This window comes from Lepus europaeus, chromosome 5 (assembly GCF_033115175.1).
Source record: "Lepus europaeus isolate LE1 chromosome 5, mLepTim1.pri, whole genome shotgun sequence".
Classification (NCBI taxonomy): domain Eukaryota; kingdom Metazoa; phylum Chordata; class Mammalia; order Lagomorpha; family Leporidae; genus Lepus; species Lepus europaeus.
Genome location: NC_084831.1, coordinates 47,862,577 through 48,150,934, shown reverse-complemented (window position 1 = coordinate 48,150,934; position 288,358 = coordinate 47,862,577). Strand labels below are relative to the sequence as shown.

The 288,358-nt window shown below is 40.6% G+C and overlaps 2 protein-coding genes and 1 long non-coding RNA gene across 7 annotated transcripts; 2 read left to right on the top strand and 1 right to left on the bottom strand.

Moving 5' to 3' along the window:
* The first annotated feature begins 46,643 nt into the window (after positions 1-46,643).
* On the top strand, positions 46,644-161,131 carry FYB2 (FYN binding protein 2). The gene is given in 20 exon segments (XM_062190088.1): positions 46,644-47,394; positions 51,509-51,670; positions 65,395-65,411; positions 75,591-75,610; positions 75,962-75,967; positions 78,890-78,990; positions 87,794-87,828; positions 95,558-95,589; positions 100,678-100,774; positions 103,838-103,997; positions 119,928-120,042; positions 120,136-120,176; positions 123,098-123,158; positions 124,211-124,309; positions 129,341-129,369; positions 131,086-131,146; positions 152,981-153,064; positions 156,506-156,599; positions 160,839-160,995; positions 161,094-161,131. Coding segments are annotated over 20 exon segments (2,160 nt in total).
* A 19,250-nt stretch (positions 161,132-180,381) lies between these two features.
* PRKAA2 (protein kinase AMP-activated catalytic subunit alpha 2) lies at positions 180,382-264,984 on the bottom strand. Of its 4 annotated transcripts, XM_062191404.1 has the most exons (10): positions 264,845-264,907; positions 262,336-262,433; positions 237,508-237,649; positions 200,507-200,600; positions 199,122-199,266; positions 197,023-197,110; positions 195,084-195,308; positions 190,451-190,955; positions 188,463-188,589; positions 180,382-187,990 (listed from the first exon to the last, which is right to left on the bottom strand). In XM_062191404.1, exons 2-10 carry the CDS (start codon positions 262,376-262,378, stop codon positions 187,752-187,754), a joined length of 1,608 nt encoding a protein of 535 aa, XP_062047388.1. In that variant the 5' UTR covers positions 262,379-262,433; positions 264,845-264,907; the 3' UTR covers positions 180,382-187,751. The 4 variants fall into 4 exon arrangements, with proteins under 4 accessions (XP_062047388.1, XP_062047387.1, XP_062047389.1 ...); XM_062191403.1 differs by lacking the exon at positions 262,336-262,433 and having other exon boundaries at positions 264,845-264,984; XM_062191405.1 differs by lacking the exons at positions 237,508-237,649; positions 262,336-262,433 and having other exon boundaries at positions 264,845-264,928.
* A 127-nt stretch (positions 264,985-265,111) lies between these two features.
* On the top strand, positions 265,112-271,357 carry LOC133759821 (uncharacterized). 2 transcript variants are annotated; one of them, XR_009865923.1, is made up of 5 exons: positions 265,112-265,249; positions 265,562-265,705; positions 267,727-267,890; positions 268,655-268,819; positions 270,597-271,357. It is a non-coding gene; the product is annotated as an uncharacterized LOC133759821 (long non-coding RNA). The 2 variants fall into 2 exon arrangements; XR_009865922.1 differs by lacking the exon at positions 270,597-271,357 and having other exon boundaries at positions 268,655-269,005.
* The last annotated feature ends 17,001 nt before the right edge of the window (positions 271,358-288,358 follow it).

Genomic DNA, 288,358 nt, shown 5'->3' with positions numbered 1-288,358 from the left:
GCAGACAGGCGGGTTTACTCGTCACAGATCGTCGGATGTTTCCGCTTTCCAAGACAAGTTGTGGCTCTTCCTTTCTCCCTTGGTGGCCCAAAATAGCCTTTCTCTAAATTCTACCCACTGTTCCTTGCTGGACTCCCCTTTTCAAGGTCACTCACATGCAGGTCCTTAGCGGTAGCTGTGCCACCTACAGATGGGGACTCTGCTGGGCTTAGAATGACATCATGAATGCAGAACAGCTGTGGGACCCCTAGGACGTGGGTGAAGGCTTTATTACCCTTCCTCGCTTCAAGTCTAACACGTGACTTTAGCCAGAGTGAGGCCAGTCCACAGTTACTCCAGGAGCTCAGTGCAGGAGAAGGTGCCCGTTCTCAGCTAAAGCGGATGATGTGAGGCTCTCGGCTGCCTGCTAAAATGCTCCCGGGGGCGTGAGGCCAGCATCCAGCTGGGTGGTCTCCTCCGTGCTGCCCAGGCCACGAGTGCGTTTTCAGGGTCTGGAGACCAAATGCATAGAAACCAGGCATGTGGGGAGGAATGGCTGGAAGCTGATGCTCCTGCTACAGCAGAGAGGATGGGGCGGAACCCTCACAGCGCCTTCCTGCCCCACATGACTCTCAGATCACTTCCATCGTCCTGGGCTTGCCTATAAATAAGGTTCCAGCTATGGAGAAGCTCAGCTCCAAAATAGGAAATGGGCATCTCACCTGCAAGGTATTACACTGATACACATTTCTTGTAGGCGTGGCCCTGAGCGGGGCACAGTGTATAAGAATGGGGAAGAACCAATTTATGTTCCTAAGGTCTCAGTGCCTACTCGGAGAGGCAGACACAGGGACAACGGGGTGAAGGCAGGTGGGTGGGCTGAGCTGGACCCAGATGTTCTGTGCATGGCTTGTGCACTATGGTCAAGGGTATATGCTAGGGCCGGCACTGTGTTGTAGTAGGCTAAGCCTCCACTTACAGTGCTGGCATCCCATATGGGCACTGGTTCGTGTCCCAGCTGCTCCTCTTCTAATCTAGCTCTCTGATTATGGCTTGAGAAAGCAGGAGAAGATGGCCCAAGTGCTCGGGCCCCTGCACCCATGTGGGAGACCTAGAAGAAGCTCCTGGCTCCTGGCTTCTAATCAACCCAGCTCTGGCCATTGCAGCCATTTGGGAAATGAACCAGCAGATGGAAGACCTCTCTCTCTGTCTCTCCCTCTCTCCGTCTGTAACTCTGCCCCTCAAATAAATAAATCTTTAAAAAAAAGGACTATGTGCTTTGGGTGAGGCCAACCAGAGGTAGTCTAGCTGTCTGTCCCATGTCCCAGCCTGGCAACCTGATCTGCGACTTCCACTATTGGAGTCTGCAACTTCCACTACTGGAGTCTCAGCTTTGTCCGCTTTCAAAGGGGAGTAGTGCCTGCCTCACAGTTGCTGTGAGCACACACTGTGCACTTGAAATTCTTCACAGCTTGCCTGATGCAGGGCAAGTTGCTGTCAAGCTGGGCGCCGTCAGCAGTGGGCAATACAAGTCAGACTCCTCGGCCAGGCCCCAGGCATTTCCAGGAGGAATTGGGGCCCGAGAAGGAAGGTTGGGATGAACACCATGTGGAAGCCCCTTAAAAGATCCCCATAAATGGTCAGAGAGGGTGGCGAATGTGAGGGGCTTGGAGAGACCAGCACATGAATATAAGCAGGGCCAGTTTTGCAGTCACGGTTGGGTTATGCGGTGAGTGATGGAGGGACCATGGGAACACAGGGTGAGTAAATCATCCGCCTGCCATGGTTGGGAAAGTCTCCATGCAGGGGCACACTTAGCACTAGCCCTCAAGGTTAAGGGGGCAGGCACAGGTGCATGGCAGGCATGCCAGGGACAGCATCCCAGGTGGAAAGAATGGGATGTGCAAACCACAGTCAAGATGCAACACCGTGAGCCCAGGAATAAAGCATCCCAGCGTGGTGGGTGCAGGAACCGGAGGACAGGAGCTGAGGCTGTTCAGAGCCCTCAGGGCCAATTCTGAGGGCCTCATATGCCCTGGGAAGGAGTTTGGCTTTGTTCCTGTGGAACTTAGAGAACCAGAGGAGTGAGGGGGTTGCAGTGGCAGAGAGCTGCCAGGCCCAGGCACAGATGTCGCCGGGTGAGGTACATCAGCTGCGTGTGGAAAGTAAAGGGATGGTGGGGTCTAAGAATGCCCAAGTTTCTGGCTGACAAAGGGGATCAGCTCAATGCCATGCAGAGCAGGTTTAGGGCTTCAGGTCATTGGTGAAGTTTTGCTTTTGTTGATTTGAGGGGTCTCTTGAACACCCATATGAGAAATCCCCTGCAGTCACTGAGTCCTTGGTGTGCACAGAAGAGCGTCTGACTCAGCATACTAATCAGGTGTTCAATAAGCATTTGTTGGATACCTAGATGACTGCGAGGGTCTGGAGTGTGGGAATGGCCCAGCCTCTTGACCATGTTCCCCAGAGTGAGCCCTGGTTATTTTATTCCTTGTTCTTTTCTTCAGAGTGTTTACAGGTGTGGGTTCTGAGATGCTGTGTCCCCTGCTTAGAGCCTGACTCCCTAGCTAGGCTCCAGACTTCTGGGGTGAGGACAGTGTGCATTTTGTTCCTACTGCATGACTTGGCCTAACCCAGCCTAGGTGGAAATTAGCTAAACATTTGTTGAGAGAATGAAGAGTTGGAGGCACAGATGTGAGCATGGGCAGGATATAGGTGGAAGCCAAGGCAGGGGGATGGACCTGGTGAGCTGGGGGACCACGTGGAGCATGAAGCTTCCAGGTTCAAAGGCACTAGTTTGTGACACTCTTTTGAACCTCCCAGCTCTCTCTGCCTCCCCTCACTGTTATCCCCTCCAACCCCAGCCCTGTTCAAACCTCAACTCCCAGCTGCTGTTCTCTCATCTGTAAAATGGGGATTTATGCAGCACCCTGGCTCCTTTACTAGGCAGCTGTGAGCATCCAATGAGATCATCCAATTCAACAAATGTTTATAGAAGCGATTCAATGCCACCGTGCTAAAGGGCTCTGGGTGAACACGCCGACGGCCACTCTCAGTTCCACCTGGCTAACATACATGCAGCCTGTGCCACGAGGGCTCAGGAACGCATCCTCCACCACTCTGGGAGACAGCCGTGATAAGCAAGGTCTCATTGACACACAGACCAGCTCCCTTCCCAGGGAGCCCTTCACTACCTTGACAAAAGACCCTCATTCTGCAATCTGAACAAGGACCAACTGGGCTGTCCCAGGCAACCTCCTTGCTCAGAGGAGACCTACCACTCAAGGCCACTCCCCACCTCCCTGCGAGCTGTGGCAGCAGTTCTTGGCAGCCTGTGGCCTGATTTGCTTGCTGGGTGCCCTGAAGACAAAGCAGGTGGGCTGTAAAGGCAGACATCAAAGCAGAAATGGAAGTACGACCCCTAGGACTGCTGTGTCAGGAACAGCAACTTCTGAAAGTTACACCTTTTTAAACTCCCATCCCCTTAAAGGGCCTATAAGGGAGACTTGATGGTTGAAGGCAGGGCTTTATACAAACTGCTCTCTGCCTCTGCTCTGCCCCTCCCTTGCCCATTTGAGGACTAGCATCAAGCCTCATTCCCGCTCTGAAGTTCCCTACCTGCTCTAGACAGATAGCAATAGCTGCCACCTCCTCTGTGGAGAGGAAGACATCCAGCTTCAACTGAGTGCCTGTTAGGTGCCAGCTCTATGCATGGTCCTTTATATAACTGCCTATCATTTTGCAGACATAACCACTTGTGTGTGTTGGGCCCATTTTACAAATCAGGCTGCTGAGATCAAAGACTCAGATCACTTAGTCAAAGATACAGCTATAAGTGGTTGAGCACTTTCCCTCACTAATTGTGTGTGGGTTTTTTCTTAGTTTTATTTATTTATTTATTATTTTTATTAAACTTTTATTTAATGAATATAAATTTCCAAAGTACAACTTATGGGTTACAATGGCTTCCCCCTCCCAAAACTTCCCTCCCACCCACAACCCTTCCCTTTCCCGCTCCCTCTCCCCTTCCAATCACATCATGATTCATTTTCAATTCTCTTTATATACAGAAGATCAGTTTAGTATATATTAGGTTACGATTTCAATAGTTTGCCCTCATATAGCAACACAAAGTGGAAAAAAATACTGTTGGAGTACTAGTTATAGCATTAAATAAGAGTGTATAGCACATTAAAGACAGAGATCCATTTACTTATTTATTTGAAATGCAGAGTAATAGAGGGAAATATGGATAGACAGAGGAGAGGGGAGAGAGAGAGGGAGGGAGAGAGAGAGATCTTCCAACCTCTGTTTCACTTCCCAAGCACCCATAACAGCCAGACCTGAGCCAGGCTGAAGTCAGGATCCAGGAACTCCATCTGGATCTCACACATGGGTTGTGGGTCCAAGTGCTTGGGTCACACCTGCTGCCACCCAGGGTGCACATTAGCGGGAAGTTGGAATCAGAAGTGGAGCTGGGACTTGAACCAGGCACTCCCATATGGGCTATGGATTTGCCAAGTGGCACCTTAACCCCTGTGCCAAATGCCTGATCCACAACTTTCTTCTTTGATGAGGTCTCTTGGTTCCCTAAAGATGACCACAAATACTTGGCCATGATCCTCTGCGCATTACAGGAAGTTGGATTGCTGGACTGGAAGCAGAGGCAGAACTCAATTCCAGGCACTCCAATATGGGATGGGAGCGCAAGCAACCACTTAACCTGCATCACCTCACCTGCCTCTGCTGTGTGGTCTTTATCTGTTCAGAAGTGAGCTCCTCCAAGCAAGATCTTCCCTAATCCATCTCATTCCCTATTCCTGCTGTACACTGGGCTTATCTAGAAAGCCCTGACCCCAAGGCTCTTCCTAACCAAGGTGGATCGTCTGTGCCACAAGGAAAGCCTCGTGTTACTCCACCTGTGCTGGCCCGGAATCTGTGGTACTTCTGTCACGAGTGGGTCATTGTGCCATACCTGTCCCCCAGCCATCATTCTCTGTTCCTTGTCCCACCAATTAAATACCTGCCTCTATTCTTGATGATCACCAGGCTTTCTTTGTGGCATAGAGCTTCCTCCCAGTCAGCTGGATCATTTCCCAAATGCTTGCTGGGCTAGGGCTGAAGCAGGAGCCAGGAACTCAATCCAAATATCCCACATGGGTAGCAGGAACCCAATTACTTGAGTTATCACTGCTGCCTCCCAGGCTCTGTATTGTCAAGAAGCTGGATTCAGGAGCCAGAGCTGTATACGGAACCAGGTACTGAGATCTGGATGTAGGTGCCCTAACCACCTGCTCCTGTTTGCTTATCTCTGGACCCATCCCTTCTTCTTCATCTGCTTTGCTTACCAACCTATGGCCAAAGTTTCACTGTGTCTCAATAATGTATTATAAGAAAGTCATGTAATTACAATCAACCAGGTTTGGCAGGAGTAACAAATAATCTATTTTTAAAATCTTAATACAGCAAAAAATTATGTACATAAAAATCTGGTGACTATTGGACAGATGTCATACTAGTTGTCTTAGAAGTTGGTACTTGGATAGGACCAGCACTGTGGCGAAGAGGGTAAAGCCACCACCAGCAGTGCCAACATCCCATATGGGCGCTGGTTTGAGCCCCAGCCTTTCCACTTCTGATCCAGTTCTCTGCTATGGCCTGAGAAGGCAGTAGAAGAAGGCCCAAGTCTTTGGGACACTGCACCCACGTGGGAGACCTGGAAGAAGCTCCTGGCTCCTGGCTTCGGATCAGCTCAGTTCCAGCCATTGGGGCCGTTTGAGGAGTGAACCAGCAGATGGCAGGAAGACTTCTTTATCTCTGCCTCTGCCTCTTTGTAACTCTGCCTTTCAAATAAATAAATAAATAAATAAACTTAAAAAATAAATTTTTAAAAAAATAAAAAGTTAAAAAATGAAGTAGGCACTTGGAGACCCAGGACCCTTTGATTGTGTGATCCTGTGTTCTTAAGTTACATGACTTCTGAAATTTCTACAAGAAGAGAAGAGAAAATGTGGACAAATGAGCAGTCCCACATGTGACATTCCTCTGTCTTACTATATGGCATTGGCCAGAACCTAGCTACATCCTTAACTCTAATCTCAAGAAGATAAATGTAATCCCCTTAGAGCAGCAAAGAAAATAATTCTTTTTTTTTCTTAGACAGGCAGAGTTAGACAGTGAGAGATAGAGACAGAGAGAAAGGTCTTCCTTCTGTTGGTTCACTCCCCAAATGGCCGCCATGGCCGGCACGCTGCGCCAATCCGAAGCCAGGAGACAGGTGCCTCTTCCTGGTCTCCCACTCGGGTGCAGGTGCCCAAGCACTTGGGCCATCCTCCACTGCACTCTCGGGCCACAGCAGAGAGCAGGACTGGAAGAGGAGCAGCTGGGACTAGAACCTGGCGCCCATATGGGATGCTGGTGCCGCAGGCGGAGGATTAGCCAAGTGAGCCATGGTGCCGGCCCCGGAAAAGAATTCAAAACAGGATTTGGTGAGCAAGTGAAACTGCAGAACCCAGCATGGGAGGAGAGGTGGCTGTTCCGCAGATGCCTGAGTCTGAAGCAAAGGGGCATTAGTCACTTGCCATCACTGAAACCAAATAGCTGAGGCTGAGTTGGGTGTATGGTCTGGTTCAAGGCCGAGGACCTGCAGCTGGTGGTGGCCTTGCTGCTGGCCAAATCCTGCTATAGGGACTCACCTAGCAAGAGACAGGGAGCCAGTGTGTGGCTGAGTGTGTCCCCTGCTCTCCCTCTTCTTACACAAGCCTGCGTGTGGCTGAGTGTGTCCCCTGTTCTCTCTCTCCTTACACAAGCCTGTGTGTGACTGAGTGTGTCCCCTGCTCTCTCTCTCCTTACACAAGCCAGTGTGTGGCTGAGTGTGTCCTCTGTTCTCTCTCTTTTCTCACAAACCCACCAGGAGCCCATCTTGGGGGCTTCACCCTGGTGACCCTTAACCTTGTCCCTCCCTAATCACCTCCCAGAGACTGTAAACACCACAGTCAGTCAGTGTTTCTGCTCTTATTTCTGCCCAGTGGGGATTCATGTCAACACACGCACCTTTGGGAATACACTCAAATCACAGCCAAACCTCAGCGAAAGGATAAAATCCCTCCCTCCCACCTTGCAGCCCTGTGCAATGGCTCATTAATCACGTGGCGGCCAGGCTGACCTCGGAGGACTTTGCTCTCCCTCCTTTTAGCATTCCGTTCCAAACGCGGACAAAAGGTGCTTCCTTTCTCACTATCGCAGAGTTGAAACGAAGATGAAATATCCAACCACAGCAGGCCTGACTGAAGACCGGGGAGGTGGGTGTGACAGAGGAGGAATAAGCAGAGAGTGGGCTACAGCTTGCTCCCATGTGTCGTTTTTTCAAAAATGAAGTTTAGGAATCTTGCCCATGGGTCTTCCACTCACCTGTCTTGCAGCCTCAGGTCACAGCCCATCTGACCCCCACTTCCCAGGAACAGCCACACACGTCTCAAGTCTGCACGACCCAAGCCCAGCACTGAAGGGGAGCAATTAGAGAGAGCGCTTGTGGCCAGGAGCGTGGGAGAGCAGCTGTACCTCCCCGACTCCTCGGTGGGGAAGCGGTTCTAACTCTTAGACTGAAACCAGCTACCTAGACTGAGTCCTGAGTCACATGCCAATCACTGGGGTTTAAATGTGTGTGTTCCCCAGTTTGTTTTGTTTTTTTCTTAATGGAGAATGGGACTGGGAATGGGAGAGGGAGGAGGAGGTGAAGTGGGAGTGGGGGTAGGAGGGTAGGTATGATGGGGAGAATCACTATATTCCTAAAGTTCTACTTATGGAATTTATATTCATTAAATAAATGGTTTCTTTGGGAAAAAAATAAAAATCAATGTGCTTACTCATTAAAAAATAATAATAAATGTTTGTGTTCCCTCCCATATTCACGCTGCAGTTCACTCCCTATGCCAGTCTGTCTCCTGTGGTTCCAACAGAATACTGGGTAATTTATCGAGAGAAGAGGTTGATTATGGCTCACAGCTCTTGCAGGCTGGAAAGTCCAAGATTGGGCAGTGGCTTCTGGTGAGGGTCTCAGGCTGCCTCCGGGCACGGCAGGGTGCTGTGTGACAGTGAAAGGGCAGGTGGGTGCTTGAGAAAGAGCGAGAAGGAGGCTGCATTCCTGCAAGTTAACTCACGCCTGGGAGAAAAGTCTTCATCCATTTATCAGGGCTCTGTCCCCAAGACCCAAACACCACCCACGCTGCCACCAAATTTCAACATGAGCTTAGGAGGGGATATACCAGAGCAATTTTTGTAATGCCACTGTATTAAGAGGTGGGGTCTTTAAGAGAGGATAGGGCCTGAGGGCTCCACTTGATAGATGGAGTCAGTGCCTTATGAAGAACTGGAGCAAGGGGGGTGGGGGAGCGGGCCAGAGCTGTGGCACAGCAGGTTAAGGCCCTGGCCTGCAGTGCCAGCATCCCATACGGATGCTGGTTCAAGTCCCGGCTGCTCCACTTGTGATCCAACTCCCTGCTAATATGCCTAATGTGCCTGGGAAAGCAGCAGAGGATAGCCCAAGTTCTTGGGTCCCTGGGCCCATGTGGGAGACCTGGAAGAAGCTCCTGGTTCCTGGCTCCTGGTTCCTGGCTCCTGGCTTTGGATCGGCTCAGCTCCTGCTGTTGCGGTCATTTGGAGAGTGAACAAGCGGATGGAAGACCTCTCCCTCTTTCTGTCTCTCCCTCTTTCTCTCTCTGTAACTCTTTCAAATAAATAAAATAAATTTAAAAAAAAGGAACTGGAGGGGACTAGTGAGGCCCTTTTTGGCCCTTCTGTGTTCAGTCACGTAGGGACATAGATTCATCTCCTCTGGAGGGTGCAGCACTCAAAGCATTACCGTGGAAGTAGATACTGGCGCCCACCAGACACTAAATCTGCCATGAGCTTGGCCTTCCCAGCCTCCATAACTGTGAGAAATAAATTCATCTGGTTATGGGGCTAGCACTGTGGTGTAGGGATAATGCCTTTGCTTGCAACAACAGCATCCCATGTGGATGCCGGTTTGAGTCTCAGCTGCTCCACTTCTAATCCAGCTCTCTGCTAATGTACCTAGGAAAAGCAGCAGAATATGGCTCAAATGTTTGAACCCCTGCCACCCACATGCAAGACCTGGATGAAGCTCCTGGCTCCTGACCTCAGCTTGGCCTGGCGCTGTCAGTTGCGGCCATCTGGGGAGTGAATTTGTAGATGAAAGACCTCTCTGTCTCTCTCACTCTGACTTTCAAAGTAAATAAATAAATCTTAAAAAAATTTATCCTGGTTATAAATTGCCCACACTAAGATATTTTGTTGTAGCAGCACAAACAGACCAAGATACCACTTGACTCAGCGGTAGCGGAGACACCCAGTGCTCCCACACCCTGGTCCTCCAGGCCTAAAAGCACTGCATTCACGTGCTGTGTATGCCATGGGTATGCCATGGAGGCCAGACCAAGAAAACGGGACCTGCAGAGAGAGCAGGGTTCCCCTCTCCTGAGTTTTCTGCCTAAGAATCCATGTTTCTGGATGGTGGAACATGGGAGTGACTGCTCTGGGAAATGATTTCCTACTTGTAGGCGAGCCCCATGCTTTCCCACAGGGGAATGCTCATTCTTTGATCTCAACAAGACAAGTCTATCAGAAAACATTTTAATAATTCATCTGAGTGATGCATACATAATGTGACTTGCATTAGTGGCAGAAGCCAGTTCTTACAAGACTCTAAAGTGTGCTCCAACCCCAGATCCAAGCAGAGCACCTGGCACATAGTAGGTCCTCAGAGTTTCCTTTCAAGATTATTCAAAGGAAAGCATCCTGCCTTAGTCATGTGTGCTTAGCAGCCTTCATAGTTCTGCCTGAATTATTACAAGTCCTTAGGATGTTTACTTAGAGAATAATAAAGTGGAGATATGAACTTCCTTCAAGGTCAAAGAGAAATGAGGTGGATTAGAGAATTTTCACCAGCTGGTAAAAAAGAATCAAGAGTTTTCTTGAGCTCACGTACCTCCAAGATAATTCTAGCATTTGGTCATTAACTATCTCTCTCTAAACAGTTGCACCCCTTGCACTAATCACCCCAGGTTTCTGCACTGGTTATCCATCCCTGCCTGCCTGCCCACTGCCCTGTCCTCCGCATGGCTATCCCCTTCACGTTTAACCATCTTATTTTACGTGGCTTGTTTTTGCTCACCCCCCCTTCCCATAAGGCCTTTTAGGTCTGGGGTAGAGTGGAGGGAAGGACAGTGGATTAGGAGAAGGAAGTGCATGAATGGAGAAACAAACCTATACTCTCGGCTTGGCTGTGGCATTGGCCTTGGCTGTCCTGAGCCTTGTTTCCGTCACTCATCTACAGGGATAACATTTCTTATTTTACAGCAGTGTTCAGAGGAATAGAAGAAAATATATGCTGCTCTATAGCTTGTTACACAACAGACTCAATAAATTTCACTTCCTTTCCTCTTTCTTTCTCTCCCTTTTGAAGTCATCAGGGTATAAATTATACATAAACAAATTGCACATTATGCTGGAAATCTTCCGAAATGATTAATGTAACCAATAATAACTTTAATATTAATAATAGGTTACTCCAGCAGCACCCTCCTCACTCTGACAATCAATCTGCCGACTCCAGCTTTGTCACCACGTAACACACAGGACTCAAAGTCTACCCTAAAAAGATGTGAACACATGTGACTTTCTGTTTTCAGACTTTTTTTAAAAAACATTCCTTTCTCATATCAGGGTACTCTGCTATAAACCGTAACTTATAGTGCAAAGTATAGCAAATATATTTGCCAAGAAATGAAAGATTGAAACATGATAGGAAACACTGGAAAGCTTCAAGCAGCCTCTGATACTCAAAGTCAGGTTTGAAGACATCCAGAATGTGCTGGAAGCATGCATTCCTGATGCTTAGTACGTGAAGGATGGGATGGGACCTCGTTGGAGAGTATGGCACATTGTCCCCCTTCTAGGCAGACAAACCGAAGCTGGGGGCTTAGCAGACCAGAAAGGTCTAGAAGATTTCAGGCCTAACTCCCAGCCTAAGTATTTGCCATGCATTCTCAGGTATCTTTCAAAATTAAAAAGGTAAAACAGTGCCCTCCTCAGGAAAGCCCTCCTTCTAGGTCTGAGTTTGTGAATTTACCATTCTACACAGTATTTCTCTCAGATTGAAGTAGTATCCAACAGCATGGTTGTGAGAGTCGGTTCTGGAACCAGAGAGCTTGGGCTAGGATTTCTGCTCGTCCCCTTGCTGCACCACCCTGCAGAGGTGCCTCAGTTTCCTGAACTGGGAAAGGAGGGTCACCTCAGCGTGGTGGTGACTGCAAGGCCTGGGGCACCACTCCTGGTGGCAGCAGGTGCTCAGACAGGCAGCTCCTTGTCCATGGTGAAGTGCAGCTCACAGAGAGAATTACCCTGACCTGACGCTAGCAGCAGGTCGCTAAAGCACCTTGCTTTAGGATCTCTGACTTCCTTATGGGATTAAATTTGTTATTCCAAAGGCATGGTGACATCTGGTTAAACTTGGGTCAAATCCTGAATTTCAAATGCAAAACTCTCCCACCTCTCCTGCTGCCTCTCTCCCAAGTAATCTTATGTGTGAATTCTCCCTCTGATCAAGCCAGATGAGACGACCTGCCGTGCATGGAATGGGGGCTCAGACTGGGATCATTGTAGGGAAATCAAACACTGCTACTGACCTTGCACTTCCAAGTGCAGCATGTGCATTTTGACGCTGACACAGCCAACAGTGATGGAGGAGGAGAAGGAAAGAAAGAGGAGAACTGACTGTGGTGGCGCCTGCATAAGGCTCAACACCCACCAAGAGATTTTCTCACGGCCACGAGTCTTTAAGCCAAGACTACCAGCCCTCTTAGCTGGTTGGCTTTCCCAAGGCCAACTACTATCAGGAAAACCAAATTTAGCGCTTAGAAAATCATAGGGTAACTGAGGGGCCCTGTGATGATCTGAGAGGCACAGCTCTTAAGCCTACTGCTAAAACAGTCCCCACTGCTAACAGCTACCATGATTAATGCCTTAGCCTTCTAAGGCCCTACCACTGTAACTTGCCAAGAACCAATCCAAAATGCACAAACCTCCCAGCCCTTCCTGGTTCAGGGAGGTGGGAATCCCAGCTGCCCTACTCCATGCTTTCTGCCATGGTAGGCCTGACTGGAGCCACTAGGGGGAGCCCCTGCATTAGGAGCAAAAGGACTTGACTGGCCCAATGCTCACCTGGGGTTGGGAGGAGAGCTCCAAGTTCTCCTATAGCATCGTAGGCTTCACAAATGCATGCAGAGGCAAGAATGGGAAATGGGGTGCCGCTGAGCCACTCTAGCTCTGAGGATTGGGCGCCCCAAGCTGAGTATGAGCAGTCTACACAGCAGGGTTGCTCAGACTGAGCTGTGAAGTCGGTGTAGGGGATATGGTGTAGGGGATTATTTGATTAAATGGCATATTGTGGCTCAGAACAGAATGGAAAACATCAGTGGGATCACACACAGTAGAGTGATTATGGCTTTGAGAAGTTTTTATGTTAGTATATGTGCCTGTTTATGAGGGCAATCACAATGTCAAAGGGTTATCTTACTGTGAGTCATTAACAAGGTTTAAATACACTGAGATAAAAAGTTCCCAGAAAGCCCAGACTCCCAGACCTTAGACCAGAAGCACGGCATTGACTGAGTGCCTTGCTGGGACCTTGAAGCCTGTATTGTTGATTGATTCTCAACCATCACCTGCTGGATGTTGTGGGCGGGCAGTGGGGCTTCCTCACCTGCTCCCACCTTTCTCCCCTGGTCCCAGCAAGGTAATCTGTTCACTTACAGAGCTTGGCCCAATGAAAGCAAGAAAAGGCACACAGGCTGCATAAGGCAGGGCTCAAGCCGCCTGCCCCGCCCGGCCCTGGACCCAGCACAGCTGGGAGCCCCCAAAACTGGGAACTCGTGCTCAGTTTCTGCACCAGCCCCGTCAGGGAAAATGAAGAAAAAATCTTCCAGAAAAACAAAACTGGGGGTATAATCCCTGATTATGTGACTGGGCAGGGTATTCCATCTCTCTAAACAGCATTTTCCTCCTTTTGAAATTTGGAGCAGAGCACTCTCCGGGCTATTGTAGGATTTAAGAGTCATAATGCATGCAACCCCCCCCCCCAGGTGCTCCACCCTATGAGCTCCCCCTCGCTTCTGCTAAACACCCCCAGGGGCTCAGGGCTTTGGTCTTTGGTCTCCCTGGCCTGAGAAAGCATTTTGTGAAGTAGCCATGGGGGCGGGGGGGCGGAGTTGGCTGGGGGTTGAGACTAATGGAGATTACATTGTCCAGCCTGAGCTTTCCCTGCTAACAGAGGAGGGAGCTGTCCCCACTCCCCAGCGACTCCCCCAGCCTCGGGCTGGCAGGACAGGAAATCCCTGGAGGGGCGTGACTGTAGATCAGCCCTGAATCCCGGGGCAGAGCTGCTTGCTGGGGCACACTGGGCTCTGTGGATCTGGGGGACAGAGGCCTCCCTCGGGACTCCCTGCAGGCGCTTGGTGCTGGCCAGGCTTGAAGGATGGAGGCCAGCTGGGGCCCAGCCCTGGGAGAGGGCGGAGCCACAGTGCAGGTGGGGCAGGTGGAGCCTCTGGGCTCAGGTGTATCCAGGGCTGCAGGAAGTGAAGGCTTCCTAGCTGGCAGAGGCAGAGGAGCCGCGCCGACTGTTGGCCCCAGAATCCGGCTCTGGGAAGCTGGGTTTGTCTCCCAGATTCTGCCTCACAGAAAAGCAATGGAAGAGGTAAGTCCTGCTGGTCTGGATGACAGCTGTCTCTGTATCCTTGCTCGCCAGTTCTTGCTGGGGGTGGGTCCTCCGGAGGGGAGAGCCACGAGGAAAAGCTGCGTGTGAGTCGTGCCTGCTAGACAGGAATGATCTGGGATCTGTCAGCACCCTTCAGCTTATACTGGCCTTGCCTAGGGAAGCTGGGAGTGAGGAGGGGTTTGCTGTCTGGTGGTCCCTCTGGAGTGAGGGGACAGCATGAGGGGAGCTGGCTGTAACGCGGAGCTGGGCTTCTCGCCTCCTCCCCCAGCCTCTGTGTGAGTGGCCCTGGCCCCCACGCATGCATGTGCCTGTGTGTGCTTGCCCTCCTGCGCTGTGGCTGGCTCTGGTGGCCAGCAGTGGGCAGAGCTTGGAGCAGGGCATCAGCAGCTTTGCACTACACACTTGCGGCTGGAGTTTGGACCCTGCTCATCATTATCGGTGTGGTCGGGGGCCAGAGTGCTTGTCTTCCTGTGCTCCGGGTTCCTGGCTGGCAAAATAGGATTACTACCAGTTTGAGATCACAGCAGGTGCCTGGGAGACTGGAGATGGCGCATGGGGAAGTACTGAGCACCAAGCCAGGTGGCGATTCCTTCCCAGCAGGGCTGGTGCATTGGCATTTCTGGATCTCTCTCCGCCCCACTGCCCACATTTCCTTGTTCCTCCTCCTGTTCTCTTCCCTCTGGTCCCCTGTTCAGGACATCTGTTCCCTGTGGGTGTGTGTGCACATGTGTGCATGGTTTGCTCCTATACCACTTTTACTCATCTAAGGTCAAATCATTTTCTCCTGTGAGGTGTGTGGCGTCCCACTCAGATGTTTAGTTTTAAATCAGGACAGAGGAGCTGTCCCAGCTGTTGCCTGTCCCAGGGCAGGAGGCACCTGTTTCTGTGGCCCATCCCTCCAGACCCCGGAGCTGAGTTTGGAAAGACTCCGGCAAGGGCACACTGGTCCTGCCTCCATCTCTCTCTCCTCTGCATCCTGCCCACCCCCACCCTCCAGACACACTGCATTGTTTAGCAACTTTTGAGGAGTTCCTCTGTAGAAATGTGCCAGGCTGAGCAGGTTTGGTGTGCTGGAAATAAAGGAAACACACCTGTCTTTTGCTGTCTCTGATTGGCCAGGATCTGCAGTGGCATCTGTCCATTCATCTAAGTGGGGAAACTGATGACCCAACGTTACCACTTTCTCAGTAGCACACAGCTGGTACAATAGCAGCACTGGGCGTGAGCTTGCTCTTGTCGATAACAGCTACTGAGTGCCAACGATAAGCCAGGCATCACTAGAAAGAACACAGCAGAACAGGCAGGTTGCTAGACAATACAGAGGAAATTTACATATTGGTTAGCTCATAATATCTGCCTGGAGTAACCTCACGTGAGCTTTTACTGACCAGAGAGAGGCAGCTAAACGTGGATGGCTTCTCATCTTAAAATGAGGATTTTGTATAATTAAGAAAAATCATGGCACTCATTAATCAACAAATGTAAGCATGTATTATTGAACACTTGCTTTGTGGGGTCAGATCCTGTTTTAGGTGTTGCAGATGCAGCAGTAAATCGGTCAAAATCTCCTGCTTTTGTATAATGTATATGCTAGTTGGGGAAGACAAATGAGCGTATATGTGAAATGGCCCTAAATGCAATGGTGACACACAAAACAGAAAAGGGTTTAAGGATGGAGAAGCAGCTGGAGAGGCTGCGTTCTTAAACGGGATTGTTTCCAGAAAGGTGACATGGTAAGGTGCGTTTGGATAGAACCTTGAAGGTTTTAAGGGAAGTGGCAACATCGCTGTTTCAGGGAAGAGTGTGCTACAGAGAGAAAATAGCAGATGCAAAGACCCTGAGGCAGAAGCTTGTCTGATGTGATCAAGGAATAGCAAAAATGGCCAGAAGGACTGGCACCATGGAAGCAAGGGCCAGGGACTGTGGGTTCAGATCATGTGGCACCCTGGAACCTACCACAGAAACTTCAGATCTTCTGAGTGTTGTGAGCAGCTCACCGATTCAGCTCACATTCTCCAAGGATTATATTTTGTTGGTTTGGAAATAGATGACGGGGAGAGCAAGGGAAGAAGCTGGCTGGCTGGGAAGGGATCCAAGCAAAAAAGGGGTTGAAGTTCAGACGAGTCTAAGCAGTGGAGGTGGCTAGAGGCCACCAGACTGTATACGTAGATAGTTCTCAACCTACAGTTGTTTAACTTAATGATTTTTTTTTATAATCATGAAAAAGCAATATGCATTCAGCAGAAACTATATTTCAGATTTTGAATTTGGATGTTTTTCCTGGGCTGGGGACATGCACTATGATCCTTTTAGGCACAGTGTGTTTGAGCGGCTGAGTAGATAGTTGGATATGAGTTTAGAGTTCCAATGAGATCTAACCAATAAAATGTGAGGATATTTCAAAAAGGTTGTGGGAAATGGAATTAGAAGCTTATTTTGGGCATGGGTGTTTGGTACAGTGGGTAAGATAGCACTTAGGATGCCCATACCCTTATCAGGGTGCCTGACTGAGTCCTGGCTCTGCCTCTTCCCATCCAATTTCCTGCTAATGCACTCCCTGGGATACTGCAAATGATGGCTTAGGTACTTGGGTGCTTGCTACTCCCACAGGAGACCCCCACTGAGTTTTTGGCTCACAGAGACCACAAAGCCTGGTACCTATATGCACAGCCTCTAGGACAGCCTGACGAGTTTCTGGTTGTACCATATACAAATACTAGCTGTTCAACTTGGAGCAACTTAATTTCTCTGTGCCCCAGTTACCTCATTTGTAAGGGAGAAGTACTACTGTCTACCTCTTGACATTCAGCTATGAAGTTTTCTTACACATAGAGCTTAAAATAGCTCCCTGAACTCATGGGGCAGTTGAATACAAACTAAAACAACTGCAACTTATAACAAATAACTGTTGCCGGTTGGATTCTGTCTTCCCCTTTCCCAAAGTTCCATGTTGAAATTCTGACTCCTAGGACCTCCTAATGTAACTTATTTGGAGATAGGGTCTTTTTTTTTAGATTTATTTTATTTATTTGAAAGAGTTATAGAGTGAGGTAGAGACAGAGAGGTCTTCCATCTACTCTTTCACTCCCCAGATGGCAGCAACAGCTGGAGCTGCAACTGATATGAAGCTAGGAGCCAGAAGCTTCTTTTGGGTCTTTGATGCGGGTGCAGGGGCCCAAGGATTTGGGCCATCTTCTACTGCTATCCCAGGCCACAGCAGAGAGCTGGAAGAGGAGCACCCGGGACTAGAACCGGTGCCCATATGAGATGCCAGCACCTCAGGCCAGGGCTTTAACCCGCTGTGCCACAGCGCTGGCAGATAGGGTCTTTTTAAAAAATTATTTATTTGAAAGAGGAGAAAGAGGGAGAGAGAGAGAGAAAGAAGGAGAGAGGAGGAGGGAAAGGAGAGGGAGAAGAAGGGAGAGAGGAGGAGAAGGGAGAGAGGAGGAGAAGGGAGAGAGGAGGAGAAGGGAGAGAGGAGGAGAAGGGAGAGGAGGAGAGGGAGAGAGGAGGAGAGGGAGAGGGAGAGAGGGGAGGAGGGGAGGAGGGGAGGAGGGGAGGAGAGGAGAAGTGGAGGGGAGGAGGGGAGGAGGAGAGGAGGGGAGGAGAGGAGGAGAGGTGATCGTGAGGACAGACCACTTCAAGTCATGGCAAGGGGCCTGCAGCAGGCTCTGCCCTCATAGTTCTCAGAAGGAACCAACACTGCTGATGCCCTCCCTGTGGACTTCTGGTCTCTAGCTCTGAGGCAATGCAGTGCTGCTTGTGCTGTCCAGTGGGTGGTGCTTTGCCAGGCAGCCCTAGCAAACTCATGCACAGGCCTTCCCAGCAGCTTACTTACCAGAGTGGGGCAGTGCCTCCCCCAGCGAGCTGGGAGGTGTTTTGTATCACTTTACTGTTTTGACCTCACCAAAAACATCAGCTGTGCTTAGCTCTTCAGAGCAGAAATCCGAGAAGTGTTTATTACTACTTGGCATGGGAACTGGACGGAAATGATCCTGGGACCACAGTTGGGGTTCCTCCCTGTTCACCAACTACTTGGTTTTGATTTTCATGTCTTTATAATCTAAAATAATAAACCCTGGGGGGAGATTTTTGAATATTAATCAAAATAAGCAACATTATTTGTACTAAGTAAGTTACAAATAATGATATCCAGGAATAAGAGTTAATTTTGTAACATTGGAAAGTTGATACTGTAACATTAGAAAGAGTTAAAGATTTTACTTACTGCTTTTCATTAGTCTTTACTGTTATCATCCTCCCCATTTTACAGATAGGACAGAATTCAGGTTCAAACTCAGATCTGTTGGGATCCAGAGTCTCCATTTCACAATCCAAAATCTGCAGCAGAACTGACATTATAATTCAAACCACTTTCTGACCCTCCACCTCCCCACCTTTGGAGAACTAACCAGTAGCTTATCTCAAAGTTGTATGATTTTTACAAGAAAAAGAATAAAATGTTGAGACAGGTTTTTAAAAAAAATTTTCATATTAATATGATACAAATACAAACAACCAATTCAGCATAGTTCATAGACACAATTCTAAGAATGTAATGATGCTTCCTTTCTCCTTCCCTCCCTTCTTCTGTGAGAGGTTTTAGACCAGTTGAAGGTCAGTATATAGACATAGAGCATTATCAATAAAACTTAACCTTTCTTTTAAATAGCGAGGTACCCTGTAATTAGGTACATATACATTTATAATAGTTACATCTTCCTGTTGAGTTGATCCTTTAATCATTATATAGTGCCCTTCTTTGTCTCTTTCAATAGTTTTTGTGTTGAAGTTTATTTTTTGTGATATTAGGATGGCTACACCAGCTCTTTTGGTTTCTGTTGGCATGGAATATCTTTTTCCATCCTTTCACTTTCAGTCTGCATGCATCTTTGTTGGTGTGATGTGTTTCTTGTAGGCAGCAAATAGATAGGTTTTATTTTTTTAATGCATTCTGCCAGTGTGTGTCTTTATTAATTAGAGTTGAGGCCATTTACATTCAAGGTGACTATAGATAAGTAATGATGTTGCCCTGCCATTTTTATAAAATATTCCCATTTTATACTTTGAATTTCCTTTGAACTTTTACTGAGAGATTTTCCTCCTTTCTTTCATAGTGATGACCATGTTTCTATGTGTAGCATATCCTTAAGCATTTTTTATAGGGCTGGATGGGTGGTAACAAATTTTTTAAATTTCTATTTGTTATGGAAGACCTCTATTTCATCTTCATTCATAAATCAAAGCTTTGCTGGGTATAGTATTCTGGGTTAAAAGTTTTTTCCTCTTATGACTTGGACTATATTTTACCATTCTCTCCTAGCCTATAGGGCTTCTTATGAGAAATTCACTGTGAGTCTAATTGGAGATCCTCTGAAAGTAATCTGGCATTTCTCTCGTGCACATTTTAGAATCTTTTTATGTTTTACTGTGGTGAGTTTGATTACAATGTGTCATGGTGTAGCTCTTTTCTGTTCATATTTATTAGGAGTTCTATGTGCTTCCTGTACTTGGATGTCCCTTTCTCCAAATTAAGGAAGTTTTCTGTTATTATTGTTATTATTATTCTTTCCACGCCTTCAGGAACTGTTAGAACTTGTATGTTGGGTCATTTTGTAGTATCCTGTAGATTCTCATCAGCATTCTTTAGTTTTCTAATTTCCTCTTTTTGGTTTTGGTCTGATTGTATAATTTCTTGTGCCTTGTCTTCTAAGTCTGATACTCTTCTGCTTCACTGATTCTGTTGTTAAGGCTTTCCACTGCAGTTTTTATTTGTTCTATTGAATTCTTCATTTCATTTTGATTTTTCTTTAAGATCTCAATTTTGTGGGAGAAATTTTCTTTCATGTCCTGTAGTTCGTGCATTTGCTTCTGATTACTTCTATGTCATCTTATGATCAACTTTTTGAATTCCATTTCTTGGATTTTTTTTTCAGTTTCATCATTTTCACAATCTAGTATTGAAGTGTTGTGTTCTTTTGGGGGCATCATGTTGTAGTCCTTATTCTTGTTTCTTGAATTAGTACATTTGTTTGGTATTTGTGGAGATACTCATTTTGTTTCTTTGTTTTTTTCACTGTGGAGGCTTTTTATCTTTGTACTATGCCTCTGTAGATAAGTGGAGTGTCTGTTTTTAGTGAAAATCTAGGGGTGTATGGTGGGTGTGGCCAGAGAACTCTTTTCAGTTCTCCAAAGTGAAGGGCATGTCTAAGGTGACACACCCAGGTTTGGTGTGGTAGTTCTTTTTTTTTTTTTTTTTTTTTTTTTTTTTAATCTAAAGAGGTTTATTTTGCTCAGCTGATTGCCTCTCCTCAAAGGCACCCAGTGTCTGATCGCTAGACCCAGTGGGTCTGCTCTGCCCCAAGGACCATGCAAAGGATCAGTGCAATCCTCAGTGTAAGCTCAGATTTCCCCAGCAGTGTCCCTCACCCGGTATCCAGGAAGCCCTAAACAATCACTGTTTTTTCTCAGTCTCAGCACCTAGGGCTTTCAGGGTCAAGGAGTGCAAGAGGAGCTACTCTGCCATGCTGGCCCATCCTGACCACAGAGGGACTGAGACACTCCTGCTGGATGGAGTCCTGTCCTCTAAACTGGATTCGATGCCAGTGGGGTATATGGGTTTTTACCTGTGGTAAGATCTCTGGATCACAGGCATGCACAATACCCACTAGCTGCATCCCTGCTCACTTCGCAATTGTGCTGGGCAGATAGAGTCTTGCAGGTGGCACTTCCCTTCTGTAGGGATGGCACCCCACCCCCTGTTGCCAGGTGGGTACAGCTGGCATGGTGGAGACCATCTCTGTCAGTTGCTCTTGAATTTCTGTGAGTGCCTCTGCTGACTGGGTGGAGAGCGACCCCAAAAATTGTTGGGTGCACGCACACAAGCTGAAGCAGCTGCTACATGCCTATGTCCAAAAGTGGTGCCAGCCCTCCCACCGCTGGCTGCAAGTAGTTGTTGTAGGAGGGAGGAGAGGAGAGAGAGATGGTGCTGCTGCTATTTTTTTTTTCCCACCTCCTCTGGGTAAGCAGTTGGCCTGCTGTCCTGAGGGATCCTGCCACATTCAAAGAGATGCAGTTCACTAAGCTCTCCCTCCCACTGTATCAAGAGTGGTGCAGGCCTATGGAGTCTGATCTCACCTGGTGTGCCAGGTCAGGCACCTTCTTTGCCAGATCCAAGCTGCTGGGGCTTCTGTTGTCTCCCTGTACCTTGCTGCACGTCTGTACCTTCCACATGAGTCCAGGCTGTTTCTCCTGCTTTCGCAGGATCTCCCACTGCAGTTTCCCCTGAGAGTGCACTTTCTCCACTTCTTTTCTATTAATTTCACCCCGCATAAATCAGACCGCCCTGTCGCTATTCCACCATCTTGGAACCCCTCTTTGTTATGTACTTATTTTAACATCAAACTCAGGTGCGTGGGTTGTATCCAGGTTGGAGCAGGGAGAAAGAGTATTGGATTGGGCATCTTGAGACCTCTGTCTGAATCTGGTCTCTACCACTCTTGCATGTGTGCCATTAGGCAAATTATTTCACCTCTGTGCTCCTTGTTTTTCTCATTACTAACAAGAGTTTAAAAAGTAATTAATCTGACACCTTAAAAAGTGTCTAGCGTCAAAAATGTCCATTGGAGCTGGATGGTGGATACCTTATGAAGAATTCTGTATGAGTTTTTCTGTCTCACTCTGATCTCCATATCATATACAAAGGACCCTAATACCTGGCTCTATAATTATCAAAAATGAGTGAATTTCCAGGACATGTGTTGTGAATTTCCCTTGAGTACTGGCCACAGTGCCTTGCTTAGTGACTATTTTGTTAACCTGATGTCCCAGGAAGGGAGAAAGACATTGTTCAGTATATGCTCTGTGGCAGTCTCTGCAACTAGATGAATTACTTCACTCAGACCTCACAAATTCTTTAACAATGTTACCCTTACTTTACATAAAAGGGGGCAAATTCTTCAGAGTTATGTGATTTTATCCAAGGTCTCATGGTTTCAAACCCATGGAAACAGGATTTGATCTACATGTTGGATAGAAAGCTATAAATGCTCAATATTGGCTATCACACCACTTATTGAATTCATTATCCACAGAAACATGAAGATATAAATTGTATGTTTATCTTAAATTTGATTTGGAATGAAATTGATTTGCTGCCCAAGAAATAAAATAACTACCACTAAATCAGTAATATTTCTAACCTCCAAGAGCAGGAAATTCTTCTGAGTCCAGGAGGAAAACCTTTGAGAGTCAACACTGAAAGTGGTGATTAAAGACTCTGATTCAACCTGCCATTTTCATTTTTCAAGTGAGGATTCAGAAGATTTGCTCAAAGTCACATAGACTATCGCTGCCAGAATCAAGAATGAGTCTTCAAGCATTTGTTACCTACCTGGATGGGAGAATTGGACCCCTAAAAGGACATTTCATATAAATGTTCGAGTAATTTTGGTCACATACAGCAGATATTATCATTCTACCTTTCACTGAGACTCTGAGAATTAAGGGATGTCCCAAGCTTGAACCTCCAGCAATCTCACCTGTGCCCGTAACCTGCACTGCAGTTTCCTCTGGGTGGGCATCACCCTTTGTCACCGATGTTGGTGATGTGGAATGGTGATACTTGGGATTCCTTCTCATGTACTCCAGCTCCTGCTCCCCAGTGCACCCCTGCGTTGGAGGACAAAGTTTATGGCAAGTGTCCCCACAGTGGGTCAAGAAGTTGAATGTTCTCTCTTACTTAGGGTCGAGAGAAGCTCCAAGGTCAATACAAACCTCTCTTCACACTGAGAGAGATGAGAAGGATTTATAACCCAGGAGGTCAGGATGAATGTGTAGACCATTGATACTTGAAGGCTTCTTTGAGAAGTATTCAGACAGCTGCAGCTGGATTTGAATCAACTTTTTTACTGGAGGGTGTGGCCAGGGTTCCAATGGGAGCCTTACATAAATAACCTGCCATGAAGAAATATCTTTTCTGAAACAGATTTGAGGAACAGCAAATAGATTTTAAAAATTAAGATTTATTATTTATTTGTTTGAAAGACAGAGTGACAAAGAATTTTTTCCATCCACTACTTCACTCCCAAAATGGCTGCAACAGCCAGGGATGGGCCAAGACAAAGAGCCTTGCATTCCATCTGGGTCTCACAGGAAGATGGCAGGACTCCAAGGACTTCCACTGCTTTCCCAGGTGCAAGAGCAGGAAGCTGACTTGGAAGCAGAGCAACAGACTGGGACCTGTGCTGCGACAAGGGTTGCTGGCGTCCTAGCAGAGGCTTAACCTCTGTGCCACAGTACTGGCCCCAGTAAAAGTGTTTGACAGTGCCATTTTCTGTGGGCCTTGTATATGGTTAAAACTACTTCTGTTTTTTCAAATGGAGATAGAGGCAAATCATGCCTTTGGGTTTCCTCTTCCTTTTTAGGTGGGTCTATCCCTTCAACAACCTGATACCAGAAGCTGTTAACTGAATATGTCCTTCCAGAGATGGGGAACCTTTCCCCCATGAAGGGACATTAGAGAGTTGTTAAATTTTGAGTTCTACCTGTAATGGCTGTGGCAGGCCCCGATCAAATGATTGTGTGAGCCTTATATGGCTCGTGGACTGGACATCGCTTACCCCCACTCAGCTTCTGGATTGAATCTCAGTGAACAACTTGCTGGCTGTGTGTTCTTCAGCAACTTATTCAACCTCTCTGGGTCTCTCAGTGGGAGCATCTACCTCCTTCAAGACAGTACCTACCCTAGAACAGATAGAGATTAATAAATATGGAACACTTTGACTCATGCTTGATGCATGTACGTGCTCAGAAAATATTAGCTGTTGCTATTGTTGAGGATGATAAAGTGCATGATCTACTGGGAAACAGAAAAAAGAGACTCATACTCTGATGAATTCAATGATAGAGAAACACACAGGATATTACAGATCATGGAAAATGAGAATATATCCCAAACAGGAAGGAGAGAGGAAATGGAGAGAGTCACATAAGACTTCAACCTGAAATCTACAGAAGGGCAAGGAACAGGAGTAGCTGGAGCCTACGGATGCCCTGGCTGGACTAGCAACAGGTGCACCATCTAGAGCAGTTGAGACAGCACACTCTGAAGTCCCCCAGCTGGGTGGGAATCTTGCCTTAGGCTGTGTGCCCTTGGAAACATTATTTCAATCTCTCCAGGCTTCAGCTTCTTCATCTGTAAAATGGCAGTAATAACAGAAGCTGTTTCATAGTTTTGCTTTTGTAAAGGTAAAGTGAGTTTTACACATAAAGATCTTAGTATATCACTGGCACATGACTAGGGGTCAATTTTTGGCTTGTTGCAATAAAAGGTTATCCATCCTAAAATGTCTAAGCCCAGTGAGTTTAAATAAAGCACCCAGGCCACAGGGATATGAAGTGGGAGATCCAAGAGTTGAATCCAAGCCTGTGTGACCTCAGAGGTCTTCTGTGTAGCAGTAGAGGAGCCAAGAGCCCAAGAAACCAAGTACCATGGTGGCCTTTCTCAAGTGGCTCAAAATTTACTAAGGAAGACACTCAAAGGTAATGTGATTATAATGCAGAATGACAGCTATCATGTGATATGAACAATAAAATTATGTTTGAGTGACTGAGGTAACAGAGAGGAAGAATATTTTAGCTGGACTTGGTTGAGTCAGAGCAGGCTTCCCCAGAGAAGATAATTCCTGATAAGGGTTTTAAAAGATAAAAAGCATTCACCAGGGCAGGCACTGTGGTATAGTGGGTAAAGTTGCCACCTGTGGTGCTGGCATCCCATATGGGCACTGGATGGAGTCCCAGCTGTTCCACTTCTGATCCTGCTCCCTGATAACACATCTGGGAAGGCAGCAGAGGATGGCCCAAGCCCTTGGATCCCCTGCACCTGTGTGGGAGACCCAGAGGAATTTCTGGATCCTGGCTTCAGATTGGCCCAGCTATGGCTGTTGTGGCTGTGTCAGGAGTGAACCAGCAGATGGATGATTTTCTCTCTCTCTCTCTCTTTAAAAAAAAAAGTAAAAGGAAAATATTTACCAGGCAATGGAAGATATGAGTGGGGAAGGCAGTGCAGGAATAAGGAATAGCAGGTACAAAGGCCTGAGGTAGGAAAGAGTGTAATTGTCTGGGGAGCCATTGGCAATTGTGTATGGCCCAGTTCTCAAACATGGGAAGTGACGGGACAGATGTGGTGAATTGTGCACCTCTGTGGAGGACTGGATCCTATATGCAGCAGTGGACAAAGTTTTAGGGTGAATAAAATGTGGGCTGCCCAAAGGGAGGGATACGATGGATGGCAGATTAACTCTTTCTCTTCCTCCTCAATTTGCTGTGAGCCAATAGGGATGTGACTAGAGAACGGCCTGCAAGTTTGAAAAGAGGGTCAGAGAATCGCTACAACCCTGCTTTCAGCCACCTCTCTCCTTGGTCTCATCCATTCATGGATTTGATGGTTCCTGTTGCCCACTCACCATGAGGCACATGTTGTACTAAACTCTGAAGTTCCACGCTCATTGTACTTTGTTTTCAAAAGGTTAATTCCAAGGGTCAACAGCTCTTTCCATCCAGAACATGCTTTTATGTCAGGCCTATTTCATTTGTTCTTAAAGATAGTGTCTTAAGTCTGAGTTGAGTTTTACTTTGCTCAAAGTGCCCCCATATTTCATTTTATTTGGTATATGTAAGCACCTCTGAGGACTATAGGTCACATAACAATTGTTTGCGTCTTGAATTTGTATACTAGAAAAAAGGGGGATTCTGTATCGTCAGCTGGTCTTTAGCTGACTTCCATGATAAGTCATTTTGATATGGTTGTACAAGATTGTGGTTAATGACTTCCCTGTGTGCATGTTCCTTGGCTCAACACGAGTTTATTAACTGTCAATTCTGTAACCAGTGCCAAGGTGAACTCTGACATTTCTAATCCTTGCCACAAACTTTCAAAGTCAGAAAGCATCCCATTAGACTGTTGAACAAATTGAGCCTTCGAGAAACTAAGCAACTCTCTGAGATCTTGGTCTGACATCACAGGTATGCCAATTCTAGGTTGTTTGATTCCAATGTGATGTCTCAACGAATAGAAAGCCTACAGCTTGTTCTTGAGGACTCCAAGACTTGCAAGACTTGGCAATCAGAAAGCTTGATCACTGTACTCTTGGTTCTTCTCTGTCTCCTCTCAAAGCTAGGCAATTATCTATGATCTTTCTTCTTCTTTGCCAGCATCATGTGATATTGAAATCTCATTACTTCCGGTTGTCAATGACCACAGAAATCTCAGCTACTGTTCTGGTAGATTACGTGCTTTAGGCAGCAGATCCTGCCCCTCAGTTAATTTGGCTGTTTGCCTTAAGCTGATCTAAGTCACAAAGTCTGACCTAGCACCCAGGAGACCAATTCACAGCAAGTTTTTTCCTTGCTAAGAATCCCCCTTGGTATTTTCCAGATTTGGCTCATAGAAAGGGAAGAGGCACCTCCAGGAGGGAGCAGGAATTGGACATGTGGATTGAGCCTAAGCAGACCAGACTAAGTGGTTACAGAGTGGGTCCTGGGTCACAGCATCACAGGCTAGCCTGTGGCAGAAGGAGGAGACAGAGGGGAGTGGGAGGAAAGGGGTAACAAGACAGGGTTGTTTTGCGAAGGAGGAGAACCAAGGGGATAGATTGGAGTGGAAGTGAAAGAAAACCCTTGGATAGTTCATGTCACTGAACATAGGAGAGGGAGGCCAAAAATGGAAGTTTCTGTGCTACTAGAAACTAAAATGTCACCTATCAGAACCGATCAATAGTTTTGGCTTTGGGAACAGGTAGAGTTATAGACAGTGAGAGAGAGACAGAGAGAAAAGTCTTCCTTCCATTGGTTCACCCCCCAAAATGGCCGTGTACATATTTAACTGTGTAAATATTTACTGAACATGAGCTCTTTGCCACAGATAATCATTTCATACTTGTCGAATCACCATGATGGTCATGCATGGTGAGGCTGGTCATCCTTTTCCTTCTCTGCTTCTCCCTCTGCCTCTCCTTCTTTGTCGTCATCATTCTCTTTATCCATAGCACAATGGTCTTCATCAAAGACCCCTTACTGTGGGTTTCCCTGTGCCAAGCCCTAGATCAGTGTTAACACCCGACCATTCTTTGATTTGAGTAATTGTATCCCTAATACAGTCATCAGTAAATAGGGAGACAGATCTAATATAGCTTTGTCAAGGTGGCAAAACCAGAATTTACCAAGGTAGGATTGTGATACAGGACATTTTAACCCCCCAACCCCATATTGTTAGCCCTATTTCTGCACTTCAAGTAGCTCTTAGTCTAGGGAGGAAGGGGAAACTCTAAAAAAGCACTAAGTGTACTAAACACTGCGGTTCAATGAGATACAGGAATTCTAGGAGCATGGAGGAGTCACCACCTCTCACTGCACACCTGATGGGGAGCTGTGCCTGAGTTGTCAAGCAAGATGAATATTTTGTCAGACAATAAATAGGGAGAAGAGCATTCTTGGAAGTAGGTGACACATGTGAAAAAGCTAGGGGGCATTCGTTCTTTCAATGAGTATTTATGAACTGTCTTCTATGGGCACTGTGGTAAGAATCTCAAGGGTAAGTAAAAAAGAGAGGTGAATCCAGTGCAGTAGAAGAGTAGGAAGAGGTTAAGTATGGAGGCTCTGAGAAAAGTAGGGGAGGAAAAGAGGAAAATAAGCAATTAATGGTATAAGAGTCTGTAAAACATTCATGGAAGTGCATGTTTTAAAAAACATGGATTTAAAAATACTTTTTGCACCAAAATGAATTTACCTTTCAATTCCATTTATCATGAAATTTTCTTTTTTAAAGATTTTTATTTATTTATTTGACAGGTAGAGTTACAGACAGTGAGAGAGAGAGACAGAAAGAAAGGTCTTCCTTCCGTTGGTTCACCCCCGAAATGGCCACAACGACCGGAACTATGCTGATCCGAAGCCAGGTGCCAGATGCTTCTTCCTGGCCTCCCATGTGGGTACAGGGGCCCAAGCACTTGGGCCATTCTCCACTGCCCTCCCAGGCCACAGCAGAGAGTTGGACTGGAAGAGGAGCAACCGGGACTAGAACCTGGTGCCCATATGGGATGCCGGCGCCACAGGCGGAGGATTAACCTAGTGTACCACTGTGCTGGCCCCTATTATGAAATTTTCAAATTCCCAAGTGTAGTTATATTGTGTTTTGTAATTTATAATGCATTTCATCTGTCTAGAATACTACCTAGCATATAGTAGACACTGAACTAGTAACTAAATGAATGGTCTGAACACAGCCCTTGGCCTGTAGGTTCCATGAGGACAGAGAGCAGCCCCTGCATTGTATAACCCCAATGGACTCCGCTGATCTAGCAGTCTATGTGGATGGCCTGTGTGACCGGGAGACCAGTGCGCCTGAAGATGTATGTCACAGTAGCCTGGGTTGAATTACCATTTGTTCATTGAATATGCTAATGAGCAAAGAAGTCAGGATGACTGTCATTCAACCTCTTATTCACGCAAAGAGCATTGGTTAAATCTCTGCTGTACACAAGCCTCTGCTTTTCACAGGCTGGGAGGATATGAAAAGTGACTACCTCTCTCAGCCCATGCTTTTCTACTATTGTACGCAGTTTCTCTCCCTGCTTCCCTCTTTGAAAGTAAGAGCAACATGAGGAGAGAGAGGTGAGAGCGAACTTCCTTCCACTGATTCACTCCCCAAATCACAACAGCCAAGGCTGGGCCAGGCCAAAGCCAGGAACTCCATCTAGATCATGCATGTGGTGGCAGGGGCCCAAGCACTTGGGCCATCACCCACTGCCTTCCCAGTAGGGAGCTGGATCAGGACCGGGACTCAAACTGGTGCTGGCACCATGGGATGTCAGTGTTGCAAGTGGTGGCTTAGCCTGCTTTGCCACAATGCTGACCACCCAGTTCCTCTTTAAAGGCAGCAGTGCATGGTTCTGTCCAAAGGGCCAAGGCTGCTTCTTTCCCAGGAAACAGCTGGGCTATGGAATGTGGTGTTGGCCCCACACAGCTGGCAACCTCTCCTAGGAGAAGGCAATCACGAGCCAGTGCCGGGAGTCCTCGTCAGCAATGTGTGTGTGCACTAACTGTTGCAGCAAGCCTCTCATCAGAGACGCCAGCAGAGCTAGTTCTCGGAGCAGAGCAGATCCTGAGGTTGAGGAGTGGATTAGCAAATGCATACTGAAAAAGCACGAAGGCTATCAAGCTCCAGTTCTCAATTGGCAAGACATTTTCTCGCCGTCAAGGGCCTCTCAAAGCAACTTCCCAAGCCTGCTTTAACTGTTTGCAGCCAAAAATGGAGGCTGTGTTAGTGTGCTAAGCAGAGCGAGGGCTTCGGGGTCACCGTTCTTGTCTGCGATTTAACAGCTCATCCAGCTCAGGCAAACACCGTCAACTGTAAAATGAACTTGATCACTTCTCTTTCGCAGCCGGGTGGAAGAATAAACCAAATGATCTATAAAAAGAGCCTAACTCAATGTGGCGTGGTGAAAAGGTCTGGAGTTTTGGAATTAGACATCGTTGTTCAACCCAAACATGCCTCTTATTAATACTATAAACCATGACAACACCAATAATAACAATTGTGAGTCTGTCCGGAAAATATACTACATACCAGGCAGTGTTGATAAGCACCAAGTGTGGATTGGCTACATTCATTGGAAATAGAGTAAATACTTATCATTCTTGCCATTTTCTGGGTGGGAACTGAAGAGATGAAAGTGAAGCTCTGAGTCCCCTCACTGAGAATGAAAAGACCACAGTCCAAAAGATAACCCGACTCTACCATCCACAGCATTGTTTTTAACCCCTAAGCTAAGGTGCTGTCTTATGAAGCCTCAGTTTCTTTATCTGTAAAGTGGGGATGACGTTTGCAAGGTTGCTAGGTGAACAAGAAGCACCTTTATTAGTGGTGCGAGATCACTTGTTGGTGTATTGCAGTGGCGGGGGTGGGTGGGGGGTGATGATGATGGTGGTGGTGGTGGTGGTGTTTGTGGTGACAATTATGACAAAAAGCTGATTGGCTCCCCAGGTCCTGAAAATGACTTTCACTGCTTTTCTTGGAGAAGGAGGGTATTAAATAGAAAATCAAACAGGAGCTGCTTTCTCTTCTGTAAAAAAAAATGAAAACATCTAACACCTGCAAAATCCACCCCGGTTGCATTTAGAATGGTGCCTTTGATTTCTTTTGCAGTTTCTTCATACAACTGGGACTCTAGTATAAGAAACAAATCTAAGAAATTAAAATGGTCACATTGGCTGAGGAGCTTACATCATATGCTATAAGGTGAAAGTAATAAAGTGTATCAAAGACGTTATTCAATCTTTCTCTCTCTCTCTCTTTTTTTTTGTGTGTGTGTCCAGTAAATTGCCTTTCCATAAAACCATCATAAACTCAAGGACACTGAGTGACTGTCCTGTCTGGGGCACGAGGGGGCAGCAAGGAGAGCAGGAAGCCCCTTTTCAATAAGGACGCCCTGTGGTCAGTTTTTCCAACTCCCTGGCCGGCAGTTAGGAGAGAAGTCTCCTGTTCTTGGCCCAGGTTGCAAAGCTAAATGAGTGAGGGGCAGGGAATGAGGAAGGGGACCTGGCCTATTTGCGGAGACCATAAATTCTGACTTCAGCTCCTAGTGCCTAGATTGCTAGTGAAGTTAAACTTGAGCCCCTTTGCTGGAATCTGCATTTTAAACTTGGCATGTGAGGTGTTTGGTCCCATTTTCCCTTGGAGGCTCTTACTGACCCCCAAATGCAGCTAGGCAACATTTTAGAATCTTGAATCTCAAGCCTGTTGCGTTTGGTTCCGACTGATTTCCTGAAAGCCATCATGTATTTTGTTTGCGATTCGTAGCTCCTGTTCAGTCGTTCGCTTTGCCCCGCAGTTTTTCTATCGGCCTGAGTGTTGACTGAGGGAATTTGGGGTTCCACTCGATCATGTTTGTACTCACCATTATCAGTGTCATCTGTGAAGTCCTTGTGGAGCCTAAGAATGCACATTTATGTTGACAAGTTTGATTTAAATGGCGGGATGCCATCCAGTGGTGTTTCTCACCCCGTCTCCTCTCACAATTGAACCATCCTCGCTGCTCTGCAAACCCACACCGGCCAGGCCATCTCCGGCCTCCGTTCATCTCCCTTACCTGGAAAGCCCTCACCCTTTTGTCAGTCAAGATCCTATTTGTTCTTCCCCTCTTACCTTCTCCAGGAAGGCCCCTTACTTCCCAAAAATGGATAGGATTTCCTCGTCTTGGCCCTGATACCGGACCCTCCCAGCAATGACTGAGGGGTACTCTCACTATCTGTTCCACAAGACTGAGAACACAGGGAGGGAAAGGCCTGAGTCTTGTTCATTGATGTTACCCAGGGCAGATGTGCAGCAAAGCATTGTTGGATGGACCTGGGGAAAGGGAGTGGCAGCTGTATCATGGAAGGAAAGGCCTGCTATGGCACGGTGCTCATCTTCAACCATCACAGGACTCCTTGGCTTGGCTCGCTTGGCTCAGCCACTCTTAGCTATGCGGCCTGAGTGGGCTCCAGAGATCCCTGTTCCTTGGTTTTGATCTTGAAATGCATGGCTCAGAAGCCCACTGTAAGGACTATAGTAATTGAATCAGGATATGCGTGTGCTATGGGAAATACCTGGGCATGCAGTCACATAATAAGATGTAACATGAGAATTTAAGACACCTTTCATTTTTTTTTTCCAGAATTACTTCTCATTTTTCCTCTATTCCCCTCTCCATAAACACAGGCACAATGTTTTCTAATCAACTTATGCTAATTCAGAAGAACGTGTATTATCCATCTACTTACCCTCTGTGTGCCTAGGCAGAGTGACGGAAGCATGAATAAAAGAATGCAAGCTGACCCATGTAGCTGACACCCTCAGGTGTGCCTCGGCTGTGGGTAAAGCAGATGCATGTATAGGTCTCTTTAAGAAAATCAGACAAATGGAAACACAGAGGCAAGCAGAGGCTAGTGTAAACGCTTGGAACAGGTTCTCCCAACCTGGGAGCTGGACAAGGCTTTGGGAAGGGATTGATACCTCCATCAAATCGCAAATGATGGACACATTTAGCCAGACAAATGAGTGTGGAAGGGCAGTCCAGGCAGAGGGAACATCATGAACACATGCACAGAGGCAAGTCAGGTTTTACTGGAAGGCTGTGTTAGAGGCAGGAGTGGTGGGGGATGAAGCAGGAGATGCCAGCAGAGAGTGAGCAGAGAGTGTCTTACGTACCTGGCTAAGGGACATACAGTTTATCATCAAAATCACTGGGCACCACTGAAAGGTTTTAAACAGGAGAGTGGCATGATTGCATTTTGGATGCATCCTTGAAATGAAATTTGTAGGTCTCTACAAAGGCTTTACCTTATTAAGCAGCATCCCCTTTGAGGTCAGCACTCCAGAAAAATATTGGTTCCTTCCATTCAGCATTAGTTTGACAAATATTTATTGTGTACTTTTATGCTTGAACCTGTGGTTTCTACAAAAGGCAAAAATGTTTTTCTACCTACCCTCATCCTGTTTGCAAAATATGGGGTGAGATGAGGCATCTACCTGAGTACTTCTAGTAGGGCTTGGAAAGTAGGGGCATGAGACCAAAAGAGATTTACAGATTACAAGCTGTCACACATATCCCCAAACCTGTTCCTTGAACCAGATGTTGGACTGGTTACAAAATAAGCCCTCAAGGTGATTCATGAAGCATGGAGTCCTGTGAGATTCTGTTTCAGTGGGGGCAGGTTCAGGAGTCCAGCTAGGACTGAGATCTGCTGCCAAAAGACACCCTAGGAGGGACAACTTAAGTTTTGAAGCAACTGATGACAGAGTAGGAAGTGTGTGTGCTGTGCGTAGACTGGTGAATAGCATGTGAGCAGTAAGTATCAGACAAGGACAAGGTGAAGGCTGCTCCTTAGCCTCTGTGGTGGGATGGAGAGAAACATGGCCCTTGTTAGGGGAAGCACAACTCTAAGTGCTACAACATAAGCAGATGTAATGGTTTGGGAATAGATCAACGAAGTGGAGGAATTAGCACCTTCATTATTGAAAACCATGAAATAGTGCTCATTTTTTCAGAATGGATTCACATGATCTGAACTGTATTTTACAGCCACTGGAGCCCTGAAGAACCTTTGGGTGAGGCCGGGTTGTAGTCAAGAAATGACTACCAAGTCTGGTAGAAGTTCACCTGCTGTGCCAGGGAATAACTATAGTTACAGCTGCATTTATGCCAGGAAATAGGACAATCTTCTCTCCCCTCCACTCCCCTTCCCTGCAAGCCTTAAAACATTCCTAGGAAATGGATAGGAACAAGATCAGGATCCTCTCCTACAACTGTCACATCTAGTGATCCCTGAAAAATCAGCCATTTTTCTTGATTTTTTTTTGTTTTGTTTTAAAAACCTACCTGAACATGAGACAGTTTATGATCTCCATTTATCCTATATCAGATGAACGTTAATATGTTCCATTGCAGAAATAGTAACATGCTTGATTATATTACGGCATGCTGCCCAGACCACACTAGGGTTTACAGACCCAGAATTTTGTGACACAGAACTTTACTAAATTCGGAAAATTTCCAAATTCCAAAATATATCTGGCCCAAAGGTTTTATATGAAGACTGTAAGCCTAAATTATTATTGTTTTAGAGATAACAAAATTAAATTTTAGAGAATCCTAGTGATTTTCCAAAAAAGAGGATGGAATGAAGTCTGAGCGCAAATGAACAGGAGGACATGGCGGGAGGGGCTAACACAGAAGCTTTCATATTGGACGCTGGTTATCTGTGTTGGTGCCGAAGCACTACGAGGATTCATGGATGAAAGTTCTGGTGGCCGTGTACTTGGTAATGGATGGACAGAAAGACCTTCAGAAAGAGAGGCGTGCAGGCAGATTTAGATTAGAAGGAGGCAAAATGATACAATGTTAATCTGCCAAAAACTCTCTGCATCAAAAGATCTTTTCTCTATAATCACCCTGCAGAGGAAACTGAGATTATTATTATACCTCTTTAAGTGATAAGAGGCCCTCCATACGAGTAGCTTTGGGGAAGAGAATAGCTTTGGGACCTGCTGTCTCCTACCCTGCTCACCCTACACTGGGGCTCATCTGTTCTGCTCATCTGTCCATATACCTCCATGCCTTTGCCTATTCCTTTGGCCTCCAATGTCTTCACAGCCCCCTTTCTCCAATGCAAACCCACTAATACTTCAATCATATTTCCTTTGTGTAGGATTCTCTGTAAGAACCAAGCCAAACAAATTCATTTCACTATATTTTTATAGACAGCATACATGGAATTTTGGGTAGGTAGTTGTTTACATACTATCTTCACTCAGTGATGATCCAGTGTCTTGACCGGCTCACTTCAGCTATCTGCTGAATGTCACAGTGATGGAAAGTTATATCCCCACATTGAAAAAGATGAAGATACAGACTATTGGACAATTCTGATAAATTAGTAAGTAATAAGTACCAAGACAGGAATTAACTATGACCCCTTCCTGAACAAGTCCAGTAGGTTGAGGTAAATGGTGCTCTGGATGAGACCAGAAGGAGTAGAGGTTACCCAGCATGCCATTCCCAGCTTGCATCTTTTGCAGGCTCTGCAATGGCCATTGAATAAAATCCCTGTTCCTGTTCCAGTAGATAATTCCAGTGCCTACACACAGCAAGGAAGGAAAGGGCCACCTGGGATTTCATCCTGCCTCAGGTACGGATTAAGAGTGGGAAGAGAGCTTAACCATGGATAGAGCCCCAGGTACTTTTTATGCCTTTTAGTGAGACACAAAGAAATATGAAATAGGAAAGGGGCAAGAGGGTTGATATAGTTCCCGGGGGTAATTTTAGTGATTGTCCATGAAATCAACAAAGGTACTTCAAAAATGTTTTGGAAAAATTGGATTAAAAGTAAAGCTTATTTGGCAAACATTTATTCTGAAACCCATTTATGGTTTTCTGAGTAATCTTCATTTTCCATGACGTTTTTGAGGACCTTCTCATAATCTGACCATTCAAAGGAATGAAGACACGAGGGGAGCATAGACAGAGCAAGAGTATTGGAGCCCATGAAGCCAGAGAATTCCTAGAGTTGGGGTATTCGAATGGGCAAGGTTAAGATAGGTGGCGTCCAAAGATTGTGAGAAATGAGGCCAGGTCATTGGATGGATTGTCTATACGGACTGGTGGAGGTCTTACTGGTATGGGAGTGGGAATGGGGGGAGAGGACTGAGCCCAGCGCTACAATCATCACTACATGGAAGACAGCGGCCAGGAATATTGCAGAAAACCTCAACCAGGAGCCATGGATCTTGTCTGGCACGTTCTACATAGGAGTTGGTGTTTCTACGGAGGGAGAAATTCCCTTGAAGCAGCAGTGAGGAGTTAAGAAAACACTATACCCACCTCCTGAACCAGAGCAAAAAGGTGGAGGGGCGTGTTCACAGAGGAGACTGCAGGTAGAAAACTTGTCCTGCCTATTGATTGAGCCCCAGGGAGCTCAGAGGAAGGAAGGGGCAGGTTGAGAAATGGAATTCCACCACGGAGGTTACCAATGTCTGGGGGGGGGGGGGGAGGGATAAGCCATTGCGTTAAGGAACTGGTGTTTCCGGATGATGACCAGGGTAAACAGGGATGGCCTGATATTTTAGGAGGTGAGTATTTGGCTCACTGTTTACTATTACTTAAAATTGAGGACCCAGGCCATCAAAGAAGGAGGTACATTTCTCTGAAGAGAGGAGAGAACTTCCACTTTGATTATGGCCCTGTCTAAATAATGTCAGTTTGTGGACTCAAGAGGTTTCCATAGCCTTGACAGCTCATGACAAGAGCCTCGAATGCTCACTGACATCATAAATAAGAGTGTCAATTGTTAAATCAACAATAGGAGTCATTGTGCACTTGCTCCCCATGTAGGACCCCTGTCCTTAATGTGATGCACTATGAGAATTCACGGTAAAACTAGTCTTCAGACAGTACTTTATACTTTGTGTGTCTGTGTGGGTGCAAACTGTTGAAATCTCTACTTAGTATAGAGTTAGTCTTCTGTATATAAAGATAATTAAAAAAAAGAAAAAAAGAATTGAGGACCCAGGCAGCAAGTGTGCTGTGACGACAGGGGCATGGTTGTCTGATTAGGACCATGTGGGATTCTATGGGCTGCCTGGTCCTGGCATGGGAAGGAGGTATTCTAATGGAGGCACTAGGATAGCTGCTCACCTCCTTCCTTCTTTAGCATGTGGCACATGGGGTTGTGACTTGGGGACTGCAGTGTTACCAAGAGCAAGGACCCGAGGTCAGACACTTCCAGGTTTGTAGCATTTGGCTCCGTGTAGTGAGTGAGCATCACAAATATTAGCCCCATTTTGCAGGTGCAGAGAGATTTAGCTTAATCAAGGTCAGATGTCTAGCATGGCTGGGACTCCTGTTCATACCTGATATGAAGATGAAAAGTACTGTTTGAACTTACAGATAATGAGAGTGTGGCAATGGTGTGCAATGATTCGTTTTTGTACCTTTATTTGATGAAAGTTTTTAACTTTTCCAGCCTATATCTATTCATAAGGTGAGAAAAAGGATTTCAAATAGCACTTTTATGCTGTTGTTCCTTACGCCTTCTAGGGGACCTGGCTCCTGGTGCTAGGAATACATTATGGTAGTAAAAGTTGGATCGCCCTTTTATTCATGAAGGGTGCTTCAGATGCTATTCTTCATAGACTTTTCTTTCTTTCCATCTTAGGTAGGATTTGACAGCTGTTGCTACTTCTCTTCTGGGCTCATAATGTCTTGGCTTCTGTAGTCTTTGTGCTTTGGCTATTGAGGTTGCCTATACCTCAAGACTCTTGCATTTGCTTATCAATAAATGAATATTGAGATTTGTGATAAACCATAGTCACTCATCTTGCCTTTGTTTCTTCCTGTGGAAAACAGTAGTCAGTAATATGCAGAATTCAAAAGTTAGTTAACTTTTTAACTTAAGCAATAGGAATTAAGGGACAGGTATTTGGTATAACAGTTAAGATACCTATTGAGATGCCACATCCCATATCAGAGTGTTCTGGGTCTGCTCTCAATTCCAGCATCTTACTAATGCACACCCTGGGAGGTGCAGGTGCTGCCACAGTAATTGCGTGCTTCCAGTCATGTAGGAGCCTTGGACTGAGTCTGTTTCTCCCAGCTTCAGCCTGGCCCATCCCCAGCTAGTGCAAGCATTGGCAGATTTAGTCTCTCTCTCCCGCTTTCTTTTACCTCCCCATGTCCCCCCTCCAATGTCTTTCTGCCTCTTAGATACATAAGCTAACAGAGAAAGGCATCAAAACAGGAACTTCTCCTTTTAGAAGTAATTCTCTGTGTGTTTCTATGAGGATGTTCACATCCTGAGCGGCTGTTCAGCCTGCAATTTGCTGTGATGGATGCCACAGTAGGTGTTAGCTCCGACAGCAAGGACGGAGACTCTGGGGGAGGGGGGGGAGGGGAGGGGGCAGAGCTGGAGCAGTGCTCCCCACATGCTTTAGAAACCAGTGATCAGATCATGTGAGGTGACACAAAATTTCTCTCAGTTGCAAATTTATTTTGAAAGTGTGTAGCATTGAATTGCATTTTTATATTTTGTTATTTGGCTCTGCATTTCATATTACGTTTTCAATTACATTAAATCAGAACTACCTTGCAAATCCAAGATATGTGGTCACAATAACCATGTAATTTATTTAAAAAAACTTTAATAACCACAATGTTTTTCTCATCTCAGTATAAATAACAGAACATATGATAGAGTGTTTTTGAAAGCACATGTAAATGGGTTTCCAGGGATTTTTATTTGTTTGTTTTGATGGAGTGATTAGAGCTCCATTTCTTATGGCAGCTCTCTTTTTTTTTATGCTCAGGATCACTAACCATCAGGCAAATGCAAACAAAAACCACAATGAGGTATCACCTTACCCCAGGTAGAATGGCTATCATCCAAAAATGAAAAAATCACAAATGCTGGAGAGGATGTGGAGAAAAAGTACCCTAAAACCCTGTTGGTGGGAATGTAAACTGGTACAACCATTATGGAGAAGAATATGGTGATTCATCAGAAAACTAAAAGTAGATCTTTCATATAAACCAGCTGTCCCACTCCTGGGAATATCCCAAAAGGAAATGAAATGGCACATGCAGGAGTTACCTGTACTCCCCTGCTTATCACAGCTCAATTCACAATAGCTAAGATCTAGAAGCAACCTAGATGTCTATCAACTGTTTACTGGATGAAGAATATGTGATATATGTATAAAATGGAACACTACTTGGCCATAAAAGAATGAAATTCCTGACTTTTGCAGTAAAATAGATGCAACTGGAGATCATTATGCTTAGTGAAATAAGCCAGATCCCAAAAGACAAAAAACACATATTTTCTCTGATTTGTGATGGTTAACACATACTGTGTAAGATATTTAATGTACATGAGTGAAATTGGCATCTTTGGATTTGTCTATATTCCTGTGGAACAGTGGTCTTTCTCCTTTCTACTTGTTGAGCTCTTTATTAGGTGGAGCATTAACCCTTTGACCATAAAGTAAATCCAAAATGTTATCACAAAAATTTAAAAAGGAAGGCCAAGTTTGGAAATAGGGGGTTAAGCCACCACCTGCAATGCTGACATTCCATGTGGATGCTGGTTTGGGTCCCAGCAGCTCCATTTCTGATCCAATTGCCTGCTAATGCACCTGGGTAAGCAGCAGAAGATGGCCAAAGTACTTGGGCTCCAGCCACCCACATGGGAGACCCAGATGAATCTCCTGGCTCTTGGCTTCAACCTGGCCCAGCACTGGCCATTGTGGCCATCTAGGGAGTGAACCATCAGATGGAAGATCCCTCTCTCTCTTTCTCTGTCTCTCTGTAACTCTGCCTTTCAAACAAATAAATCATTTTTAAAAATTTAAAAAAGGCGGAGGGAGGGAGAAAGGGAAGAAGGAAAGTATTATATTCTTGGAATTGAATCTATGAACCTCATTAAATCTGTTTTCTTTATGTCAAAAATATAAAGAAATTTTTAAAAAGAGAGTCTGTATAGAAGATTTGTTTGTTATTTGAAAGGCAGAGTGGCAGGGAGGGAATGAGAGCACATGTGAGAAAGTGAGAGTGAAAATAAGAGGGAGAGAGAGTCAGAGACGGGTCTTCCATCTGCTGGTTTACTCCCCCAAAAGCCACAACAGGCAGATCTGGGCCAGGCTGAAGCCAAGAGCCAAGAATGCCATCTTGGTCTCCCATGTGGGTGGCAGGGGTTCAAATACTTGGGCCATCACATTCTGCCTTTCCTTGTGCATTGGCAGGAAGTTGGATTAGAAAAGGAGCAGCTGGGGGGCTGACACTGTGATGCAGCAGGTAAAGCTGCCGCCTGCAGTCCCAGCATCCCAGATAGGTGATGGTTCGATACTCAGCTGCTCTACTTCCAATCCAGCTCTCTGCTGTGGCCTGGGAAAGCAGTAGAAGATGGCCCAAGTCCTTAGGCCCCTGAACCCACATGGGAAGACCTGGAGGAAGCTCCTGGCTCCTGGCTTCATATTGGCGCAGCTCTGGCCATTGAGGTCAATTTGGGAGTGAACCAGTGGATGGAAGACACATCTCTTTCTCTCTCTCTTTCTCTTTCTCCCCCCCCCCCCCACCCCGTCTGCCTCTCCTCTCTCTGTGTAACTCTGACTTTTAAATAAATAAATAAATCTTTAAAAAAAAGAAAAGGAGCAGCTGGGACCTGAACTGGCACTCTGATATGGAGGCCAATGTTGCAAGTGGTAGTCTAACCCGCTGACCCACAAAACTGGCTCCTCTTATAACATTTCTAAAGTAAATGTGACATATACAAAATTGGTTATGAAATAACAAATCATAAATTAGAGCTAAATTTAAAAGATTTATTAACAGAATAGTTAAAAGCATTCCTGAAGTTACAAAGGTTTGGATTCAAATTCCTGTACCAATTTCCAACCATGTAAACTGGGGAGAATTACTTAACCTTTCTTTATCTGTTAGTTTACCTATAAAATGGAGCAATAACAATGTCTTTCCTTGTAAGGTTATTGTGGAGATTAATTAAGATAACATAGATAAGGACTGGTGGAATGAATAGTGAAAATAGAAATAATGTGATTATCAATTCTCTGAAACTAACAATGAAAAAATATGCTTCCCGAATTAATACTAAAGCATCTGTGTTCATATGATCAGGCATTACTTTGCCACTTGAAAAACACAAATTTTAAAAGTCTCTAGACTCACCAAGCAAATGCCTGTGTTTGAGGAATCCAGGACAAATCTTGGGCTCTGACACCAGATTCATAGGTTTGATTCCCAGCTTTGACCTTTCTTTGCTGTGACCTTGGAGAAGTTGTTTAGGTTTTGGTGCCTCAATATCCCTGGGTGTCTCCTGGGAATAGAGTGGTTTTTAAATGTGTAGGATGTGCTGAAACTATCATGTACACATTTGCCTACTTTGTTACTCTTCACTAGAGTTCTATAAACCAAGTGGAGAGCAAGCCAATGAACTGTTTTTCTATTATTACCACAATCTATTCATCTAAACACAAGGCCAAACCTCAAGAACTGAGTGTCAGGCCTGTAACTGTTTCACACTGGCCTCCCCATTCTTCTGACAGAGCAGTGCCATTGTTTGTCTTGGTTAATTCCTGCTGGCTCCTTGGTTTTCCATATCAAAGAGACAAAACCCCTCTGTTTAGCCCACACCACTGTTTTTTATCTTGGGTTGTTCCCACAATATCTCTGGAACCATTTTGGCTTGTGCTTTCTAGACGAGGCATCTGAAACTTGCCTAGTCCACATCAGAAGTGGCCAGGCAACTTTCCAGGGCTATTTTTGGGACTGTCTTCCCAACATTTTAGTGATTAATTAGGTCGTTTATTTCTATGGGCTTTCTGAGCTGCCTTTACAATATCGTGCAGGAAAAAAGTTTAAAATTCTTCAGATACTGTCATGTGTTAAGAGGATCTGCTGGCTTCTGTAAACATTCATTTGCTATTCATTTATTCGCTATAAATTTTGCAAGTCACAGGGCTGGGACATCAAGATAAATAAGATACTACTCCTGTTTTGAAGTGATTCTGAAAATCTTACAAATCCAGGATCCATGCCTTCTCCAAATTTGTATGGGGTACCCACTATAGGCCAAGTACGCTTCCAGGCACTGGCACCAGTGAGTAAAGACTGCAGTATGCACAGAGCACCTGTCTTGAAAGAGTACCTGTTCCAATTGAGGGAGATAGACAATACGCTGGTGTTAATAGATACTATCAACAAAAGCTAGTCAGGATGAGCTGGTCAGTATTTTTTTACCAAATCTGTTGCCAGTTTGAATGCAAAGATTTATTGTAGGTTATGTTAGGGATTCCCAAGACTGGAGGGGAGCTTGTATGCTACCAGCTAAAGGAAAAGTCCAATATGCACATGGGATTATGCTGGTGGGAGCACTTTGGTGTTGCTGCCCATTGCATAGCATGGGAAACCCCACCCTTGCTTCTCCCCAAAAGAGATTCTCCCCTCAGTGGATACACTTCCGGATCTCCCAGGGACACCTCTGCTCGGCAGGATGCCACCTGAAAGAGCACCTGACAGGTGTAGTTGTGAGCTCTCCTGGCTCTGTGTTGAGGAGCTGTTCACTAGCAAGATTTGGGAGAGCCAGTCTGGACACCAGGCAGGGAAGGAAGAGGGTGAAGAGGAGCGGCTGCTTTATATAGCATGGTCACGAAAGTCATCTCAGTGAGAAGTTGTCTCCAGCTACACAGTGGTACACTCATCAGTAACTTGTGCCCGCTCTGAATGTTAAGCCTGTGGACCTTCTGAAGGCTTGGCCTCTGCTTTCTTCAGCCTTGCATACTAACACTGGGGCTGTAGTAACGAGAAATCGCTTAGTTCTTCCCGTATGTATGTTGCTGTTCCACATCGCCATGCTGCCTCTATTCATGCTGCCATCTCTGGACTGCCTTCCCCACCATTCCTTGCTTGGCTGCTTATTTTAGCTGAGATGTCTTCTGTAGACGCCTTGTTTGTGCCCCCACATTGTACCATGAGCCCTTTTTAAAGTTTCCATAACAGACTATGTATTCCATAGTTTTCCACTATGTATTCTATAATATAGCTATATATTTAAATGCTTTCCTCTATTACATTAAAATAATCAGTTTATGTTCTGTCTCCTTCATTCCATAAACTCCAAAAAATCAGACTGCCTTATCTTTGTAACCCTTGTGCACAGCACACAGTAGGCAACTGATAAATATTTGGAGGTGATACAAGTTTCATTTTGAACAAGCAGTTCAAGAAATTGGAAGAAAAATTGCAATCTCAAGTAGAAGAAACATCACATTCAAAGATGTAGAAAATCTTAAAAAGGGGGAGGGAGATGGTTGGCACTGTGGCATAGCAGATAAAGCCGCCACCTGCAGTGCTGGCATCCCATATGGGTGCTGGTTCAAGTCCCAGCTGCTCTGCTTCCTATCCAGCTCTCTGCTATGGCCTGGGAAAGCAGTAGAAGATGGCCCAAGTCCTTGGGCCCCTGCACCCACGTGGGAGACCCGCAAGAAGCTCCTGGCTCCTGACTTCAGTTCAGCGCAACTCCAGCTGTTGTGGCCAATTGGGGAGTGAACCAGTGGATGGAAGACCTCTCTCTCTTTCTCTTTCTCTCTCTCTCTGCCTCTCATTCTCTCTGTGTAACTCTGATTTTCAAATAAATAAGTAAATCTTAAAAACAAACAAACAACAAAGGTATAGGGCAGGCATTTGGCTCAACAGTTAAGACACTGGAATCCCACATCAGAGTACTAAGGTTTCATCCCTGACTCTGACTCCTCATGCTTCCTTTTAATGTTTGATCTGGAGGCAGGGGTGATGGCTCAAGTAGTTAGGTTCCTAACACCCATGTGGAAGACTAGCTCTTAGCTTTAGTCGAAGCCCAATCCCAGCAATAGTAGTCATTTAGGGAGTGAACCAGCAGATACAAATACTCTCTCTCTCTCTCTCTCTCTGTGTCTCTGTGTCTGTATGTCTCGCTGTCCCTCCCACTTTCAAATAAATAATTTAAAAATTATTTTAAAAAAGACATGAAAGAACAAAACGGGTTTGGAAAAATATATGCAATTCAGTGAGGTTATAAGGAAGAAAGCACATTGTAGAGGGGGCCAATGTAATGTCAGAATAACTAGAGTTGGGATAAGGGTGGGTCTTGTAAACCAAGCTGAACAGTTTGAGCTTATTTGACAGGTTTGAGGAAGCCAACTAGAAGGATTTTAAACATGTAAGGAACTTACAAATCAGATATGTGCTGTTAAACAGATTTGTCTAGTAGTTGAGTAAGTGGCGATTTACAGGGGCTCAGAGAGGAAGCAGAGACAGAGCCATTGCAAACAATAGCTAAGGCAGACTGGAAGGCAGCAGCAGTGGCATGAAGAAGGGATAGGCTCTTGGGCTGCTGAAGCTTGAAGATCAACGGATCTGAGGACAGTAAGCTGTGGCACCAAAGAGTGGAGCGTGATTTTATCCTGAAGGCCCCCTTGGCTACCTCCCAACACATCCTCATGCCACTTGCCTCACACCCTGCACCCTGAACTCCCTCCTATGCTGGTGGGTGCTAATTTAAAAATGCACCCTATTTATTTCCTATCAACAGCAAGAAAAATCAAAATCTACGTGTTAGTGTTGGAGACCATCCAGGCTGACCTCTAATTTGGTACTTGAATGAGCCCAGAGGAAGGAATGACATATTTGCTATACCTCTGGAAATCAGCCACAGGCACCCAGCCACCATTACAGGATCTATTTAAATATTCATGTAGCAGTTGTCTCTAGTGTGTCCTTGTATATGTGCTTGTCTTCTGTCTCCTTTAACATGAGAATGTGATGTGTAAGAGCAGAGCTTGACACCAGATAGTGGACTCTTAGCATGTGTTGAAAGAGAAATCATCCAGGTAGAATCAGATTCTTGATTTTGCAGGTTATAAAATCCATAATTCTATTTTTCATATAGCATGTGTTTAATCTTACACAGACTAAAATCTGCAGAGCAATAATGTTGGAGTTCATGTGGCTTCATATAATAATAGCCAGAAACAGTTATCATTATACTCCTTTAAATATATCAACCACAGACCAATTCACATCCATTAGGATGGCTACTATAAAAAAATAAATATGGGTGAGGATGTGGATAAATCGGGAACCATGTGCAGTGAGTAGTGAGAGTGTAAAATGATAGTTGCTATGGAAAATGGTGTGGAATTTCCTCAAAACACTAAAAATAGAATTGCCACATGATCCAGAAATCCTGTATCTGAGAACAAACTCAAAAGAATTGCAATAGCAGCATCATTCACAAACAACAGTTAAAATGTAGAAGTAACCCAAGAGTCCATCAACAGAGGAATGGATAAGCAGAATGTGTTATATACATGCAATGACTATTATTCAGCTTTAAAGAAGAAAGCAATACTAACACATGCTATATAACAGTGTAAACTTTAAAGCCCTTCTGAGTGAAACAAGCCAGTCACAAGACAAACACTGTATGATTCTACTTATATGGAGGACCTGGCATAGTCAAATTCATAGAGACACAGTTACAGAGTTTTAACTTTGCAAGATGAAAATAATTCTGGAGATTGATTGCACAACAATGTGAATCTATGCAACACTAATAAACTATACATTTTAAAAATGATTAAGATGACATATTTTGTTATGTGTATTTTACCATATTTACAATTAATATTTACCACTGAAGTGTACACATCTGATATTTCATGTGATCCTTGCAATAACCCTGAACTTCTGTTAGAAATATAAGTCCTATTTTATAGTGAGGAAATATGGTTCAGAAGTGAAGGAGATCACCCAAGGCAGCTAACTTGATAGTAGCTAAACTGGATTTCTGGATTTCACACTCATATTTCCATGTCCAGTGGTGGCTTCTGCCACATCAGAAGAAAGCAGGTTTAGCTGGATTAACATGTCTGCTGTTGAAGTATAAGCGGTTTGTGGAGTAAGCTGCAAATGTGTACTTGGGGTGTGTGTGTGTGTGTGTGTGTGTGTGTGAGAGAGAGAGAGAGAGAGAGAGAGAGAAAGAGAGAGAGAATATGAGAGTGAGAATGAGAATGAAAGAAAGGTTCCTGCCGGCGCCGCGGCTCACTAGGCTAATCTTCCGCCTTGTGGCGCCGGCACACCGGGTTCTAGTCCCGGTCGGGGCACCGATCCTGTCCCGGTTGCCCCTCTTCCAGGCCAGCTCTCTGCTGTGGCCCGGGAGTGCAGTGGAGGATGGCCCAAGTGCTTGGGTCCTGCACCCCATAGGAGACCAGGAGAAACACCTGGCTCCTGCCATTGGATCAGCGCGCTGTGCCGGCTGCAGCGCGCCTACCGCAGCGGCCATTAGAGGGTGAACCAACGGCAAAGGAAGACCTTTCTCTCTGTCTCTCTCTCACTGTCCACTCTGCCTGTCAAAATAAATAAATAAATAAATAAAAATTAAAAAAAAAAAAAGAAAGAAAGAAAGGTTCCTGACACCTGCTTCGTGCTTCCTGTTCAGCTTCCCTCCCTCCCTAAATCTTTGGCGTGCAGGTGTGAGTCAACTGTAAACAGTGAGAAAGGTCACCCAACATTCTCTCCGCTGACAAAGTCAGAAGTCAATGCCATGGAGATGGTCTGTGTACATGAAAGTAAAAATCTATCATGATTAGGAGAGGATAGAGGTTCTTACTTTTTGAAATGGGTCCATTAGATACTCCCTCCCAGCTCCTGGGAAGGCAGAAGATGACAAAATGTTTTTACACAAATAAGTGAGATCTAGTGAGGGAAAGGAGTAAAGAGTAGGAAGAGCATTGAGCAGGAGTGAAGCTCAAACCCACCTGCCTGGACCACCAACCAAGCCACTGTCTAGTGCTGGGCACACCCCTTCCTCTGCCTGAAGGGTTGACCTGCCATTCCTACCTTCACAGAACTTCCTCAGTCTAGAACGAGAGCATAACTTCCCTTAGGGACCTAAAAATATGAGAGTATCATTGAGGTCCTTGCAGCTTACGTTTGTCATGAGTCTGCTGTGTGTCACATCCTGTGTTGGATACATTATGTGTAGTAGCCCTCATCCTACCACTTGATAACTTATTTTTACGATGTAGCTGCACTTAGAGGCAAGATGAAATTTCCCAAAGTGTTTGCTTAGGTGATAGAGCAGTCATAATTTGAACATGGGTCTATCTAGTTTGTTCTTTTCTCCACTTCATGGTGTTAAGTTCAACTGCGAAGATAGACAGAGCTGGGAAACACCAAGGAGGCAGAAAGACATTAGCTCTTCCTGTCACCCCTAGTGGTAGTCTTGTTGGAGAAGAGGGCCTTGAAGTGCAAGAAAGCAGTTAACAAGTAGATGAGGGGTGCATTCTGTGGGGCAAGAACATACAACCAAAATCAGAGTGATGGAGGTCTCCAGGGAAATTATAAATACCTCTGTTTGGTTAAAATATAGCTATGTTGGGCTGTGTTGGAGATCTTAATTCTACCATTGTCTAACCTAGTTGTGTCACCTTACGAAGTTTACTGTATGAAGCAGAGAAGCCATAAAAAGTTTGTTTTTGGTCAATGGATTTCTTAGCTATTGTTAATACTATGTAAGTGTTCTGTATATACTATGAGAAAGTTCAGCATACTTGCAGTGTTTCAAATAGGAGGAAATTGCTTTCCTTCCATCTCACATAGACAATAGCATTACTGTTTAAGGCTGCCCAATGGGTAAGCACTTGCATTGCACTGACAGAGCCCCTTAACATGTATTGTGAAGTCAGCTTTTTTCCCTGGGATAATAAAATACTTCTTTATATTTCATGCTTTAGGAAAGGTTAAGAAACTTCAAAGAACTTCAGGCCAAATTCCAGAAGCTTGATGCCATACCTCTTCTAGGACCTACTAAATTCCCAGCAGGTGTTTCTCAGAAGAATAAAAAAAGTGCACAGTCAACCCAGATCTTGACCAATGGGAAACCCTTCTCATCCAACCACAAGCAGCCCTCGCCATCTTGTTCTGGTGGGGAGTCCTGGACTCTTAAACCCCAGCAAATGAAGTTACCCCAGAGGGGAGAAGTTCTGAATGGTTGGAATCCCCCAGGACCTCTGGGAAAGTCTGCAGTGTGTTCAGCAGAAAATTCTCAGAAGGTTTCTCTGCTGGTAGATGTGGACCAATTCAGTTCTGGGATGACTGATGAGAAGGAAGCAATGGGGGCCAGTAGCTTCAGAGACAAGCTTTGGAACTGGGAAAAGGTTTCATCTCAGAAAAGTGAGATGTCTTCATCTTTTTTTCTTGTCAGTTGTGGAAATAAGGCCTTCCATCTGGAAGGGCAAAAAGATACAGAATTTACTCCAAAGGAACCCAGGAGAAAGGTGAAAACAGATGGATCCAAGACCCTTCCCTCCCGGAGGCATTTGAGAGCACAAAGAAAATCACTTACTGCCTCTGAAGGTGACTCTTTTCTACTTCAGCCTGGCAGGAAGAGCCAGGAAGAGCCCAGTCTTGAAAGGAGCTTGGGCATCAGTCCCTGCCAGCCTGTCTTTGAGTGTGAGCTTGCCGGCCAGGCCCCAGGTAAGAAATGTAACTCCCATGAGACTGGAGGAGAGGTTGTTGCACTTTTCTGACTTAAAACCTGCTGACTAGGCCGGCGCCGTGGCTTAACAGGCTAATCCTCCGCCTTGTGGCGCCGGCACACCGGGTTCTAGTCCCGGTTGGGACGCCGGATTCTATCCCGGTTGCCCCTCTTCCAGTCCAGCTCTCTGCTATGGCCCAGGAAGGCAGTGGAGGATGGCCCAAGTGCTTGGGCCCTGCACCCGCATGGGAGACCAGGAGAAGCACCTGGCTCCTGGCTTCGGATCAGCGCGATGCGCCGGCTGCAGCGGCCATTGGAGGGTGAACCAGCGGCAAAAAGGAAGACCTTTCTCTCTGTCTCTCTCTCTCACTATCCACTCTGCCTGTCAAAAAACAAAACAAAACAAAACAAAACAAAACAAACAAACAAAAAAAAACCTGCTGACTAGGGCCAGCATTGTGGTGTAGTGGGTAATGTGTATGATGCCGTCATCCCACACAGGAAGTGGTTCCAGACTCTGCTACTTCTGGTCCAGTTCTCTGCTAATGTGCCTGGGAAGGCAGTAGAGGATGGCCCAAGTGCTTGGGCCCCTGCACTTGTGTGGGAGACTCAGTAGAAGCTGCCTGCTCCAGGTTTTAGACCAGCCAATCTTTGGTCATTGCGGCCATTTGGGAAGTGAGCCAGCAGAGGGAAGATCTCTCTCTCTCTCTCTGTATATGTGTGTGTGTGTGTGTGTGTCTTCTCTCTGTGTAACTCTGACTTTCAAATAAGTGAATAAATCTTAAAACAAACTATTGACTTGGGTGGTCATATAGGTGACCCTGATGATGTTTTCTCCAAAATCCACCATGGGAATTCTAGGCCTATCTGCTCTCAGCCTTGGAAAAGTGCTTAGTTTTCTGGAACTACATTGTAAGACATTTTGAGTAAACTTTGATTTGATTCCTATCTGTTCTTCCTACAAATTGCATATACTTGTGCTATCTACATGACTTCTTAGAGCTTCATCTACTCTCCTATAAATCCGATCCATTGCCAATTTTCCCTGTCTTGATGAACAGCAAAATTATTCTCCTAATTTTTCTTGCCAAAACCAAGGAATCATGCTATATTCTTCCCTTTAACTCAGTCTTTGCATGGAATCCCTCAGCAAGATCTTGGTTCTACCACCAATCCCTTAACATCTGCCCATCTCTGCCTCTGTCATTTTCTACGTCGTCATCATCATCTAACCTGGACCACTTCAATAGATCAGTTGGTCTCTCTGCTTTTACACTCTTGCTCAATTACACTCTATTCTCCTAGCAGAGTGATCCTCTAATGCATTAAGTCAGGTCCCATCACTGTCCTTCTCAAAGTCAACTCCAACAGTCTTACAAGGCTATGAAGTTTGATCCAATGCCTAGTTCTCTTGCCCTCCCCCTATCACAAGATGACCTTGCTGTTCCTTAGATATACCAAGTTGTTTTCACTCTAAGTCTTGCCATTTTTTGATCCTCAGTGAAACATTTTTCTGCCAGGTCTTTGGCAGCTTACTCCATTCATCAATGACTCTGCTGAGGTGTCACCTGATGTGTCAGTCTTGTTGACCACTCTCTTTATAAAATATCTACCTCTCTCACATTGCTTTCTATCTTTTTTTAAAAAAGATTTATTTATTTTACTTGAAAGTCAGAGTTACACACAGAGAGGAGGAGAGGCAGAGGCAGAGAGAGAGGTCATTCATCTGCTGGTTCACTCCCCAAGTGGCCACAATGGCTGGAGCTTTGCCGATCCCAAGTCAGGGGCTTCTTCCAGGTCTCCCACATGGGTTCAAGGACCTAAGGACTTGGGCCATCTTCTACTGCTTCCTCAGGCCATAGCAGAGAGCTGGATCAGAAGTGGAGCAGCTGGGTCTCAGATCAGTACCCATATGGGATGCCAGCACTGCAGGCAGTGGCTTTACCTGCTACGCTACAGCACCAGCCCCCTCTATCTTCTTAACATTGCTTTGACTTTCTTCATATCATACGTTCCTACTCTGTATATTGTTATGTATTTGTTTAGTTGCCTAAATAATATGTGACTTATAAGTGGATAAAATCTTTCTTTACCACCATATCCTCTGAACCTAAAAAAAACAGGTCTAGGTTGAGTGAGTCCTCAAGATATTTGTTGATTGAATAGATGAATGGATCTGCTGTATATAAAACTCATCTATAGTTTCTCTTTGAGCATAGAAAAGGATCTAAACTACATATGATGGTCTTCATAGCCCTGTATTTTGCTATGTCTCTTAATTTCCTATCTCTATTTCTTTAGCTTATCTGCTCATAGTCCAGCACACTTGATTTCTTTCTATTCAGATTTTGAAATGCCTCAGGACATTTACACTTGTTATTCCCTTCCTGGAAAATTATTTTCTTTGGACTTTGTATAGCTACATTAGGTCTAAGGTCAAATGACACTTTCTAAGATCAGCCTTCTCTAAACTGTCTAAAGAGTACTGCCTCACCATTGACAGTTCACACTGTTTCACAGAACTAACAAATTTAATTACCTCATGTATTTGTTTTCTTGTTTATCATCTATCTCCTCCTATTAGAAAGAAAATTCTTGAAAGGCAATAGGATATCTGGTCTTGTTTTCAACTCTGTCCCCAGTTCCTAGATCAGGTTACAGATGCAAGGTTGGGAAGGAAGGAAGATGGCTGTGAAGAAAGGACAGGAAAAAGCAAAGGAAGATGGATTGCCTACCAGATGGACTGTTGAGAGACTAAAATGAGATAACTCACATAAATCACTTCACACAATGACTTGTAAACTCGGAGCCCAGTTAATAGTGAGGATTCATTTTCACTATGCTACTCCATAATTTGATAAGGACTGAAGCTTATGACTTGTGACTTCTAGTTAAAGCCTAAAGGAGAAAGAGGAATTTTGACCCCATATTTTTGGGGATGCAGCTCCCAGCTGATGGGGTAAGAAAGAAGTTCCTCCCTTCCTTAACTCCAGTTTAGAAAGGAAAGCACAAGGAAGGCTCAGAGAGCACTTGTGAAACACTAGTCCACATTTCTAGTTGTAGCATGGATGACTTGGGTAGACAACCACTGTATTACATAAATTAAAAAATCAAGACACTTGGGCCATGTACAATTTTATGCTCTTTTCAGAGTGAGAAATATTTTCATATATAATACTAGAATTTCTACTGAAGTCAAATGTGCAAGCACAGAAGAAGAAAATTTACACAATTGAGACTGTCCTGGAAAACCTCAGGCACAAAGTTCACAGGTGCCCAGGTACCATTCAGTCAGCCTTGAGTTAGCTATGTGCCCTTGAACCAGCTTTGTTCCCTGGAATCAAACATCAATTGTCACTCCTCTAGGTAGTCCCCATGTTATTTGCAAATCATAAAAGCTTGAAGAATTTTTCAGCAAATAGTCATAGTCCATCTCTTCTGAAGTAGTCCCTGTTCTTGGGGCTAGGAGATCAGTTCAACATAATCCCTGGTCATAGGAGCCCACATTCAGTGGGAAGACAGATCAGCCTCTCTAATTTCCCATTATACTGATGTAGAGATATTAGCAATGTGCAATAGGGAAACCAAGAAGAGAATGATTAATTCTGGCCTTGATTTCTGGGAGAAATCAAGTTTCCTAAGGGAGGTATCAATGGAACAGAGCCTTGAAAGAATTAGCTAAGGGAGAGAACAGCATTCCATAGCGATGGATGGCACGAGCCAAGTCTGGAAGACATGACAGCTTTTTCAGGCTTTTAGAATTGAATGTGGAGAACTGAGAAGTAAGTGCTGTTAGTGAAACATGTTGGGGTTAAGTTCAGGGAAGTAGGGTGTTGGATATTACAGTGCAATGAGAGAAGAATCAGGAAATATAGATAGGGGCCAGAAGATACTGAAATAGTAGACAGTGGAATACGCAGGTGTCAAGCTAAGAAAGTCCCAAGCAGCAGGAAGGGGCACATGAGCAGCTCTGTGTTTGGATCAGGGCTTATGGCTGCTGGATGGAGAACGGTGTTAAGAGGAATGAGATTGAAGTAAGAAAACCAGTTTCTCCCAATGAGCTAAGAAATGGAGGCAGTAATCACTTACATTCTATTTTCTGTGTATGTTCAGAAAAACGGCCAAACACCAGACATCGCCAACTTCCCAAAACTAAGCCATTGCCTTCTGTGGAGTCTCTGGGTCCTCCTCCCCCGAAGCCTCCCAAGCCCCCTGCGGTGAACCTCCAGGTTTTCCGGAGACAGGCAGCTGCTGTTTCTGAGATCCGAAGTGAAGGTAAGGGAAATGCACAGGGCTTGTGTGCCTGTGTCCCTCGTGTCACCTTGCTCCCTGCCCGGACTCCCAGGTGGCTCTCCCAGGGCACTGGACATCCATCACGGCTTGTCTCACATGGAGGCCGTGGCAGCTTGCCCATGAAATTACAAATCTGTAGGGATTGGCCCCTTATCGCTCCTGGGCCAGCCAGCTTCCCCTGAGAGCACTGCACTTGATCACTGGGAACCTGTCCAAGAGGAAGAAAATGAAAAGTCAGTGACCAGGGAGCCAGTGAACCTTTGTGTTTCCTGCAAAACCTGTGCTGTCAACACAATTGAGGCTGGAAAAGGGAGTGTGGGCTGAAAAGAGAAAAAAGTCAGTGTCATCTTGACCGAAGACCCTGTGGGGCCGCCCTCATGCCCCCGGGATCTGCCTTCAGTAATTAACTGAAGTCCCCTACGCCTTCTGATCCTTTGTAAGAACTGAAACATTCTTGGAAGCCATTTTGCTGTTGTATTTTGTGTCTTCCTGGGCTGGTTAGAGGGACGCCTTCCTGTCTGTCACCAGTCCTGCTGCAGTCTGATCTTGGTGACATCTAAATGCTTTTGCTTATGTTCATGCTAATGAAACATGAGGTGAACATTCACTTTGGGGCACTGTGTTGCGCTGCACTAACATTTGTGCTACTGTGGCTATCAGCACCCACAGATGGTAAACCAAGAGAGTTAACGCAGTCTGTGATTGTTCATTCAACTGCTTTGGGCAGCCTCATGTTTGAATTTTGCCAACTCACTGGTTCTTAAACCTCAGCATGCCCCAGACCCACCTTGAAGAGTTGTTTAAATACAGACTGTTAAGCCCCATTCCCAGAGTTTCTGATTCAATTGCTCTGGGCTGGAGCCCAAGAATTTGCCTTTTCACTAGCTGCAGGAAATGCTTACACTGCTGGCACCCAGGCCACACTTTGGGGACCACAGCTACAAGTTGTCTTAAGTCCTATCCTGAAACTCTAGAGAGGTAGAGCTCTTTTTTTTAAGGATTTATTTATTTTACTTGAAAGTCAGAGTTACACAGAGAGAGGAGAGGCAGAGGGAGAAAGAGAGAGAGGTCTTCCATTCGATGGTTCACTCCTCAATTGGCTGCAACGGCCAGAGCTGTGCCAATCCGAAGCCAAGAGCCAGGAGCTTCCTCCAGGTCTCCCATGTGGGTGCAGGGGTCCAAGGACTTGGGCCATCTTCTACTGCTTTTTCAGGCCATAGCAGAGAGCTGGACAGGAAGTGGAGCAGCTGGGTCTCGAACCAGCACCCATATGGGCATTAACCCGCTGCGCCACAGCGCTGGCCCCAGAGGTAGAGCTCTTTTAAGTATAGTTTGGTAATGTAGCCACCTCCATATCAGGGAAGACTGTCTCATTTTTATAAGCATTAAATAATTCAAGCTTCAAACTACCTCTCTGAAAGGGAAGTTGGTTATCAGAGAGCACAGGACAAAGTCTTCTGTAATCAAATGGGCTTTGCAGATTCCCCACCTCACCAGTTATTTAAGTTTGGGCATGTTGTTCACTGAACCTCATTTTCCTGGTCAATAAATGTGGGATAACGAAGACACTGATCGCATAGCATAACTGAGATGATGATGAGATGATGCCTGAAAACAAAAACAAAAACAAAAACAAAAACAAAGGCTTACATAGCTGTGGCACACCAGTAAGTACTTGGTAAATATTCAAGGTTATTTCAAACACACACTGAGCAGCTATACTTTGAGATAGGCCTTGTGATGGAAACAAGGGATTAACAGATAAACCCAACCAAGGTTCCAGTCCTCAAGGTGGTCAAAGTCTAATGCAAGAGATTGTACCCATAAATAATCACTATAAAGCATGGGTAAGTGATGCAGTGCAGAAACTGGCAGTCCCCTGGGTCCCAGTGTGGGGTGGGGGATTCTTGGAGAACAGGGGAGCTGCCATTCCACACTTGTCTTGGGGTCTCAGTCATCCCATGCACATCGTTCACTTTGACCAACCTGCTGTCAATGCCCTTTTTTGACTCTGCCTCTTGTTCTTGCAGTGGCTGTGAAAGAGGACTCCCTGCCTCTAGAGAGGTGAGTTCATACACGTTCCTTAGTTGTGCAGGAAACTGGCCAGTCAGCCAGCCTGCTTAGCCTGCACAAGAGCAGGTTGTTGTATCTCAGAAGGCGTTCAGGAAGAGCTCATTAGTGAGCAACAAATTGCAACTTTTGTTTAAATGAAAGACAAATATATTGTATTTAACTACTGTTCTGATATTAATATATAAAGATGGTCCTCTAAGGTATGCTTTTATTATTATTATATAGTTAATTTTGGTAAATTGAAACATCAGCTTCCTTAGTCATAAATCGAATTAAAGGCAAACGAAGGCAGCTGTGATGTCAGGAATTAGTAATTGAATAAAGGGTGTTCTATTTTTGATGCATTGGTTCTTAGAATTTTCCATGGAAGGATCACTTCATTAATTCACTCAATCAGATAATGTATTTACTGAAACAGTGATGTGGTGGCCAGGTGGTTAAGGCAATGGACTGCTGATGTATTTACTGAGCCCTTTGATGCGATGTGTGTTGAGCTGCTTACTTTAAACAGATTTCCTCATTTGGTGGCCTCATGAAGACAGTAAAGTTGATGCTGCTGGCCTTGTTTCATAGCTCAAGACACTTGAGCTCACGAAGTTTGCCACTCACTGAGCCATGATCCTATCCTGGACATGCCTGAACTGTGTTTACTGTACACATGGCCCGTCTCCCAAAGATGTTCTTGTTCTTGAGAAGCTCAGTTTTACAAAGAGAGCCAAACTTAAAAACAAATAATTGTGTTACTTATTGACTCATCAAATGTTTATTGTAGTAAAGTGTGTTAAGTTTTTATAATAAAGGAAGTTTCAGAACTCCGAGGTTACATACATGAGGAAGTAGTCACTTCTCCTTGGAATGATCAGGAAAGTCTTTAATAGTGCATAACTTTTCTGCGGCTACATTAATGCTACCCAAGGAACAAGAGCAACAGTTCAAGAGCTCCCACCATGAGTCTGAGGGGTGCAGCTGTTCTGGGCTGGGGTCACCTGGAGTTCCTGCATGTTTATAGTCAACTATGAACTCTCTAAGCAGCTTTCCTGATGCAGGCTGGGGTTGCTCACACATCCAGAGTCCAGCTTGCAGTTGGCAGATCTAGGATTGACTTAGATCACCTAGACATACCACCATCCATCTCTCACCCTCCAGCAAGCTAACCCAGGAATATTTTTCTAGCAGTTACAGATGGCAAGAGAGTCAAGTCTGATTGTGTAAGCACTTTTCAGGCTTTTGGTGTCACATTTGCTAGCATCCTACTGGTTAAAGCATGTTGCATTGCCAAGCCCCACAAGAGAGTGAAGGGCAGTGAACTTTCCATGGTAAAGAGCAGGGATTCAGGAAGGGGTGAAGATCATGGGCACTGACAATCAACCCATCACTGAAGAGGAGACATTTGAAATGAGTACTGAGGACTGAGGCTTATGGATATCATGGAAAAGGACTCTATAAGCAGAGGCAGGGAGTGTGTCTTATTTGTGGAAGGAGCATGTCTTATTTGTGGGAAGTAGAGTTAGAGTGTAGAAACTACAGGGATGAGAACCACATCACAGAGAACCTTGCAAACCATGGAGCTGATAAGATGCTCTTGTTCAGCATCTGTGGTGCTAGATGCTGTTCATGTGCTCCTAGAGCTCCTAGCATAGCTGTCTGTTTGAAAGAACTAAATGACAGCACTGGGTAGGTCACTGGGACATATTCCGTGTGCATACGCATCAAAGACAAGAACATATAGATGACTCAGGCAAAGGTTTGCACTATTTACTCAAAGAGTATAGACTCCAGTGTGACAGTCGGAGGGGACAATGTGTCTCTGCTGAGCTCTGGCTCAGTCTTGGTTCTCTCCTGCTGTCCGATTTTGAACATCTTAGTCTGAGAATGAGTGTGCTGTGATTCTAGTTTTAACTAGATAGGCACTGTTCCTATAATTTGACTCTACACTAAGATGACTTCTCTGGCATTTTAACCAATAAATAGTCATTTCTTTCAACATGAGGGACAAACTTGCTGGGTTGGGCCTATCAGGAGAAAATTGTCAGTCTCCAGTGTGATACCATCTCTGTAAGGAATTTATGAAGGCAACTGTGACTACTCTGTGCTTTCACTCTGGATTTAAAACACAAGTCCCATATGAAGTGAGGTTTCATTGAATATCAATTATTGAATATTATTGAATGTTGAGTGGCAGTCAAAAGAGATGGAGACCATAATCCTTAGGGGTAATGCCATTGAAGGTGAAATAACTGAAGCTGGAGCCTATAGCATGGGTAGGAATTAGAAAGTAGTTTTCTTACTTGCTCCTTTGTGATGCTGTGTGGTGAGTGAGGGCAGGGCACTAGTCCCAGAAATAAGCACAGCCTTGATACATTGTTGGTTAGTGGATGGATGGAGAAATGCAGATATGGATGAACAGATAGATAAATGGACCAGTGGACATTCAGGATAGAGATAGCACATGATTGAAAGTATGGAGGGAGTAATAAAGATGAGCAAATAGCAGAAAGTATTCTAATGTGGGAAAATAAAAGATGAGGTTGAATCCTAAATCATGTTAAGTCCCATGGTAGAGTCTGGACTTTATCTTGTCAATAGATTCATTTGCACAAGTGAATGTCATGATACACAATAGCCTTAAGCACAACTTCCATGGAAACTGGCACTTGTTTGGGAAGAACATATTCCATATTCCCCTTTAATGCAAATGTCAGGTTAGAAGTCAAGCCTGTGGGATCTCATTCCTGGAAAGGGACCAGGTGATTATTTGAGGCTCCTAGGCCATACAACAGAATTACTGAAGGCCTGGGTTTTGAATTCAAGCATTACCACTTAACCTCTTGGACAGATGCCTGAACTTCTGAAAATTTCAGTATCTACTCTTACATAAGAAGTATTGTACTTGCTGCTATTCCCTAATTCATAACGTTGTGATGAGGATTAAATGAAGTCATGATTGTAAAGTGTTTAGTGCAGGGCCTGGCATCTAGAAAGTGCTCAGTAGAGCTTCCTTAGGGACTGTGCATCCTTCCACAGAGGACAAAGATCCATGCTCAGAATTGCAGGCTCCAAAAATACATTGATGAAATGCTTTACATGCATCTACATATAGACATAATTTTTATTATCGATTTCAAAGTCCGTCAAGTTGAACTGGGAACAAAATTGACTGCCACACTCCGAACTTCCTACACCTATCCTAGATCTGCTCCTCAGTAAAGCAGAGGTTACCTTTATCCCTCTTTTCCTGGCAGTTCTTAAAACATATAAGGGGTGCAACCATCTCTAAATGAGAACCTTCATTGTTTTCAGCCATGATTGATTAAATAGGAGTCTCTGTTTTAGCTGTACTTCTATGGCTACATAGAGTAATCAGTTTGTAAAGAACCTGGTGCACCTTTGAGAGCCATCTTTTGTTTCTAGGCTTCTCTACTTTATCTGTCAATCTGAGAGCCTGCATTGTGCAATGGAACAAGTGCAGGTCTTTCAGTCTGATTAATGTAAGTCCAAGTGCCTCCTCCACACCTTGATTGAATCATGTAACAGCCCAAAGCTCTGATATAGGTTATCTGTAAAATGGAAACATTAATAATGTGTACTTCATTGTGTTGTCCTGAAGTCCAAGTAAAATAAAACAAATAAAGCACAGAGTCCACAGAAGCTCACAAAATCTTGATTTCTTCAATCTTTGGCCTCTCTATCTCTTGTTATCTCGAAAATATTAATATCCCATTAGTTCTCAACAGTGAAATGGCTCTTTGGAGATTGTTCTTTATCATCACTCTTTCATGCATACCAAGCTGACTGTATTGCTAATGTACCTCTGAAGGTAGTGGAAAATGGTGTGAGTACTTGGGCCCCGCATCCAGGTAGAAGACCTGGATAGAGTTCCTGGCTCCTGGTTTTAACTTGATCCAGCTCCAGCCATTGAGACCATTTGGGGAATGAATCAGTAGATGGAGGTTTTCTCTCTCTTTCTCCATTTCTTTCTCTCTCTTTTGCTGTGCCTTTTGAACAAATAAGTAAACAAACATTTTTAAAAATAGTAGCAATTATTTGCTTTTTACTTGCTTGAAAGGCAAGGACACATAGAGCCTCCATGTGCTGGTTTACTTCCCAATTGCCCACAATAGCCAGAGCTGGGCCAGGATGAAGCTAGGAGCCCAGACTTCAATCTGGGTCTCCCACGTGGGTATCAGGACTTAACTATTTGAATCATCACCACTGCCTCCCAAAGTGCACCTGGAACCTGGAACTAGGAACAGAAATGGGACTCAAACCCAGATACAACTATATGAAACACTGGTGTCCCAATCAACATCTTAACCACTGTATCAAATATCCACCCCTGTTTTTCATTTTCATGAAAGTCTTTAAAAGTTAACCTAAGCCGCCTTTTAAATCTTCTGGGTGGCATCCTTCATGTAGTGGAGCATATGTTCGTATTTGTGGTTTTCATCTTCCTATGCCACGCAGTGCCCTCCAGGTTGGGCAAATCGAGTGTCTAGGACTGAGTCAGTGCCTTACCAAAGGCATTCAAGTGAAATAAATGATAATACCACCACTGCTATGGCCAAATAAATGCATCTGCAGTCTTGATTTGAACAGCAAGAAGTGCTGTGGAGGCAAATTTGGATTAAAGTAATAAGTGGAGGTTGGAAGTGAAAAAAATTTTGAGATGATCCAGAATTTTCTGAAGTGGTGATGTTTGGGTTGAGGACTGAATGATAAGGGCTCAGTTCAGTCAAAGGAAGGCCTAGGAGGAGAACATTCCCAGAGAGGAAATGACTGCTATGAAGTCTCAAGACAGCCCCCCTCACATGGCCAGTGAGCCAGGAAGGAGAGGACCAGTGCCAACGCTGGGTCAGGACAAGGATGGCAGAGAGTCCTGTGGACCCTAGAGAGAATTTGGATTTTGTGCTAAGTGCATTGGGAAACCATTGGAGTTTTAAACCAAGGACTGATATGAGCTAGAATTGATTTTGTAACAATCACTCTAGATGCTTTGTAATTTTGCAAGGAAATAGAAGAAATCAGGAAGAAAACACAAGAAGCCATAGTGACATCAACAACAATACAAATTGCAACCCATACTCACAGTATCTAGTCTAAATCCTCTACATAGTTGATTCCATCTATGAATGGAAGTGATATCACCCCACTATAAAGCTGTGGAAATGTAGCCACAGAGAGGTGAAGTAACTTGACATGGACCGGGTAGTAGAAACGAGATTAAAAAAATATTAATGCACCCAGAATTTATTTTGGAAGAAGACCAGAAACTGCTGGATCAGAGAAGAGATGTGAGGGTAAAAGAGGAAACTAGGAGAGCTCCTAGATTATTTGCTGTTTCCATTGTGTTGATATTAATCCATGTGAAGTATTTGCCGTACAACCAGTGCTTGGTGCAAGACACGAATAAGATTCTTCCTGAAGGTCTACAGTAATTTTTGTATAACAACAGCAACAAAAGCATGTCATTGCACCTGTGTGCGAGTAAGACAGAATCTCTTAGGCTAGTTTTAAAATTGCAACTGCAGGGCTCTTTTCCAAATGGTAACTTAGGCAGGTACAGGTCTAATCTGATAGATCCACAACAAAATAAGCTCATCAAAGCTATTTATTTTTTATTTTTGGAGGTACAAGTGGCCTCAGAAGTCAGAGTGTGTCAAATTGGATTGCTCTGAGGGAAGAATGAAAAGAGGGAAATTTTGGAAACTGTTGTCCCGTGGAGTTTTAGAACCAGAAAATTCAGGTGGCTTTATTGTATGTCCTGCCAATAACTTCTTACTATCCCTTTCTAAGTGAGCTTCAGGGGATACAACATGGTTACTGTTTGATAGAGGAATGGATTTACTAGGAATTTACTAAGAATTTCTCTTTCATGTTTTCAAATATTGTTGTTCTTAGTGCTAGACCAAACGCCCACCTTATTAAAAAAAAAAAAAGCCTAATTTTGTGCATGGAAATATTCCAGAAGGTGCAGTGGCAACTAATATGTGACTGTGGCCACACCCTGGGCATTGTTTAGTCTTTTTATATCTGTTAAGCTTATTATAGCCCATAACCATCTTAGGAGAGTAACATTAATGTTTCCATTTTGTAGATGAGAAACCAAGGACCAGAGACTCTTGTAACTTGTCCTAAAATATGTGATAACACAGGGCTTATTAATGATGAGAACTCAGGACCACTTTAAAGACTTTTCAGATGTACTTTATGTCTCAGTCAGAATTTTTCCACCAAAAAGAATTCCTGGAGCTAGCCATCAGCCTGCAAACTCTATGAGTAAAGGATCATCTATGTTTTCCACTTGGATTTTTCCAGATCCTACCATACATGCAAGCAGTACTTACTAAATGACTGAGTAAATGAGAGACCAATGGAATGACAGATAAAGAGAATGATGGGAAGAAGGTTGGATGGATAAAACACTAGCAACCTTTGTTAACTTTTATGTAACTACAGAAAGCATTTCAAGGCTGTTACTCTTATATTTCGCATAAATTTGTACATCCAATACCATGTCCAGACAGAAATGCTTTTCCTGTATGTGATGTTGTGGAGTGACTTTCTTCCAGATCTTTTTCATCATACAGGATTCGTGTTTCCTTTTGTTCAATAATCTGAGTTCTAATTATGCGGCAGCCATTGTTCTAGATACTGGCAATCAGTAAGAAGCAGAACAAACTCTCTACCCTCATGGAGTAATCATTTTAGTTGGGAAGAAAGACAAATACCTGAATAATGATGTACATAAAAAGGCAGTAATATTTGCTTACATGTTAGCTTCCTTGACAATAACTTGTGTTTTCATAGTCTTGCTCAAGATATGTCTAGCCCAAATATTATGCCACTTTATTTTCCTATTACAATTATTACTGCTTTAATAGATGATACTTACTCAGCTTATATAGTTTCCGTGTTATTCTAGACTGTGAGAATCCTAAGTCTAAAGGCCTTGTCTATTATTATTTTTGTTTTCTAGCACAGTGTGTGACAGAGAGGAGGCAGTCAATAAAAATGTAATCATCTACCTGTCCATCTAGGAGTCTCTAGTCCTTCTGTGAGCATCAGAGGAGGGTCTAAAAAAATAAAAGTGGTAGTTAGCTGGGAGCCCCTGATGTGCTAGACATCATATCAGGCCCTGGGGACACAGCAGTGAGTGATATACAAGATCCCAGAGCAGGAGATGGAAAGGGTTTTTATAAAGTGATACAACATGTTTTCAGACTATGGCAACACTAACAAGAGCATCAGGTAGCCTGTTATGCTATCTGAAAATAGGTAGGAAGGAAGGCTGTTGGCAAAGGTAGCTGGAAAAGGACTTAGTTAAAGGGGGCAGAGGTGAGACCTCCTGGCTGAGAGGGAGCTGGCCATACAGAGGGCATTCCAGGCAGCAGGCATGGCACTTGCTAAGTCCCCACAGTAGGAGAGAATATGGCATCCTTGCAAAACGAACCAGCTTCCATATGGGATGCTAGTGTTGCAGGCAGTGGCCTAACCTGCTGTACCACAATGCTGGTACCTTAATCAGTATTTTATTTTTTTTAAAGATTTATTTTATTTATTTGAAAGTTGGTTAGATTCAGTCTATTTTTGTTATTTTCCACTTCTCATAAGTGTGTATCTACCTCCCTGCCTAAATTATAAATGAACCAAAAGCATGAAGAGGGTCTACTATTTCTTTCTTACCAATGGCACGAATGGCTTTAGTACTTCAACATTGGAAGATTTGGGGAGTATGTTAAGAATATAGATTTTGGGGGCCAGATCACCTTTGCTTCATATTCTGAGATCTAGCTGTGTGATCTTGGACAAGTTATCTAGTATGTATGTCTATCTCGTCTTCCATTTCCTTTTTTATGGCAAATGGTAAAATCAAACCCTATGCCCTAGGTTTGTAGTGAGGTTTTAGAGAATTAGCTGTCATTCTGAAAACTGCAATCCCAATGTTTCAAACACCTGATGAGTGGCAGTGACCGTGGCTGCTTTGTGCCAGCAGGGTCTGACAGTCTGAAGGAGCAGTGCTAAGGCAGCAGACCGGCAGTCAGGATGCCGGGCTCCTGCTGCAAGCCTGCCACCAGCTCAGAGGCTGGCCTCACCCCCCTGTCTGGGGAAGACACGGAGACGGCTATTATGGCTGACACTCTGAAATCTGAAATGCAGGTATTTTAGAATTTGCTCTTGGAGCCATTTTGCTTTCATGCTTTTGAAGCTGCCTCCAATTCATTAAGAGTCTGACTCTAAGGTTGAGTTAGTAGAAGGCAAACTGCTTTTCACAAAATCATTCCCAAATTTACCACTAGTTTCATTGGTTCCTCCTTAGCCTCAAATTACAGGTTAAACATTAATATTATCTTGGAGATCATAATACCAGGCACAGAGAATAGTAACTTCCCCATCACATTCTCCCCATATCATTGTCTACTATGTAGAAAGACGGATCCATAAAACAGTTGGATTCACCTAAAAAGTTTTAAAAAACATCACCCACAACCCACTCGTAAGCTCCTTGAGCGTCACCATCATCTGGTACTTTATTATTTTCAGTTTTCTCTTAGTTCTAAAGTGACTTGTAGGGAAGGGAAAAAGACCATTGCATTAGGAATTAAAAACTCTGGTTTCCACCCAGGAGGAAAAGAAAGCTAGGCATCAGAAGCAATGGGTGGCAGGCCTATTAATGGCTGCTCTGTATAGTAATCTGCCCTCAAGGAGACCCAACAGGCCAGTCCACTGCAGTGGCTTGCAATGTGGTAAGCCTGGGCTTCAGCAGAAGTCAGCTTGTGGAGAGCCTTGGCAGCTCTGCCAGCCAAGAGTTGGATCACTGGAAATGGACCTGCCCTGGAGTCGAAGGATGCCCAGGTCAGAGCCACAGATCTTATTGGCTCTAAGCTGAAAAGCCCTTCACTCAGCCCAGCTTCCAAAGTGACCACCGCAGCTGAGGAAATGGCCAAGTTGGGTCAGTAACATTGCAGGCAGAACTGTAAATTTCCTGTTAGAGATGCCACCTGCCTTTACCTGGCCAGCTCTCCTCCCAGGACAGCTAGGTAATGGAAGTCAACAGGGTGCCTTCCCCAAGGAGGTTCACACCTCCCTTAGGATGTACCCTATGTGAAGAGATAGATAGGTCTGGGCCTCTTAACTTACAAGGCCTAAAGCCCAACAGATTATTATCAAGCCCCTTCTGTCAGGTTCTATTTGCCTCTCAATCAGAAAACTTATCTGTAGCTTAGACAGCACCTTTCTTAGCTCCTCTAATAATGACTCTGTCCTTTGTTCTAGACCCTATCTAGCCCACTTGGGCCTCATTCCTTTGTAATCATAGCCTCTACTCTACCACCAATGGGTCTACTCCCAACCTGTGTGTACTGATAGTCCTCTTCCCCTCTTAATGTTGTATGATTGTTCAGAATTTCTCTACAGACAAACCCCGCTACCTGTAAAAGTTAAGTGGCTTTCTCCCAGTCTTGGCTGGAATCAGCTTTAAGCCACATCCATCAAACTGTCCCCACAAGGGTCCAGAGACCCCCTCCATTTCCTCTCTATAAAATCCTCTTATTACCTGGTTAATGCTAGTCTTAGGATCATTGGTTACTATTCTCACCCTGTCTTTTATACTACAGTGTCTAAGTGTTTACAGCAGGTTATAATGGAACAAACGAAGGCCTTCAGCAACCAGGCGGTCAACCAAATGCTGCTATGGGAATGTACTTGGCTCCCCACCCAGGAGACAGTGGCCTGAGACATCGCTCCCATGCCAGCAAAGAGTACCTCGTCCCCCCATGTCAGCAGGAAGTAGCTCTAAAGACAGATCATCATCCCTCTACCCCTCCTGGACTTTTGGGACTAATGTAACCCCATACAAGCCCTGCTTTATAAAAAACAAAAGGGGAGAATGTTAGGAAACTGGGGCAGTTTTAGCCAGGTAGCCGCAAGGCCCAGCTACCTGAGCCAGGCTCCACCCCCATCCTAATGGGATTAGCTGCTCCTGCTTCCCTGCCCGCCCTCAGGCAAAGTTTTAAAAGGGCCTGTTCCTGAACACGGCTCTCTTGGCTCTTGGTTCTTCTCTCCTGTGCTCTCTCCTCTCTCTTGGCTCATCTTTCTACTCTATCTTCTCTCCTCTGTCTCTCTCTCTCTTATACTCTCTTTCTCTTTCCTTCGCCGCCCCTTCACTCTGGTCTGTAGGGTGTTCCCCAATAAACCCTTTCCCTTAAACAACAACAACAACAACAACAACACCTCTGGTTTCCACCACTATGCTTAGTGAAATAAGCCAGTCCCCAAAAGACAAATATGTGTTTTCTCTGATACGAGGTAGTTAATACAGAATATAAAAAATGTACAGGAACAAAATAGACATCTTGAGGTTTGACTGTTGTTTTTAGCCCATGTTTATATCCCTGTGGAACTGTGGTCTATATACTTTTTACTTGTTGAATAGTATGGTTAGTGATGCAGTAAGCCTATGATTGTGGAGTGGACTGAAATTATGTTTTTGCAAAATTTTTTTTAAAAAGGAAGGAGGAAGATTGGGGGGGGGATGAAAGTATGGTTGTCTTCTTGGAACTGTTATCTATGGGATGCATGAAGTCTGTTCTCTTTATATTGATAAAAAATTTAGAATCTGGCTCCAGACCCTCCCCTGCTAGTTAAGAACAGTACTATCATAGACTCAGTTCCGTCATCTGTGCAGTACCACTCAGTGCCACTAAGAGGATTAACTGGTAGGACACATGGACACATATAAAATGAACATGAGTATAGTCTGTTCAAAGTAAGCCCATGTGACTTAACTGATGAGAAATCTCAGCCCCTCTACTTTTGCATCCCCGACAGACATACTCTTCTTATGGCTTTCTATAATAGTTTGGTCAGTCCTCTGGAGGTCCCATTTGCTGCACACCCTCATATCCACCTTCCTAGATGGCTTCCCTTCTAGCATGAGCTACTCATGTTCTGTCTGACCTCCCCTGGAGGAGGTGATATATAGCATGGTGGTTAAGATCCAGAGTCTGAAGAAAAATACTGGACTTCTCTCTCTTATGCCACTTGCTATTCTCTGAGTTTGGATTATGTCTCAGTTTCCTCATCTGAACACAAAAAGAATAATAATATCAATTTCATAGCAATCAAATGAATTGAGATATGTTACAACTGTGCCCAGCACAGAAAATGGTCAGTAATTATTAGCAACTACTCTTGCTTACATGTTTTCCTTATGAATCAGATCAAAAGTTTGCTAACATTGCACTACTCCTGCAATAGGCCAGAGGAGATGGTGTATTTTATAAGGTTACCCAGCACTTTGGTAATATGTACATGGTTATCACAGTTTTGTGGTCTTTTGTGGAAAGAATTGACTTATGAATACATGAATAAAAGGAATATCTGGTACCCAGAGCAAACTGGTGTTGGGAATGTTGTGTATGTTGTAGCAGAAGTGATAATAGAATCAGTAATGTTAGAATACAAATGTATAAATAAGTGAGTATACATGACTACACATAAAATATATGTAAAGATAAATTCATATATATATATACATATATAAGCATATGTACATATGTATATTAAAATGGTGAAAGTAGAAAAACTGAAAGACACAGTGGTGGAAGTTGAAGTATAAGTGCTAGAAGGAGTAGTAAAAGTAGAAATGGGAGTAGTTATGGAAATTGTAGTGGGAGTGGAAATAGTGACCACTTAATACTACACACAGCATAGTTTGTATCATCTCATCCTCCTAAAAGAGTTTGAAAGGATAAAAAGGCTTGGTTCAAACTACCTGTTCAGAAGAAAGAATTGAGATTCAAATTCTCATCTGCTTTCATAAGCTCAAGTCCCCCTGTAACCATTCTTTTTACTATCCTTTGATTGTTCATCTTTAATCACCAACTAACATGTAGAAGATAAAAGTTCTAGTAGATTACATGAGAAAAAATCCTTAAGATTTATTATGTATTTAAGGAGTTACCAGTGGCATTTATAAGCTCCTTCAATATCTGAACCCACACCATGGGTCTGTTACCTGCTGCCTGTCACTAACACATATTGTCCTGGAAACAGACATTTTTCATAAATGTGGAAATAAAGAAATTGAAGCATAGATGTTGCAATCACACAGTCATTTGCTCTCTGCAATCCAACTTCTTTCTATTGATCCATACAGTATAAAATCAAGGTGGATCTCAGATCTAGCTTTAATGGACCGAGAAAAAAGATAAAAGACATTTTCAGGCACCAAAGAAAGAGGTTTAAATACAACTGCATTCTCCTTTTTCCCTTTTAACATTAATCCTCGGACTGCTTCTCTGTAAAGACAATTGATCTAAAAGACGCCTTTACAAAGGAAAAAAAAAAAAAACTTGGTTGAAATTCTTTCTTTAAAGTCATCTGAAGTCAAATACTTACTTATTTTTGACCAAAGTAGTCCAAGAAATTGATTAGGCATCTTCTTTCAGCTTTTCCACAAATTGTTTCTTATTAATAAAGTTAATTTACCATAGACAGGATGAGATTGTTAGGCCATTGGAGCATGGGATACATGCCATAGCCTATAATTTATGAAAGTTTCTTTGATTACTTCATGTAGAGGAAGCAGAAAAAAAATAGGAAGGGGGAAGCCACTGATGCATTAGAGTTTATAAATTCCCTTTTCAGCAAAATGAACTATTCATAAATCTTTTAAAATATTATGGAGAAGATGCAAAATGAAAACTAGAAAATATTTCAGATGATCAAAGGAGTAAAACAGTGCAGTGGAAAGTGCTTAGGATATAACAATAGATGAGAGAGAAAGAAAAGAGAGAGCTCCAAACTTTCCATTGTCCATGATCACTATATAAATGCTTACGTAAATGGGAAAATTCGGAAGAACACCAAAAGGCTAAGCTCTCCTTGTGTTAAGGTGGCAGGGTTGTGGGTAATTTTTCTCCATATTTGTTGCACTATAATTGTCCTTTCCCATTGTTTATGGATACCATTGAAGCCCCATTGTTTCGCTCTGTGGTCTCATTTCTCATTCCCCCATCTCTTAGGTAACAACTGTCATGAATTTAGGAGTGTATCTGTTCAGTGCATTCTCAAACTTGGACTGCAAACTCACATTCTGTTTAAGATGTCATATTTTACATTTCTGTATAAATGACATCTTCCATCTTCAACTTTCTTTTCTTTACAATGCTATTTTCATATTTATTTTGATATTTGTTCATTATAATTTTGTATTTCATCACAGGAATATATCATATACTTTTAATGTATGAGGGCACTTTAAGAAGTTTGTGGAAAACAAAATTAAAAGATGTTTGTTTTGATGTGAGCAATTTTTGAAACCCATGTATATGAGAAGTCTTCAGGATGATCACAAAACTGTTCAATATCACAAAACTATGCACAGATTTCAAAATTTTTTGCAGCAAGATAAAATTATCTTTTAACTCCATTTTCCATGAAACTTTGGAGATACTGTTAAATTCCTTTACTGAGGAACATATAGGATTTTTTAAAAAAGGTTTTTATTAATATAAAGAGAACAGATTTCATGTATTTCATAGATTCAATTCTAAGATAACCATATTTCTCTTACTCTCCCCTCCTTCCCTCAATCCCTCTCATTCCTTCCTTTATATTTTTGTTTTTTAAATTTTTATAAAAACATGATTTCGCCAGCACCATGGCTCACTAGGCTAATCCTCCGCCTAGCGGCGCCGGCACATAGGGTTCTAGTCCCGGTCGGGCACCAATCCTGTCCCGGTTGCCCCTCTTCCAGGCCAGCTCTCTGCTGTGGCCAGGGAGTGCAGTGGAGGATGGCCCAAGTGCTTGGGCCCTGCACCCCATGGGAGACCAGGATAAGCGCCTGTCTCCTGCCATCGGATCAGCGCAGTGCGCCGGCCGCAGCGCGCCTACCGCGGCAGCCATTGGAGGGTGAACCAACAGCAAAAGGAAGACCTTTCTCTCTGTCTCTCTCTCTCTCACTGTCCACTCTGCCTGTCAAAAAAAAAAAAATTAAAAAAAAAATTAAAACATGATTTCAATCTGCTCTATAATCTTTGGCTTAATATATCACTAACCATAATATTCAACAAGTAAAAAGTAGAAAGAGCACAGATCCATAGGAGTATATTTAAGAGTTAAAAATAACAATCAAGGGGCCTGCGCTGTGGCACAGTGAGTTAATGCCCTGGCCTGAAGCACTGGCATCCCATATGGGCACTGGTTCTAGTCCTGGTTGCTCCTCTTCTGATCCAGCTTTCTGCTGTGGCCTGGGATAGCAGAGGATGGCTCAATTCCTTGGCCCCTGTGCCCATGTGGGAGACCTGGAGGAGGCTCCTGGCTCCTGGCTTCGGATTGGCACAGCTCTAGCCATTGTGGTCATCTGGGGAGTGAACCAGCAGATGGAAGACCTCTGTTTCTGTCTCTACTTCTCTCTGTAACTCTGTCTTTCAAATAAATAAAATAAAAAAATAACAAATAACAATCAAATCATATATGTCCATTTCATTTCTATACATTTTTGGTGCCCTGTATTAGCTACTACATATCAGAGAAATCATGTGATATTTGTCTTTTTGGGACTGACTTATTTAATTATAATTGTTGCCAGTTGCATTCATTTTGTTGCAAAAGACAGGATTTCATTCTTTTATATGGCTGTGTAATATTCCATCATGTATATAAATACATTTTCTTAATCCAGTCATCAATTAATGGACATCTGAATTGATTCCATATCTTAGCTATTACAAATGAGCTGTTATAAACGTGGGAATACAGATAACTATTTTATATGCTGATTTAATTTACTTTGGACAAATTCCTAGGAGCAGGATTTCTGGGTCATATGGTATATCTATTTTCTGATTTCTAAGGAATCTCCATACTGTCATCCATAAGAATTGTACTAGTTTACATTCTCACCAACAGTGGTACACTGTTTTATTCCCCCACATCCTTATTTTTTGTTTTTGGGATGAAAGCCATTCTAACAGGGTGAGGTGATGGCTAATGATCCTGAGCATTTTTTCATGTGTCTGCTGGCCATTTGCATTTCATTCTTTGAAAAATACCTGTGTCTTTTGCCTATTTCTTAACTGGATTGCTTGTTTTATTGTTGTTGAGTTTTGTGAGGTCATTATAGGTTGTGGATATTAATTCTTTATCAGTAGCATAGCTTGCAAATATTTACTCCCATTCTGTTGATTGCCTCTTCACTTTGCTGAGTGTTTTCTTTGCAGTCTAGAGGCTTCTCAGCTTGGTAATCCCATTTGTCAATTTTGGCTTTGATTGACTATGCTTCTGAGGTTTTTCCAAGAAGTCTTTGCCTCTGCCAATGTCTTGTAGAGTTTCTCTGATGTTTTCCTTTAGTAATTTGATGGTGTCAGGTTGTATATTTAGGTTCTTGATCTGTTATGAGTTGATTTTTTTTTTGACAGGCAGAGTGGACAGTGAGAGAGAGAGACAGAGAGAAAGGTCTTCCTTTACCATTGGTTCACCCTCCAATGGTCGCTACAGCCGGCGCGCTGCGGCCGGCGTACCACGCTGATCCAAAGCCAGAAGCCAGGTGCTTCTCCTGGTCTCCCATGAGGGTGCAGGGCCCAAGGACTTGGGCCATCCTCCACTGCACTCCCAGGCCACAGCAGAGAACTGGACTGGAAGAGGAGCAACCGGGACAGAATCTGGCACCCTGACCGGGACTAGAACCTGGTGTGCCAGTGCCACAGGCAGAGGATTAGCCTATTGAGCCGCGGCACTGGCCATGAGTTGATTTTTGTATATAGAATAAGGTAGGGGTCTTGCTTCATATTTCTGTGTGCATAGATTCAATTTTCCCAATACCATTTGTTGAAGTGATTGTCCTTTCTCCAGGGATTGATTTTAGCTTGTTTGTCAAAGATTAGTCAGTTGTAGTTGTGTGAATTAATTTCTGAGGTTTCTATTCTGTTCTGTTGGCCTATATATCTATTTTTGTACCAGTACCAGGCTGTTTTGAATATAAATGCCCTGTGGTATCCCTAGAAGTCTGATACTGTGTTGCCTCCAGCTTTGTTTTTGTTGTTTAAGGTTGCTTTAGCTATTTGTGGTCTCTTGTATTTCCATATGAATGTTAGCATTGTTTTTTCTAAATCTGAGAATGTCATTGGTATTTTTATTTGGATCATGTTGAATCTGTAAATTGCCTTGGATAGAATTGGCATTTTGATGATATTAATTCTTCCAATCCATGAGCATGGAAGATTTTTCCTTTTTTGGTGTGTCTTCTATTTCTTTAATGTTTTATAATTTTCATTGTAAAAACCTTTCACATTCTTGTATTTAAATTTTTTGTAGCTATTGTGAAGAGTACTGATCTTATAAGTCTTTCTCAGCCACGATATTGTCTGTGTATATAAAGGCTATTGATTTTCTGTTTGTTGATTTTTCTAACCTGCAATTTTGCCAAATTCTCTTATGAGTTTCAATAGTCTCTTAGTGGAGTCTTTTGTATTCTCCTATGTATAGAATCATGTCATTTGCAAACAGGGATAATTTGACTTCCTCCTTTCTAGTTTGTATACCTTTGGTTTCTTTTTCTTGCCTATGGCTCTGGCTAAAACGTCCAGAACTATATTGAACAGCAATGGTGTCAGTGGGCATGACTGGTTCTGTATCTTAGCAGAAATGCTTCTAACTTTTCCCAATTCAATAAGATGCTGACTGTGGGTTTGTCATATATTGCCTTGATTGTGTTGAGGAATGTTCCATCTATACTCACTTTGCTAAAGATTTTTTTTATCATGGAGGTATGTTGTATTCTATTAAATGTTTTCGCTGCATCTGTTGAGATAATCATACGGATTTATCCTCCAACTTGTTAACATGATGTATCATTATCACAATTTTTGATTTGCATTCCTACATACCAGGGATAAATTCCACTTGATCCAGGTGAATGATGTTTATGATGTGTTGTTGGGTTCAATTAGCTAATCTTTTGTTGAGAATATTTGCATCTATGTTCATTGGGGACATCGATCTATAGTTGTCTTTCTTTGTTGTATCTTTTTCTGGTTTTGGAATTAAGGTGATGCTGGCCTCATAGAAGGAGTCTGGAAGGAGTCCCTTCCTTTCAATTGTTTTGAATAGTTTGAGAAGAATTGGGATCAATTCTATAAAAGTTTGATAGAATTCAGCAGTGAAACCAAGAAGACCTGGCCTTTTTGTTGTTGTTGGCAAGGTCTTTATTACTAATTCAATCTCCATATTGGCTGTTGGTCTATTTAAGTTTTCTATGTCTTCATTACTCAATTTTGGTAGATTGCATGTATCCAAAAATCAATCCATTTCCTGATTTTCCAATTTGTTGACATATAGCCTTTTTAGTAATTCCTGAAGATTCTTTTTGTTTCTATATTACTGGTTGTAAAATTCCCTTTGTCATCTCTGGTTTTATAAATTTGGGTGTTCTCCATTTTTTTCTTGGTTAGTTGGGCCAATGGTGAATCAGGTTTGTTTATTTTCTCAAAAAAAAAAAAAAAATCAGCTCTGGCCTGCGCCGTGGCTTAACAGGCTAATCCTCTGCCTTGCTGTGCCGGTACACCGGGTTCTAGGCCCGGTCGGGGCGCCGGATTCTATCTCGGTTGCCCCTCTTCCAGGCCAGCTCTCTGCTATGGCCCGGGAAGGTAGTGGAGGATGGCCCAAGTGCTTGGGCCCTGCACCCGCATGGGAGACCAGGAGAAGCACCTGGCTCCTGGCTTCGGATCAGCGAGATGTGCCGGCCACAGCGGCCATTGGAGGGTGAACCAATGGCAAAAAGGAAGACCTTTCTCTCTGTCTCTCTCCCTCACTATCCACTCTGCCTGTCAAAAAAAAAAAAAAAAATCAGCTCTTCATTTCACTGATTTTTTATTAGTTTCCTATTTCAGTTTTATTTATTCCTTCTCTAATTTTAATTACTTCTTTCCTCCTATTAACTTTGGTTTGTTCTTGCTTTTCTAAGTTTTAGAGATGCATTCTTAAATAATTTATTTGATGGTCTTCCCGTTTCTTGGTGTAAGCACTAATTGCTATAAGATTTCCACTTTTTAAAAAAGGTTTATTGATATATTTGAAAGGCAGAGTTACAGACAGAGAGAGTTAGAGATAGGGAGAGAGGTCTTCCATCTATTGGTTCACTCCCCAAATGGCAGCAATAGGCAGAGCTGGGCAGATCCAAAGCCAGGAGCCAGGAGCTTCTATCAGGTTTCCCACATTGGTGCAGGTACTCAAGCACTTGGACCCTCTTCTACCACTTTCCAAGGCCATTATCAGAGAGCTGGATTGGAAGAGGAGCAGCTGGGACATGAACCAGCACTCAAATGGGATGACAGCACTGCAGGCGCAGGCTTAACTTACTGTGACATAGTTTTGGCCCCAAACCTTCCTCATAACACTGCATTTGCTGTATCTCATAAGTTTTGATATGTTGTGTTGTCATCTTTATTAATTTCTAGGAAATTTTTTATTTCCCTTTTTCAATTCTTCTATGACCCACTCTTCATTCAGGAGCATGATGTTCAATCTCTATGAGTCTGTTTTCTAGAGTTTCCTATGTTGTCAATCTACAGCTTCATTCCATTGTGGTCAGAAAAGATACATGATATGATTTCAATTTTTTGAATTTGTTGAGACTTGTTTTATGGCCTAGTACATAGTCTATCACAGAAAAAATTCCATACATTGATGAAAATAATGTGTATTCTCCAGCTGTGGGATGAAATGTTCTATAGATATAAATTGGGTCCATTTGGTCCATAGTGTAGATTAGCTCTGATGTTTCTTTGTTGATTGTTTGTCTAGTTGGTCTGTCCATTGATGAAAGTTGGTATTGAAATCACCCACTGTTCTTATGTTAGAGCCTATATTTCCCTTTATATCCATCAATCCATTATTTATTTTAAATAACTGGGTGCTCTAGCATTAGTACATATATACTTACAGTAGTCACATCTCCCTGTTGAGTTTATCCTTGATCATTACATAATGACATTCTTTTTCTCTTTTGACAGTTTTTATATTAAATTCTATTTTGTCTGATGTTAAGAAAGTCATTCCTGCTCGTTTTTGATGTCTATCTGCAAAGAATATCTTTTTCCATCCTCTTACTTTCAGTCTGTGCGTATCTTTTTTGGTGAGGTGTTTCTTTGTAGGCAGCATAGGTCTTACTTTTTAATTCATTCAATCTGTATCTTTTTAAAAATATTTATTTATTTATTTATTTATTTGAAAGGCAGTGTAGCAGAAAGAAAAGGAGAGACAAAGAAAGTGAGAGACCTTCCATCTGCTGGCTCACTACTCCAGATGGATGCAACAACCCGGCCTGGGCCAGGCCAAGGCCTGGAGCTCCTTCTGGATCTCTCATGTAGGCAGCAGGGGTTCAAGCATTTGGGCCATCCTCTGATGTTTTCCCAGGCACATTACCAGGGATCTGGATCAGAAGTGGAGCAGCCAGGGCTTGAACAAGTGCCCATATGGGATGCTGGCATCATAAGCAGCAGTTTAACCTGCTACAAAACAATGTCAGCTCCAATCTATATCTTTTAATTGGAGAATTTAGTCAATTTGCATTCAAGGTTATTATTGATAAGTCATGACTTTGTATGGCCTTTTTCCTGGAAATATTCCTATTATTCGTTTTGGATCTCCTTTGTACTATTATTATGAGGTTTTCTGCCTTCACATTCTTTCATGATGTCGGTTATCTTTCTGTTTCTGTGTGTAGTATATTGTTAACACTTGTACTGCTAACCAGGTGGTGAAAAAAATCTTTTAGTTTTCTGTTGAAAGTCTTTATTTCACCTTCATTTATAAATGAGATCTTTTCTGGGTACAGTTTTCTGGGCTGTCAGTTTTTTCTTTAAGGACTTGGCCAGTGTCTCTCCATTCTCTCCTAGCCTGTAGGGTATCTGGTGAGAAATCTGCTGTCAATCTGATTGGAGATCCTTTAAAGGTGATCTGTCATTTCTCTCTTGCACACTTGAGGATCTTTGCTTTATGTTTTACCTTTGAAAGTTTGAATATAATGTATCATGGTGAAGATCTTCTCTTATCCTGTCTATTTGGAGTTCTATATGCTTCCTGTACTTGGATGTCCATGTCTTTATACAAATTTGAGGAATTTTCTGCTATTATTTCACTGAATAAATTTTCGAAGTCACTGTGCTTTTCCTCTCCTTCAGGGATGACTAAGACATGTGTATTTTGCCATTTGGTGGTATCCCATAGATCCTGAACACTCTTTCCTTTTGTTGGGGAAGGGGTGTTCTTCTATTTTGTCTGACTGTGATATTTCAAAAGCTTTGTCTTTCTGCTCAGATATTCTTTCTTCAGCCTCACTGAGTTTGTTGGTTAGGCTTTCCACCATATTTTTGATATATTGAATTCTTCAATTCTAATATTTCAATTGGATTATTATTTATTATTTCTACTTCCCAGCTGGATTTCTCATCCATGTCATTAACTCACATAATCACTTCTCAGTTTTTGAGTAATCTTACAATCAATCTTTTGAATTCCCTTTTGGCCATTTCACCAATATCTTTACAGTCTAATATTGAAGTATTAGACTGTCAAAAAGTGTTCCTTTTGGGGAGTCATATTGTCTTCCTTGTTCATATTTCTTATATATTTTATGCATCTGGAGAAACACTTGTAGATATCTCCTCTGAAGTCTGCTCTTTGGAACATGCCCTTGATGTGATGGAAGGCCTGTACCTTCAGGGGATATCCAGAGGTGTGTGTGCTGGTGGGGCCAGGGATCGCTGGCTAGTGTTTGTGGGTGGGGCTAAAGTCCAGGCTAATCCCCAAAATATGGGTAGCTCTCCTCTGTAGTCACTAGGGGAGAGGGGAGGATCACCCTGCCTCATCTGTGAGCCAAGGTGAGCCTCTCTGTGCCTGTACCTCCTACTCACTCACGTGTACAAATTGCACAAAGAATCTGTGCACGGCGTGGTGTGAGAGCATGGAGTCCTCCTGGCTTATAGCACAGAACCAGGATTCCCACAGTCACATGGGGCAGGATTCCCCCAGTCACAGGCTATAGGGGATCCACTCTACCCCAGAAGCCTCTCTGTCCAAATAGAGAGCACTCCATCCCTGAGCTGGGCCATTTTAGTGGGGTCTGGGGAGGAAGGCCCTACGTTCACCAAGTTAAGAGGTGCCCCATGCCCCTTAACAGTTCTGACTCAAAGTCAGTGGAGACCGCAGGCTTCTCTCTCTGACAAAATCTACCAGAGGCTAGCAAGCCACAGCAGCCTCCACTTGCCATATTCTGGGAAGAAACCACTTTCACTGCTGGTTGGGGGAGGGAGTGATGTGCCCTCCATTCACAGAGTTAAGTGGGCACTCTGCCCCCCACCAACTCATCTGCCTGGAATCAGTCAGTGGAGACCACATGTCTCTTCCCCAGACAAGATCAGCAGTGGAGCACAGGTTTCTGCAGAATCCACCAGCTGCCAGCCATGGGAGCTGCTGACCACGGGAGTGGCTGGTAGTGTCCCATGAGCTGCTGTGTGTCTGTGCAATCCTTGCTGCTCCACAGAATCTCTCTTCTTACTGTAGATGTTCACTGTAAAACCTCTCCAACTAGCTCCCATGCATACAGACTCACATTTTCCTACATTTTCCCTTGATCAGAATACATGCAGCTTTTCTCCATCCAGTTATCTTGGAATCCAGGTTGTTTTTATTTCTACCATTTCAAATAACACTGCCATAACCACCCTCCTGTGTTTCTAGGTGGATATAAGCATGTTTCCCAAAGCTATTTCCTTAGAAGTAGAATTATTGCCAATAGTAATAAACTTCAGTGTGACTAGATACTGAGAAATTATCCCCAGAATGGTTGTGCCAATTCATACACTCAAACAAGGGTATGGATTTCCTGTGTTTCCATTTTCCTGCCAAATGAGGTGTTATTTTCAAACTGGGATTGTTGCTTATCTGATGGGTGTGAAATAAATTCTCTTGCCTTGATTGCCATTTCCCTGTTTACTATGAGGTTAAGAACTTACTTTTGTAAGCTGTTCACTCTTCTATGCTGTCATGTACTTTTTTCCACTTTTCTATGGGTTTGTCTTTTTCCTTTTGTTGAAATTCCCGTTAGATATTAACTCTTGGTGTTATACTTCACCATTAAGTGTGATTTTTTTGAAGTTTCTCTGGTTAAGAAGGTTTATCTTCAACCCTCCACTACAGGTTCAAGTCCTGGCTGTGCTTCCTATTCCAAATTCCTAGTGATGCACACACTCTGGGATGCAACCAATAATGGCTCAAGTAGTTGGGTCCCTGCCACCACTGTGGGAGACCTTGAGTGAGTTTCTGACTCCTGGGTTTGGCCTGATCCAGTACAGGCTATTGCAGGCATTTGGAGATGTACAGATTGAGGATCCCTTTCTCTCTCTCTCTCTCTCTCTCTCTCTCTCTCTCTCTCTCTCCCCCCTCCTCTCCCTCTGTAACTCTTGACTGCCAAGTAAATAAATAAATCTTTTAAAAAATTTCTCTTAACACTGTCCATTCTTATCATTCTTATTTATTTATATATTTATTTCTCTGAGAAGCAGAGAGAGTGGGGGTGGAGGAGAATATGAATGGGAGATGGAGAGAGAAAATGGATGGATTCCCATCTGCTGGTCCACTCGCCAAATACCTGTAACAGCTGGGACTGGGCCAGTACAAAGTTAGGAGCTGGGAGCTCTTTACAAGTTTCCCACCTGGGTGACAGGGACCCAATTACTTGAGTCATTACTTTCTGCTTCCCAGAGTCTATGTTAGCTGGAACTGGGAGCAAAGCTGAGACTTGAACCCAGGCACTTTGAAAAGGGATGTAGATGTTGCAACCAGTGGCTTACCCAGTAGGTAAACTTCCTAACCTATGACTTCTTTCTTATCTCTTCCTGTGCGTGTGTGCATTCATGTGTGCCTTTTCTCCTTTTCTTGAGAAATGCTAATACATGATCTGCAGTTAATACATTTACCTCAGTCTTCCATTGGTAATATGTGGTTTACACTTCTTTTTACACCCGTTTGTCTGGAACCCTTAGCTTGCCTGCTGCTTTTTAGTAACATTAGCTGGATTTTAAAAATATCCACTCAGATATTTTCCATTTTATTAGAGTAGATGTGCATGTATTGTGATTCTTGATCTACTTGGACATTTTACTATGCAATATTTTTATTTGCATTTTTCTTTTAAACCTTCATTTTGTTTCTTTTTTAGTATTTCAGCTTTCTCATTGAATATTCCGCATCTACCAGTTGAAGAACTAATACTCTATTTCTATTATTTTTAGCGGTTACTGTTAATTTTTGACATCTACAAAGTGTGGTGTTAATTAGAATTTCTATCCTTGGGCAGGTGCTTAGCCTAGCAGTTAAGAAACCCATGTCTGGGTTGTGTGTGGGACTTGAGCCTTGCCTCCAGATTTTGTTCCAGCTTCCTATGGAGGCAAATGCTCAGAGACAGCCATGATACTTTCAATGATTGGGTTCCTGCCACATGGGTTTCCTACACCTAAATAATATAAAGTGCTAAGAATAATTCCTATTGTCCTTTTCCTCTGTCTTCTACGATGTTATTTAATATTTTAAACTTCTCTAAGGTGCCAATTTTCACAGTATTTATTTAGATTTACTTACAGCTTTAGTAATTTCTTCACGTACTATTGTTCCATGAATCCTACTTCGTTTGCCAGCTCAGTTTCATGAACTTCATCAGCAGGGATGCGTGAATGGTAAATGCAGGTTTTGCATTCTGAGAATGTCTCTCTCTCACCCTTGATTGCTACTTTAGCTGCAACAGAATTTTGTATTGACATCCTTCCTCTCTCAGTGTGTCAGGGTGCTATCCAGAGTCTCTACAACTTGATACACGGCCACTCTGGTTTCTGTTTCTTAGTAGAAAATCTGTATTTTTATTCACATAGCTTTTACATATTTCTTTGACTTATACGGATTTATTGCAAACTGTATAAGTGTGGATTTAATGTTATTTCTCCTTGTTGAAGCTGCTTCAACAGATAAATTGGCTTCTTTTCAATTTTAGAAAAGTATTAACTATGATCATTTAGAATACTGACTTTTTTTTAATCACTCTTCTCTCCTTTTAGAGTCCCTTATGCTTGTATGTATAGATCTCATCCTTTCCTCCTAGTCTCTTAATTTCTCTTTTAATATTTTCGATCTCTTAATCTCTATGCTTTCCTCCTAGTCTCTTAATTTCTCTTTTAATATTTTCAATCTCTTAATCTCTATGCTTTCCTCCTAGTCTCTTAATTTCTCTTTTAATATTTTCGATCTCTTAATCTCTATGCTACATTCTGGGTGATTTCTCAGATTAACAAATACATCAATTTCCTCTTCTGCATCTAGTCTGCTTTTTCCTTTTAAAGATTTATTTATTTATTTGAAAGGCAGAATTACATAGGGAGAAATGAGAGAGAGAGAGAATGATCATCCACCCACTGGTTCACTCCCCAGATGGCCACAACAGTTATGTCTGGATCAGGCCAAAGCCAGGAGCCTGGAACTCCAACAGGGTCTCCCAAGTGGGTGTCAGCGGCCCAAGCACTTGGGCCATCTTCCACTGCTTTCCCAAGTGCATTAGCAGGGAGCTGGACAGGAAGTGTAGCAGCTGGGACTCAAACTTGTGTTCATGTGGGATCCTGGCATTGTGTTATGACTCCAGCCCCCTATTCTGTTTTCCCACCTTTACACTCTACATAAAATATTGTATTTCAAGAATTATATTTATGGGGCTGGCGTGTGGTCTAGTGGGTAAAGCCACTGCCTGCAACATGAGTATTCGATATGGGCACCAGTTCATGTCCAGACTGCTCCAGTTTTGATTGATTACAATTCTCACTTGTGCCTTTAATGGTGAGTTTCTTCTCTATGTCTGGCACCTGGAGATTTTACCGTATTTTATTTTTACATGAGCCATGCAATCTTTGTCTGATGCTTTGCTGCATCATATGCAGAATTCCTCAGTAGCTTCTATAACTGCTTAGGTCACCAAATTGGCTAGACATGCTTATATGACTTCTCTAATGAGGGTAAAAACACAAAAAGCTTTAAACTGTGTTTAAATAAGTGTTTTAAGTAACCTTTTTTCTTCCTGCCTCTCAGTGCTGAATTTGAAGAACCACATAATTATGAGGCGACAATTTCATATCTGAGACACTCTGGCAACTCCATTAACCTGTGCACTGCAGAAGAAATCGCTGATGGTAAGTCTGCAAAGCCAATTAATAGTGCAACCCTGTGTGGAATGAAAATGTGTCAAAAGTGGGATTTTCCCTCTGGCTAGCTGCAAGTTTAAAAATTCACAGCCATTCTGCTCTGCCATCTCATTTCTTTTTTTCCATCTCTAATCTCTTAAAAACATAAATAGGTCCAGCTGGGCATCAATGCTATCTCATGACTCCTATTACTGCCTTTCCCTCTACCTGCTGTCCTCTCTCCTTCACCATTTGGCTCTGCTGCTTTGCCAGTTGTAGATACCTGGGAAGGAAAATCAAGATATGCTGATTCATTTATTTTCCTTCTCAGATGAAGATAGAAACTTCATCTCTCATCTTGTGGGGTATCTCGTGAAGTCCCCTAGTTGCTTGGTTGTACATAGAAGGTGATAACAGACCATGAGAATTAGGCCCCTGTGTTACCTCTGAATAGGATAAGGGAATTTATTTAATGGATACAACCGCTGGTTCAGAGCTAAGTCTTCCTGCCCCTGGTATTGCTGACAATGCTCAGACCTTTGTTGGGGGGTGGGGTGGGGGAACAGAGCCTCTCAAAAGAATAAAAAAACAAATGAAGAAGCAGGGACTAATGATATGTTTGCAAGTAATAAAGTCTTTGTTCCCCCTGTAGTGTCAGCCAGTTCTCCACAAAAGGCATAAACACTATTGTTGAAGTGAACGTTGGAATGAATTGAGCCTGTACTGTAGGCTGTGGGTCTGTGTTAGGTCCTCCACGTGTATCCCTGCTGATAGTGTGTTTTCATCACCCCACTGTTAACAATAGGAAACTAAAGATCAGAGACTGAACCGCACACACAAGGCCATACAAGTAACATTGTGTAGAGCTGTAATGTGAAATGGGTTCAGTTGGCCTCAAAGATTCATGCTCTTCCCACAAGTTATGCTGTTTCTCTTTTGAGGAAGTTGGCTTTCCTGGAAGGGAGACTTTACAAGAGCTCATTTTGTCAAACAACTTTGCTGTATAGGCAAGAGGCCCAAGGTTCTGGAAGGGAACGCCATTTTCCTAGGAATATAGACTTATCACCTACTGAAATTTCTCTCCCCTCTCCCAGGAAATAGAGCTTGGAGAACTACTAGAAAAACTCCCTTTCTCCTAGGTTGAGCAAAGTCTAGGTTCCCATCTAGCTGGTAAAATGTCAGCCATAAAGAAAACAACTACCACCCCCATGCACCCAGAAGACAATGGTGCCCTATAATCAGGATTTTGGGCCCTTGTAAAGCAAGGGCTTCTCAAAATCTAAACTTCACACAAATCACCTGGAAATCTCATTAAAATCTAGATTCTGGGGCAAGCATTTAGTGCGGCAGTTAAGATACCACTTGACATGCCTGCATCCCATATCCGAGTGCATAGGTTTAAGTTCTGGCTCTGTTTCTGAATTTGGCTCCCTGCCTCTGTGCATCTTGGGAGGTAGCAGGTGGTAGCGGAAGTACTTGGAACCCTGCCACCCACATGGGAGACCTGGATTGAGTTATGGGCCCCCCTGGCTTCTGTCTGGCCCAGCCCTGGCTATTGAGACTATCTGGGGGAACAAACCAGCAGATAGAAGTCCTCTCTGCCTTTCTCTCTCTCTCTAATGATGACTTTCAAATAAATACATAAATATTTTTAAAAAATTAAAAATAAATAAAAAAATTGTAAAAGCATTTAAAAAAATGTAGATGTCGGTTCAGTAACTCCCCCATAGAGCCCGAGACTATATTTCTAGCAAAGTAATGCAGATGCTGTGGTCTATAGACTACTTTTTGAATAGAATGACTGTGGGTCCCATTTGGGCCAGAATCCAGGAAATCAGTATGACTATGTAATCAGCCTGACTTTGTATACAGCTAAAGGTTCACAGGTCAATAAGATGCTCCAGTCAGAGCCTGGACATTTTCTCTATGGACCACATGAGACCCCCAGAACCCACACACTTAAATAGAGCTCCCCAAGATCCTTTTTGGGTCTCTTCCCTAAGACTTTCCTCTTTAGAACAGATGGGGCTACAGGGAGAACTGTTTGTAGGCTGTGATATGGTTCAGATTTGGACATTTACAAGGTCCTCCATAGTAAAGGGGGAAGCTGAGGATTTAAATAGGAAGCTGGACTGGAGGCCTGAGTTTGTCCTTCCCAGGCAATACCTTTTGTTTCAGTTTTTAAAAATGTATCTATTTATTTGAAAGACAGAGACAGACTTGTGGCCTGGGAGCAGGCATTATGTTGTAGTCAAGCTGCCACTGGGTTATTTGCACCTGATATCGGAGTGCCTGGTTTGAACCCCAGCTATTCTAGTGCAATGTCCTGATAATGTACACCCTGAAAGACAGCAGATGGTGGCCCAAGTACTTAGGTTCCTGGCATCACACTGGCCAACCCTTAGCTAATGGATGAAAATCTCACTCACTCACCTACTCTTTCTCTGTCTTTCAAGTAGGTGGAAATAAACAAACATTTAAACCAACGCCAAGTGTAACTGTGCTTCAGCAGAGATGGAACAGACAGATATATTTTCCCTGTTCCTCCTCCTATAAATAAAACCCCTGTGATATAGATAGATATGCAGACAGACTCTAAAGTAGAAGGTTGACTAGCTAAGGACAGTGGGCCCCAGTGTGTGTGTATTTAATGAACAGGAAATCAGTATGACTAAGAGATATCTATATTCCTATGTTAACCGTAGCATTATTTGCAATAGCCAATATTTAAGTCAACCTAAGTGTGCATCAATGGATGAGTAGATAAAGAAAATGGTATATAGTCATGAAGAAATACTGTTCATCCTTAGAAGAAAATCCTGTCACTTGTGAAAACATGGATGAACCTGGAGAACATTAATTAAGTCGTACATAGAAAGATAAGTGCTGCCTTAGTCTCAGTTAAATTGGAATCTAAAAAAGCCAGAATCAAGGCTGGTGCTGTGGCTCAGTAGGTTAATCCTCCACCTGCAGTGCCAGTTCTAGTTCTGGCTGCTCCACTTCTTATTCAGCTCTCTGCTGTGGCCCCAGAAAGCAGTAGAAGATGGCCCAAGTCCTTGGGCCCCTGCACCTGCATGGGAGACCCGGAAGAAGCTCCTGGCTTCAGATCAGCCCAACTCCAGCCTTTATGGCCATTTGGGGGAGAGAACCAGTGGATGGAAGACCTTTCTCTCTGTCTTTCCCTTTCACTGTCTGTAACTGTACCTCTCAAGTAAATTTTAAAAAATCTTCAAAAAAAAAAAAAAAAAAAGCCAAACTCATAGGAACAGAGAGCGAAATAGTAATTACCAGAGCTAGTTAGTGGCTGTGGGCATTGGGAAGATGTTGGTCAAAAGATGCAAAATTTAAGTTAGGAGAAATAAGTTCAAGAGACTGATTATAACATGGTAAGTATAACTAATAGAATATATTGTGTACTTGAAAATTGTTGAGAGTAGATTGAGTCTTCTCATCACAAAAAGGTGAGATAATGTATTTCTTAAATAGCTTAATTTAGCCATTCCACAATGTATATACATATCAAAAGCTGTGAAGTTTTACTTTCCAATTAAAAATAAATATTCAAAATTTTTCTTGTCAATTAAAAAAGTAACAGAGAAGTATCAAGAACATAGGAAATGAAAAGCAAATAAGCTAGATAGAAAGGAAAAAAAAGAACAAAAACAAATGAAATTAAAAACAGGAAAATGGTAGAGAAAAATCAATGAAACCAAAAGCTTGTTCTCAGAAAAGATCAATAAAGTTGGGTAAACTCTAGCAAGACTGACAAAGGAACAAAGATATTAACAATATAAGAATCAAAGAGGGATAACATTACAGACCTTGCCAACCTCAAATGGATAATAAGGGAATATTGTGAAGAATTCTATACATACCAAATGGACTACTTAGATAAAAGTGGATGATGTCTCAAAAAGCACCAACTGGGGCCAGTGTTGTAGCATAGCAGGCAAAACTGCTGCTTGCAATGCCAGCATCTCACATGGGTGCCAGTTCCTGTCCTGGCTGCTACACTTCTGATCCAGCTCCCTGCTGATGCACCTGGGAAAGCAGCGGAAGATGGCCCAGGTGCTTGGGCCCCTGCACCCGCATGGGAGACCTGGAAGAAGCTCTTGGCTTCTGGCTTTGGCTTGGCCCTGCCCTGGCCATTGTGGCCATTTGGGGAGGGAACCAACAGATCTCTCTCTCTCTCTCTCTCTCTGTAAACGCTGCCTTTCAAATAAATTAAGTAAATATTTTTTTAAAAAGTACTACTACTATTTACCCAAAATAAATAGTTTGAATAGCTGTGCGACTCAAAAATCAAATGCCTAATTTTTAATTTCCTCCCAAATAATCTTTAAGTCCAGGGGATTTCACTGGAAATTTGCACCAAATATTTAAAAAAGAATTAGCAGCAATTCTACAATCTCTTCCAGAAAATTAGAAGACAAGTGAACGCTTCTTAATTCATTTTATGAAGCTCATATTTTCCTGATACTGAAACTGAAGACAGTACAAGAGAAAAAAATTTCAGATCAATATCCTTTATAAGTGTAGTCATAAAAATTCTTGGCAAAGTATTGGCAAATAGATTTCAGCAAGATAAAAAAGGGATTATATGCCATGACAAGTATGGTTTATTCCAGAGATGGAAAACTGGTTCAATATTCAAAAATCAATGAAAATCACCACATTGACAGGCTAAAGAGAAACAATTGCACAATCAATCCTTGCAGAAAAAGCATTTGAAAAATTCAATCCCCAATAATGACATAAAAACTCTTGGACGAACTATCTCAATTTAATAAAGAATATTTTCACAAAGCCTATAGCTGAACAGGACATCTAGTGGGGAAGTTCTGACTGCTTCCCCCTGTGACTGGGAACAAGACAAGAATGTCTGCCTATTCACCACCGTGCTACCTGTTCTAGTCAGAACAATACAGTGAGCAAAGGAAATAAATGTCAATTGAAAAGAAAAAAACAAAACTTTTTATTTGCAGTAAATGGGATTATCTAGGTAGACATTCCTAAGGAATTTACCAAAATAATACACACAAAAAATCCTGCTAGAACACAAAACACATATATGCCTCCAAAACAAAACACAAAAAGTGTTTATATTTACTATCAATAAGCACATTGACACTGAAAACTAAAAAAAAAAAATTCCCTTTTAGAGTCCCTTAAAAAGAAAAAATACTTAGATTTAAGTGTAACAAGGCATATGTAAGACTTAAATGCTGAAAATGATTAAACAAGGAAACTGTAAATGAGTGGATATACTATGTTTATTTATCAGAAGACAACACAGTAAAAATGACAGTAAAAAATGTCAATTTTCCCCAAGTGTATAGGCTTAATAAAATTCCTATAAAAATCCCAGAAAAGTCTTTTTTAGATCATTATGGATACAGACATAATTATTCCAAAATACATTTGAAAAGGCTAAGAAACTATAATAGCTAAGAACAAATTTGAATAAAATGGAATCAATGTATCCAATTTAAAAACTTATACTACAGAAGAGACACATAGAGAGAGACACACATAGGCAGAGAGAGACACGTAGAACAGTGGAACATAATTGAGAACTCAGAAACAGACTTGTAGAACTATAGCCAATGGATTCTTTTTTATGTTATAAAGAAGCAAAAGCAATTCAATAAGGGAAATACAGCCTTTATCAATGGTGTTGGAACAGCTGGATATCCGTAGGTAAAATGATAACAATAATAAATCATGTATGTCTAACACCTTCAACAAAAGTTAATTTAATGGGGATCTTACTTGCTTGCTTTTCCCACCAACTGTGAGGCGTCTACATGACACCTTCCTGACAGGAAGGGTGGATGAGGTGGTTGGTTTTTGATGTCACCATCAGGTGTTTGTCATTAGACTTACAGCCACAGCAAATGCCAAGAGGACAGGGAAGACCTTCCCCTGAGGGGCAGAGCTCAGCATGGGAGCCTTTGTGGGGTTTTGCCCCCTCTACAGAACTTGGTGTTGGGTATGCAGGATTCCGATGAGCTCAGAGCTCTGCTGACTTGTGTTCAGAGTGGACCCATGCTTTTCAGACTGTGTCCCACAAGCCCCAGGGATGTCTTGAAGGTTTCAAAAAGACCCTTAGGACCCCTGCGAAGAGTACGGTTCTGTTTCTGCTCCTGGGTAATATTCTGTTAGAAAAGATGATTCATAGGAAGGAAGAAGTTGTGTTTTTTTTTGTTGTTGTTGTTTTGTTTTTTTAAGATTTATTTATTTGAAAGTCACAGTTACACAGAGAGAGGAGAGGCAGAGACAGAGAGAGGTCCTCTATCTGCTGGTTCACTCCCCAATTGGCTGCAATAGCCAGAGCTGCTCTGATCCGCAGCCAGGAGCTTCTTCCGGGTCTCCCACATGGGTGCAGGGGCCCAAGGACTTGGGCCATCTTCTGCTTTCCAAGGCCATAGCAGAGAGCTGGATGGGAAGTGGAGCAGCTGGTTCTTGAACCAGTGCCCGTATGGGATGCTGGTGCTTCAGGCCAGGGCATTAACTTGCTGTGCTGCCCCTGAAGGAAGAGATTTGAACACCATTTGGTACCTGAGTGACCTTGAGCAAGTTTTTCACTTCTCTGGGCTTCTGTTTTCTCATCAGTAAAACTGAAACACGAGTAGTGATCGCCATGAGAATTAAGTGAAGTAATGCATTTAAACCCTTAGTGTGCTGCTTGATACATATAACCTAGTTGCTTCTTATTGTTGTCTTTGATATTTGTAATAATCATCTCTCATCTCCCGGTGTAAGAGGTGCAGGGATTTTCCAAGGTCACACAGGATGTTTGTAGGTGCAGGTAAGAGGAGGGATCCAAGCCATAGCCACGTTGTGGCTCCAGCAGCTGGCGGGTTGCTAAGCAACCCCTCTGCTATGTGTCATTTCCGTGCCATGGTAAAGCTGTTCACTTGAAAGAAAGGTACATAACTATGCACAAAGTGAGCAGAGGCCCAGAGCTGTGGGTCACATCTTCTTGTTTTAATCCCTTACTTCCGGACCTCTTAAGATGCAGCCTTTTGGACTTTATGTTCCTACCTTGCAGTAAATTATTATTATTGTTTATTCACTTGATATACACAGAGAGAGAGAGAGCTCCTATCCACTCCCCAAATACCTGCAATGGCCATGACTGGACTTGACCAAAGCGAGGAGCTGGGAACTCAGTTCCAGTCTCCCATGTGGATGGCAGGGACCCGAGTACTTGAGCCATCACCTGCTGCTGCCCAGAGTGCACATTAGCAGGAAGCTGGAAATGGAAGTGGAGATGGGACTTGAACCCAGGCACTCCAGTATCAGATGAGAGCATCCCACCCCATGACTTACCCAGTAGGCCACACACCTGCCCCATTTGGAGTAAGTTTTGATGGCAAACTTGCCCTTGAAGAATGTCCAATTTGCTAAAGAGCACTATCAACATTATGAACGTTCATTAATTGGATGTGTATTATTTTCTTTTCTTACCAGTGGTAGGTAAGGCCTCTCAGAGCCATGCTGTCATCTTTTCTAAGACAGGCTAAATAAATATGTTATTTACTCTCAAGCTCGCTAGAAGCAAATGAGATGATTATTTGTTAGTTCTTTCAGGATAACTGACAGGTAAATAAATGGGGAGATGGAGGAGGAGAGTATCATTTTCAGAGTTGGAAAACAAACTCATCCTAGTAATGGATTTGGGGAAACTGTATCATAAACACATTTCTAAAGTGTGAATAGCTAAATAATTTTAAAGGAAGGCACAGCAGAATAAAATGATTTTATTCAAAAATTGGCGATAATAAAAGTGTGGAATTACCCAAGTTGATGTATTCTTGGCCACCCAGGCAGACATTTAGGTGTGTGTGCCCACGATCCCAGCTGAGAGTCCTTGACGGAGACTTAGGGTTGCATTTACTGTATCTATGGGCTGAGAAATACTACAGGTTGCTTGGTCAGTCTTCTAAACTGAAGCTTCAGGACTGTAACAGCAAGAAGATAAAAAGGAACAGAGAGAAAAATCCTAGTGATAGTGCACACTCTTTTGTGAGCAGTAAGGAGAAAGCCTTTATAGATAAAGCAAACGAAAAACAAATAAGCCACTTTATGAGAAAACTGCATCAGCATCTATGCAGCAGCTAGTGCTCTGCCATTACAGCATCCCCTTTACCCTTCCTATCAACTCCCTAAACTCACGGCCAAGTGGTCCAGTGTCATAGAGGAGCAAGCTGAAGTGCAAAGAAGTGAAGTAATTCCTCTGCAATGCTTTGGGTTTAAGTGGCCAGACTGGGACTTGAACCCAAATTCTTTCCCCTCTTCATATTTGCTAATCACTTAGGTTAGCCTCATGTCATTACAGAAAGTCCACAATCAGAAAGGCAAAAGATAGTTGAGCCTCTGTTGATGGACTCCTCTCAGCCGGCTGCATTTAAGGAAGCAAAATGCACATGGAGCAGAACACTCTGGGACAAGATAGAGTTCATTTATTTGAGCGGGGTTTGGGCTTGTGTTAGCCCTTTGCCTTGCCTTTCCAGTTTGAGTTCTGATTGCTACCAGGAACTCTCAGTGCTCTCTCTTAAACATGAACTGCAGATTTATTTACTAAAGCAAGAAACTGACAATGTTTTTGTGGATTTTCATTGGCTGTAAATACCAGCCTGGGAATCTCCATGGGAATTAAAACCATGAGTGACCCCAGAATCTTCCAAATCTATGCACAGAGCCTTGCCAAGGTTAAGAATAATAAACAATAATCTTTCATAATTGTTTTAATTCTAGGTGCTGTAAGATAAACCTCCTTGAAATAATTGTTTTCTATTTATTTTAGCAACTTACGAAGTCAGACTTGAAGAACTCCAACAGGTATCGTTTCCTGTCTGCTCACTAATGTTCCAACTCTGAGTCAATCAAGTGTACAGGGTTGATTCTGATGTAGCTCCTTTTAGGAGGGAGGAAAGGTGTGTGTTTTTGGCTTTCCCCCTATTTCTTTTTTTTTATTAAACTTTTATTTAATGAATATAAATTTCCAAAGTACAGCTTATGGATTACAATGGCTCCCCCCTCCCATAACTTCCCTCCCACCCGCAACCCTCCCCTTTCCCGCTCCCTCTCCCCTTCCATTCACATCAAGATTCATTTTCAATTCTCTTTATATACAGAAGATCAGTTTAGTATATATTAGGTAACAATTTCAACAGTTTGCCCCCATATAGCAACACGAAGTGAAAAAACTACTGTTGTAGTACTAGTTATAGCATTAAATAACAGTGTATAGCACATTAAAGACAGAGATCCTACATGATATTTTTTAAAAATTAATTTTCTATGCCATTTCCAATTTAACACCAGGTTTTTTTTTTCCATTTCTAATTATCTTTATATACAGAAGATAGATTCTGTATATAATTAGTAAGGAGTTCATCAGTTTGCACCCACACAGAAACACAAAGTGTAAAAATACTGTTTCAGGACTAGTTATAGCATCACTGCACATTAGACAACACATTAAGGATAGATCCCACATGAGATGTAAGTACACAGTGACTCCTGTTGCTGACTTAACAATTTGACACTCTTGTTTATGGTGTCAGTAATCTCCCTAGGCTCTTGTCATGAGTTGCCAAGGCTATGGAAGCCTTTAGAGTTTGCCGACTTTGATCTTATTCTGACAGGGTCATAGTCAAAGTGGAAGTTCTCTCCTCCCTTCAGAGAAAGGTACCTCCATCTTTGATGGCCCTGTTCTTTCCACTGGGATCTCACTCACAGAGATCTTTCATTTAGGTCTTCTTCTTTTTTTCTTTTCCATGGTGTCTTGGCTTTCCATGCCTACAATACTCTCATGGGCCCTTCAGCCAGATCCGAATGCCCTAAGGGCTGATTCTGAGGCCAGAGTGTTGTTTAGGACATCTGCCATTCTATGAGTCTGTTGTGTATCCCGCTTCCCATGTTGGATCCTTCTCTCCCTTTTTGATTCTATCAGTTAGTATTAGCAGACACTTGTCTTGTTTGTGTGATCCCTTTGACTCTTAGACCTATCAGAGCCATCAATTGTGAACTGAAATCGATCACTTGGACTAGTGAGATGGCATTGGTACATGCAACCTTGATGGGATTGTATTGGAATCCCCTGGCACATTTCTAACTCCACCATTTGGGGCAAGTCCGATTGAGCATGTCCCAAATTGTACATCTCCTCCCTCTCTTTTTCCCACTCTTATATTTAACAGGGCTCACTTTTCAGTTAAAATTTAAACACCTAAGAATAATTGTGTGTTAATTACAGAGTTCAACCACTAGTACTAGAACAACAACTACAACTACAACAACAAAAAATACTAAAAAGGATAAAGTATTACGTTGTACATCAAGAGTCAGGACAAGAGCTGATCAGGTCATTGTTTCTTATAGTGTCCATTTCACTTCAACAGGTTTCCCCTTTGGTGCTCAGTTGTCACCGATCAGGGGAAACAAATGATATTTGTCCCTTTGGGACTGGCTTAATTCACTCAGCATGATGTTTTCCAGATTCCTCCATCTTGTTGCAAATGACTGGGTTTCATTGTTTCTTACTGCTGTATAGTATTCTATGGAGTACATGTCCCATAATTTCTTTATCCAGTCTACTTTTGATGGGCATTTGGGTTGGTTCCAGGTCTTAGCTATTGTGAATTGAGCTGCAATAAACATTAATGTGCAGACGGCTTTTTTATTTGCCAAATTAATTTCCTTTGGGTAAATTCCAAGGAGTGGGATGGCTGGGTTGAATGGTAGGGTTATGTTCAGGTTTCTGAGGAATCTCCAGACTGACTTCCATAGTGGCTTAACCAGTTTGCATTCCCACCAACAGTTGGGTTAGTGTCCCTTTTCCCCACATCCTCTCCAGCATCTATTGTTGGTAGATTTCTGAATGTGAGCCATTCTCACCGGGCTTTCCCCCTATTTCTGAGGTTTTTCTAGACTCCAGCTCCAAAGATAGTGAAGTGTGAGTCCTGAGATGTAATGGGAGGAGATGGCCCTAATCTATTCCCAACTCCTGCTAGGGGTAGCCAGGGCCTTCTGGCCTTTAATAACTGACCCTTCCAAGGAAAAGAGGTATCTGGCACAAGCCAAATGTGTGCAGCTTGTTTGTTGAAGAAAACGGCCAGAGCCTCCAAGGCCTGCTGTCCGGTTCCTGCTGGATGGAGAGCCAGATGCAACCCTGTGGCATAGTGAATTGCTCCTGGCCTGAATCACAGCCCCAGGCTGTGTGATCTAGAATCTATTTCCTCACCTGGACGATGGGGATTATACAGCACCCACATCTTTTGAGAATGAACGTAAATCCACTCGAACAGTTTGTGAGGGAGGGCCTGGAACGGAGCCTGCCACTCTGAGCCTCTCCTCTGTCATCCTCAAGATGCTGTGTTCTCCATGAGGACAGGAAGCCCATTTCCTGTGGTTACTGCAGATGCACTAGTAGAGGCTCAGTCGGTAAGAGGACTGATTCTTGTCATGCTGACTGAATTGCTGGGAGAACTATGTCGGAGTCTGTAAGCACCCAGTTAGAGTGCCTGGCACACTGTAGAAACGCATCCCATGTTTTCACAGGGTCAGGTAAGGGTCTACTCTTTATCCCCAGGTACATTTAGTCTAGCATCTTTACCCTTCTCCACTTTGGTTTTCTTATGCATGCTACTAAGAGTTATTCATTTGTGGATACACTTTGTAGCTAGAAAAATATACCAATGTTTCTTATTCCTATGATGGGAGTAGAAAGAGTCTATTAAGATGCTTCACTTGACTGCCAACATCCGCTAATAATAAAGTGTTCTACAACGGATGGCCGGGCCTCCACCATCAGTTTTGGAAAACCTGCCTGGCTGCCCTCAGGCCACCCTCCCTTGGCGTGGCTGACTTGGCACAGCAGACTGAGGCCTGGGCTGTGCGGCAGGGATCAGGCCTTGTACCTGCAAGTTATGGTGCAGGCTATCTACAGTCCCTATAACCACCCACCCAGACCAAATGCGGCCTTCAACCAGGGACCAAGAGGGTATGGTTCCCTGCTCCAGAAAACTATCTCTATTATAGAAAGAGTTAACGATACAGAATCAAGGAAGAAAATTTGGAGTTGTTTCCACTGGAAACTTCTACCCTAGCCTAAATGTGTTCCAAAGACACACGTTGTGGCTGTCGTCATGGTGACTTTAAGGAAGCATGACTGGGCATTTTCCTTGTGACTTGCTGCTAGGCGTTTCCAGCCAGGGAACAAGCTGGAAGTATCTCATGTGAGAGGCTGCCACATGGCCTTTTGTTGCAGGAGCCTCTGCAAAGCTGGGCTTTGTGCAAGTGTGGGGCGGGGACTGAGGCCGCGGGAGTCTCAGCCCTGGCATCCTCACAGCCCCCTGCCATGGCTCCCTGCCACTTCTCTGTGCGTCTCTGGCCCCATCCCCAGTGTCTTTGCCATTGGCTGTATCAGAGGGCCTCATCACAGGCTCAGCTAAAGGAAAGGATGTCCTTCTGCCTTAGTGTTGCCTGGGACCGGACTGGGGGCATGTCCAGCTGGGATATCAAGTGACAGTTCAGAACTCTAAGCCCCGGGGGCCAAACATGTGAGCGGTTTTAATTTTTCTCAAGATGCACTGATTCCCACTGTGCATGTTGGTGATAAATCAGAGTGAAAACTGGCCGGGACCGTGTGTGGTCTAATGCTCGTCCTTGTCGCAGGCTGGGTCCCCAGAGAGTGAATTTCAGAGGCTGGACTTCTGGGAGGGCAGGGAGGTGGGCTAGGCCATCACTCAGATTTCCACCAGGTTCTTCCTTTTCCAGCTTGCCTGCCCAGCCCCTGCCTCCCCCAGCCTCCTGCTCCAGACCCCTCCACCAAGAGCCCTCTGTCCCCAGAGGGTATGTTTTTTTCTCCTGTCCCATATTCAGGCCCAGCCAATGAGCTCTTCCCAGCAGTCACCCTCAGACCCAGTGCTATTCTGAAAAGTTAGCCTGTGTGACTCGCCTGAGAGAATTTCAGTCACTCAGTTCCTTGAACAGCCTCTGCTCATGGCCGGCAGCAGCCGTGCCAATGCCTGTGCCCTAGTGTTTGGGGGAGATGGAAGGAGCAGGGAGCAGTCTTTCCAGAGAATTGCAGGAAGGCAAGCCCTACCACCTCCCCATCCCTCCCAGGCAGGCCTCCCTGTCACTGACTGTGGAGGCCCAGGCTCAGGCTAGGACCGCCTCCAGCCCCACCCTCCCCCTCCTCTGTGTCTCCCAGAACCTCAGGAGCATGCTTATTGTGATCAGCTAACTCTCCATGGACATGTACAGGCAAGTGGAGTGGAAACAGAGTCATGTGCTTGTGTCACAGAGTGGACACTCCCAGAGAGGTCCACTGGTTAAAAGGGGCAGAGAGAGAGGAGATATGAAACCATCACTCCCTCCCAGAAATAAAGCTTGTATATGACATTTGTTTCTGACCTCACAGCCAGACCAATAGCTGTGTCTAGTATGGAGGTGTTAGCTGGTTTTCTTTTCTTTTTTTTTTTTTAACTTTTATTTAATGAATATAAATTTCAAAAGTACAGCTTATGGATTACAATGGCTTTCTCCCCCCTCCCATAACTTCCCTCCCACCCACAACCCTCCCCTCTCCCACTCCCTCTCCCCTTCCATTCACATCAAGATTTGTTTTCAATTCTCTTTATATTCAGAAGATCAGTTTAGTATATATTAAGTAAAGATTTCAACAGTTTGCACCCACATAACAACACAAAGTGAAAAATACTGATGGAGTACTAGTTATAGCATTAAATCACAATGTACAGCACATTAAGGACAGAGATCCTACATGAGGAGTAAGTGCACAGTGACTCCTGTTGCTGACTTAACAAACTGACACTATTATTTATGGCATCAGTAATCACCCTAGCCTCTTGTCATGAGTTGCCAAAGCTATGGAAGCCTTTTGAGTTCACCGACTCTGATCATATTTAAACAAGGTCATAGTCAAAGTGGAAGTTCTCTCCTCCCTTCAGAGAAAGGTACCTCCTTCTTTGATGACCTGTTCTTTCCACTGGGATCTCACTCGTGGAGATCTTTCATTTAGGTCTTCTTTTTTTTGTTTTCCATGGTGTCTTGGCTTTCCATGCCTACAATACTCTCATGGGCTTTTCAGCCAGATCCGAATGCCTTAAGGGCTGATTCTGAGGCCAGAGTGCTGTTTAGGACATCCGCCATTCTATGAGTCTGCTGTGTATCCCGCTTCCCATGGTGAATCATTCTCTCCCTTTTTTGTTCTATCAGTTAGTATTTTCAGACACTAGTCTTGTTTATGTGATCTGTTTGATTCTTAGTCCTATCATTATGATCAATTGTGAACAGAAATTGATGAAATGGACTAGTGAGATGGCATTGGTACATGCCACCTTGATGGGATTGTATTGGAATCCCTTGGTATATTTCTAACTCTACCGTTTGGGGCAAGTCAGCTTGAGCATGTCCCAAATTGTACATCTCCTCCCTCTCTTATTCCCACTCTTATATTTAACAGGGATCACTTTTCAGTTAAAATTTAAACATCTAAGAATAATTGTGTATTAATTAGAGAATTAAACCAATAGTATTAAGTAGAATAGACAAAAAAAAATACTAAGAGGGATAACGTATCAAGTTGTTCATCAACAGGGCAAGGACTGATCAAGTCACCATTTCTCACAGTGTCCATTTCACTTTAACAGGTTTCCTTTTTGGTGCTCGGTTAGTTGTCGCCGATCAGGGAGAACATATGATATTTGTCCCTTTGGGACTGGCTTATTTCACTCAGCATAATGTTTTCCAGATTCCTCCATTTTGTTGCAAATGACCAGATTTCATTGTTTTTGACTGCTGTATAGTATTCTATAGAGTACATATCCCATAATTTCTTTATCCAGTCTACTGTTGACGGGCATTTGGGTTGGTTCCAGGTCTTAGCTATTGTGAATTGAGCAGCAATAAACATTAAGGTGCAGACCGCTTTTTTTGTTTGCCAATTTAATTTCCTTTGGGTAAATTCCAAGGAGTGGGAAGGCTGGGTTGAATGGTAGGGTTATGTTCAGGTTTCTGAGGAATCTCCAGACTGACTTCCATAGTGGCTTAACCAGTTTGCATTCCCACCAACAGTGGGTTAGTGTCCCGTTTTCCCCCACATCCTTGCCAGCATCTGTTGTTGGTGGATTTTTGAATATGAGCCATTCTAACTAGGGTGAGGTGAAACCTCATTGTGGTTTTGATTTGCATTTCCCTGATTGCTACTGATCTTGAACATTTTTTCATGTGCCTGCTGGCCATTTGGATTTCCTCTTTTGAAAAATGTCTATTGAGGTCCTTGGCGTGGTTTTCTTTGATGTTTTTCCTAATGCAATAAACTCATTTCTGCCTGCTTTTAAAAAAAAGTGTTCTACAAAAGGGAACATAAATGGCTGGATTTTATCCCATTCAAATAAAAAAAAGTGAAAGTATTTTTGATTTTACATATTTTAATCAGATGTGTTTTGTACTCATCTCTATTTTTAAGCCAAATGATTGGCATCTGACTTATCATTTCCTGATGACTTGGGAAGATTCTTGAATATAAAGGTAGAAGTGTACATAGTTCCTGTTCTGAGATATACTTGGCCCTTGGAAAAGGACACATTGTCTTCACAGCAAACCACACAAATCTGTTTTCTGTCATCAGTTTCTCTTTTCTGATAATTATTATTTCTTCCTACTTTCAACATCTTTGTGCCTGGCAATGAATCTTTCTTGCAGTCGAGCACATACCGAGAACCTACTGTGTGCCAGTACTTCTGAAGATGTGGTAGCTCTTGCTCCTCAGAGTAACTTGTGAGCTGCTGTCACTGCTTCCACTTTACAGGTGACAACATCAAGGCGCAGAGAGGTCATATAACTTGTAATTCTACTGATGCTGCATCTCGTTTGCTGGACTTAAATGTGAAATCAGAACCAATAGTCCCTGAATGAAGGCCTACAGGGACGAGTGTATGAGCTATCACACCTGTAGTTTATGGCAGAATTTTCGATGCTTACTTTGTTTTCTTCAGCATCTTTGGGTGGATTCCAAATAATTAATGGTTTCAGGTAGATGGTGACTAAATAAATAGAGGAGTATGTTATGATCACTGAGACATAATTTTAGGGAAGCCAAATCTAGGTCATAGAAGAGCTGAGTTTTGATCAGGGGGTATATTCACGAACAGTGGGCAAGGGAGAATTTCCAGCATTACCTGCACACTTGCCCACAGCTGTTGGGCCCTCTGAAACATTGCTCACATGCCACAATTCATACTTCTTCATATGATTTGGAAGTTCTTTATTCTACAAATGCATTTCTTGGAGGGTGTGTAGAGAACGATTAGTTTTGCTAAGTCACATGGAACATTTCCTTAGACATGTACCATCATTTCAGAAATGACCATCAGCTTCACGAGCTGTAGTTCATAGAACTTCTGGTTGTCAGTGTCGGCCTTTGTTCCATATTGAGATACCGCCCCCCTCAACTTTTAGTCTAGTATCTAATGATATGTAACCAAACAACAGAATCTGATTAAGGATTATGAAAATGATGATTTCTCTTTTCTTTCAGCCTTGGAAGAATGTGCCCCATGAGGAACACAGGTGAGTTTCATCTTCAGAAGAAAAACAGTTAGTTCAACCACTGACCGTCTGACAGCTGAACTGGTTTTGCTCGATGTGCAGTTAAGTTTCCAGTGACTGACTTGGTTCAGTTTCCCCAGCAGCTTGCAGAGTGCCTGGTGCAGAGAAAGAGCTTGGTGGCATTGCCCTGTCTTTCTGTCTGGCCTCACTGCAGTCCATACTTCATGCACTCAGGAAGCACTATGTACCTACCACATTCTAGGCATCCTCTGATGTCCAGGCTTCTGTCCACCTTTAGGGCTGCAGTGGCGATGGGGACCAAGCTATTGCCCCCAGGAGCCCCTGGATTGGTGGGAGAGTCATATGACCAATCAGGCAAACAATAATCATGTGAATCCAAAAGAATTCATAATTTCTAAAATGCACCATGTTGTTGCAAATGTCTTTGCACATTTAAATCATTAATTCTCCCCAACTTAAGGATCTAGCAAGCGCTGACCCACCAAGCACCCCCTCTTGTAAGAAGCCTTCCTTGGCCGGCACCGTGGCTTAACAGGCTAATCCTCCACCTTGCGGTGCCGGCACACCGGGTTCTAGTCCCGGTTGGGGCGCCGGATTCTATCCCGGTTGCCCCTCTTCCAGGCCAGCTCTCTGCTATGACCCGGGAAGGCAGTGAAGGATGGCCCAAGTGCTTGGGCCCTGCACCCGCATGGGAGACCAGGAGAAGCACCTGGCTCCTGGCTTCGGATCAGCGAGATGCACTGGCCGCAGCGGCCATTGGAGGGTGAACCAACGGCAAAAAGGAAGACCTTTCTCTCTGTCTCTCTCTCTCTCACTATCCACTCTACCTGTAAAAAAAAAAAAAAAAAAAAAAAAAAAAAAAAGCCTTCCTTGATTCCTCTCCCACCAGAAAAGTAACCAGTCCCTTGCCTGTGGTTTTACAGTAAGGTACACACACACGTGCACGAATGTCACAATATGTAGCATGTTTGCTAACATGCCAGTTCTTTTCCTACCTCCCTTGCCTGGAGCCCCTTATGGGAAGGGCCAGCATTTTGTTCTAGGTGTCCCAGGTAGCTCTTGTTCTTCCTGGGTCCAGAGAAGGGCCCTGGAACACAGCAGGCTCCTGCTTGCCTCTTTGGATTCTGCTTTATCTCTTGGCCCTGGAGTCATATTTAAAGAACCGAAGAAAGAAGTTTGGTGAGCCCTGGAGAAGCAAGTATTGGAATTTCCTGGTCAAGGTTAAAAACCATGAAATTCTGAATCATGGGAAATCTGCTGCAGCTGGGTGAATTACTGTTGTCTCCTTGGGTTCCTGCCTGATGCTAAATTCATGATCCTCGTAACTGGCTCTGTAGTGCCTGGTACAGTGCTAGGGACTTGTGAAAAGATTAATTATTTAGTTCAGTATTCATTGTGCTTTTACTCTATTGAGACACTGCTAGATTCTGGGGCACAAAAATGAGCAGTACCTTGCCGTTCACTGCAGGTGGGAGTGGAAGCTGGTTGCTGGGAGTAGGGAAGGTGACTTGCAGGGGAAATGGCCAAATAAATATGAAATGATAGTGTAATATAATCCCTGCTATGGACATTGTGCAAACACAGAGGTGAGGCACAAAAACAAGTCTCAGGCTCCCAGAGTGCTTCCTTGAAGAGTGATGCTTGAGCTAAATCTTCAAAGAAGCATGGGTTGGGCCAGGTGAGAATGGTGGAATGTATGTTCCTGGTATGTGGAAAAGGATGTGCAGAAAGAGAGGGTGTTAACTAGTAAAGTCCAGGAATCAACACACAGTTGGATATTGCTTGAGCTTAAAATGTAGTGTGGTAGCAGCAGGAACAAGCTAGGGATGTGTGTAGAGCTGGATCCATAAGGGCCTGAGCTCCTTAATCACTTAGACCAGCTCTATCCAATAGAAACAGAATGCAAACCATATTTATGATTTAAACATTTCTTATGGTTGTACTTTAGAAAGTTAAAAGAAACAGGTAAAATTAATTTTAATAATATATTTTGCTTACATCAATATAGTCACCCCTCAGTGTCCTCAGGGATACCAAGACCCCCAGAGATAACAAAATCCAAGGATATTCAAGTCCCTTGTGTAAAATGGTGTAGTATATGTGTTGTAATTTCTATGTCTTTGCTTTTACTTAACTCATTTGTAGATTACTTATACTACCTAATACAATGTAAATGCTATGTAAACATTCTTACATTGTACTGTCTGGAGAGTCATAAGAAAAGTCTACATGATCTGTACAGATGACATTGTATTTTTTAAGATTTATTTATTTATTTTGAAAGTCAGAGTTCCAGAGAGAGAGGGGTGAGAGAGAGAGAGAAAGGGAGATTGAGACTTCTATCTGCTGATTCACTTCCCAGGTAGCTGCAATGGCCAGAGATAGGTCAGGTTGAAGAAGCCAGGAGCTAGGAGCTTCATTCAGATCTCTCACACGAGTAGCAGGAGCCAAAAACACTTGGGCCATCTTCCCCTGCTTTTCCCAGGCCATTAACAGGAAGCTGGTTTGGAAATGGAGTAGCCAGGACTTAAACCAGCACCCATATGGGATGCTGGCATCACAGGCAATGACTACCTGTTATGCCACAATGCTGACCCCTATAGATGACATTTTAAAAAATAGTTTTGGATTTGTATCGGTTGAATCCATGTATACAAAGCCCAAAGAGCACAGGGGGCTGACTGTACCTCCAAAGTGTCACCATTTTACATGTAATCAGTCTAAATGACAGATTTTACATCCTTTTTCCCCAACAGATATCCAGCACCCTGGTATATCTTACACTTCCAACTCAATGGGTAGCAGACACATTTCAAGTGTTCAGTAGCTACATATGGCCAGTGGCCACTGCCTTAGCATGAATTTCTGTACCCTATAGATCAGAGAGAATGCAAAACAGCTTTAAAATTGGATAGTTTACCCCTCCCCCACCACCTTGACTGTCCTACAAGTCAGAAAACTAAACTTAATTCAATATTTAAAAATCCCCAAATCCAGACATGACACCACAAGGAGAAAATTCCATGACCTTGTGTGATGAGTCACAGTCCAAAGTCAGGCACACTGAAAATATTATGTAAAATACTCTTCAAATTTACTAGAGGAGGTATATATTAAACCTAAGTGAGTCTTGTTTAGACTTCTGCTGTCTCTGACAAGGTATCTCATTATGTAAATGCAAATATTTCAAAATCCCAAATCTGGAACACTGTGATCCTCTGCATTTCGGGTAAAGAAGACTCAACCTACAGCTGTTTATCTAGATACTGCTGTGTAGAATCTACTGGAAAGCAGAGGATAGAAGCATTTACAAAGGACATACATTGATATGGGCAGATGGATGCCTGAAGAAAACTAAGAGCAATATAATTATGGAAATGTAAGAACTGAACAATTCTGGTTTATCAGGTGCTTAAAGGACAACAAGGAGTGTGGACCTGTGACAGGCTGGGAACAATGCTAGGTGTTCCACCTTTACGTCATGTCTCATTTTCATGGCCACTATAGAGATAGGCATTGTAACGTACATATGAGGAAAGGTAATTTTTATAAAGGCTAATCTTTGGCTTTTAGAAAGAGGAAGGGGGCCGGCGCCGCGGCTCAATAGGCTAATCCTCCGCTTTGCGGCGCCGGCACACCAGGTTCTAGTCCTGGTCAGGGTGCCAGATTCTGTCCCAGTTGCCCTTCTTCCAGGCCAGCTCTCTGCTATGGCCCGGGAGTGCAGTGGAGGATGGCCCAAGCGCTTGGGCCCTGCACCTGCATGGGAGACCAGGAGAAGCTCCTGGCTCCTGCTTTCGAATCAGCGCGGTGCGCTGGCCACAGCACGCCGGCCACGGCGGCCATTGGAGGGTGAACCAACGGCAAAGAAGACCTTTCTCTCTCTCTCTCTCTCTCTCTCTCTCTCTCTCTCTCTCACTGTCCACTCTGCCTGTCAAAAAAAAAAAAAAAAAGAGGAAGGGAATGCAGAACTCACTACATAGCCCCTGTTCATCACAGAATTACTTTATGGCTCTATCAATGGACTAGAGTACTTGGACAAATGAGTGAATGAATCAAGCTTCTTAAAACTCTTTCTGGTTGTCTTTCAGAACAGCGCTCCCCCTGAGACACCCCCTTCCTTCATGACCACCTCTTCTGATTTCCTTGGAGGACTCCTCTTTCTCAGTCTTCCATATAAATGTGGTAGCTGAAAGACTGTAGGACCATCAAGCTTATTATAATGGCAGAAACAGAAATCCTCACATGCATGTCTGGGTTCCCCAGCATTTCGTTCTTGGTCCATGCTTCCGTCATTTTGCTCTGCACCTTAACTCTCTCACATACTCTTCCCCTGGAGCCGTCATCTCTGTACTGCTTGGTGCAGTCATTCCTTTGATTAGGGAACCCTGGGTACCATCCTGTGATGTACTAGTCCTACCCATGGATTACACTGCATTAATGCTGGTGGTACCCATGTGAACAAAATAGCTCTGTCTCTTTATAACTTGATTTTTAGGTGGCTGACAAGACAGAGGAGGAAGTAGAGTCAGATCTATGTAGACACAGTAGAATACAACATAGAAGGACAAAGTGTTAGGGGACCAGAGAAGAAATGACTGCTTGTGAGAATCTTTCCTGATTCTCAGGTAAGATGATTTAGACAAATTGAGAAAGGTGTTCTATGAGGGTACTTCAAAAGATCTGTAGAAAAAAGATGGAGTTAAATGATAAGTTTATTTTGGTGCAAAAGAATTTGGGGGGGGACTAGTGTTGTGGCGTAGCAGGTAAAGCTGTCTCCTGCGAGGCGGGCATCCATTCTGGCTGCCCCACTTCTGATCCAGCCAGGTCACAAGAGACTTAGATTTTATCCTAACAGGCAATGGGGACTTCAGAGATTTTAAGCAAGAATTAACATCTGGAATCAGCTGGAGCAGGCAGAACCTTGGGGAAGCTGTCTGTATGATTGATCTGATCCTAGTCCCTTTATCTTAAAAAAGATTGATTATCTGTGTAAATTCCTTTTCTCCATTCATTGCATTTAGAATTGAGCATTGCCTTGTCATATAAATAAGCTTCATTTTTCCCCCCTGGTATCTCTTTGCATTTCAGCTCTGAATATGAGGACAAAGACATGAAGGGAAAGGAGCCACGTGAATTGGAAGCTCAAAAAACCAAAAAAGATCAGCCTTCAAGCCATCCTTTCAAGGTAGCTGTATTCTAGGTTCCTGGGCAAGCAATCCAGTTCACACCTGGAGCAGGCTCAGTTCTAAAGGGTGGTTCCTAAAGGTTGAGACCAGCAGCTCTGAACGGAGACAGAGTCAGAAGGTAGACCAGGCATCAACAGATGTGACAAAAACCTTGGCACCAGCCCCTGGGTTTCCATTTACTATCCCAGAAGGACTGTGGCATGGAAGCGGGCCAGGGCCTAGTGCAGGTTCAAGAAGGCACCCAGGATGCAAAATCAACACACTGCCAGGTGCCATTTCTCTTAGTCCCTTTTCTGCCGCTCTTAAAAAAAAAATTCCTAAGACCACATAATTTATAAAGAATAGAAGTTTACTTAGGTTATAGTTCTGGGTGCTGGGAAGTCTGAGTGCATAGTGCTGGCATCTGTGAAAGGCCTTCTCGCTGAACCATAACAGGGCAGAAGGCATCACGTGGTGAGGCGGGGCAAGCGAGCCATAGAGGGTCTGCTTTTGTAACAAAGCCACTCTCTCTACACTCATTAATCCAAGATAAATCTGTTCCTGAGGGCAGGTTCCACGTGACCCAATCACCTTGCAGAGGTGCTACCTCCAACTCCTGTTAACATAAATTTGGGGATTAGCTGTTCAATATATGAAATTAGGGGGACCCAAGAAGACCAGAACTATGTCCCTGCACTCGCATGACCTTGGAGTGAGGGCTTCCTTAAATCCTGTGCCTTAAAACTCTGCTAGACAAGTGACTGTGAACTCCAGCATCCCATCTGTAAGATGAGAACAGCAGCCCCTATCAGACTCTATCCCAAGTGTATCTTGTTTGTGGTAAGAAGAAATAGGGTGAGTGAAAGCACTTTGGTTACCATCAGCTACCACAAGAACAAAAAGCATTGTTGCTGCTTTAATTAACATCAAACCTTGTGAACAGATGTGTATATATTCACGTCCAATGGGCATTGCCCCCTTCAAAGTAGTTTGTGTGGTGGGAGGCTTATGCAGTAGATACCTCCAGAGTTACCACCAATGCTCCACAGAGTCTGGATATTTGTTTGAAACGTGCATATTTTTTAATATCAGATTGTACCAGTGCCATCTGCTGGACTGGGTAAATCGAACAGCAGTGGTGGCAGCGTGGGCCTGAGTGGTGATGTAAGCCCAGAGACCGGCTGGGCCAGTGTGGAGGTTTATAGAGTATCAGGAAGTAGTGCAATTCAAAGTCTAGAGTAAGTCACTCTTTAAGAAAGACAGGGTCCAGAGCCGGGGAGCAGCACTGGTGTTAAGGCCAGGAGACTGGGGCAATGTCCTTACTGAGTGCTGATGGAGATCAGGAGGGGTTGATCAGGACATCCGAGAAAGGGAAGAGAGAAACATGACCAAGGATACTGACCATGAAGAAGCAGGTGTCGGTTCTGTTCCAGTGGTAACTCCATGTCAGGAGCAGGCTCAGGGTCAGGCCCCCACCAAAGAGTCTCCTCTCCTTTGAATGCTGTAGGTTTGTGATTGTGAAACTTGAAAGTTGCTTGGCACATGTTAGGTGAATGATGTGGGTGGTCTAGCCGGGCAGTACTCTTTGAGGTCAAACATAAATGATAAATCTGTAGATCCCTGATGCATTGTTATTTAAACTAACTTAGGGAATGTCCTCCTGAGCAGTTCTAAAATCAGGCACTGCTTCATTAGGGGCTGTGTTAAAGGATGGCAGTCACTGTATTTGTGGAAAACGTTGACTTCATTGCTCGCTCATCATCTTTCCCTGTTTCAAAAGCTACATTCTTGGCCATAGGATGTACACGAATGCCCCTCTTCTTTTTCTCCACAGTTTGTCCAAGAACTTACTGAAGACTCAGGTTGTTCCCTGCTCTGTATCTATTAGTTACACTGGCTTTTCCCAAGTACTTTCACATGTCTTACGGTCAGCCCTCATGTCCACTTAGCCATGATGGAAGCAACAGCAACCTATCTCCCTTTCATTTCACAATTAGGAAATATTTAGATGGCCCAAATGGTTCTAATTCTTCTCTTTCCACTATCGCTTCCTGTCAATATGTCTACATGTCTGAAATGTCAGTCTGATCGGGTTTCTCCTCTGCTCAGAGTCCCAGGATTAAGATGTAAAGCCCAAACTCTTTGCTTTGCATGCAGGACCCCTCATAATGCAGCTCCATTCTGTCTTGCCAGCTTCAGTCTCTAATCTTTCTTCCTCTTTTCCTTAAGTGCCTCACTCAGCAATATCCTCCATGCTACCTTAAAAGGATTTTAACACCCCATGCCTTTGCTCCGATGTTCCTTTATCACCCCTATCAATGTCCCTCTTCATTTTAGAAAACGTAGTTTCATGAAGCCTGCTCTCTGAAGTCTCCCCTAACCTTGAGTTGTAGCCAAGAGTACTGACTTACTCATCTTCTCTGTTTCTAAGACAATGTGAACACCACTGCTATAAATACCACTACTCACACTATTCCCCAATCAACTGTGTGCCTTGTTTTCACCATCATTCTGTACATTGCATGTCTACTTCCAGAACGCAGACTGTCTCACCTTCAGTGTTTCACAAGTGCTGGATGGAAAGGGAACAGGAGAGTGGTGGGTACAAAGATGAAATGTCAGGCTACAGGAAGGTGTGGAGAAAGGAATACCCAGCTTCCCTTAGTGATTAAGAGCACAGGGCCCAGGGATCAAGTCCTGCCTTGATAGAGAACTAAATATGCGACCAGAGACCAATGATTTAACCTCAGTAAATTCCTCATCAAGAAGACTGATGATATTTTCTTCATGGGGTGACATGTCGGTTAAAGTAGACACAATATATAAACGGCTCACCTCCGAGTTGGTACTGCATCGTAGCTTGTCTCCTGTGGACCTGTCTCTGTGCCGGGCACTCACTGCTGCTTCAGGGGTAAATGAAGGGCATGGTGTGTGCCCACAAAATACAGTCTAGTAAAGCAGCATTAAATAAAAAACAAATGTCACTTAGCCACAAGGAATGAAGGGAGGAAGAACACAGATAATCAAAGAGCTAAGTGGAGAGGTCGGAGCACAGCTGGACACTTCCTGTCATGTATGCTTAGGTAGATGCCTCTGAAGAGACACCTGGAAAAATCCAGATGATCGGAATCCATGGAGACAGAAGCGGCATGCTGGCTGGGCAGCAGGAAGCTGCGACTGATGTCAACCAGATGAAAGCCTGCTCTGGGGGCCCAAAGCTACCTGGTTACTCCCTAGGCTATGGTAAGTCACATTCTCCCTTATCCTCTTCACCTTTACCAACGATAAGTGTGGCTAAGGTCTTAATTGATTTTATAAATGCTTATATTTATTGAACATTTACTATGTACGAAGTAATTTGCCACAGTGAGGCAGTTATGCAAGGGTCGGAAGTTCTGGATTTTGAAGCAGAAGATTTGAGTTCAAATCGGGGCTCTGAAGGTAGCTTTGTGGTAACTTCATACTCCTGCAGCTCAGTTTCTTCCTTTATAAAAATGGAACATAATACAGACAGCACAGAGGCTTTATGAGGACCAGATCTGAAGTACGTCCTATGATAAGTGCTCAGTTAATGTTTATTCTCTCCTTTTTCTAACTCCTGGCTCCTGTTGCCATTGACACACTTATATAGTATGGTATGGTATCATTTGCTAATGTGATGTAGATTGCATTTTGCTTGGGTGTTAGTCGAGACTCTTAATTGCAAACAATACTATTTGAATTGTAAGTTGTTCAAAAAAACAAGAAAGGGTCACTGGTATAAGGTCTAGTCATGGAAGGATCCAGAGACACAAACAATATCCCAGAAACTCAGTATCACATTCATAATGCCTGGATTTGCTCCCGCCTGGGAGCAACTTTTACCCTTGCAGAGGTAGGATGGAACCCAACAGTGATAGGTCTACAACCTATCCTCTTATAAATCTCATAGGAGGATTAGCATTTTTTTAACCTTCCCCAAAAGTTAAAAGACCAAGATTTGAATCTTATTGGCCTTGGTTGGGTCACATGTCACCCTTGAACCAATCATTGAGGATAAGGGATATGATGCTCTCATTGGCCCAATCTACATCATAATCTCACCCCTGGAGCTGAGGCTAGAATCAGTTCTACCAAAACTATATGCCATAAGATGGAAGGATTCCCCAAGGAAAAGAAGAGAGCTGTTACCAGGAAAAAAATGTGGATATGGATAGAGAAAGCAGATGTCCATTCCTGCCCGCTAATGTGTTACAGAATTATGAAAAAATACTCAGTGATCATAAGATGGACTCAAGGCCCCTTAAAGTATCCATCTTTTTGTTTTGTTTTTTTTTAAGCTTTTATTTAATGAATGCAATTTTCATAGTACAACTTTAGGAATATAGTGGTTTTTCCCCCATACCTACCCTCCCACTCCCGTCCCACCTCCTATTCGCTCTCCCATCACATCCCATTCTTCATTAAGATTCATTTTTAATTATCTTTATATAAAGAAGACCAACTTCATCTTAGTTGGCCTTGCCTGTGCCACACACCTCTCTCCCTGTAAACTCTCTGTTCTGTCTTTAGTTACTGACAGTGTCATGTGCTTCCATACCCCTGTGGTGTTTCGTGGTCTTGTCCCTCTATCTGGAATGCTTTTATGCTTCCTCTCTACTTGTTGCTGTCCTATCCATCCTGCAAGATCTATCCCCAAAGATCTATCTCCAAAGAGGCCTCCCTTACCTTCTTCCTACCTAGATTTCTCTTTCTCACTTTGCAGGGGTCATAAATCCTCATGTCTTTGTTTCCATGACACTTAACCAGCAAGAGAATGAATGTGTTTCAAGATTATAATTTGGAATCAGAGATTTCAGGGACCCAGGACCACCACACACTATTCCTGCAACCTTGGGAAATTTACTTAATTTCGTGTGCAAATGAGAGTGATATTCCTTATCTCCTAGGGCTATTTGCCACAGCTTATAAAGCATCTGGTTCATTTGCTAAGTTATTGCTAGTTCTCTGCCTTTCTTTTCTTTTTGTTTGTAAGATTGTAGCATACCTTATATATAATCCGTGGTTCCTGTGCTGTGTCCTCTGTGTGCACTGGGGGCACCTTTAGATCAGAGAGCATTGGTGTTATTCTCTGTATCTGTATAAACTGGCCCAGAGTCTGACGTAATGGGTGTCCCCAACAGAACTTTGTTGAAAGATAAAAGAATTAATCATGTCTCAGTTTCTGATAATATGGTAGATGAGACAATCTGAATGATTCTCCTGACCTAATAATAATAATAATAATAAACTATAAACATCCATAAGAAGTATCACTGAACTGATGTGAAAAGCAAGCATCCATAGACCTATAGTAACCAGGCACCCATGGTGGTGAGTATAAAGCTAGCTTTTGCCCTGAGGTTTTTACTTGAGTTCCTATTTACTACACAGTATTTAAAAGACAAGAGCTATGTCCCAGGGCCTTCCCAATGTAAGTTTATTATAGGAGACCTCTGTATAAAGTTGAGACCCCTAAAAGATTACATCCATACTTTAGCAATGAACAAGACATGAATCCCATTGGAGAGAAGAAAACTTCCCCATTTTAACCCTCATACAAGGTGAAGGAAAAACAAAAAACCTGTTACATAAACTGATCCACTGCAAATTTACACTGTCTGTAAATTAAATTGGGTCCAAAAGACACCCAGTTTAGTCTTAAGTGGTGCCAGCTTGCTATACCTCCTAGACGACTGACAGAAGCAAAGATAAATTCTCTGTAAGTGTGAGTATTTAGCCTATTGATTAAGATACTTGTTAAGATGGACACAACTCACATCAGAGTGCCTGGGTTTAAATTACAACTCTGTGTCTAGATTCCAGCTTCCTACTAACGCACAACTTTGAAGGACATGGTGAAGATTCAACCTGTTGGGTTCCTGCCACCCTTGTCAGTGACCTGGATTGAATTCCCAACTTTCACCTTTGGGCTGGCCTAGTCCTAGGTGTTGCAAACATTTGGGGAATAGACTAGTAGATGGGAGATCTCTCTGGTGTGCTCTCATTCACTCTCTCTCTCTCTCTCGCCTCCCCCTGCCTTTGCCTCTCAGATAAATAAATATTGAAAATAGTTTCTTTCATGTCCTGTATGGATTTTAGTAGTTTGTGCAGTTGCTTCTGATTACATCTATGTAGTCCTATGATCAATTTTTTGAATTCCATTTCTTGTATTTCTTCCATCTCATCATCTTCACAATCTAGTATTGAAGTGCTGTTCTTCTGCGGGTGTCATGTTGTCTTCCTTCTTGTTTCTTGAATCTGTGTTTGTTCTTCAGCATTTGTGGAGATACTCAATGGTTTCTTTTTTTTTTCTTGCCGTGGTGGCTTTTATCTTTGTACTATCACTTTGTAGATAAGTGGAATGTCTGCTTTGGTACCTGTTATCTAGTTCCCTACCTATAACCCCTCCCCTGATGCTGCCCAAACACTAGGAATCACTAGTCTCAGTTCTGCTAACTTTTTTTAAGCTTCCACAAATAAGAAGGAACCTACAGTTTTGTCTTTCCGTGTCTGACGTGTTTCATGTCACAAGATTATCTGTAGTTCCAACTATTTTGCTGCACATGACAGAATTCTGTTTTTTTCTTCTTAACACTTCATTTAAGAATATTTTTAGATTTATACCACAAAAAATTGTAAGGTAGTAATATAAATAGTCCCCAAATACCCTTTACTTCCTCTATTACTATCTTATATTAATATATTTATCAGAATTACTAAACCACACCCAACTTCCCTTACTTTTTGCTATCCAAATTTCTTTTATTCCTCCCAGCTTCTGGTAATCAAATTTCTCTCTCATTTGGGAGCTAAAATTAAAAACTCAATCTAAACCCAAAATTGTTGGAAGATATAAATTTGCAAATCAAGGAATGCTATTATGTTTTCAGGGAGGATAAAGAAAGGAAATCCACACTTAGCAATGTCCCAGAGAAACCGAAGAACATCAAGGGATAAAAAAAATCTTTAAAAGCCTTAAAAGCAGACAATGGAAAAGATCAATAACTTACGAAGAAACAAGGAGGCAGACTGATGAGTTTCTAACAAGAGTGTGTAACCAGAATGTAGTTCTGCTGAAGATACTGGATGCCAACCCAAAATACATGCCTAGTGAAATGCCATTCAAGAATTTAAAAAAATGATATATTAGACAAATAAAAACCAGGATATCTTAATGGTAAAATGAAATTCACTGTAGGAAATTATAAAGCATTTACTTCAGACAGAAGAAAACTAATTCCAGGTAGAAAGTTTGGAATGCAAGAATGGAAGCTAAACAGGAATACAGTATCAGTTGAGTAAAACAGTAATAATATCAAAGTGAGAGGTATACTAAAATGTTATAATATACTGAACACTAATACCACACATATTTGGAAGGTAATCACACTTAATGCATATGAAGCTTTCTTATTGTTTAGGAAGAGAGTTCAAATATTAATAATTTGAAGTTACGAGAGCTGGGATAGATGCATCAAAAGATGCCATTGAAAGAGTGAGAAGGCAGTCACCGAGTTTGAGAAGTTATTTTTTTTTTTTGACAGGCAGAGTGGACAGTGAGAGAGAGACAGAGAGAAAGGTCTTCCTTTTGCCATTGGTTCACCCTCCAATGGCCGCCGCGGTAGGCGCGCTGCGGCCGGCACACCGCGCTGTTCCGATGGCAGGAGCCAGGTGCTTCTCCTGGTCTCCCATGGGGTACAGGGCTCAAGAACCTGGGCCATCCTCCACTGCACTCCCTGGCCACAGCAGAGAGCTGGCCTGGAAGAGGGGCAACCGGGACAGGATCAGTGCCCCGACCGGGACTAGAACCCGGTGTGCTGGCGCTGCAAGGCGGAGGATTAGCCTGTTAAGCCACGGCGCCGGCCAAGAAGTTATTTTTATTATGTACACATTTGACCAAGGACTCTTGAATGGAATATATAAATCTCCCTTGAATTCAGAAAATGTGCCCTAGAAATCAATTAGGAAAAAGAAGAAATATAATGAAATGATGAAAATATTTGAACAGGCAATTCAACAAGAGGATATCTAAAAGGCAAATACATTACAAAGGGTCGATTATTTTTAATTGTTAGAGAAGTACAAATGATGCCTATAAGCAGTATCTCTATCTGCCCAGGAAAAGGGCAAAAATAAAAAAGGCAAAAAATGTTAAGTACTTTTGAAGATATGGAGCAATTCATACTCTGTAGGGGTTGTAAATTAGAACAATCATTTTGGAAAACTGGCAGTGTTAAAATCAAATATATACATATCCTACAATCTAAAAATTCCATGCTTGTATATATAACTAATATAAATGCATTCTTTAATTCACCAGACACATATACAAGATGTTCATGGCAGAGCTTTTTATAACAGCCTCAAACTGGAAGCTATCCAAATGCCTATCAGAAGTAGAATGGATAAATAAATTGTGGCACAGTCCCACAAAGAAAGAGATAAAATCATGCCGGCGCCGTGGCTCAGCAGGCTAATCCTCCGCCTTGCGGCGCCGGCACACCGGGTTCTAGTCCCGGTCGGGGCACCGATCCTGTCCCGGTTGCCCCTCTTCCAGGCCAGCTCTCTGCTGTGGCCAGGGAGTGCAGTGGAGGATGGCCCAAGTGTTTGGGCTCTGCACCCCATGGGAGACCAGGAGAAGCACCTGGCTCCTGCCATCGGAACAGCGCGGTGCGCCGGCCGCAGCGCGCTACCGCAGCGGCCATTGGAGGGTGAACCAACGGCAAAGGAAGACCTTTCTCTCTGTTTCTCTCTCTCTCTCACTGTCCACTCTGCCTGTCAAAAATTAAAAAAAAAAAAGATAAAATCATGAGAATGAATAAAGTTTAACTGCATACAACAATATGGGTCAAAGTACACAGTGAATTATTTCATTCCTGTAAAGTTCAAAAATACCAGATTTTACCTCTGGAATGGAAGTTAGAATGGTGGTTACCCTGTGTGAGGGGGTGGGGCCAACTAGAGTGACTAGAGGAGAGCTCAAGTGGGATGTGCTGGGACACTGCCAATGCTGTGGTTCTTGATCCTGGTTCATGAATATGTTTCAGTTCATTTTCATTTGGGAACACTTGTTATCTGTACTTTCATAATTTGAAATCTTTTCTATATTGTATACTTTAGTTAAAATTTTTAAACAAAAAGGTAACTTTTGGGGGAGGGAGTGAACTAGTGGATGGAGGACTTCTGTAACTCTTAAAAGATAGAGCACATATACCTTGCAAACAAATAGAAAAGGCACAAAAACATAATAGAAAAAATAGAAAAGAAACCTTAAGACAGGAAGATGGGGCTGGTGTTTATGCCAGCCTCCCATGTGGCTGCTTGTTGGAGACCAAGCTGCTCCACTTCCAATCTGGTTTCATGCTAATGTGCCTGGGAAAGCAGTGGAAGATAGACCAAGTGCTTGATCCCCCTCTGCACCCACATGGGAGACCTGGAAGAAGCTCCGGGCTCCTGGCTTTGACCTGGACCAGCCCTGGCCTTCTGGGGAGTAAATAATTAGATGGAAGATAAATCTCTCTCTCTCTCTCTTTCAAATAAATAAAACTTTAAAAAAAACAGGAAATAGCCGGCGCCGTGGCTCAACAGGCTAATCCTCCGCCTAGCAGCGCTGGCACACGGGGTTCTAGTCCCGGTCGGGGCTCCGGATTCTGTCCCGGTTGCCCCTCTTCCAGGCCAGCTCTCTGCTATGGCCCGGGAGTGCAGTGGAGGATGGCCCAAGTGTTTGGGTCCTGCACCCCATGGGAGACCAGGAGAAGCACCTGGCTCCTGCCTTCGGATCAGCGCAGTGCACCGGCTGCAGCACGCCGGCCGTGGCAGCCATTGGAGAGTGAACCAACAGCAAAAGAAGACCTTTCTCTCTGTCTCTCTCTCACTGTCCACTCTGCCTGTCAAAAATTAAAAAAAAAAACAGGAAATAAAGAGAATAAATAAAATAATAGATAGCAGATATAAATTTTTAACATTGGTGAACACTAAACACGTTGGTTAGAAGACACACACATCCAAATCATGCAATATTCAAAAAAAGAAATATTTCAGTGCTTTTTATGTGCCCGAACTCTTCAAGGTAATGTGAATATAGCAATAAACAAAACACACAAAAATTCCCATCCCTGGGGAAGTTACATTCCAATCCTCAGAGACGGACAATAAATACATGTAAAATAAAATATTACTATGTGGGAACATAATATTAAAAAGTTGTGATAAGTATTATTTAAAAATAAATCAAGGAAACAGAATTAAAGTTAAGTAGCTGGGAGTGGTAGGAGTTGCAGTTCGAAGGCGTACATGGGTGACCTTGCAGAGCTAAAGCAGATGAGGAAGAGTTGTATGTGTATCTCGGTAAAGACTTTTAGGGAGAGGGGAAGTGAGGCAGGAACCTGCTGCTGTGTTGCTAGAACAGCAGGGAGGCTAGTGTGGCCAGAGCAGGATAACTGGGAAAGAGGTAGCAGGAGATGAGGTCAAGAGACTGCAAGGGGCTTCTGTAGACCACTTCAGGAACTTGTTTGTGGAGTCATTTGCTCTAAATGAGATTTTAAAAAACCATCGAAATCCTCTGCTTGTGGCACTGGCATCCCATATGGATGCCGGGTTCTAGTCCTGGTTGCTCCTCTTCCAGTCCAGCTCTTTGCTGTGGCCCGGGAGGGCAGTGGAAGATGGCCCAAGCCCTTGGGGCCCTGCACCCGCATGAGAGACCAGGAGGAACACCTGGCTCCTGGCTTCGTATTGGCGTAGCTCCAGCCATAGTGGCCATTTTGGGGGTGAACCAATGGAAGGAAGACCTTTCTCTCTGTCTCTCTATCTCACTGTCTAACTCTGTCAAATAAATAAATTAAAAAAAAAAAAAAACATTGAACGCTTCAGGCACAAAAACAGCATGGTCTGATTGTAGTTCAAAGAATGATCCAGTGGCTGTCTTGACAATGGAATGTAGGATAAATCAGGGAGGTCTGTTAGGAGGTTAGTGTAATCACTTGGGTGAGATGACAGTAGCTTGGAGGAAGGAACCATCATAGGGTAGCTGAGAGATGCATTCACATTCAAGATGAGGTTTCAGTAGAGCCAACAGATGGCTGTGGATTGGAGGTGAGATCTGAGAGAGAAGAGAAGCAGGGCTGTCTCCAAGGCTTTGAGGTTGAGCAACAAAAAGGATGGAATCTCGTTTTTACTGAGATGGAGCAAACTTTAGGAAGAGCAGACTTGCAGAGAGAAATCGTGAGTTTGTTATGGAACATAACATGTTTAGACAACCAAATGGAAGTGGTGTGAAGGGTGACAGGATATCTGTAATTCCTGAGTGATGTCTACAGTGGAGATGCAGATTTGAGAGTCATCTGTTCAAAATGAAGCTGTAACTTTTACATTTGCTTCAGCCAAAAAGAAGGATTAAGATGTTTTTTAAATGTCCCAAACTAAGAATTAAGCGACTGTGTGTTTAGCATGTTTATTTTGTATTGGAGAAATTTACTGTTAACTCCTTTAGAGAGTATAGGGCCCTGTGCCTCTGGGAGCTGACATTCAATGAGATGGTTTGAAATCTACAGGCTAACTCACTTCTTGTCAGAGAATACAATATTTTTTCTTATTCATTGAATAGGTGCATGTAATCTGCTTCTTGTTTACTTCTCTGATACACGACCTCTTAGTTCTGATCAATAGTCCATATTGGAAAATGGTTCTTAGTTATCTGTACCCTAAATATTAACTTATGTCAGCTGATACGAGGTGGCAATTTTATGGTTATGACAAGTTTAAAACTCTGAGAAACAAGCCATCACTTGCATTTAGGAGGCTAACTACTTGGAAAGACAAACCCTCTATGTTTTAAGCCCAACACATTCCAGCATTAACAAATAAAACATATCAACATGTGCTCAATTTACCTAAGAAGTTTTGCTTGAAGAAGAATAAGGCCACATAACTGGATAAGGGCATTGAGATGTAGAGAGAGAAGCCCTGAGACTAGACCCTGGATGACTTCAGTTGAGATCAGAGATTAAAGAAAGAACCTTCAAAGAGGGAGGAGTTACTGGCTTATCAGGGAAGCACAGTTTGTGTGTGTCTATTTAATCCTTGCCACAGTCATGTAGGAATAGATGTTAAGATTTTTTTATTTTAGAAATATATTTTAGGAATATATTTTAGTGATTGTCTTCATTTCAGTACTTAGTTACTCCTAATTACAAAGAATTGCCTTACAGACTCTCAAATAACAGAAAAAGGGAGTGCAACTGTGACTTTATTTAATCAGCACATATGATACTGATAGTTATTGAAGAATCATTGTACAATAGTACAGTGATTGTTGCAAGCACTCTACATGGAATTAGCCGAGTTAATTGTACCAAAAGCCTTGTGAGACAGACAAGATTATCTTCCTTTTATGTACAAAGATTTTGAAACACAAGTTAATAACTTGCCCACAGTTACATTACTGAGTGGCTCCTCTAGGTGTGGCTGCAGGCCATACTTTTTTTTTTAACTTTTATTTAATGAATATAAATTTCCAAAGTACAGCTTATGGATTACAATGGTTCCCCCCCCATAACTTCCCTCCCACCCGCAACCCTCCCCTTTCCCGCTCCCTCTCCCCTTCCATTCACATCAAGATTCATTTTCAATTCTCTTTATATACAGAGGATCAGTTTAGTATATGTTAAGTAAAGATTTCAACAGTTTGCACCCACATAGCAACACAAAGTGAAAAAATACTGTTGGAGTACTAGTTATAGCATTAAATAACAGTGTACAGCACGTTAAGGACAGAGATCCTACATGATATTTTTTAAAAATTAATTAATTTTCTATGCAATTTCCAATTTAACACCAGGTTTGTTTTTTTTTTCAATTATTTTTATATACAGAAGATCGATTCAGTATATACTAAGTAAAGATTTCATCAGTTTGCACCCACACAGAAACACAAAGTGTAAAAATACTGTTTTAGTACTAGTTATAGCATCACTTCACATTAGACAACACATTAAGGACAGATCCCACATGAGATGTAAGTACACAGTGACTCCTGTTGTTGACTTAACAATTTGACACTCTTGTTTATGGCATCAGTAATCTCCCTAGGCTCTTGTCATGAGTTGCCAAGGCTATGGAAGCCTTTAGGGTTCGCTGACTTTGATCTTATTCCGATAGGGTCATAGTCAAAGTGGAAGTTCTCTCCTCCCTTCAGAGAAAGGTACCTCCATCTTTGATGGCCCCGTTCTTTCCACTGGGATCTCACTCGCAGAGATCTTTCATTCAGGTCTTCTTTTTTTTTTTTCTTTTCCAGGGTGTCTTGGCTTTCCATGGCAGGCCATACTTTTAACCATTACTTTACAGTTTCTTCTCAGTCATGAAGTACCTAAGATGGTGCTCTATTCCTAGCTCAACCACAATGGTTAGTTCCTCCCAGTCACATAATTTCTTCCTTAAATATTTGTATTGCTTACTGCAAAGCCATTCAGAATTACACGCCTGAAGGTTCAGTGTCTTCTTTTTTTTCTTTTTTTAATAAATTTATGTTTTAAGGAATACAAATTTCATAAGTACAACTTTAGGAATGTAGTTATTCTTCCCACAACACTCCCACCCCTCCACCTCCTCCCTTTCCAGCCCCATCCTCCATTAAGATTCATTTTCAATTAACTTTGTATACAGCAGACCAACTCTATACTAAGTTTTCAGCAGTTTGCACAAATACACCTACACACAGAAAAAAACTGTTTGAGAACTGGACTTACAGTTAACTCTCAATACAACTCATTGAGGACAGAGGTCCTGCAAGGGGAATTAGTGCACAGTGACTCCTGTTGTTAATTTAACAATTAACACTCATATATATGACATCCATGACCACCAGAGGCTCTTGAAATGAGCTGTCTAGGCTATAGAAGCCTTTTGAGTCCACAAACTGCATCAGTATTTGTATGAGACATAAGCAAAGTGCAAGTTCTCTCTTCCCTTTAGAGAAAAGTACCTCCTTCTTTGATGGCTCCTTCTTTCCACTAGGGTCTCTCTCACAGAGATCCTTCATGTAGAACATTTTTTGCCAGTGTCTTGGCTTTCCATGCCTGGAATGCTCTCATGGGTTTTGCAGCCAGAGTAGGAAGACTTAAGGATGATTCTGAGGTCAGAGTATTACTTGAAGCGATTGTCATTCTATGAGTCTGCTGTGTAGATTGCTTCCCATGTTGGACACTCTTTCCTTTTTAATTCTATCTATTATTATTACCAGGCACTTGATCCTATTTATATGATCTCTTTAACACTTAATCCTATCTATATGTTCACGATCACTTTAACAATTAAGAAGGCATTTTCATCACCAAGTTTATTGGGATTTGGAGTCCCATGACAAGTTTTAAACTGTACCCTTACAAGTCAGTACATAGGAATGTACCCAGAACTATACAGCTTTATAGTTGCAGGTTCCATTGTGGTCTGAGAAGATGCATGGTATGATTCAGGGAGCAGCACCATTGATGTTAGAGTAGAAGCTATGATTAAAAAGAAATGAGGCCCCAAGTGGGCTAGACAGGGTCTAGAACAAAGCATAGAGTCATCATTGGAGGACCTAAGAAAGGTGCTGTCCAAGCCACTAATAAGTTTTCCCATTAAGAGGAAAATAGAAACTGACAGAGGAGCCTGATAATAATTTGGTGGGCTTTAAGGCCTTGTCAGTTATGAGGCCCAGACCTATCTATCTTTTCACATGGAGTACATTCTAAGGGAGGTGTGAACCTCCTTGGGAAGGCATCCTATTGATTTCCATTACCTAGCTGGCCTGGGAGGAGAGCTGGCCAGGTGAAGGCAGGTGGCATCTCTAACAGGAAGTTTACAGTTCTGCTGGCAGTGTTGCTGACCCTACTTGGCCCTCCCCTCAGCAGTGGTGATTACTTTGGAAGCTGGGATGAGTGAAGGGCTTTTCAGCTTAGAGGCAGCAAGGCCTGTGACTCTGACCTGAAGTCCTTCAATCCCAGGGCAGTTCTGTTTCCATTGACCCAACTCTTGGCTGGCATAGCTTCCAGGGCTCTTAATAGGCTGACTTCTGCTGAAGCCCTGGCTTGCCATATAAACCAATGCAGTGGACTGGCCTGTTGGGTCTCCTTGATGGCGGATCACTGTGCAAAACAGCCATTAATTGGCCTGCCATCTATCTTTACATTGCTTCTGATGTCTAGCTTTCTTTACCTCCTGGTTTTTGTTAAAGAGACCAGAGGGTTCAAGTCAAGGTGAGTGCTCCAGTCCCACCTCTAATCTTCGATGGCCTAAACTAGAAGTCTACAGTCACAAACATGTTCTGATAGTGTTTTGCTTTTTTTTTGTGAGGTAGACAATGCTCATTAGGAAAGATATGTCCTTACTTTAAAGGTTTCTCTCCCTTTGGTCTGAAAGGGAGGATTTGCCTGTTTACTGTGCCCATGTCGAAGTAAATCTAGCCATGAAATCATAATTTAAGCTGTCATTTTGGCTATGCTGTTATTACAGAAAATGTTAGCCATCCCTTTTATAACATTCAAAAATCAAACTGTACATCTTGGAGAGTCCTTCAGTATAGAATCAGTTTCCCATCTTGAAGAGAATAGAGAAATAAGGGAAAAAGGCTTCCTAGATCACTTACTGACAATAACAATACCAAATGAAAACTTAGTAAGAAATTTCAACCATTAAATAACAACTTAAGAAACATTTGCCAGAAGGTCAAATGCCTTCTATAAATTTTAAGAATACATGTATTTGGAAACATTCCTTAAATATCCAACATAGTGTAGCTTGTTTGATCAGCAAACTCAAGCACAAACATGTAAAAACATTTTCTAGTTTCTTTCTACCAACAAATTGCAATTTTTTTAATTTGCTGAGACTTGCTTTATGGCCTAGGATGTGGTCAATCCTATAGAAAGTTCCATGCACTGCTGAGAAGAATGTACATTCTGTAACTGTAGGATGAAAAGTTCTGTAGATATCTGTTAGGTCCATTTGGTCTATAGTGTCTATTAAATCTGCTATTTCCTTTCTGTCTGATCTGTCTACTGCTGAAAGTGGAGTATTGAAGTCCCCCATTACTATTGTGTTGGAGTCTAAGTTTCCCTTTGAATCCCTTAACATTCTTTTAAATAGCTAAGTGCCCTGTAATTAGGTGCATATACGTTTATAATAGTTACATTTTCCTGTTGAATTGATCCCTTAATCATTACATAGTGCTCTTCTTTATCTCTTTGAATAGATTTGTGTTGAAGTCTATTTTATCTGATCCTAGGAAGGCTATACCAGCTATTTTTTTGTTTCAGTTGGCATGGAATATCTTTTTCCATCCTTTTACTTTCAGTCTGTGTGCATCTTTGTTGGTGAGATATGTTCCTTATAAGCAGCAGAGAGATGGATGTTCTTTTTTAATCAATTCATGCAGTCCATGTCTTTTAACTAGAAACTTAAGGCCATTTACATTCAAGGTGACTATTGATAAGTAACAACTTGGCCCTGCCATTTTTCCAAAATACTTTTATTTTTCATTTTGAATTTCCTTTGAACTTTTACTGAGAGATTTTCTTCCTTTCTTTAATAGTGATGACCATGATTCTGTGTTTCTGTGGGCAACACATCCTTAAGCATCTTTTGTAGGGCTGGATGGGTAGTAACAAATTCTTTCAATTTCTGTTTGTTGTGGAAGTTTTTTATTTCACCTTAATTCATAAATGAGAGCTTTGCCTGATATAATATTCTGGGTTGACAGTTTTTTTTTCTCTCTTAGGAATTGGACTATATCTTGCCATTCCTTCCTAGCCTATAGGGTTTCTGATGAGAAGTCTGCTGTGAGTCTAATTAGAGATCCTTTGAAATACTTTGAGATACTTTGAAAGTAATCTTGCGTTTCTCTTGTGTACATTTTAGAACCTTCTCTTTATGTTTTACTGTGGTAAGTTTGATTACAATGTGTCATGGTGAAGATCTCTTCTGGTCATGTCTATTAGGAGTTCTGTGTGCTTCCAGTACTTGGATATTCCTTACTTTCTCCAAATTAGGGATGTTTTCTGTTATGACTTCACTAAAAAGGGCTTCTAATCCTTTCTCTCTTTCCACGCCTTCAGGAACTCTTAGAACCAGTATGTTGGGTTGTTTGATCGTATCCTGTAGATTCCCAACAGTATTTTCTGTTCTTCTAGTTTCTTCTTCTTGTCTTTGGTTTGATTGTATAATTTCCTGTTTTCTCTTCTAAGTCTGATATTCTTTCTTCTGCTTCACTGATTCTGTTTTTAAGGCTTTCTACTGCATTTTTTATTTATTCTATAGAATTCTTCATTTCATTTTGACTTCTCTTTAAGATCTCAATTTCATGGGAGAAATTTTCTTTCATGTCCTGTATGGATTTCAATATTTTGTGTATTTGCTTCTGATTACTTCTATGTCATCTTATGATCAATTTTTTGAATCCCATTTCTTGTATTTCTTCCATCACATCATGTTCACAATCTAGTATTGAAGTGTTTGTTCTTTTTTGGGGAAATCATGTTGTCTTCCTTGTTCTCATTTCTTGAATTGGTGCATTTATTGTTCTGCATTTGTGAAGGTACTTGTTGATGTCTTTTTCTTTCTTTCTCTCTTTTTTTTTTTTTTTTTTTTGCTGTGGCAGCTTTTATTTTTTTACTATGACTCTGTAGATAAGTGGAATGTCTGCTTTCAGTGAATATCTAGAGGCTTGTAGTGGTTATTGCGAGGGAGCTCTGTTCAGTTCTCCAGGGTTAAGGGCATCCCAAAGGTGACACACCTAGGACCCAGGTTTGGCATGGTAAATCTTTTTTTTTTTTTTTAATTCAGAAGGGAAATTTATTCTCATCTGAGCTCCTCTCCTCAATGGAGACCAGTGCCTGAGCTCTATACCCAGTGGGTATAATATTCATCCACTCTGTCCCAAGGACCACACAAAGAATCTGTGCAGTCCTCAGTGCAAGTTCAGATTCCCCAGCAGTGTCTCTCACCAGGTAACCAGGAAGCCCTGAGCATGTGGAGTCTCCCACTATGACTGCCCAAAGTCCCAGCCATACTGTGCGTCCTCCCACACACCCTCAGTTTTTTTTCACAGTCCTGACACCAAATCCTCCCACAGTCACAAGCTCCTGGCCCCCTATTAGTTCTCCCCACCAGAGTGGGAATCTCCACTTGGCTGCTTGCTGGGCACAGACACGAGCTGGTACAGCCGTTTCATATAACCAAAATGGTGCCTGCTCTATCAGCTTGTTACATGATGCTGTTGTAATGTGATCAGAGAGAGAGAAATGTGTTTGTCCTCCTTTTTTTTTTTTTTCCTCCTCTAGTTTGGCAGGTACACTATCCCCCATGGAGCTCCAAGCCAGGTTCCCTTTAGGCTCTTCCTGCAGCTTTATCACCAGTGATTGGGCTGTTGTAATCTGGTCTCACCTCACTTTCCAACGCTGGTGCATAGGCTCTTGACTGGTGGTGTCCCGAGTTTGGGCGCCCACACCCTACACTAGGTCCACCATGTACCTCTAATTTTGGTAGTTTCCTCTGCCATTTTCTCCCTAACTCTTCCCTGAGACTATAATCTCTCCACTTTTTAAAAATTATCTTCTGGACTAGAGCAGTAAGCTCTCTCCCTGCTCAGCCATCGTGAAACCCTAAAATTTTTATTTATATAATTTTATCTTTTTTATTTCATCTGCCTTGTTCACTCCTCAGGTGCCCTCAACAGCTGGGCCTAGGCCAGGTCAAAGCCAGGAGCCTGGAATTTAATCAAGGTCTTCTACAGGGCAGTAAGGACCCAAGTACTTGATTCATCATCTGCTGTCTCCCAGGGTGTGCATTAGCAGGGGGCTGGACTGAAAGCAGAGCTGGGTCTCAAACCAGGCATTCCAATAAGAGCTTTCCAGGCAGCATCTTAACTGCTGTGTCAAACATCTCCCCCAGAGTAGATCTTATTATCTTTGTCCCCAGCATTTAAGAGAATCATAACTGAGGCTCTGAAGGATGAAGTAGTTTGTGTGGGGATCACAAGTAGCAGGATGATGATCTGGCTGTTGCTCATTTTATCTGCCTTTTCCTGTTCGCACCTCCCTTGCCACAGATGTGTGTGAATGTACTCCCAAAGGAAGTAGACAAGATGACCTTTAGGGAGGTTCTGTATTTTCCTTCCAGGTGGCTACGTGGAGGCTGTGGAGGTGGCTAAGGAAACCCCAGAGCCAGGGGCCTTTCTGCCAAGTCCCATTTTGGAGGACATGTATGATGATGTCGAGTGTCCCAGCAGAGAACGGTAAGCGCAGTCGCATATCGCAGCAAGGTGAGTGTGGCAATGCTTTCAAGGTCCACAAGGTTAATAATGGTCTGTGCATCTTCTCCCCCACAGACCAAAGTCGGACTTCTCTAACTCCTTCAGCTCAGAGAGTGGTAAGCACATGAACACATATCTGAGAATGCTAGAAGGAAATGCCCAGGGCGTGTGTGGCTGAGGAGGGATGTCATTTACTTTGCCGTATGTTCAATGTGGAAATGTATGGGGGTAATGGTGAGCTAAGGGGAGTGCTCCCAAGATTTGTACAAGCAAAAACACTTAGGATCTGGAAGGTGAAGATGCTGGCAAAGGCATTCTTGTGGCAAGAAGCAACTTCCTGTGAGAGTGCTTCCTTGCTGATCTCTTCACAGTGCAGGGCTGTTTGCAGGAATATTCTTACTTAAGCTGTTTGATGTTGGGTGGGTGTTTGGCATAGCAGTTACGATGACACTTGGAAAGCCTGCATCGCATCTGAGAGTGCCTGGGTTCTAGTCCCAGCTCCACTTCATATCCAGCTTCTTACTAGTGCATAACCTGGGAAGCAGCAGGTAGTCCCTGCCACCCATGTGGGAGATCTGGATTGGGTTCTGGGTTCCTGACTTCAGCTAGGCCCAAGAATTTGAGGAGTGAACCACTGGATGGGAGATCTCTCTGTGCCTATCTCTCTGTGTGCCTCTTTGTCTCTTGGTGTATCTGCCTTTAAAATAACAAAAAAAAAATAATTAAACAAATGCTTATATTAAAATGCTTGACCTTACCACGCCTCTCTGGCCTTGTCTCACATTTACCTTCGGTCTTTATCTGAGAGCCAGTAGTGCTGACGTTCTTTTAGCTCCTGTGATGCACCAGGTCCCAGTGCAGGTGTTTCTATGTGCTACTCCTGACTCCTGGAATGCTCTTTCCTCCCCTGGGTCCCTTGCCTAAGTGCCTCTTAATCTTTTTCCTGACCTCAGCTCAATGATTATTCCACTGGGAAATATAACCTCATGGCACCATGGACTTCTATTGCATAGTGCTTGGCACAGTTGTGGTTTGATGTTTATGTGATTTTTCTCTGATGAACAACTGTATTCCATACTAGAATGGTAACTGCTGCATGCTTACATTTTTCTTCAGCCCCTAGCACAGTGTCAGGCTCATGTGAGGTATTAAAAATGTCTGACTCTCTCTCACTGTCCACTCTGCCTGTCCAAAAAAAAAAAAATCTATTGACTGCATGAATAGGAGTAATGAGGAGATGTTGGTCAAAAGATACAAAATTTTAGTTACACAAGAGGAGTAAATTCAGGGGATCTATCATACAACGTGGTTATTATAAATACGGGCAATGGATTGTACACATGAAAATTGCTGAGACAGTAGACTGTCTTATTTTATCAGCTTTTTAAAAATTTATTTGAAAGATACAGAAAGGGGGAGAGAGAGAGAGAGAGAGAGAAAGGCCCACACCAATCTTAAATGTTCTCACCACAAAAAAGAGTTCTGGGGGGACCAGCACTGTGGGGCCAGCATCACATACGGACACTGATTTGAATCCTGGCTGCTCCACTTCTGATCCAGCTCCCTGCTAATGTGCCTGGGAAAGCAGCAGAAGATGGCCCAAGTGCTTGGACCCCTGTACCCATGTAGGAGACCCAGAAGAATCTTATGGCTTCAGATCAGCCCAGCTCTGACCATTGTAGCCATGTAGGGGAATGAACCAGTGGATGGAAGATCTTTCTCTGCATCCCCTCCCTCCCTCCCTCCCTCCCTCCCTCCCTCTCTCCCTCCCTCCCTCCCTCTATCTCTCTCTCTCTCTCTCTCTTTCTCTCTCTCCCTCTCCCTGTGTAACTCTGCCTTTCAAACAAATAAATCTTTTTTTTAAAAAAAAGTATTAAAGAGTATTTAAAAAAGAGTATTTGGGGTCCAATGCTATGGTGTGGTAAGTGGGGCGACTGCCTGCGGTGCCAGCATCCCATGTGGGTGCTGGTTCATGTCCTGGCTGCTCCACTTCCGATCCAGTTCTCTGCTGTGGCCTGGGAAAGACGTGGAGGATGGCCCAAGCCCTTGGGCCCCTGTACCCATGTGGAAGACCTGGAGGAAGCTCCTGGCTCCTGGTTTTGGAGCCCAGCTCCAGAAGTTGTGGCCATTTGGGACAGTGAAGCAGAGGATGGAAGCTATCTCTCTCTCTCTCTCTCTGCCTCTGCCTTTCAAATGAATGGATAAATCTTTAAAAAAAAAAAAAGAATATTTGGGGTAATATATGCTAATTAGCTTGATTTACTCATCCCACATTGTACATAATTATCAAAACATGCTACACATAATAAACATATCATTTTTTATTAATAAGATAAATATATTTTAAAAGAAAAGATAACTGATAAAGAATATCAAATATTAATCAAATTGGTTTTAGCCTTCTTAGAATCCCAGAATTTTAGATAGAGAAAAATCTTGGAAATAATTAATCCAAAACTCAAATTCTGTGCCTCAGTTTTCTTTTAAAAATTAAAGTGCATCCTTTAATCTCATCATGGTTTGAGCCTCAAAGCCTGGCCTTTAATCCAATGTTCTTTCCATTAGACTCTGTCTCCAGGGTAGAATCGAAGTTTATGTATATTAAGCTCATGTGTTGGGCTAGACAAAGCCACACTGTGATGGGAGGGATTATCTGAGATGTATCTGGTTTTGTATTGTTTCTCCAGCATTAAGTATGAAGTCTGATGCCTCATAGACTCTGATTGTTATGTATTAAATATATGGAGGAGAGATGGTAGAAAGAAGGAATCTATTGATAAATCTCACATTAACTTTCTTTGACTAATGTAGCTCAGACTTGGAACTAGGCATTAGAAGTTAGTGTTAATTTTCAGTTGTACATATCTGTAGGAAAGTTTAATTATTCTTATGATATACTTGTAAAAATATGTACATAAATTTCAATAAAAATTAATAAAATAGAAATCAAGATACTAGCACCTAGCAGGTAGTTTTTGTTAAATATTAATCTGATCTGTTGCCATTTAATGATTAAAATGATCTTTTATTTCAGAAGAAAATCATGAAGAAATGTATGAAGATATCTACAAAACAAAGAATAGCTACTCAATGATGGAGTGAGTTTCTTTCTTGGTTTTATAGACTTTGGATATTTTTCGTTAGTCTATAAAACTATGGCTTAAGAAAGACCCCGTAACCCTCATTCAGCATCCTTTAGGGAGGATTTACACAAGAGTGGTGCTAGGCTACTGAAATTCCTTGTGATACATAGGATACTTGTGAATATGCACAATCATATGCTGTAAATTTTAAATTAAAATTGCTTTCTCACGTGAGAAAATAACCATTTCCCAGAAGAGAGGACTTTGATGTTGTTTTAGGACAAATGAGGAAAAAAAGAAGTAAGTATCAATACAACTTGCTTGAATTCTGTAGCTGCTTTTCCAGGAACAAATCAGTGGTTATGACTTAGCTGTGTCTTCACAAGTTAGTTAGGCTGTCTCTGAGAGTGGGGCTTTAATATCTAGTAATTCCCTCTTTAAAGGGTAATATTTGTTCTAATGGCTTTGTCAAGAATAGTTATTAAAATATGGCACAAAGAGGAAAGGAAAACAGCAAAAAGCAAAAGCAAAATATTTAAGGGTTGAAAAGGAAAGAGGGAGTCTGAGCTGGGCACACTGGGTAGGGTAACTGAGTATATCACTCCCTTGCCCTTTCTCTAAAAGAATTTGGAAGAATTTTAATCATCATCTGGGAAGTCAATGTAATGACCATGGTTGTATTATTCCATCAATTAAAATGCAGTGATGTGAATTTCATGATCCAGGAATTTCTATAATGTATTTCTAATAGTTTGTAAACTATACATCCCTAAATTATCTTCTCTTCTAAAAGACTTTGTTCCATCAACTGTGCAAAAGTAGAGACTAACCAGGGCAGATGGAAGTTTGTACTGGCAGATAATTACTGGCCTCGTAGTTGACGGCTGTGCACGACCTCATAGCAGAATCCAAATGAAAACATAGCCAGTAGCATTTTCTTACCCTTCTTTGAATGGAATGTGTTTCAGAAATGAGACCAAAGCCCCTGGTCCTTTTTAATACAGCAGCTTCTCAGCTATAACATACTCTCAAATGCCATGCGACTCATATTTTTTGATTCCTCTTAGTTTAGATGGAAAAGAAGCACTTAAAAGACTGCAGCGGTTCTTCCAGAAAGAAAAGGAGAGGTTTAAGATGAAGAAAGCCAAGCCAAAGGAAAACATAAGGTAAAATGTCTCTTTTGCTCTCCCTTTCGAAACAGGAAGGAACTCACTTTGCCAGCCTGGTAGATACACAGGTCAGAATTCTCTATCCAGCTCTCAGAAATAATGAGGAGGGTATCAGAAACCAAAACCCAACACTTTGGCTATTGCCTGCCTCTTTCTTGAGAATTTTTGAATGAATCACATCCAAAGATACTAATGAGAAAGTGGCACATCGCTTTTGAAAACAGGATGATGAAGAAAAGGATATAAATAAAGGTTTTAGAAGGAAAGTTTTGAGCCAAGTCCAGAACAGAGATGTTGTCTCCAGCCTTGCATCTTTGAATATCTGTTTTCATCACCAAGCATTGTTACTGATTATTTCCTCGAGTGCTTTCTTGGGCCTACTAGTTCCAGTGATTTTATTTGCCTTCACTTCTATGTTAATTCATCTCCCATGAAGGCAATGTGTGGAGAGAGGAGGTGAGCTGCTCAGCGTAATGATTCTTGTATCTGAAAGTCTTAGATTGGGAAAGGACCTTCCTCCCAGAGAACCTAGGCTAACTGCCAGTCTTTGGGCAGGCTCCAACTCTGCCAGCAGTGGAAAGACACAAGGGTCCTGGATTCTAGATTCTAGTTTCAGCTCTCACATTATTCGGTGTGCAACTGAGGGCAAATCACTTTGCACCCACAGGGTCCTAGTGTCTTCCTGCATGCAACAGAAGAGGACTGAAAAGTCTCTGGTGACACTTCTGTCTTTAATATATGGATATAGGTCAGTATTTTGTGAAAGCAGGAGGTGATAAAATAATTTTCTAAGATAATTACGTATATTGAGATAGAATTATGTTATTCTGCCCTGAAGTTCTCTTCAATCACAAAGCTTCAGAATTTTAGGATTTTCAGTCCGACTCTGTTACATCTAGATCTACCAGGAGACCCCGCAGAACTTGGGGTTTCTAGATTACAGTCCTGACTCTGGAAGAAGAGGTAGTCATTGTACTTTCTGTGGTCAGTGAGACCTTATGCACAAAGGCAGACCCTGGCCTTGGCAGGTTAAACGTTTTCTGACAGGAAACTATTAGCATGATTACTTGTATTCCCTGAGATATTCGATCCAGGTGAGAATACTGACATTTTAAAAATGCAAGTCTAATTTCCTTTTTCTTAAAACTATTCAGTGACTTCTTATACGTTTCAGAACAAATATGCAATCTCACTCCATGGCAAGTAAATACTTTTATGTCTACTTCATTTCTATTTCTCCAGCTCAATCTCAAAATGAAGTTTGCTCTCACCATCACTGTAGACCACCCATAGATCTTGGCCTCGGCCGTGGTGTCTCATGCCTCTTGGCTTTCACCATGACATTTCCTTGGTCTGCAAAACACCTGCCCTCTTTCAGCTTTCTTTGGTTACCAACATTATAGTTCTCCCTCAAAATTTGATGAAATATTAACCCTTCAAGGAGGCCTTTCCTGAACCTCTGTACCCAAACCCAGATTACCTGTTTCTCTTTTTTATTCCCATGCACTTGCTGTCACATCTGTGCACATCTTGTGATGTGTGTTAATATTACTGAGAAACCCTTCTTCTCAGAGACAGAGACTACCAGAGTAAAGGGAAATCCATGCAACCTAGTCTCCTCCACTACACAGCTGCTCTGCAGATTCCCCGTTGAGCCAAACCTTGGCTTGTCTATCTCCAGAGAAATTCAATACCTGCTCAGAAGGACCTTCCCTCTTTAGGAAACTAAATTAAGATTTATTTTCCTTAAACTTGCCCAAATCTATCTCTGTGCCTAATTTTTCAATTCACAGCATGTAAATAGACCAAGATAACAGACTTCTTTTCACTCATTAATTATGCTTCTGCCCTGGAGCTGCTTCTGTTGAACACCAATCCTTGTTTACTGTTTCGTCTTCAGAAACAGGTTGCTGCCGTGAAAATGTGACATTGAAGGAGAGTCAGGGCCTTGATCCGCTCTCACACACACACTCCAGGAACACTGCCTGCCTATTGGGATAATCACTATTAAAAAGCCCGATTTAGGCATAGATAAACTAACGATGAAACATGCTGGATTTAGCTATGCTATGAATTTTAGGTGGGAATTAGATGTGGTACCCCTCCCCACTCCCTCTATTCCAGGTATATTGACTTCCTTGTTCTTTTTTTTTTTTTTTTTTTTTGACAGGTAGAGTGGATAGTGTGAGAGAGAGACAGAAAGGTTTTCCTTTTTGCCATTGGTTCACCCTCCAATGGCCGCTGCGGCCGGCGCATCTCGCTGATCCAAAGCCAGGAGCCAGGTGCTTCTCCTGGTCTCCCATGCGGGTGCAGGGCCCAAGGACTTGGGCCATCCTCCACTGCCTTCCTGGGCCATAGCAGAGAGCTGGCCTGGAAGAGGGGCAACCGGGATAGAATCCGGCGCCCCGACCGGGACTAGAACCCGGTGTGCTGGCGCCGCAAGGCGGAGGATTAGCCTGTTAAGCCACAGCGCTGGCCTACTTCCTTGTTCTTTATACAGACCAAGCCAAATACAGCCTAAGAGTCTCTGCACTTGCTGTTTCTTCCCCAGGAACACTGTTACTAACTTGGATATTCATGTGACTCAGTCCCTAATGAGCTTGAGTTCTCTGCTCCAAAGTCACCTCATCCATAAACCCTCACCTCCATGACAGTTTGCATCATACATGAGGGTACTTCAAAAAGTTCATGAAAAATAGAATTTCATAGTAACTATTTTAATGCAGAATTTTTAAATCCATGCATGTAGTTTTTCTTTAATATGAATTTTCATAAAACTTGTATTGTTTATTTGTTGTCATCTACCGGAAAGGAAGAGTGACAGAGACAGAGAGCTTGATGTTTCATCCAGGTTTACTCCCTAAATGCCTGAAAAAGGCAGGTGGAACCCAGGAACCCAGAATACTTTCTGGGTCTCCCACATGGGTGGCAGGGCCCAGGCATTTGGGCCATCATTTACTGCCTCCCAGGGTTCATGAGCAGGAAGCTGGACTAGAAAGAAGTAGCCAGGACTCAAACCAGGCACTCCAGTATGGGATGAGGGTGTTGCAAGCAGTGGCTTAAATCACTGCCCATGATGCCCACAGCATAAAGAACTCTATAATGCATGGACTTAAATTTTTTTGCCAAAATCTTGTTTTTTAAATCCATTTTCCAGGAATTTTTTTTATTTGACAGGTAGAGTTGTAGACAGAGAGGGAGACAGAGAGAGAAAGGTCTTCCTTTTGTTGGTTCACTCCCCAAATGGCTGCTACGGCTGGTGCTATGCCGATCCAAAGCCAGGAGCCAGGTGTTTCTTCCACATGGAAGAAGGTCTCCCATGCAGGTGCACTTGAGCCACCATCCATTGCCCTCCCTGGCCACAGCAGAGAGCTGGACTGGAAGAGGAGCAACCAGAACTAGAACCCGGCACCCATATGGGATGCCATGCTGGCGCTGCAGGCGGAGGATTAACCAAGTGAGCTATGCCGCCAGCCCCCATTCCAGGAACTTTTTGAAATCCCTTTATATTTCTTTAATATATAACAGAAATCCCCTTGTTTTCTGTCTGCCTCACCCTACTGAAATCCATGAGAATAGAGATTTGGACTGTTTTGTGTGCTGTTTTAACAGTGCTTGGGACATAATTGATACTCATTCAAAATCTGTTGAATGAATAATTGATCTAGCACAAGCAAACATCATTTGAGAAATTGCTGTGGCTCCATTTCCATCCTTAAACTGGAGCTACCACCACCTTGTCCTAAAGAGAATGGAGAAATGGAACTGGGGTTTAGAAAGCTTTCCCTGAGCCAGAGCCCCTGGAGCAGCCAGGGTTAAAGGCTAAACAGGCCTTGAGAGCAAGGAGTTCCCAGTACTTACACCAGTACTTACATGCACTGACTAATCCTTTCAGTAACCCACTGACTTAGAAACTGTTTTCTCCATTTCACAGGGGAAACAAAGTTAGGCTTTGAAAATGTATTGACTTGCTCAAGGTCACATAGCAGGCAAGTGGCAGCACTGAGGGTCAGTGTCAGCTGAGTTGAACGCAGTGACCTTGTGTTTCCTCTATGCCACGCGCCTTATCGTGATGCTGGCAGCGTCCAGTCTGGTCCTACAGACAGCATCAACAGGGATCGTTAAGCAGAGTCTCTGTCCCTGGTCCTCTCACTGAGGCCTGCTCATCCAGTCCTCACAGTAAGATAGGCATTGATGTTCATTTTAGAAAGGAAACTGAGGCTCCGTAAACGTTCCCAGATTACCTCTCAAGAGCTGTACCTCTGCACCTCCCTTTATTGTGTTCTTTTCACAGGCATGCATTAATTTTGATCTCCCTCACTAAACCTCAGGCTGCTGCAGGGTAGAAACTGTAGGATCATTTTATAAACCCAGCACGCAGGCCTGTCCCATGGTGAGTGCTTCAGAACACTTGTAGGGCTGAATTTCAAGCAAATTCTTAAATCAACGTAAATGCTTAAAATACATGGGGAGTTTTCCAACACATCACACTTCTTTTGTGTGATCTCCATAGCTGTGAGATTTGAAAAGCATCAAACAATCTATCTAGGCCAAATGTCCCCTCCCTCTTAGCAATTTGCCACTTTACATTTCCACCTGGCCTGGAATTCACCCCGTAAGTCACCCTTTGGCTTAAACGATGTGAACACAGTGCCTGTGGAGGGTCTCCATTCATTCATCAGTAGGTTTTTCTATTTTGCTGAAGTGTACCCACAGTGAGTGGATGTCATTGACCTTTTGGAAGATTAGCAGGCAGGATTCTGTACGTGAACATCGGGACATGTGGGCAGCCTGAAGTTGTATGGTTAGGAAATAGGGTACAGGAAGCCAGTGAGGATAATTAAGCTCATTTGTAAAAGGTTTGGGATTTGTAATCAGAGCAAAGCTGCAGGTGGTTTGCTCCACCTCTTTGCCTAGAAGCACCTGTGTTAGAACACCCTTCATCACTATGTTATTTGAGATATATCAGCTAATCTTTCTTAACATGGTTGTTTTGCTTGACCTTGTGTGTCTTTTCTTAATCAACAGTGCAATTTCCATTTCGCTGCCTGATTTAGGTAAGTGATACTTATTGTTGACCAAAAGTGATCAGCAATGGTATGTTCAAGAGCAGGGAAAATGTGGTAATCCTTCCTTCATGATAACATTTAATGACAAGTGGATCCATCGAAAGCAAAGATGATAGTGTACACAGCAGGAGTTCTTATTTGGTGAAGATGATGAACAGTTCTGAAGTAACTGCAACATATTAAGCCAATGGGGCAGATGTCTTCCCCTTAAAACCCCAGACAAATGGATTTATCCCTTTATAGGGAGGGCCTAGGACCCATACTCATTCATGATATTGACTAGGAATTTGTATCCAAATCTCTCTGACCACAAAACTCATACATTTTTACGCTGTACCTCTTATCATTTTTAAATTTTGATGGCAAGATCACCTTTTTAAAACATAAGTTGAATATGATCATATTAGAGACTACACACTAATTAACTCAATGATAGGTCATCAGAATATTATTTGCTTTGTCATTAAGATAGTAATGCACAAGTTGGCACAGTGCTTGACACATGGTATGCTTCTAACACATGTTCAGAATGTTGAATTTGTCAGAAAATAGGGCCATGTGGTTTCTTGCTCATTGGTTTTTGCTTGGGTTCTGGCCATGTGACTGCTTTGGTTTCATTTTTCTAGACAATGCAAATGTATATTCACAATTGAATTTGTCGAACTAAATAACAAGTGCAGATTATATATACAGCTGGTAACATGACAGGTCTCCCAACATATCCTTGGTCTGTGTTTAAAAAGAAATGACTTAGAATAAGAACACATTTTTCAGGTTGAGGACTAAGCAAAAAAATCTGACATACTGCCACAAGTGGAAAAATCTATACTTCTGATTTCACATGATAGATGACAGTTAAAATGTAGGCACACTAAAAATAATTGTAAAAAATTACCTTCAGACTATGCATATGAAGTATATATAAAACCTTAATAAATTTTGAATTCAGACTTGGGTCCCATCCCTAAGATACCTCATTGTGCATAGACAAATATTTCAAACTCTAAAAGCATCTGGAATGTAAATACAGGCATTTCAGATAAATGAATACTGAACCTGTACCTTTTCCCAAATGTAAAGATGTTAAATAATGAATAATTATAATTGAATATTAATTAGGAATAATTATTTCAGAAGGTCCCAAATTTTCAAATGAAATGGAATATTCTATAGAGTTCTAAGGAGTATGTATATCCTGAAATGAAAATATCTAATTATGATTGTTAACGAAGATTAAAATAAAAGAGCGGGTGCCAAAAGTTTGAAATAAAAGCTATGGAAGAAAAATCAGCATTAATATTCTACTAAATTGAATTTTCCTCAGGGAATTACGAAAAGTCTTGTTTCTGTTGTGGCAGTATAACATCTTTTGCCAGTTCTAGAAAGGTGGGAGTCTATTCTAAAAATGATTCTTCCAGCATCATATTTTTCTGTCACTCTTCATGAAATTAAATTGATGCAAATAAAAATATGTCTCTGAAATACTAAAATACCTATTTTTAAATTTTTTTCTGTTGAATTTCTTCCCAAGGGTTGAATCTTTTGCTCTTTGATCTTTCTACCTTATCTATATTCTATGATCAGATTTTAATAAGCTTGAGGATGCACCTGGATAATTAAGTACTTATGTATAATTTTGAAAGCCAGATAGATATCATGTGAAACATACCTAATAAAGAATTATTTTGATCCTCTCAACCCTAGAACTTAGACCTCAGGAAGTTATTATCTATGATGACGTGGACGTGAGTGCAAAAGAGACAAAGTAAGTCAATACACCCTGCTGGTCACCCCTGCTGACCCATATCCTGGTGCTTTGTAGAATGTGGCCAGAGAACCATCTCTTCAGACCCCTGGGGAAGGAATGAAAGTGCACGTGAGCCATTTCCCCCACTCAGAAGAGAAAATACAGTAATACAGATGGCCCAGCAGTGGTAGGCAATTCCAAAGGCCCTGGCACCTGAGACTGTGTTTTTGTTTCCTGTCTTCGGATCTGGAGACTCGAAACTTACTTCAACACATTTATTCAATAAGGACTATTTGGCAGAACCTCTGTTTTCCAGGACTCAATAACTATAATCTATCAAAGAAACTATCCTTAAACTCAATGGCCCCTCTGTAGCTACTTGTTTTCTGTCCTTTTCCTCTCAACCAAACGACTGGAGATAGAGGTCCCCTCTGCTCATCTTTAATTCATCTTTTCTTGCTCACTGCAATTGGGCTTCTGTTCCTGACAGATAAGTGAACTTATTTTTGGTGAAGTCATTAAAACTCCTTTGTTAAATCCAAACAATACTTTTAAGTCCACATCTTACTTGGCTTCTCAATAAATCTTCAACTTTTGACTGTGCAGTCTTCTGAAAGAAACAATACTAACTTTAAGTTTCCATATTATTATTTCTCACTCTTCATCTTTGCTACTTTTCCTAAATGTTGTGTGTCTTGAACAATGTGTGTGTTTCAGTTTTCCAGTAATAGTTTTTATATTTTTCCTTTATTCTTGTTGAATAATTTCTTCCATACCCAGGGCTTCAACTATAATCATGATGATGATGATGCCAAAACTTTCTCTTGCAGGAAAACTCCATCTAAAACTCAGAGAATCTATGATAATGTACGACATCAACCCCTCCCCAGGTCTGATCCCTTTCTTCTCGTCTCTCTGTTGGTGATTATTTCCATGAACTTGGCTTCCTAAATCCAAACTCCAGGTCAGGCATTACCCTTGACTCCTTCTCCTGTGGCCTGTTCTCTTCTCCCCATAGCTCTGTTCCCTTAAGGCTCGAACCTTTCCCACTTCTCTGTCCCTACTGCACAACCACAATTCAGGCCCTCCTGAACGTTCTCCAATGTTCTCCAATGGGACTCGTGCAACAACTTTCTGACTGGCCATGCTCTCTATATTTCAGTCTGTTCTCCAAACTTTCTAAAGTATAAATGTGATCATGTCATAAAACCCACAACCTACTGGCTAATAATCACTATTTTCTGGTTACCCATGGCTCATGGCTCCTAGAATGAAGTCCAAACTGCTTAGGAAGACGTAGCCTTCATTCATCCAGCCTCTGGCGCCTGGTATCCCCTCCTGGGCTTCTCGTTCACCCACCCTTCCTACCATGTCCCATCCATGTTCCTTGAATCTGACAAGCTGTCTAGCACTTCTAAACCTTCACGTGTGCTCTAGTTTCATCAGTTTATTTGACAAACACGTACTGATCATGTACTATCTGAGCACATTGTTTCAGGTGTTGGGTATAAAACAGTGAACCATAGAGACATAAGTTCTACTCCTTTCTGACTGGAGAGAAAAACCAATGAGTGAAGAAAAATATGAATGTGTGACTACACACTAGAATTTGCTTGAAACAGGCCATTTTGAGAGTGGATATAGCATGTAGGATATGTATGTTGGGCAGGATTGATGTTCATTTGGAGCTGATAGCTCCTCTTTAAGGGGCACAGAATTAAAGAACAGAAGAATGGCTCTCCCTGAAACATCCTTTGCCATACCTTTTGCCTGGTTAATTTGGTTAATTATTTTATCCCTCATCATTTAAGACTGAGTTGAGATTTTACTTTCTCGAGGAATCCCTTTCTGACCTTATCTATTTGGGTCAGGTACCTCTTTTTTATAAAAGCATTTTTATGATAACTGTGATAGTGTGTTTTCTGGACTGTCTTCTCTAGACCTGGAACTCCCTGAGGTAGGAACTGTGGCTTTCAGATCTGGATCATGTGATCTGATACCAAAACAGTTTGTGAAATGAGTCAACAAAGAAGCACTTCCTTTAAGAAGTGCAAAATAATGTACAAGCTCAGAGAAAGTAGCCACTGTATTGCTAGAAGATCAAAAAAGTGTCTGCTCAACAGGCAGCATAGGTAACATTTTGACCAGTAGAGAATGGGAGCGAGAGGAGACCTGGGGAGGGATGGAGTAGGGAATGGAGGGAAAATGTGTGCTTTGGAAGTTGTGTTGGATCATAAACCATGTGATCAGAAAATGGTGTTCTAAGTGGGAGATGTGATTTGGAATGTGGTGGAGGAGCGCCCTAGACTATCATGTTAGGATAAAAAAATGCATTCACTTTAAAAATGAATTATAAAAAGCAAAAGAAAATACATATAGGTGTAAGTTGTAATACATGGTAAAACAAATTGCCCTGGACCCATCACTCAAGAACTAGAACACAACCAATAGTTTGGCGTCCTTATCTGATGCTCATATCCTAGTCTATCTTATTGTCTTTCCTACAAGGTAATCACCCTCCTAAATGTGATTCCTTAAATAAAAGATTTACTTACTTGTTTGTTTGTTTGAAAGGCTGTGTGTGTGTGTGAGAGAGAGAGAGAGAGTGAGAGAGAGAGAGAGAAAGAGAGAGAGAGAGAGATCGACTGATCTTCCATCAGCTGGTTCACTCCCCAAATGGCCACAACAGCTGGGGTTGGGACAGGCTAAAGTCAAGAGCTTCATTCTGGTGTCTCATGTGAGTGGCGGGGGACCAAGTACTTGTGTCATTTTCTGCTGCTTTCCCAGGTACATTAGCAGGAAGCTGGATTGGAAGTGGAGCAGTCAGGACTCAAACTGGTGTTCATATGGGATGCTGGCATTGTAGGCAAAAGCTTCATCTGTTGCACCACAGTGCCAGTCCTGATTTCATTTCCTTTTCAAAAAAATATTTTTATTGGGGCTGGCACTATGGCACAGCAGGTTAAGCCATAACCTGCAGCATGGGCATTCCATATGGGTGCCTACTCGAGTCTCAGCTGCTCCATTTCTGATCCACCTCCATACTAATGTGCCTGAGAAAGCAGCAGAAGATGCCCCAAGTCTTTGGGTCACCGCACCCATGTGGGAGACCTAGAAGAAGTTCCTGGCTCCAAGCTTTGGCCTGGCCCAGCTGCAGTCATTGTGGCCACTTGGGGAGTGCCGATGGAAAATCTCTATCTTTACTTCTCTTTCTCTGTAACTCTGCCTTTCAGATAAATAAATAATTAAATCTTTAAAAAATATATTATCAAACACTGATAAAAATATTATTTCATTTGGTTTTTGAACATTATTAAAATGTTATGCTGTACATGGAATTCTGCGTTTTTTACTCAAGTAAAATTCATCCTTTTGCCATTGTGATATATTCATTTGTACTATTCTATAATATTCCATTGTATGTTTATACAGCAATTCACTTACCCATTCCCTTGTTGCTAACTAGGATAGTTCCCAATTTTTTGTATTTATGTTCAATACTTCCACAGATATTAATGTGTCCTGTGATTGCATGCAAACATTTTTCCAGGAGACATAGGAGAAAGAAATGCAAACTATATAGGGAATATGAACTCATAAGAAAATGCCAGCTTGCTTTCCAAAGTGGTCATACCCATTTACCTCTCATGTATATAAAGATTTCTACTGATCTTCTCACTAGCATTTAGAACAGAGAGATTTCTTACATTCTGCCAAATTAGTGGGCATAAAATACTCTCACATTGTGGTGTGAATTTGCATTATCCTCATAACTAACAAAGTTCAACCCCTTTTAACACATGTATTCACCATCTACATCTTTCCTTCTAGAAAAAGCCTGCTCTTATTTTTTGTTTGCTTTTTAATTGGGTTGCTGGTCAATCCTATTTACTTGTAGTTTTTGTGTTGTTGTTCATTCTGGATACTACTCTTTCTTAGTTGTATGTACAATAGTCCCCTCTTATCCATAGCTTTACTTTTCATGGTTTCAGTCACCCATAGTCAACCAAGGTCTAAAATTTTTAAACAAAAAATTATAGAAGTAAATAATTCATTCCAAATGATGTCGTTCTGCCATGATGAAATCCTGAGCTGTCCTGACCTGTACATGAATCATCACTCTATGTAGCACATCCACGCTGCATATTCTACCCACTCATTACTGACTAGTACCTGTCCGTGTTGTCCAGTGGACTGTTACAGTGTATGTGTTCAACTTATCCCTTTTTCACATGATACTGGCTCTAAAGTGCAAGTAGTGGGACTGGCAATTTGGATATGCCAAAGAGAAGCTATAAAGTGCTTCATTTCAGTGAAAAGATGGAACTTCTTCATTCAAAAAGGAAAGAAAAAAATCATATGCTGAGGTTGATTAAATCTACAGAAAGAACAAATCTACCTGAAAATTGTGAAGAAGGAAAAGGAAATTCATGCTGATTTTGCTGTCATACCTCAAACTGCAAAAAATTATAGCCACAATACATAAGTGCTCAGAGGGAAAAGGTAGTAAGTATAGGGTTTGGTGCCTTCTGTGTGTCAGGCTTCCAGTGAGGGTCCTGAAATGCACCCCGCATGGATAAGGGGGACTACTGTATTGTGAATACCAACCTCCTCTTTGTGGCTTGCCTTGCCTTCCTAGTCTTTGAAGAATAGAACTTTGTTTTACTGTATTTGAATTTGACAACTTATCCTCTATGACTGTTTCTTTTTATATGTTTTAAAGAAATTTGTCTCTATCCCAAGATGATATAATCTTATCTCATATTTTCTTCTAATAATTTGAAGCTTTGCCTTTTATACTTAATCCTAGATCTATCTGGGGACTGATTTTTATATTGATAGAGAAGTAGAGATTCAGTTAAATTTTCTCCCATATGGATAAATGTCCTTGCATGATTTGTTGACTAGAACGTTATTGTTCCTATTGATCTGCAATGCCATTTTTATCATGTCAAGTTTTTGTACATCTGAAGGTCTAATTCTAGGCACTCTGTTCTATTCCAGCAGCTGCTTCTGCCTTAACTTCTACCTATGGTCTAAGAAAGTGGTTCAGACATTACCTCCACATATTCTGAGAAAAGACTCGATTGTCAATTTTTATAAATATTCCATGCATGCTTTATAAAAATATATTTGTTTGATATAAGGATCCATGTACAGCTTTTAAATTGAGCATATAAATTTCTTTTCAAATATTCAATAGCTTTTTTAATTTTTAGATATTTGCACCATCAATAACTGAAATGATTAGAAATTTCACACAAGAGGCCTGCGCCGTGGCTTAACAGGCTAATCCTCTGCCTTGCGGCGCCGGCACACCGGGTTCTAGTCCCGGTCGGGGCACCGGATTCTATCCCAGTTGCCCCTCTTCCAGGCCAGCTCTCTGCTATGGCCTGGGAAGGCAGTGAAGGATGGCCCAAGTCCTTGGGCCCTGCACCCCATGGAAGACCAGAATAAGCACCTGGCTCCTGGCTTCGGATCAGCGCGATGAGCCGGCCGCAGCAGCCATTGGAGGGTGAACCAACGGCAAAAAGGAAGACCTTTCTCTCTGTCTCTCTCTCTCACTATCCACTCTGCCTGTTAAAAAAAAAAATTCACACAAGAATGGTAGATTTATCAGTTTCTGTCAGAAGTTCTATCATTTTTGCCTTATATATGCTGAAGTTCTTTTAGTAGTTGCATATAAACTTAAACATATCTTCTCTAGTGGAAGAATATTTCATTATGCTGTAGCAATTGCTATCTCTAATACTATAACTAACAAAATAAAATAATAATAGTTTTTCCGTGGATTAGGCACTGTTTCATTCATTTAATTTGTCTTCATCAATGAATGAATGATACTCATGCTATGAGTATTATTACACAAATTTTATAGGAAACAGTCTAAAGGACAGAAGTTATGTTACTTGTACAAGATTACACAGCTAGGAAGTGGTCTAATTAGGATTCAAACCCAAGTAACTGGACTTCTAGCTCATTCTGTTTACTACTATACTAGATCTCTTAGTGATGTTTTTTGCAGTCAAATTTGATTTGCCTGATATTAATGTATCTACTGCGTCTTTATTTTAGTTAGTATGTCTCCTGTATACATTTTTAAGCCTTCAATTTTTCGTATTGCTGTAATCTCATTCACCATATCTTGTATAGGCAGCACACAAGGTGAACTTGGTTTGTTTTTTTTGACAGGCAGAGTGGACAGTGAGAGAGAGAGAGACAGAAAGGTCTTCCTTTTGCTGTTGGTTCACCCTCCAATGGCCGCCGCGGTAGGCGCGCTGCGGCCGGTGCACCGCGCTGATCCGATGGCAGGAGCCAGGTGCTTTTCCTGGTCTGCCATGGGGTGCAGGGCCCAAGCACTTGGGCCATCCTCCACTGCACTCCCTGGCCACAGCAGAGAGCTGGCCTGGAAGAGGGGCAACGGGGACAGGATCGGTGCCCGACCGGGACTAGAACCTGGTGTGCCGGTGCCGCAAGGCGGAGGATTAGCCTAGTGAGCCACCGCGCCAGCCTCGAACTTGGGTTTTTAAGAACTCTATTCTGATAACCTGTCTTAACGCCTGCCTTGCATTTGACCTGGGCTCAATCTTCTGGAATGTTGGGCTCTGAGCCTAGCATTTTCCTCAGGAGACACTTGCACATGGCTAGTGCTCGCCCACTAATCACTGTTCTGGTTTTAGTTGACCTGGTACTATTTACTGCATTTGCCTCCACTATAGAAACTGCTAAAACATGTATGAACTTTTATCCAGGAGGCAGTCCTTTTGGTTTGGGAAAGTCCTTTCAGAATACTCCTCTGCCCTACTGCAAAATAAAGCCCAGAGGAACTCTCCGCAAGAACAATGTACTCAGAGCCACAGATCAAGGGGGTAATCTCACCTTCTGTGGAATGCTAGGACTAGCACACACGTTAGAACATTGTTACAACTGCTCAGATGAGAAATGGGGAAAATGTGTTCTAGGGTACTGAAGAAAATAAAGGAGAGATGACACTTCAGGGGAGAACTTCATCATGTTTCATTAAACTGTGAAATCCTCTGGTAGGAATCATATCTTCTTCATCTCTGTCACCCAACTCCTAATATGGAGGTTAAGGTGTGTTAGGTATTGACAGGCACCGTGGCTCACTAGGCTAATCCTCTGCCTGTGGCGCTGGCACCCCAGGTTCTAGTCCCGTTGGGGGCACCAGATTCTGTCCCGGTTGCTCCTCTTCCAGTCCAGCTCTCTGCTATGGCCTGGGAAGGCAGTGGAGGATGACCCAAGTCCTTGGGCTCTGCACCCCCGTGGGAGACCAGGAGGAAGCACCTGGCCCCTGGCTTCAGATTAGCGCAGCTCACTGGCCATAGTGGCCATTTAGGGGTGAACCAACAGAAGGAAGACCTTTCTCTCTGTCTCTCTCTCTCTCTCTCTGTCTAAACTCTGCCTGTCAGGAAAAAAAAAAAGATCTGTTAGGTATAAACAGAACATTTGATGAGTATTTTGTAAATTGTGCTTGTCAAATCACTTAGCCTTATAAAAGTCCAACAAGTTTCTTCTTCATGAGCTAAAGTAAAACTTCTAGAGTTTGATGTCAGAGAAACCAATTACTAATAGTATTTGGAACATCAATGGAAAAGTACCAGAAGCTGGAATGAGAGGAGAAAGTATCTGAGAAAGCGTAGAGTGGCTACTTTGCTTATCATGTCTTGATGGGTATTAGACTGAATAATTGTCTAAACAATTCTCAGTTGAATTATTGCTACATAATCCAGACCTCTGCTTTTTATTTTCTTTTGTTCATTAGACTACATCCTAGAGAGCCAGAAAGGAATGGAAAATGAGAAGGACCCTGTACAGTTTCAACTCCTAACAACTTGGTACCCATGAGACCTATGACATGTCATCTGCACTGAACCTTACTTTCTTGTGACATGGCAGTGACAATTCCCATCCTGCCAAATCACTAAACTTTCTACCTAGATCGCTAGAAAGGTTAAAATAGATTGAAAGAGAAGACAAGAGTCGACCATAATATTCATAGGGCTTGCATAGGAATAAATTGGTATGATCTTGATGAAAGAATAATTTGACAACATGTATCAAAGATGCCTGTTTTCTTAGTAATTCTGCTTCAAGCAATTAGCTCTAATGAAAATAATTAAAAGATATAGGAAACAATTATGAATGAAAGTATCAGGATTTTATTAGAAACTTTAGATTTTTAAAACAATATAAATGTCCCAAAATACAGAAATTATCTAAGTTTCTTAGTCAATATCACCAGTTAAATATACAAAAGTACTTCAAAATGTTCACATAAAATAGAATTAAAAAATAAGTCTATTTAGGCATAAAATTTTGAAATCTGTGCTTCATAGATAATGCATGTTGTGAACAGTTGTACAAGCATTTCAAAGGTTTTTATACCAAAATAAACTTATCTTACAATTCCATTTTCCATGAACTTCCTGAAGTACTCATATATATATATATATATATATATATATATATATAGTCAATAGTTTTTAGTGGCATGACATGGAGAAATGTTTACATTATAATGACAATTGAAACTAGCAGACTCCAAAATTGTGTGTATAGTATGATCTCAATTCAGTTTGTAATAGCTCTTGGGAAAACATTGAGAAGGAAACCTAGATATCTTTGATAGGTTAGATTATGCTATTTTGTGTGTTTTCTACTTTTGCTTCCTCTCTACCTCTTCCAATTTTTTAAACACTTAGGATATACTGATTTATAGTTGGTGAAGACAGTAAACTTTTGTGCAGGCATTTGCTGTATTTCCTTCCTTCACAGCTGTAGCTCCTTCCAAATAAATTCAATTCCTTCCTGAGTTCTTGCTATATGCCTAGCATTGTGTTAACTTGTAATGGATACATGTCTAATACTAGTCTGGTTCCACCTTCTAAAACCTTAAATTGGAAGGAAAAAACCAGTGAACATGGAACAGTTAGAAAGGAAATAATTGCTGAGATCCTTGTTATAGGCTTCAAAAGCAATAGAAGTTGAGGAAAGAGGTGGGTCAGCGGTCCTTAGACAAGTCTTTGAAGGCTCTTCAAAAGTCTTCTATAACCTAAATCTTCAGTGATTCAAATGCTGATTCTTTAATATTCTATGGGACACGTGTGACCACAATCTGAAGGAAATAATAATATGATGGTTCTGAAAATGTCAAAATCTCTTCAGACATAATATCTGTGAGTTAGCCCAGTGAAGAGCTGGTGAAGCGTTCAGGTATGCAGATAACATAGACATCCAGGTGGCTGACAGAGGAAAGCCCCCTTTTCTCATGTCAATTATGAACACCTCAGTAAATTTGTCATACCAGGGAAAATGATTTCAAGCAGCAGGGATGGTGAAAGACCACAGTGTGTGGAGTCAGACACACTTGCATTCAATGCCACTATTTCTGTGACCATAATACATTATCTAGCTCTCTGATCATCCATTTCCTTATTTGTACAACTTTATGAATGATTAAAGAATCATTGCTGTATTTATTGTGAAAACCAAATGAGTTAACTTACCTAAAATGTCTAGCAAAATGTCACAAAATGAAATTCCAAAAGTATGAGTCCCTTTTGTAACACCCACTTCCTTCCCTGCATTCTTTTCTGCCCAGATCCAAGAATACTACAGTTCAGTTGGCTCAGTCTGTCCCAAGATAAGTTTAGTGTTATTATTCACATGTTAGAGGCAAAGGCATGAAGGCTCATAAATAAGATGAAGTACACTTTTTAAAATATTATTCAAGTTATACAAGTTTCATGTATTTCATGTATACAGATTTAGGAACATACTGATACTTCCCCCTGCCCCAACCCTCCCTACCACCCAAACTCCAACACTTCTTCTTCCTCCCTCGCACATTCCCACACTTAATTTTTATAAAGATCTATTTTTAGTTTACTTAATGATCATATGGTTAACCCTACACTAAGTAAAAGAGTTAAATAGTATGAAGAAAAAAAAAACACTTATTCAATAGAAGAGACAAAGGCTGTAAACAATCATTGAATCTCAAAGCATCTATTTCATTCCTAAACATTAAATTTTAGGTACTCTATTAGTTACCTTGGATGAGGGAAAACATATGATATCTGTCTTTTTGGAACTGATTTATTTTACTATAATGGTTTCCACTTACATCCATTTTATTGTAAAACAGGATTTCATTTTTTTTAAAAATTAATTTGACAGAGTTATAGACAGTGAGAGAGACAGAGAGAAAGGTCTTCCTTCTGTTTGTTCACTCCCCTAATGGCTGTTATGGATGGTGATGCACTGATCGGAAGCCAGGACCCAGGTGCTTCTTCCTGGTCTCCCATGCGGGTGCAGGGGCCCAAGCACTTGGGCCATCCTCTACTGCCCTCCCGGGCCACAGCAGAGAGCTGGACTGGAAGAGGAGCAATCAGGACTAGAACCCGGCACCCATATGGGATGCTGGCGCCGCAGCAGAGGATTAACCAAGTGAGCCACAGAGCTGGCCCCAGGATTTTATTTTATTTTTTTTACAGCTTAGTAGTACTCCATAGTGTATATGCCATAATTTCTTCATCCAGTCAACAGTTGATGGACATCTGGGTTGATTCCATATCTTAGCTGTTATGAATTGAGCTGCAGTGAATGTGGGGGTACGGATAACTCTTTCAGATGCTGATTTCTTTTAGTTTGGGTAAATTCCTGGGAGTAGAATGGCTGGATCATGTGGTAGGTCTACATTCAGATTTCTAAGGTGTCTATACACTATCTTCCACAGTGGTTGCACCAGTTTACAATCCCATCAACAATGGATTAGGCAACCTTTTCCCCCACATCCTTGCTAGCATTTGCTGTTTGCTGATTTCTGTATGTGAGCCATTCTAACTGGAGTGAGGTGAAATCTCATTGTGGTTTTTATTTGCATTTCTCTGATGGCTAGTAATCCTCAGCAGCTTTTTCAAGTGTCTGTTGGCCATTTTAATTTTCTTTCTTGAAAAATGCCTGTTCAAGTCCTTTGCTGATCTCCTAACTGGATTGTTTTGTTGTGGTTGAATTTCTTGAGCTCTTTATAGATTCTGGATGTTAACCCTGTATCAGTTGCACAGTTTGCAAACATTTTCTCCCATTCTGTCAGCTGCCTCTTCATTTTTCTGAGTGTTTCTTTTGCAGTATAGAAGCTTCTCAACTAGATGTGATGCCAGTTGTTGATTTTGACTTTGTTTGCCTGTGCTTCTTGGGTTTTTCCAAGAAGTCTTTGCCTATGCCAATGTCTTACAGAGTTTCCCCAGTATTCTCTAGGAATTTGATGGTGTCAAGTCATAGATTTAGGTCTTTGATTCATTTTGAGTATATTTTTGTGTAAAGTATAAGGTATTGGTCCTGCTTCATACTTCTGGATGTAGAAATCCCATTTTCCCAGCACCATTTGTTGAAGAGACTGTCCTTGCTCCAGGGATTGTTTTTAGCTCCTTTGTCAAAGGTAAGTTACTTGTAGATGTGTGGGTTGATTTCTATTCTATTCCATTAGCCTACATTTCTGTTTTTGTGACAGTACCAGGCTGTTTTGATTATAACTGCTCTGTAGTATGTCTTGAAATCAGGTACTGTGATGCCCCCGGCTTTGTTTTTGTTGTATAAGATTGCTTTAGCTTTTTGGGTCTCTTGTGTTTCCATATGAATTTTAGCATCATTTTTTTCTAGATCTGTGAAGAATGTCATTGGTATGTTATTTGGGATTGCACTGTATCTGTAAATTGCTTTTGATAGTATGGACATTTTGATGATGTTGACTCTTCTAATCCATGAACATGGCAGATTTTTTTAAACGTGTTCTTCTATTTCTTGCTTTAATGTTTTGTCATTTTCATTGTAGAGATCTCTCCCACTTGGTTAAATTTCTTCCAAGGTATTTAATTCTTTTTGGAGCTTTGTGAATGGGACTGATCTTAAAAGTTCTTTCTCAGCCATGGCATTGTCTGTATATACAAAGGCTATGGAATTTTCTGTGTTGATTTCATATCCTGCTACTTTACCAATCTCTCTTTTGTGTTCCAATAGTCTCTCAGTGGAGTCTTTGGTTCCCCTATATATAGAATCATGTCATCAGCAAATAGGGGTGGTTTCATTCCACCTATCTAATTTGTATCCCTTTGATTTCTTGTTGTTACTTAATGGCTCTAGATAAAACTTCTAGGACTGTACTGAATAGCATTGGTGAGAGTGGCCATCCTTGCCTGGCACCTTATCTTAGGGGAATGCTTACAGCTTTCCCCCATTCTTAGGATGTTGGCTGTGGGTTTCTCAAAAATTGGCATGATTGTGTTGAAGAATGTTCCTTATATACCCAATTTGCTTAAGGTTTTCTTCATGAAAGGATGTTGTATTTTATCAAATGCTTTCTCTACATCTTTTGAGCTAACCATATGGTTTTGTTTCTTCAGTTTGTTAATATGATGACTTATACCTATTTATTTGCTTTCACTACATCTATTGAGATAACCACATGGTTTTTGTTCTTCAGTTTGTTAATATTCTTTATCTCCTTTATTAATTTGTGAATGTTGAACTATCACTGCATACCAGTGATAAATCCCATTTGGTCCAGGTTAATGATCTTTCTGATGTGTTGTTGGATTTGATTAGCTAATATTTTATTGAGGATTTTTGCATCTATGTTCATCAGGGATATTCGTCTATAGTTCTCTTTCTCTGCTGTATCTTTTCCTGGTTTAGAAATTAAGGTGATGCTGGCTTCATAGAAGGAGTTTGGGAAGTTTTCCCTCCCTTTCAATTGCTTTGTATAGCTTGAGAAGAATTGGAGTAGTTATTTAGCTGTCTGATAAAATTCAGCAGTGGATCCATCTGGTCCTGGGCTTTTCTTTGTTGGGAGGGTCTTTATTAATGATTCAACCTCTGCCTTGGTTATTGGTCTGTTTCAGTTTTCTATGTCTTCATGACTCAATTTTGGTATATTGTATGTATCTAGGAATCTATCCATTTCTTCTAGGTTCCCAATTTGTTGCCATACAGCTCTTCATAATAATTCCTGATGATTGTTTTTATTTCTGTGGTATCTGTTGTTATATTTCCTTTTTTCATCTCTGATTTTATTGATTTCTGTCTTCCCCTCTTTTTTTTTTTTGGTTATTTGGGGCAATTGTGTATCAATTTTTATTTTTTCAAATAACCAGCTCTTCATTTCATTGGTCTTCTGTATTTTTTTGTTTCAATTATGTTTATTTCTTCTCTAATTTTTTTTCTTTCCTTCTACTAATTTGGATTTGCTTTGTTGTTGTTTTTCTAGATCCTTCATATACATTGATAGCTCATTTATTTGGTGCATTTCCAATTTCTCATGTAGGCACTGATTGGTAGAAACTTCCTTCTTATCACTGCTTTTGCTATATCCTATAAGTTTTTTTTTTAAGATTTATTATATTTAAAAGTCAGAGTTACACAGAGAAAGAAGGAGAGGCAGAGAGAGAGAGGTCTTCCATCTGATGGTTCACTCCCCAAATGGCCACAATGGCTGGAGCTGAGCTGATCCAAAGCCAGGATCCTGGAGCTTCTTCCAGATCTTCCACATGGGTGCAGGGGCTCAAGAACTTGGGCCATCTTCTACTGTTTTCCCAGGCCATCGCAGAGAGCTGGATTGGAAGTAGAGCAGCTGAGTCTCAAACTGGTGCTCATATGGGATGCCAGTGATTCAGGCCAGGGCATTAACCCACTGTGCCACAGCGCTGGCCCTGTCCCATAAGTTTTGATATGATGTAATGCTGTCTTCATTCATTTCCAGAAATTTTTTGACTTTTCTTTTGATTTCTTCTATTACCCACTATTCAGGAACATGTTGCTCAGTGTCCATGTGCTCTAGAGATTCTTGTATTGTTGATTTCCAGCTTCATTCCAATGTGATCTGAGAAGATGCATAGTATGGATTTGATTTTTTAAAATTTGCTGAGACTTGCTTTATGGCCTAATATATGATTAGTCTAGAGAAAATTTCACGCACTGATGAGAAGAATGTATATTCTGTAACTATGGTGTGAAAAGTTGTGTAGATATCAGTTTGGTCCCTTCAGTCCATAGTGTTGATTAACTATGTTGTTCCTTTTTTGACTTTCTGTCTAGTTGATCTGTCCATTGATGAAAGTGGGTTGTATAGTCCCCCATTACTATTGTATTGGAGTCCATGTCTCCCTTTACATACATTAACATTTCTTTTAAATAGCCAGGCACCCTGTCATTGGATGCATATACATTTATTATAGTCACATCTTCCTGCTGAATTGATCCCTTAATCATTATATAGTGCCCTTCTTTGTCTCTTTTAACAGTTTTTGTGTTAAAGTATATTTTGTCTGATATTAGGATGGCAACATCTGCCTTTTTAAAAATTTTCTGTTGGCATGGAATATATTTTCTCATTCTTTCACTTTCAGTCTGCAGGTATCTTTGTTGGTAAGATGTGTTTCTTGTAGGCAGCAAGTAGATGAGTCTTTTTTTTTTAATCCATTCAGCCACTCTGTGTCTTTTAACTGGAGAGTTGAAGCCTTTTACATTCAAGGTGACTATTGATAAGTAACAACTTGGCTCTGCCATTTTTCTGTAAATCATATTCCTATTGTTTACTCTGGATTTCTTTTGTACTTTTACTGGGGGGATTTTCTGCTTTCACATTCTTTTGTAATGTTTCTGTTTCTGTGTGTAGCACATCCTTAAGCATCTTTTGTAAGGCTGGATGAGTAGTGACAAATTCTTTCAATTTCTGTTTGTTATGGAAAGTCTTTATTTCATCTTCATTCATAAATGAGAGCTTTTCAGGGTACAGTATTCTGGGTTGACAGGTTTTTTTTTTTTAAAGATTTGGACTATATCTTGCCGTTCTCTTCTAGCCTGTGGGGTTTCTGATGAGAAGTCTGCAGTGAGTCTAATTGGAGATCCTCTGAAACTAATCTGGCATTTATCTCATGCACATTTTAGAATCTTTTCTTTTCTTTCTTTCTTTATTTTTAAAGATTTTTATTTATTTATTTGACAGGTAGAGTTACAGACAGTGAGAGGGAGAGAGAGAAAGATCTTCCTTACATTGGTTCACTCCTCAAATGGTCACCATGGCCAGCACTGTGCCGATCTGAAGCCAGGAGCCAGGTGCTTCCTCCTGGTCTCTCTCAAGGGTGCAGGGGCCCAAGCACCTGGGCCATCCCCCACTGCCTTCCCAGGCCACAGCAGAGAGCTAGACTGGAAGAGGAGCAACCAGGACTAGAACCCGGTGCCCATATGGGATGCCGGCACTGCAGGCAGAGGATTAACCAAGTGAGGCATGGTGCCAGCCTCCTAAAATCTTTTCTTTATGTTTCACTGTGGAAGTTGTGGTGAAGATCTTTTCTGGTCATGTCTACTAAGAGTTCTATGTGCTTCTTCTATTGGACGTCCTTTCCTTTCTCCAAATTGGGCAAGTTTTCTGAAATTATTTCACTAAATAGGGCTTATATTTCATTGTTTCCTTTCACAGCTTCAGGAGCTCCTAAGATACGTATGTGGGTTGTTTTATAGTATCCCATAAATATCCAACACTGTTTTTAATTTATCTGTCGTCTTTTTTTAATCTGACTGGAAATTTTCCAAAGATTTATCTTCTAGCTTGGATATTCTATCTTCTGCCTTGCCAAGTCTGCTGCTAAGGCTTTCCAATGCATTTTTTATTTGATCTATTGAATTCTTCATTTCTAATATTTCATTTTGATTTCTCTTTAAAATAATTTCATGGGAAAAATTTTCATTAATGTTGTGTATAATTTTCTTTGGTTTGTGGATTTGCTTCTGATTGCATTTGAGTAATCCTATGAATAATTTTTTGAATTCCATTTCTGGTATTTCCTCAATCTCTTCATTTTCACATTCTAATATTGAAATGTGTTTCTTGATGAGGGTGGGGGGGTGGGTCATGGTGTCTTCCTTATTCTTGTTTCTTAAATTTCTGCATATATTTTTTGGCATTTGTGGAAATACTTAACATTTTTTTCCCTCAAATGGATTTTATCTTTGAGCTGTGCCTTTGTGGCTTAGTGAATTGTCTGCTCTTTCAGTGAATACAAATAGGTATGTGGTGGTTGTGGCCAGGGAGTTCTGCTCAGTGCTCCAGGGTGGAGTGAGTATCCAGGGAAGCACCTAAGTTGGTGGTGGTAGATCTCCTGTTTACAGAAGGGGGGTGGGATGTACACCTCTGTTGGTGTGATCACTCCTTCACCACCTCTCCTCCAAGCTGAGCAATTTCTGGGTGTTAGACCCCAGTGTATTCAACACTCATTCACACCACTGTATGAACCACACAAATGATGTGTGCAGTCCTCATTGTGAGCACAGTTCCTGCTGCAATGACCTGCCCCAAGCAACCAATGAGCTCCAGTTACACCCTGCATCTTCTCATGTAACCACCAAGTCCTCATGGTCTCAGCACCCAAGGCTCCCACAGTTGCTGGGTGCAGAACTTTTGCTTTGCTCTGGCAGTCTGTCCATTCAGCAGAGTGGCAGATGTTCCCTCAGCCAGCTCCACCTAAGTGTCTTGATCCTGGGGGTTGGGAGTGCCTTACTGTCCTGTATGAGTGCCTAGCCACTCCCAGGCAGGCTCAAAGTTAGTGGGAACTGCAGGTTTTTCCCTCAGAATCTCTGGAGCACACGTGTACTAAAGAGTCAGTTGCTGAGTGTTGCTCTCTCCCAACCACTGCTACCGGTACTGCTGAGGTGTTTGGTCTAAGCCAGTTGCTGTGAGTGCACAAAAAGTCTTCTGAAGCTGCTACCCAAAGCCAAGATAGTGCCCACCCTTTCTCAACCAGGCAGCAGATGCTGTTGTGGGTAAGTTGGGGTGAAATAAACATGCCCACTCTACTTCCACTGGGTCCACAGGCAACTGCTCGTCCTCAAGGCTCCAGTCTGGATTCATGCCATGCTCTTCTTCTGGCTATATTACCATTGTTTGCTTTAGTCCAGTCTCACCTCCTCCTCCAAGCAGCCACTATGTTGGCTCTTGCTCCAGCTCTTGACTGCTGCAGTTGTAGGTTGTATTCATGTTCATGCTGTACTTCCACACTCTCCACACAGGTCCACAGTGTTTCTCTTCCTCTTATAGGATTTCCTGTGTGGTTTTCTCTCCAATTATCTCCTGAGAGTGTATTTCCTACACTTTTACTATTTATCCCTAGCCTAGCACAGTATGTCATTCTCTAACGCACCATCATGGAATCTTCTTGAAGTACACTTATAAGAAGGTTGATCACTTGCTTCTGGTTTTAAATTTGATTTGTAACAGATCAAGGATCAGCAACCTATGTCCTATAAACCTAATGTGGCCTGCCACTTATCTTTGTAAATCAAGTTATATTGGTAGAGTTGAATATTTGCCATAGAGATGACTTGGCCTGCAAATCATAAAATATTTACCAGGTGCCCTTGCCATAGATTATCAAAATATAATTCTAGAAGACTCTTCATAATTTTTTGTAAACTGGAATTTATCTCTGGTAAGCAGAGATGGTTCAACATTCACAAATCAATAAATGTAATAAATCACATTAACAAGTTGAAGAATAAAAACCATATGATCTCAATAGATGCAGAGCAGACATTTGATAAAATACAACACCCTTTCATGATGAAACTTAAAGCAAATTGGTTATACAAGGAACATTCCTCAACACAGCCAGTGTCTTATTGAATGGGCAAAGTTGAAGCATTCCTGCTAAGATCCAGAATCAGATAAGGATGCCCACTGTCACCAGTGTTATTCAGTACAGTCCTGGAAGTTTTAGCCAAAGATGTTAAGCGAGAACAATAAATCAAAGGGACACAAATTGGAAAGGAGGAATCAAACCATCCCTATTTGCTGATGACATGATTCTATACATAGGGGAACCAAAAGACTTCACTAAGAGACTATTGGAACTCATAAAAGAGTTTGGTAAAATGGAAGGATATAAAAATAATACATAAAAATCAATAGCCTTTGTATACAAAGACAATGCCATGGCTGAGAAAGAACTTCTAAAATCAATCCCATCCACAGTAGCTACAAAAAAATTTAAATACCATGGAATAAATTTAACCAAGGTGGTGAATGATCTCTACAATGAAAATTACAGAACATTAAAAAATAGAAGATGCACACACAAAAATGGAAAAAATCTTCCATATTCATGGGTTGGAAGAGTTAATATCATCAAAATGTCCATACTACTGAAAGCAATTTTCAGATTAAATGTGATCTATATAAAAATACCAATGACATTTCTCTCAGATCTAGAAAAAAAATGATGCTAAAATTCTTATGGAAACACAAGAGACTCTGAATAGCTAAAGCAAACTATACAACAGAAAGCTGGAGGCATCACAATACCAGATTTCAAGACACATTATATGGCAGTTACAATCAAAACAGCAAGGAACCAGCACAAAAATAGACATGTAGACCACTGGAACAGAATAAAAACTCCAGAAATCAATCTATGTATATACAAACAACAAAATTTTGACAAAGGAACTAATATCAATCCCTGGAGCAAGGACAGCCTCTTCAAAAGCAAAATTGGATCTCTGTGTGCAGAAGTATGAAACAAAACTCCTGCTTTATTCTGGTCTGGCTGAAAAGCCCATAAGAGCATTTCAGGCATGGAAAGCCAAAACACTATGGCAAAAAAATGTCCTACATGAAGGATCTCTGTGAGAGAAACCCCAGTGAAAAGAATTGGCCATCAAAGAAGAATGTACTTTTCTCAGAAGGGAAGAGAACTACTTTGCTTATGGCCTCGTCTAAATAATGATGGATGATGTGGATTCAAAAGACTTCCATAGCCTTGGTAGCTCATATCAAGAGCCCCGGCTGGTCACTGAAGTCATACATGAGAGTGTTAATTGTTAAATTAAAAATGGGCATCACTGTGCACTTATCTCATGTAGGTCATCTGTCCTCAATGAGTTGTATTATGCGAATTAACTGAAAAATTTGTTCTCAAATAGTATGTGTGTGTGTGTGCAAATTGTTAAAATCTTTACTTAGTATAGAGTTGGTCTTCTCTATATAAAGTTAATTGAAAATGAATCTTAATGGAGAATGGGACTAGGAATGGGAGAGGGAGGAGGAGGTGGGGTGGGAGTGGAGGTGGGAGGGTGAGTATGGTGGGAAGAATCACTATATTCCTAAAGTTGTACTTAGGAAATTTGTGATCTTTAAAAAGTTTCTTTGAAAAAAAAAATACTCCTTCCTTACACCATCAACTCAAAGTGGATCAAAAATCTGCATCTACTGCCTGATACCATCAAATTACTGCAGAACATTGGGGAAACTCTGCAAGACATTGGCTCAGGCAAAGACTTCTTGGAAGAGATCCCAGAAGCACAGACAATCAAAGCAAAAATAGACAAATGAGATTACACCAAGCTGAGAAGCTTCTGTATTGCAAAAGAAACACACAATAAAGTGATGAAGCAATGGACAGAATAAGAGAAAATATTTGCAACTTTGAAACTGATAAAGGATTAATATCCAGAATATGTAAAATACTCAAGAAATTTGACAACAACAAAACAAACAAACCAATTAAGGAATGGGCAAAGGACTTGAACACGCAGATTTCAAAGGATGAAATTCAGATGGGCAAAAGTGATATGAAAAAATGCTTAGGATCACTAGCCACCAGGGAAATGCAAATCAAAACCACAATGAGGTTGCACCTCACACCTGTTAAAATGGCTCTCATACAGAAATCAACAAACAATATATGCTAGAAAGGATGTGGGGGAAAAGGTAGCCTAATCCACTGTTGGTGGGAATATAAACTGGAGCAGCCATTGTGGAAGACAGTATGGAGATACCTCAGAAATCTGAATATAGACCTACCATGTGACCCAGCAATCCCACCCCTGGGAATTTAACCAAACAAAATGAAGTCAGGATCTGAAAGAGTTATCTATGCAACTCAATTCCCAATAGCTAAGACATGGAATCAACACAGATATCCATCAACTGATGACTAGATAAAAAAATTATGGCATATATATACTATGGAATATTATGCAGCAGTTAAAAAGTGAAATCCTGAATTTTGTAACAAAATGAATGCAACTGGAAATCATTATAGTTAGTGAAATAAGCCAGTCCCAGAAAAAATGATGCTGAAATTCATATGAGGCCCAGGAGACCTCAAATAGCTAAAGCAATCTCGTACAACAAAAACAAAGCCAGAGGCATCACAATACCAGATTTCAGGACATCCTACAGGGCATGAACAACGTATTATTTTATTTCTTTTATTACTACTTAATACCATTGGTTGAACTCTTTAACACACAATTATTCTTAGATGTTTAAATTTAACTGAAAAGTGATCCCTGTTAAGTATAAGAGTGGGAATAAGAGAAGGGGGAGATGTACAGTTTGGCACATGCTCACTTGGACTTTCCCCAATGGTAGAGCTAGAAATGTACCAGGGGATTCCAATTCAATCCTATCAATGTGGTATGTACCAATGCCATCTCACTAGTCAATGTGATCAGTTTAGCTCATAACTGATCATAATGAAAGGATTAAGGATCAAAGGGATCACACAAACAAGACTAGTGTCTGCTAATACTAACTGATAGAATTAAAAAGGAAAGAATAATCCAACATGGGAAGCGGGATACATAGCAGACTCATAGAATGGCAGGTGCCCTAAACAGCACTCTGGCCTCAGAATCAGCCCTTAAGGCATTCAGATCTGGCTAAAAAGCCCATGAGAGTTTTTCAGGCATGGAAAGCCAAAACATTATGGAAAAAAAAAGACCTAAATGAAAGATCTCCGTGAGTGATATCCCAGTGGAAAGAATGGGCCATCAAAGAAGGAGGTACCTTTCTCTGAAGGGAGGAGAGTACTTCCACTTTGACTATGGCCTTGTCTAAATAAGATTGGAGTTGGCGAACTCAAGAGGCTTCCATAGCCTGAGCAGCTCATGACAAGAGCCTCGGGTGATTACTGACATGATAAATAAAAGTGTCAATTGTTAAGTCAACAACAGGAGTTACTCCCCATGTGGGATCTCTGTCCTTAATGTGTGAATTAATGCTATAAATAGTACTCAAACAGTATTTTACACTTTGTGTTTCTGTGTGGGTGCAAACTGTTGAAATCTTTACTTAGTATATACTAAATTATGATCTTCTGTATATGAAGATAATTGACAATGAATCTTGATGAAGAATGGGATGGGAGATGGAGTGGGAGATGGGGTGGTTGTGGGTAGGAGGGAGGTTATGGGGGGAAAAAGCCGCTATAATCCAAAAGTTGTACTTTGGAAATTTATATTTATTAGATAAAAGTTAAAAAAAAAAAAAAGAAATAAGCCAGTCTCAAAAAGACAAATACCACATGTTTTCCCCAATCTGTGGTAACTGATAGAGTGCCTAAACTGTAATGGATAGGAGTCCCATTTCCATTTTGAGATGATATGATTTTTAACAGCCCTTATCTTTACTATTGAAGAATAGTGTTTTTTACTTCAAACAATTTTTTGGACTCTTTACTTAATGTATGATTAATTTTATGAGTATAAAGTAAGCTGAAAATAGATCATCGTAAAAATTAAGAGATGGAAAAGGAGAGGAAGGAGGAAGAAGAGTGGGAACATGGGCAGGAGAGAGAGTAGGGTGGGAAGCATCACTATGTCCCTGAATCTTTATACATGAAATACATGAAATTTGTATACCTTAAATAAAATTTAAACAAGAATAAGCACACACACACAAATTGTAAAACATAATTACCTAGAAACAATTGATGATTCCTTAAATGTTCGAGAGTTCAATCTTAATTAACTTGCTCAAAATATTTTTCTCCTCAGAGATGAAGATAAACGGAAAACCTGGAAACCCAAGTTTTTTATATCAAAGGAAAAAAAGAAAAAAAGTGCTGAAGCATCAGAAAGGTAAGAAAACAGATGCATTTATATTATAGCTTATCTGTGGCAACTTACGCCTGTTTGACCCTAGGCAAACCATCAAATTTGATTGTCTAGTTCTTAGTCTACAAAATGATAATAACCTATGTCATAGTACATCTGAAAGGATTAAGAGAGACAATGGGGGATGGATTTGTGGTATCCTGGGTTAAGATGACATTTGGGACCCCTTCATCTCATACATCTCATACTGAAGTGCCAATTTGAGTCCCAGCTCCCTGCTAATGAACCTGGGAAGGCAGCAGATGATGGCCCAAGTATTTGAGTTCCTATTTTACATGTTGTAGAATGGGATAGAGTTCCTGGCTCCTGGGTTTGGCATGACCCAGCCCCAGCTTTGGCAATCATCTTGGGAGTGACCCAGCAGATAAAGATTGGTCTCTCTCTCTCCACACCGTTGTCCCCTCCCTGTCTCTCTTTCTCTCCTTGTCTCTCTGCCTTTCAAATAAATAACTCTTCAAAGAAAAAAAGAAAGATGGATATGAAAATGTTAAACACCACACACATTTATCTTCAGAATCTTCATCCTTGCCATTGGTGAGTGGAGAATGAAGAAAAGATTTCAAGATGGCCCTTGTCATATAATGAAAAACTTCTAATTTTCTTTTAAGCTAAAACTTTTTGTCTTATAAGATAGAACCTAAAACACCAATTTGAACTTTATGAAACTTTAAGAGAAACTAGGTGTCATATAGTATGCTTCCTCTATAATGTAATATAGTTCTAGCTGTGACTACAACTAGTATCAGAGTTTACAAAGAACATTGTGTGGATTCTCACCCTTCTTCTTGTGATGCAAGTCCCCAGTTGGATGTTGCAGGAGGTGATGTTTTTACCAACTAAGTTGTCACGTAACGCTCTGTTCTTCAGTCTTCATAATTGCTAGGCTATGGCACAGGGTCTGGGGTGCTTTCTTTAATGTTGGGGGAAAATCTTCTAAATAGTTACTGAGCTGTGAACATTATGTGAACATTGTTCTGGAAAACCTGTCTAGAAAAGTCCTACTAGGCACCCCAAAAGAAATCAGACATCAGTCTGTACAAAATCTAAACTCTAAGGATGATCCTACCCTTACGTTTATTTTCTTTGGGTGTATTGAAGTAATTTATTTGTTATAACTTGGAAAAAATATATTCACCAACTAAACTAGGACAAACATCTTTCTACTTTAAACTTCATAGCTTCACGTGCATTAACATAGCTCAGCAAATGGGAATATAAGAGGGGGAATATCATCAAAACTTTTGACCCTGCCACTCCACACAATCCCCAAAAGCTTTTCAGTATATTTACAAATATAAGTATTTCGGGAGACAATTCTTTAGTGCTTTTTTTATTTCTTATAACAAATTGATTTATTAATATACTTTAACTCTCAACTGAGTAAATGTTTGAAAATGCAATAATGGGGCTTTCATTATTCCTGTAAATGAATGCATTGGTTTCTTTTTTTAAAAGATTTATTTATTTTTTTGAAAGAGCTACAGAAAGAGAGAGGGAGAGGCAGAGAGAGAGAGAGAGAGAGAGAGAGAGAGAGAGAGAGCTCTTCCATCCACCTGTTCACTCCCCCAGATGACCACAATGGTCAGGGCTGAGACAGGTTGAAGTCAGAAGCTTCATCAGGGTCTCTCAGATGGATGACAGGGGCCTACTATTTAGACAGTCCTCCTTTGCTTCTCCTGGGCCATTAACAGGGAGTTGGATCAGAAGTAGAGCTGCCGGGACATGAACCTGGGACATGAACCAGTGCCCATATGGGACCCAGGCATTGCAAGCGGTAGGTGGCTTTACCCACCACACCACAATGCCAGCCCCAAATGGATCAGTCTCTATGTGCTCTTTTATCATTTTAAAATGCTTTCTACTGTAATTTCTTCTGCCAGTAAGAGATACTTCCTATATTATTTCAACCCTTTGTTAGTCAAAGATAATGGCTAGTTTTAAGATAAATTGTGTAAGGATCTCAGGTATAGAGCATTAAAAGTATAGCCCGTCTTGCACAATGACCCAAGTAGACATATGTGTAGGTAAGACGTATATGTTGTGAGATACATGTGTAGAGATTGCTAGAAAGGGAGATAAGGGCCAAATTATAAAATACCCTGCAAATGAATTTAGACTTTTCCTATAGGCAGTATAGACACATTGTAAAGTTTTAAGCGAGAGAGTAGATTGATTAAGTTTTAGAAAGAAAACTCTGGAGACAGGAATGGGATAGATTCAAGGAAGGAGAGGCAAGAAGATGGCATTTCAGGCAAGAAGTTGTGGTAGTCTTGAGAGATGGCAGCGGCTGTAATCTTGGAGAGAAAGAAACATGTAGGAGACACTTCTAGGTAAAACTGACGGGATTTGATTGACTTTTCCTATCAATATAGTAAGTTGATACAAAGCAGAACCGAACCCTACATGGAGAGCAGGAGGGATAAAGGGGGGGAGGATGAGGTTAACCAGTTTCTGCTCTAAACTTACTCACTTTTACATGTTAAAATCCATTTACCTCTTTTGTGGCATCTTGCTTTATTTTCTTAATTCTATCCACCTCCCAAATCATTGGGTAAACAGGACAGTTCTATGAACAACATAAATGTATGATTTTCCCAGTAATGCTTAAAAAGTTGGAAAGCCACAAAATGTAAGCCCTTTACCCATTCTTACTGGTTTCCATTAATTAATCTAAAGGTGAGTGAAAAAACTTCAAAATATCCTTAAGTTTCTTTTTTAAAAAGTTAATTATGCTTTTAAGTCTGATTTAGAGAAGTTTCTTATTTTTCTTAAATTGTTCAACTAATTTGTTTAATATATTTTTATAGTAATTGACACATAGTAACCACACATTTTCATGGGGTGCAGTGTGATATTTCAACACGTGTATACAGTGAGAAGATCAGGGTTCCTGACATATTCATCACCTTATATAGGCTCATTTCTTTGTGTTGGGAACATTCAAAATCCTTGCTAATAATTTGAAATATATATGTAAATATTACATTTATAATTGTTATCATCCATAGTTACCATGCTGGACTCTAGAACGATTAGAAGTTATTCATCCTATAAAACTGATTCATCCTATAAAACTGCATTTCCTGAACCCCTTAAACATCCTTCATCAATGTCATTTTATTCTATCTTGCTATCAAAAATACTTGAAAATTGTGGGGAAAAGTAATTGATATTTCTTGTCTTGTTCAGCTGTTTGGACAATGTGTTTTAGTGGAAAGATATTTGTGCATTTATATGTGTGTGTATATATATACGTATGCTTACAGAAATGACTATAATTTTACACAAAATTATATACACACAAAATTACACCTAAATTTATCATGAAATAGAATGATTTTGTAGATTTGGGAACTTAAAGATTTTATAGTAGAACGTTTAACTCTACTGCATATTTCTTACCAGTTTTTCTCCCAGAAATTTCTTCAGAATTAAGAAGCAAAACTTAGAAAAGAACAGAATAGAAAGAGAAGAGAAGCTTTTTAGGGAAAAATTTGAGGTATGTTCTCTTCTGAAGGTAAGAATTTGGAATATTAATAGCTAGGAACTCCCATGTTTAAAGATTATATATATATATATATATATATACACACACACACACACACACACTATACCTCTAACATCTTTGATAATGTTTGAATGAAAAAGCTGATACTGTATTTTGAATTCTCCCTGATGCATTTCTACATTAACATAGCCATGTATATGCTATTTTCTCTGCCTGGGAAAACTCCTGAGTTGTTCTTTAATGTTCTGTTCAAATGTCACTAGTCTTTCCCAGCTGCTCCAGGTGAAGTGACTCCCTCAGCACATTTTATGTAACTGTGATACCCATATCATGGGTAATACTGATCAGTTGGATTATAGCATGTGTGTGTGCCCACTAAATAGTTATGTTCCTCTGCAGGGTGAGACTCTGTCTCATTCAACCTTGCCCCTAATTCCTAACATTAAACCAGATATACATACTGTTCAGTGACTGAATAGTGGGCTAAATAAGTAACAATGGAATGACTTGAGAAGAATCTGAAACTCTTGGACATCTTATACTGTCATTAAGCTATGGGGCATTTTTCCAATATCTTAAAGTCCAAATGGTCCTTCCTAAATTTTTTAACTGTTATTTAATGCATATAAATTTCCAAAGTACAGCTTATGGATTACAATGGCTTCCCCCACCCCATAACTTCCCTCCCACCCACAACCCTCCCCTTTCCCACTCCCTCTCCCCTTCCATTCACATCAAGATTCGTTTTCAATTCTCTTTATATGCAGAAGATCAGTTTAGTATATATTAAGTAAAGATTTCAACAGTTTGCACCCACATAGAAACACAAAGTGAAAAATACTGTTTGAGTACTAGTTATAGCATTAAATCACAATGTACAGCACATTAAGGACAGAGATCCTACATGAGGAGTAAGTGCACAGTGACTCCTGTTGTTGACTTAACAAATTGGCACTCTTGTTTATGGCATTAGTAATCACCCTAGGCTCTTGTCATGAGTTGCCAAAGCTATGGAAGCCTTTTGAGTTCACCGACTCTGATCATATTTAGACAAGGTCATAGTCAAAGTGGAAGTTCTCTCCTCCCTTCAGAGAAAGGTACCTCCTTCTTTGATGACCTGTTCTTTCCACTGGGATCTCACTCACGGAGATCTTTCATGTAGGTCATTTTTTTTTTTTTGACAGAGTGTCTTGGCATTCCATGCATGAAATACTCTCATGGGTTTTTCAGCAAGATCTGAATGCCTTAAGGGCTGATTCTGAGGCCAGAGTGCTGTTTAGGACATCCGCCATTTTATGAGTCTGCTGTGTATCCCACTTCCCATGGTGGATCGTTCTCTCCCTTTTTTGTTCTATCGGTTAGTATTTTCAGATACTAGTCTTCTTTATGTGATCCCTTTGATTCTTAGTCCTATCATTATGATCAATTGTGAACAGAAAATGATCAAATGGACTAGTGAGATGGCATTGGTACATGCAACCTTGATGGGATTGAATTGGAATCCCCTGGTATGTTTCTAACTCTACCGTTTGGGGCAAGTCAGCTTGAGCATGTCCCAAATTATACATCTCTTCCCTCTCTTATTCCCACTCTTATATTTAACAGGGATCACTTTTCAGTTAAGTTTCAACACTTAAGAATAACTGTGTATTAATTACAGAATTAAACCAATAGTATTAGGTAGAACAGACAAAAAAAATACTAAGAGGGATAACATATCAAGTTGTTCATCAACAGTCAGGGAAAAGGCTGATCAAGTCACCGTTTCTCACAGTGTCCATTTCACTTTAACAGGTTTCCTTTTTGGTGCTCGGTTAGTTGTCCTTCCTAATTTCATATATTTAAAAAGTGAGAACTTATTCATTAAAAAATATATATATTTAACACTTTCCATGTGCCGGATTAGGAGAAACAAAGGGTGCATCCTGCTCATAAAATATGTCTAAGTCACAGCCTGAAATCTTTCACAAGTTCTTCATGGCCAAATGGATAAAGTTTAGGCTTCTTAACATGGCATATAAATCTCTGAATGTCATGACCTATGCTTGCCTTTCTGGTTTTATCTCCTGCCACTCTTTGCCTTGCACTTTCTGCTCTGGAAACAAATGGTCATAGTTCTGTCTCTTGAATAACTTCCACCTCTGTGTTTGTCTTGCTTCTTCATTTCTCCAGCATGTACTTGGTGTATTCTGACCGTCTGTTATACCCTTGCGATAGCCTCCATCTGACTTGTTTACTTTTCAAGATCCAGTTGGGGCATCTCCTCTTTCCAGGAAGACTTGCCCAAATTCCTGACTGAAGAAATGACACTTCTTCTACCAATCTATATACCTGAGCAACCTCTTGATTATTGCATTTACATATTTATCAAACTATGAGATCCGAGAGGACAAAGATTATCTTATTTAATCTTCATATTCACGTGCACAGCAGCATAAAAGTACCTGAGACTTTGTAAACATCCAAATATATGTATAAAAAGGTTTAAAATAGGAATATACATAATTTTCTCATAATCACTGATAACCCCTGACTGGGCCAAAGCTGGATAGTGTTACTATATTTAGAAATTGTAATATGAAATTACATTTTAAATTTATCTACTATAAATTGTTATGTTATTTGATTAGGTGATAACAGTATAGTAATTACTTGTTGGAAAGACCCTTATATTCCTCTAGTGACATTTTCCCTCACCATATTTTTGACAGTCTCATATGAGACAAACTCCATTTGCTGTATACATATATGATTTCATTCTTCAGTATTACCTGTGATGATTTTCCATAGTCAGAAAAAAATGATTTATTTTAATCATTTTTACGCAGCTCAAATCACAAAATACTGAGTACTCATTTGTGCCAGGCATTGAAAACACAAAGATATATATGACTATCTTCCATTTTCATATTATAAGACAGTAGGTTTATTAAATGCTGTATTAGGAGAAACTACAACATACAGTTTAAACAGTAAATTATACAAGCCATCATCAAAGTGTTTATGTGAGATGGTTAAGCGAAGGAGCAGTGGCATGCAAATATGAAGGGCTTGTGGTGCATGTAAGGATAGCATATAGCCTGATAAGATCTCAAAAGGATGGGATGGAAGGATGGGGAATGATGGTATGCAAAGGATCATGAATGTGAAGCTAAGAAGTGAAATCAGTGAAGACTTTTGAGAACTAGACAAATGAAAAAATGACCTAATCATATTTGTATTTCAAGGCATTTTGGTCGATTCACATTGAACTATGCCTTGGAAGAAGACGACAACTATTTAGGAAGCTATCCCTTTGCTGGGCAAAAGAAAAATACATCTTGTAGATCAGATCCCATTTGGTATAGAGTGACCTTAAGAATTTATAATCCAAATTCAGGACACTTCTGAGAGCAGAAAGAGGTACTCTTCATTATCATAATACTTGTAGATAGAGACAAAAATTATAGACAGAGACAAGCCTGGGCATAGGAGATATTTGGTCATTCTAATTTGGTTAAATAAACATCTGTAACTAAGCTGCATATATTAGAATTGGTTTTTTCTAGTCAACAGATTTATTCAATACATTAGATATTGAAGTACCTGTGTGTTTATAGGCTGGCTAGTTTATCACACAGAAAAATGTTTGATTAGGTCAGAAGTAGAATTTCTCATTTTCCCCCCACAAATGCCTACCTTCGAGCAAAAAAGGAGAGTGGGAATTGCTCCTATATACACAATCCCACCACTTTAAGACACATGTACTGTTGTTATATGTAAGTTTACTCAAAGATGAAGAGTGAACAAACAGTGCCATCTAGAAATGCTAGGTATATAAAAATATTTAAGGCATTAAACAGATAAAGAGGATTTTGTTTTTTAACTTCTGCCCTCCTGGGTGTAATACTGTAGTAGCTAACACACCATCCATAATACTATAGCCTTATTAAAGACTCCTCATCCCTTAGCATCCATTCCCATACAATTAGATGATTGATGTGAAAATACTAGGAAAATATAATCTTACTAAACAAATGTAAAATTGTAGAATTTTAACACTATTTTCTTAAAAGACTTTCACTGCATATTTTTCCATTTTCTATTTATTGAGGTGTCACCTAACCAATCAGTATCTAGCATCTTCTGTTCATTTTTAAGTTAATATACTATATCTTCTGTTAATTTTGTTATACTGAAGATAACAATTATATAAATAAGCATGGTCTGATTAATCATTTCTAATTTCAGTACGACAAAGAGATTGTTGTCCTCAACAAAGCAATAGTGTGCTCCAATAATACAAGAAATGGAATATTTGATTTGCCAGTAACCCGTGGGGAAGAACTGGAAGTTATTGATATTACTGAACAAAATCTAGTGATATGTCGAAATTCTAAAGGCAAATGTAAGTTTATTCACTTAAAGGTCAGACAATAAATTACTGTTCTTAAAGAAATTTTCTCTGTAACTTTAAGATTAGTAATAGTCGTTTTATTTATATAGATGGATATGTGCTCATTGAACATCTAGATTTCAAGTAAGTGCTTTTATACTTCCAATTCATGAGTTCTAAATAATTAATAATTAATTAATGTTGTATATACATTAGTCTCAAGAAAAGGCTACTAGATTTACTGAGAGAGTCATGCAGTGCCCTATTCTGTATGGATTATATTGGAAGAGGTTGTTTTTCTTTTGTTTTTTTGTGTTTTTTGTTTTTTTTGTTTTTTTTTTTTTTTTTGGATAGGCAGAGTTAGAGAGAGACAGAGAGAAAGGTCTTCCTTCTGTCGGTTCACTCCCCTAATGGCCGCTACGGCCGGTGCACTGCGGCCGATCCGAAGCCAGGAGCCAGGTACTTCCTCCTGGTCTCCCATGCGGGTGCAGGGCCCAAGGACTTGGGCCATCCTCCACTGCCTTCCCGGGCCACAGCAGAGAGCTGGACTGGAAGAGGAGCAACCAAGACAGAATCCGGCACCCCAACTGGGTCTAGAACCCCGGGGTGCCAGTGCCGCAGGCGGAGGATTAGCCTAGTGAGCTGCAGCGCCAGCCGGAAGAGTTTTTATTATTGTGTTGCCTATGTATCTTACCAAACTTCTCTATAGAGCATATTTATATTTTGAGGAAGCATAAAAATACTGAATTGGACTATCCCTATTCATTGGCCTAATTTCAAAATATTTTGTCTATTTTTCTTCTCAGCAATCAAGGTTGGTCACCTTAGGAAAGTCAAGACGGAATGCCAGGGGCTGTACTAGCCTCAAATCTCAATCCTGCCTCATATCAGTTCCAGTTTACACATGAAAATGAGATGTACTTTGGCAACTTTGGTTCAGAACGTGGAAGAGAAAGACAAAGGCAAACTCTCTATATTTTGATGCAGGTTTCACTCCTGAAGGGTTATCTTTCAGTGTCTTTTTCAGTACATATTTCACTCCAGTTCAGGAGAATGTGAAACTGTATATGTTAGCACTGTAGCACTTGCTTAATGAGCCACATCCAAAGTTAGAAACCATGCCTTCTGGCACCTCGGCAGTTGTGCAGATGGTTAGTTTGCTTCTAATATTAGTACACAAGTGTTTTGAATTTCTAGATGTTATGCATTTAAATATGGCATAATTAAATTCTGAACAATCAATAATATAGCCAAGGTCTGTCTTTTTTTTTCTTATTATTTAATAAATGTGAATTTACAAAGTGCAACTTTTGTATTGTTGTTGGTTCCCCCCCACCCTCCCTCCTGCAGCCCTCCCCTCTCCCACTCCCTCTCCCATCCCACCCTTCATCGAGTTTCATTTTCAATTACCTTCATATACAGAAGATCAACTTAGTATATACTAAGCAAGGATTTCAACAGGCTGCATTCACACAACTGCACAAGGTATAGGGTATTGTTCGACTAGTAGTGTTGTTTTTATGTTTCATAGTAAAACACATTAAGGACAGAGATCCTACGTGGGGAGCATGTACCCAGTGACTCCCATTATAGATTTAACAATTGGCACTCTTATTTATGGCGTCAGCAATCACCCGAGGCTCTTGCCATGAGCTTTCTAGGCTATGGAAGCCCCTTGAGTTCACCAACTTTGAACTTGTTTAGTCAAGGCCGTATCACAGTGGAGGTTCCTTCCTCCCTTCGGAGAAAGGCACCTCCCTCCTTGATGGCCTGTTCCATCCACTGGAGTCTTGTTTACCAGGATCTTTCATTTAGATTGTTTTTGCCACCATGTCATGGCTTTCCATGCCTGTGAGACTCTCATGGACTTTTAGCCAGATCCAAATGCCCCAAGGGTTGATTCTGAGGCCAGAGTGCTGTTTTGGGCGTTTGCCATTCTATGAGTCTGCTGTGTGTCCTGCTTCCCCCGCAGGATCATTCTCTCCCTTTTAATTCTATCCTTCATTATTTGCTTACACTGGTCTTGTTTGTAAAATCTCTTCGACACTTACCCTATTTTTTTTGATCGGTTGTGACTTATACTTATCACTTTACCAAGTGCGCTGACATTGGTACATGTCTCCTTGATAAGATTGAGTTAAAATCCCCTGGCACATTTCTAGTTCCACCATTGGAGGTAAGTCCGAGTGAGCATGTGCCAACCTATATATCTCCTCCCTCTCTTATTCACACTCTTATGTTTAACAGAGATCACTTTTCTGTTAATTTTTAAATGCCTAAGAATGATTGTGTATTGATTAGAGTTCAACCAGTGGTATTAAGTAGAACAAACTGAGCAACAACAACAACAAAATACTAAAAGGAATAAAATAGTAAGTTGTTCCTGAACAGTCTAGACAAGGGCTGATTATGTCATTGTCTCTGATAGTGTCCATTTCACTTCAATGGGTATAATTTTAGATGCTTGTTTAGTTGCCATCGATCAGGGAGAACATATGCTATTTGTCCCTTTTGGACTGGCTTATTTCACTCAGCATGATATTTTCCAGCTTCCTCCATTTTGTTGTAAATGCCCGGATTTCATTGTTTTTTACTGCTGTATAGTGTTCCATAGAGCACATATCCCATAGTTTCTTTATCCAGTCATCTATTGATGGACATTTAGGTTGCTTCCATGTCTTAGCTATTGTGAATTGAGCTGCAACAATATTGAAGTGCAAATGGCTCTTTTTTTCTCCCCTTTAATTCCATTTGGGTAAATTCCAAGGAGTGGGATGGCTGGGTCCTGTGGTAGTACTACATTCAGGTTTCTGAGGACTCTCCAAACTGTCTTCCATAGTGGCTTTACCAGTTTGTATTCCCACCAACAGTGGATTAGTGTCCCTTTTTCCCCACATCCTCACCAGCATCTGTTGTTGGTTGATTTCTGTAAGCCAATCTAACCAGAGCGAGGTGAAACCTCATTGTGGTTTTGATCTGCATTACCCTGATGGCTAGTGATCCTGAGCATTTTTTTCATGTGTCTGTTGGCCATTTGGATTTCCTCTTTTGAAAAATGTCTGTTTGCCGGCACCGTGGCTCAACAGGCTAATCCTCCGCCTTGCGGCGCCGGCACACCGGGTTCTAGTCCCAGTCGGGGCACCGGATTCTGTCCCGGTTGCCCCTCTTCCAGGCCAGCTCTCCGCTGTGGCCAGGGAGTGCAGTGGAGGATGGCCCAAGTGCTTGGGCCCTGCACCCCATGGGAGACCAGGAGAAGCACCTGGCTCCTGGCTTCGGATCAGCGAGATGTGCCGGCCGCAGCGGCCATTGGAGGGTGAACCAACGGCAAAAAGGAAGACCTTTCTCTCTGTCTCTCTCTCTTTCTCACTATCCACTCTGCCAAAAAAAAAAAAAAAAAAAAAAAAAAGTCTGTTAAGGTCCTTGGCACATCTTTTTATTGGGTTGTTTGTTTTGATTCTGTGGTGTTTCTTGATCATTTTATAGATTCTAGTTGTTAATCCTTTATCTGTTGTGTAGTTAGTGAATAACGTCTCCCATTCTGTTGGTTGCCTCTTCACTTTCCTGACTGTTTCCTTTGCTGTAAAGAAACTTTTCAATTTGAGGTAATCCCATTTGTTTGTTTTATCTTTGATTACCCGTGCCTCTGGAGTCTTCTCCAAGAATTCTTCACCTGTTCCAATATCTTGGAGGGTTTCCCCTATGCTCTCAATTAGTTTTATGGTGTCATGGCGCATCTGTAGTTCTTTGATCCATGTTGAGTGGATTTTTGTGTAAGGTGTAAGGTAGGGGTCTTGCTTAATACTTCTACATGTGGACATCCAGTTTTCCCAGCACCGTTTGTTGAAGAGGCTGTCCTTGTTCCAGGGGTTGGTTTTAGGTACTTTGTTGAATATGAGTTGGTTATAGATGTTTGGGTTGATCTCCGGTGTTTCTATTCTGTTCCATTGGTATAACCATCTGTTTTTGTACCAGTACCAGGCTGTTTTAATTATAACTGCCCTGTAGTATGTCTTGAATCTGCAATTGTGATGCCTCCAGCTTTGTTTTTATTATAAAGGATTGCTTTAGCTATTCTCGGTCTCCTGTTTCTCCATATGAATTTCAGCATCATTTTTGCTAGGTCTTTGAAGAATGACTTTGGTATTTTGATTGGTATTGCATTAAACTTGTAAATTGCTTTTGGGAGAATGGACATTTTGATGATATTGATTCTTCCAATCCATGAGCATGGCAGGTTTTTCCATTTTTTTGTGTCGTCTTCTATTTCTTTTTTTAGTGTTTTGTAATTTTCATCATAGAGGTCTTTGGCACCCTTGGTTAAATTTATTCCAAGGTACTTTATTGTTTTTGTGGCTATTGTGAATGGGATTGATCTTAGAAGTTCTTCCTCGGCCACGGCATTATCTGTGTATACAAAGGCTGTTGATTTCTGAGCGTTGACTTTGTATCCTGCTACTTTACCAAACTCTTCTATGTGTTCCAATGTCTCTTATAGGAATTTATTGGCCAAGGTCTTTCAAATACTCAAATTGAAGATGTAATCTTAAAATATTTATGGCAGCCTTTTTAAAAATCAAGATATAAGTTTCTTCTTGCTTTATCAAAAAATAAAATCCTATGACTTCTACTCAACATTAGTTTCCTTTGGGAATAGTTAGTTGGCTGAGAAGAAATTTATTCCTAATTTCACACAACATCATTTTAAGAAGTGCCTAAGTATATTTAACAATCTAAATAATACATGTATGTGCTGTGTCACTTTAAAACATCCTATTCCCCAAAATAAGGAAAATTGTTATTTTGTCTATGCCTGAATATTTATTCAAATATAATTCAAATGTATTTTCATTTATGTGAAAATAAAAATTAAAAAGCAGAGCTGTAAATAACATTCTGTTATTCATGCAATTGAGATACCTAAATTCCACATACGTGTTCAACTGTTTTAAAATTTAAGTGGCTTTATCAGCTCTGAAAAGCTGGAGAATTTGTCAGTTCTGTAAGCAGGAATATTCTGACCTTCAAGTGTGTGATTTTTTTTCCATGACCTCATCCTTTGTGAGACTATTTTCTCTTCTAGGTTCTTTTGTCTTCTTTTTCATGTTCCAAATGGCACTAGCCAATAAACACCAAGTTTATCCTAAGAGATAGGAATCAAAGGTATTCAGAGTTCAGAGAAGGAAAAAGATAAAGCGATTATTACAAATGACATAATTAAAGAGCTATGAATGGAATGCCAGAGAATTAAGCAATGTTTTATGAAGACCATAATAGTGAGATTGGCTCTCTAAGTGTATTTGTTAGGGCAAAAAGATGGTGACCATTGGAAATCCAAGGTAAACGGGGCGCAGTTTGGTGAAACTGGCAGGAGCTGTTTGCAGTGAGGTAAGGTGGGGCTAGAATGTGACAGAGCTTGTTTGAACTTTCCCTTGAGAGAATGGGGCACCATTCAAGGGTTAATCAGGGAGGACATGCCGGATATCTTGGCAGCATGGTGGGAGGGGTGCAGATCTTCACAGTAATAGAAGAGGGGCTAATTGTTTCTGCAATATTCTAAGCAAAGGGGCATTAGGTCTTTAAAGGCAACAGCAGTAGAAATATGAGGACACTTCAAAAAGTTCAAGGAAAGTAGAATTAAAAGGTAAAATTTTAGAAATCTATGTATTTTTTTTTCATAATACGCATTTCTTGTGAACTTTTTAAAGACCTCTTTTATAGAGAGGAGTCCCACTACAAGTATCACATGAGGAAAGGAAACAACACACAATTAGATGCAGAGTAAGATTAATAGAATTGGGGAATGGCTCTGAGAATTTTTAGATGAGATTAAGACTGGTGCCAAACAGTGAGAAAACAGGGCAGGCATTTATTTGGCCTAGCAGTTACCTGGAACCCATGTGGGAGACCTGGATTTAGCTTCCAGCTGCTGGCTTCCGTCTGGCCCAGCGCTAGCTGTTGCAGGCATTTGAAGAGGGGAGCAAAGTATTGGATGGAAGCATTCTCTTATCTATGTCTCTCTTCTTCTCAAATTAAGAAGAAAATGAAGATTGGACTAGAGAACAAACTTCTTAGTCCCTCTACTTAAATTACCACTAAGAAAGAGGCAACTAAAGCCTTCTGTTCTCTAGAATCTGTTACAGAAGGAAGTGTGGAGGCCAGCACTGTGGCGCAGCAAGTTAAGCTGCTGCCTACAACAATGGCAACCCATATGGGCGCCAGTTCTTGTCTCAGCTCCTTGGTTGCTCTGTTTCCAACCCAGCTTCCTGCTAATGTGCCTGGGAAAGCAGTGGAGAATGGCCCAAGTGCCTGGGACTATGCTCCCACTTTGGAGAGCTGGAAGAAGCTCCTGGCTTCAACCTGACCCAGCCCTGGCTGCTGCAGCAATTTTAGAAGTGAACCAGCAGATGGAAGACCTCTCTCTCTCTCTCTCTCTCTGATTATGCCTTTCAAATAAATAAATAATTTTTTTTTAAAAAAAAGAAAGCACTGTAGAAAACAAGGAGAAGTACCATCTGTGGGTAAGGGGATGAGTGTCTATGATGAGCAGAAACACTTTATGAATAATCCTAACAAAGAACCATAAATCTCATGATACTACTGCCACCTCACCACACCATGAAATATTTTAAACCTTGGAGTGGCAGTAGGACTAAATTTGAACCAAGATCAGTTGGTTCTGTGCATTTTCTACCCCTTTATATGGCTTCCAATATGGCCATTACATGGCCTGTAATATGGTACGTGACTTTGCAACAGGTGTTTTTTATAAGCAATTAAAGTTGCTAACCTGTTGATCCTAAAATAGGGAGATACTGTACTTTATCCAGATAGGCCCTTGGACCCTAAAACTGGATGAGGAAGATACACATCAGTCAGCCAGAGAGATCCCTGTGAGTAGACTTGAAGACAAAGGCAGTCCTGGCCTGGGGACGTCAGTGACCGCTAGAAGCCCCCCTTTCCAACTGCTGGAAATGGGGACATCAATCTTACGATGGCATGGAACTAAACTCCACCAAAAGCCTGAAATATCCTGGAAGCATATTCTTCCCCAGAGCCTAGCCCTTTCAAACAATTTGGTTTTCAGTCTATGTGGCTTAAGGTAGAAAAATCAGCTAAACCCACCAGACTTCAGATTTTAAGATAATAAATTTGTGGTGTTTAAGTGGTTAAGAAATGGGTAGATCCAAGATGGCTGTATAGAAATACTCTGTACTCACCTCTGCCATAGACAACCAGGGCAACAAAGAAGGACTGCATTTCCTTGAGGTAGTACTGTGGAAATCAGCAAAGAAGTGATGGGAACCCTAAACAGCATTGAGACTCAGACCACATAGAGAAGGAGGAACTGAATTTATGGCCTGGTGTGGAGGTGGGGCAGGACAGGACTCCAAATTGCTAGGAAATTTTAAGTGGAAAAGCACCAGTGATCCCATCATCACTTAAGACCTCTAGTCCGAACTATAGAATTCCACAGTCCTCAAAGGTTTCAACTCCAGTTTGGGAAGTTGACTAGGACCTGAGCAACTGCATTGCTCCAAAGAAGATGGGGCATCCTCAGTCACCAGCACCCATTTTGCAATAGCACAGCCACTACTAGACTCCGTTCTGCCCTGGGACCTGCAGGCAGCCTCAGACACGTCCATGAGCCCCTGGACCAGTGCCCAGCTCAGGATGCCCCTCAGCATCCCATACCTGTAAGACTGGTACACACATGCTGGTGTCATCCTTGTTCATCCTGCAGGACTTGCAGAAGGTCCCTTTTGTGTCTTCCAGCTTAGGATTCACAGTGTCAGTACACAAGCCTTAGCAGTGCCTGAAGAAGATCCCCTCCACATCTCACAGCTCAGGGCCCACAGCCATTGGGTGCACAAACCCTAGTGTTACCGTGTTCCACAGCTGCAAGACCACAGCGTGGGAAGAAAAGCCCCAGCATCACCCGTGCTCACCCTGTAGAACCTGAGTATGAACCCATTCATGTCCTTGTAACTCCAGGACTATGGCCATCAGTGCCACAAGCTCCATCACCACCTGTACTCACATCTAGGGATGGACGCATCAGCACCCTGTAGGTACAGGACTATGGCTATTGTAAGCCTGAAGCACTACCTGTGCTTATCCCTCGGCACCTGTGGATGTTCCAATGAATGTTTTGCACCTCCAGGACAGTGGTTGGTTGTGCTATATCCCTGAGTCACTTGTGCTCCTCCCATGGGATCTGGGATAAGTTTCCTGATCCTGTGGGCCTGCAACTGTAACTACTGGTATTACACTAGGCTTGACCTGTGCTTGCCTAGCAAGATCTGGAGACATTCCCCTCTGCATCCTGCAAATCCAGCGCCACAACTGTTGGTGACATAAACCCCAGCATTACCTTCACTTGCCGTGTAGTGCCTTGGGAAGGTCCATCTGCACTCTGCAGCTCTGGGACTGTGGCTGTTAATGCCACAACCCTGCCATCACCCACAATCTCTTCCACAGGACCTGGGGATGGTCCCCTGTATACTGTGGCCCTGGAATAGTGGCTGCAGGTTTTACAAACACTAGTGTCACCCAGGCTTATCCGGCAGGACTGGGGTCAGTGTTCTCTATGTCCACAGCATCAAGACCATGGCTGGTACCATTAGAAACCCCCATGCCATCAGCACTCACCTCTGCGGGTCCTGAGGACACACACTTTCGGGAGACTATCTCTATTGCAAAGTCATACTACTACCTCCACAACTGCTGCCGTCTATACAATGTAGCACTTATACAGACCACTGACGTTGATTACAGTTGAAGAAATCAGATGGATGCTACGTTTCAGATCTGACCTGGAACAAAAGGCAAAATCACTATCCATCTAACACCCCACATCTCATATAAAAAAAAAGTCTTTTCCAACAAAAGATATTCCATAAAACTGAAAAAATAATTATTACAAAAGATGCACAGACATCAACTTAGGGACATAGGAAACAAAAAACAAGGAAGCATGACACTTCCAAAGGAACACAATTAATCTCCGGAAATCAATTGCAATTTGAAGGGAATCTACGCAATGCCAGAAAAACAATTCAAAATAATTATTAATGATTCTAAGGAAATTCAATGAGATGCAAGAGAATACAGATAGCCAATTCAAAGAAATAAAGAAATCATGGTGAATGAGAAACTCAACAAAGAAATATACATAAAAAAGAATCAGGAAATTTGGGGGCTGAAAGCTTGAGTCAATGAAATAAAAAATATAATTGAGAACTTCAGCAGCAAACTATATTGAGCTAAATTTCTGAGAGTGAAGACAGGTCTTTTTTTTTTTTTTTTTAGTTAGTGAGAGAGAGACAGACAGAAAGGTCTTCCTTCCGTTGGTTCACTCCTCAAATGGCCACTACGGCCGGCACTGCGCTGATCCGAAGCCAGGAGCCAGGTACTTCCTCCTGGTCTCCCATGCAGGTGCAGGGCCCAAGCACTTGGGCCATCCTCCACTGCCTTCGTGGGCCACAGCAGAGAGCTGGACTGGAAGAGGAGCAACAGGGACAGAATCTGGTGCCCCAACTGGGACTAGAACACAGAGTGCCGGCACCACAGGCAGAGGATTAGCCTACTGAGCCGCGGCACCGGCCAAAGACAGGTCTTTCAGCATAATCCAGTAAGACAAAAAAAAAAAAAAAAAGAGAGAGAGAGAGAGAGAGAGAGAGAGAGAGAGAGAGAAAAGAACTAAAAAGAATGAATAAAGCATACAAGAAGTAGGGGATACCATCAGGTGAACAAATATTCACATTATGGGTATACCTGAAGGAGGAGATAAGTGGAAAGGCACTGCAAACTTATTTAATGAAATGATAGCTTAAAATTTCTCAGATCTTGAAAGAGATATGAACATCTAGGTCCATTTATCTCCAAGGACCCCAACAAGACTTAATAAAGGCCTTTTCAAGGCATTTTACAAACTGTCAAAAGTCAAAAACAAGGAGAGAATTTTAAAAACAGTGAAATCATTGTCACATAGATGAATATCCATTAGACTAATAGCAGATGTCTCAGAAGAAATCTTATAGGCCAGAAAACAATGAGATATATTCAAAGGCCTGCCTACCATGAATACAATATCCAGCCAAGCTATGAGAAATGAAGAAGAAATAATGTCTTCCCATAGATAAGCAAAAACAAAGGGAACTCATAATTTCTAGATTAGCTATCCTAGAAATACATCAGGGAGTCCTGTCTTGAAAGGATAACTACTAACGTGAAAACAAATGGAAGTACAAAACACAGTATTAGTGCAGATTCGAAGACAGAAAAGAAACTCAAACCTTATCCAGACAGAAAATCATCAAACCACCAAGAAAAATATAAAGTACTTCAAAAATTTTGTGGAAAATGAAATTAAAATGTAAGTTTATGTTCATGAAAAAAATTTTAGAAATCCATATCAATTAATCAATCTTCAGGAAATTCATGTGTATTATGATAAAACTATGCACAGATTTAAAAAATTTTGCACCAAAATAAATGTATATTTTAATTCCAGAATAGAAAAGGCAGAGAGAACCAAATTATATTTAAAAAATCAGAATTACCAAAATGAGAGGAGTACTTACCCCTCAGTAATAACCTTGAATGTAAATGGAATCAATTCTTCAATCAATAGATGTACACTGGTCTAATGGATAAAATATCAAGACCCAACTACATGTTGCCTACAAGAAACTTACTTCACTAGTAAAAATACATACAGACCGAAAGTAACTGGTTGCAAAATGACTGTCCACACAAATGGAAACCAAAGGCCCTCAAGTTGGGGTAGCTATCCTTGTATCTAATAACAAAGACTTTAGGTCAAAACTGTAAAAAGGGAAGTCATTATATATAAACAAAGGATCAATTCAGCAAGAAATTATCATCAATCATAAATATAGGTACACATAACACCAGTCCACACAAATTTATAAAGCACATATTTTTAGATCTAAAGGCTTAAATGCCAATGCAATAATAGTTGGAGACTTTAATACTCCATTTTAATCAAAGGATAGATTATCTTGGAAGAAAATCAACAAAAAACACATAGAATTTACCAAACTATATGTTAAATGGACCTAACAGACATTTACAGTTCATTCAACAGCTGGAGAATATACATTCTACTCATCAGCATATGAAATATTCTTCAATACAGACCATATGTTGGGCCACAATACAAGCCTGAGTAAATTTTAAAAAATCATATCATGTATCTTCTGAGACCACAAAAGAATTAAACTAGAAATCAAAAGAACTACGGGGAGTACACAAACTCAACAACATGTCCCTGAGTGACTAAAGCAATTAATAATGAAATAAAACAATTTATTTAAACAAATAAAGATGAACACAAAATTTCAAAAATCTGTGGGATTTAGGAAACAGTACAAAAACAAAGTTTATGGCAGTAAACACATTCCTTAAAAAAAATTGAAATACAGGCTTAATTATGCATGTCAAGGACACAGAAAATAAACCCAAAATTAGTAGGATAGAAATAATAGGCCGGCGCCGTGGCTCAATAGGCTAATCCTCTGCCTTGCGGAGCCGGCACACCGGGTTCTAGTCCCGGTCGGGGCACCGATCCTGTCCCAGTTGCCCCTCTTCCAGGCCAGCTCTCTGCTGTGGCCAGGCAGTGCAGTGGAGGATGGCCCAAGTGCTTGGGCCCTGCACCCCATGGCAGACCAGGAGAAGCACCTGGCTCCTGCCATCGGAACAGCGCGGTGCGCCGGCCGCAGCACGCCTACCGCGGCGGCCATTGGAGGGTGAACCAACGGCAAAAGGAAGACCTTTCTCTCTGTCTCTCTCTCTCCTGTCCACTCTGCCTGTCAAAAAAAAAAAAAAAAAAAGAAAAGAAAGAAAGAAAGAAATAATAAATGGTTGGCACTGCAGCTCAATAGGCTAATCCTCTGCCTGCGGTGCCGGCATACCAGGTTCTAGTCCCGGTCAGGGTGCCGGATTCTGTCCTGGTTGCTCCTCTTCCAGTCCAGCTCTCTGCTATGGCCCGGGAGTGCAGTGGAGGATGGCCCAAGTGCTTGGGTCCTGCCCCCACTTGGGAGACCAGGAGAAGCACCTGGCTCCTGGCTTCAGATCAGTGCAGTGCACCGGCCACAGCGCACCGGCCACAGCGCGGCCTTTGGGGGGTGAACCAACGGCAAAAAGGAAGACCTTTCTCTCTGTCTCTCTCTCTCCTGCCCACTCTGCCTGTCAAAAAAAAAAAAAAAAAAAAAAAAAAAAAAGAAAGAAAAAAAAAAAGAAAAGAAAGAAAGAAATAATAAACATCAGAGCAATTGTAAATGAATCTGAAACTAAAAACAAACAAACAAACAAAAAAAATACAGGGGCTGGTGTTGTGTCATATCTGGTTAAGCCAGTGACAGCAACGTCAGCATTCCATATGAGTTCTTATCTGGCTGCTCCTCTTTTGATCCAGCTTCCTGCTAATTCACCTGGGAAAGCACCAGAAGATGGCCCAATACTTGAGTCTCTGCCACCCATGTGGGAGACCTAGATGAAGCTCCTGGCTCCTCGCTACAGCCTAGCTCAATTTGATGAGTGAATCAGCAGATGGAAACTCTCTCTTTTTCTCCCTCTCTCTGTAACTCTACATTTCAAATTAAATAAATATTTAAATATATATACATATACATAAACATATATGTAAATATATATAAAGATTAACAAAAGTTATTGTGGTTTTTTAAAATAAACAAAACTTAAGCCAGAGTAAGATAGAAAAAGAAAGAAAAAATTCAAATAAAATTAGAGAAAGAAGATACTTGAACTAATACCTGAGAAACAATCATGGCCAATGCTGTAATGTGGAAGGTTTAAGCTACAGTGTGTGATGCCAGTATCACATATTAGATTCTACTCCCAGCTGTTGTGCTTCTGATGTGGCTCTCTTCTAAGACACCAGGAAAGGCAGCAGAGGATAGTACAAGTAATTGGATCCCTGCCACCCACATGGGAGACCAGGATAGTGTTCCTAGCTCTTGCATCCACCTAGCCCAGCCCCAACCATTGCAGCCATTTGAGGAGTAAACCAGTGGATAGATCTCTTTCCCTTTCTCCATCTCTGTCACTCTTTCAAATAAACAAACGTTTAAAAAATCAATCATAACAAAATACAATGAATAACTACATGTTGACAACTTGGAAAAGCTGGGAGAAATACATAAATTCATGGACACATGCAACCTAGCCAGATTGAATCAGTATGATATAGAAAATCTAAATAGACAACAAATAACAAGACTGAAATAATTAAAAGTCTCCTATCGAAGAAAAGTTTAGGACCTGATTGTTTTATAGCAGAATTCTATAAAACATTTAAAGAACTAATTTGTTTCCAAAAGGTGAAAATAAAATTGTTAAACTCCTTTATAAGGTAGCACTACCCTGATACAAAAAACGACAGACACAATAAAACAATGAAAACTAAAGACAAACATCCTTGATGAACATCGATGCAAAAATTCTCAACAAAATACTAGTAACAGCTTACCACAGCACATGAAAAAGACCATAAACCATGATCAAATGGAACTTATCACAGGGAACAAAGATGGTTTAACATTTGCAAATCAATAAACCTAATAAATTATATCAATGGAAAAAAGAACACCAAAGCCATGTGATCATCTCAATAGATGCAGAAAATCACTTGATAAGAGTCAACATCTCTTCATGATAAAAATTCTCAACAAATTAGATATAGAAGAAAGATACCTCACAGTGCTAAAGGTTACAAATGACAAGACCACAGTCAATATCTTACTAAACAGAGAAAAGCTAAATATGTTTCCTGTAAGGGCAGGAAAAAGTCAAGGTTGTTCAGTTTCACCACTTTTATTAAATATAGTATTGGAAGACTTAGCAAGAGCAATTACCAAGAGAAAAAAATGGGCATCCAAATTAAAAAATAAATCCATAATACCCAGGTTTGTAGATGACACAATTATGTAGAAAAAACTAAATAGTCCAGCAAAAAGCATTAGAATTGATAAATGAGTTTTGTAGGATACAAAGTCAACATTTTAAAGAGTCACATTCTTACACACTAATAAGTTGCTGAAATATAAGAAAATAATCCCATTCACAATAACTATAAAAAAATTTAGGAATAAATTTAAGTAATTGCAAGATCTCTACAGTGAAAATTATAAAACACTGATGGAAGAAATTATAAAGGATATATTTCATGTTCATGCACTGGAAGAATTAAAATTGCTGAAATGACTATATTATTCAAAGTGATTTAGAGACTCAGTAATCCTTGTGAAAACACCAATGACATTCTTTAAAGAGAAGACCAAAAAAAAAATTTCTAAAATTCATACAGAACCACAAAAGACCAAAGATAGCTAACATGATCCCAGAAATAAATAAATAAATCTGGAGGCATCACAATACCTTAAAAAAAAAAAAGCAGTAGCAATCAAGAAAGCATGATACTGGCATAAAAACAGACACATGGACCAGTGGAACAGAGATCCCACAAATTAATCTATACATCTGTAGTAATCAGATCAGATCAGTTGCCAAAAACAATCTAGAGAGAGGAAAGTCTCTCCCATAAATGATACTGAAAACAAAAAACAAGAACAAAATAAAAATAAAAAAGAAATGGAACTAGAAAAACTGGCTATGCACATGCAGATGATTTAAACTTAATCCTTTGTTCTCACTCTATACAAAAATCAACTCAAAATGTTTCAACGATCTAATGTAAGACCTGAAACTATGAAATTGCTAGTAGAAATCATAGGGGAAACACATTAAGACGTTGATGTAGGCAAAGATTATTTTGGATAAGTCTCTCAAAAAACAAATAACTAAAGTAAAAATAGACACATTGGAATAAATAAAAGAAGGAAACAATCAACAGAGTGAAGAAACAATCAGTAGAATGGGAGAAAATATTTACACATTATTCATCTGAGCGGGGATTTACATTTATTATAAGAAACTTCAGATACTTTAAGATGGTAGAGTAGGGAGGGAGCTTGCTGCTTGAGTCTAGGAGAAGATAAGTTTAAAAAAAGTGGAAAGAGAACAATCTTAGGGAAGAATTAGGGAGAAAATAGCAGAGGAGGAACACAATGGACCTATGTGGAAGGCGAAGACTTGCACAAGTTAGGACCCCACCAGCCGAGAACCACTGCATCAGCATTGGAGAGCAAGGTGGGACCAGACTGCAGCAGCCCAAACCACTGGTGAAAAAGCTGCAGGAAGAGCCTAGAGGGAATCCAGCTTGGAGCCCCATTGGGGATAGTGTGTCCGCCAAACTAGAGGAGAAAAAACAAAGAGGCAGGCATGTTTTCTCTCTCCCAATCATCCTACAAAGGCGTCCATGACAAGCTGAGAGAGAGCAGGTGCCATTTTGGACATATGTAACAGTTGCTCCAGTTTGTGTCTGTGCCCAACAATCAGCCAAGTGGAGACTCCTGAGTCGAGTGAGAATACACAAGGGGCTGGATACTCAGGACTATGGGAGGCTTGTGTGCCAGGACTGTGAAAACACTGAGGCTTCGTGGGAAGACTCAGAGTGTGGCTGGGACACTAGGCAGTCCTGTGGGAGGTGCCACATGACCAGGGCTCCCTGGTTACCTGGCAAGAGACATTGCTGGGGAATCTGAGCTTACACTGAGGAATGCACAGATCCTTTGGGTGGTCCTTGCAGGAGAGTGGAAGAATAATATATTCACTGGTGTTAACGCCCAGGCACTGGTCTCCTTCAAGGAGAGGATCTCAGCTGAGTCCAATCCAACAGACAAGAAACATCTCCTCTGATTGAAAAAAGGAGTTTTACCACACCAAACCTGGATGTGTCACCTCATACACACCCTTCACATTGGCGTACTGAACAGAGCTCCCTGGCCACTCCTACCACACACAGAAAATCCACTAATCCATTCAGACATAGTCCAAAGATAAGAGCTGCCACAGTGAAAAGTCAAGAAGAAAAAAAACTAGTATTCCCACAAATGCCAAATAACAAATGCACCAATCAGAGAAACAAGAAAAGGAAGACAACATGACATTCCCAAAAGAACACAACACCTCAATACTAGATTGTTAAGATGATGAGATCGAGGAAATTAAAGAAATGGAATTCAAAAAACATTGATCATAGGATTACTTAGAAGTAATCAGAAGCAAAAGCACAAACTAATGAAATCCATACATGACATGAAACAAAATTTCTCCTGCAAAATTGAGAGATCTTAAAGAGAAATCAAAATGAAATCTTGGAAATGAAGAATTCAATAGAGCAAATATAAAATACAATGGAGAGCCTTAAAAACAGAATTGGTGAAGCAGAAGACAAAGCACAGGAAATTATACAGTGAAACCAAACACAAGAAGGAGAAATTAGAAAGCTAAGAAACACTAATGGGAATCTACAGGATAGGATCAAATGAGGAGTTCCTGAAGACTCAGAAAGAAAGGATTAGAAGGCATTTTTAGTGTATTAATAAAGGAGACTAAAGGGAGACACTGACTCAAATACAATAGTAATGGGGATTTCAATATCCCACTTTTAGCAATGGACAGTTCAGCCAGACAGAAAATCAGCAAGGAAACAGCAAAGTTAATTGACACTATAGACCAAATGGACCTAACAGATATCTACAGAACTTTTCTTCCTACAGTTTCAGAATACACATTCTTCTCACCTTGCATGGAAACTTCTCTAGGATTGACCACGTGCTAGGCCATAAAAGAAGTCTCAGCAAATTCAAAAATATCAAAATCATACCATGCATCTTCTAGAACCACAATGCAATGAAGCTGGAAATCAGCAATTCAGGAATCTCTAGAGCATATGCAAACACATGGAGATTGAAAAACACGCTCCTGAATGAAGAGTAAGGTCACATAAGAAACCAAAAGAGAAACTAAAAAAATTCTGGAAACAAATTAAAATGACAGCACAACATATCAAAACCTATGGGATACAGCAAAAACAGTGTAAAGAGAAAAGATTTTAGCAATTGGTGCCTACATCAAGAAATTGGAAAGGCACCAAATATATGAGCTATGAATGCATCTCAAGGATCTAGAAAAACAATAGCAAATCAAACCCAAAACTAGTAATAGAAAAGAAATAATTAAAATTAGAGCAGAAATCAACAAAATTGAACCCAACAACCCTGATACAAAAAATCAACAAAACAAAGAGCTGGTTTTCAGGTCTAGAAAAAATGATGCTGAAAATTCATATGGAAACACAGGAGACCTTGAATAGCTAAAGCAATCTTATAAAACAAAAACAAAGCCAGAGGCATCACAATACCAGATTTCAATACATACTGCAAGGCATTTATAATCAAAACAGCCTGGTAGCAGTACAAAAATAGGTGGATAGACCAATGGAACAGAATAGAAATGTCAGAAATCAATCCAAGAATCTACACCAACTTATATTTGACCAAGGAGCTAAAACCAATCCCTGGAGCAAGGAAAGTCTCTTCAACAAATGGTGCTGGGAAAACTGGATTTTCACATGCAGGAGTATGAAGCAAGACCCCTTCCTTACACCATTCATGAAAATCCATTCAAAATGGATTAAAGAGCTAAATCTACAACCTGATACCATCAAATTACTATAGAACTTTGGGAAAACCTCCAAGACATTGACATAGGCAAAGAGTTCTTTGAAAAGACCCCAGAGACACAGGCAATCAAAGCCAAAATCAACAGATGGGATTATATGAAACTTAGAAGCTCTGTGTGAAGAGGCAACAGACTGAATGGGAGAAATTATTTGCAAATAATGCAACTGATAAAGGAGTAATAACCAGAAGCTACAAAGAGATCAAGGAACTCCACAACAACAAAACAAACAATCCAGTTAAGAGATGGGCCAAAGACTTAAACAGACATGTTTCTTTTTTTAACTTTTATTTAATAAATATAAATTTCTGAGGTACAACTTTTAGATTATAGCAGCTTTTCCCCCCCATAACCACCTTCCCACTCACAACCATTCCATCTCCCACTCCCTCCCCCATCCCATTCTTCATCAAGATTCATTGTCAATTATCTTTATATACAGAATATCAATTTAGTATATACTAAGTAAAGATTTCAACAGTTTATACCCACACAGAAACACAAAGTGTAAAGTACTGTTTGAGTACTAGTTATAGCATTAATTCACATTGTACAACACATTAAGGACAGAGATCCTACATGGGGAGTAAGTGCACATTGACTCCTGTTGTTGATTTAACAATTGACACTCTTATTTATGACGTCAGTAATCACCTGAGGCTCTTGTAATGAGCTGCCAAGGCTATGCAAGCCTCTTGAGTTCACCAACTCTGATCTTATTTAGACAAGGCCATAGTCAAAGTTAAAAAGACATTTTTCAAGAGAGGAAATCCAAATGGCCAACAGACACATGAAAAAAATGCTCAGGATCACTAGCCATCAGGGAAACGCAAATCAAAACCACAGTGAGGTTTCACCTCACCCTGGTTAGAATGGCTTACATAAAGAAATCAACTAACAACAGATGCTGGTGAGGATGTGGGGAAAAAGGGACACCAATCCATTGTTGGTGGGAATGAAAACTGGTAAAGCCACTAAGGAAGACAGTTTGGAGATTCCTCAGAAACCTGAATATAGCCCTACCACATGACCCAGCCATCCCACTCCTGGGAATTTCCCCACTGGAAATTGCTAAGAGAAGTAAGAAAGACACAGAAAGACACATACCACATGTTCTCCCTCATATGTGAAGGCTTAAAAATAAAAAGTCGATCTGAACATTGAATAGTGATTACAGAGGCTCAGAAGGACAAGGGAAAATGTGGATAGAAAAAAGCTAGGTAACAGGTACTAAAACACATATGGAAGGCATGAGTCCTAGTGTTCCACAGCACAGTTGGGTGTCTATGGTTCACAGAAACACATTTTGTTTATTTTTTGAAGATTTATAAGAGAGGCATTCAAAGGCTCCTGACATAAAATGATGAGGAATAGAAGTTGTACTTACCCTGATTTGAACAGTATGTGCTGTACATGTGTTGAAATACTGCATTGCACGTCATAGATATGTATCAGTCTTACATGTTAATCAATTTTAAAAAAGAAATTTCTGCTATGATTTAAGAAAAACTAGCTAAACAAACTGGACTTCTGAACTGTAAGATTATAAATATGTGTTAAGTTTTTAAGTCTGTAGTAATTTGTTAGGGCAACAATAGGAAACTAGTACCAAGGCTAAATTTAAAAGCCACAATGTACAACAAAGAAGATACAATGTGCAAAGATAACATCAAATCTCCAATGAGTTGTAAGCAATTGTTTTCTATAACAACTTTATAACTATTAATTGTCATGCAGATTATTATTTTAATGACTGAAAAGAAACAAGAATAGCTTTCAAATCAACCATAGCCTTTAATTTGATTTTGTGAAAAAGCTCACAATCAGATAGGGTGTTTGTCTCCTTTGTGTTACCTGTGAGTTTCATACAGTGCAAACATTATTGAGGGAGAACCTGTAACTATGAAATGCTGTGTCATTCAAAACATCTTTTCCATATAATTAATGGAAGACAAATCCTTCCCACTTTTCATTTAACACTCACAAAAGATACTTAACAAACAAAACTGAAATTTGAACCTATGGGTATTAAAGTGCAAAAGTACTAGAAGTCTACAGGGTTTTTCCCCCTAAAACCAATTATAAGAAGTGACCAAATATCAACAGTTTTTAAACATTTTTAAATAGATATGTAATCAAGTGCTCCAATAGGTTGAAGTTAATTTTTTAAAGATGGGCTAAGAATGAATGCAAGATGTTCTTGAAAAGATCTGAATCATTACTGTCCAATCATATATTATCTTATGATTGTTATAGACATAACAATTTCTATCAATTTTCAGTTTTATTTGTTGCACTTAAAAGTCACCATATAATATTTAAACATATATGATAAAGAACACAGCCATTCTTCCTAAAGCAACATCAAGATACTATCTGTAGAGTTCACAGTTCTGTAACAACTTCACAATAAATACTCAAATCATTGTACGACCATAGATGTTTGTGAACAGTCTTGAGAGAAAGCTGTATTTTGGTACAGTAAGGCAGTTTCAGCCAATTTTAAGAGGTTCTGAATATTTGCTCCAACAAGACATGTATATTTAAATATCTGATGTTTCAAGGAATTTTAACTGTCATTTAAAATAAGAACACTGTGATTCGTGAAACTGTGGTCTTAAACATTCTTACTCCTATGTTCTTACCACATAAAGCTTACCCAAAAATCAACGTACGTATCCTGTCAATAGCAAATATTTATATTTTTAAAAAAGCAGGCATTTACATTAAATATGGGGATATAAACCCTATGTTTAAACAAGCGTCTCCCGTCAGTCTCTCCCACACAGCTGTGAGGTAGGTTACTATCCACATTTTGTAGATGGGAAAACTGAATGAGGTTACATACATGAATTGAACTGCTACAGCAGTCCAATGGAGAACCAGATTCTAATTAGATGTTGTCCTTAGATCTGCATTTTGTCCTTGACAAACTTTTAAAAAGCTAAAAATAGACTAAAGTACAAAGACTACTATTGGGGCTTTAATTGTTAAAACATGAGAATGCAGTCAAATGGTTTACCAAAGTGACTAAAGTGAAGCAACATAAAATAATAAAAAATGCATTTAGTGAACAACTTAAGACAGTGATAACATGAGATTTGGCCAAAGGAATTTGACAACAAACTGGCAGAAGCAAACAATGTAATCATTTGTGGAAGGCAGATCTAAGGAAAAAAATGAGAGGAATTAGAGAGATAGATAATAGAATTCAAAAAAGATTTTACTATTACTGTTCCTATAATTTATAACTTAAGAGAGAAGGCACAATTTACTGTTTTTGTTTTTTTTTTTAATTTTTAGTTTTTTGTCTTAGAATGGTTGATTGATTTTTCTTTCCCATTTTAGGAAAACGTTATCTGTGTAGCAAAATGGCCTTTTTTCTTGATAACAAAACTTACTTTAAAGGGATTTTTAACTATGAAAAATGCATGCTTAAAATAGCAAAGTAAAAGTTATCCATGCAGTTCTCCTTGCTGAGAATGTTTCTGCTCCTCCTTAAAGTTTCAGATTTTTAAATTAATGCAAAGTAGCAAACCTTAAATTAAAAAAAAAATCACATTGTATAAACTTTGTCAAAATTCTATGTGTGTTCAAAAATTTTTCTTGCTAGGATATTCTACAAATACTTTTTCCCTGGAAAGAGTCTCTACTCTAATATTTCCTTAATTGCACTTTAAACGTAATTGAAATTTACCTACCCTGCTTGTCCAAACAATCATGAACTACTTCCACAAAATCTAAGCTTTAGATATAAACCAAACTTACGAAAAGTCACACACACAGTTATGGCTGCAAACCGCATTACTTCAAAAGGCTGGCAGTAAACATTAACATTGTCTGGCAAAATTAATGCAGGCCTGCAGTCTGCTAACTTCTGGACCCAGCCTGATTTTTTTATCAGGTTATGGCTGAAGAAGTTCAATTAAAACTCAAGTCAGTCTAGACTGTGTGTCCTGGTTTGCATGCTATTACTGTTCAATGGCATCAAATGCATCATAATCAAACATGGGAAAAGATGTATTTATGGTTGTAAAGATGCCAGCAGCTTGTTTAAATGTTTATACAACTTTTAAAGCTCATCAAACATGTACATTTCAAAGTGTTAGTAAGGTTTGGGCAAATCTTTATCAAGCCAATAATAATTAGGTAGATCGTGACTAGAAATATAACTTGCAAAAACAGTGTTGTATCATCTAATATGCATATAAAAAGAAAAAATATCAATCTGTATTTTACATTTAGATAAACCGAATTCAGGTCCTAATCCAAAACTATGATAACTTATATAAGGACTGGGGGTAGTTTTCTTTTTGAAAAAGGATTGTGCTCAAAGAATCCCATAAATAAAAATTACTGAATAACACCCTACAGTTTGAGTATTTTTAAGCACTTTCAATAACTCAGAAGCACTTATAAAAATCAATAATCATAAATCATAAATTTTTCAAATAATTACACCTTGTACAATCAATTTATTTGAATAATTAAACTAGGAAATATTTAGTTAAGACCACTTTATGTCATTTGAAGACTTGAAAGCAATATATTAGTATTTACTTTTCAGCTACTCCAGTGTTTCATTAATTTGAGCTGTTCTCCCCCAAGGAAAGGTGGTTTTTCAATAAAGAAAAAATAGTCACCACTGAATATCTAGTAGTATGCATTAAAGCTTAATGGTCCTCCTTTCTCATATAGAAAATGGAAAAGAATAATTTTTCTGGTTATTTCATGTGGTTTCTGTAATAACAATTACCATAACATATAAAGAGGGTGTGTGGATCTAAAGAATCACTATAAAAATGCATGGAACACTTCTATCACTACCTTGGTAATATTTTGCTTTATGCCAAGAGGACGTGATATATTACATGTTTGGTTTTCTGGACGATTTTGCCATTAGTATTCCAAGGGGCAGCTGTATAAAAATATTCAAGTATACACCTTTGAAATGCCTCACCAAACCAAAACAGAACACTCTCACTTGTATAAAATTCTAAATGCATAAAAAAGTGAATACTAACACAAATCATATGAAAAGGCAGAAAAGACAGCACTTTAAAGCTCAGAGTTACCTTCGAGGTCTTTTAATCTATCCCTCCCTTTTTAGGAGTTACAAAAATGAGGCCCCAAATGATGCAACTTACTGACAGATTGTACATATTCCTCACTCAGAGTTTTTAACACAGCCTCTGAGACTATGATTAAAATAAATTACATTTCCTATTTAAAAACATGAGGATGGGGTGCAGAAATGCAAGACTGAAAAGGTTTGGGTATTTACAACACAGACAAATGTAGGAGTATGCCTAGCATTTAGATATTAAGATTTCACAGCCGTTAATGGGATTTAAATTACTCTCCAGTGAATAGAGAAAGATCTGATATTTGTGACAGGCTTTTACATTTTACAAATGGAAAGGTGCAATGCCTACATGAACTCAGTATACTGCACATTCATAAATACCACAGATCAATCCAAGTATTCCAAAAGTCTGTTAAGACTTGTTTATAATCATTTTCTAAATTATGTTTAATACTAAAAACCAATTTGTATTCCCTGAATACAAACTGTTTAGGGAATAACAGACAGCATACCTATTTGCAGAAAAAGAGAATTGTCTGTGCTATGTATAGCAAATTCCCTGACATAGAAATACTATTCCTGATTAATTAGGCTCCTGGATTCTCTTTATAGCTGGCTAGTATCAAGGAATGCAAACACTAGGTTTGTTGATCAAAGCAAAAACTCAACTTGTAAATAGTTGGCTATCTGTATATTCAAGACAGTGTCCGTTCCTATACTGAAAGATCTAAATAATGGACTTAGATCTATATATGATATCCTACACAAAATACTTAGAAAATGTTCACTGACTACACACATTTTCAAAGTAGGATTAATGATGACAACTCAACCCATAGAGCCATCGGCATGAGTCACTCATCTTTTTTAAACAAGAAATCTTGTTTAAAGTCTTTCAGTCATCCATCAGTACAAAAAAGTATAAACGTTGCACCTAAACAATACCACAAGCTTATTAAGACAGCCAAGGTGCCACAAAACAAGTTACAGATACAAAAATTTCTGTTTAGTTCAGCATTCAGTCAAGAACATTTCTTTAAGTAAAAATGATTGATTCTGAACTAGAGTTTCCCCAAAATTGATAAAAAGGAAAGAAATTCTACCTTAATTTTATCATTAATTACCCTAATTATGGCACCTAGGATGATTTTCCTTAAAAAAAGATATTCTCAATTTACTTTTTATCATGGGATAAGTTTTTTAAATGGCAAATTTTGGGGGGAAGGCAAAGCAGTGTTAAAGTTACATGGCTTTCTTTTTTCATGGAAAAACTGGTCAGTCTTTGTCATATCCATTGTCATCCTCAAGGGAGGAGAGCAGCATGTAATATTTTCCAAGCTTACTCCATCATGACATCTTTCCCTCAGCAGAGTATCTCACAGGATGCACTGTGAGGCATGCTGTTCTAGAACCACATGGAATCTAGTCCCATGACACATCTAAAGCTTTATCTATAGCCCAATAACTGAAGCTCTCCTGCAGTGTCTTGATCGCAGGACATTGTGCTAGGCTCAGACCTATGTATCATCCACAGTTCAGCAATATCTAAGACTGATATGCAGGAATTTTAGATTAGTAACTGATTCTTTCCCTTCTTCTGCTCACGGGTAACAAAAAGTCTACTATTGTGCTAGACTAGGTCTCCTAATGTCTCCTTTCTACAAGCTATTTCACTAAGAGTCACAGAATATCTGTTTTAAAAAAATTTACAAATGGAATAAACAAAACTGCACCCTTTGGGTCTCCTACAAGTCAACAAGCAATTATCAATCTGTGGATGTTCACAAATCCTGGTAAGAATAAGAAAAGAGTTAATAAATTTTTAACTCTCAAAACATATGATAATCATCCATATAAATTTGATGTGAATAAGTTTCTATTATCTGGCTCAACAGAATAACAAAACTAAAATGCCACTGGATTATTTCTCACTGTTTCTCTGCCTTCAAAATTGTGGATTTTGCTACTGAGGAAAAGGAATCTGTTTAGTTCCTTATTTCTAAGATCTTTCCATTCATATTCAGGCAAAGACTGAATGGTTCTGTTTTTCTCAAAAGAGGCCTGTGCACATTTGGAGAAGCCAAAATGATGCCATTTTGCAGACTGAACATCAGACTAATACAGGACTACTTACCCACCTAAAACAGTAAATGAAACAACCACCTACTGGTGCCACAAGATGGCAATGTTTCAAAGGTTAAACTTCAGTACTATCTCAAACTCCAGACCCATCCCGCTCCCCAGATTGGTGAACAAGGATCCCTTTTATTTTGACATTAACAAGTCCAACTTACAAGTTACTTAACAACATTTTTAAAGAGACCTAAAAACAATGTGATACAATGCAAACTCAGAACTTAAAAAAACATTCCAAGACAGACATTCTTGTCTTTGATAAGCACGGGAGAAACGTTTTCTAACATCTGCTTCTTGGTAGAAAATATCCCATTTTTGGCAAAGAGAAATTTGTCAAGGCAATGTCACTGCTTTGTTTTGTTTTGTTTTCAAGAGCTTAATATTTTTTAGAGTAAGTCATGTGAATGAGATTGTTAATTATAACATATTAAATACAATAAATGAATAAATACAATTTAGATAAATTACACATAATTTAAAAATTAAATATTTTTAAAACAAAATATAATAAATGAGTTATTATCTACCCTGATATATAGTTTTCTTTTTTAATCTTAAAAATAACCTGCATGAAACAAAACAGCAAAAAATGTTTGGTTTTTCTGAAAAGCACTAGTATGTGAATACATATTATGTGTATATGTAAACAACACATACATTTATTCAAGAGAGAACTTTACTCAATGTTTAAGGCTTCTCTGCCATATCAGGTTCAACAGTGAAGGTCATGGCCCCTCAAGTTATGGGAGTACATAAAAGCCCTTGGGGCCAGAATGGTGTTTTCAAACTGAATGGCCAGCAACCAAGAAAGGAAGTGGGAAAGACTTAAAAGCTAAGTTAATGGACCACTGAGGATCAAACAATGAGCAAAGACAATGGTGATTAGTTGGGTTAAGGAGGTGACATCGATTAGAAACTTAAACTTTAAATGAAGAATTTGCAATATGAGATTCAAGAAGACCTTCACCTCCTTAACTCCCCCTAATCCCCATCTCATACATACAAAATAAAAGATCAAAAATAAGAGTTCACTTTTAAGGGATCATTGATATGTTGCTTTGTTTCATTTAACTGTCTACTATTGTATTATTCTTTGTTAAGTGCAAAAACATAAAACAAGCCAAAACAAATTTGAGAAAAGTAGGTTTTGAAGGCATATTTTAAAAGGACATGTTTATAGAAAAGATAAAAATTGTTGCAATTCCAGATGATTTGTTCCAATACCAAATCGAACCCTGAAAGCTCTTAGGCTAAAATCTATTATTCAGGGAAATCTCAAGATAAAGTCCTAAGGTTTCTATAACTGTTTATAAGGTACCTGGAAATCGTGGTTACCTGTTACAGGACCACAGCCCTTCTGGTGAGCACTAGGCAATATTTGCAAAAACTTGGCTTCTGAAATTTGGGAGGGCAAGTTTTTAAGAATTCACCATTTATATAATATCTAGCTAGTGGTTGTGTTTTAAATCTTGTTCAGGAAAACTGGGGTTGTATAAACACTGCTTAAAGCCTACTGAAATTTAGGAAGCAAACGTGACTGACCTACAATAAAGAGTGAAGCAGGGAGGTATTGACAAACCCCTCTCGTGTTGAGAGGGTTCCTCAGTGAGCTGAGTAAATCACCTGAAGCAAACCCACACCTGTGAATTAACAATCTTCATTGATGTCCAATAGTTAAAGACACTGCCTATGTGATTTTATCACAGGCATCTTAGAATTACAGAGTTCTACAGGTAAATAAAATGTCAGACATTTTTGTTTTCAATAATTTCAATGGCATCAAGTGTCCCCTGGAAATATTCATGTCTCTCAATTAGTATTGCAGATATGTGACATCCAGAAGTAAGATAATAATTTAAAGAATATATCTCATCTTTCACAGTGCAGCAACAGAAAGATAGAAACCAGGGACAGATCATCAACGTGCTAAAGTAGTGATCAGACTGGCACACATTTCAAAAAAATCCATGGTGTGACTGCCCAGGCGAGGTGAAACTGAAGACAATGTGCTTCCTGTCAAAGAGCCAGTGAGAGAGCCAGAAAGCGAATGGCTCTCTGCAGTGGTGGAATCAAAACTTGATCTTGGCCTGTGTAAGCCAGCTGCAGAGCAGGAGCGCTGAGGTGTTGAGGAACCAGACCTCTGTTCCACTACCTCATCTGGAAAAGACAAAAGAACAATTCATACATAAATTCTATTTGCCCAAGTCCTCAACGAAATTGCTATATTCAGGAGATTACATAAACGTATTGGAACAAAGGTAGCTTAGTAATAAATGTCATGTTCAGTGTTTCAGGAGCAGAGGTAGCAATAACTCTTTCCTCCTAATCCATGATTAATCAATCACAACACTTCCACATGGTCAAAATATGATCCCTAAATCCTTCTTGACAAAATATTTGGTATTAATATTGAAATCAAACTGATAGCCCCACATTTGAAGAAATCATTGACAACTTAATATCTTCCATTATATCAACAAAATAAAATCATTTCACTTATATTTTAAGTCTAGATTACTTAAAAACCCATCAATAATTACCCACCATGTCTTTGAGATGATTTTAAAATCTGATCAACTAGTGCCAAGTTTTATTTTCTTAAGAGTTTATACCTGCATAGCTTCCTTACCATCAATGCTTTTAAAGTCCAAAAGATAGCTTCTATTATCAACCAGGTAAAGTTGCAAGCTCATTTTCACATAATTGCCAGTCACTGGATTTTTTCTTCTTACTCGAAGATGGTATGCATTCACTACCTAAAATAGGAAATCAATGAAACAAACTACAAAATGTCTCCCTTCTTATTGGAAGCAATGTTACAAACAAATAGCTGATAAGAATGAGGCAGGGAAGGAATTTCTGAATAATTTTTTTGTAAATTACAGGCGTTTATTTCATCTCCACTAACAGTACTGTTCATGTATAGAAATTAAAATTTAAAGGGAACTTAAGAAATTAAATGAAGTTTAGCCTTCACTTTAAACATGTATCCATTCTAAAATATTAAAAATACTATTGGTAGCCTAGCTGCTGCTTGAATACTTTGGCTGGTGAACATGTTGTAAAAGGAATACAAGATACTATCACAAAATTCAAAATAATCCTGTGAGGAAGATATATTTGCCTTTTAAAAATAACAAAACTACACTCAAAGATAAAGAAGATTCTGGGTTTTCAAAACATCTATAAATTAGCTTCAGAAACTTTTCAGTAAGGAATTTTAAAGTCATTAACACCTCTTAACTATAAAAAACTACTTCTGAAAAGGCAAATCTGTTTATAAATGGTATTAAGGAAATATTATTTTATTTATTCATGTCATATACAAATAATGAAGGTAAAATGACCGATTTATTCAAATATATCAAATGAATATTTACATGATAAATCTGAATGCTTTTGTTCTTCCTTTAAAAACAAAAAAATTCACAGTCCCAATGAAAGGAAGAAGAGTAAAAGCAAAAATGCTTCTCTTCTACATATATTCAAATAGAACTGAATAAAATCACTTTGTGTTTCTGTGTGGGTGCAAACTGATGAAATCTTTACTAATTATATACTGAATCGATCTTCTGTATATAAAGATAATTGGAAATGAAAAAAAAAACCTGGTGTTAAATTGGAAATGGCATAGAAAATTAATTTTTAAAAAAATATTATGTAGGATCTCTGTCCTTAATGTGCTGTACACTGTTATTTAATGCTATAACTAGTACTCCAACAGTATTTTTTTCACTTTGTGTTGCTATGTGAGGGCAAACTGTTGAAATCTTTACTTAATATATACTAAACTGATCTTCTGTATATAAAGAGAATTGAAAATGAATCTTGATGTGAATGGAACGGGAGAGGGAGCGGGAAAGGGGAGGGTTGCGGGTGGGAGGGATGTTATGGGAGGGGGGAAGCCATTGTAATCCATAAGCTGTACTTTGGAAATTTATATTTATTAAATAAAAGTTTAATAAATGAAAAAAAAAGAAAGAGAAAAAAATAGAACTGAATAAAATAGACACAATTTTTTTAAAAAAGTAAAATGTAGTCTAAGAGTAAGGAAAATATACTATACTTAGTATTCAGAAACACCAAATAAGAGAAAATTTCTTAACTTGCAGAAAAGTACCTGTTGACCAAATGACTATGTCTTGATGGTATACTTTGTATTGACCATTAGTGGTCACAATCACCCTCCCCCCCAAAAAAAAGAGGATAAAAGGAAATAAAAAGCTCCCACGACACTCCCCAAAACAAAAGACGTAAAAACACAGTCTTTGAAGACATCTGACCATTTACTGCTGTGATGCTGCTCAAACAGATGAGCGTTTTCTCAGAGTATTTCAAGTTAACTATTTTCTGTTTTGTGGCCAAGAATGCTATTCCATAAATCGAAATATGTAAGTTTCCAACATTAACAGCACTTTAGAGAGTTTTTTTTTTAGGGGGGAGGAAGGTTTGAAATGGACACATTATATTATTGGAAAGAATGAGGTCTATCAAAAGCATCAACACTATTAAATTTGTATCTAAATCAAAAACCCTTAATCTCAGTACTCAGTGGCTCAGGACAGATTACACATGCAAATGGCTTCCAAAACGATCTAACACATTACAACTTCCTACCTTCCATTCAAAGTCCAGCTGCTTCATAGCTCGGTACACTTCAGCCATGATGTCATATGGTTTGCTCTGACTTCGGATTCCAAGATGCCATTTGGCTTTTTTCACAGCTAAAGATTTGGGCTTAGTTGTATTTAGTGCATCCAATGGACATTTTGCTTTGGGGCTGTCTGCTATGAGAGGTGGCATCCTTTCTGGATGAGGTTTCAGTCCTGGGGGAATATGCATGGCACTATCATCCATAAAAGAGCCTGCTGGAGGACTGGAAGCGAGGTAGAACTCACTGGCTTGGTTCATTATTCTCCGATTGTCAATGATAAGATGATAAGCCACCGCAAGCTGGTCTTGAGGGTCACCACTATACAAACTGTTCATTACTTCTGATTCTGTACACTCAAATTTTTCACACACCTCTCTCACAGCCTCATCATCAATGACATTAGCATCATAGGAGGGGTCTTCAGGAAATAAGTAAGTGGGCAAATCTTGTTTAAACCACTCATGTTCTCTAGGGGAAAAAAAAACAACACCATAATACACTATTATAAGAACATGCTTTGGCAAGTCCCAAGCAATTCAAACATGGGGCAACACAACCTAATAGAATCAGAAAGACCTGGTCTTTAGTCCTAGCTCTGCCACTCACTGGCAATGTGACCTTATGCAAGCTAATTAAACTGGAAAAACTATGGTTGTTCAGACATGGGTATTTGGCTGACATTTCCTCAAAAACAAGGTAAGCTGTCCCTTCAAAATAAACAACCAGCAATACTGGTTACCAACAATAAAATTCAAGCTTTCAAGCAAAAATTTACAATTTTTATAGTAATTTGTGTGTTCCTCCACCAATCTGACAGCTTCACCTTAAATACTTTCTGCTGAGGTTAGTGTAGATAATCATATGATTTTTGATAGTATATAACAAAATACGTTGCCATTTGGAAAAATCGCCATTGTTCAATAAGATAGTATTTTCCACACTACCAATGAATGATTAAATTACATTAAATTGAAAATTTACAGTTTCTGTTATTGAATTATACTTAGACTAACATAAATGGAAATTTCACAATTCAATCTATGACTACATTCCCAACAATTCCACTCTATATAGGAAATAAAGAATACATTAAGTAATAAGCTCATAGTTAGTAAAGACAAAAATCAGGATTCAGATTCAGAAGTTTAACTTCATCTCCCTTTATTAACCACAATAATATTAATACTATTATTACTAAGATCAATGGACCTGGGAAAACACAAAAATAAGATTTATATAATTACAACGTCTATCTGTTTTTTTTTTTTTTTAAGATTTATTTATTTGAAAGGCAGAGTTACAGAGAGAGAAGCAGAAAGCCAAGGAGATCACCCATCCACTGGTTCATTCTTCAGATGGCTGCAACAGCCATAGCTGGACCAGGCAAAACCAAAGCCAGCAGCCTGTAACTCCATCTGGGTCTCCCATGTGGATACAGAAACTCAAGCACTTGGGTCACCATCTGCTACTTTCCCAGGCACATTAGCAGGGAGTTGGATCAGAAGAGGAGCAGTGGGGCCGGCATGGCGGCACAGCAGGTTGATCCTCTGCCTGCTGCACCGGCATCCCATATGGGCACCAGTTCTAGTCTTGGCTGCTCCTCTTCCCATCCAGCTCTCTGCTGTGGCCTGGGAGGGCAGTGGAGGATGGCCCAGATCCCTGGGCCCCTGCACCCGCATGGGAGACCAGGAGGAAGCTCCTGGCTCCTGGCTTCGGATCAGCACAGCTCCGGCCGTTGTGGCCATTTGGGGAGTGAACCAACGGAAGGAAGACCTTTCTCTCTGTTTCTCTCTCTCACACTGTCTGTAACTCTACCTATCAAATAAATAAATAGAATCTTAAAAAAAAAAAAAAAAGTGCAGCAGCTGGACACAAAGCAGAGCCTATGTGGGATGCTGGCATTGCAAAAGGCAGCTCCACAACACCAGCCTCAGTGTCTGTCTTTTTTATCACTACATTCTCTCTCTCTTTTAAGATTTTATTTATTTGAGAGGCGGAGTTACAGACAGTGAGAGAGAGAGACAGAGAGAAAGGTCTTCCTTCCGTTGGTTCACTCCCCAAGTAACCGCAATGGCCAGAGCTGTGCTGATCCGGAGCCAGGAGCCAGGAGCCAGTGCTTCTTCCTGGTCTCCCATGTGGGTGCAGGGGCCCAAGCACTTGGGCCATCCTCCACTGCCCTTCCAGGCCACAGCAGAGAGCTGGATGGGAAGAGAAGCAACCGAAACTAGAACCGGCGCCCATATGGGATGCTGGCGCTGCAGACGGAGGATTAAACTACTGTGCCATTGTGCTGGCCCCATATCACTACATTCTCAACACTTAGCATAGGACCTTGCATAGAGATGCTAAGCAAACCATTTGCTAAATTAATAAAATCAAAAATGAGTAAATGAACAAATAAATATGAAGATACATTTTCAACCTCTAGTGACTTACTGTCTTATAGGATAAACTACATACACACACACATACATGTATCAAGTTGAGCATCCTTTATATGAATATCTGAGATATCTCAAATGCTCCAAAATCAGAAACTTTTTGAATAACTTTGGAGTATCTGAGATTTCAGATATTTGGATTAGATATATTCAACTGGTAAAGTCTATGAAAATATTCAAAATTGGAAAAAAAAAAACTAGAAATCTGAAACACTTCTAGTAGAAGGAATTCATTTCTGATAAGGGATATGCAATATATACCCAAATAAGACAGTATGCAGCAGTGTAAAATATATACAAAGTATTCTGATAACTGGAGGAAAGATGGATATCATGGAATGGTTGTAACAATTTGGAGTGGTAGTTTTCTGCCCTTTATTAGCTGTACAATTTTTTAACACATATTTACTCAATATTTAACATGTGCCAGATATTGTACACTTTGATAGTAATTAATACTTGATCTTTAATTTAACAGAAAATACAATATAACAGGGACAAATAAATCAGGACATAATCTTCCTAAGCCTCAGGTTCTTAAAATGAGAATAACATCCATCTATGAAAAGTTAATGCATAATAATGTCATAGCAAAATGCTTGTTATGAGTATAATGACTGTTCAGTAATTAGTAATTCTTTTTCATGTGTTGAATCACGTTTTATCAAAGAATTCCTAAACATTAAAAAGCTGAATAAAAAGTAAAAATGATGAACACTATAAATTCAAGTTATTACGAGTACAGAGTTGAATGACACTATTTTCTACCACCTACCCATGTATAAATTAACGCCTCCTAGTAGACCTACTTACATTTTTCTTCTACATCTTATAAATATACAAACATCTGCTTTAAAATAACAGAATAATTTTTGCTGCTATTCTAAGTTTATATGCTTATTCAAGCAGCTGCAAGTACATCAGCATGTCTAATTTTCTCTCTGAGAATGAAACCAAGTAAAAACTATTTATATTAAATAACTGAACACAATGATCTTTTTTCCTGCAAAATTAATTTCCACAGCTAAATCTGGTGACTAATTTACACTTTTATATTTTTATGCATGAAGCCTAGAACACTGAAAAAAAGCTGGGGGAAGAAAATGCAGAATGAATAGTCAGTCTTGGCTTTCAAGAGATCTGTAGCAGTCACATAAACAACCACCACAGCTATCCTATCAGTATCCCAGAACCACAGGTCCCAAAATAGTCATGCTGGGATATGAACAGAAAGGGAAGGGTTCTGGAAAGATGTCAAAAGGACATGTTTAACATCAAACATGGGTGCAATCGTAGGTAAGAGCAGAAAACCTCTAAGAAACCTGACATGCTAAGTAATAAGTAGAAGGCAATGAATCATCCTGCCAGGTGTGTGCTTTGTAAAGGTCAACATTCACAGTAGCAGCAGCAACTGCACTTTCCGAAGCTTCTCACATAACAAGAGATCTTTCATGGTAAACCATTAGCAGCTATTGTTTTAAAAAACTTACCAAACTTTTTGCCTTTTTTACCCACTGTATGTAAAATCTTACCCTACTTTTCCACTAGAATTTCTTTAATTTCTGAGCATACACTATATTCCTAGTCCTTATAGTATTATGCATATATAGATAAGAATCATAAACTCTAACCTGATAAAGTAACAATTTAAGAAAAAATGAAATAACTAGATACTGAGAAATAACTGGATACAGTATGAGAAGGAAAAAATAAAAGCATGAACACCACATAAGTAGTGGTGTTACGAGTACTCTGTATTCGTAATAACTTGAATTTATAGTTTTCATCATTTTTAATTTTTATTCAGCTTTTTAATGTTTAGGAATTCTTTGATAAAACGTCATTCTACACATGTTAACACCACATAAGTACAAGCACCAAACACTGCCTGGGAATCAGAAATGACTTTACTAGGCACATGGCATGTGAGCAGAACTTCAAAGGCTGAATGAAAAAAGGCAGAGAAGGCAAAGATAACATAAACAAAGAAAGGCATAAAAAAACTATGGTAGGTTTTGAGGAAAAGGACAAGTTCACTGTGGCTAAAGTCCTGACACAAAGGGAGTGACAGTGAGCTTATAAAGCAAGCATTCAGTTAGCATTGTTGTTATTACTACAAGAAAATGCATACGACAGGAGCAAAAAGAATAATCACCTTATGTCTTTGATGGTTGCTCGTTTCAGGGGGTCAACTTGCAGCATATGCATCAGGAGGGTGGCGACAGAGCGATTAAGATATTCTGGGATATAAAAAACACCTCCTCGGATCTTCTTAAACAACGTGGGAACGTGTTCATCATCAAATGGGAGAGTGCCACAGAGAAGCGCATACAAGATAACACCACAGCTCCAGATATCAACTTCAGGACCCGCATACAATCTGTGGACAAACGAGAGCATGAACCTAGAATGCAGGAGTCTCTTTTTCTCATGTATGCGCTCTGCTTCTGTATGTCACATAGACTCAGCATACTCCTAGATTTACTTCCAAGATCTTTAATGAAGTCTACAGCCACTCCTCCACATGATTGTTCTTATAGAGAGAAGAACTAATCTACTGGTCTGACCACTTAATATCCAAGTCTGCCAAGAGAATATGGATTTTGATTTGTCACAAAGTCATTTAACTGTAACTTACTCACTAAAAAATGTAACTCCTTCTATGCTTGATTCTTGAAAGAAAAGTTAACAAAATTGTATAAGAGAAAATACTGAAAAAGTATCCTAAGTGGCATATATAGGAGTGTCTTAGTCTGTTTGGGCTCTATAACAAAAATCCCATAAATTAGATGATTCAATTAACCCAAATGGACTAAGACACATACGCCACTTTATGATACTCTTTCAGTATTTTCACTTATACAATTTTGTTAACTTCAAAAAATTTATTTTTACTTTAGTTAAAAGGCAGAGAAACACAAATAGATAGATAAATAGGTAAAGATCTTATATCTACTGGTTTACTCTGCAACTGTCTCCAGTAGGTAGTGCTGAGCCAAACTAATGGTAGGAGCCTAGAACTCCACCCAGGTCTCCCACATGGGTGGCATGGGCCCAAGCACTCAGGCCATCTTCTGTTGCTTTCCCAGGTGCATTAGGAGGGAGTTGGACTGGAAGTGGAGTAGCTAGGACTTAACAGGTGCTCATATGGGATGCAGGGGTTATAGGCAGTGTCTTAACCCATTGCATTGTAACACAGGGCCATACCATTAGCTTTTTAAATGACATTGGTAGGCCGATGCCGCGGCTCAATAGGCTGCGGTGGCAGCACCCCGGGTTCTAGTCCCGGTCGGGGCGTTGGATTCTGTCCCGGTTGCCCCTCTCCCAGGCCAGCTCTCTGCTATGGCCCAGGAAGGCAGTGGAGGATGGCCCAAGTCCTTGGGCCCTGCACCCGCATGGGAGGCCAGGAGAAGCACCTCGCTCCTGGCTTCGGATCAGCTTGATGCGCTGGCCGCGGCGGCCATTGGAGGTTGAAACAACGGAAAAGGAAGACCTTTTTCTCTGTCTCTCTCTCTCTCACTGTCCATTCTGCCTGTCAATAAATAAATAAATAAACAAATGACATTGGTCACTGTAGCAAGAGTTTAGTCCATTACCACCATCTGTATAAACATTTTTAATATATTAATGAACAAGTTACATAATTATACAATCTCCATTTGTGTAGTTTAATTTCATCAAGCAACAATATTGTCTCCCCAAAAAATCTCATTCTTCCACAATCAAAATATAAAGCTCTATATTCTGTAAAAAACATATAAAGTAGTATGAAAAGACTAATGATACTTGCTTAAATTAAGAATCTGCTTACTCTCAACCTTTGCTTTTCTGAAAAGAAAGAGCCATGTTAAATCATGATCTGTTTTATTCATTTTAATGGAAAAATTCATAAACACATCTATAACAACATCTAAGTGAAACACTTAAAATTTAAATATAACCATTCTCAATTAAATAATGAAAAAAATAAATGAACAGTTTGTTGCTATCATGTTACAAAAAAGTCTTACCATCCAAAAAGAATGTTATAAACAAATGCTATCAGAATGAATAAAAGACTATAATAAGCTTACTCTTCCCTGAGACGTGATTACCTGCCTGAGATGACTTCAGGTGCTGCATAATTCGGGGACCCACAACTGGTCCGCAGAAATTCACCATCTGACATCATGTTTGATAAGCCTGAAAATAAAAGCAATGTTTACCTGGTCCATACATCATATTTTAAAAGTTATTTTTGAAAAGGAATGGAAAGTATTTGTTAGACTAAAAAGAGACCTTTCTCAGGGCCAGAACTGTGGCTACAGGGAAGGCTGCGCCTGCGGTGCTGGATTACAGAGGGGAACCGGTTTGAGTCCCGGCTGCTCCACTTCAGATCCAACTCCTACTAACGGCCTGAGAAAAGCAGCAAAGATGGCTCAGCCTGGTCATTGCAGCCATTTGGGGAGTGAACCAGTAGATGCAAAAGCTCTCTCTCCCTCTCTGTCACCCTCCCTCCCTTCCTCTCCTTCTCTGTAACTCTTTCAAATAAATAAATAAATCTTTAAAAGAAAAAAAGAGACTCTTCTCAGAGTACACAGACTATCACAAAAAAAAAACTAAAGCACATCACAGATTACTGGAATTAAATTTCCTTTCTAAATAAAAAACCTCACAAATAAAGCTATTGTAAATTAGATTAACTTTTCCAAAAGCATCAAATATTTCTTACCTACTCCTATAGTTGTAATATTAAATAGAGATTATTTTTATACTATGGTTTCAAAAGTCTTTGTTTTAAAAAAAACTATAACTGGAAACCAGATAGCCCCAATTCATGTTTATTTTCCACAATTTTTGTATTTGGAAGGTTTTAATTCAAGTAATCTGTGGGAACCAAAATCAAGTTGCAGTAATACAAGTGAGTTTCATGATTAAGTGAAACTAGCCTTTGGAATTTTAATTTTTTTATTTATTTACTTATTCATTTATTTATTTACTTATTTTGAAAGGCAGAGACAAAGAAAGAGAGAGCGAGCTCTCATCTGTTGGTTCCACTCTCCAATGGTTGGAGTTAGACCAGGCTGAAGTCAAGAGCCCCAGAATTCCATCCAGGTATCTCCTAGTCGTTCAGCAGGGACCCAAGTATTTGAACCCTCATCTATTGCTTACCAGGATGTTCGTCAACAGGAAACTGCATCAGAAGGGGAGTAGCCAGACATCAAGGCAGGCACTCTGATAGGGATGAGGGTTCCCAAGTACTGACTTAAGCCACTGCACCAAATATTCGCCCCTCTCTTTCTTTAATCTCTCAAACACTACTGTGACATCCTCTCCAGGTATGTTTACCCCAGAAAGTCTGAAGAATAAAAATCACATTTACCTCATCATTTACCCTTGACAAGAACTCCTATTCTCATTAAAAGTTTGGATATTACTCTAATATCTAATTACTTCTCCCCAGATCAATTCATTGTTAAAAGTTTATTTGAGAAGCAGAGACAGAGAGAAACACAGACTGACAGAGCTGTCATCTTGGTTCTCTCTCCAAATGATGGCAACTGTTGGGATTGAGCCATGCCAAAACCAGGGACTGGGAACTCAGTCTTTATCTCCCAAATGAGTGGCAGGGATCCAACTACTCAACCCATCCCCTGCTCCCTCCCAGGGTGTGCATAAGCAGATAGCTGCAATGCAGAGTGGAGACTGACCTTAAACCCAGGCACTCTATGGGATGTGAACATCCCAACCAATGGCTTTACTACTAGGCCAAACACCTGTTCCATTGATCAGTTAAGAAAAACTACAAAGCTTTTTGCATAACTGAATGCAAATCTTCATGTACCTCTTTATCTTCATTTGTCAGATTTTCACAGCTGAGGATTCTCGCAACCCACCCCTGCCTTCCCCAGAGAACAAACCAAAGAACAAAACACTGATCACCTGATACACTTAAGTATCATTTCCTTAGGACCAAAAGCAGATTGAATGGGTTTATCTTGCTGATAGCTCTCTAACATCTCTAAAAATAGCAGCATTTTAAAAATGGATTTAAATGAATAGAACAGGCTAGTGTAGAGACAGCAATTAATTCCTTCTCATGGCACAGGATTCTAAAGGTTGAAATTAAAACTATCTAAATCTGTAAGAGTTCTTAACTGACACACTTTAAAAGGCAGTCAATCCACTTCTGAAAAAATCCAGAGATACATACCAAAATCTGCTATCTTGGCATTCATGTGTGCATCCAAAAGCACATTTTCTGGTTTTAGGTCTCGATGAACAACCATATGCCTATGACAGTAATCTACGGCAGACAGAATCTGCTGAAAGAGGCGCCTGGCTTCCATCTCCTCAACCTATCAAGTATAACAGAAACCGCCTTAGAAAGATTTGGGATATCTACTTGGCAAGAGTTTCAGTTTCATAATCAGCCTAATATGAATAAGCAAGCTAATTATGATTGTATTACATTCAACAAATCAGACAAAATCAACCAAACAAAAACTTGCCAAATTTCAATGTGCCAATCAACAGGTTTTTCTTTGTTGTTGAATAGTAATGTTTAATATTTTTATGAATATTAAATGTACAAAATGTTTCAGTGAATCAACAGTAAAACAAACTAAATTGAAATTAATGTGAAAGTGCTAAGAAAATGAAATAATGGAAGCTTCAAAAGATTTTATGGAATAGATTCTGAAAAGCATAGACACCATGTTGGCAATTATTGGCAATTAAGTAGAACATATGAATATTTTTTTAAATCCAGGTTTCAAAAGATATAGTTTTTTAAAAAAATATTTATTTAAAAGTCAGAGTTAAAGAGAGAAGAGACAGAGAGAAATAGAGATCTTCCATTCACTGGTTCACTTCTCGGATGGCATATGGGCCCGGCTGAAGCTAGAAACAAGAAGCTTCAACTGCATCTCAGGGACGAAATACTTGGTTCAGCTACCACTGCTTTTCCCAGGCCATTATCAGAGAATTGGATTTGAAGTGGAGGAGCAGGGGCATGGCCAGTAATTATCTGGGATGCCAATGTTGCAGGCAGTGGCTTTACTTGGCCCCCAAAAATTTGCTTTTATGAAATTAAATTTTGGGCCATTGCTGTGGTGTAGTAGGGTAAGCCTCTGCCTGCAGCACTGGCATCCCATATGGGTGCCAGTTCATGTCCCGGCTGCTCCTCTTCCAATCCAGCTCTCTGCTTATACTTAGTAGAAGATGGCCCAAGTGCTTGAGCCCTAGTACCCACATGGAAGACCTGGAAGAAGTTTCTGTCTCCTGGCTTCGGATGGGCTCTGCTCTGGCCGTTGCAGCCATTAGGGAGGTGAATCAGCAATGGAAAGTCTCTCTCTCTCTGTTTCTGTCTCTCTCTCTCTCTCTCTCTCTCTCTCTCTGTGATTCTGTCTCTCAAATAAATAAGTATTTTTTTTAAAAAAAAGAAAAATCTGTTTAATATTCTGTATATTTAGCTGGGCATTATTATAGAGGCAACTGAGACTTTGAAGATAATCTTTGTGGCTTGTTATTTTCCAAAGCTTTCCTCCTTTTTAACTTAAAGGATTAGTGTATTAGTAACTAGATAGTGTAACTTACCCGTCCATGTTTACAGATGTAATCAAATAATTCACCTCCAGAAACATACTCCATTACCATAAAAAAGTCTGTCGGAGTGCTGATCACCTGATAGCTTTTATGGAAATGAAAGAAAGGTGAATAAGAAATGTTATTTCAGCCAAAATTAATCCAGTATATCTACTCATGGTATAATTTATGCTAGTGTTTTACAAGGTTTTAAGACAACAAATTATGTAATATAAAGATATTAATCACGGAGCTACTAACACAGAGCATTACAAATTAACTGCTTTCTGAGGCTTATGGACTCTCTTTCATATCCTCTTGTTCATGTTTATATAATTTGTGAAATCCTTTCACAACAACTGTGTTAAACATTAATTTTTCCATTTAAACTGTTTGTTTTCAATTCAAAGAGATGAAGTATAAACACAAAAATGCTCTTAGATATCACATAGAAACAATAAGCAAAATTCAGAAAGTGGACAAATGACACTTTTTAGGATCAAAGAAAATACAAAAAAAAAAGGAAAAGGGGAAACTATATTAAAGTAATTGAATTGACATATTGACCAATTACACTGCAAAGACTTGGTTTTGTTTTGCATTTCATTTCAGAATAGTTTTTAATTTTCAAAACAAAAATTGTGAGGTAGTTTTACAAAGTTCCCTTATTACCCCAGACCATTTTCCCCTATTAATACTTCATATTAGTATCTTTGTCACAATTAATAAAATATACCCAACTTCCTTTATCTTTTTGAATTGGAAAAGCCTTCATTTCCCTCATCCTCTGATAATCAACATTCTGTGTTCACGTTGAGTTGTTTCTCTTAATTTTAGTTGCCACATATAGGGCAAAATATATGGAAACCGTCTTTCTGCATACAGCTTATTTCACTCAACTGATATCCTCTGGTTTCATCCATTTTGCTACAATTGACAGGACTTCATTCTTTTATAGCTAAATAATATTCCATTGTTTATATACACCATATTTTATGTATCCATTCATCTGATGGTGTAACAGGTAAAGCTGCCGCCTTCAGTGCCAGCATCCCATATGGATGCCGGTTCAAGTCCCAGCTGCTCCACTTCTAATCCAGCTCTCTGCTATGGCCTGGGAAAGCAGAAGATGGCCCAAGCCCTTGGGCCCCTGCACCTGCGTGGGAGACCAGGAAGAAGCTCCTTGCTTCTGGCTTTGGATTGGCACAGCTCCAGCCATTGCAGCCAACTGAGGAGTGAGCCAGTGGATGGAAGATTGACCTCTCTCTCTCTCTGCCTCTCCTTCTCTCTTGGTGTAACTTTGACTTTCAAGTAAATAAATAAATCTTTAAAAAAAAGATACAAGCTGGCTGAATTAAAAAACAATTATTTATTGTGTACATCTATTTATTGTGTACAAGAAAAACACCTCACTAACAAAGAAACATGCAGACTGAAAGTAAAAGGATGGAAAAAGATATTCTGTGCTAACCGAAAGAAAAAAATGAGCAGATGTAGCCATCCTAACATCAGACAAAATAGACTTTAACACAAACTGTTAAAAAAGACAAAGAAGGACATTATGTAATGATTAAGGGATCAATTCAACAAGAAGTTGTGACTATAGTAAACATATATGAACCCAATACCAGGGCACTTAGCTATTAAAAACAAATGTTAATGGATGTAAAGGGAGACAGACTCAATACAATAGTAATAAAGGACTTTAACACCCCACTTTCATCGACGGACTGATCAACTAGACAAAAAATCAAAAGGAAACCAATGAGCTAATTTACACTATGGACTAAATGGACCTGATATCTATGGAACATTTCATCCCACAGTTAAGAATATACACATTGTGGTGGAATGAGAAGGCCATGCCAAGACGGCCACTGGCAACAGAAACTGCCTGGCAACAGGCTGTGATTGGATGGCTTTGGAAACTGCCTGGCAACAGGGTGTCATTGGTTAGGGCATAGACTGCCCCTTGAACGGATTGGCTGCCTTGGCTATATAAACTGCTGTAGCAACTGAAATAAATGAGTCTGCGGGCTGCTTGCCTCAGGTCTGCTTTCACCCAACTCCAGGGGTCTGTGTGGTGACTCCGCACCTCTTGTCCCCACCACGCTCTTCCTCTCAGAAATGAATCCACCTCAACAACACATCTTTCATCAGTGCATGAAACTTTTTCTATGATAGACTATATGCTAGGCCATAAACCAAGTCTCAGCAAACTCAGAGCAACTGAAATCATACCATATATCTTTTCTGGTCACAATGGAATGAGACTGGAAATTAACAACTTAAGAATTTAAAAAATACACAAACACATGGAGACTGAGCAATATGCTCCTGAACGAACAGTGAGTCACAGACAAAATCAAAAAGAAAATAAAAAAAATCCCTAGAAACAAATACAGGTGATAATATAACATATCAAAACCTATGGGATACAGCAAACCCAGTTTTAAGAGAGGAGTTTATAGCAGTTACAGCCTATATAAAGAAATTACAAAGGCATCATATAAATGAGCTATCAATGCATCTCAAGGACCTAGAAGGACAATGAATCAAACCAAAAATTAGAAGAAGGAAAGAAATAATTAGAATTAGAGAAGAAATAAACAAAATTGAAACAAAAATACAAAATATCAATGAAAAGAAGAGATAGGTTTTGATAAAATGAACAAAATTGATACACCACTGGCCCAACTAACCAAAAAGAGAAGGAAGAAACCCATCAGTAAAATCATATATGGAAATGGAGATGTAACAATGGATACCACAGAAATAAAAAGAAACAAAGAATTATGACAAACAACTATATGCCAATAAATTGGAAAATCTAGAAGAAATGGATAGATTCCTAGACACATACAATCTATAAAAACTGAGTCATGAAGACACAGAAAACCTAAACAGACCAATAACCAAGATGGAGATTGAAGTGGAAATAAAGACCCTCCAAACAAAGAAAAGCCCAGAAAATGATAGTTTCACTGTTGAATTCTACCAGACTTTTAAAGAAGACCTAATTCCAATTCTTCCCCACATATGCAAAACAACTGAAAGGGAGGGGATGCTCCAAAACTCCGTCTATGAGACCAGCATCACCTTAATTTAAAAATCAAAAAAAATACAAAAAAGAAAGACAACTACAGACTAATATCATTAATGTACACAGATGCAAAAATACTCAACAAAATATTAGCTTATCAAATCCACCAACACATCAGAAAGATCATTCACCTGGACTAAGTGGGATTTATTGCTGGTATGCAGGAATGGTTCAACATATGCAAATCAATAATTGTGATATATCAAAAACAAACTGAAGGAAAAAACCATATAATTATCTCAATAGAGGCAGAGAAAGCATTTGCTAAAACACAATGTCCTTTCATTATTAAAACCTAAGCAAACTGGGTATAGAAGGGACATCCCTCAACACAATCAAGGTAATATATGACAGACCCACAGCCAGTATCTCAGACTCAATGGGGAAAAGTTGGAAGCATTCCTACTGAGGTCTGGTACCAGACAAGGATGCCCACTTTAACCACTGCTATTCAATACAGTTCTGGAAATTTTAGCCGGAGCCTTTAGGCAGAAAAAAGAAATTGAAGGTATACAAATTAGAAAGAAGGAAATCAAATTATCCCTGTTTGCACACAACATGATTATATACACAGGGGAACCAAAAGACTCCATTAAGAGACTATTGGGGGGGGGGGGCTGTTGCTATTGCATAGTAGGCTAAGCCTCCTTCTGCAGTGCTGGAACCCCATAAGGGTGCTGGTTTTTGTCACAGCTGCTCCTCTTCTGATCTCTTGCTTATGGCCTGGGAAGGCAGTGGAAGATGGCCCAAGTGCTTGGGCCCCTGCATTTCTGTGGGACACCAGAAGAAGTTGCTGGATCCTGGCTTTAGAAAGGCTCAGCTCTGGCCATTGCAGCCATTTGGGGAGTGAACCAATGGATGGAAGACTTTTCTCTATGTCTCTCCCTCTCTCTGTCAGTCACTCTACCTCTCAAATAAGTAAATAAAATCTTTAAAAAGAGAGAGACACTATTGGAACTCATGAGAGAGATTGATAAATATGCAGGATATAAAATCAACACACAAAAATAATTGCCTTAGTATGCACAGAAAATGCCATGGTTAAGAAAGAACTTGTAAGACCACTCCCCTTTATGATAGCTACAAAAAAATTAAATACTTTGGAATAAATTTAAAAGGAGGTGAAAAATCTCTGCAATGAAAATTGCAAAACATTAAAGAAAGAAATAGAAGAAGACACCAAAAAATGGAAAAATCTTCCACATTAGTGGATAGGAAGAATTAACATAACCAAAATGTTTAACTTACAGATTCATTGTGGTTCCAATTGAAATACCAATGACATTCTTCTGAGATTTAGTAAAAATAATACTAAAATTCATATGTAAACACAAGAGACTTCAAATAGCTAAAGTGATCTTAAACAACAAAACAAAGCCAGAAGCATCACAATACCAGATTTCAAAACATATTGCAGGGCAGTTACAATCAAAACAGCCTGGTACTGGCACAAAAATAGAATTGTAGATCAATGGAACAGAAAAGAAACCCCAGATAGCAATCCACACATCTACAACCCAACTATTCTGACAAATGAGCAAAAATCAATCCCTGTAGAAAGAATAGTCTTGTCAACAAATGAAGTTGGGAAAATTAGATCTACACAGGTAGAAGTATAAAACAACACCTCTACCTTATACCAAAATCAACTCAAAATGGATCAAAGATCTAAATCTATGACCTGATACCATCAAATTAGTTTAGGAGAACATTGAGAAATGCTGCAACCCCTTGTCATAGGCAAAAACATCTTGGAAAAGACCTAGGAAGCATAAGCAGTCAAGCCCAAATAGGTGAACAGGATTATGTCAAGCTAAGAAGCTTGTACATGAAAAAGGAAATAGTCAACAAAGTGAAAAGGCAACCGACAAAATGAGAAAAATATTTGCAAATTGTGTAACTAATAAAGGACTCATATCCAGAATCTACAAAGAGCTTAAGAAACTCAACAACAACAAAACAAATAATCCAGTTAAGAAATGGGCAATGGGACACTGCTGTGGCATAGCAGGTCAAGCTAAAGCCTGAGTGCCAGCATCCAATATGAGCAGCAGTTCAAGCCCCAAATGCTCCACTTCTGAACAAGCCCCTGCTAATCTGCCTAAGAAAGCAACGAAAGGTGACCTAAGTCCTTGGATCCGTGCACACAGATAGGAGACAGGGAAGAAGCTCTTGGCTCCAGATCAGCCCGTCTCTGGCCTTTGCAGCCATTTGGGAAGTGAACCAGTGAATGGAAGCTATTTCTCTCTCTCTCACTTGCACAGACTCTCACTCTCATTTTCTCTCTCTCTCTCCTCTCCTTTCCCTCTCCCTCTTCCTCTCTGTAACTCTGCCTTTCAAATAAATAATCTTTTTAAAAAATGGATTTTTTAAAAAAATAAAAGCCATTTTTCAAAACAAGAAATTGAAAATAGCCAACAGACACATGAAAAAAATCCTCAGGATCACTAGCCATCAGGGAAATGCAAGTAAAAATCACAATGAAGTTTCACCTTACCCCAGTTACAATGGCTGCCATACAGAAATCCAAAAACAATAAATTCTGGTAAGGATGTGGTAAAAAGATACCCTAATACACCACTGGTGGGAATGTAAGCCAATGCAGCCAATATGGAGATTCCTCAGAAAGCTGAAAATAGATCATCCCACTCCTGAGAATACTAAAAGGAATGAAATCAGCATATTAATTATCTGTACCCCAATGTTTATTGCAATTCAATTCACAAAGGCTAAGATATGGAATCAACTCAAGATGTTCATCAACCAATGTCAGAATGAAGAAAATTTGGTATATATACACTATGAAATACGACTGAGCTGTTAAAAAAAAAAGAAAAGAAATCCTATCTAGTGAAATAAGCCAACCCAAAAAGACAAATATTATATGTTTTCCCTAATCTGTGGTAACTGATAGAGTACAAAATAATGTTATGTCCATGAGAGAAACTGACATTTTGAGATTTGATTGTTTACAAGCCTTGTCTCTACTGTTGAGGACTGGTGCTTTTTTTCTTTTTACTATCTATTGAATGTATTACTTAGTGGAGGGCTAAACTTATTATTATAAAATAAACTGAAACTGTCATTGTAAACAATAAAAGAAGAAAAGAAAAAGAGGGAAGGTGGGACTGTGGACAAGAGGGAAGGTAGGGTAGGAAGTATCATTATGCTCCTAGATCTGTATATATGAAATCCATAAAATTCGTTCATCATATATAAATAAAAATTATTTTAAAAAAGATAGTGAGATATAAATAGGCACACAAAAAATCATGTTATGGCTGGTGCCATGGCTCACTAGGCTAATCCTCTGCCTGCAGTGTGGCACCCTGGGTTTTAGTCCCCATCAGGGCACTGGATTCTGTCCCAGTTGCTCCTCTTCCAGTCCAGATCTCAGCTGGGCCAGGGGGGAAGTGGGCAGTGGAAGATGGCCCAAGTGCTTGGGCCCTGCACCCGCATGGGAAACCAGGAAGAGACACCTGGCTGCTGGCTTCGGATCGGCGCAGCTCTGGCTGTAGCAGCCATTTGAGGAGTGAACCAATGGAAGGAAGACCTTTCTCTCTGTCTCTGTCTCTGTCTCTCTCTCTCTCTCTCTCTCTCTCTCTCACTGTTTATAACTCTACTTGTCAAATAATAATAATAATAAAAGAACTGAGTTGGCTGTATGCATGGGGATTAATTTCTGAGCTCTACATTCTGTTCCTTTGATCTAAATGTCAGTTTTTATGCCAGTCCCATGCAGTTTTAATTACTAGAGCTTTGTAGTGTGCTTTGAAATCAGATATTAAGATGTTTTCAGCTTGATTTATTTTCTTAAGATAGCTTTGGCTCTTCTGGGTCATTTGTGATTCCACATGAATTTTAGAATTGCTTTTTTCTAACTCTATAAAAAATGTCATAGAGGGGCTGGTGTTGTGGCACAGGAAGTAAAGCTGCTGCCTACAGTGCTGGCATCACATATGGGCACCAGTTTGAGACCCAGCTACTCCACCTCCAGTCCAGATCCATGCTAATGTGCCTGGGAAAGAAGCAGAAGATGGCCCAAGTACTTGGGCCCCACACCCACCCTGAAGAAGCTCCTGGATCCTGGCTTCAGGATCAACTCAGCTCTGGCCATTGTGGCCATTTGGAGAGTGAACCAGTAGATGGAAGATCTCTCTCTCTCTCTCTCTCTCTCTCTCTCTCTCTCTCTCTCTCTCTCTGCCTGTAATTCTGCTTTTCAAAGAAAATAAAATAAATCTTAAATAAAAAAGAATGTCATTTATATTTTTACAGGGATTGTACTGAATCTCTAGATTCCTTTAGCTATTACAAGTATTTTTTTTCTCTTCAAAACAAACCTGAAATTTAGTAAGGAAGATCAATAAGGACATTTTGATTCTGAATTTTAAGCTCACACTCCTAGTAACTCTGTTTTCAGAAGTAAGAACTTTAGAGTCAGTAGAATCTGCTGAAATACCTTGGCAAAAACAATCCTTTTTTCTTGTATGGTGTAAGATAACTGATTCATTTTATTCATAAGAAAAAAATTCCCACTGGGCAACTCTTTCATCCTCTTCCCATGTGGGGATTAAAGAAACACACATAATGTTTTTGTTGGTGCAGAATAGAATAGATTATAATTCTAGCCTTACTTTTTTAAAACTTCTTTTTGAGTCTTTTGATTTATTTAAAGTATTTTATCATTTTTATAATATCTTTTCCCCCAAAGAAACCTTTTATTTAAGGAATACAAACCAGGTATTTCATAAATACAACTTTAGGAATACAGTGATTCTTCCTACACCATGCCTGCCCTTCCATCCCTCTTCCTCCTCCCTCTCCTATTCCAACTCTTTTTTTTTTTTAAACTAGGATCTATTTTCAATTACTTTATACACTCTTTATAACTCTGTTAAATAATGAGTTTGACAAGTTGTATGAGAAAAAATCTGTTCCTCAACAGTAGACACAAGTGCTGTTCAAAGCCATTGCATCTCGAAGTTGATTTCACTTTTTTCAAGCATTCTTATTTTTGAGAAAATTAATTAACTTTAAAGAAGAACCCTAAATTGATACATCTTTTACAAGCACTTAGACATAACTATAACTTATGAGACATAAGAATATCCTCTACTTAATACACTAAAATGAAGCAAATCTTTGAGAGAAAATTTTACTATTAACTCTCTTTTTTTTCTTTTTTTAAACTTTTATTTAATAAATATAAATTTCCAAAGTACAGCTTTTGGTTTACAGTGGCTTTTCCCCCTCATAACTTCTCTCCCACCCGCAACCCTCCCATCTCCCACTCGCTCTCCCATTCTATTCACATCAAGATTCATTTTCAATTATCTTTATATACAGAAGATCAATTTAGTATATATTAAGTAAAGATTTCAACAGTTTGTACCCACACAGAAACACAAAGTGTAAAGTAATGTTTGTACTAGTTATAGCAACTATTAACTCTCATAATATAACTCTTTGAGGAGAGAGGTCCTGCGTGGGAAGTTAGAGCACAGTGAATCCTGTTGTTAGTTTAACAATTAATACTCTTATATATGATGTCAGTGATCACTCAAGGCTCTTGCCATGAGCTGCACAGGCTATGGAAGCCTTTTGAATCCAAAAACTCCTTCAATATTTAGACAAGACCATAAGCAAAGCAGAAGTTCTCTCTTCCCTTCAGAGAAAAGTACATCCTTCTTTGATGACCACTTCTTTCCACTGGGGTCTCAATTACAGAGGTCCTTCATGTAGGATCTTGCCACAGTGTCTTGGCTTTCCATGAATTACAGGCATTTTAATTATATTAATTCTTCCAGTCTATTAGCAAGAATATATTTCCATTTTGTTTGTGTTTTTGATTATTTTTTTCAACATTTTCTTTTTTTAATAATGAAACAATAAAAATTTATTTATTAACTGTAATAAATGTACCATAATAATATAAGCATAAGATGTTAATAGTAGGAGAAACTGTCATGGTCATACAAGAACTCTCTACATTATCTTTGCAATATTCCTCTATACTTGCAACTGTTTTTTTTATAGAAAGCTTTTATTTAATAAATATAAATTTCATAAGTACAACTTTTGGATTATAGCAGTTCTTCCAACAATATCTGCCCTCCCACCCCCAAACCATCCCGCCTCCTATTCCCTCTCCCATCCCGTTTTTCATTAAGATTCATTTTCAATTATCTTTATATACAGAAAATCAAATCTATATTAAGATTTCAACAGTTTGAACCCACACATAACACAAAGTATAAAGTACTGTTTGAAGATTAGTTTTACCATTAATTATCAAAATACAACACATTAAGGACAGAGGTCCTACATGGGGAGCAAGTGCACAGTGACTTCTGTTGTTGATTTGACAAGTGACAATCTTATTTACGATGTCAGTGATCACTAGAGGTTCTTGTCATGAACTGACAAGGCTATGGAAGTCTCTTGAGTCCACAAACTCTGACATTATTTAGACAGGGCCATAATCAAAGTGGAAGTTCTCTCCTCCCTTCAGAGAAAGGTACTTCCTTCTTTAATGGCCCCTTATTTCCACTGGAATCTCACTCATGGAGATCTTTCATTTAGGTCATTTTTTGCCACAGTGTCTTGGCTTACCATGCCTGAAATATTCTCACAGCATTTCATTTTCATTTAGAGATTTTTCACTACTTCGGTTGTGTTTATTCATAAATATTTGATTTTTTGCAGCTATTTTAAATGGGATTTCTATTTTCTCTTTCAGCGAGATCATTGTTGGTGACAAAAATATTACTTTTGCATGTGGTTTTTTTTCTCCTGGAAATTTACTGAATTGATTTATCAAGTCCAACAGCTTTTTGGTGGAGTATTTTGGGTTTTCCATGTATAATATTATGTAATATGTATACCTGGATATTTTGACTTCCTACTTTACAATTTTGATGCCCTATATTTTTCTCATCTAATTGCTCCTGCTAATACTTCTAGTACTATATTGAGACTGGTGAACGTAGACATCCTTGTCTTGTTCCAGACCTGAGGGGAAATGCTTTCAGCTTTTACTAATTAAATATGATATTGGCTAATGGTTTGTCATATGTAACCCATATAATTTTGAGATAATTCAAATAAACTAAAAATCATTCATGAAATAATTAAAGTCTGAATAGTGGTCACATGTTTGATAATAATGCTAATTATTTTAAATTTTAGATGTGATAGTGTTGTTGTACATTAAAAACAGCCCTTATCTTCTAGGCTATATACTGACCAGTTCATGGAATAAAAACATAGTGTTTGTAATCTACTTCAAAATAATCTGGGATGGAGGAAATTTGGAGGAGACAGATAAAAGAATACATTGACTCTTGTTGATTACAGACACATGGGACCATAAGGTGATAAGGTAAAGTGATAACACTTTACTTTATATGTTAAAAACTTTTCATAATAAAAAATAAGTGTAAATGTGTGTGTATATGTGTGTTTCTAGGCTCCCAAATCCGGGAACAATGTAAAATGAAAAACAACTTTAATTTTATTTGACAACATAAATTTTTCCCTAAAATCTCCAACAACTGCTTTCTACACATTAAGTTTACCAAAGCAAGTTTTTAAAACTTTGAAAGTGAATTAAATATAATTATTTTAAAGGAAGGTTACAACTAACATTTATATAAAGGAATAATTGCTCTACTTTCTAAAATATATTGCTTTGTTTATAAGGATTATCTATCACCTGAGTCATTATAAGCAATATCTACTGGGTCACTACTAGGGCCTATTGAATATGATTGTGTAGTTTTTGCACAGTTTTAAAACACTCAGCAGGAGTCCTCCAAGATGGCAGAATAGGGAAGGAGTGCACTGATAGTCTGGGAAAAGATAGTTTAATAAAGGTGGAGATACTGTAGTTTCAGGGAAGAGTTGGGGAAAAAACTGCAGAGGAAATTCTTCTGGAACTAGTGGGACATGGTGGACTTACGTGGAGGGCACGGGTGCCCACGGCTTGGGACCCCAGCCTCCGAGTTTACGCACCAACGCTGAAAAGGGAGGTGAGGTGAAACAGCAGTAGCCCAAGACACTGGCAGAAAAGTGCCAGGAAGAGTCTAGAGAGAACAAGGCTTGAAGCCCAATGAGGGAAAGTACACCAGCCTAACTAGAGGAGAGAAAAAAATAAATAAATAAAAGGGACCGGTATGGACACAGTTCTCTCTCTCCACTCACAAAGGTGAGTGAGACAAAGAGCAGGTGCCATTTTGGACATACTTAACAGCTGCGCCACCTCAGGGCTGCGCCCGCCCTCAGCCAAGCAGAAAAACCTGACTCTGGTGGGGAGAAATAAAAGGAGGTGAAGACCAAGTGAAATGTGTGGAGCTTATGAACTGAGACTGTGAAAAAAAAAAAAAAACTGAGGGTGTGAGAGAAAAACTCATGGAGTGCCTGAGATCTGAGTACTTGGTGGGAAACGCCACAAACTCAGTAACCTTGGCAACCCGGTGGGAGATAGCAGGGAATCTGAGCTTACACTGAGGACTACACAGATCCTTTGTGTGGTCCTTTGGACAGAGCAGACAAATATTATACCCACTGGGGCTAGCGTTCAGACAATGATTGCCTTCAAGGAGAATAGCTCAGCTGTGCAGAATTACTTCCCTTCTGAATAAAATAAAAAATAAAAAAGAGAGAGATTTACCATGCCAAACCTGGGTGTGTCACCTTTGACACACCTTTAACCCTGAAGAACTGAACAGAGCTCTCTGGCCACACCCATCACAAGCCTTTAAAGATCCACCAAAAGCAGACAGTCCACTTAACCTAGAGTCATAGTACAACGAGAAAAGCCACCATAGCGAGGAAAAAAGAAGAAACCAAAGAATATCTCTACAATGCAAAGCAAAAAATGCAGAAACCGAGGAAACAAGAACAAGGAAGACATTGTGAGGCCTCCAAATGAACATGACAACACAATTTAAGATTATGAAGATGATGAGATAGAATGCAAGGTACAGATTTCAAAAAATTTATGATAAGAACATTTAGCAGTTTTCAAAAGCAAATGCTTGAGCTACATAAATCCTCTCATGAAAATGAAATCTTAAGGAGGAATCAAAATGAAATGAAGAATCTACTAGAATATGAAATTGTGATATTGAAGAGAAATCAAAATGAAATGAAGAATTCAATAGATCAAATGACAAACACATTAGAGAGCCTTAAAAACAGAATCAGTGAAGCAGAAGAGAGAATATTGGCCTTAGAAGACAGAGCACAGGGAAGTATATAGTCAAACCAAAGAAAACAAGAGGAAATTAGAAATCTAAAAAATATTGTTGGGAATATACAGGATACTATTAAAAAAAACACCAACACTTGGGTTCTAGGAGTTCCTGTAGGCATGGAGAGAGAGAAAGGATTAGAAAGCCTTTTTCATGAGGTACTAGCAGAAAACTTACCCAGTTTGGAGAAGGACAGAGACATCCAGCTACAGGAAGCTCATAGAACCCCTAATAAACATGACCAAAAGAGATCCTCACCATGACACGTTATAATCAAACTCACCACAGTGAAACATAAAGAAAAGATCCTAAAATCTGCAAGAGAGAAACGTCAGATTACTCTCAGAGGATCTCCAATTAGACTCACAGCTGACTTCTCATCAGAAACCCTACAGGCTAGAAGGGAATGACAAGATATAGCCCAGGTACTAAGAGAAAAAACTGCCAGCCCAGAATATTATATCCTGCAAAGCTCTCATTTATGAATGAAGACGAACTAAAGAGCTTTCATAGCAAACAGAAATTGAAAGAATTTGTTGCCACTCGTCCAGCCCTGCAAAAGATGCTTAAAGATGTGTTACACACAGAAACATGGTCATCAATATGAAAGAAGGTAAAGGAAGGAAACCTCACAGCAAAAGATCACAGGAAGTTCAAAGTATATATTAGAAATATCTTTGGGAAAATGGCAGGGCAAAGTTACTACTTATCAATGGTCACACTGAATGTTAATGGCCTCAACTCTCCAGTTAAAAGACACAGATTGGCTGAAAGGATTAAGGAACAAAACTCATCTATTTGCTACTTACCAGAAACACATCTATCCAACAAAGATGCATGCAGACTGAAAGTGAAAGGTTGGAAAAAGATATTCCATGCCAACAGAAACCAAAAAAGAGCTGGCGAAGCCATCTTAATATCAGACAAAATAAACATTAACACAAAAAATATTAAGAAAGACAAAGAGGGGCACTATATAATGATTAAGGGATCAATTCAACAGGAAGATGTAACTATTATAAATGTATATGTACCTAATTACAGGGCACCAGTTTATTTAAAAGATGTGTTAAGGGACTTAAAGAGAGACTTAGATTCCAATACAATAGTATTGGGGGACTTCAATATTCCACTCTCAGAAATAGACAAATCAACCAGACAGAAGATCAACAAGGAAACAGCAGATTTAATTGACACTATAACCCAAATGGATCTAACAGATATCTACAGAACTTTTCATCCTACACATAAAGAATTTACATTCTTCTCTGCAGTACATGGAACCTACTCTAGGACTGACCACATACTAGGCCATAAAGCAAGTCTCAGCAAATTCATAATAATTAGAATCATACCATGCAGCTTCTCAGACCACAAAGGAATGAAATGGGAAATTAGCAACTCAGCAATCCCTAGAGCATATGTAAACACATGGAGATTGAACAACATGCTCCTGAATGAACACTGGGTAATAAAAGAAATCAAAAGAGAAATCAAAACATTTCTGGAAGTAAATGAGGATAACAGCACAACATATCAAAACATATGAGATACAGCAAAAGCAGTGTTAAGAGGAAAGTTTACAGCAATAGGGGTCCACATCAAGATATTGGAAAGGCACCAAATAAATGAGCTTTCAATGCATGTCAAGGATCTAGAAAAACTGCAGCAAACCAGACCCAAAACTAGTAGGAGAAGAGAAATAATTAAAATCAGAGAAGAAATCAACAGTATTGAATCCAAAAAAATCATTGCAAAGGATCAGCCAAAAGAAGAGCTGGTTTTTTGAAAAAATAAACAAAATTGACACCCCATTGGTCCAACTAACTAAAAAAAGAAAAGACCCAAATAATAAAATCAGAGATGGAAAAGGAAACGTAACAACAGACACCACAGAAATAAAACTGTTGAAGTGAAATGGATACTATGAGAAACAATGACTTGATCAGCCCTTGTCCTGACTCTTGATGAACAACTTCATACTTTATTCCTTTTAGTATATTTTTTGTTCTACTTAATACTATTGGTTGAACTCTGTAATTAACACACAATTATTCTTAGGTGTTTAAATTTAACTGAAAAGTGATCCCTGTTAAATATAAGAGTGGGAATAAGAGAGGGAGGAGATGTACAGTTTGTGACATGTTCAACTGGACTTGCCCCAAACGATAGAGTTAAAAACGTGACAGGGGATTCCAATTCAATCCCATCAAGGTGGCATGTACCAAGGCTATCTCACTAGTCAAAGTGATCAGTTTCAGTTCACAATTGATCATAATGAACGGATTAAGAGTTAAATGGATTACATAAATAAGACTGTGTCTGCTAATACTATCTGAAAGAATTAAAAAGAAAGAATGATCCAACATGGGAAGCGGGATACACAGCAGACTCATAGAATGGCAGATGTCCTAAACAGCACTCTGGCCTCAGAATCAGCCCTTAAGGCATTCGGATCTGGCTCAAGAGCCCATGAGAGTATTTTAGGCATGGAAAGCCAAGACACTCTGGCAAGAATATAAAAATTAAAAAAAAAAACCATAAATTTAAGATCTGTGCGAGTGAGATCCCAGTGGAAAGAACGGGCCATCAAAGAAGGAGGTACCTTTCTCCGAAGGGAGGAGAGAACTTCCTCTTTGACTATGACCTTGTCTAAATAAGATTGGAGTTGGTGAACTCAAAAGGTTTCCATAGCTTTGGCAGCTCAAGACAAGAGCCTTGGGTGATTACTGACGCCATAAACAAGAGTGTCAATTGTTAAATCAACAACAGGAGTCACTGTGCACTTACTCCCCATGTAGGATCTCTGTTCTTAATGTGTTGTACAATGTAAATTAATGCTATAACTAGTACTCAAACAGTACTATACACTTTGTGTTTCTGTGTGGGTGCGAAGTGTTGAAATCTTTACTTAATATATACTAAATTGATCTTCTGTATATAAAGATCATTGAAAATGAATCTTGATGTGAATGAAATGGGAGAGGGAGCAGGAGATGGGAGGGGCGCAGGTGGGAGGGGAGTTATGGGGGGGAAAAAGCCATTGTAATTCAAAAGCTGTACTTTGGAAATTTATATTTATTAAATAAAAGTTAAAAAAAACACTCAGCATAAAGCATAAGTAGTTGCTGCTACCACCTCTAGACAATGCACACTAACACAGGGTGTGTCAGAAATATAGGAATTTTGGAAATTTCCCATGCAGTTACAGCATCTTTTATTTCTGTGCACCAAAGCAAAGTAGTGCCAGATGGTGAGCCTGGTTACCCTTCCCCATTGAAGTACAGGGAGAGGCCTGAATTGTGAAGTAATAGTTAAGCCACCCGCTTGGAATGCCCAAACCCATTATCTGAGTGCTTGTTTTGAGCCCCAGCTATCATACTTCTGATCCAGGTTTCCTCTAATGTGGCTGGGAATGCAGTGGATGATGGTTCAAGTACAAGTCCCTAATACCTCTATAGGAAACCCAGAAATAGTTCCTAGCTCCTGGCTTCAGCCTAGCCCAGCCCTAGCTGTTGCAGGCATTTATGGAGTGAACCACCGATGGAAGATCTCTCTCTCTTTCATATAAACAAATAAATCTTACAGTACAGTAGAGAAGAAAACTGGCAGGAAGTTGGTGACATCACTGTATACTGTATATATTTTAAAGATTTATTTATTTGAAAGGCAGAATTACAGAGAGAAAGGTAAAGACAGAAAGAGAACTTTCATTCACTGGTTCCCTCCCCAAACAGCTGCAACAGCCAAGGCTGGGTCAGGCCGAATTCAGGAGCCAGGAGCCCCAGGCAGTTCTCCCATGTTGTGGTAGAAGCCCAAGCAGTTGAGTCTTCTTACACTGTTTTCCCCAGGCAATCAGCAGAGAGCTGGATCAGAAGTGGAACAGCCAGGATCAAAACCAGTGCCAATATGGGATGCCGTAGTCCCAGGTGGTGGCTTTACCCATTACGCCACAACACTGGCCCCTGTATACTGTACATTTTAAGGGAGAACACATAGGGGCCAGCACAGTGGCATGATGGGTAAATCCACTGCCTGCAATGCTGGCATCTCATATGGGCACTGGTTTGAGTCCCAGCTGCTCCACTTCGGATCCAGCTCCCTGCTAATACGCCTGAGAAAGCAGTGGAAGATGGTCCTCTCACTCACTCTCTTTCCCTCTCTCTAACTCTGCCTTTCAAATAAATAAATCTTTAAAAGAGAGAGAACAATTAGATATAAATTAAATAGTTAAAGAAAAGAGAAAATATTAAAGGCATAGTATTGAAATGATTACAGATTTTCAGAGCTATTTTTAAAAGTAATCTGAAGTTTTGAAAGCAAAGCAAATGAATCAAATGGTATGCTATCATACTTTATATAAAATGAATGTACAGAAAAATAAAGTTAAGACTATTTCAAATGAACTGTGGAAAGGTAATTTTACTTAAGAACTGTAGAAGAACTGATTTTATAGGAGAAACTGGAGACTGCATAGTGTAGAACAGAAGCAGCTCACTACAGGCTGACCCAATGTATTAACAATTCTCAATCATTTTTTTTTTTTGACAGGCAGAGTGGACAGTCAGAGAGAGAGAGAGAGAAAGGTCTTCCTTTTGCCGTTGGTTCACCCTCCAATGGCCGCTGTGGCTGGCGCGCTGCGGCCTGCGCACCGCGCTGATCCGAAGGCAGGAGCCAGGTGCTTTTCCTGGTCTCCCATGGGGTGCAGGGCCCAAGCACTTGGGCCATCCTCCACTGCACTCCCTGGCCACAGCAGAGAGCTGGCCTGGAAGAGGGGCAACCGGGACAGAATCCGGTGCCCCTACCGGGACTAGAACCCGGTGTGCCGGCACCGCAAGGCGGAGGATTAGCCTATTGAGCCACGGTGCCGGCTCTCAATCACTTTTGTGCTCTCTACATCCTAGATGGGGCACAAGAGAAAAGAACTGCTGAAATTGCAATAAATGAGTTCAGCTGCTGATTCTTCCAAGTATGACACAGGTCTTCAAGACAGAATATCTAACTCCATAGCAGATACTAACCCACACCAAAGGCCAATCTAGAGCAATGCATACCACAGCTAACATGACTGGGCACTCTGTGTGCCAGACACTGAGCTATTAAATGGAGATGCTTAGTATTTATTTAGTACATACTTGTACTGTATTTCGTGAACTCAATGGTGGATTCCTCTCCTTTGTGGTATTTATAGCACAACAAAAGATGGAAATTCAACAGTTTCTCTTAAAACACAAAGATGACCTTCACTGGCCTCCTATATTTAAATCTGCAGGGTTTCCCATTGTTGCACCTGCAGTTTTGTCCTACTTTGATTCTCACCACTACAGTCACATTTGTTTTTTGAGCTATTAGTCATGTTGCACTTCCTTCTGCTACAGCTCCTTTATATAAGCTGTTTCCACTGACCTGAATCCTATGCTACCACCTGTACCCAACCCTTCCACTGGAGATTAATCATGCTTTAGATCTCAGCTTAACAACCATTTCCTAAGTCCAGGTCCGATGCTCTTTTGCACTCACAGATGCATTTTCCATAGCTTCAGAGCACGTTTCCCTGAGCTTCAGAGCGCAAACCTGTTTGTAATTATATGTTTTATTGTTATGATAATTTGATTATCGGGTATTCACCTAGCAAAATGCCTGCACCAAGGTGGGTACTGAAATAAATGTATGAATTAGCACTTTCTTTTTTTTTTAAGTTTATTTATTTATTTATTTATTTATTTATTTTGACAGGCAGAGTGGATAGTGAGAGAGAGAGAGACAGAAAGAAAGGTCTTCCTTTTTGCCGTTGGTTCACCCTCCATCAGCACATCATGCTGATCCAAAGCCAGGAGCCAGGTGCTTCTCCTGGTCTCCCATGCGGTTGCAGGGCACAAGGACCTGGGCCATCCTCCACTGCCTTCCGGGCCATAGCAGAGAGCTGGCCTGGAAGAGGGGCAATCGGGATAGAATCTGGCGCCCCAACCGGGACTAGAACCTGGTGTGCCGGCGCCGCAAGGCGGAGGATTAGCCTGTTAAGCCACGGCGCCAGCCTGAATTAGCACTTTCAAATAGTGCAAACAGCTTGGAGTGAAAATCATATTAATCTGAAACTGAAAATTTATAGCAAAATTACAGTATAACTTCAAGCTACAAAATTTCAATTAATAGGGTGGGACAATGGAAATGACTTTTGGAAGAGAAAAGTCCTAAGAAAACATCTCCTATTAGGGATTTAATGGAAAGACAAATTCCAGGATTATGTTTTCTGGCCAGAGCAAATCAAATCTCTTACTTCCTCTAAAACAACTGTATCAAAGCATTACAAGATATTCAATCATGATCACTCACACATGCCAGCATTATCTCCTAATACAGCAGTAAAGAAAGCTAAAAAGCTTTAGAAAATTTTTCAGAAACAGTATTTCTTTTTTTAAAAAGATTTATTTATTTGTTTGAAAGGCTGAGTTAGAGAGAGGCAGAGGCAGAGAGAGAGATATTCCATTTGTTGGTTCACTCCCCAAATGGCCCCTACGCCAGAGCTAGGCCAATCTGAAGCCAGGAGCCAAGAGCTTCCTCCAGGTCCCCCATGCAGATGCAGGGGCCCAAGCACTACATCTACTGCTTTCCCAGGCCACAGCAGAGAGCTGGATTGGAAGAGGAGCAGCCAGGACTAGAACCGGCGCCCAAATGGGATGATGGTACTGCAGGCGGAGGATTAACCTACTGTCCCATGGTGCCAGCCCTGAAATCACTTTCTTTCTCCCAGAAAGAGAGGGGCAGCTGAGCAGCCAGCTGAGTAGCCAGGTGTGAACTCTGCTGGGCTGGGCATCCAGACCTTGAACTGGTGCCCATATGGGATGCCAGTACTGCAGGTGGTGGTCTTACCCGCTATGCCATAGCACTGGCCCCCAGGAACAGTATTTCTAATTAAGCAAAAGAATTTTACTATCCAGACAAAAACTCTAAATGTTCCCCAGTTGGCAAATATGTGTGCATTTTAGGCACTAGCCATTTAAATTCAGGAAAAAAGTAATCTTTTTAAATTTAGTAAAAACATCAACATTAATAAATACCCATTTTTGGTGGTAAAATCTTTTGAGACATTAAAACATTTTCCTTTAGTTATTATTTATTTATTTGAAAGTCAGAGGTACAGAGAGAGAACAGAGAGAGGGAGAGAGATCTTCCATGTGCTGGTTCACCTCCGAAATGTCTGCAACAGCTAGAGCTAGGCCAGGCTGAAGCCAGAAACCAGGAGCTTCTTCCAGATCTCCCACATGATTGGCAGGGGCCCAAGGACTTTGGCCACATTCTGCTGCTTTCCCAGGCACATTGGCAGGGAGCTGGATCAGAAGTAGCCAGGACATGAACTGATGTCCATACGGGATGCCAGTGCTGCAGGCTTAACCTGCTTAACCTGATGCCCCACAGCGCCAGCCCAAGATTTTCCTTTACTTAGATTCAGTTATATAAAAACATAGTACACATTACCCTTTGTTCATGACACATGTCTTCACTGATCCATGTATGGTCTTTTTTTTTTTTTTAGTTAAACACATTTTAAACTAAAATAAACACCTATGAACCCATCACCCAGAGCAAACACCATGAACTTGACAACACCTTCCATGTAGCCACACAGGGATGGAGTCACCTTCAACCATCCCACTGCTTCTCTTCCTGCAAGGAACCACTGTCCCAGTCATCCTTTCCCTGTTTTCTCTTTATACAATTTTATTTATATACACACAGATATGTATGTGGATAACCTTCTCTTTTCAAACACAAGGAAACCTCAGAAAGTTCATAGAAAATAGAATTAATTGATAAATTTACTTTGGAACAAAAGAATTTAAAGTCTATGGATACTTTTTTTATTGTACATATTTTTCATGAACTTTTTAAAAACCTTGCATGCTTCTGTAAAGACATTATAGAAAACATGGATCTTTATTTCTGTATTTTAAGAAAAGCATCAACTCAGTAAAAATGGGCAAAAGCACAGGTAAGCACTTTATAAACAAGAATGTGTATGGTATTCTTCAAATACCAAAGAACATAAAAATCCACAAGTTTTACAAAGATTTTAGCATTGCTAAACTCTCTTTGGAAACAGCATTCTCTCCTAAAATTGAACACTCACATGCACTGTGACTTAGCAGTTCCACTTGGTGGTATATATCAAAAAGAAAATTTTGCCACACACAAAATAAATGTTCACAGCAGGAAATAACATCAAAAATGTAGAAATACCCTAAATTCTCATTAGTGGCAGAGTAATTTATAGATTGCTGTGGAGTTTTCCTTGCATTATTTTTTTAATGTTTAATTATTTATTTATTTGAAAGACAGAGTTACAGAGAGAGGTAGAGAACAGAGAGAGAGGTCTTCCATCCAATGGTTCACTCCCCAATTGGCCGCAATGGCTGGAGCTGCACCGATCCAAAGCCAGGAGCCAGGAGCTTCCTCCAGGTCTCCCACATGGGTGCAGGGGCCCAAAGACTTGGGCCATCTTCTACTGCTATCCCAGGCCATAGCAGAGAGCTGGATCATAAGAGAAGCAGCCAGGACTAGAACCGGCACCCATATGTGATGCCAGCGCTTCAGGCCAGGGTGTTATCCCGTTGCGCCACAGCGCTGGTCCCAACCTTGCATTATTTTGTTGAAGAAGTCAGTTGGTTTGTCTTATGGAAGTTTCAATAGTTTCAATTTTGCTAATCCATCCTTTTAATCAAAATAATACACTCTCTTTTTTGCATTTGTAAGCCTAGACAGTGTTGTTTCTACAGCCAAAAGTACACATTTATGTGCCTCTCTTTCTGATTTACTAGAAGCTTTAGAAAACAGCCATTTCTAATTAAAGCTTACATTTATTAATACATGTTAATGAAAATTTAAATTCTGGCTAATTTGTATGGTCTACTAATAACTATGATGTCAAGGAAAACCTCACCTGAAACTTCCTCATTCAAAAACTCCATTGTCTCTTAAGTGCAGGCCAGTAGACAACAACACCTAATACTTTCTCTTGTTGCCATCATCAATCTTCTTGCCAGCTACCCCTTCTTCTCACTTAATGTCTTTCTCCCCCCAGTGCTTGTGGTAATCATGATTTTGGTTATAAATAATATCCACATAGATAATCTAATACATGGCTTCTAAATTCATGACCTCTTAACTTCAAATTATCTTTTCTTTAACCACACATGACCAATCTCTCCATGGTCATATATTTATGAAGAATAACTACAATTTTCCACTGGATTCTCACTCATGTCTACGAGCATGCTCCTACAATCAACCTCTTTTTCTCCTGCATCAACTTCCCCCTCTTCACTGAATTATATGCTTGGGCATACATCTTAAAAAATAAGCCCTATTTATAAATTCCACATTCCTTTCCAGATAAAATCCCTGCCTTTTTTCTGTGCAAAGATGCTGTCTCCCTTTCTTCATCTCATACTGTCTCTTCAACTTATCATATTTTTTGTCCTCACCATCCCAATAAACTGGTTCTTCCCACAGACAACAGTAACCTCCACAATGCCAAATCTACTGGTCAATTTTCAGTGTTCACCTTACTCAGTAAAAGGAACAGCTGATAATCATTATTTATTAGAACACTTTCTCGCTGGCCTTCAGGATACCAGAATCTCCTGGTTTTCCTTATTCCCCCTTGCTGGTTTTCCCCCATATTCCAGACATTTAATAACATAGTGCCCTAGAGCTCAGTTCTTGGACTCTTTTTTATTTATATTCACTTCCTCAGTGACATCATCCAGCCTTGGTGCTTCGGATATCTTAAATAAAATTTACATGATGTTGACTTCCAAATTTATCTCTCTAGCTTATACCTCCTCCCCCCAACTCCAGACTTTAACAGCCAACATCCTACTTACAACTGCACTTGGATGCCTAACAAACACCTCAACATCATAAAACCAAAATAAAATCCTTGCTACCACCTCTCAGCATCCCACCTCAAATTTGTTCCTCCTACGAACAATCTTGCCCACTTCAGCAACTCCATCCTTTTATTTGCCCAGACCAGATACCCTAAAGTCACCCTTGATATCTCTCCTCTCATAATCTACATATTATCTGTCTACAAATGCTGCTGACCCTACCTTGAAGATATATACAGAATATGCTTACTTCTCAAAACCTCCACACTATATGCTGGCACTGCAGCTCACAAGGCTAATCCTCCGCCTGCAGTGCCGGCACCCTGGGTTCTAGTCCACGTTGGTGCCCCAGATTCTGTCCCAGTTGCTCCTCTTCCAGTCCAGCTCTCTGCTGTGGCCTGGGAGGGCAGTGGAGGATGGCCCAAGTGCTTGGGCTCTGCACCCACATGGGAGACGAGGAGGAAGCACCTGGCTCCTGGCTTCGGATCGGCACAGCGCACCTGCCGTAGCAGCCATGTGGGGGGTGAACCAACAGAAAGAAGACCTTTCTGTCTCTCTCTCTTTCTCTAACTCTGCCTGTCCAAAAAAAAAAAAAAAAAACTCTCCACACTATGCTCTGCTCCAAGTCACCACCCAGATTACTCTGGCTGACTCCAAACTGGTTTTCATCATTTCACTCTAACCCAGCTACCATCTAAATGTAAGTCAGAATACATCATATGTCTGATCAGAAAAAAAAAAAAAAAAAAAACCAAAGTCCTTGAAATGGCCTACATGCTCTATACAATACGGCTCTCAATCATGTCAGATCTCATCTCTCATTCCAGTCCCACTAAACCATTCTGCCCTCTTAGTCTCCAGCCTGCAGGAGACTACGTCAGAAACTTTGTATTTACCGTTCCCTCTGGATATAACATTCCTCCTGTAGATATCGAATGGCATATTCCTCACCTCTTCACTATTTAACATATATTTCACTAATATAAGGTTGACTGTTTATTTCCCCACTGCCACCCTCAACTACTCAAACACACACACACACACACAAGTAACAGCTCCACAATAAGAAGGATTTTGTTGTTGTTGCCTTTTTTGTATACTAATATATTCCCAATGCTTAAATGAATGGATTGACAACCTATCTTTCTGGTCTTATCTTCCTCCAACTCCCTATACAAACTTAGTAAACCAGCCAAACTACACCATTTGTTAACACTTCTCCATGTTTCTCATACATTCATTATTTCCCTCTTGATTATCCTTCAAAACTATCAGGGATCTGATTCAAATGGTATCTCTTTATGCATGCTACAAGCAGTTATTGAACACTGACTATTGAGCCAGATGTTGGGGAGAAAAGATGACATATGGCAACTCCATTTAGATATCTAGTGGGTCTCTCACCTTAACATAACCAAAATAGTATTCTTAATGATCATGCGTGTCTCACATATTTCTTCTCCATTCACCCCATCTCAGAAAATGGCAGCACCATCACTACCTAGGTGCTCATGCCAAAACTCAAAATTCCCATTGCTAAAGCTGAAAAAAGGATGGATTCTTCATTCCCTTTCCTTCTCCTCCCTGCTCCATCAATAATTCATTACTTATACTTCCAAAATGCATACTAAACCCATCAATTTCTTTCTATCTAGACCACTTCTGTCAAATGGAATTTCCAGCAATGACAGAAATGTTTTATGCCTACACTGTCCACCATAGTAATTACTCATTACATGTGGCTATTAAGCACTTGAAGCAAAGAACTAAATTTTTAATTTAAAATAATTTAAATTTATTTATTTTAAAGATTTATTTTTATTTCATTGCAAGGCATAGTGACCAAGAAGGAGGGAGAAGGTAGGAAGGAAAGGGGAGGAAGGGAGAGAGAGAAATAGAGATATAATCCATCCAATAGTTCAACTCCCCAAGTAACAGCAACAGCCAGGGCTGAGCCAGGCTGGAACCAGGAAACCTAGAACTCCATCCAGGTCTCCCACTTGGGTGGCAGGGCCTAAGCACTCAGGTCTTCTTCTGTTTTCTCAGGTGTAATAGCAGGGAGCTGTATCAGAATCAGAAGAGTAGGGACTCAAACCTCACTCCAATTTGGGATGCCAGCATTTACCTGTTGAACCTGCTTTGCCATTCTCCAGCCCAATAGTTTAAGTTTAAATTTAAATGGGCACATATGGTTAGTGGTTATTTGTATTTAGCACAAATCTAGACATCACTTCGGTTCTACCACCATAATCTATCAGCTAGACTATAGCAATAGCTCCCTAAGCGGTCTCTCTGTTTCCCCTTGAGGCTCCATACCCACTGTACACTCAAGTCCTATTATGTCACTCTTCCAACTCCCCATAAGTTTCTGATTTAGAGCAAAACATAGTTTTAAAGCAAGCCAATCAGGGGCCGGCGCTGTGGCGCAGTGGGTGAACACCCTGGCCTGAAGCACCAGCATCCCATATGGGCGCCAGTTCTAGTCCCAGCTGCTCCTCTTCCAATCCAGCTCTCTGCTGTGGCCTGGAAAAGCAGTAGAAGATGGCCCAAGTCCTTGGGCCCCTGCATCCGTGTGGGATACCCAGAAGAAGCTCCTGGCTCCTGGCTTCAGATCAGTGCAGTTCTGTCCATTGTGGTCAATTGGGGAGGAAGACCTCTCTCTCTCTCTCTCTCTCTCTCTCTCTCTGTGTGTGTGTGTGTGTGTAACTCTGACTCTCAAGTAAAAAATAAAATAAAATCTAAAAAAAAAAAAAAAAAAAAAAAAAGCCAATCAGGATCCAAGATGGCTGAACAGCCACAAACAGATAACAGAAAAACAAAGGAAGGACCACATTTCCAGGGGACTGACTGAGAGACAGTTCCAGTGGAGAACGGACAGAACAGACTCTGTGTGGCAGCAAGTAGAGAGAGGACACACGGTTGCTTGACACTCTTTCCAGCCACTCCTGCATCTTCATGGCCGGGTGCTGGCTGGGAAACACCATCTTTCCAGGGTAAGCTGAAAGGAGGCTGCTGTAGCTCCCATCACTTGCAACTTTGAATAAGATAGTATTCCATGATTCTCACTGACTTTGAACTCAGCCTGGGGAGCTGGAAGGGGTCTTGGTAACCACTTTGTTCCCCATGAAGGCAAGCCATGTTGCCTCCCTTCCTTCTCCCCACCAAAGCATCAGACTCAATTTGTTGTAGTGGAGACACAGTGAACTCTATTCTCAGTCAGGAAACAGTGGGCAATTCCACCACTGTTGGAGGCCACTGGGACCAGGGACAGGGCAGTTTTCAGGACAAACAGCAGACCCCATGCACCCTGTGACTGTAGGAGTTCTAGACATGGCCATGGAGCTGAGAAGGTCTTGCATTGCAGCTGGGTTCCTGTGTACCTACCAGGTCTGACTGTAGAGGCTCAAGAGCTCTCTACATTCTGGGGACAGTTCTTGCAGAGGCGTCTGGGGAAACTGCAGAGTGGGTGATGCTCTGAAGGGTGCCCACTGGCACCATGAGCTCACCCTAGGCTGTCAATCAGGTGATTCAATCTGGCACAGAGAAGAGCTGGGATGCTGAACACACTGACCCCCTCCAATTTCCCCTTCCCCCACTGAATGTAGCCAGAGGTGCAAAACCACACGCATCTTGGATGCCACTCTGGACTCCTGCCCCACTCACAAACTTCAACTAAAGCTCCCTGGCCCCACCCAACACACACCCTGGAACTCAACTATAAATCATAGGCACTGCATCAAGCACCCGTGGCACATACACAAGAATAAAGCCTTCAACCAAAAACAAAACAAAACATCTTACAGAGGATATATAAACAAGAGACCCACCAGAAGCGTAAAATTCAACATAGAAACACAAGAAACATGACCAAAGAAGGCAATATGACTCCCAAAAGGAACAGAATAATACATGAATATGGGACTGTGAAGAAGGGAAGACTGATGAAATGCCTGAAAAAGAATTCAAAAGAATAACTGTAAAGTTACTCAAAAGTACAGAGAAACACATAAGAAATCATGGATGAGAAATTCTGCATAGAGATAAGAGATATTGAAGAAAAATCAAACCAATATTAGAAATGAAGCATTCAATAAGTCAAATAAAAACTTCAGTGGAAAGCCTTAACAACAGACTTGAAGAGGCAGAAGAAAGAATATTCAAAACTATAAGACAGGTCTTTTGAAATATCTCGGACAAAAAAAATTAGAAAGATCAAAAAATAGTGTTTGGGATCTATGGGAAACCACCAAATGACCAAATATATGGGTCTTGGGAGTTCCTGAATGTATAGGACAAAAGAATGGCTTAGAAAACCTATTCAGTGAAAGAATAAGCAGAAATTTCTCTAATTTGGAGAAAGATATGGACATTCAAATACAGTAAGCACTCAGAACCCCAAGTAGACATGATTAGGAAATATGCTCCTTACCATGACACATTATATAGACAACTTTTCAAAAGTAAAACATTAACAGAATATCCTAAAATGTGCAGGAGAGAAAAATCAGACCACCTTTAAAGGAACTCCACCAGATTGACACATTTCTTAACAGATACCCTAAAGATGAGAATGGAGAGATATAGTCCAAGTCCTAAAAGAAAGAAAAACTACCAACCCAGTACACGTTACCCAGAGAAGCCCTCACTAATAAATGAAGGTGAAATAAAGACGTTCCAAGACAAGCAAAAACTGAAAGAATCTGTCACCATCCAGACAGCCTTACAAATGATACTGAAGGGTATACTACCCACAGAAGCACAGAAAGAAAATCAGCATAGTGAAAGAATATGAAGGCAGAATACCTCCCAGTAAAAGAACAAAGGAGATTCAAAACAAACAGTAAGAATATTAATAGGAAAATAGCAGGATTGATCATTACTTATCAACAATAACCTTGAATGCAAATAGTATATATTCTAAATTCTCCAATTAAAACATACAAATTGAATGGATAAGAAACAAGGCCTATCTCTATGCTGTGTATAAGAAACATACTTCACTAAAGTGAAAGTTTGGAAAAATATATACCACACAAATGGAAATGAAAAGTGAGAAGGCATCACTATACTTAAATTAGAAAAAAGAGAGACTTTAGGACAAAAACTGTTAAAAGACACAAGAAGGTCATATGGAATGATGAAGTGATCAATTCAACAGGAAGATATGACAATAATAAATGAATATGCACCCCATTCTAGGACACTCAGTTGTATAAAACAAATGGTAAAAGATCTAAAGGGAAATATAAGATAATAATGTGAGACTTAAACACCCTCACTTTCACAAATGGACTAATCAACTAGACAAAAAAAATCATCAAAGAAACAACAGAGCTAACCTATACTGTAGATCAAATTGATCTAACAGATATCTACAGAACATTTGCCCCACAGCTGCAGAATACACACTTGTTTCATTAGTGCATGGAACATTCTCTAGAATAGGCTATAAAACAACTTTCAATAAATTCAAACAAATTAAAATCATTTAATGTATCTTTTCTTACCACAATGGTAATGAAGCTGGAAATTAACAAAAGAAACTCTAGAAAATATATACACACATGGAGACTGAACAACATGCTCCTGAATGGACAGTGCATCATAGAAGATATATTAAAAGGGAAATCAAAAAGTTCCTTGAAATGAATGAAGATGACAACACAACATATCAAAACTTATGGGATACTGAAAAAGCAGTTTTAAGAGAAAAGTTCATAGCAATAAGTGCCTATATCAAAAAATTAGAAAGGTATCAAATAAATAATCTAACATGCATCTCAAGGACCAAGAAAAACAAGAACAAATCAAACCCCAAATTAATAAGACAAAGAATAAAAATTAGGGAAGAAATAAATAAAACAGGAATTAAAACTATACAAAACATTGGTGAAATGAAGAGTTGTTTTTTTGAAAAAATAAGCAAACCATTTACTCAACTAACCAAATAAAATAGAGAAGACCCAAATTAATTAACTCAGAGAGAAAAAATTAATAAACTGATACCACAGAAATACAAAGAAATCATTAGGAATTATTACAAACAGCTACATACCAACAAATTGGAAAATCTAAAAAAATTGGATAGATTTCTGGACACATATAATTTACCAAAATTGAGAGACAAAGATATAGAAAACCTGAACAAATTAAAATAATCAAGAATAAGATTAATCAGCAAGAAAGAGCCCAGAAACAAATAAAAACCGAGGACCAGATGGCTTCACTGCTGAATTCTACCAGGCTTTGAAGGAAGAACTAAATCAAATTGTTCTTAAATTATTCAAAGCAATTGAAAGGGAAGAAACCCTTCCAAACTCATTCCATGAGGCCAGCATTATTTTAATTCCAAAACCAGAGAAAGATATAACAAAAAAAAGTATAGACCAATATCCCTACAATAATATACATGCAGAAATTCTCACAAAATACTAGCAAATAATATCCAACAACACACCAGAAAAGATCCATCCAGACCAAGTAGAATTTATCCCAGGGATCCAGGGATGGTTCAACACATGCAAATCAACAAACGTAATATATCACATCTACAAAATGAAGAATAAAAACCAAATGATTATCTCAATAGAAGCAGAGAAAGCATTTCATAAAATACAACACCCTTTCATAACAACTTTTTTAAAAATTGGGTACAGGAGGAACATGCTTCAATACAATACTTCAATATAATCCATGTAACACATCCCACATCATATTGAATGAGCAAAAGCTGGAAGAATTTCCACTGAAATATGGAACCAGACAATGATGCCCACTCATACCACTATTTTCTTTTTTTTTTTTTTAGGATTTTATTTATTTATTTGTGAGGTAGAATTACAGACAGTGAGAGGGAAAGACAGAGGGAAAGGTCTTCCATTGGGTCACTCCCCAAATGGCTGCAATGGCCAGAACTACGCCGATCTGAAGCCAGAAGCCAGGTGCATCTTCTGGTCTCCCATGCAGGTGCAGGGGCCTGAGAACCCGGGCCATCCTCCACTGCTTTCCCAGGCCATAGCAGAGAGCAGATCGGAAGAGGAACAGCCAGAACCAGAACTGGCGCCCATGTGGGATACTGGTACTGCAGGGGGAGAATTAACCTACTGTGCCATGGCGCCGCCCCTCACACCACTATTTTCAATATAGTTCTGGGAGTTTTAACCAGAGCCATTAGGCAAGAAAAAGAAACAATCAATACAAATGGGAAAGGGGGATGTAAAATTATCCTTATCTGCATATGGCATGATTTTTACATATGGGAACCAAAAGACTCCACTAAAAGTCTATTAGAACACGTAAGAGAATTAGGCAAAGTGACAGCATATAAAATCAGTTGCATTCTTATATGCCAACAATACTCTGGCTAAGAAACAACTTATAAGATCAGTTCCATTCACAATAGCTACATAAAAATTTAAATACCTTGGGATAAATTTAACCAAGGATGTGAAAGGTCTCTATATGAAAATTCTAAAACATTAATGAAAGAAATAGAAGACACAAAACACGGAAAAACCTTCCAAATTCATGAATTGGAAGAGTTAATATCACTAAGATATTCATACTACTAAAGCAATTTATAAATTCAGTCTGATCCCAATCAAAACACAAAGGACATTTTTCACAAATCTAGAAAAAACAATCCTAAAATTCACATGGAAATACAGAAGAATCCAAATAGCCACAACAATCTAAACAATAAAAACAAAGCTGGGAACATCACAATACCAGATTTCAAGACATACTACAGGGCTGTTATTATCAAATCTGCCTGATACTGGCACAAAAATAGACATGGGGATCAATGGAACAGAATAGAAATCCCAGAAATCAATCCATGCATATACAACTAATCTTTGACAAATGAGCTAAAATTTTTCACTGGAGAAAGGACCATTTCTTCAACAAATGATGTTGGGAAAATTGGGTTTCTACATACAGAAGTTGAAAAAAGACCCCTACCATACACACTATATAAAAGTCAAGTCACAATAGTCAACTCACAAAGTATCTAAACTTAAGACCTAAAACCATAAAGTTACTAGAAAAACAAGAAAAATGCTGCGTGATATTGGCATAGGCAAAAACTTTTTGGATAAGATCCTAGAAGCACAAGCAATAAAAAATAAGAGACACATAGGATTACATCAAGGTAAGAAGTTTTTGAACAGCAAAGGAAACAACAAAGTGAAGAGGCCACTGACAGAATGGGAGAAACTATTTTTAAACTATGCATTTGATAAAGGATTAATATTCAGAATATAGGCCGACGCTGCAGCTCATTTGGCTAATCCTCTGCCTGTGGTGCCAGCACCCAGGGTTCTAGTCCTGGTTGAGGCACCGCATTCTGTCCCGGTTGCTCCTCTTCCAGTCCAGCTCTCTGCTGTGGCCCGGGAAGGCAGTGGAGGATGGCCCAAGTGCTTGGGCCTGGCACCCGCATGGGAGACCAGGAGGAAGCACCTGGCTCCTGGCCTTGGATCATCGCTGCGTGCCGGCTGTAGCAGCCACTTGGGGGTTGAACCAACGGAAGGAAGACCTTTTTCTCTCTCTCTCTCTCTCTCTCACTAACTCTGCCTGTCAAAAAATTTTAAAAAATAAAAATAATTTAAAAAATCCAGAATATAAAAGAAGCTCAAGAAACTCAACATAAACAAAAGATACAATCCAATTAAAAAATGGGCATTATGATATATCATTTTTCATGGATGGAATAAAAATGGCCAAAAAACACATTAAAAATGATTAAGATCTCTAGCCATCAGGGAAAATGCAAATAAAAAATACCAATAAGGTATTACCTAACCCCACTTTAAATGACTATTATGCAAAAATCAAAAGATAACAAATGCTGGTGAGGATGTAGAGAAAAAGTTATCCTAATATGCTGTTGGTGAAAATGTAAACTGGTACAACCATTACGGAAGCCAGAATGGAGATTCCTCAGAAAACTAAAAATAGATCTACCATATGACCCAGCTATCCTACTCCTAGGAATATATCCAAAGGAAATAAAGGAAGCATATGAAAGAGTGACCTACACTCACATTAACAGCAGCTCAATTCACAACGGCTAAGATATGGGATCGACCTAGATGTCCGTCATGGCCATCCAATGACTATTTGAAGAAAATGTGGTATATATATACATGATTAAATATTATCCATAAAAAAAGAATGAAATCCTGACATTTGCAACAAAATGGATACGACTGGAGATCATTATGCTAAGTAAAATAGCTAGACACCAAAACACAAATACTATATTTTCTCTTAACTTTGGTAATTATTATGTAGAAAGAATATATAAACTGTGTGTATTTCTTGTTATTCATTATATAGTTACATCACATTTGGTATGTATTATATAAATATTGCATCACTGGATTATACTATGAAACTGACAATATACTATTGTTTCTCATATTTAAAAAAGAAGAAAAGGAGAGGGAGGGAACAGTCAGGACTCATGGGTACTAGTCACATGTGGCTCTTAATTTGAACATTGGTTATAAGTGTGATCAAAGGATTAAAATTTTATTTATTCACTTATTTGCATTTCTTGGTATGTATACTGTATTTTAATAATTTTTTTTTAAAAAGAACAAAATACAAAACTCTTAGTAAAGCCTTCAAGCAAAGCTTTGTTGTTTATTTCATCATTTGGGGGTTGCTCTTCCACTTGCTTTAAAAACACAGCTTCTAAGTCGTCAAATGCACAGATCTTTATCATCCTTTAGGTCTTAGCTCAAACTCTACCTCTTCAATGAGGCTTTCCCCATAACTTAATCTACACTAAAACTTCCTCCTTCCTAATCACACTCTATGACAGCACCACATTTCATTCTCCTTCCAGCACCCATCAGTGCCTAAATAATTTTGTTCATGTATTTATCCTCTATCTGTATATGCTTGAAAATAAACACCATAACATCAGAGAACCTGACCAGCTTTCACCATTGTATCCCCAATGCCTAGAATGGCACCCATCAGATAGTAGATGGTCAATAAAAATTCAGTGACTCACTAAAGAAACAAACAAGAGACATAGTTCCTGCTCCTAAGGAATTCAGTCTTATGGGGAATACTAAGAAGAAAATGAGCAATTATAACATAGTATTAAGGGTTTTGGAAAAAGTAAACATGAGATTCTCCAGGAGCACAGATGATAGACCCTAACCGAGTCTCAGGCAGTAAAGCAGGTTTTCTGGAGGTAATTGCATTTAAGGGGCAAGATCTAAAAACAAACTGAAATTGGCAACCTAAAGAGAGGGGGAAGTGGGTAAAGTTTTCTAAGCAGATGTAATAGTTCAAGTGCAAGCAAAAAAATATGGTGACTAGAGAGTAGGAGCACAGTAAAGTGGACTGATTTGGGAAGCACTTAGGAAAAAGTTGTAGAATTTGATGATGTGTAAATGATGTGAGAAAAAGAGGAATTACAAATTAAGTACAAGTTTTGGGCTTGGGAAACTGCATGAATAGGGTTTTCATTCACACACATACATACATAACATAAAAAGAAAGAGCAGTAGGTTTGGGAGAGAAAGTAAAGTTCAATTTAGTTTCAGATGACTGTTGCTTCAGAATGAACACACACAATAAAAAGCTGAATAAATGTGTTCATGATTCAGAAGAAATAAATAGGCCAGAAACATAGGTTTAGAGATCTTTAGCACAGAGATGACAAATGACACCTTAACAGATTAATTATGCAAAAATACATCAATATTTCATGGCCAAAAGATAGAGAGGACCATTAAAAAACTTTTTAAGAAGAGAGGCCACAGTTGTATTGGAGCAGATTAAGCCACCACTTAACAATTACAGCATCCCATATGGGCACCGGTTCAAGACCCAACTGTTCCCTTTCCAATCCAACTCCCTGCTAATGTGCCTGGGAAAGCAACCAATGGCCCAAGTGTTGGGCCCTGCACCTATGTGAGAGATTTAGAAGAAGCTTCTGGCTTCCAGCCTGCCTGGGTCCAGCCGTTGCAGCCATTTGGGGAATGAACCAGCAAATTGGGAGGCAATAAATGATGGCTCAAGTGCTGAGGTTCCTGTCACCTGTGTGGGAGACTCACATGGAGTTCTGTGCCCAGTCTAGGCTTTTGTGGGTACTTGGAGAGGGAACCAGCAGTTGGAAGATATTCTGTCTCTCTCTCTCTTTCCCTCTCCCTCTTCGTCTCTGTCACTCTGCCTTTTAAATAAATAAATAAATCTTTAAATGAATTAATTCAACAGATTCTAGCTCATGAGAAACTTGAAATTTTCCTTGAAAAGCTATTTTTCTTTTAATATTTTAGATTTAGGGTTTTACAATTATTTTACATAAATATATACTTTTGAGTTGATAAGAGAAACCATGTAATAAACATCTCTTATTCTTGTTATTCAGTGTTCAAACTTTCTTGCTAATTCCAGAGACCCACTTTGCAGCTAGAAGTTATTTCTGGCGGTTAGTCTAAAATTGCACAAAATAAAGCCAAAGGATCAGGTCTCTCTTCTACTTAAATAACTTATGCTTGGGTCACTATTTGAAACTATATCAACAAGTTTGGTCTGTAGTAAGAATACATAAACATTTTTTTGAAAATTAGATCCACAATTAAAGAGGCAATTATAAAGGAAGCTAGAGCTTTAAACATTAAATTCACCTGAGCCAAATACGTCTGACCAGTTCTGAGGATGTTCTTTCATTCCATCAAAAAACAAAACAGCAAATAATAAATAATTGTAAATCAGATGAGTTAATTAGCCAAACAAAATTTAAACAATTTGAAATAATTATAGAACTGGAATCAAGAAGAAACTGATAACTTAAAAAGTAAGAATTTAAATCCCCACGAAGATTTCGTTGACAAAATCTCTCTATGTTTTTAAGAACAGAATAGATTCTGGGACTCATATCCCAAAAGGGCAACATTTCCTTGGGTCTTAATGGTGAGCATTCTAACATAATGGGGTCAAGGAATAAGGCAAACACGGAGGCCTCTCCCTTTTCCACTCTCTCTCTGGCATATGATCCTCGTAGTCTGGCCATTTTAGCCTTCCCCTCTTACAGAAGTGGCTACTGAGTGGGAAAAAGCGAGGAGATTTCACTTGGAAGTCATTTCATAATGAAATAAAGTCATTACTAACATGCAGTCAAAGCCAGACGTGAACTGTTTCCATTAACTGAAAATAATATGGAGCCATGAGAAAGGACTGGAATCAGTTCGCAGGTTGCTAATTCCTGCTTTGGGCGTTGTTCATCAAACATGATGTATTACAACCATGCTGACACATTTAATCCTCAAACACACTGAAAGGTATCCCATTTTAAAGGAAAAGAAGAGAAAACTCACATAATATCAGATAACTCAGATAATAATTTTTAGGAACCTCTGTATGCATATTCTGTATCATCTAGCACATCAGTCCTAGATGACAACATTATAATCAAGTATCACCATGCAAGTTCAGCGGCCTCATTTTTGTTTATACATAACATTGAAGCTCAACAGCAGAATAGTCTCATGGCAGTAGTGTGAGAATTCAGTCATTACAGATCACCCAGTGGCACTCCCAACCTAAAAAAGACTACTCTGGACAGTCAGTGGCATAGCCATGCTCTTGGTAAACTGCACTATTAATGGGTCCCCTAACTGAACATAACAATCTGTAATACTTCCCTAACAAGAAGTCCAGCAGTAAAGCAAAATGAATATTGCAAATCCCAGCAATAATAGGAATAAGATGGTCACTCATTTAAGGATTTCAAGAAAATTACTATATTAGTTTCCTATTACTGTCATACTTCAAACTTCAGTGGTTTGAGACAACATATGCATATCAGATGCCTGACACACATCTGACTGAGCCAAAATCAGGTTGTCGGAGAGCTGTGCTGCCTTCTGAAAGCTTTAGGGACAGAATCTGAGCTTTTAGAGACCACATGCATTTCCTGGCTCATGACCCCCTTCTGCCTTCAAGGCCAGCAACAGCCATGGGAGTCTTCCTCACATCTTAGCACCCTAACCTTGATTCGATGCTCAATGACCCTTTCTATGTCTTCTAGTTCCACCTTCTCTTCTTCCTTTAAGGATCATTATTTTATTGGGCCCACCCAGAAAATCCAAGATAATCTCCCTTTTGTAACGTCAATTGATTAGCAACCTTAATTTCACCCACAGCTTTAATTCCCCTTTGCCACAAAACAACACTATCACAAGTTCTGGGGATTAGGAGGTTGATTATTCTGCCAACCACAACTAAATACTAACTTTGTAATTAAATAAACAGTGAAACTTCATAGTTGCCAAGCTGCTGCCCCTCCATGAACACTGACATTCCAAGAAGCCTTGCTGACAAAGTTTTGGCTAAATGTCTGATTTTAAAGAATTAGCAATTAAAATCTCAAAGATATTAACACTGCTCTTTTTTTTTTTTTTACAATACACTTAAATAGGCCTTCTCTGCAACAATATATTTGAATCAAATTACAGAATATTGGCTCTCTTCCTCCAATATCTACTATTAAACTTACTAATAATGATTTGGTTTTACAAAGCATCCTTATTTGTCACGCTACACTACTGATATTACTTTGAACTTCATTTATTTAATTTAATTATATTTAAATTATTATATATTAATTATATTTAAATTGTGAATTTATTTTGGTTTCATAAATATATTGAAACTGTATGTATTTGAAAGTGTATATTTAGTTTTTTGTTTCTACATGCAGCACTTAAGTAATAGGTTAAAAAACAATTAAGTTAAAATGAGAGATTCACAAATTTATCTTTCTTTTGAAAGGAATTTATAGAACTATATGTTTTGAGAAAGACTGGAGTCCTGGAGAACAGATTAACAGTGTAGCATTTGGAGTCAGATCTGAACTCAGTTACCATGTCTGTGGCTCTAAATATGCAGGTTCTTTTTCTAGAAAATAAGTCTACTTCATACACTTATCATGAGGATAAGACAAAATTATTTATGTAAAAAGTTCAGTACAAACTCTGGGGTACTCAATAGAACTATTAATAAAATACTCAATGGTAAAATTAATATTTATTTTGCAAAACCGTATCCAAGCTTTAAGATAAAAAACACAATTTTCTATGTCTAGCATATTACATTTTCTTAATAAATGTTAAACAGCAAAAACTTTAAATGATTGAAAATTGTCACCGTATACTTAATGTATACATTTTCTATATGTCTAGTCAATTTTAAGTTATCTTTTAATTTAATGAATTATCTGGCTTATTTATCTCTTAGTGTTTAGTTATCTTTTTAAGTTTATAACTTCAAAAAATTCATTTGTTATCCTAAAAATTTCACCATTTGTAATTACAGTGTCACTTGCAGTTAGTTCTACATATAATTTATAGCATGGTGGAAACCTTTAGCAGTTACCTTTTACTTTCCAAAAGGAAAATTACCTGATACATTCATGGAAAGTGACTAGAAAAAATTTACAAAACTGAACCCAAGAATATCAAAATCTTAAATGATACTTAAAGTGAATACTAAATAGTACATTTCTAAGGCTGCATTCATCACCTGAAAATACTACCAATTTTAAAAAACAATGACTTAATTTTAAACCAAGAGGATGCAAGTAAGAATTGTGAGATATTAAACATATTAACACTTGCTGAATGTGAATATTTAAAATCTATTTTTGTAAATAATTAACTAAAGGTAAATAATTACTTGCAAAATTCCTAAAAATATTTTAAGACAATTCTCTTTTGTATTACTATGTACAAAAATACTTACAGTTTGATAATATGAGGATGGCGAAACAGTTTTAGATTTTGAATTTCTCGTTTTATTTTTCCAACAACATCTAAACTGCGAATCTTCTGTCTATTTAAGATTTTAACTGCCACTTTATGGCCTGTCAATTGATGTTCTCCAACTGAAGGAAAAAAAAGAAAACATGTTGTCATATGAAAATAATCATTTATTCATGCTTTCTTCCACTGTACCCTAAATTTCTTTATTCATATCTACCACTTTTCTTTTATTACACAGAATTAAAGTTCTTTCTTTTCACTTCCTCCTCTCCTATTAAAATATATACGCCTTGAAGACAGAAACTTTCTTAGTCATCACTATATCCTCTGTTCATTAAACAGTTATTTAAAGGATTATGGAATTCTACATTCCTACAGAAAAATATCAGCAACTTTAGGATATATTTTAGACAGAATAGAATTCATTGTGTTTGTTAATCTTATTTTTCCTCTTTTACTTATTGCTAGTCCTATAATAGAATAAATGGTTGCTGTATTAAGTCAAAAAGTCACAACTATTTCTTCGGAAAATCCACATGTAGCCCTTTTTAAAAACCTTTTCCATAATGCCTGATTGACCTATTTGAAGGGATCTTTACTTCCTTCAAACCCTCTGTTGATAAAAGTTGTATGTCATTTGCTATTTTAAATGTGTGATAGCCATTTACATTTGTGACAAATTATATGCCCTAAATGGTTACTATTAGTTCAGATGCTCCTTGAATAAGATGGCCAGTATTCATTAGAATCTCCCTGGAAGTATGAGAGCAATGTTTCATACACAGACTCAATAAATATATACTACAATAAATGAAACAGTAGTCTTTTCCTTTGTTCATATAACACATTTATAGTGTGGATAAGACTACAAAGTGGATTTAAGGGATATAATAATATTTATAATATTTAATATATTTAATAATATTCAGATGAAAAATCCTTCCTTCAGGGAACAAATTTCTCAGTTGCCTCTTCCATATTTCCCCCAGAAATCTCTCTACATTGATTTCTTTCATCTGAAAAAGTTCCTTTTTATTTATTTGGAGAAAATAAAATTACAGGAGTATAATTTCTTCCATGTTCAACATTTACTTCTTTCCTCCAGCCTCAGAGATGTTGTGGTCCCCTCCAGGCCAAGCCCAGTTTCATCAACTTGTCCTTCAAACCATCTTCCTTACAGTACTCTTATATTCAACTTTCTTTTCTTTTAGATTTATTTATTTATTTATTTGAAAGGCAGAGTTACAGAGGGAGGGAGGGAGGGAGGGAGGGAGGGAGGGAGAGAGAGAGAGAGAGAGAGAGAGAGAGAAAGAGAGGTTTTCCATCCACTGGCTCACTCCCCAGATGGCTGCAATGGCTGGAGTTGCACTGATCTGAAGCCAGGAGCCAGGAGCTTCCTCTGGGTTTCCCATGCAAGTGCAGGGGCCCAAATGCTTGAGCCAACTTCTACTGCTTTCCCAGGCCATAGCAGAGAGCTGGATGGGAAGTAGAGCAGCTGGGACTCAAACTGGCAACTATATGGGATGCTGACACTGCAGATGTTGGCTTTAGCCGCTACGCCACAGCATCGGCTCCTCAATTTTCTTAATACTTCTTTCTCCTCCACCTTTCAACATCCCATACCCTCAAAAACAAACAAACAAACAAAAAAAAACCAACTCTCATCTATTCAGTATCCTCCTCTTGCTTCCAATACTTGTCACGTTGAAATTTCTTAAGCCAGTAATCTAAATTTATTTTCTTCTCTTCCTTCCTTATCATCATCCCTAAGTTCACTGCCATCAGGCTTCTATCTCCTCTTCTCTATGGAAACGAAGGGTCATAAAAGACCTGTTAATTATGAAGCCATGGATACTTCTCAGTTCTCAGATTACTGTAGGCACTGTTGCATTGGACACCACTGGTTACCCCATTTGGTGGCACTGGCCCTCTCCTGGTTATCCTACTTACCCTGATGTCTCCTTTAAATCCTTCACCTATTCTTTAAAGGTTAGTGTCCCCAGGTTTTTAATGAGGCCCAAGGTAGTTCCTTAAGTTATCTCATTCACCTCTCATAGTTTCAGGTACCACTCATATATAATGACTCTACCCCTCCTTTGAATTCATATGTACTATTTCAAGGTTAATATCCCACAAACCTCTCAAATTTGATACATTCAAAATTTAAATAGGGGTAGGCATTTGGCATAGTAGTTATGACACTGCTGTGAGTCCCACATCCCATACCAGAGTGCCTGGGTTCAAATCCTGACTCGACTACTGATTCTAGCTTCTTGCTTATTATACTTTAGGAGGCAGCAGATGGTGGCTCATGTATTTGGGTCCCTGTCACCCTCATATGGGATTCAGATTGAATTCTTGGCTCCTGGCTTTGACCTGGCTCAGTCCAGGCTGTTGTGGGCATTCAGGGAATGAACCATGGGACAAGAGATTCTCATTCATCCATTCCCTCTCTCTCTCTCTCAAGCAAATGCATAAAAATTCTAAAAATAACACTAAAATAGGATTCATTCTCTTTTTATTTAGCCAAACCCATGTACTCTATTTCATTTGGTCGCACACAGCCTATAAGCTAGAAACAAAGGAATCAGCTGATATTATTTCCTAAATATTTCTTGAAGTCAGTTTTGAAGTCTTTATGACAAAAATATTAAAAACAGTGACAGTAAGTAATTATTATGTACTAAACATTATTTTAAGTGCTAGCTGCCCCACTCACTCAATCCTATAACAATGTGAGGAAGTATTATTGTCCTCAAGTACACAGACAAGAAACCTAAGGCACAGAGAAGTTAAATGACTCACACATGGTCACATGGTTAAGTGGTGGCACAATGTGATCAGAAATTGTCTGACTTCAGGGCCAGCATGTTTAACCACAGCAAAACAACATCCCAAACATGAAATGGGCTAAGTTACATATCACTGAGCTTCCTGTCTCTGGAGAGGAGTTTTACCTTAACAATTTCTCAAATAGTAAATTATCACAAAAACTTTAATGAAGCTTGAAAGCTTCTTTCCCCTCATAGAAAACAAACACATTGGAAGAAATGAAATGCAAGCAACCTAACTTTCTAACATCTCAAAATGTGCTTTCGGGGATTCACAAAACCACTACTGATTCCAGGGACTTCTTATTCCATGAAAACAACGTAGATGGTCTCTTGGTTCCTATATTACTCACCTGTAGAGATTTTAAAATGCCCAAATCCTTGTCTGGTTGCCTAACAGCTTTGTCTTTCCCAAATCCCTGACAGCCTCAATGACAGTTACTAGCACTGCAATCTCCTATCTCATCTGCAGTATAAGGAGAAAGAAGAATTAAATTCCTCCTTTCCTATTTGATAGTCAAAACCACAGCTAAAATAACTGCCTACTGAGAACACATGTGATCTTTCCAGATCAAAGAGGTAAGACAAAGGACTCTACCAGCCAAGCAGATGGGTGTTTTGTTTTTAATGCCACATGGTTACTCTGGAAAACAAAGAAACAAAAAAAGTGAGTGAATTCACTCAGAAAACAATATAAAGCATTAGTGTATGAAATCTGAGCAAACAATTAGCTCATTTATCTTTACACACGAAGAAAACCTTCTCTATGAAACAATGGAAAAAAATGGCATTTTCCCTTGAAAGGGTTAAGCACACAGGCTATTTAGATATCTGAGGTCAAAACGGTCAAACATATTAAGATTTGCCTTCTTTTTGTTGAATTATACTAGCTTATTTATTTATTTATTTGACAGAGTTACAGACAGAGAGAGACAGAGAGAAAGGTCTTCCTTCCATAGGTTCACCCCCAAAATGGCCGCCACGGCCAGCACTGCGCCGATCCGAAGCCAGGAGCCAGGTGCCTCTTCCTGGTCTCCCATGCGGGTGCAGGAGCCCAAGCACTTGGGCCATTCTCCACTGCCCTCCCGGGCCACAGCAGAGAGCTGGACTGGAAGAGGGGCAACCAGGACTAGAACCGGCGCCTATATGGGATGCCAGCGCTGCAGATGGAGGATTAACCAAGTGAGCCACGGCACCGGGCCCAGCTTTTTTTTGCCTAATAACTCCTTAAGTGAATTAGTACTTAACCATAATTAATGAAATCCAAATAATCTGTCATAATCATATTCTACCTAAAAGCTAATGAATATTCCTGAAGTTCTTGTAATAAAACAATTTAAGACCATGAATTTTTGCTATATATATTAATGACATAAATTTTCCTTCAAGTGATTTAAAAGAAGAGAAATTAATGGAAAGGCTTTGATTTCATCAAAGGTATTCCCATTCATATAGGCAATCTAAAAACCCTTGCTAAGTCTATGTGCTGGGACTATGATGATCACAGACACATGAAGCACAGATTTTTAATAGGCCTCTAAGTTTCAGTGGGGGAAAAAATAGCAGCAACAAAAGAGCTGATTTAAATTTGTATGGTATTATATCTATTTGAAGACTGCCAGGGAAACCTTATTTACAAAGAGTAAATGAGAAAGAATACTATAGGGGCTGGCACTGTGGCGTAGCAGGTTAAACTGTTACCTGCAGTGCTGGCATCCCATATGGGTGCCAGTTTGAGTCCTGGCTGCTTCACATCCCATCCAGCTCTCTGCTATGGCCTGGGAAAGCAGTGGAAGATGGCCCAAGTGCTTGGACCCCTGCACCGCTGTGGGAGATGCAGAAGAAGCTCATGGCTCTTGGCTTTGGATCGGCCTAGCTCCAGCCATTGCAGCCATTTGGGAAGTGAACCTCTGCCTCTCTGTAACTCTGACTTTCAAATAAATAAAGAAATCTTAAAAAAAAAAAAAAGAAGAAGAAGAAGAAGAAAAGAAGAAAGGAAGAAAAGAGGAAAGGAAGGAAGGAAGGAAGGAAGGAGAAACAGGTGATTCTTTAAAAAAGAAAGAAAGAGGCTGGCGCCAAGGCTCACTTGGCTAATCCTCCGCCTGTGGCGCCAGCACCCCGGGTTCTAGTCCTGGTTGGGGCGCAGGTTCTTTCCCAGTAGCTCTTCTTCCAGTCCAGCTCTCTGCTGTGGCCCGGGAAGGCAGTGGAGGATGGCACAAGGAAGACCTTTCTCTCTGTCTCTCTCTCTTACTGTCTAACTCTGCCTGGCAAAAATAAAAAGAAGAAAGAAAGGAAGAATACTATAAAAACACTGACTGGACAAACTTGCCATAATTTATAATGTCAATACCTATTTTTACAGGAGCCAAAAGGGAAATTCACTTGTTGAACAAACTATTTAATGACTGCCTACCATGGTAATTGCTATGTTAATTACACTCACACTACTCTCCAGAACTGAGGAACAAAGTAACTGTGACACAGCTCTCTGTTCCTAGTGTCTACCACATCTTTATTTCAAAGACATGACTGTCAAATGACATCTGAGTGCAAGGCTACTCAGAGTACAGACCATATCCATCCATTTCTTGTAAGTAGATGTCTCCATGTGCATAGCTTTTGGCTAATTACATGTAAGCAGAAATGTTCCTGGCAGCAGCTTCTTCATCCTTTCCTCCATTTCAAAGTCAGCATTTTGAACCCTGAGGTCAGGCTTAGGCAGCAAGGAGCACCAGATGAGAGCAGCCCAGTTTTTTACACCATCAGCAGTGACAACCATCTGTACCACCTGCTCAGATTTCGCATGAGGGCAAAATTACTGTCTTATTTAATCCATAATTTTGTAGTTTCCATATGTTCCATACCCTGCATGCCCATTAATATCTTACATTTGTATGTTTGTCACAATCCATAAAACACCCCCAATTCACCTATTTTTAAAATAGTTACCTATTTGTTTATTTGAAAGGAAGAGTAACAGAGACAGAGGGAGAAACAAAGATCTTCTATTTATTGGTTCATCCCCAAATGGCTGCAACAACCAGGACTAGGCCAGGTCAAAACCAGGAGCCAAGAAGTCCATCCAGGTCTCCCATGTGGGTGACAGGGGCCCAAGCAACTGGACCATAATCTGCTCCCTCCCCAGGTGTACTAGCAGGAATGCGGATTGGAAGTAAAGCAGCCAGGACTTGAACTAGGGCTCCACAAAGAGATGCAGGTGTCTGAAGCAGGGGCTTAACCTGCTGTACTGCAACACCAGCCCCTTCACCTATTTCTTTAATCCAAACTCCCTGTATCCCTTCCACCCTCTAGTAATCAACATTCTAGTTTCATATTGAGGTTGTTGTTTTTCTTTAGCTCCCACATTCGCAGCAGTGGCCTTCCTGTGTCTGACTTAATTCACTTAACATTAATTCCTCTAGTTCTATCCCTTTTGCTGTAAATGGCAGGATTCCATTCTTTTTATGGCTGAATAGTATTTCATTGTGTGTATTAAAAACCCTCAAGTAAAATTCTTGAAGCCTCTCCTCACCACCCTTTCTGGCACTCTGGTCAATGAGGAAGATGTCATATATATATATATATATATATATATATATATATACATATATATATATATATAGTGACTAGTATACTCTAAATGTACTTTTTATCACAGGATGCATAACACTGGCATTTATTTGATTCCCAGTTCTCCCAGTACAAAATGGGAGAGGTCAAACGTTTGGTCCCTTGTGGTCTACTCTCAGGGACACACAGTTGCTGGCAAAAGTAAGCCAGGAAAAGGAGGCACAGACAGGTTAAGAGTTTGCCCGTATCTCCCAGTAAGTGCCAAGGCCAGGGATTAAAATCAGGCAGGCTGTCTCCAGAGTCAGCCCTCTTAACTGCACTATGAAAATTCAAACAGAGGGAGCTCAGGCATTTGTCAGGATTATGAGAAAACAAATCTCTACACATAAGACAAATTCCTGCACTGAGTAACATGTTGGACTAGATTAAACCTAACTCTACTTCTAACTCTTAAGATTGTCCTAATTAGATCCCCAAGGACCACTCCACACTGGAGGGAATAAATCTTTTAAGCTACTTCTGCCTCTAGATGATCTGGGTTGCTTTTTTGTTGAACATTTTCCAGCTCTGACACATCTTCCTTGATGCACAAAATGCAGAACCTCACACCGTTATGTCACACAAGCGTCAATACACTATTGATCTTTACAAAGATTATAATTTTTAAAATTTCCAATATCATTCCCAAATGAAATCCAGTATTTTCTACCACAAGCAGATCCTGTAAGTTACTGAAGCATAGTTTGAAACATTTCCCTATGTATACATTATTCCATATTAATTCATACCAAATACTCCTGCATTCAATTTCAACATACCACATAATTTAGAATATTATACCTAATAAAACAAAAAAATAAACTGACAATATAGATATGAATTACAATTCACGTATGTGATAGACTTGAACAATGCAGAGTTGCCAAAATGTCTTTCTGTGGGAAAAGCTACAAAAATATTGCATAATAATTTTAATTAGAGAAGGGAAAACGTTAGGACATAGAAAGAATCTAACTACAGGTTGAATATCTCATATCTAAAATACTAGGTTGGAATCAGCAGTGTTTCAGAGTTCAGAAGTTTTTTTAAAAAAATAAAATTGGGGGATATCTGTATAGACTTTTCCAGTCAAGTATCACTAATCCAAAAATCCAAAATCCGAAATACTCTGCATAATCCTCACAAAGCTTTGAATTTCTGAGCATTTCAGACTCGGGTTTTTTTGTTTTTTTGGTTTTTTTTTTTTGGATTAGGAATGCTTAACCCATATTTATTACGCTTCACTGAACCAGCGGGTGCGTGTGGTATTTCTCACGCTTCTACAGGCCTAAACCTGTACAAAAACAACTGTTTGTAAGCAACTTTGGTGATGCTTGAAGACCTTCTTTCTCAATACTCATAGTATTGTGCCCCTGCTAAGTTATTAGCCTTTAAATGTATATGTAGCACTATACAACTGAATATAGCTGAACAAAGCGTCTTCAGGTACATTTGGGATGGTCTAACTTAAAATCTAGGCTACAAAAATGAGCACTAAATCTTTCAGAAGTCCCCCAGTGAAGGCACCAAGAAGACAGCAAAGCAATGGGCATCATCTTGCAGTCTATCTACAGGAGTTCATTTGTAATCTAGACCTTTCCCATAAGCAAAGATAAATTTCAGGTAGTGAGCGTTATTTAAAGACAGTTCATGGCTCTTTAACACAGATAAGGAAATAAAAACTAGCAGCAACATGTCTGCCTTTATGCATACATACTAAACATTTTACATACATTGTTTCATTTTAACTTCATAAAAACCCTGAGAGGAAATTTTATAGGTAAAAAACTGAAGCTTGGACAAATTAAAAATGACTACTACTACGATGGGCATTTGGCACAGCAGTTAAGATGCCATTTGGAACACCCACATCTCACATCGGAGCAACTGGGTTTCAGTCCCACTCTGCTCCTGATTCCAGCTTCCTGGCAGTGTGTATTCTGTGTAGCAGTAGGTAATGACTCCAATATTTTTGTCCCTGCCAGTTATTTGAGAAACCTGGATTGAATTCCTGGCTCCTGGCTTTGGCCTGGCAGAGCCCTAGCTGTTGCAGGCATCTGGGGAATAAACCCTCTATTTCTGCCTTTCAAATAAAATAAAATAAAGTTTAAATGTCTATCAATGGATAAAATCAGACTTAAGTCCAGACCTGATTCTAAAACTTGGATTCTTAATAACTGTAAAATATTGCATTTCATTGCTACCAAAAAGATTTAACTCATAATGCCTAAAACACCATGTTCTATTACAGGTTTTGCAGAATTTAAACACCATAGGTAACAATAATTTGGAGTTGGGAGGAGTGACACATAGAATTCCAAGTTTAGAGGCCAGTGAGATAACTTTCTAGTTAACAGTGGAATTCCTGGCTGTGCCAGTTACAAGACTGTAATGGTCTTACAGCCTGGCTCTGAACCTGACCTTAGGTTTAAGGAGCAGGGAACACTTCTGGCAACAAGACTGGATGAAAAATGAGCAAGGGTAAGTTGTGAGATCTGAGATGACACATTTACCAGTCTACAGCCAGCTCTACAATAGCCTTTTCAGTAGACACCAGGATGGAAACACTTCTGTTCCCCCTGCCAGCTGCTTTTGATCAGAGTGTCCATACCTCACAGAATACTGCAGTAGTGAAATTGAAATGAAAGCAAGAAGAATACTCAACTGACATTCAGTAACTAGTAGTTACTGGGTGGATGATGTGCATGGCTAGCAATAATATCTGCAGTACATGCTTAGGCTCACACTGTACTAGTACTGCTGCTTTAGAATCTAAGAAGGATATGCAAATTGGGTGTGCTATCACTTTCACACCTAAGGCAAACCAACAAACATCTATCAAAGCAGAAGCATTATCTATACATTCAAAGTCTCCAGGAATATTATGCAGTATTGCATTCCAGGAGCTTCTAAAAATACAAAAGTATTGATAGAGGTGAGAACCACCACAACACCAAGATTATAAAAATTACTTAAAGTCCAGGCATTATAGAAGAAATCATATCTTATAGGAAAACAAATTTAGAAAAAGGAGATCTAAATAGTCAATAAACATAAGAAAATGTACTCACTCAATTGTATTAGAATCAGAGAAATGTAAATAAAAGCCACAATGCAATAGGATACCAAAACATATCCACTGGAACAACTACAATAAAAAAGACAAAGGGGCCGGCGCTGTGGCCTAGTGGTTAAAGCTGTTGCCTGATGTGCCAACATCCCAAATGGGTGTCAGTTTGAATCCCAGCTGCTCCACTTTCAATCCAGTTCTCTGTATGGCCTGGGAAAGCAGTAGAGGACGACCCAAGCACTTGGGCCCCTGCACCTGTGTGGGAGACATTGAGGAGGCTCCTAGCTCCAGACTGGTCCAGCTCCAGCTGTTGCAGCCATTTGGAGAGTGAACCAGTGAATGGAAAACTTAGCTTGTATGCGTTCTCTCTCTCTCTCTCTCTCTCTCTCTCCCCAACTCTTTCAAATAAATAAACAAACAAATCTTAAAAAAAAAAAGACAGACAATGCCAAGTATTGCTGAGAATACAGAACAACTAGAACTTTCATATAATGCTAGTGTGGAGGCAAATATTGCAAATGCTTGAGAATAAAATAAATTGATATAAAATGCATACCAATGACTACAACTGAACATATGCATATACTATATGACTTGCCATTCCACTCCTAAATATGTAACCAACTGAAAGGCATATTAAGGTATTATGAGATATTTATAAGGTCTCATTACTGTTCCAGGGATTTAAGCCTTAGGAAGCAAAGACCTAAGAAACGGGAAGACAAGTACAGTGAACTGCTGGAGTGGATCTCCAAGGCATGATGAAATGACCAGACAATTCTTGGGCCTAGGAGGCAAAGTAATTTCAAAAAGGTAGTTATGATTTCAACAGAAATAAAGGTAGTTCTCAAAGACAGAAAATAGTAATGGTAATAATCATGAGTACCAATCACATACGAGGTACACTGTACATGCAAGGGTACTCCAAAAAGTTCATGGAAAACAGAACTGAAAGATGCTTATTTTGAGGCCAGCATTGTGGTGCAGCAGGTTAAGCCACCACCAACAATGCTAGCCTCTCATATGCATGAAAGTTCAAGTCCCAGCTGCTCCACTTTTGATCCAGCTCCCTGCTAATGCACCTGGGGAAAGCAGCAGATAATGTTCTAAGTCCTTGGGCCCCTGTATCCACATCAGAGACCAGGATGGAGTTCCAGACTCCTGGCTTTGGTCTAGCCCATCCCAGGCTGTTGTGGCCACTGGGTGAACCAACAGATGGAAAACCTCAGTATCTCTCTATTTCTCCCTTTCTCTGTAACTCTTTCAAGTAAATAAATAAACCTCTTTTTAAAAGATGCTTATTTCGATGCAAAAAAAGTTAAAATCCATGTATAGCTTTTTCATAATACGCATTTTTTCATGAATTTTTGAGGATCCTTTGTATGCATACATTTCAAACATTTTCTTCAAAGGGTTATCATTTAATCATACTTTCCATGAAATTGCTGAAGTACCTTTGGATGCCTGTGGATGCTCTCCATATATATAGCCACACATAAACACACACATTTGTATCTCTGTGTGTATGTGTATGTAGCACCTTACATATTTTTTTCTTTTTTTTAAGATTTATTTGAAAGTCAGAGTTGCACTGCAGGTGGCGGCTTTACCCGCTCTGCCACAGTGCCAGCTGCTATATATATTTTTCTATTTAAACCCTCCAAGAGTTCTCATGGAGGAGGAAACTGAGGGTTGCAGTTTAGGAAACTTATCTAAAATTCCTATAAGACATTAACATTAAAGCTCTGACTCAAAACTATATCTTGTTATTGCCAAAGCAATCTTCATGGGAGAAAAAAATTGCTGTCTTCTCCTTCTAGTAAACTCTTATTGCTCCTAGTTATTGAAAACAATAACTGGACTAAAAATCCTATTGTTCAAGTACTATACAATTAAATAAAAATTAGGCCGGCGCCATGGCTTAACAGGCTAATCCTCCGCCTTGCAGCGCCGGCACACCGGGTTCTAGTCCCGGTTGGGGCGCCGGATTCTATCCCGGTTGCCCCTCTTCCAGGCCAGCTCTCTGCTATGGCCCGGGAAGGCAGTGGAGGATGGCCCTGGTCCTTGGGCCCTGCACCCGCATGGGAGACCAGGAGAAGCACCTGGCTCCTGGCTTCGGATCAGCACAATGCACCGGCTGCAGTGGCCATTGGAGGGTGAACCAACAGCAAAAAGGAAGACCTTTCTCTCTGCCTCTCTCTCACTATCCACTCTGCCTGCCAAAAAAATAAATAAAAATTATAATTCATTAAAAAGGAGAATTCTTAAGTTCAAGTTCTCATAAGTCTACAAACTATGTACATATGACATGTTTGCCTAGAAGTGCATCTGTCATTGCTAGCTGAGAAAACGCATTTGATGAAATCAATAAAAGTTGTATTTAACGAGGATTTGGTAATTATTCTCAAAGTTTCATCTTTACAAATGTAGCTTCATTCCAAATAAGAATTTTAAAGATCACTTTAAAAATTAGAATACTATGTGGTTATATTATGAAGCTTATAACTCTAGAAGGCTAATGAAAAAAATCTGTAGCTGTAATGTACTACTACTGGGTCCTTTGTATACCATCATTCATAGATTCCAAAGAATTGGATCTCGAACAATTTAAATGGGAATGAATGTGGTACTCTGGAAAACCAAGAGTGATTCAAAATGCAGTCCAAGTAATGACAAAATCTGAAACATGAAAGTAGGAAAAAGCAATATTCATAAGCCTGTTTCCTTACACGTTATATGCTGGTTAAAAATAATGAAGGAATAAATAAATGAATGAATGAATTCTGTGAGTATAGAGTGGATCAAAAATCTGATGAAGAAATAAGAGAGAGGGAGGGGAACTGGAGGGGGAGCAGGGGAGTGAGGGAAGTATAGTTGTCTTCTTGGAATTGTACCTATGGAATGCAAAAAATCTGTTCTCTTTATATTCATTAAAAATTTTTAAAAAAACAAGCATTCTAAATATAATAATCACAAAAAACATAAAGAAAGTGGCAAACACATGAATATTTATTCCATTGCATTAACCAATAAAAGCATATAAATTAATCCACAAAATAATAGTTTAAAAATAATAATAATAATATAATCCCTTGGAGTATATTCCCATTTATAGAGCTCTTATTCCAGATGCTATTAACTGATTATAGGTCATTTTCACAATAAATAATGATTTTTGGTACAAGAACTGACAAATCATGTTTACCTTTGTATATATCCAGAAAAACTGTATTAAAAGAAGGCAGGGGCAGGCAATGTTGTACAGCAGGCTAAGCCACCACTTGGGATGCCCAAATCCCATATCTAGTGCCTGGTTTGTGTCCCACCTACTCTGCTTGTGATATAATTTCCTGCTAACATCCTTGGGAAAGCAGCAGAGAATGGCTCAAGTACTTGGGCCCCTGCCACCCACATGGGAGAGCTGACTGGAGTTCCTGACTCCTGGCTTTGGCCTGGCCTGCAATGGCTATAGCAAGCATTTGGAGTGTGAATCAGAAGATGGAAGACATCTGTCTGTCTGTCTCTCCCTCTGTCTCATACACACACACATCCACTCACACTCCCTGCCTCCCTTCCTCCCTCTGTATCACTCAGCCTTTAAAATAAATAATTTTTTAAAAAAAGATTTATTTATGTATTTGAAAGAGTTACACAGAGAGAGAAGAAGAGGCAGAGAGAGAGAGAGGTCTTCCACCCACTTGTTCACTCCCAAGTTGGCCGCAATGACCAAAGCTGCACCTATCAGAAGCCAAGAGGCAGGAGCTTCTTCTAGGTCTCCCACGTGAGTGCAGGGGCCCAAGGACTTGGGCCATCTTCTACTGCTTTCCCAGGCCATAGTCAATAGCTGGGTCGGAAATGGAGCAGCTGGGACTTGAACCGTTGCCCATATGGGATGCTGGCACTACAGGTGGAGGCTTTATCTGCTATGCCACAGCGCCAGCCCCCAAATAAAAATTTTTTAAGAATAAAAAGGGCCGGCGCCGTGGCTCAACAGGCTAATCCTCTGCCTTGCGGCGCTGGCACACCGGGTTCTAGTCCCGGTCGGGGCACCGATCCTGTCCCGGTTGCCCCTCTTCCAGGCCAGCTCTCTGCTGTGGCCAGGGAGTGCAGTGGAGGATGGCCCAAGTCCTTGGGCCCTGCACCCCATGGGAGACCAGGAGAAGCACCTGGCTCCTGCCATCGGAACAGCGCGGTGCGCCGGCTGCAGCGCGCCTACCGCGGCGGCCATTGGAGGGTGAACCAACGGCAAAAGGAAGACCTTTCTCTCTGTCTCTCTCTCTCACTGTCCACTCTGCCTGTCAAAAATAAAAATTAAAAAAATAAAATAAAAAGGAGTTTATTTCCACAGGGAGAAAATATAAGTCTCTGATTTTTTTTTTATATTTTTTGCCAGGCAGAGTTATACCTGATATGTTTTTTATATCTTCTTTCTATCCCTTTGTATCTCTACGCCTCAATCTGGATATTTTCTTCTGACCTATCTTCCAATTCACTCATCCTCCCTTCAACAGAATCTAAGCTGTTATAAAACCATCCTAAATGTTCTCATTCAATTACTATATTTTTAAGTTCTAGAATTTTCTTATAGATTTTAGTTGTCTGCTAAAATACGCCATCTTTAACATATTAGTGTTATTTTAAAGTCCATAACGTAAGAAAGGGGCAGATAAACTTAATCAGTCTGAGATTAGCCTGATTCTAAGGAAGATTTTAATTTTCAGAGGGCTGCAACCAAAAAGTTAACTATTACCAAAAACTCCCCTTGATAAGCTGTGAACTCCAACCACTGTCTCCCTAGGACTCAATCTCTGCTTAGTTCTGCCTCTTAGTCACTTTTGTCTGCTTAGCTTCTTACATTCTCATTCTTTCAAATTAGGAAACAACTTAAAGAGAAAATCCAAAAGGGGATGTCAGATTCATTCTAACATTTTTTTCACTAGGATATTTACCACTTCCTCTGAACAAATTTAACTTCCTTCATTTTCCCTAGATTTTCTAATTGTTCTTGACTATCAAGTTAATTTAATACTAACTAGAAGTCATAGCCAAGACAGAAGTCAATGTCACTAGAAAAAACTGCATACTCAATAATAAATTTAAGTTAAAAGAAACTTAGATTACCTATGCCAACCATCCATTCAAACTAGGAATTCTAGCAGTAGTAACAATCTTGATATATAACCAAGTAACTGTATCTAGTTAAATATGTCGATAACAGAAATCTTATTAATTTATGGTAGGCCCATAATTGTATCACCGCTACATAAATATTTTTTATTATAATTTCTCTTTGAGACATTCATCTAATAGAGTTCTATCCTTCAAAGCACAAGTTATTATGGTGATTCCTTTTTCTAGATGATGATTCCTTCTATATTCATAAGGAGCTATCACATCTAAAACATAGTTTCTCATAGTGTGAAAAATACAAAGTTCCTTTACCATACCTCACATGGAATACTTTTTTGGATCCCTCAATATAAAAATAATTCTCTGAATGAATTATACTTGGCTAAGGCTGTGCCAAATTGTGGTGCCAAGAATCGAACCTAATATTCAAAGTTTGGCTTAATCTAACATATAGCAAAACTATACTATGTCTACAATTACCAACTATTTGGCCTCTGCCCCCCTATTTTCCATCCAGGAGCAATCTTTATATTTAAGCATTCATAACACTGACTTCCCAAGCTTGGGATCCCCTAAAATCCAACATCTCAGAAGCTACTGTCAACTATTCTATTCTTTTATACACCTGTGTTTTGGTTTTGGTTTTAATCTAAGAGCTAGATTTGACATTTTTCCCTACTGAATTTCACCTTCTTGGTTTTCAATCTGAATCTTGGTTAGCAATCTGAATAAAGTGTGCAATTTTAGATTCTGATTCTGTGATTTATCTACTAATTATTTCATCTGGCTTTGGGCCATCCTAAATAAGAATTTTTACTATAATTATTAGATCTAATTCCACATGAAAATAACTTACAAAAGTTTAAATACAGGCCAGACGCCATGGCTCACTAGGCTAAACCGCCTGAGGCGCTGGCACCCTGGGTTCTAGTCCTGGTCGGGGCGCTGGATTCTGCCCTGGTTGCTCCTCTTCCAGTCCAGCTCTTTGCCGTGGCCTGGGAAGGCAGTGGAGGATGGCCCAATTGCTTGGGCCCTGCACCCACATAGGAGACCAGGAGGAAGCACCTGGCTCCTGGCTTCGGATTGGCGCAGTGCGCCAGCCACAGCACACCAGCTGTAGCAGCCACTTGGGGGGTGAACCAATGGAAGGAAGACCTTTCTCTCTCTCTCTCTCTCTCTCTCTCTCACTGTCTAACTCTGCCTGTAAAAAAAAAAAAAAAAAAAAAAAAAAAAAAAAAAAAAAAAAAAAAAGGTTAAATATAGTCAAGAGTAGTCAAGAGTACAATGTTCCTTTTATGATGATATTCAACTTCTCTGCCAGCAGTTGTTTGGTAGCAATAGACCATCCAGAGCATATTTCTTCATCTCATCCACCAAGATACTATAAAACACAAAGACAAAGTAAAATGTCTTGCTGAAATCAATTTACAGTATACAAGAGGACTTCAAAAAGTTCACGGAAAATTGAAAGCTTATTTTACTGTAAAAAAATTGAAATATATGCATAGTATTTTTTAAAGATTTATTTTATTGCTGACTTAACAATTTGACACTCCTGTTCATGGCGTCAGTAATCTCCCTAGGCTCTAGTCATGAGTTGCCAGGGCTATGGAAGCCTTTAGAGTTCGCTGACTTTGATCTTATTCCAATAGGGTCATACTCAAAGTGGAGGTTCTCTCCCCCCTTCGGAGAAGGGTACCTCCTTCTTTGACGGCCCCGTTCTTTCCACTGGGATCTCACTCACAGAGATCATTCATTTAGGTCTTTTTTTTTTTTTTCCATGATATCTTGGCTTTCCATGCCTGCTATAGTCTCATGGGCTCTTCAGCCAGATCTGAATGCCTTGAGGGCTGATTCTGAGGCCAGAGTGTTGTTTAGGACATCTGCCATCCTATGAGTCTGCTGTGTATCCCACTTCCCATGTTGGATCTTTCTCTCCCTTTTTGATTCTATCAGTTAGTATTAGCAGATACTTGTCTTGTTTGTGTGATCTCTTTGACTCTTAGACCTATCAGAGCAATCAATTGTGAGCTGAAATTGATCACTTGGACTAGTGAGATGGAATTGGTACATGCCACAGGAGTCACTGTGTACTTACACCCCATGCGGGATCTGTCCCTAATGTGTCGTCTAAAGCCAAGTGATGCTATGACTGGTACTGAAACAGTATTTTTATACTTTGCGTTTCTGTGTGGGCGCAGACTGATGAGGTCTTTGCTAATTATATACTGAAGTGATCTTCTGTATATAAAGAGAATTGGAAATGAAAAAAAAAAAAAACAACCTGGTGTTAAAATGGAAATGGCATAGAAAATTAATTATTTTGAAAAAAAAAATTATGTAGGATCTCTGTCTTTAATGTGCTGTACATTGCTATTTAATGCTATGATTAGTAATCCAATGGTAGTTTTTTCACTTGATCTTGCTATATGGGCAAAATGTTGAAATCTTTACCTAATATATACTAAACTGATCTTCTGTATACAAAGAGAATTGAAAATGAATCTTTACACGAATAGAAGGGGAAAGGGAGCAGGAGGGGCGAGGGTTGCGGGCGGGAGGGAAGTTATGGGAGGGGGGAAGCCATTGTAACCCATAAGCTATACTTTGGAAATTTATATTCATTAAATAAAAGTTTAATAAAAAAAAAGATTTATTTTATTTTCTTGAAAGACAGTTAGCGAGAGAGAGGAACAGACATAGAAAGAGGTCTTCCATCCACTGGTTCCCCCCCAAATGGCTGTAACAACCAAGGATGGGCCAGCCAAAGCCAGAAGCAAGGAGTTTCTTCTGTGTCTCCCACGTGGATGCAGGAGCCCAAGCACTTGAGTCATCCTCCACTGATTTCCTAGGATCATTAGCAGGGAGCTAGACTGGAAGTAGAACAGCCAGGATTTGAAGAGACACCCATATGAGATGCCAGCTTTGCAAGCTGTGGCTTTACACACTACACCACAACACAGGTCCCCATAGTTTTTTCATTTTCCTTTTTTTTTTTCCCTAATGATAGAAAACCATATATTTAGAATTAGCCAGCTGGCTTCAGTTTAGATGATACCAATTTTGTTGTGACATCCAAAGCATCATAATCAAGAGCCAGTCGAACACATGCCTTCTTCTCTCCATCAGGACTGATCGGGGTGTTGACTTTGGCCACATCAGTGACACAGTTTCTTCACAGCCTGTTTTATCCGGGGCTTGTTGGCCTTGGCATCCAAAAGGAACATGACTGTGGTGTTGTCTTCCATCTTCTTCATGGCCGACACAGTGGTTAGGGGGAATCTGATGATGGCCTTGTGTCAAGCTTCTTTCTCCTGGAAGCACTCTTCTGCGGATACTCGGGCTGCCTTTGGGGGAGTAGTGTCTCAGACCACTGAACCTGGGTGATGTACAAATCACTTTGTGTGTGTGTGTGTGTGTGTGTGGCTGTGGACACCTTTCAGCACTGCCTTCTGTGCCTTCAAAGCCTTTGCTCTGACTTTGACTTTGGCTTTGGGAAGAACAGGAGCTTCCTTCTTTCCCTTGGGCATCATTTTGGTGAAAAGGCTATGCATAGTTTTTTTCATGATACACATTTTCCATTACCTTTTTGAAGACTTCTCAACTGTTATATTACCTAACTGAATTAGTAGAGCACTGACATATAAATCCAAGAAAAGGTAGACACATCATACAATGCTTGACCTAAGTTTTCAAATGTGAAACAAGAAATCTCTGAAGCAAATATGTTATTTACATTTCAAAACACTGTTAACATTTGAAGCAAATGACAGATAGCCCCCATCTTATTTCAAATTCGTAAATCAGCTGTTGTAGTATCAATTGCCCATTAGCATTGGTAAAAATAATTTTGCTTAAAACTAAATATGACTAAACACAACTAAAACCTGACATACACAGGTTGTATTATTCCATTAAGGTTAGGCAAAATGAAATCAGTTATGAAATGCCTTTTAGCACCAATTTATAGTAAGTCTCATTTAAAAAGAAAATGAAAACAAGTAACACAATAGCTCCCAAATATGAACCTAGAAAAAAATAAATTTTTAATTCTATTTTCAATGACAGCCAAATTTAACTGCTTTATTTATAACTCATTTTTAAAGGAGAAACAGAGATATTTAATGAAAACATATTGCTTACCATGTTTAAACACTACATAATATGTATTAAATATGAAGAAAACTACTTTGAAAAACAAAATATTTTAATAAATTAATATATTTACATACAGAGTAACATAAATTATGGTAAGATTTGATAAATTATCTTTAATCTTATAAAAGGTTATCTGGAAAAAATCCAAGAATATATTAAAAGAATTATTCATACTTTAAAAACAAAGGCACCACCAAAATACTGTAAAATTTATCAGAGGCAAACACCATCAAACATGAAACACCACTTAAGCAAGGATACCCTTCCCTTGAAGAGGTGAAAAAGGTTTCTATTAATAGCAGAGATAAGAACGCTCTGAAATTCTTTCCTTAATAACACCACCCTAAAAATAAAATGGTTCACCACTTTCCAAAACAAACACATTGCTTTGCATATGTATTTCAACCGCTTAAATAACAGAAATATAAACTGGATTCAGAGTACTTTCTCTTACCATTCCCATCAAATAAATCTACCAGATAGACTGGCTCTCATTTTTAAAAGACAGTATGTTTAGGGGTCTTGTGCCAACTGCTTTCTCATTATCTCTTAAATTATCTTCCTCTAGTAGAAAATTAAATAATTCCTCTATAAAATGTTTTCTCTTTCATCAAGAAAACCACAGGAATCTCAGGAGAATAAACAGATTGATACTATCATTACAAAACAGTACCAAATTCTTTCAGGAAAGCTAACATGAACCAACCACAAAATATGTGACTATTTTGGCATGTTTCTACCCAAAACACACACACATACAAGATCAAGCAGTGCTGTGTCAGCAGGGACAGGGAGAAAGTCCAGGGAACTGAGGTCATTACTGCACTATCTGAACAAACAACCAAACATTTCTATTTTATCCAGAAATGTTAAAGGAAAGGGTGTTAGAAAGGCAAATTTTTAAGCTCAGAATGTGTTCTCCATCCTTAAAAACAATAAACTTTATTACTTTTAGCTCTACTAAATGTAGACTGCTTTAACATGACCCGGACACACAAACTGCCTGATGCTGCTGCCACTTCTTCCCTCCCAGCTTTTGCCTCTTTACGATCTGATCACTAGCACAGGGATTGGAATAAATGCTGATTAAGTGTTTCTGTACATTATGTGTTTGTACATATGCCTTGGGAAAGTGTACAGGACAGGGTGGAAAGTGAGCAATGTCTACAGAATTTTGTTCACAAAATTCATTCACAAAAGAAAAATGACCAGAGAAAAACAAGATAAAGACAGTCAACTTTTCTTCCCCCTCTTTAAAAAAAATTCTGCTTTCAGAGCCAGGTCACTGATCAGTCTCATAGTTCAGTTAACAGAGCTTATGTGCAAAGGATCTTCAAAAATGGAAAATTCATATTATGAAAAACTATGCATAAATTTCAAAAACATTCTGCTCCAAAATAAACTTGTCTTTTAACTCCATCTCCCACCAACTGATCAGGGTATCCTTCTACACAGTAAGTACACAAAAGTACAGAAGTACTCTTGATTACCTTTTCACCTACATGCACTTTCTCAAGTACTTCTCCTAGCAGTGTAAAGAAACATAGTATTATTCCCTGCTCACAGAGCAAAAGAGTTTGTCATAGGACCACACAGATGACCTACAACAAACCAAAGACCAAGGTCTTTCAAATCCAATGTTCTCTAGTCTATAAAGAGTATCTATACATCACATTGCCTTTGGGGATCTACCCTGAACCTACCTATTATTTATCACATTGCTTCGTATTGGAAAAGACTTTTTGTAAGTCAATTACTGATTGCAAAATTGAACAAAATCCATTCAGAGATTAAGTAAAAAATTATCTTTGTCAAAAATCACATAAATGACATAGAAATTAGGAAAAAAAATCTAAATAGCACATGTTCATTTAACTGATTGTTTGAAAAACACAACTAAAATGATTTTTATTCAATCACTAATCCAGCAGACTCCATATCCACAAGTTTGCATCTAAAGATTTAACCAACCTCAGATTAAAAATACTCAGAAAAAAATCATGTCCAAACAAGTACATTTTTCCTTGTCATTTTCCGCTAAAGAATACAGTACAACTATACATGTGGTTGATATTGCATATAGAAGGATGTGCATAACCTATATTCCAATACTATCTGCTTCTCAATTTCTTAATTTGTTAAATGGAGATAATAACAAACCCAGATGGTTAGTCTGGGGAATAAATAAAAAGCAAATGCACACATAGTATACTGATTACAATATAATTAAACAACTTGTAGCTTTTATCACTAAAATGTCACAATGAGATTTTCCCTTCTACATCACATTTGCATTTCAGCTCTGGGTTCAGTAATTCAATTTATTATTAAACCAAGATGAACAATGAAATACATCTACTTTTTGGATTTAAATCTAAAATGGTCAGTTTAATGATAAAGCTGTAAAGGGTCTTGCAGATTATGTGTTCTAGTATTTTCCTATAGGAGAGGAAGAAAACAAGTCCCAGAGTGGTTAAATTATCTACAGCCTTCTCATTGGCATGGAAAACAAATAAGGGATCTAAAAAAAGAAGAAGAAACAGAAGCTTCACCAACTGACCACATGGTTACCTGAAATTTGATTTATCATTTAGGACTTAGTATTTATATTTCAAAAAACTGTTAACACTACTTAAATTTTTTCTTAATTTTTCCATTTTTTCCATTTGTGTATCCTTCCTGTTATCTCAAAAATAAGAACTAATATAATATTTAATTTCTTAAAAGCCAAGTCTGTGGGCCACTCAAATAACTGTTTGAAAAACAAAAAATTCTGATCTCCCTTAGAGACTTTGCTAGCTACAAAGATGACTTAGGTAGAAACAAAGAATCCTTAGCCTACAATTCCTCTGAAGAACAATCATATTGTAAACCACATCTATTAGTCTTTAATCTTAAAATGCAGGCTTCTTTTCATATAAATAATTGGTATTATATTATAAACTTATTTTTCTTCAACCAGAGTTTGTATAACACAAATAACAAATTTATGTTTCTAGAATTTCTATCATCTTGAATGTTAGATAAGTGAACAAGTCTAATGACAAGAGCTTTCAAACAGCAGTTCTACCCTACCCAGAAAGAAAACCTAAATAATCAATATATAGAAAAAATTAAGCAGATGAAAAGCATTACTTCTAAATCATGTCAGGCAATATAATCTGTTTCCATAAGCACTACCCTAGTAATCTAATTATACTATAGGCTAATGAAAAAGAAAAAACTTAAAAATTTTAAATAAGGTTTTAATTATTTATCAACAAATACAGGGATTCTCCTATACCCTTTAAAAACAACTTGAAAACAATGCTATTCAATGAAAATGATGTGACTTTGAATTTCTACTTACTATACCTAACTTTGGTCCATAAATTGGTACATCAACAATTAAATTTTCAATTAGCCTAACACTTAAGAGAGAAAGCATCTAAAATGTTTCTCCTTCATTCCCATGCTTTTATAGCCATATAAAATTAAATCATCCATTAAGTTTCTCAGCAGAAATTAATTTTCAAAAATCTAAATCCGTAATAAGTGAAATGCATGTGCTTCAACAAACAATACCAGGACAATCAAACATCCACGTGCAAACAATTTATCTTAAAACCTCATCTCACACCATTTATGAGAATTAATTCCAAAGGGATCATGAGTTTAAATATAGTAGCTAAAACAGAAAAACATTTTTAAGAACACATAAAAGACCTTGATCTAGGCAAGGATTTCTTATGATATCAAGAGCATAGTCCATGGAAGGAAAAAAAATGGTAAATCAAAACTCATGAAAATTCAAAAATTTCATACATGGAAAGAGCATTAAGGGAATGAAAAACAATACACTGGGAGAAAATACCTGCAAAACATATCCAATAAAGGACTTATATTTACAATTTACAAAATATTCTTAAGACTCAACGGGTAAGATAACAAATAACTCATGTTAGTCTGTTTTCTGTTGCTGTAACAGAATGCCTGAGCCTGGGTCATTTATAAAGGAAAGAAGTGTGCTTTGTGTCATCACTGTGGAGGCTGGGGAGACCCAAAGCATCCACTGGGCTTCTGGTGAGGGCCTGCTGTTTCACTTGCAGGCAGAATGAAGAAGGGGGAATGAGTGTAGGCCCAAGAGGCAGCCTCACTTTATAACCACTACCCTTTGCAGTCACTAACCCACTCCCATGAGAAAACTATCAATGACTCTCAACCTGTTAAAGTCCCATCACCTCTTAATGCAGCTACACTGGGAACAAATTTCAACAAGTTTCAAAAGAGAAAAACCACACTCAGACCACCAGCACAATCCAATCAAAAAATGAGCAAAAGATAGAAAAAGATATTTCCTCAAAAATACAAGCATGGATTTCAAGATTTACAGCAACATAAACTTATCTTTTAATTCCATTTTCCACAAACTTTTGAAGTAAGCCTTATATATTGATGACTAACAAGTACATGAAAAGATATTCACTACCATTAGTCACTAGGGAAATGCAAAATTAAAGTCTCAATGAGAGACCATTTCACATTCACTCAAATAACTATAAAATCATACAAACAATAACATTGGTAAAGATATGGAGACAAGGAACTTTCATACATTATTGATGAGACTATAAAATGATAAAGCCATTTTGAAAAACAGGTCAGCACTTTTTCAAAAAATTAAACATAAGACTGTTATATGACCTAGTAATTCCACCTCTAGGTATCTACTCAAGGATAGATGGATGGATGGATGGATGGATGGATAGATAGATAGATAGATACTCTGCATACCGACTTGCATGTGAACAGTTGTGGTGGCATTATTGTGATATCCCAAATGTAAAATAATGTCCAACTGGGGATAGACAAAATGTGGTACATCTATAAAATGGGAAATTATTCAACAATGAAAAGAAGAAATTAATAACACACATTAGGCAATGCATGAACCTCAAAAGCATCATTAAAGAAGCCAGATATGACAGATGCCACACTGAATAACCACATTTATAAGAAGTGCCTAGACAAGGCAAATTAACTGTTTCCTGGGGCTGGGGCTAGAGATGGGATTCACTGTAAACAGTATGAAAGATCCTACACTGGTATTCTAAAGGAATCTAAAAAATGATCTTGGAAGTGGTGGTAACATTTGGTAAAGTTATTGAAAACTGTTGCATTATACACTTTTTTTTAAAGATTTATTTATTTTATTTGTCAGAGAGAAGAGATTTTCCATCCACTGGTTCACTCTCTAAATGTCCAAAACAACCAGGGCTGAGCCCAGTGGAAAGCAGGAGTTTCTTCTGGGTCTCCCACGCAGGTGGCAGGGCCCAAGGACTCGGGTCATCCGCCACTGCTTTCCTGGGCACATCAGCAGGGATGGGAAATGGAATAGCTGGTACGTGAACCTGTGCTCTGATATGGGATGCAGTATCACAGGTAAGGGCTTAAGCCACTGTGCTATAATGCTGGCACCAATGGGTAGATTTTTTGATAAGTAAAATATACCTCAATAAAGCTGCTTTTAAAATGCATGTGTTTTTGTTTCACCTGTCCTTTGAAGAATTAATTTTTTTTTTCTTTTTGACAGGCAGAGTGGACAGTGAGAGAGAGAGACAGAGAGAAAGGTCTTCCTTTTTGCTGTTGGTTCACCCTCCAATGGCTGCCGTGGCTGACGCGCTGCGGCCGGCGCACCGCGCTGATCTGATGGCAGGAGCCAGGTGCTTCTCCTGGTCTCCCATGGGGTGCAGGGCCCAAGCACTTGGGCCATCCTCCACTGCACTCCCGAGCCACAGCAGAGAGCTGGCCTGGAAGAGGGGCAACCGGGACAGAATTGGTGCCCCGACCGGGACTAGAACCCGGTGTGCCAGCGCCGCAAGGCAGAGGATTAGCCTGTTGAGCCGCGGCGCCGGCCGAAGAATTAAATTTTTATAATTCTTATTAAATAAACAATTGTACTGCCTCTCTTCATGGATAGGAAGCCAGTGTCATTTTAGGGAGAATCTAACATAGTGTTAGAAAAACTTACCCAATTGGTTGCTTGTTGGAAAAGAGTTCTCCAGGAAAAACATTTCTCCTAATTCTAAGTTCCTTCTGTTTATATTTTAAGAATCCAGGGTCTGGACTCTGCTCAAAAGAATATACAAAAAAGATTGACACTGTCCTTTGACAAAGAGCTGATTGACCAGAGGTGTATTCTACCCTACATTCAGATTACACTGGAAGAATTTAAAAAGACAAACAGAAAACTTGTAACACAACTTGAAAGGATCTGGTGTTAGGTTATATAACTTTGAGAGTTTACGTGAACAAATAGCAAAGGCATGTTTGCTTAACTATATAGTGTCATAAACTAATGATCCCAGCAATAATATTAAATATCAAGTTACATAATAGGTATTAATCCAATCCCTGGGTCTTCTTAGATTTCTAAACCTATCCTCCTAATTATCCATTCTAACCTTTAAAGAACAATCCAAGACTTCGTAGCCCTTACAGGGCATCAAAGACTTTTGCAAACTTTTCAAGTCTTTAAGCAAGTATCTTATTTGTGAGGCCTTGTCTGAACACCTTATTGAAAACAGTAAGTCTCATAAAACTCCTAACCTTCCTGTCCCGGGTTCATTTTTCTAACAGCACTAAATTCATATTATGTGCACAAAGGTACTTTTTTAGAAAGCTCTTGAGAATGTAATTAAAAGTTTATTTTGGTGCAAAGGTTTTTGAAATGCTCGCATTTAAGGGGTCTTCAAAACATTCATGAAAATGTAACATGAAAAAGCTATGCAAGGATTTCAAAATTGTTTTGCAGCTAAAAAAATCTTTTAATTCCATATTCCATGAACTTTTTAAGTACCCTTGTGTAGGTTCTGAGTATTGTCTTCCTCTATTAAAAATGTAAACCTCATAAAAGATTTGATTTTGTTCCTACCTGAGTCACCATGGCCTACCACAGTGCCTACCACACTGCAGGTTCTCAGTGTTTTCTCAACAAATGAATGGGTATCAGATATGTGGAAGAAAATTCCCACCGATCTTGCCACAAGAACAATGAGTCTCTTCTACATTTACTTGAGGTTAAAACATGAAGTCTACAATGAAACAGAGACAGCAGGGTAGAATTTCCAGCCTACCCAGGTTTCTTCAGCAAAAACAAAACAAAAAACAACATTGTCCTTACACTTCTGGATTTGCAACAAAGTATTTTTAATAAACTGGCTCCAATTATGGAGAGAGGACATGATTACTAAATCTCATGATAAACAAAATGGAAAAGGAAGAGGGCTCAGCTGCTTAATCCACCACTTGGGACCTGTAAATCCCATACTGGAGTGCCTGGGGTTGGAGTCCCAGTTCCTCCACTTCTGACCCAGCCTCCTGCTAATGAGCTGGGAAGGCAGCAAGTTATGGCTCAAGTACTTGGGCCCCTTCCACCCAGGTGGGAAACCTGGATGAAGATTCTAGCTCCTGAATTTGGGAAATGAACCAGTGGATGGAAGAAGTTGTGTGTGTGTATGTGTGTGTGTGTGTGTGTACACCCCCCCCTCAGCAAAGTTCAATGCCTAACTAGTTCTTCTTACTAATTACTTAACTAATAAGAAGTATAAACTTTCAAAAGCAAGCTATTTTTCTACACCCTAAGTGGAATTGCATCTCCAAGAAAACAGACCTCAGCAAAAATGTCTTAGCAGTTCCGACCTCAGCCCTTCTCCAACACCAATACCTTTTTCTCTCTCCATCATCCCAGAGGCTTCCTGGAGCCCCGGCACTCAAACCAATCAACCTCTAGCCCTCCTAGGTCTAATTTTCGGAGCCCACCCAGCGGCATTCCAGCGTTTCCCAGGCCCACCCTCGCTGGCCCACTGGGTGTCCGCTTAACAGGAGGCCCTGCCAACCCAGAGCGCTACAACATCACAGAATCTGGGGGTAGCAGGGACCTCTGAGCAAGGCTAGAACCGGAAGACATCTTAGACTTCATCCCGCGCTGCCGATTTCAGTGTGACCTTGGGCATGCTACTCAACCCTTAGGGGTTCCAGTTTGCTTCCCCTGCAAGGTGAGGGTCACAGCTGGACCAAGTAAGGATTTAAAGAGATCACACGTAACGCCCCTGATAGGGCGCCGGGCACCAAACGGCAACTCAATCATCTACCGGTAGCCTGCAGTACTGCCCAGCTCTCCCCACACGGTGTCCGAGCTGGAGGGCACCTGACGGGTATGCTACCACCTCCCAGCTGTGCAGAAGGGCAGCGCCTGGCCCCGACCACCGCCCAGGTGACAGGCGTTGGACCTGGAGCCCAGGACCCCCTGTCCCCCAGCCCACTCGCTCGCGCTCGCCCCCAGCCCCGCCTGCCAGGCCGGGGCGCCGCTGCTGGGCGAGGCGCTGCCCGCCGCCCGCTGCCCGCCGCCCGCGCGGGCTCCGCGTTCGCAGCTGCCCGGAGCCGCGCCACCTGCCGCGGGGCCCTGCGCCGGTTCGCTGCTCGGCCCGGCCCAGCCACCCGCCAGCCCCGCGCGGCTGCGGCCTCGGCGCGTACTCAACTCTTCACTTTGCCGAAGGTGCCGACGCCCAGCGTGTCGCCCAGAACGTAGTGACCGATCTTCACCCGCCCGTCATGCTTCTGCTTCTCAGCCATGTTCGGCTCGCGCGGCCTCGCTCCGCCGCGGCCCCTCAGCGCGGACGCCGCCGCCGCCGCCGCCGCCGCCGCCGCCTACCCACAGTGCAGCGGGACCCGCGGGGGGCGGGCCGCAGGCGACGAGGGGGTGCGGGCGCCGGCGGCCGGGGTCCCGGGAGAGGGCGCGACCGAGTGCGGAGCGGGGAGCCGCGCGGCCCGGCGTGACCGACGCCTGTGGCGGAGCCGGAGCTGGGGGCGCGGGGCGCAGGCTGGGAGAGAGGGCGGGGCCCGGCCAGGTGCGCGCGGACCGCGGCGAGGGTCGCAGGCGGCAGGTGCTGAGAGGGCGGGCGGCGGCGCCCCGAGGGCGAGGGTGGGAGGGGGCGCTCTCTGAGGGAGAGCCGAGAGAATGGGGCCGTGGGGGTGACACCTGGCTCCGACCTGAGGGGGTGGGAAGAGGTGGGAGTAGAATCTGAGGAGAAACAGGCCCAACGCCCCAGCCCGCGATGTGGGCTGGGAGGCGGAGGCCAGGGGCAGTTGCCGGGGTCGCGGCCGTTTCTGATCCAGCTCTTGGAGCACCCACGTCGGTGCTCTCCCCACTTGTCCTCCTCTGCCTGTTTCATCGTTTTCACTTGCTTTGTCCTTAGATGGAAGAGAGAGCTCAGCTGTAACCGAGGCGCAGCTTCCCAGTCAATCCCCGTCGCCGTGTTTGCGTTTGATCGCCTGCCTATATACATATATACATGCACAGTAGGGAAATGGTGTGTGACAGAGCTGCGCAGGAAGGAATGGTGAGTGCACAGGAAGTGGATTACAAAGCTGTTCCAAAAAGTTCTTGGAGGGACACGGCGCCCCAGAGCCGGCCACCGCTCCTGACTCCAGCTTCTTGCTGATGCAGACCCAGGGAGGCCGCGGGATAACTCAGACCCTTGGGACCCTTCCACTCACGTGGGAGACCTGGACTGAATTCCCAGCTCCCCTCCTGGCCCGGGCCCAGCTCTGGCCTTTGTGGAAATTTGGAGAGTGAATCAGCAGATGAGATCTGTCTCTCTCTCTCCCTCTCCCTCTCTCTTTCAAATTAATTTTTAACCCCATGGAAGATAAATTTAATTGAAATGTTTATTTTGAAAAACACGTGAATGAGCGGTCCTCATCAAGTTCATGAAAATGTGTATGATGAAAAACTGTGCATGGATTTCAAAGTCTTTGGCACCAAAATAAGCTTGCCTTTTAGTTTCATTGTTCCACGAACATTTAAAGTACCCTTGTACATGAAGGACAAAGGAATTGTGAAAAGCAAGGACAATATAAAGACACAATTTAAAGTATGATAAGTAGAAAAAAAATGGTAAGAGGAAATGAGAATCATGATTCCTCCCCCCCCCCCCGGCCCGGGGAGGGGATATTAAAGAGAAAGAAAAAAAGAAAGAGAAAAAGAACTAGGTGAAGTGCTGATCTCTTCCATCTCTTCATTCTTTCCCCTCTTTCCTTCCTTTGTTTAATAGTATCCTATTCTTTAATGTTGTCCTATCTTTCAAAATTATTACTTTAATTATTTGTTTCTCACCACAAAAACAACTATTATGACTAATGCATGTGTTACTGGCTTGATGTAGCCATTGCACTATTACATACATTTCAAAACAACATGTTGCATCTGATGTGTGTAAAATTTTTATTTTTCAATGATGTAAAATTTTTAAAGATTAATTTTAAGATTATTTGCTATTTGAAGATGAATTGTTAAGAATTAGTGAGATGCTTTTAGCACTGGGCATGCCAATGGAGTTTCAAGGTCACATTCCTCAAACTTGAAGTCTGTTATACTGCTTACATGTAAAGAATATATTGATCAGAAAGACTAGGTTGTGAAAAAATTTTTTTTTTTTTTTTTTTTTTTTTTTTGCTTTCTGAGAAGTAGTAAATATACAAATGGCATCTATTCATTCTTGGCTAGACACCAAGACAAACTGATGAGAGATGAACACCACTTATAAATTACAGATATCACACCTGTTACATAGAGGCTATTTTCGTTCATTCTTTGGATCATCTTTCTTGCTGACAAGAAGTATCATTTAAGAATCACACTACCTAGCTGGCAATTTTGAGAACACAACCAGTCGTTTTTAATGCTGAACTTTCATTTGGTTCAGGGTCACTCCTTCTGTCCTTCAGTGTTCATTCAGGTGAGCAAGAGAACAAAATTCCTGTTCAGCTTTTGAGATGTTTCTGTCTTTCATTCTAACATCCATTTCAAACATGTTGAAAACTCTTTACTGAAGTTAGATTAGTTTCTTGAAACTTGGTACAAAGAGACTATACATTGAGATTCTTTAAGATTCTTAAAGTGTTTTACACTGCCTTAACTAACCATTAATAATTACAAGTTGAATTGTTATGTACTGCATAACTACTATTTTTACACTGCTACTATGAACTACCTTGTAACTTTATACCAAACGTATATGATATTTTGTTGGCTAAGAAGTTGTTTTAAACACAATTATCTCATTTACTTTTCATAAAAGAAACTTATTATCCCCATTTTATAGATGATAAAACTAGTTTTTCCTTTCTGATTTGCCCAAGGTTAAAAGCTAAGCAGCAGAGACAAACTCACATCTAGTTCTAACTTTTCTTTTTCTGTTATACCACAGCTACCTTTACCAAAAAAAAAAAAAAAAGTAATGGTGCTCTAGGAAAGTTTAAAATGTTCACAACCACAATCCCAGTCTCGTGTTTTTATTATTTCTAGGAAAGGCCGATAATACACACTTTAAAATTTCCTTTTGTTGTTTTCTATATTTAGAAGAAAGATTGAAAGCCATGTGGGTGGGAAGAGTGGAAGAGGATGAACCTTTCGTACCTGGGCATGGTTCCACATCTCCCTCACCCTACTCCACAATGCAAAACCTGACATACTAGATCTCCTTAAGCAAGGTGCCTCTTGAGGTTGTAACCGCAGATGTTCTGGTAAATGCAGTATTCCCCATTTTATTATTTTCCAGTGATGTTTTAGTGTCTGTGTTGTTTAGTACCCATCTCTAAAATTGGTGCCCCAGGCAGCTGCTCTGTTCTTAACACTCATCCAAAAGTCACTGGTGTTTTTTTTTTTTTTTTTGATGAGGTAATCCAGGAGCATGAAGCCAAAAGTGTAGAAAATAGATATTATAGATTGTTACAGATGGATGATTAATTTATAAAAATATTATTTTCTACACTTGGAATGTTTGTGGTACTTGTCAACTTAAAATTTTTATATATACCTGTGTTTTCATTTCAAAGAAATATTCATCTGCAAACCCAATTTTGTATTTTCTTCTTCTTAAAAATGTTCTCCACATTCTATAAACTTCAGGTGAATCTATTAGAATTCCTGTAATTTGTTAGGTACTATTCTGGGAGGTAAGGATACATTAGTGAACAAAATGGAGAAAAAAATAAAACCCTCTCTTTTGTGAAGCTTACATTCTAGCTGGGAGAGAGACAAAAAAAAGCATAATAAACAAGTAAATTAATTAATATGTCAAAAGGTTAGTGGTATGGATAAAATCAAGGAGGGTTGGGGTTGGGAAGTACTGGGAAAGGAGTATGAGTGAGCTAAAGCTACAATTTAAAAAAATTCCTTATTTTATTTGAGAGACAGAGAGGCACAGAGAGATTGCAAGGTCTCATTGGCTGGTTTGCACCCCAAAGGCCCAAGCTGGGAACTCAATCTAGGTCTTCCATGTGGGCAGCAGGGATCCAATTACTTGAGCCATCACCTGCAAGAGCAGGAAAACTGGAATCGGAAGTGGATATAGCATGCAAGCAACTCGACTTACATCACAACCACTACACCGGATGCCCATCTGGAAACTGCAACTTTAGACAGTGTTGTCAGGGTCGGCTTCACTGAGAAGGTAAGTATAGACCAAGACTTGAAGGAATTGGTGATTGATAACACCAGTGTAATTTAGTGCAGTGTGTTGGCTTAATGACACTCCATTAATCTATTCAGGCCTCACATTATAATATTTGAAGTAAATTAATCCAAATTGTCCAGCAGGAGCGGACAACAGTGACTTTTGGGGCCGGCGCCGTGGCTTAACAGGCTAATCCTCCGCCTTGCGGTGCCGGCACACCGGGTTCTAGTCCCGGTCGGGGCGCCGGATTCTATCCCGGTTGCCCCTCTTCCAGGCCAGCTCTCTGCTATGGCCCGGGTATTCTGGTATTTCTTTCACGTGATCGATTAAAGAAGTGCTTTCTTCCAGGGCCTATTTATTTATTTATTTATTTATTTTTATTTGAAAGGCAGAGACACACACAGAGAGAGAGGAGAGACGCACAAAGATCTTCTATTCTCTTCTATTCACTGGTTCACTCCCCAAATGGCTGCAATAGCTGGGGCTGGGCAAGGGCAAAGTCAGGAGTCTGGAATTCCATCCAGGTCTCCCATGTAGGTTACAGGGGCCCAAGTATTTGGGCCATCTTCCATTGCTTTCCCAAGCACATTGGAAGGGAGCTGAATTGAAAGTGGTGCAGTCACGACTCAAACCTGCGCTCACATGGGATGCTGGCATTACAGGCAATTGACTAAATCCACTGCCCCACAATGCCTGCCCTGATCCATCAACTTTCCTTTTTTTTAAGATTTATTTATTTATTTGAAAGACAGAGTTACACAGAGAGAGGAGAGGCAGAGAGAGAGAGAGGTCTTCATCCACTGGTTCACTCCCCAATTAGCCGCAACGGCCGGTGCTACGCCGATCCGAAGCCAGGAGCCCAGAGCTTCCTCCAGGTCTCCCATGTGGGTGCAGAGGCCCAAGGACCTGGGCCATCTTCCACTGCTTTCCCAGGCCACAGCAGAGAGCTGGATCAGAAGCAGCCAGGTCTTGAACCTGCGCCCTTATGGGATGCCGGCACTTCAGGCCATGGCATTAACCCGCTGCGCCGTAGCGCCAGCCCCGTCCATCAACTTTCTAATTACATGTTCTTCTTTAAGGTTCCCATTTAAATATAGCTTGCATAGCATTTATCAAGTCTATCATCATAAGTACATATGTTTGCATTTATTTTGTGTATTTTATATAACACATATACAAAAATTGAATTTTCATACACCCCCTGCTGTTCCTAGGGCGCATTGCAACCTAGTGTATAATTCCACAACTATTTGCTGATAAAATTTTAGAAAGGGCTACTAAGAGAATCAAGGAACAAGAATCTAGGGAAGAAAACAATTTCATTGTATGCATTCACATTATTAAATACAAATCATAATTTTACTTACTTGGCAGTATCAGTGAGATTGGAGATGCACATTAGCCAGAAACTACAGAGCATGATAAGGTATTTCTGTTATTGTTCTCCAATTTAAAATAAAAAAACTAAGTTAGTTACTCGTTGATTAATGAAAAATGCTATTTGTGCCCTAGGTGGACTAAGCACGGTAATTACAGTTTTTCATGAAAAATTTCAAACATACACTGAAGTAGGGTGCTATAAATAACCCTAACCACTGTAATTATCAGCATTTTCAACATCTACCAGTTTATCTCAGCACATTTTAAATTTGCCTCCTACAATATTTTAAAGCAGATAACCAGAAAAATTATTTCACTAATACTTCAGTGTATAGGTCTGACATATAAGGACTTTGTTGTTGTTTTTGTTTGTTTGTTTGTTTGTTTTTGACAGGCAGAATGGACAGTGAGAGAGACAGAATGAAAGGTCTTCCTTTTCCGTTGGTTCACCCCACAGTGGCCATTGCGGCTGGAGCGCTGCGGCCGGCGCACCGCGCTGATCCAAAGCCAGGAGCCAGGCGCTTCTCCTGGTCTCCATGAAGGTGCAGGGCCCAAGCACCTGGGCCATCCTCCACTGCCTTCCCTGGCCACAGCAGAGAGCTGGACTGGAAGAGAGGCAACCAGGACAGAATCCGGTGCCCCGACCAGGACTAGAACCCGGGGTACTGGCGCCACAAGCGGAGGATTAGCCTATTGAGCTGCAGCACCGACCTGTTTTTGTTTTTTTTTTTTTTAATTAAGCAAGCTCCTACCATATCTAACAAAATTAACAATTCTTTACTGTTGTGGAATACTCACTTCCTATTCAGTTTCCCTTGATCATCTCAAGAATATGTTTTATTTTACCATTTTGCATTTTATTTTACCATTTGCATTTTGTTAATATACTTATATCTCTTGTGTCTTTTAATCTATAGTGATTTTTCCTTTTTCGAAAAAATGGCATTTATTTGTTACAAATTTGGGTATTTTTACCTGTTGAATATATCAAGCCCTTTAAAACTTAATTCAGTAATTGGGTGAATTAAGAGTTGGTAGAGAATGCACAGTATTTGGAATAAAAAATCCAGGGGGCCGGTGTTGTGGCATAATGGGTCAAGCCACTGCTTATAACACCTGCATCCTATTTGAGCTCCAGTAACAGTCCCAGCTGCTTCACTTTCCATAGAGCTCCTCGTTGATGCAGCTTGGAAGGCAGTGGAAAATAACCCAAGTTCTTGGGACCCTGCAACCCACAGGGAAGACTCCGGTGAATCTTCTGGCTCCTGACCCCTGGCCTGGCCCAGCCCTTTCTACTGCAGCCATCTGAGGAGTGAACCAGCAGATGGAAGATCTCTCTCTCTCTTTCTGTCTAGTCCTTTCTCTGTAACTTTGTCTTTTAAATAAATAAATAAATCTTTAGAATTAAAAAAAAATCCTGAGTTCATATCCCAGCTTAGCCATAGCCACTAGTGTGTCCTTTTTATTTTTGACAGGCAGAGTGGATAGTGAGAGAGAGAGACAGAGAGAAAGGTCTTCCTTTTTGCCGTTGGTTCACCCTCCAATGGCCGCTGCGGCCGGCGCATCTTGCTGATCCGAAGCCAGGAGCCAGGTGCTTCTCCTGGTCTCCCATGCGGGTGCAGGGCCCAAGCACTTGGGCCATCCTCCACTGCCTTCCCGGGCCATAGCAGAGAGCTGGCCTGGAAGAGGGGCAACCGGGATAGAATCCGGCGCCCCGACCAGGACTAGAATCCGGTGTGCTGGCGCCGCAAGGCAAAGGATTAGCCTGTTGAGCCACGGCGCCGGCCTAGTGTGTCCTTATATAGACTTTTTATAGTACTTCAATTGTTAAGACATCCAGTTCCCAAATCCTGCTCCCCATTTTAGAATGATACTGTCAAAGGAGAAACATAGGTCAATTACTGTGAAGTACTGTCAGCCACAGTGCAAAATGTCTCAAAAAACTGTTTGGTCTTAGCACATTATTTTCCCTATACCTATTGTACCTCTTGACATTTATCACTGGTTTTTAAGGTTGGGCAATAATATCACCTGACTAACCCCCTGCAAAAAGATAAACAGACACAATACATGTGACAACACACACACACACACACACACACAAAACCCTTCTAGGGAAATATAACTTTCAGAAGTTATCTTTGGTAGGTACCTCAGTAACAAATGTTATATTTAACATAATCCATTTTTATTTGTGGCTAAGTAAATTTCTAAATTGCTTCAACATGAGTCAATGTTGCAATTTTCAATGTAGCTAAGAAATATAGAACATTTTGGATCAGACTTCCTTTACAAGCAGACGCATTAATTGGAATAACAAAGGTTGTTTGCTTTGCTGTACAAACATTAAGAATCTGACAGCACTTTTAGATTCTTACTTTCATGTGTGTGTTGACAGCTTGCCTGGAGAAAACTCAAAAACACTTTTTGATCACTTAAATCAATTATTTCCCCCTGGCATGGGTTCAGTGACTATCTGTACTGGATACTTTTAAACTTGTGAGGTTGGAGTAAGGAGATATCAATGTCACCTTGGATTGATTATCATCTCTGTGATGGCTGTCCTCTGGAATGAAAACAACCCTTGACAAAACTCTGCAGTATACTTAGTATTTGAAGCCTTTTAACATACACTTTTAATAACCTCAAATGTGTGTTAATGCTTTGGTTGTTGGCTCAATTCCGTTAACACTAACTACAAAGCTTTGACATGATTAATTAATACAAACAAGATAAATTAAGTAATTTCAAAAGTTCTAAATGCCCTGTAAATAATAAAATAATTCTCCTTCCAAGAATAAAGGCCTTTAAAAATTGCCAGAGAGCTCAATTTCTCTTATTAATTGGAATGTGGCCTTAGACTAGGTGCTCTCTGGGGGCTCTTCACCCTGAGATTCTGAATCTAAAAAATTAAATTGTGTAATACTTTTCTTAAGTATCCATTAACAAACTTTTCACCCTCTGGTTTTAAGTTATTGACATGTTTTTGAAGGGGTCTGGCTGTTTGACCAATGAAAAGTTCTCAGATTCTCTATCATTCCTTTGTTCTAAATACATTCGTTGGTTAAATAAAGAAATATTGACTCCCTACTTGGTGCAAGGAACTATTCTAGGCACTGGGGGTAATAATGAAAAGAATATGCTGGGGACTGTCATGTTTACCACTTACAGTGCTAATGTCTGTTAAAGAAAAAATATTCATGACACTTAATAGACAGTAAGACAAGTTTTATTCAGGACTGTTGGAATATGGGGACCACTGAAACAGGGTTTTGCAAAGAGAGAGAGAGAGAGAATACAGCAAAGAAAAGCAGGGATTTGTAGCCAAAAATGGAAGTGGGGTATGTTAATGGATGGAAAATTACTAAGAGGGCAGGGTAGTTATTTGCTAAACTGACCCAACAGGATTCTTGTAAAGCCATGATGATCAGATATTACCTGGGGGATGGTGGAGAATAAAGAATTTGGTTAGATATCAAGGTGATCAGATATCAAGGGTGGGGAATTCTGGCTAATTGAGTTAGCAAGATTCCTGCTAAAACTGGACTTTTGAAGACATGCCCAGGAATGAGGCTTACTTGGGCTCAGAAGAATCTGACTGGAGTTAAGTAAAGGACAGTCTTTGTTACATTCTAGTATAAGAGCCAAGCCAAAAACAAAACAAAACAAAAAAAACAAACCACAAACGATTGAGCAAATATATAATACAATGTAATATGAGTGGGGGTGGTGTTGTGGTGTAGCAGGTGAAGCCATGTGCCTGCAGTGCTGGCATCCCATGTGGGCACTGGTTCATGTCCTGGCTGTTCCGTTTCCAATTCAGCTCTCTTCTCTGGCCTGGGAAAGCAGTAGAAGGTAGCCCAAGTCCTTGGGCCTCTGCACCTGCGTGGGAGACTCAGAAGAAATTCCTGGCTCCTGGCTTCAGATTGGCCCAGCTCCAGCTGTTGCAGCCATTCGGGGGAGTGAACCAGAGGATGGAAGACTTTTCTTTCTTTCTCTCTCTCTCTCTCTCTCTCTCTCTCTCTCTGACTCTTTGTAACTCTGCCTTTTGGATAAATAAATAAGCCTTTTTAAAAAAAATGTGGCCGAGGGAGTGCAGTGGGGATGGCCCAAGTCCTTGGACCCTGCACCCGCATGGGAGACCAGGAGAAGCACCTGGCTCCTGCCATCGGATCAGTGCGGTACGCCGGCCGCAGTGGCCATTGGAGGGTGAACCAACGGCAAAAAGGAAGACCTTTCTCTCTGTCTCTCTGTCTCTCTCTCATTATCCACTCTGCCTGTCAAAAAAAAAAAAAGTGACCGGCGCCGCAGCTCACTAGGCTAATCCTCCGCCTGTGGCACTGGCACCCCAGGTTCTAGTCCCAGTCGGGGCACAGGATTCTGTCCCAGTTGCTCCTCTTCCAGTCCAGCTCTCTGCTGTGGCCCGGAAAGGCAGTGGAAGATGGCCCAAGTCCTTGGGCCCTGCACCCACATGGGAGACCAGGAGGAGACACCTGGCTCCTGGCTTCAGATTGGCGCAGCATGCTGGCCATAGCGGCCATATGGGGGGGTGAACCAATGGAAGGAAGACCTCTCTCTCTCTCTCTCTCTCTCTCACTAACTCTGCCTGTCCAAAAAATGTAAGAGTCAATGGACACAGAGATGAAAGTGGGAGCGGTGTTAAACATTTTATAGGTTGTCAGAGACTCTCCAAGGATGATGTAGCATTTGAGAATTAAGTGAAGGAAGAAGCCATATTAAAATATTTGAAACTGGGGCTAACATGGTGGCGTAGTAGGTTAAGCCCCAGCCTGTGATGCCAGCTGTTCCACTTCTCATCCAGCTCCCAGCTAGTGAGCCTGGGAGAGTAGTGAAAGATGGCCTAAGTTCAGGGGCCCATGCACCTATTGGAAGACCTGAAAGAAGCTCTGGACTCCTTACTTTGGTTTGCCCAGCTCCTGCCATTGCAGCCATTTGGGAAGTGAACCAGCAGATGGAAGACTGATATCTCTCTCTCTCTCTCTCTCTCTCTCTCTCTCTCTCCTCTCTCTGTAACTCTGCCTTTCAAATAAAATAAAACCATAAAAAATATTTTGAAAGAAGAGCATTTCAGACAGAAGGAGGTACACAGGCCCTAAGACAGTACAGTGGTATGCTTGGGGAATGCAAGAAGCTCAGAATGTCCAGAGTGATCTGTCAAGGAAGGAAATGGAGACATTTGCGATTAGAATGCCTGCCACAAGATCATACTGGATGGCTATGTTTGAAACACTGAGGTTTTTTTTTTAATGTGATCAAATACTTATGGAGGATTTTTGACCAGTAGAGTGACATGTTATGAATCATAAAAATAAAAGATCTTTCTCTAGATAGCATGTAGAAAAGAATCTCAGAAGGCAAAAGTAAAAGCAAAATGGCTACGTAAGAGCCTATTGTAGTATACTAGGTACTAACAGTCGCTTACACTCAGGTGACTCACGGTAGAGGCACACAGAGCCAGGGCATTTGCTGATGGTTGGATGAGAGGTGCAAGAAGAACCAAAGAAGAGGAATTCAGGAATTAGATTTTGGGTTCATACAACTAGGTGAACAAAGGTGTCATCAGCTGAAATGCAAAAAATGTGAAATAAGTGGGGGGTGGTTGGAGAACAAAATTCTATTTTGACCATGGTAAGTTAAGGTGTTTGACAGAAATCCAAAAGGATATGTCAAGTATGAGGTTGGCCATGGAAGTGTGAACTTCAGGGAAAAGTCCAGACTCAAAGTGTAAGTTTCAAAATCATCAGCATACATAGCTTAGTGCAAAACCCACTGAGGAAATGAATGTAGACAGCAAAAAATGGAAGAAATTCCAGGGTAGAGACATCCTAAATGTGGAGATCTACACAAGGAAAAGGAGCCAGCAAAGGATCTTGAAGAGGTATATCCACTAAATTACAAATAACTTTTAGAAAGTATCACCAACTCTTTGAGGACACCACCATCAACTGTACCTAATGCTGTGAAGAGATCAAGATGAGGATGAACAGTTTACTATTGGATTCGATGACTTTTGACTTTGTGATGGTCAAGGTAAAGGTCAGAATAGAATATAGAAAAGTTGATAGGAAAAAAAGAAAGTGTTTTTGTACAATTCTTTTAAGTTTATTTGCTTACTGATTAATTTGAGAGGAGAGAGAGAATGTTCCTATCCCCCGGTTCACTCCTCAAATGCCCACAATGGTCAGAGGGCCAAAGTCAGGAGCCAGGAGCTCAATCCATGTCTCCCACCTGTGTGGCAGGAACCCAAGTACTTGGGTCATGACCAGCTGCCGCCAAGGGTATGCATTAGCAGGAAACTGGGATCAGGAGACTGAGCTAGGCTTGGAACCCAGGATCTCAGATACGGGACACAGGTGTCGTTACCAGGGACTTGACCTCTAGGCTACATGCTCACCCCTCTTTTCAGTTTTTATATGAAGGAGAGAACAAAAATATTTAACTTTTGCTATGAAAGGAGGATATGGAGGGGGAGAAACATAGCATGTTTCTATGCTGATAGGAATGGCCCAGTAGGAAAGGGAAAACTGGTTTCATAAGAGAGTATGAACACCCAGCAGTGAATTTCAATGTAACAGTCTTTCAGGACCTTTCATACATGCTTTCCAGGGACTTGCACTGTAGTGGAAAACATACACACCTAATTAATAGACTTCAAAATGGTGCGATAAGTCCCACCCTTCTGATGGCTCTTTTGCTTTTATCATTAACAAGCCAGACAGGGTCAATAAAGTTACAAATCAGGTCTTTTGATGAGTTTGTCCCCACCTTGTACTGATTAACAGGCCCCTCCCCTAAAAAATTGTGCTTGAAAACCTCACTACCACTAGCCCCTTTGGGTTTGGCCTTTCTTGGAGCCCTCCTCCGTGCCACTCTTGCTGGAGATCTCTGACTAAAATAAATCTTGCTTTTAAATTAAAAAAAAAAATGGTGCAATAAGTAACATGACAAAGTTATGGGTAGTATTGACCCATAAGTACGGTGAGTTAGGGCAGAGGTATTTGAATGGGAAAAATGAAGAATGCCCTAATCACTGGCAGTCCAAGTAGAGAAGGGGGAGAAAGGTGGATTTGTGAGATACTTAGGGGAAAGGATGAACAGCATTGAGTGGCTACTTAATTATGAATTAGGAGAGAAATGGAGCAATTTAGAATATCTTCCGGATTTCTAGCATGATGATAGGGATAAACTGATAATCCAAAAACACAGTCCTTAACCTATCACTTTGTTTCTCAAAATTGTATAAAGATTGGGGGCCAGCGCAGTGGTGTAGCGGGTAAAGCCACCGCCTGGAGTCCCGGCATCCCATATGGGTGCTGGTTTGACTCCTGGCTGCTCCACTTTGCATCCAGCTCTCTGCTTTGGCCTGGGAAGGCAGTAGAAGATATCCCAAGTGCTTGGGCCCCTGCACCTATGTGGGAGACCTGGAAGAAGCTCCTGGCTCCTGGCTTTGGATCGGCGCAGCTCCGGCCATTGTGGCCATCTGGGGAGTGGACCAGCGATGAAAGACCTCTCTCTCTCTGTCTCTGCCTCTGCCTCTCTGCAACTCTGCCTTTCAAATAAACCTTAAACACACACACACACACACACACAATAGCCTAACCCTCCTAGACCTCCAAAATCTGCCTTTTTGTGTGCCTTTTACCTTCCTGCTGTACTTTCTCAGAATGCAAGAGCAGAATGGAAACCAGCTTGAAAAGTATTGATTTACAGAGTAAAATCCAGAGTAATGCAGTCTGGATTCAAGGTTCTCTATGATCTGATCCCTGTCAACGTCATCTTTCTTACCCAAAACTCAAATATCAAGTTCCCTCCAGTCTGGGTTTCCACCAGGCTGTTGAAGGCCACTGCACCCTTAGTGCCACTGCCATTGTCTGGGACACTAACTCTTTAATAGTCCAGATCGCAGTCTGCCTAACAGATGCCTCCTCATCTTTCGAAACTCACCTCTATGAACCCTCTCTCTGCCCCCCCTACATATGACCACCCTGTCCTTCATAATGCTGTGTGCCCTGTATTCAACTCAGTCTGCCTTTGTAATCATCTGTTTATGTGTCTGGTCTGCCATTTAGCTATTAGTCCCTATAGGGCAAGCACTGTGAATATAGTGGATGCTTAATGCATATTAGTCAAATGAATGAATAAGAAATGGAAAAAGTCTCTGTTAAGCATATCTTTATCTGAATTTTCCTATCCCCTTGCAGGAAGCACTAAAGCCTTCTTTTTGTTATAGTTGTTTTTGTTTTCATGTTATACAATAATTTATTTAAGAAGTTTCTTTTAAAAAGAGTAAACAGTAAAATACAAAGTGATAATTTATAGAAAAATAAATTTAGTTCTTATGCTTATGAAAATAATTTAATGAAAAGGAAAATGCAAACTGAATCTACCTTGAGTAACTTTTCTTGCCCATCAGATTCATAAAATAACATTTTTTAAAGATTCATTTATTTGAAAGGCAGTCACAGAGAGAGAGGGCAAGAGAGAGAGATCTTCCATATGCTTGCTCATTCCCCAAATGACTGCAACAATCAGGGGTGGGCCAGCCTGAAATTAGGATCCAGAAACTCCATTTGGGTCTCCCACATGGGTGGCAGGGCCCAAGTGCCTGGGTCATCTTCTGCTGCTTTCCAGGTGCATTAGCAGGGAGCTGAATCGGAAGCAGAGCGGCGGGGACTTAAACAGACACTTTAATATGAGATGCTGGCAAAGCAGGCGGTGGCTTAACCCTTTGAGCCACAAAGCTGGGCACACAAAATGTGGACAACCATCTCTTGTCAGGGCTATAGAAACAGACACCTCCTATCGTTGTTCACCCGACTACACGCCATGGCTGGAGTTCCTTTGTATCCTTCCTCAGGGCCTCTCCCAGAAGTTTCCTTTGTGTAGTGTCAAGTTAACTCCAGCTCCCTCATCAGCACACAGTTTAACATCACCTCCTGGAGGAAGCATTCTCTGACCTTAGCTGCCACCCTTAATCAGACTATAAAAGCTTGTACCGGGCCGGCGCTGTGGCTCATTAGGTTAATCCTCCGCCTGTGGCGCCGGCACACCAGGTTTTAGTCCCGGTCAGGGTGCCAGATTCTGTCCCAGTTGCTCCTCTTCCAGTCCAGCTCTCTGCTGTGGCCTGGGAGTGCATTGGAGGATGGCCCAAGTCCTTGGGCTCTGCACCCACGTGGGAGACCAGGAGAAGCACCTGGCTCCTGGCTTTGGATCAGCGTGGTGCGCCAGTCACAGCGGCCACTTGGGGGATAAACCAACGGAAAAAGGAAGACCTTTCTCTCTCTCTCTCTCTGTCCACTCTGCCTGTCAAAAAAAAAAAAAAAAAAAGCTTCTACCGGAGTATTCCTCTAAGCCTCTATGTTGCCTGTGTTCCAGCACAATATGTGTTATATGAGCATCATTGTGTTTGCTCTATCGCATGGTTTTCTCTTTGCTTTTTGGAAGAAATATATAAGGGCAGATTTTATCCTGTTTATCTTTGTATCCTCAGTACCCCAGTATTCAATAAGTGTTTCAAGAATGTATTTTTTAAAAATTAAGAATACTTTATCTTTTAAAATTATACATTGTGTAATCATGTCCATATTTTTCACATTCATGAAGAATTTTCTAATCATTCCAGGCTACAATTAATCTTTCACGCTGGCATTCCATTAAGCTGTGGCTGTATCTCTTTTGTGTAATTATCTTTTCTGGAACGGTGCTTGATTTAGAGTGACTATAAAAGCCCAAGGATAAGAAAACGTTAATTCTTCAACTCCTACAGTTGTGCTTCTCACCTCCTCTTATTTTGTGCTGCTATATATGAGTAGCACACACCCCTACCAATTCTTAGGGCACTCAGTATAATTCTATTCTTCCCCCACTGGCAGAGCTATGAAAGGCAACATCATCGAATTGGGTATGATTTGTTAAAATAAACGATTAATAATCTGTGACTACACGATTACTGGACACAATTTACAACAACTTCTTGCCCCACTAAGAATGACCACATGGAACTCATTGTTTAAATACTTGATGAATGAATAGCGGAAGGAAGGAATGGTGTGTTCACGGTCAAGTTCAGTGGGAAGTGACACTACATCTTCTACACAAAACTAATCCACTCTCAATCTATTACTGTTTTCAGCCAGACATAATTTATTTGTATGGATTAGAGAAAGATACTACTGTCCTTCTTAAACTAAATCCTAAATAAAATGAAAGCTTTAACATTTTTCGCTTCTTTTCTCAGGCCTTGCTAGTCTGGAAAACAAATGGAAATGTTCCAGGAGCTGAATTTCCCCTGAGATTTTACTAAGTTCTGCCTTCTCTGTTCTCCGAAGCATCTCAGTGGCCCCTGCTCCTTTCCATATCCCAGCGTTCCTCACCACCGCTTGTCCATCTGGCGCCCTCTACTGTTACCACGAGCCTCAGGGCTCACCAGGAAGGATTTTTGGTTTTCTCTAGCTGCTGCTGACTGGGTGGGTAATGGTGTTTTTGTTCCCTTATGTTTCAGCTCCTAACAATGCAGAACCCAAAACCTCCAGGCTGAGCATCATCAGAGGAATATCATCCACACGCTAGTCTAAGTAGTTATCCTTGCGAACCTAATTAAGTAGACTGGATCCAGAACACCTTTCTCCTTTCTTTTACTGCTTGGGTAATGCTTACCTTCTCAGGAAAGTTCTTCCATTTTCCAAAGACAGGAAGCAATTTTTTCTCTCTTCTGCCCCCCATCCCGCCACCCCCCCCCACCCTCCCACCCCCCACATTTTATTTTTCATCTTTGAGTCATCATCTTACTTTCCAAAAAGCTTCTCCTACTACCAAGGGAAGTACTGTCCTACTATCCTACTATAGGAAGTACTACTCCTACTATCAGGGAAGGAGAACAAGGCATGTTGGGAGGGGTCTCCATGCAAATCTGATACTTTGATATCTTTGCTATAATTCTGGAAATGAAGATGTAGACAGCAGTCTCATGACAGTCCCGATCCTATTGTGCCCTTACAATATTTAATCCACTTGATAACTCACATAGATTACATATGTAGAATTTCAGGCACATGTGGCTACAGGCATAGATTAGAGAAATGCTAACAATTATTATATAAAATGAGAAACTTAACACACTGAGTGTTTCCAGGAAAAAGCTAGAGGGCAAAACTATCTTCAACTATATTCTCAAAAACAGGGCTTTAAATTTTCCTCTTGAGGGATTAAAAATCACCTTAAATAACTTCATCCATTTTTAATGTATATTTAAAATCTATTGTAATCTTTCTCAAATAGTTTGGAGAGAATGGAAAAATAAACTTGGAGGTATTCATCTATTTTCCTTATTCAAATTCACTTTTATAAAATTTGCATCTTCTTTTAATATGGCCTTGTTAAGTTAACCATTATTTGGTTTACTATAAAGTTGAATCATGGGGCTGGCACTGTGGTGTAGTGGGTAGAGCTGCCACCTGCAGTGCCAGCATCTCATAAGGGCACCGGTACTAGTCCTGCCTGCTCCACTTCCAATCCAGCTCTCTGCTATGGCCTGGGAAGGCAGTAGAGGATGGTCCAAGTCCTTGCCTCATGGGAGACCCGGAAGAAGCTCCTGGCTCTTGGCTTTGGGTCAGCACAGTTCCTGCCATTGCGCCCATCTTGGGAGTGGACCAACAGATGGAAGATTTCTCTCTCTCCCTCTCTCTCTGCCTCTGCCTCTCTGTAATTCGGCCTTTCAAATAAATAAATATTTAAAAAGAAGTTGAATCAGGGGAATATTTTTTCATAAGATAAATGCCAATTTTTCAGAATATAATCTAAGCCTCAAGAACATTTTAATGCCTAAAATGCTAAATACAAAAGAATAATCCTATGGACAATGTCCTCAAGGCTTTTACACTTTTAGGAAGACATGTTCTCATGCAACAGCTTAAAAAGAAGTTACTTACTTTTTCACCCATGAATTAAATAGCACCTCATTATATTCTTTTCACCAAACTCTCTTTAGTGATATAGGAAAGAAGGTACTTGACTCTTTGTTTCCTGTTTTCACCAAACATGACATATCCTTGGAAACACAGATTAAAGAGAGTGGTTATACACGTTTCTGCTCCTTTCTTTATTGCCCCACTCCTAAATCAAATGGCATCTTTCTGATTCCCACAGGGCAAAACCTCAATCATATGCTAATTGCTCAGTGAAAACAACACAGAGGATGAGGAAGATTTTTGAGATAGAATTAATTTGTTAAAAGTCTTTAGTAAAAATTATATGTCTAACCTCCAGCATGGGACTATGCCTCCTGAACACAAATTCAACTTCAGTACTGAATTATCACTAGGAAGGCACTCTGCAATGGTGGTAGAGAGCCCTGCTGTAAACTCATTGCCCCTCTCTATGCCTCTTGGGTTGCCAGTTAAATCTGATACTTACCCATTTTCCATTCCTGTTTCATCCAACATCTGAAGAGCTAAACAACCTTTTTCTCAGCTTTACCAGTTCAAAATTCATTCTGCAAAATTTGAACTCACCCTAGAAAACTCCAGACTTTCGTCTGACAAATGTTGCCATAGTATCAAATGAACCAGGGACATGCCACTCTGGCAAGTTCTTGTCACACTGAGAAACCTCCAAGCTGGTGTGTGCCTACCATTTATCAACGTTGGAAAGAGATTGCTGTTTCCTCTTCTTGGAAGAGGTTGCCATAAACACTCATTCTTGGACTTGATGGAAAGTCAAGTCTGCTTCAGGGTATCACATAAGGAGATGCTTAGATTGGTAGTAAGAGGAATGAATAGCTTTTGTGAATTGGAGAAACAAATTCCTAGTTTGGTAAAAGCACATTCTATACCTTATTTCCTGTTCAATAAATGAAACATTTTCTGGACATAAGCCAAAGGTTTTATGAATAGACCCTTACTTCTTCCCATCTGTTGGGATCATTTTTCAAATATAAATTAAAAATAAATCCCTACAAGAATTTGTATGTTCTCACCCTTTCACTATTGGGAGCTCTATATTGTAGCTTTATGTCATGAGTCTTAGCTGGGGTTATATCTGATGAAACTCTTTGAATAGAGTCAATCATCAGATACAAACAACTTGGCTTTGTTGTATTGCAAATATTTCTAAGCATTAAGCAAAAAACTTTGAGGTTTCAAAAGTTAACTGTTTTTAATCACTTCCCTGTTTCTTCCATAATGTGTCTAAGATCCTATATTAAAAGCTTCTGATTATTCATTACAAACATTTTAAATGTTCATCACCAATCTGATATTTCTTAAGACAAGCTGGCTTTGATGTGTGGTTTCCACATGATTCATTTAGTCTGCACCCTGTTATCACATTTTAAAGACAAACAAAACAAAATCACTATCACAAATACTTGACTAAGAAGTCATATCCATCCAAGTCCTCAAGAGTCTTGTCATGCACAGTTAAGTTTCCTGTAGTGAGATGATTTGCATTGGCAAAAATCTCAAACAAATTATATTTTCCTTTTGTGTAGCTACATTAAAATAATATTTTCTATTCTTGTCACATACTTATTTTATCAGAAACCAGCTACAGAATTGGAAATTCATGGTTTGGGGAAGTAAGGGGAATTGAGGAGATAATATCTCTGTTATTTTTGGATGGCTTACAAAGATGCAATTTTGCATGAACTTCATTTTAAAATACTCCACGACTTCAGAGTGAAGTTTAAATCATGAAAAAATATGCAATTGAGCCAAGTGAGTCTAGCAATAATGTTATAAAAATGGAAATGTTTATTATATGTATTGAATTGTAAAAGATGCCGGTTTGCATTCTACTATTTCCATTTTCATTTGTTTGAATTATCATCAGCTTTCTCATTTCTTTATACTGTTGTCTGCTATTTACTTTGAAGGCACTGCTTTAAACAACCTATTTGAAATCTTTTTCACAGTGCCAGCATCGTAACAGTCCTCTTGACAGACTCGTAAACTACATAATGTCAATCTCTAAAGGTTTTCCCAGTAAGCAAATCACAAAAGAAATAAATGTAGAAAGAACTCAATTCAAGAACTGATTTTTATTGGTAATATAGTAAATGAATAGTGGATACCCAATGATCTCTCTCTCATACACTCACACACACAAAACTAATCTTTAGTATGTATCAAATCAAGTGCTCAACTCTTGTTTATTTAAAACTAAATTACCTCACTGAGGGTAAAAGTGAAAAATCTCATATAAGCAAAATAAAGCAGAAAGGAGATCAGCAAATATAAAGTCACTTCAAAGAGTTCATGGAGAAGAGGAATTAAAAGATAAGTTTTGGGGGGTTTCAAAAATTTTGAAGTCCATGCACATGAAGCATTTTCAAAAAGTTAAGGAAAATGTAGATTATGAAAAAACTGTGTGGATTTCAAATTTTTAATTCTGTTAAGAATTCAATTCTAGGCCGGCGCCTTGGCTCAACAGGCTAATCCTCTGCCTTGCGGCGCCGGCACACCGGGTTCTAGTCCCGGTCGGGGCACCGATCCTGTCCCGGTTGCCCCTCTTCCAGGCCAGCTCTCTGCTGTGGCCAGGGAGTGCAGTGGAGGATGGCCCAAGTGTTTGGGCTCTGCACCCCATGGGAGACCAGGATAAGCACCTGGCTCCTGCCATCGGAACAGCGCGGTGCGCCGGCCGCAGCGCGCTACCGCGGCGGCCATTGGAGGGTGAACCAACGGCAAAAGGAAGACCTTTCTCTCTGTCTCTCTCTCACTGTCCACTCTGCCTGTCAAAAAAAAAAAAAAAAAAAAAAAAAAAAAAGAATTCAATTCTATTTCTCCACAAACATTTTGAAGTACCCTTAGATCTGTTCATTCTAACATCTTAGAGAATAGGAATAATTTCAGCATTGTAAAAGAAACAACATGAAGACTATATCATTTTTTTAAAAAAAGATTAATTTGTTTTATTTGAAAGTCAGAGTTCCACAAAGAGAGAAGGAGAGGCGGGGGGGGGGGGGGGGGCTTCCATCCACCGGTTCACTCCCCAGATGGCTGCAACTGCCAGAGCTGCGCCAATCTGAAGCCAGGAGCCAGGAGCTTCTTCCTGGTCTTCCAGGTAGATGCAGGGGCCCAAGGACTTGGGCCATCTCCTACTGCTTTCCCAGGCCACAGCAGAGAGCTGGATCGGAAGAGGGGCAGCCAGGACTAGAACTGGCGTCCATATGGGGTGCCAGAACTGCAGGCGGCGGCTTTACCAGCTATGCCACAGTGCTGGGCCTGCATATTCTTCATGAATATGCGTGTATTCATTTAGCCATTCAATAAACCTTCATTGAGTGTCCACTACGTGTCAGAGATTTTGCTAGGCCTATCTCTTTTATACAAAGGTAAAAGATAAAGTTCCTTCCTCAGACATGAACAGTCAGGAGGCACAATGACAAATGAAATTACAGAAGTAAGCACCCATATGAAGGAAAGATTTTTTAATCTTAATAAAATAGAACTTTAGGCTTATTAAATGCTTCCTGAAGAGGAATGAATATGCTTTTGTTTTATATTTTTTTAATTTAATTAATGTATTAGATTTCTTTCTCAAACTTCTACTCACTCATAATCATAATCACTACTCATAATCATCCCGTTTATAAGTTGTTGTCCAAAGAAATATTAAAATCTTGCTGAAGTTTACAATACTACTATGGTATTTAGTTCTGTTTGCAGTTCAGATTTGGCTTTTTAATCTGTTCATCATGGTAGATTATGTAAGTTTTCAAATAGCATTTACTCATCTCCTCCTCTATCCCATGGGAGGAATATGCTCCACTTGTTAGCAAGGGACTTGGTCATGCGAATTTCTTGGACCCATGGAATGTGAGCAGATGTCACATATACCACATTCTTGCGGAGTTTTCTAATGTACCTGTATGCTTTGGGTGGGCCTCTTGTGCGTCTAACCTCTGCCAGTGAAAGCACTCTCCTCTGATAGTCCCAGACTGAAAACACAGAGATGACAACAAAGCTGTAGCCAACTCCCAGGTTGGTGAGCATGAAATACATCTTTATTAGGATATGGGCCCTGAAATGGTTGTTACTGCAGAAAACCTTGGCTGATAGCGAAGTCATCTCTGTTAGCTGACTTGTGTAAAAAGCTATCAGCAATATTTTAATTAATTTTCAACACAAAAGAAGTGAATGTTATACAGGGTATGGAATGTGCTCCCTTTGCGTCACTATTAACATGACTTTTTTTTTTTACCTCTTACTGCTAAAGTGCTTGCATAGGCTGCAAAAATAGTCAAGAAGCAAGCAATAACCAGCAAGCATGTCTACAAGTCTGTATGTTTGTGTGTTAATAGCTATGGATCTGGCATGATTCTCCTTAGGTTAGAAAATTTAAAAGGATAGTAGGACATTTTTACAGTAAAATCTCTTTATTCCAAGAAATTCCGTAAGAAAGATTTTTTAATCTTAATAAAATAGAACTTTAGGCTTATTAAATGCTTCAGACAGATTCTGTGTGCACTAATGTCCACAAGAAAGAAAATAAAGGATGTGTTGGATGAATACAATGTTATACATACTGCAGATATGTGTTGAAATGAAAAGAATAATAATACCAAACATTAGGAATTTCCTCATTTGTAGAAAGAATTCAAACACTGAAAAAGATTTCATGTTCACTATTGTGCATTAATGGATTATAAAATCTTTTTTTTTTTTTTTTTGACAGGCAGAGTTAGACAGTGAGAGGGAGAGAGACAGAGAGAAATGTCTTCCTTTTTCCGTTGGCTCACCCCCTAAATGGCCACTACAGCGGCGCGCTGTGCCAATCCAAAGCCAGGAGCCAGGTGCTTCCTCCTGGTCTCCCATGTGGGTGCAGGGCCCAAGCACTTGGGCCATCCTCCAATGCCTTCCCGGGCCACAGCAGAGAGCTGTACTGGAAGAGGAGCAACAGGGACAGAATCCGGGGCCCCAACCGGGACTAGAACCCAGGGTGCAGGTGCCGTAGGTGGAGGATTAGCCTAGTGAGCTGCGGCGCTGGCCTAAAAATCATAAAATCTTAAAAGCATCTATGGCTAACACTCCACCTGTGTATATTTCTGCTATTCTCACTGCCCAGTATTTTTAATATTATAGATATTATATCAAATCAACCTCCCTGTTTCAAAATTAATTGTAAAGTTGAAGATTTGTATGTGTAACCATGTACCCAAAATGATATATGCCATGTCCAGTGTGAGTATTTTTATATACTCTAAACTCATGCACAAAAGCATATTTTTATAAATTGAGAAATGTTTTAGAAGCACCCGGGGATATAAACTTCCCTCACAAAGACACATGTTGGCTCATTCCTCAGCTATCTGCTATTTGTCTTCTAAATGAAAATTATTTTTACAGCTGATTTTTGCAACAGCTTTTCATTGTACCCTGCAGCTGTATTAATGTGTTTTTATCATGTTGATGTTTTATTATAAACAAATCCATTTTATGTTAAACTGATGTTCTTTCTTTTGTGCTTATCTTAAGAGGAAGTCAGGGACTCATTTGAATCAAAAGAAGCATGTGTAATAGTCCCACCAGGAGTCCCCATAGTCCTTTCCCAGCTCAAGACTGGATATCTGGGTGGTAGGAGTTATAATCATCCAAAATGTAAGCAAAAATGTTTTCCTAAAGTTCCCTGAATCAAACAGAAACAATATGTTTAGGATGCACTGCACAGATTTATTTGAATTCCTTTGCCTCTTCCAAGTGAACCCACAGCCAAACAAATGAAGCTTATGGTTGCACAGCTGGAGACTTATTGCTTCTTCATTTTACAAAAATAAAGCCACAGGTGATGGTGAACCAGTTGGGCTGAATTTGCACTTCCAGCAAATAGGTAAAGAATTATTTCCTTCACTTTCTCTAGGTGCTGAATAGAATCATTTATCAGAAATCTAATATACTGAATGTATGAGACTATTAAGGCTGAAAATACCTTTTTTGAGAAGTCATTTTGCCCCTTCACTCCACAATATGTTCCCTTGTCCTATTCTTTATTTGTTTATTCATTCATTTAACAATAAATATTTATGGAGCTCTTCCTCTGAAGTAGTCATTGTACTAAGTTCTGGGAATGCAGCGGTAAATAAACACGGGAGGAGCTCCAAAGACAACTCCAGAGCCTTCTCAGATCCACTCATCCCTTCAT

Excerpts from the sequence above, each read along its gene's own strand:
- PRKAA2 (XM_062191403.1), bottom strand. The coding sequence starts at position 264,938 with ATGGCTGAGAAGCAGAAGCATGACGGGCGGGTGAAGATCGGTCACTAC. Across the intron at positions 200,601-237,507 it reads CATCCTCATATTATCAAACT|CTATCAGGTGATCAGCACTC; the intron begins GTAAGTATTTTT and ends TTTCCATAAAAG. Across the intron at positions 188,590-190,450 it reads AGCTGGACTTTGAATGGAAG|GTAGTGAATGCATACCATCT; the intron begins GTAGGAAGTTGT and ends TTCCTATTTTAG.